A 207,319-nucleotide genomic window follows, 5' to 3' on the forward strand; every position below is an offset into this window, starting at 1 on the left:
TATTGGGGGTACAAAAATCTGAGCAGCCACTAGATAGCAGCAGAGTGATGCGAAGAATATTAATTCTGCTGTCATCTAATAATAATGTGGATTTTTGCAGTCTTCATATAGCATACCTAGAACTAATTAACAAAAGAAAAATATATTTACATCAGTTATAAGAAAAAATGGATGTCAAATAATGTTATGAGCGGCATAAATGTTTAAAAATTGACCATGTTACTCAAAAAGTCTATTTCTTTAACCTTTTGTCAAAAAAATAATCATACATTGATAAACAACACATATTACTCAGTATTTTATTGTAATTCTTTCAGCCAACCCTTCCCTGAAAAATCTACAGTTCTTGATAGATTTCAGTACCTGGATAGGGACACAGCTAGGGCTCCCTCATACTACGCAGACCAAGAACATGCACAGAGCACAATGATGGGAACATATCAAATCAACAAGCCAAACCAAATATCTGAAAATTAAAAGGGCAGCAGCAGTAGTACTTCACCTTCCATGCAGGTAACCAGACAATGGCATGAAGAAGTCAGTTGAACCTCCTTTCTTTATTTCAGCGTGGGCTTCCTTTTGTCTGCTGGCCAAACCACCCTTATTGTCTGTGTGCCCTGTGCAGCATGAGAGACAGCGCACCTGCTCAACATAGCAGGGTTAGGGACTGGGCTCAGCAACACCCTCCTTCGCCATGTACAGGTAGGGGCCTTAGGAGTGGGGCTGTAAAGAGTTGTTCAAAGGTTTCCCTTTTGTGCCTTTTCATCTGCAAATATACTTACTACTTTTGGAATATCCAGTTTTCTGGCATGCTCATTCTCAACTGAGTGCTCTGACAGGTCACTTAAACACTCTTGTCATGTTTCTTCCTAAGCAGGTTTTTTTATACACTTAAATTTCAAGGATGACTTCAATAGTTCCTTCTGTAAAAAGTAAGCAGTGCAGATTTCCATTAAATCTGGTGCCAAACCATGATGTTCTGTATTGTTATTTGTTCAGCAATATCAGATTCCAGTAATGATCAGAGTGAAAGCAATTGCCCAGGCAATATGTCTGCAAGAAGAAATTCTCCACCTGCATATAAAGCCTCCTCAGTTGCTACCATCAGGGTTGCTGGTCAGAAAATGTAAGCCTTGCAAATCTATTTTATCTGACAGATTGCTACATCCACTGTTACAAAGAATATGTTTGCACTGAAATAGTGCTCTGCAAATGTTGGTCTTTGATCCTGACAAAGTCGTCATGAATCTTCTTCACGTGGGTCTTTAACTTCCTGAAATATATGCTAAAACCTGGCCATTGCCACAGCACTGTTGTGTAGGATGTTGTACTGACTTCTGGAGATTTACCATCTTAAATGATAAAATCCTGGACTTGTTTATTTTAAAAAAAACAGCCCAGGGGAAAACTATGTACTCAAGGGAAAAAAACCCCATAATTAGAAAACCACATGGTTCTGCCAAGAGTTCAAACTGGCAATCTTCACTATGCTAAGCAAAGATCTTAACCACTTTGCTATTTCAGCAGTGTTAGTAAGTAGAGGCACATAACCTATAGTATTACTGTACTGTAAGGTACATTGAGAAAAAAAGGGATTTTTTAAAAGCTGCTTGTTGAGCCTGCATGTACCAACGTCTGCTGCTTTAACTGTGTATACTGTATATAAATTTAACTTAGTTTTGTACGAAGAAGGAAATTGATTGGAAAGCACAGGTGGGAAGGCACAGCACCAGGGGCATTGTCCAAAGGGCAGAAGTGGTACCCTGCAGTCTGGACTTAATATATTACAAGTTGTTGCCAAAGTGTCTCAGTTGGAACAAGATTTTTTACAGCCAGCTTAGAATCAAACTGGCATGAACAAAGGACAAGAGCAGCCCATTTGAGTCTCTCTGGGGCCCAGAAAAGCCCAAGTAGTCAATACTATTGCATTTTAAATGAATCAATTTACCTGTCATAATTTTGTATTTTTTTTTACTAATATAACCCTTGTAAGTGATTATATAAGCAGAAAGATGAGGTATAAATTTAATTATAAATGTCATTCAAGTCCTCTTTAGTTTAACTGACTTGACAGAGGACAAATTCTATATTTATTCTGAGTTTATTTTTGAAAGCACAACCTGAAATCTGAGATGTAGCAATTACATTTTCATCAATTGAAGTCAATAACTCTTCCCTCAAATTACTTGCCAACTGCACTGTCATATGTTAAAAATTTAAGTTTTGGAAGTCCTTCTGATATGTGTAATATTGAAAACACCATCCAGGTCACAGAACACCAGACAAGATTCAAGAACAATGGGAAAGAAAGAGATTGTGGTTATTAAATCAATAACAGGGCTAACTATGGATGGGTTAAAAAGGAAGGGTGAAGATAACACTTCAGAAACATTGCCGTTCAGAGGTTTGGGTTTAAAATGGATAATGCTGGAGGATTGATATGAATAGCTGGAAAATGTGTAGTTCTGGGGATTTTTGTTAGAAAAAATAGTCTAACAACTAGAATTCTGACAAATTCACATGAGCATCACAAAATAGTGGCCATGAGAACATGTCTAGTCATAAAGGATAAATAACAGCTCCTAGAAAGACTCTGTTGGCTAAGCCACAAAGAGCAACAAAATATCAGCTTCATGGAAGATGAATAAGATATCTACTTTATCTAAAAAAAAGATAATGAAAGCTAACTGAATACACATGCAAGCAAAATTACTCCAACACAAGAAAAAATTACTTTCCAAAACAAAGAGACAGCAGAGAGGCCATGATGACAGCAGAAAAGCCTCCTTTTCACAAATGTGCAGATAAAAAACAGTTCTCTGAACACCCAGTACAACCACACACACACACATCTATCAAAAAAGAGGGTGGGGCTATGCTTTGTGGTTGTTCTACTGCATCTTTTAGTCATTTGCTGTTTGAGCAGACAAGGAATATTGAGTTTATTAACATGTTGAATGAAAATGATATTATTAACCAAGCTTTCCTTCTGCTCTGCATGCTTATGGCATATAAGAAATTATGCTCCGAATGTTGATTTATTTTGAATGGACTGCAAATGTTACTTGATTTATACATTTAAACTACCTATTGTATAAACTGCTGTGAGCATACTGTAATCTGTTTGTGGAAAATGTGATGTAAAAACCTGATGGGAAATCACAATTGCAACAGCAGAAAAAAAATGTCATTTTTCTTCATGTTCTCCAAGGTTTCCAGGAATTGGTAGGATCTTCTTTCTGTCTATTTGTTAAGTATCTTTCAGGTAAAGATGCTGCCAAGGAAATTAGCAGTCTCTAGCTACTCACCTAGTTCCTTTTCTCTTAGGACCAAGAAGAATTCTCGGGGCCTCACATAAAGCCCACAGGAAAACTGAAAAGAGGTGGCTGCAGACCAGAAATGTGCTTTCTTTAAATAGTCTTAAAATATTTGTTGACAACTCAGAAAAGCAGCAAGCTTGTTGGGAAAGTAAGAAGAGTATTCTGGGCTTAAGCCAGCCCCCAAACTCTGCTTAATATTACTTCCTCTGATGTTTTATAGTAGTTACCAAGGAGATAAAAAAGTACCACATATCACGAGTAAGCATCAATAGCATTTCACTTATTTCAGAGCTGAACCCAGTCATTCACGCCACCGTGGAAAGTCTCAAGCATCTGCATTCAAATACTTTCCGTCAGGAAGGCTACAACATCTGATTGCACAATTCTTTAATTATGTAAATGGAAAGAACCTCAATCCAAGTAAAGGAAATGAATATTTTAGTTTAGCAGCCAGCTCAAAGACTGTTTTGTGGTATCCATAACAAAAAAGAGAGATCCCAGTGAAATTTGTGAAATTCAGATTTCACTCCCTCCGAACTGACTCACTAACCACCAATTTATGTTCCAGATCCTTGTTAAGAAACTTACAAATCAGAAGCTCTCAACATGCTTGAAGGTAAGGAGGAATTGCCAATATTTCTTTTTTCTAAGATAATGTGTGTACATTTTCATGCAAATGTAGATAATACACATATACAAATAATACAGTCTCTATGCATCTCTGTCACTAAATAATATGCTTGACATTCAAATTGCTTAAGCAAAAAAGAAACACCACTGCTGCAACGTCTGGATTTATCCCTTACACTAAGTTTATTGTATTTGCTAGGGTTAACATCAAACTCTAAGCTATTACCCAAAAATAATTGGCTTAATACAGATGCTAACCTAAAAACAAATTAATCACATAATGACTCACTATGTTGTGAGAATCCAGTTACTGAGTTAGCAATGAATTACCAGTGGAAAAATACAAGCCCTATTCTATTCTTCTATATTCTAATCTTATACATTCTCCCTCCCACTTTTTCATCCCTAAAGAATCATGTCTCAGAAGAATCAAACTCCACAAAATATAATTTCAGCCAAGGAATTTCAAAGCCCAATAGCACATATTTTGGAGTCAGAACTTTAAGGGGATGCAGCTATTGAATGTTTCTGTCCCTTAACTGCAGCCCTAAGAGCGTCTGTATCATGCTGAAAATAAAAATTGCTCCTCCACCAACTTTAAAAAAAAATGCTCACTGAAATTTACTGCTGAGCCAACACTGGTCCTCAGAGAGGAGATCTAATCCCATCAGCCATGCCAGATAATCTATCATTTTAATGAACACGATTCTTGTTTCCTGATCAGTGAAATTAAGCACACTGTTTACATCTTTTATGTTCCAGAAGTGTTATAGCAAATGTAGTAAAGAATCTTGTTGTACTTAAAGCCAATGTTTTGTAGACTACAGACTATCGTGTGTTTGATAAAGTAGTCTCTAAATTGGATTTATTTCAGAATAAAGTGATTACAGGTAGTCCTTGATTTACAACCATTCATTTAATGACCATTCAAAGTTACAGCAGCACTGAAGAAGTGATTTACTATTTGCCTTCACACTTACAACCGTTGCAGCGTCCCTAAGGTCACATGATCAAAATTCGGGTGCCTGGCAACTGGCATGTATTTACGGCAGTTGCAACATCCTGGGGTCACATGATTGCCATTTGCGACCTTCCCAGGGGGCTTCCAACAAAGATAGTCAATGGGGGAAGCCAGATTTGCTTAACAACCACGTGATTCACTTAACGGCGGCAAAAAGGTCATAAAATCGGGTGCAACTCACTTAACCACATTGCTTAGCAATGGAAGTTCCGGTCCCAATTGTGGTCGTAAGTCAAGGACTACCTATTCTTTAATGTGGCACACATATTATTGAGTTTTTGTGTGTGCTTTCTATAGATCCCTGAAGTGCACCATAGCTTAGAACCTCACAGAATCTGTTCCTACATTTTGAACAAAAATAATACCTGAGGCTTTTTAACTTGGATCTAGAAGTGTGCTGGCCAGACTTGCTGCCAAGTTTGGGTGACATGTTTAGCTTGCTGTGTCAATCAAAGCATAACAAATTTTTTAGAGGTGGCATAATGTCCCTGGACAAATTTCAGAGGGGGAAGAATAGCTCATGTGGTCATGACTGAATGTTACTTTATACAGAATATATTCTTTTCCAGTTAATGTGTTCGAGAGAACAGCTCTCCAAAACTAACATACCGGTTTCTCTATGCAGGCATTTTTTGTCCATATTCAAGACATTTATATGTGAAAAGCAAAGAGCCGTATCTGACATAAGAAAAATCCCCAAATGTGCATAGGCAATACCTTCATTAGAATAAACAACAGGGCGGAAAACAGTATGTACGTCGTCAAATTCTCTAGGCTTCTGTGAAGTTAAAATTGTAAACGAGAAAATACTGGCTGGAGTTTAGTACCCCCCCCTCCCCACTTCTGATGAAAAATAAACTAGAAAGCTGTTTTGCGAGAGTTTATTGCACCAAACCAATACATTATTTCTACACGTACTGTATAGAATTTGGATTTCGGTTATGCAGTTCTCCAAAGAGAGGCTAGCACAGAATTACTGCGAACCATATAGCCCTGGTTTAGTTTCGCCCGTGGGCTCGCTTATGTTACAATGTGTCGTGTGAACTCGGAAACCGGGTTAAGTAAACCTTGGCTCAGCTAACCATGGGCAAGAGCATTACGCGAACACAGCCAGCGGATAAAAAGGAGACGGAATAAGAGACAGAGAAAGAACCAAAGAGCGGCGTCGACTGCCACATCGCTCACGCCTAAGGAAGCGGAACGCAGTGAGGAAGATTGCCGGGGCCACTGTCAATCATATGACGAAAGCGGAGGCGTGAGTCTTGCCCCACCCCCGGTGACAACGACGCCCGGGAAATTTTCTGCCACTACAATACCGCTCATCTCCAACTTCAAGTCCACCTCGCCCCGCCCCGCCCTGCCTTTCTAAGGTGGTGACTTTTCCCCTCCACCCCCACCTCCTGGCTTCGAGCCAATAGCGTTCCGCGTCCGTTCCGCTCAAGCATGACGTGGCGGCATTCCAGAGTCGTCACCCCACCCAGTAATGGGAGAGAATGGTGCTGGAGCTCTGGGTTCCGCCTCCTGCCTGGTTATTGGTTAACCTGAGCTGAGGGGGGCGGGGTTCTGAAGGAGCTCTTGATGGGTTGGTGTGAGAAGAAGGAAAAAGACGAGCGGAGCTGATTTAGTGGGCTTGTAAAAGGGGTGCCTGACGCAAGTGAGTGGCCGGCGAAGCGGACGAGGTTTGCTATTTTCCTGTAGCCAGCGTGGGGGCGAGCTATGAAAAAGGGAGGGGGGCTTGCATTTTTTTTTATTGAAGCGTCTACATTGTGGAGGAAAGAGAGTCAAATTGCCTGGCATTATTGTTCATTTGGGTTGAGCCTGGTAAATTATAATTGTGCTACGTTTCTAATTCTGTGTATGCTATTTAAAAGTTCCTGTTTAAAACAACAAGCTTCTGTGGTTATGGTGGTTAATTTTACTTAAGTTATTGCATGGTATCTTGTGGTGTAACCTAAGCAAAAGATGAGCTGTCCTGAGGAATGTATATTTCTCAAACATTGCTATAGATGTCATCTTTATAAATACGGTATATTGTATTCGGCAGATAAGTCGAATGCATTTCTACCTGAGGGTAAGGTTCACTGAATACAGTACGACTAGGATAGCAGAGTAGACCTAAGTATACCTGGGATCAGGCTGATGTGTCTGTGCAGCACGCCTGAGGTGCTCTACCTTGTTAAAATCTGTATGCACATATGTTGCAAAGATCATTTGAATACTTCTGGGATGGTTGCCAAGGGTAAATGCACAGGCAATAATTTCATTGGCTCTGTGAATTACAGTAGAATGTCCAGAATAATCCTTTATATTACTTGTCAAAAATGTGCAGTAGAATCTCTGCTACTTTTAGATGTGTGAAAATCTGAACGAATGGTATGCTTTGCCTTAAAGTACTACCATAACCAGTGCAGAGATACTGGGGGGCATAAGGGGAGAGGGAGGATTAAATGTTGGGGTGTCAGAGAATCCTGACATATATATGTAAAATTGTCTTCAGTTTGCTTTGTTTGAAAAAAGAATATACATATTCATGCTAGTGACAAAGGGAAAGCACTAAGTTGTCAGTGCTTGTATCTTGGACTCATGGATGCTCTGGATGGCTATATCTTCTTCATGTCTTTTGCTTATGGGTTTTGTTTTCATTTTTGTACTGAATTGGGATAAAACAAAATTCTGCATACAAATCTAAGCCTTTGAAAAACCCATTATTGCTCTGGCTGAGATATGAGAAATTCTATAGAATCCTATATGCCCCATTGGACAGTGCTTACCATCTCTTGGAGGAAAAGGGATCGTTTCTCCAGTAGATGCCTGGCACTGACAGAACTAAAGCAAGCAAATAAGAGTGGAATTCGTAAGTTAAGTTCATACATTCATAATATTTATTCATTCATTAGGTTTATATTCTGTCTTTATCTTGTACAACTCAATGAAAATATATAAGTTCATAACTTTTGTTCTTGTTTGATCATCTTTGGACTCAGATAACTGTTGCAGTTACCTCTCCAGAAGACCATATCTTACCATTTTAGTGCATCTCATTTTAAGTACTGGCTGAGATCAAGAAAATATGTACTGTGTGCTTACAGAAGACCTCAGCTTGTGCTTGTGTTGTAGTTCTACATCAGAACCATATTTCATTTTAAATCAGAGGCACAAAAAGTGAATAGGGAGTTCTAGGAAGAAAATATTCACAGAAATGTAGGAACCACATTGGAAGAACAAATACTCCATGAGGACTTTTTTCCCCTTTAGACTGATCTGCTTGGATTGTACAGAAATTAATACTCTTGTTGTGACTTAATCGGAGTGGAGGAGACCTGGATGTGTATTGCAGAGTTCATGCTACCATCCAGCATACCTAATTTTTTCTCAAAAGCTCCATGAAGATATGTTACAGTTAACTCCAGAAATAAATGCTGGATAAAAAGCAGAGAATTGTCAGACAGAGTGAGCTTCATAAATAGCTTTTTTCTGCCTTATGCAGGGTCATGGACAGTGACATCAATATCCATGTGCTCCGGCACTGCTTGGCTGAAGCAAGACAAAGCCACCTTCTTCAATTCTGGGAGGAACTAAATGAACTAGAACAACAAGAGCTGTATAAAGAATTGAAGGCCATGGATCTCAAGGAGCTGGACCAGGCTTTCAAGAAAGCCATGTTAGATAGTGGCCATTTACCAGGGCAAGAGAGCATGGATGCAAAGATGGAACCTGTGCCACGTGAGGTCCTCGGGAGTGCAACACGGGACCAAGCTCAGTTGCCAGACTGGGAGGAAGAAGGTAGGTATAAGGACCCAACTGGAAGTTTAGGATAATTGTAAGGAAGTGTACCTGCTGTGTGACATGACATTGTCTAGAGCAGACTTCCCTAATCAGCTGCTCTGCAAATGTTTTAGTCTGTCACATAGGGAGAGCACCAGTTTGCAGAAGGCTGACCTAAATAAACTGACAAATTGGCTCCTATTATAGCTTTCTGAAGCATAGAGCTCCCTACACAAAAGCTAAGCTAGGACCCCTTCAAGCCTAGCTTTTGCATGTAAGCTGGTAAATGTTCATAAAATAAAGTAGTTTCACCAATTAGTGCAAATGGAGCCCTTGTCAGCAGTGTTAGTATTTATAAACACAAGAATATAAAATATTTTATTAATGTGAAAAAGTATCGTCTCAATGGTACACAAATCCACGTGCTTAAGATTTTTGTTAAAAAAAAAAAGAGAGGTGTGTAACATGGTATTATGAAATCTGTCTGTTAAATATCACCCCTTCATCCTAAATCACAGCTTTTTGAACAAGCTGAAGTTGGCTGAATTATATACTATGCTGCATCAAAACTAAGCTGCATTATAATGTTGTTGGTTGTGTCAGCTTTGTAATAAACCTGTACTTTCAACCTTCTAGATATGAATTTCATTTCATTATCAGAGGATTGCTTCTATGCTGTTTTTGAAATTAGGTTCTATAGGGAAGCTGGGGATTGAGAAGCTGGAACAAGCGGGCAGAACCCAGCAAGATGAATTGCAGCAGAGCCACTGCAAAGCCCTGCATTTGGATAGGAAAAATCAAAGGCGTGAATATAAGATAGTGGGGGGAATCATAATGGGCACCAGTATATACAGAAATGATATGGATGTCTTGATAGATCACAAGTTGAACATGAGCCAGTGATGTGCTGCAGCTGAAAAACAAGCAAATGCAATCTAGACTATATCAACAGAAGTACAGAGTCAAGATCAAAAGAAGTAATTTTTCATCTCTATTCTGATGGGTTAAGCTATACCAAAATAGTATATCTTTTTCTGGACATCACATTTTAGGAAGGACATAGACAAACTAGAGCATGTCCAACAAGATGATAAGAGACCATGAAGAAAAGCCTTATGAGGAATAGGGGGAGGCACTGGCTATCTTTAGTCTGGAGAGGAGAATATTGGGCAGTGACATGACAGCTGTCTTCAAGTATTTGAGAGCCTATTACATAGAAGGTGGGACAGAATTGTTCAGAGTTCTTCCAGAAGATGAGACAAGAAACAATATGTTTAAATTACCAGGAAGCAGATTTTAGTTGAACAGCCTAATAACAAAAGCTGCTCAACAGTGGAACAGATCGCCGTGGGAAATGGTGGGCTGCCTTTGGCTGGAGATGTAAATGGAGGCTGGATGGCCATCTGCTGAGGATGTTGTGGTTGTGGATTCCTGCACTGGTCAGGGCATTGGACTAGATGATCTCTAAGATCCCTTCCAGTTTTATATTCTATGATTTATGGTAATTATCTAGTGAATTCAGTGAGTTTCAAGGGGAGATCAGCAATAACACTGAAGAAAGATAAGATCTGAAGAAAAACAAGTACTGCAGCTTGAATCAGTTGAACTTGGTTAACAAATCGTTAAATTTATTCCCACCTACCCCCCCACTGCCCCCAGCCATCAGAGTCCTGCATTGCTTGCAGGATAAGAACAAATCAAACAAGGTGATTGTTTGAATTAAGAAATATTTAAAAGCCAGAAAGTGAGTTTTTGGTAATACAGCATTCAGGCCAATGAATGCTTGCAGTATAGGTAGGCACTACTGCAGAAATTAAGCTTAAAAGTTAACTTTGTGCTATCTCATTGTACCGGTTGCTAATCTGTTTACATCTATCTATAGAATCATTGTACTGAAATGCTTACATAGTGTCAGGCGTAGGTACAAGCAGGAAGTTATCTAGGAAGCCTTTACCCTAGAGAGGTTACAGATTGTCTTATGTTTACATACGTATTACTTGGGCAGATATTTTCGCATTCTGTGATTAGAAAGGATAAGGTTTGGGCTTTAGAATAGCTGTTTTCCATCCTATGTTGACTTAGGCTTCTGCATAAAAAATGATCTTGTAGTGAGGTTTTTTTTATTGTGTATTGCATACAAATTCTGATGCAGGTGAAGCATTGACAGCCCCCAGTTCTGCTTCTGAAAGATTAGTTGACATGATATTAGTGGAGGTTTTGGGCATCACAAAACTTGCAATGTTTAATCAATAAAACTTTTTAATAGTATATTCTTAAAGAAATGAATCTCAAAATGTACAACTTTGATAACAATTCTTATGCTATTTGATAATATATCTTATTTTATTATTTGATAATAATTTGTAATATTATGACAGTAATAAAGATTTGATTTGATTTGATAACGATTCAAGGTTATTCTCCATTTAATAAGTACCATAATTTTACAAAGCCCTTATTTTCTGAACTGGCTGTTTAATAGCTGAGGACGCTTTGTCTAAAGCAGTGCAACTCAGCCTTGGAACTCTTAAGATGTATGGACTTCAACTTCCAGCATGCTGGCTGGGGAATTCTGGGAGTTGAAGTCCACACATCTTAGAATTGCCAAGGTTAAGAAAGAGACGCTTGTGGCAAGAATGGTAATACAGTACAGTTTTCTAGGAAATGTATAGATTTCACTGAATTTACTCTGTTAATTTTTTCTTGCATGCAAAATAGAAAAATGCATATATTTCCAAATTGGCTGCTCATTATGTAAAATTTAAAGGTATATATAGGAGATAAAAGGAAAAAAAATAACTATTTAACAATGCATACACAGGTCCACGACTGTTAAAAGTCCCCATATCTTTAATGAAGGATTGATTTTCATTAATCCAAATTGGGTTTAAGAATTAAATTGTGTTTGTGTAAGAGGATGTAGTGATTTTATTTTTACTATTCTTAGTTTAATATAGAGCATCAGATATCTCTAGAAACAATGAAGGCAGTACTCTCTAGAGGTGCAGAGATTTTCCCTCTCCTTTGCTTACTGTACAGTTTCTTATCACTATGCTATTCAAAAGTTTGCCACTTTACCAGTGGAATAAATGTCTATTACCATGAAATGGCACTTGAGGGGAACAGATTATTCCTTTTCATTTTTCCTATTTGGTTTAGGTCTTCGACAGATTTCTCAGAGCAAAGTTGCTGTTCTTCTCTTAGCTGGTGGACAAGGGACAAGGCTTGGTGTCTCGTATCCCAAAGGAATGTATGATGTAGGGTTACTGTCCCATAAAACTCTGTTCCAGATCCAAGCAGAGCGTATTTTAAAACTGCAGCAGCTAGCTGAAAAGCAACATGGTCTCAAATGTGTTATTCCATGGTAAGGATCTCTGTCGTTTCATAATGGAATGTCATGTGTTGGGTGTCCTATAACGTGCTTCTGTCTGGCTTTAATGAATTATGGCTCTCCTGTTGTTCTGGGCAGGTATATAATGACCAGTGGCAGGACAACAGAATTGACTAAAGAATTTTTTCTAAAACACAAATATTTTGGTTTGAAGAAGGAGAATGTGATCTTCTTCAAACAAGGGATGCTCCCTGCAATGGACTTCAGTGGGAAAATTCTCCTGGAAGAAAAGGGCAAAGTTTCTATGGCTCCAGGTATGATGTAGATCTCTTTGGTTTGTAGGAATGAATCAATAACTCAGGGTTGAAGCAGACTTTAAAATCTTGTTTGAGTTAATTATCCAAATTCTAAAGGTGTGGAGATATAGGCAGCTAATCAAATCACTCTGAAAAGGTTGATTATCTTTGCTTATTGGAGTTAGTAGGGATCTCTACAATAAACTCAGCAGCATACAAAGTATTTCAGAAAATAATAAAAAATACCATTTCCACAGCACAGGCAGTACAGCCAACTTTTATATTTAAAAAAACCATAAGCTTTACAAAACAGTATTAAAATTATTGTATAAAAACAAATAGGAAATAATATAGATTTGAAAACTTTATATAACAGTAAACAAGTATGGGTAGCCCTCATTTAGCGACTGCAATTCATTCCAGAGAAATGGTCGCTAAGCAAACCACATGACAGAAAGAGAGAGAGATGCCATGAAGATTGCTGATCGCTGTCATCTCATTCAGATAAGTTCTCTCATGAAGCAACGCCAGAGTTACTCTCACTCCAGTGTGTACTGTCAAGCACGGGAAATTTGGGCATTAGTGTGTGCATTGGTCAGAAAAATTTTTTTTACTTGTTTACTATGTTTATTACTGTCATACATTTGTGAACAGTTGCTATCCGAGGCAGTTGCTAAATGAGGACTACCTGTAAAACCTGAAACAAAATGTTCCCTGTTCTATATTGCAAACCATAATCCTTCATGTCTGTATATCAAATGAAGCTAGAAAAAAAGAAACTTAAAAGTAAATAAAAAATACCTGACACGCTCTTTTCTCTTCTTTCTAAAGATGGCAATGGGGGTCTGTACCGAGCTTTGGGAGCTCATCGTATTATAGAGGACATGGAACAAAGAGGAATTGGCAGCATACATGTTTACTGTGTTGACAACATTTTGGTAAAAGTGGCTGACCCTCGGTTCATTGGTTTTTGCATACAGAAAGGAGCAGACTGTGGAGCAAAGGTAACAAATCTTCAGTGACTGAAGAGAATGAGTTGTCCCCTCCCTTTCTTAGTCATTGTATTTGGGAAAATGACTTTGACTTGCCTGTTTTTGAGCACTTTTTATGCATGTCACTCAAGAGTTACCACTGCCCGTGATGACATATTTAACATATGACCTTCTACATTCTTAAAAATTATTGCCTGTATATACAGTATGTGGCCTTCCAGATTGTGCTGAACTACAAACCTTGGAAGCCCCATATTAGCTGAATAATAGTCTTTTGTCTAGCAACACTGCTGAGTTTCTTTATAGAATGTACTGTATATCTTAGGTTTTCATTATTAAATTAATTCCAAAATGGAAAGTATAAGAAACAGCTGGAACAATTCAAAAACACTATAAACTTGAAGCCAATTCAAATAATAATCCTTTCAATTAGATCAAGTTGACTTAGGAATATGGAGGCTTTTGAAATATGTCCAATTCTATTGATCAATTGATTATATGCTATCAAATCAGTGTCAACTGTTAGTAATCCACACAGCCATATCTTTTCCAGGCTGATCCTGGAAAACCTGGCCCTTCAAGTCTTTCAACAATGCACCACTGCTTTTGTAATTTTGTAATATCCATCTCGCTCTTCTTCTCTTTCCTTCTACCTCTCCCAACATTATGGACTTCTCAAGGGAGCTGGCCTTCACATAATGTGTCCAAAATATAATTTATAAGGAAATGACTTCCAGTTTTCCTTTATGACAGCTATAGATATAGATTTAAATTGAACTCTTACTCTAGGATTACAACATAACTTTCATTTTTTTCTATCAACTAATATTTTTTCTAATCATCAAACCCATATATCATAATTTCATTTTTTCTGTTTCGTGCAAAAAGTCCAAAAAGGGTTTTCAATCAGCATTGGAAACCCCTTTTGGACAGTGTCTTCTCTCTGATCAAAACTGTCAATTTAGCCATCTCAGCAAGCTCCATCATCTTCATAATCTATTCTTCCCTTGTGGGTAATGTCAAATCCTTCCACCATTGTGCATATAGAAGTCTCACTGCTGTTATGTATAAAAACAAAGTTCTGTGAGTTTTTTCCAACTTTTTGTCAGTCAGTCCCAAAAGAAACATCTCTGGCTTCAATTGTATATTAATCTTTAAAATCTTCTGAATTAAGGATCCAATTTTTTTTAGCTTTTTTAGTGTCTACCAAGCATAATAAAAAATCCCCTTTTGTTGTTCACATTTCCAACATATATCTGAAGTACCTTTGTACATTTTGACACTTTTTACAGTGACAAATACCAATAATATATCATCTTATAAAAATTCTCCTTAAGATTATAACATAATGTAAATGTTAGTCCTTTCATCCACATATTCTCCCACTGTCCCATTTGTATGTCATAACCAAAAAGCTTGGCCCATTTTATCATACATTCTTTCAATTGTTCTTCCTCTGTTTCAAATCTCAATAAAAGTTTATACTGTACATTTTAGCAATAACATGTTCATCATTTGTATATAATTCTGTTTCAAATTCAGTCTAGAATATTCAAAATCAAAGGTCCTTTTATCTACTTTAAATCTTTCTAATAATTGTACATAGGAAAACCATTGACATGTATATCCTTCTAATATCAAGTCATCTCTTGCTTTCATTTTGAATTTTCCCTGGGAAAATTCTTATATATCACCATAAGTTAACTATTTAAGTTATCATTTCTTTTCTATAATATGCTTCTTGTGGTGAGAGCCAAAAAGGTATTTTCGGACACAATCTAGATTTATATCTATTCCATATTCTCAATATGGCCCGTCTAACAAAATGATTTTTACAGTTAACATTAACTTTAGCTTTATCATACCATAAATAACCATGCCACCCAAACCTCAAATTGTGTTCTTCTAGCTCCAATAATCTTCTATTTCTCAGCATCACTGTCGGGCCTAGCCCAAGGAACTCCAGGAGACCATGCAGAATCAATCCAGCAAGGTTTATTAGCTACAACCCCTTAACAAGAATCTTCCCAGAATGAAACCAGTTCCCAGGCTCAGCCAGTTCACACTGATGGAATTTCTTAGGGAGGTGCCAGTCTCCTCTGCTTATCTCTTCCTCGCTCCTCTGGAGATGAGAGCACATTCTTTACTCCCCTCCCACCATTCCAGTCCATCACAATCACCCACTCTTTCAATCAAACTAAACAGCAAGCTGCAAAGTATAGTTTCAAATCAGGTAAACCCAAACCTCCTCTTTCTTTAGCATCTTGTAATGCCTTATATTTGAGTCGTGTTTTTTTCCCCTGCCAGATAAATTTAGCTATATCTTTCTGCCACTGTTTAATTGATACATCAGTTGTCAAACCATGTATTGTCTGAAACAAAAATAACATTCTAGGCAAAACATTCATCTTAATCACAGAAATTCTCTCCAACAATGGCAATTGTGATTTGTCCCATCTTTTTAAACTTCATTCCATGTCTTAACATAATTATTTTGAAATAACATACAGTTCGTATTTGTCAAAGTAACACCCAAATATTTTACTTTTTCTCAATCTTGAAACCCATTTTGTTCATCAATTCTGTTTGATCTTGTGTCTTCATATTTTTTGATAGCATCTTTGTCTCCAGTTTATTAATCTTGAAGTCAGCTAATGCACCAAATTCTTTTAATTTTCTCATTAGTACTTCAGTCCCCTTTAAAGGATTTTCCAAATCCAGCACCAGATCATCTGCAAAAGCTCTCAACTTGTCTCTTTTTCCTGTTATCCTCTCATCTTGCCTTATATCTCCATTCAAAACCTCAAGAACCAAAATAAACAGAAGAGGGGATAATGGACAAGCTTATCTTGTTCCTTTTTGTATCTCTCAAGGTTTTGTTAGATCACCATTAACAATAATTTGTGCAGTCTGTGAAGTATAAATTGATTGCACCCAATTTATAAAGTTCTCTCCAAAATTTATAACTTCCAAAAGTTTAAATAAAAAGGGCCAGTTAAATTGTTAAAAGCTTTCTCTGCATCTAAGAAAATTAATGCAGCTTGTTTTTCATTATGCTGTTCCAAGTATTCTATAATATCTAATACCATTCTGACATTGTCTTTTAACTATCTTTTAGGTAAAAATCTACATTGATCTTCAGAAATAAATTCTTGCAGAATTATTTTCAATCTGTTTCTAAAATTCTTGTAAACAACTTATAATCATTATTCAATAATGATATTATTGATCTATAATTTCTTGTTAACGTTAGATCTTGTCCCTCTTTAGGTATTAATGCTATATTAGCCTATTTCCAAGTCTCTGGCATCTTTCCTCCCAGCAATATAGAATTCACCGTATTTTGGAGGGGCTGTAAAAGTTCATCCTCAAAACATTTATAATAACAACCTGGCAGTCCATCTGGTCCTGGTACTTCTCCTGGTTTAATCTTTTTTATAGCTTTGGAAACTTCCCTTATTGTTATAGGTCCATTCATAATCTGTCTTTAGTTTTCTGTAAGTCTTGGTAAATTTTGTTTTTTTAAGTAATCATCTATTTTTTCCAAGGGAATATCATGTTCTTTATGTAAGTTAGAGTAATACTGATAAAAGGTTTTTTATATAGTCACCTTATTTGTTAATACAGTATCTCCCTCTTGAAGTTTCAAAATCATCTTTTCTTTGTCCTATCTTAATTTATATGCTAATTATTTCCTTGGTATGTTCCCAAATTCAAAATTATTTTGCTTACCATAATTCATCTTTATTTCCATTTCTCTTATTGTTAACATAGGTAACTGTTGCTGTAAAAGTTTAATTTGATGTGAAATGCTTGTCTTTCCTGGTGATTTCTTTAATCCTTCCTCTTTTCTTTTTATCTCATCCAAAATGACCTGTGTTTTCTTTTGAGTCCTCTTTTTAAATTCAGTATTATGTTGTATAATAAAAGCTTTACTTGTGTCCCAAACCATTCTTTAATCACTAGCTTTATTTAAATTATTTTCAAAGAATTCTATTAATTTCTTTTTGCAGTCTTCCACTATCAATTCTTTTTATAATGTTTCATTTAATTTCCATCTGAAAGAAGTAGGTTTCCTTTTAAAAAATCAAGCTCACAGGATCATGGTCAGAAAAAGCCTTTGGTAAAATCTCAACTTTAGAAATCTTAGTAGCCAAATTTTTTGAGGTACAAATCATATCAATTCTTGAAAAAGATCTGTGTCTTTCTGAAAAATAAATATATTCTCTGGAATTACCATTTTTCTGTCTCCATACATCCACTAGGGCTAAATTGTCCATCAAATCAAAAAAAGCCTTTGGTAATTTACCTTGAGTAATTCTAATATTCTTCTCTGATGTTCTGTCTAATTGTGGAGAAAACACTTCATTCCAATCTCCCATCAGACACCAACTTTCATAAGAAAGACTTGTCAGTTGTTTCATTAGTCGTTTATAAAAAAAATCCTTTATCCTCATTTGAGGCATAAATTCCCAGGACCATGCTTTTAATTCATATAATTAGACTTCCACCCCAACAAATCTGCCATGCTCATCAGTCAATATAAGTTCTGGGTTTAGTTGGGAATTAACATATAAAACAGCTCCATTAATTTTTTTAGGTCAAGCTGAAATAAATTTTTCTCCCAAATTTCTACAAATCAAATACTTTATAACCTTTTTTCTAATATGAGTCTCTTGTAGGCAAATTATATCTTGTTTTAATTTTTTTAAATAACAAAACATTTTTTTTCTTTTTTGAGGAGCATTTGCTCCATTTAAATTCCATGTTAAGCATTTGTAATCTATAATTAGGCCAGCAATTTAGAAAAATCAGTGCCTGTAGCACCTAATTCATAGTAATCTTTTCCAGAGTCCTTTTGCATCTGTTGTGGTTTTGGAGAAATCTTCTTGACAACTTCCATTTGAACCTCTTGCAAATCTTTAAATTTTTCCAAAAATTCTCTGGCCTTTTGAACAGAGTTGAGTCGGAATTTGTTCTGTTTAAAAGTAAAAATCACACCCTCTAATTTATCCCAAAGGAATGAAATCTTACTCTGTTTTAGTATATCTGTCAAAAATGAATATTTCTTTCTCTTATGTAAAATTCTGATAGGGATTTCTTTTAAGAGAATTATATCTACATTTTCAGTCTTCAGTCTTGTATTGAAATGCTATTGCAAAACTTGATCCCCTGTTTTTTTCCTCACAAAATGCACCAAAACATCCCTTGAAATATTTCTTACCCTTGTAAAGCATGAATTTATATGATATACCTTGTCAATCTCAGCCTCCGTACCCTCCTCTTCCCAGTCCAAAAAATATGTCAATGCTTGTATAATTTTTCTTCTGATATCTTCATCAGGACTCTCTGGAATAGCTCTAAATCTGAGACAGAATTCCTTTTCTCTACGTTCCAACACAGCCACATTCTCTCTCTCTCTCTCCATTTCTCTATCCCTAATAACTATTTTATATCTCCAGACATTTGTTTTATATCACCAAACATTTGTTTTACAGAGTTATCTGTCTTATCCAGCCTTTCATCTATCTTTTTTATAAGTGTCATGAATTTGGCTTCAAGTGACTGAGCCAATTTAGATCCCAGTTCATCAAACATTGACTGAAGTAAACTTAAAGGAATTGTTTTATTTTCTTTATCTTCTTTCTCTAATGGCTGTTCTGAAGAACCTCTTCTAATCTCCATTTTTGGTGCCTTATGAGTCATCGTTATTTAAAAGTAAAGGTGTTGAACAGAAAGAGAGATAAACACAAACTTCGCTCTCTCTAATTTCTTTGAAGCTGTAATTGCAGGCACACTTCATATCAGTGTTCCATAGTTACGGCCAAATACACAGTCTACTCAAATTACTGTATTGTTTTGTTTTGTAAATCCAGCCAATTATCAACACTGTTTAGTGCAAAGCAAGCAGCATTCTCACAGGTCTGAGTCTATTGTTAATTCAGTTAGGATTTTTACAATGCAGTTTCGTAAGAAATTAACCTTTTTTTAAAAGTAATCTTCCCCTTCATCTGTTTTTAACTTTCTTATATCATTCCTTATTCTTAAGCTTTTTGCTAATTATTCAATATACTTTGAGTCTTTAACTCTTCTTTTCATTTTTGGGGGGATTTTAAATTTAAAACCACCAAGAGAAGTACTTATCTTTTGTGAAAGAAAATCTCTCTCAAGCTTTTGAATAATTGTATCAAAATGTAATTAGGTAATGGGGATTGGTCAGTTCTAGTGTCTGTGTTGGCTACCTCACAGCCAGGAACAAAGATAGAATTCCACGCCTCCCAGCCATTCAACAGCAAAAACTTCCGTTCTTGGAGTCAATTCATGGGAACAGCCATCCAGAGATTAAATTGGTTGATTTCATGCTTCCTCCTTTATCCAGAGGAAATTCAGCATCCAGCGCTCATTTCTGGGTGCTGATCTCAGCTGTGATGTTGTCTCCGCTCCTCAAAGATGAACTAAAATGCCATTAATCCTCACCGGAAGTCCTTATACTTCTTCTTTTTCTTTTCTTTTCTTTCTGAACTTTTGCCTTTGTTCTCTTTCTTTATTTTCTTTTCCTCCTTTATTTTAAATATTATTCTCTTAGTTTTTATCTTTCTTGTTTAAAAATTTAATAAAGTTATTCAAAGCAAAATATGATAATTTGAGCCTGGTCATTTGCACCTCAAGTAAGAACTCTGGATTGGTTTTTCTGTGATCCAGTTGTGCAATAGGTTTCTTAGCTATCTGTTTCTTCCAATAGCAAAGCTGAAAAGCATCAATACTGTCTCTATCCTGCTTCTTCAAATCCAACCTTCACTTCCATAGTGTCACAGGAAAACCACTAATGTTTCTTCCTCCAATTTTAAAACCTCATTCATATTCTCCCAATCCAGCCTCCCTCAGTATATATTCAGCTTATAGATTGAATAAATAAAGGGAGCCTGTACAGCATTTGTCTCATTCCTTTGCTGACTTGGAACCATTCTGTCACCATGTTCCAACCAGATTGTGGATATAGGTTTCACATAGGGATGATGAGATACTCTGGGATTCCCATTTTCCTAAGGACATTCCACAGCTTGACAGGGTCGACACAATCAAACACCTTTCTTTAATCAATGAAGCACATAGTGACTTCTTTTTGGTATTCTTTGGCTTTTTCAGTTATTCAGCATGCATCAGCAATAATGCCTTGTGTTCCTTGGCTTTCTCTAAAGCCAGCTTGAACATCTGGCATCTCCTTTTCATGTATGGTTCTAAACTGCCTTGGATGTTCCTAATTATTATTTTGCTAGCATGTGAAATTAAGGATATTGTGCAATAGTTTACACACATTATTAATTGTGCTTTCTTTGGTAATGGTGTGAAACTAACCTCTTCCAATCTGCTGGCCACTATGTCATTTGCTAGCATCGTTTGGTTAGAACCTTTACTGATTGTTATTCCATTGATTGCCATATTTCTGTAGACATTTCATCAATTCCTGTAGCTCTCTGACTTGGTAATGGTCATCTTTAATCCTAGAGGTTCTTGTTAATAGGGAAAATCTTCTAAAGTATCTTGGATGTTGACATCTCTCCTTTCATCTTTGTCTGATCTTTCTTAAATCAGTTACTGCCTATCCATTAGCTTCCCTTAGCATACCAATTCAAGGTTGGAACCTCCGTCTGAGTTCAGCATTCTATAGAACAGAACAAAATTATAGTGAATTCATAAACTTTTTTTTAGAATGTATCCAGAGATGTTTACTGTTTGTTCTGAGATAAGAGTAGGAATGAATGTGTGTTTTAATTATGTCTATCTGGTTAGTTTGATTCGCTAGTAATCCACAAGTTATTTAGTAACACAGTATCTGCTCTTTTTGTAAAGTTAGTTTCTTGGCTAGAATGGAAGACCATATCCATAACAGTAATAAGAAAATTGCATAGATGCAATGACCAGAAATCAAGTTTGACAGGATTTCTTTATTTCTTTGCTATGACACCTTCATGTGGTGAGAGAGAAAGTGTTTCAAAGAGAAAAACAGTTAGAGCAGGCAACTTTTGTAACATTACAGAGACTCTTGGTTGATGCAGCTTCCCAGTTTTGATGTTTTGGTTATATAGAGAGTCAGTTTTTTATTGAAAGGAGAGTTCTTTCTGACAGAAGAACCATCATATTCTTAATCTACCAATTTGTATGTATACTCCTGGTAATAAAGAGAAATGTGAGACTTGCCCATAAAGTCCATTTTGAACAATGCTAAACAGAGAACTTCAGGTGCTGATATGAGTTGGATTTGGATTTTAAGAGCTTCTTGGTGAAATTTATCTTACACATCTTAAAGCCAAGACCTGCAGAGATTTCAGTGCAACCTACGTTCATCTCTGACTCATCTCAAGCTGTCAAAACATGACTTTTGTGGTTAAATTAGCAAAACTACTAAACTGTTTTGGAACTCTCTGTTTTGCTTTGAAACATATCTTTGCCATTAGTATATATTTCAAGGTATTGAAAACTCTGACATTGTCAAAAGAACTGTTGCATTTCATGCATTTTAACAATGTGAGTGTAAAATACTTAATAAGTTATTTTGTCTTGTGAATGCTCATTGAATTGCTATAGATTATTTGTGTAGTTTGATCCCATCATTTAAAGTTTTCTTCTTTACGCCAATATATATTAAACTATATATTGAGTTGTGAATAACAGTTATTGCGTTTGAAGAAGGGATTATATGCCATCAAAATATACCACAGTTATTACATTAATTCAAGTTATTACAATTCTGTTTTCTGCCCACTGCAAGGTTGTTGAAAAAACTAACCCGACAGAACCTGTTGGAGTGGTGTGCCAAGTAGATGGTGTTTACAAAGTGGTGGAGTACAGCGAGATTTCTCTGGCCACAGCCCAGAAAAGATGTCCTGATGGCCGGTTACTTTTTAATGCTGGCAACATTGCCAATCACTATTTCACAATGGAGTTTCTGAAAGATGTTGTCAAGTAAGGACTCTTTAGTCATGCTGCTCTATGAAGTGCTGTTCAAAGGTTATTTCTCCTCTTCATGTTACATGGTAAAATCTGTTCTTTTTTATTATTTTTGCTATGGAACAGCCTATAACTAGTGCCAGGATAGTTCAAAGCAAGAAATAAAAACTATTTAAGTTTCACATACAATGAAAATATCATATAGGCAACACTCTCAAATTACACAATATAAAGAATGCTGCTGGTAGAAGATCTTTTAAAATCTACTTTTATGACATACAGTACGTGATTTTATATTCTTTTACCATATTTCCCCTTACCCACTTTTTTCTAAGCTGCAATGCTGTAGTCTCTTTTTTGGTGATCTCTTCTGATCTGTTCATGGCTGCTTTTTTCTACTTAGTTCTTTCTGAGGCATATTTACCCGTATGTTGTTATATTCAGTTTTACAGTATTTTCAGGGGTTTTTTTAAACTAATTATTCCTAGTTTGGAATTTGATTTGTCTACAAGTTTACATATTTATTAATTGAGTCTCCTAGCATCACAGGACATTGCTAATGATGTCCTGACAGAAAAAGTAAGTGATGAGATGGAACAATATGTAGAATCAGAGTTGGTGAGAGCTCAAGGTCAAAATCCATGACTTAAGTTCTTTCAGAAAATGTCTCAAGAGATTTTGGTGCTCTGATGTTTACATTGAGTTGTAAACAAGGGAAGGAATAGGATGAGATTACAAGCAGTAGTGAGTCCTCACTGGTAGTATTTAACAGTAGTACTACTTTCTTGCAGGATTAAAAACATGGCTCAGCTATCTAGTCTTGAGATAGCTATTATTTGCCTGCCAGAATGATGGGGTTTAAAAACTGGGGGGGGGGGGGGACACAATACATCATGATGTGCTTCTTACTCTGCTGACTCCTACCTTGATGTTTCAGTGTTTACGAACCTCAGTTGCAACATCACATAGCCCAGAAGAAAGTCCCATACATAGATGTGACCACTGGGAAAGCTCTGAAGCCTGACAAACCAAATGGGATTAAAATGGAGAAATTTGTATTTGACATCTTCCAGTTTGCTAAGTAAGTCCCTGGTCTGACTGACTTGTTTTCTGTGCATCTGGGTATATAATCATTGGCTTTATTTTCCTTCTGGAAGCTTCCCCACCCCCTCCTGGTTGCAACATATGGGAGGTATGCTTCAACTGTATGGTGGGGGGAAAGAGGGGTAGTAAGAGAAGATAATTTTGACTGCAGCTAAGAGGAGTAAAAGATGTGATAAGCACAGATCAGAAAGGAATATACTACGTAAGATATTGAAATTAGATTGTGTGGAGTTTGTAGGACTTGTATGGTATTACGAAAGGGTGAGGAACAGTCATGTATCCTGAGGTTGTCTTGGGAACCAGTAGATGAGATGTAGTGTAGTCAAAACCAGTAGGAGGAACAGAACTGGTATAAAGAGGAGAAAGCAGATAATCAGTGGCCTTTCTCTTTATACTAAGGCTCAAGGCAAACTTCTGTAATGCCAATTTATCCTTGTGCCTACCTAAAAGGAAGTATTGAAACTAGCCCCAGCAATTGCTATGAAGTTGGTAGGTGCTTCAGTGTTGAAAGCTTTGAAGAAATAAATGTTTTAGGTGAGGATGTAAATAATTGTAGAACTATTTTCTTCCCCTGATCTGACTTCTCCTTTTTCTCCTTGGCATATGAGTTTATTGCTAATATCCGTCTATAGGACTGCACAGTTGATAGTAGAAGCAAAAAGTGCTTAAAGTCTTTACAGTTGACCTATCTCAACTTTATTTTAAATCCAGGAACTTTGTGGTTTATGAAGTTCTGCGAGAAGATGAATTCTCCCCTTTGAAGAATGCAGATAGCCAAAATGGCAAGGACAACCCCACCACTGCGAGACACTCCTTGATGTCACTGCATCACTGTTGGGTTCTCAATGCTGGTGGTCACTTTGTGGATGAGAATGGAACACGCCGACCAGCTATTCCTCGGTTAGAAAATTTGGCCTTCCCCTAATTTTTACCTCCAATGTCTAATATGAGTATTTCCTATAGTCTGGTTGTAATTGCAGTTCAGCTGGGAGAACATTCACAGTTGTGGAGTGTTCTAGTTAGTAAAATTCCAAATCAGATCTTCTAGCATGCTTCCCCGATGTATGGCATTATCCAGCTTAGTGTATTTGCGTGCCCAAGTAATCAGATTTTATGAGGTAGCAACATACATTAAAATTGTCATAGCTCCATTAGTTATAATCTTTAAAGTATGCGTAGCTTTAGGGGTTAGATTTGGGTGAAAATGAATGGAGCTCTTGCATTTGGAAAACAATTTCAGTGCAAAGCAGTTCCAAATTCAAACTAGACCCAGAATAATTAAACCCCTGGAGAATAGCTTGCATGGGTTATAAGTTCCCTTATCCAGGCCAGGCTTTCCTAAAAGAGGTCTGAGGCATTCATATCCCTACACCATGACAATGAAGCTTTGTGGTCATTTTCTGGGTATACTGGGATCTCTTCTTTTCAGTAACTCAAAGAGTTGCTCTAAAAATGAGAGAGAAAGATAGCAAAGAGGAACTAGTTGCGCTCAGAATCCCAGTCACAGAACGATGATCAGAACAACAGAGATCCCTTCAAAAAGACAACCTAGCCCAGGGTTTTTCAAACTTGGCAACTTTTAAGATGTGTGGACTTCAACTCCAGGAATTCCCCAGCCAGCATGTTTGCTGGGGAATTCTGGATGTTGAAGCCCATACCTTAAAGTTGCCAAGATTGAAAACCCTAGTCTAGCCAGTGTGCTCTGTGTTTGAACCCAGAGTTTGAACATGTTCTCTTGGGGAGAGGAAGGCTTTCTGGAAGAACAAAAGCAAAATGAAAAAGGAGCTCTGTGTATGAAAGAGAAAGGAGGAATCAAGAGAGCATGTCCTTATGGATGAACTACAGGAAATTTAGCCCTCATTGGAGGCTTCCCTTCCTGAGCTGAGCTAGATGGGCCATTAAACTGGTGTAAAGTAATCCCATTTGCTTATATCTGAATGCCCCCAAACATATGACTTTGGAATAACACAGTTTGCCTCCTCAGTTATCATCTTTCTTGGGATTGGCAGCGTTGGCAATAGGTCATTTGTTTTAATGCGGGAGGGGCAGTGAAGAAAATGTCAGATGACATGGAACAGTGTTAAAATCTCACACTTTTGTTGCATTACAAGAAATGTTGAATGTTTATGATAGGAATCTCCATCTGGCTCTAAAACATGCCCAAGAAATCAGGTCTGATATTGGGGTTGAGTGCCAAGGTCAAAAAAGCTCACGATTGAAGAAAGGTCTCTGAAGTTCAAGGAAGGGCAGTGTTTTGCTCTCCAAATGTTGCTGAAATAACAACTCACAGCATTCCTCATTATTGCTGTGCTGGGTGCAACTTTGGGAATTCCATTTTAGCAATATCTAGAGAACCACATGTTGCCCAGTACTGATGTTGTTAAAAATAGGGTGCTGGATAAACAAAAACAGCTGCCATTCAATTTAGTACATTGGGCTTCTGTCCTCCTCCTAAATATATGGATAGAATCTGCTCACCCCACTCACCCATATCATGGAAAGACCACTTTCTAGATTTGGCACACACCTCAACTTTATGTCCCTTCTCATAAATCCTTTTTCTTCCCATATGACAGCTACACAAATGGAAGGTCAGATGTGATCCAAGCTGATGTCAATCACAAGTAAATATATACTGTCTCGGGCTGCTGGGGGTGCATGGTGATGGGTTTGCTTGGGTACTGGCTAACACATCTCTCCGTAGCATGCAGGGTCTTGGTACTCAATCTTTTTATATTCTGTTAAATACAACAAACAATTATTGTATACTTAGCTCTTGGGAACTATGAAATAGTGGCCAATGGCTGCCATAGATTCACTTCTTGGAAGACCTTAATCTGCATGGGCAGGGCTTTTTTTCACTTCTATAAAATGTGTGGCTTTCTAACTTTAAGTAACAAGCTTTGCTGGCAGACTGCTTTGAAAACATAACACTGTTGTGGAGTGGGAGAGAGAAGAGAGGCTGAAGCATAATACAGGCACCCCATTGATGTACCTGCAGTACCCTTTTTTAAATCTGTGGGTTGTCCGTTTGCAGTGAGGCCTGTGCAAATGTATAGTCTTTGGATGTTATTTTTACTGCATGAATTCTACTGAATTCTAGTTTTGTAGAATTCAGGGCTTTTTCCCCACAGGAGAAGGAAGCAGTGGAGAATAGTGAATCCCACTACCTGTGATGGTTGGAGACTTAATTAGGCCCATTATTTATCACTTTATAAAAGTTTGTGCAAGTATCAGAATGTACAAGTAACAGCTTTTTAAATGTGCTAGCCATCTTTGGATCTTTCCCACAACACCTCTAGCCCCCAAATTTTCTGGCAGGCATCACAGGACTTTGGAAAGATGTCCTTGTGCTAGGGAAATATTCTTACTGGATTTATCTTTTCAAAAGATAAAGAACATTGAGAAAGAATCCTCATCTTTCCACCATCCTTGGGAATGAGGCTTCCTTCTTATTCATGTTATGACCTAGGGAAGAGAGAACCTCTTCTAATATTCTCCAAAGCTAAACACAAATCATAGGAGCCACCTTCTTCTGCTTTCAATCATTTGTAAAGGGGAAATTTGAATACTGGGAAAGTTCTATCTTTTAGGTATCTACATTTTCTTGCACTCTAGTTTGGAGGATGTAAGAAACCAAACTGTCTCCTGCTGCTGTTTTTTCAATCTTTGCAAGTAAAAAAGACACTTTTCACTCAAATTCTCTGTTTCCTAGAAAACTCAAGGAAAAGATGGAATATTTACATTGCATTGCAGTTTGGAAAATAGTGGTTTCTCCTGTTCTTTTTTTTAAGTTGTAGTATTAATTTTCATCTTACTTAAGCCTTGGGAGACAGGAATTCTTCCTCATATGCTTGGAGGTTTAGAGCAGAGAAGAAATGGCTGCTGGAGCCCTTTCATGTTGCTTAACATATGCACAAAGGAAAAGAGTTGAGCTCTGCTTCTGGTGACTTTGAGGTCATGTCCATGTGGTTTTCTTGGCAGCTGTACAAGACTAGTTTGCAGTTGCCTGAATCCAAGACTGTGTTTTTTGTTTTTACTTTCCAGTCTAATCTACAGATCTAATATATTTTCTAGTGTTCCTCATCACAGTGTCTGCTCTGCTTAGCTTTTAAGATCAGCCCAAGCCAGCTAGGTACTGCCACTAACTCAGTGAACATCTACATACCCCAACAAATAAGATTTTTTTAAAGATTTTTTTTATCCTGCCTTTATTATTTTTATAAATAACTCAAGGCAGCAAATATACCTAATGCTCCTTCGCCCTCCTATTTTCCCCACAACAACAACCCTGTGAGGTGAGTTGGGCTGAGAGAGAGTGACTTGCCCAAAGTCACCCAACCGTCTTCCAAGCCTAAGGTGGGACTAGAACTCACAGTTTCCCGATTTCTATGCTGGTGAGCAAGCTGCTTGTCCTGAGTACAAATAGAGACGAGCTGGTGAGGCAACCTTACTATGACCTGCTCTCAGCTCTACATATCTAACCCACTGTTATTTAGAAGAGCTGTTCCCAGTTCGAGTTGGCAGTATTCTTAGATGGACACGTAGTATGCCTGGATAGGAAATAACTTGTTCTGTTTTTCTTTCTTTTGGAAGTATTGAATATGTTTGGACCAAATGACAGACTTCCTCTGTAATTTCTGATTTCAGTGAAGTGGTCATAATTTTTTCTGTACTGAAATGTTTCTGAATAGAACATCCATTAAACTATCAATTAACTATCTTGTTAGGAATTCATCAATTGACTCTTAAATGCATACCCCAAAAGGGAATAGCATGATGGGCAAGCATCTTTATGCCAAGAGCAGAAATAGAGTAAGAAATAGTGGGCATAAGGCATGAGGTAAGAGAAAAAAGAAGAAATGTAACTAGTTTATACTGACACTTTACCTTTGTATCCCTTCAAACCTTCCTTGCTTCCCCCACATCCATGTACAGATTTATAAACTGCTTTTTGCAGTTGAAATTTTTCATTTACTTCTTTTTAAGGATCACATCAACTTCATCTAACCATTACTTCATCTGTCTTCCTCCTCATCTTCATTCTTTATGTGTTTATTTTCCAATGTAGTCCTCATTTATTCTTTCTGTATGAACAAATTATTTTGTACTTTCTATATGAAGATAATTCTTTTGTACTTATGACTCATTTAACCCTATCTCTTCTTGCTTTACCACACACACTTCTTCTATATGCCATTCCTGCTGCACTCAACTCTTCTGTTTCTCCTGTGATACATAAACATATCCAAAACAAACAGATCTTTTTCTTAGAAAAAGATGTTGAATAAACAGTCACTATTCTCATTTATTCTAGCAAGTCTCTGAACAGCCCAGTTGTATTTTCTGAATTGTCTCATCTGATTCCTATTCATCTATTCATCTCACCATATTCGTTTTCCCTAGGTTTCATTCATTCAAAATGTTGCACATTTTCCCCCCAAAATTGATCCCGCCTCCTTTAATTATCACAGTTCTCTGAGTGTAACATACAGCTATCCCCAACCTATGAATTTTTACTATCCTACATACCTGAAATAATCCCAGATTACACCAGTTCATACTTTTTGATATGCATTTTAACTCATTTGTTCATAATTAAACTTGCACCTTCCTTTCCATACATATATTTATCATCTCCATTCTGCAAGATCAGACCACCCTTATTCAGTTCTGTTCATGGAAATAATTTTCACTTCTACAAAACATAAAATGTTTCCATTAAGGTTCTGAAATTCTGCAGATATATAAAGATCTGTATTATACAGGGCCCTTTTAAAAAATGTGTCTGTTCTCTGTTAAACTATACATCAAAAGAAAAATAACACCCTCAAACAGAACAGTGTTAATTCTCAGGTTAGCTGGTTTAAGTTTGCTGCCCTAGTTTATCAGCTAACGCATGAATGCACAATATTCCTTGGTCTGAGGACTGCAGTGTTTGGGGATCTGCCTCTGGGTGGGGAAGTCAAAGCAGGAAGTAGGCATTCCCGAGGAAAGCTCGCATTTCTTAAACCTATTCACTTTTTTCATAAGTAGATTGATTCCCTCCACCTCTCACCAGAATGTCCTTTGTTTTACTACTCTACAAATGATTTCTTCTATTTTCAAAGTTAACTTTTTGCCTGGCTTTTTCTCCTAAACAGGTAAAATGAAGAGATACTGCTATCCTTAGAGTTCAGGAATGTGTAGCTTTCTTTTGTAATACAATTACATTTTAAAGTATTTTCAGTCAGTGAAAGTGTAACTCTCTGAATTAACTGTACTTTTCTGTTTTATATATTGAACATATAAATGCATTTTATGTAAAGTAACAAAGTGAGTTTATATCTGTATATAAGGTGGTACTAAAAACTGAGGATTGCATATAGGTTTCAATATTTCTCTTTTTTTCTGGAAAAAAAAATTACCTCTCTACCTAGTGCATCTCTCTCTCTCTCTCTATTTTGTTTTATTATCTCACATTGCATGCTCTTAACCAATTTCTCTGCCTCTAGATAATGAACCTGCTCCATAGCTACCATTTTGATTTCTGTAGCGCTGCAGAACAGGTTCCATGACAAGAGCAGAGAAAGGCATTCATGCCTCAACAAGAGTTTGCCAAGTGCACAGCAGTGAAATTCTGTATAATATAGGTTTGCCTGTGTGTTTCTCATCCTGAACTAACACTTTTTCTTTGTTTTTGTTCCTTAGTTTGAAGGATGCAAATGACTTGCCAATTCAGTGTGAGATTTCTCCTCTTGTCTCCTATGGGGGTGAAGTAAGTTCCTGTGGTATTCTGAATCCTTTTTCTACTGTCCCCCCCCCCCCCAATTCCTCTAAACATCCTGCCCTAAAACATTGTACAGCTTAAAGTAAACTTCAGGTGCAATCTACTGGAAAAATCTGCTGTTCAGATACCAGGGAGTGGAATGTGGAAATGAGAAACTGAATATCCCTTCACTGTAATTCTTTGGGTTTGATAAGCCAAAACAGCTGACCTGATGCAGCAATTCTACTTTACAGATGACAGGGCAAATATGAATATGGATAATAGGGCAAAGTTGAAAGAAGCAGCCTTCTTGAAAGGAGTATGATCTGAACACTTGTGTTACAAACTGTGAATGCTCCACATGGACTCATTAGTGTTAATATAATTATTGCACACAATATATTTATCAATGAGTACTTCATTCCTACTTGATATTGGGATTTGTATTATATTTATATTATTGTAAACTAGCCTGCTAAACTTGCTAGCCTACCCCAATAGCTAAAGATACAGCTTTAAAACGTCACTTTTGCAAAGCTTTCTATCTTACCATAGAAAACTGAGCAAGAAGCTAATTACAACCCTGTTGCAAGCCATCATAAGGGGGCTTTGATCAAAACTGTTCTCATATATTACACTTATGCAGGAGTAAAAAGGCTTAATTGGACTTTACTAGATCTTGTGAGCTTGAAGATTTAACATGACTGCTCCTTGTATATATATCAAGTGCTCCTAACACTTTATTTTCATCTCCATAATAATCCTTAATGGAGGATGATAATACCTTAAGCATACACCTAGAAAATAGGGTTTAGAATGCTTTATTTAAGGCCACCCAGTACAGTCTTAACTGAACAGGAATTTGAAAATGATTCTCTCAAGTTGAAAGTCCAAATTGTACATTAGATTGCATTTGATGGTTAATTTGCCTGTGCTGATACTAAATTTATCCTGACTAGTTTCTGCGTGTTTCCTTTTTCCTAGGGACTGGTGGAGTTGGTCAAAGACAAAGAATTCCACGCTCCTTTGATTATTGACCAAAGTGGGATCCATGAGCTGGTGAAGAATGGTGTCTGAGGTGCCCATGAGAGATCATCTTTCTAGTCTAGAATCATATGATCCTTTCTTGTCAGACTGAATATTTAGACAAAGGTTTCACTATCTTCTTGAAGAATTTTCACTCAAATTGAGTTTCCTTAAAAATCAGTAGTAGGCTACAAATAAGAAGAAATGCAACATGACTTCATCTTGGAATCTTGGAGATAACTATTTATATAATTTTTAATATTTTAAATGGCTACTGGTTCAAATTGCACAGCCTATTTCTTCACATGCTGCAGTGCTTGAAGATATCAGCATTTTCTATCAAATCCTTTATTATACCTGCAAGTCGTCTTTATGGTACGAAAGTTGAGACACTTATATGAATTTTTACTTTTTTTTCAACATTTTTAAGTTTGGTTTTTGCATTTGGTGCCCATACTTTATGAATAATTATATCTTGCTGGGATTGCACAATTGAAAGACTAGAAAAGTAGTACAACTGAATTAAATTGTTTTTCCTAGCATGATGTTTCTTGAAACGTCTTTAACACTTGACTTATTTTATGTTATGGCAGAGCCAGGACTTTGAGATACTGAGATGTTTTCATGTATTTCTGTGCATAGTGCTCATTGCAATCAATAAGGATCTATGGAATGTGTCCTCCTCCCAGGACTCATATATAGAACAGGGATACAACAGATTCTCTCAAACGTCCTGAAACTTTGTTTAAGGAATCATTGCACGAAAGCAACCATTATTTTTGAAGTTTCTTCCCAAATTGGGTTAGAATGCAAAGATATTGAGGGTGCAGACATCCTAATTTATATGCTGCCCCCTCCCTCCCAAATTTACCTCTTTTTGGAAGTTTTCCTTTCTTCAGATGTTTGTGAATATCATTTTGGTATTTTAGCCAAAGTACAGAAAGTTTGTCGGATGTTAATTTCCAGAGATTGCTTCAAACAAATATAGAAATACAGCAGGGTGACAGGGCTGGGATTTGTGCAAATTAAAATGATTCAGTTCTGTCCACTTCCATTTTTTCACTTTGATTCAGAGCTGTGTTTAAAAGAAATTTAACTATAAAGCTTTAAAAATGATGTGTCTCAACCCTGACAGAGTTTCTGATCTTTTTTGAGCCTGTGTAAGGGGCAGGTGGGTTGGATGGTTGATTGGTTAGTTAATTAGGTGTCATTGAATTGGGAACTAGATGTGGTACGTCCATCAACAGATTGATACATTATGTTACGTGATAGTAGGCCTAAAATGAACTTCCTTGGTTCTTCTACCATTTTGCCTGCCACTAGTGATAAAATCTCATGTACAAAAACTTTTTGCCTGACGGCAGATAAATTCACATAGGCAGGTTCTGCAAACTTTTATTAATCAACAATTCAGTTACATGAATATTAATCAACAACTCAGTTACACGAATATTGCTCAGCTATATCATGTAGAATGCTTTCAATGATATGATTATGGAACTCAACTACAGGCAAAACATTTTGATGGGCAAAAAATGAACAAGAGCCATCTCATCTTGTACACAGACATGTAATTAAAATATGAAATTGCAGTGTTGGGATTTGTTTGTTCAGTTCTGAAGAACGTGGTCAATCCTGCATGGGATGTGTTTGCCAAATGAAACTTATCTGAGTGGAAAGAATACTGCAGCATTGGAGTAAAGAATGAAATATGTTTAAAAATGCATTCCCTGTGAGATGGGGAAATTATTTAAATAGCATGTGAAAGAATAGATAATTTGGGGGAAAATTGGAAACTATTTTCAATTGCCATTTATAGATATAGTAGGAGAAATGTAAACCAGATTTGATCCCTGGATATATGGACATGGGACTGTTGTGTTGTAAGCAAAATTTTTAAAAAATCCATTGGTTTGTTTGGAATCACATGCTAAAATGCAGCATTCCAAGATAAGAAACAAGCTAGGCTGAAAGTTAGCAAATGAGAATGAAAGAAAATGTAGCTTATTCAGCCCCAGATGGATCCTTGGATTACAGCAGAGATTTTCTATCTGAGGCCATATCTGGCCCTCAGAAACTTCCTCCATGGTGTCAGCCCTCCTCCAAGTCAGCTGATGGGATTGCAGGCACAACTCTTGCTGGCAGAGCACAAGAAGCCCATTCCTCCCCACATGAAAGACATTTGTACATTCTCACTGCCATTTGCAAGAAATGCAAAGGAACCCTGTCATGGATTTCTTCTTTAGTCCCAGCAAAGCAGCAGCCCTGGAGGAATCTGATATATTCAAAAGAGACACACGTGTGCATAAATGTACATTGTTGATGACAGAACTAAAAATACCAGTCGTGGTACTCAAATAAAATAGAATGAGAGAATGTAAAGGTAAAGGATGTAGGTAACCTAACACCTGAGACGCTGTTTGAGGCAACAGGTGTTATGACTCAGGGCTGTGCTAGAGCATATTACAGTGTGCAAAAGAGTTTTGCATGGGAAGCAGGGTGCTGGGAATAACGCTGCTCGCCTCATTCCGGCCTAAATGAGGACCTGGGTGCAGATCAGCACGTATTCTTGCTTTGCAGAGTGCAACAGTGGTTGCTTCCTTTTATTAGAACCTACATGCATAGCGGTGGATATTTTTAAAGTGAAAATATAGGTGAAGATCCATTCTAGAGCATGGCAAAAGAATCCTTTGTAGCACAGATGTTCCATAGCTGTACAAATAAAAGTTTGGACACAGATTTCTCCACGGAACAAGCAATGTGGTGGATACCTGAGCAGTTCGGAAATGACTAAGCTGAAGGATTTACTGGAAGTGGCAATAAAGCCTCTTGGTGACAGTCAAATGAGGCAGGCCCCAATTTCCTGATATGGTGAGCCACACAATTTCTACAGAGCAGCAGGCTAGATAGGAGCCTTCGGAAAGCAAAATGAGCAGGAGGACAAATGGAGGGATTTCCCTAAAAATATAAAGAAAAGAGCAGTGTGAGAAAGGAAGATAAAAGGGTAACAAATCAAGGCTGGAGGCAAGTACAGGTAGTCCCCAGGTTAAGAATGCCTGGTTTAAGGACAACCCATAGTTAAGAACGGCGCCTATTGTAGCTAAATTCGAGTTAAATACATAATGATTTGAGTTAAATACAAAATGGTTCGAGTTCATTACACAATACTACTTACAGAGTATTATACAATAATACAGTACTGTTCCAGCTTACATACAAATTCGACTTAAGGACAGATCTTGGGAACAGAAGTCGTTCTTAAACTGGGGACTCCCTGTTTTGTAAGTACATTTACAACATTTGACAGTAGGCTTTTCACCTTATTTTGGTTATGAGGTTAACTCTATAAAGTATCTTGAGCACAATGGAAGTGATCTGAGGAAGTGACCTTGAGAAGAGCTGCTTTAGATGGCCTACGGAGCAGGTCAGAGGGATTTATTTAACAGTACTCCAACTTTCTTCCTATAAGTACACTGCTACTGCTTTGGGTATATCTGTTCTTTTAACAACCTTCCTCTTTCAAATTAGATCCCTCAGCATGTTAACACACACCACTAAAGTCCACATAATTATGGTAGGCCAGGTTAGCAGTGCTACAGAAATCCTGCAATGAGCATGCATTTGTGAAATAGTTCTGATAACAGCCCTTTGTTAAAGTCACAGTTGATTTTTATATTCATTAATTCATTCCCTCATTCCTGGTGATGCACAGAGAATGTTTCTTATGAATTTGGCTCTCTACTCTGTGTGACAATAGTTACATGCTATGTCAAAGCAACTGATCTTTACATCTTTATTTGGCTGTCTAAATTCCTGCTCTGCCCAAGGATGGGTGCACATTCTACAAAATGTTCTTCACATGAAATAGCTAAGATAAAATGACCTTGTAATTTCATCCCTTCAAAGTGAATGTGAGAATTGGAGCAAAGATTAAATATACTGCTACCTTATCAATCCAGTGCGGTTGAAAATACAGTGGGGCAAAAAAGTATTTAGTCAGCCACCAATTGTGCAAGTTCTCCCACTTAAAAAGATGAGAGAGGCCTGTAATTTTCATCATAGGTATACCTCAACTATGAGAGACAAAATGGGGGAAAAAATCCAGAAAATCACATTGTCTGATTTTTAAGAATTTATTTGCAAATCATGGTGGAAAATAAGTATTTGGTCACCTACAAACAAGCAAGATGTCTGGCTCTCACAGACCTGTAACTACTTCTTTAAGAGGCTCCTCTGTCCTCCACTCGTTACCTGTAGTAATGGCACCTGTTTGACCTTGTTATCAATATAAAAGACACCTGTCCACAACCTCAAACAGTCACACTCCAAAGTCCACTATGGCCAAGACCAAAGAGCTGTTGAAGGACACCAGAAACAAAATTGTAGACCTGCACCAGGCTGGGAAGACTGAATCTGCAATAGGCAAGCAGCTTGGTGTGAAGAAATCAACTGTGGGAGCAATAATTAGAAAATGGAAGACATACAAGACCATGGATAATCTCCCTCGATCTGGGGCTCCACGCAAGATCTCACCCTGTGGGGTCAAAATGATCACAAGAATGGTGAGCAAAAATCCCAGAACCACATGGGGGGACCTAGTGAATGACCTGCAGAGAGCTGGGACCAAAGTAACAAGGCTACCATCAGTAACACACTACGCCGCCAGGGACTCAAATCCTGCAGTGCCAGACGTGTCCCCCTGCTTAAGCCAGTACATGTCCGGGCCTGTCTGAAGTTTGCTAGAGAGCATTTGGATGATCCAGAAGAGGATTGGGAGAATGTCATATGGTCAGATGAAACCAAAGTAGAACGTTTTGGTCTAAACTCAACTCGTTGTGTTTGGAGGAGAGAGAGAATGCTGAGTTGCATCCAAAGAACACCATACCTACTGTGAAGCATGGGGGTGGAAACTGTCAGGATTTTCATTCTCATGGGAAAGGATTCATCCCGTTATCTTTACAACAATAACAAATAATATTTTGGCTACAGAGATCATGTGAAAAACACCTGTTATTGTGTGTTGTGTATTGTGCTATTTACTGCCACCTATTGGCGTGTGTATGCTAGTTATCCAGTGGGGGTGGCATAGAGCTATAATATAAGGAGAGGAAAATGTTCAGCCTCTCTGAGTAGTTGTTAGTTATTTTAGTATTAGCCACTATGTAGGTTTTATGGGCTATGTAGTTGTAACAAATTACCAAGTAGTGTACCTCTTCTCTAAGAGTTTGTAGCTAGAGATTTTGTTAAGCTTGTGTTGCTAATAAGTCTTGGATGCTACATTACATGTGTTTTTCTTTATATTTTGTATGATATTTGCATTTTATGGATTTTTGCATTTTTATCAATAAACACCAGTTAGTATATATTTTCTGACTGGATTTCTTTGAGAAACAAGAAATGGACATTGCATTGTGTTTGCTTTCATGGCTAATATTTTCCTGGAGGTTTTGCTGCGCTCTGCACAAACAGGAGTGTTTGTGATTATCACTCTGCCCGACAGAAACATGCTTTGGGGCTGTTTTTCTGCAAAGGGACCAGGATGACTGATCCGTGTAAAGGAAAGAATGAATGGGGCCGTGTATCGTGAGATTTTGAGTGAACACCTCCTTCCATCAGCAAGGGCATTGAAGATGAAACGTGGCTGGGTCTTTCAGCATGACAATGATCCCAAACACACTGCCCGGGCAATGGAGTAGCTTCGTAAGAAGCATTTCAAGGTCCTGGAGTGGCCTAGCCAGTCTCCAGATCTCAACCCCATGCAAAACCTTTGGAGGGAGTTGAAAGTCTGTGTTGCCCAGCGACAGCCCCAAAACATCACTGCTCTAGAGGAGATCTGCATGGAGGAATGGGCCAAAATACCAGCAACAGTGTGTGAAAACCTTGTGAAGACTTACAGAAAACGTTTGACCTCTGTCATTGCCAACAAAGGATATATAACAAAGTATTGAGATGAACTTTTGATATTGACCAAATACTTATTTTCCACCATGATTTGCAAATAAATTCTTTAAAAATCAGACAATGTGATTTTCTGGATTTTTTTCCCCATTTTGTCTCTCATAGTTGAGGTATACCTATGATGAAAATTACAGGCCTCTCTCATCTTTTTAAGTGGGAGAACTTGCACAATTGGTGGCTGACTAAATACTTTTTTGCCCCACTGTATGTTAGATACAATCCTATCAACATTAAATAGTAAATCCCCCGGTTTCAATGAATGTAAAAAGGCTTTCTCCCTGATTGTCACCCACATTTGTTCAACTGAGGTTGATGCCTAAAAAGTATCTCTGCAAAGGCAGAAACTCAATATTAGCCAAATATTCAGTGATATATTACAATAGCCAGTTTGGTCTAGTGCCTAAGGCACTAGGCTAGAAACCAGGAGGGTGTGAGTTCTAGTCCCGTCTTAGGCATGAAGGCCGGCTGGGTGACTGGGCCAGTCACTCTCTCTTAGCCCAACTCACCTCACAGGGTTGTTGTGGGGAAAATAGGAGGAGGAAGGAGTATTAGATATTTTCACCGCCTTGAGTTATTTATAAAAATAAGGTGGAATTAAAAAAAATCTAAAATCTAAAAAATATTCACTGCATGAAGTGCTGTTTCTCAATAATTAATAGCTAGAACTTAACACAATTTTGTGTCTGATAATTTAGAATTTCTAATCTTGCACAGCACTACCCTATGCCATGAGTCACTAGAGCATTAGAGTCACAGGTCTTCCTGGGATATATCATCTAGTCCTTGGGTGACCTCTTCACCCAAATTGATCTTCACTCGCCCTCTCCTGCAGGAGTAGCAAGATTTCCAGGGCAAATGGTATTTTGCCTGCATAAGAGCTGTTTTACTTGGCCCTTCTTTAGCAAATGCTCCAAACCAAATGTAATGCTTTAGTGGTCAGCATGTAATGAATTTCGGTGATTTAAAAAAAAATCTTTACATTTAATGACATTTGCAGTTTCATACTTGATTCCTATCACTGTCCCAACAATTAACAGAGGCCATCACCTCTAAATGTTCTCAACCACCTAATTATGAAGTACATTTTAATGTTCAAAATTTAAGAATAGAATAGAATAGAATAGAATAGAATAGAATAGAATAGAATAGAATAGAATAGAATAGAATAGGTTTAGCTTAAGTTGGCACTTAAAGGCCAAATAAGATTTCTGAATAGAAACTTTCCATTTGTTACCTGGTTTGATGTAGCTGTATTAAGATTAAGCTATTCATCTTAATAAAAAAGGATTCTTTACCCCTATTTCTGCTAACAGATGTGTTCTTCAACATTGGAAAAATAAATTTATGGCCCCAATTACTTGGTAGTTGAAGACCAGATGTTACTTGCAATTTATGAATGAGTTGCTTATAGACATAGATTGTGCATGAACAATTGCTATGAAATATGATCATCCTTTATTGCAAGAGTGTCTAAAACTTTAATACATATATAGATGTATAAGAAACTCTCACATATCCTTTTGTTGTTATTTTGCTTTTTTCCTTTTTATTTCCTTTTCTATTGTTTTCTGTTCTGTTTTATGAAGTAAAGGAGGGGAAAGGCTACTCATCGTTGACATCTCTAATCTTACGGCAAATGGGCTAATGTCTTTTTTCTGCCTCTAAACCAAAGGGAAGAATTAATCCAGCCTGATATTGCCAGTATTTGTGTTTCTTAAAACTAAAGGCCATAATTTAAATCTTTTCCCCTGAGCTCTTCTCCAACACTGAACAGAATTTCTTTTGTTTTTACTGTTTATCTAAATCAAAAGAAAAATAAAAACAAGGGACATATTTTTCATGTTTGAAAAGCAAACACAGATCCTTGGAGCCTGTTCACTATAACTCTTCCCCCTCGGGGAGAGATGAATGAGCTTTGTTGTAAATTATAGTTTAGCTTAAGCTCCCTTGAGTGAGGGAAAAGAGCCTCCAAAGAGAACTGAGTTTCAATTGGCGATTTTCTTTCTCCTTTTTCCTTCCCTAATTGAAACCAAATGTGAAATATGTTGGATTGTGGGATTTCTGGCCTGGTCCCAGGAATCCTCAGAATGCTAAATTGCTCGCAAAGGCATCTTGCATCAGCCTGCAGAAGTTTCTTTCCAGCCCGGCTTCTCCATTTAGAGCGAGAAAGCAAGATCTGTCTACTTTCCCTTAATGCTGTGGATTAAATTTCTGGAAACTTCCTGCCTTTCTCTGTCAAAAGGTCATCTTAACACCCAGGTATGGACTTTATGATGCTTTTTATAAACAGATAATGCAAGCTTTTCCTCTCTCAGTTTATCTAGTGGAAGGAGGGAAACGGACATCTCAGCCTTTTCTCAAACAAAAGCCTAGCCCGGCTTGGAAAGTGTAAGGGAAGAAAATGAGATTATGTGAAAGGGAATATTATATATTTTCCGGGCATACCTGCCATAAAAAAAATAATAATAAAATAACTATGGTTCTTAAAAAAAAAATGTTTGCTTGGCAGGCCAGGCTGGTTGATTACAGATTCCACTGATGGATAGGCATTTTCAAGGAGAAGGCTGTGAAGCCACAAAAAAACCTCAGGTATTTCTTGTTTTTGTGGCTAATTGATCTTCAGGTTGTTGATTCAATAGCCAAGGATTCCATTTGCATGAAGATGTTTCTCTTGGGAAATTATGAGACGTTTCCAGCCCCCCTCTTTCACTGGATGTGTGCGCGTGCCTCGTGACAACCCTGTGTTTCAAGATTGTTTGTCCTATTGTTGGTGGCGCCTGCATCTTTTCCTGGCAAAGCCACCTGGTCCAACCTCAGAAAGGCCCCAGAACCTCTCCTATTTCCTCCTTCCAGGAATTCCAGGCCCAGTGGAGAGAGCAAACCTAACGGGTGAAGGGGGGAGGGAGTTAATTCTGCTCGTTTCAAAAAGGGAAGCAGCATTTTAACATATTTTAAGGAAGATACGCAGTACATATATATTCATATCATAAGAGGTGTTACACTTTTTTTTTAGATGCATGATTATTTTTAAAAACTTGAATTTAAGCGTAAATAATTGGTCTTTGGAAATACATATATGAAAGTTGTTATTGATTCTGATTCCTTGTCAAGTGTATATTTAGGGACGAATTGATTCTTCCTATTGGTAACTAATGAAGAAGTCTTTGAATGCATGAAAAATAAGATAACAGCTTTATATTTCAAAATTACATTGTACTAGAAGTAGAGAAAGTAGTTAGAAAGAATTGCCTTTCTCTTTAGTAATAGTAAGTAACCCAATACAACAGATTAGATCAGATTAAACAAAATACTTTTAATTAGGCACAGTTAAGTTATGGAACTCATTTCAAAATAAGTGGTGATCACCAGTGGCTTCAGTGGCTTTCAAAAGGTTCAGTTAAAAGATTTGAATCAAGGACGCTGTCCATCAAAACAAAATGGAGCTGCCAAAGGCAATATACACTTTTATTTTATTCTTATTTACACTTTTTTCTGCTGTTCTAATGGATAGGCATCACTCAGGACAAATTAAAGTCTGTTTAGCGGTAATAATCAATGGGGAAAGCTGCTATCTTGTGACCTTATTGTTTTCTCTGGAATCCCTGGCTGCATGTTGTTGGAAGTAAACAGTGTGCTGTTCTAGATGGGCTGTTCATGTGTTCTTCCTTTAAGGCATTTAGATATTGGTCTGTTTACTGTTACATTTGCTTAACATGGTGCAGTTTGTTGCTGAGATCCCGATTTTTAACATGATATATGACTCCCAGGAGTCTGTTTTTTCAAAGCTTATTAGCAATCTATCTCAAAGCCAGAAACTCCACCAAATGGGGTAATATTGTTTCATAAATGCAAATGTTGTTTTTTAATAAAGATTGAATTTTGTCAATGCTGTGTTCTTTTTTTAGGAAAAACAGGAAAAATCCTCCATATTTTAAAGTTTTAGAACTAAACAGCCCTGATGCTCATTAGCCAGATTATTTTTCCCTAAAATTTCTTGTTCAGAATATTTAATAATGGGAAAAGGGAAGAAATTTTCAGAAAGGAATAATACTGGGCATGCTTTTTAATGACCCTTAGTTACTGCTTTGGTTTGCAGAAGAATTCTGTCCTTTCACTTAATAAATGACATGGCCTGAATCAAAGACATATTTCATATTTTGAAAATATTTCTGGACGGTCTCACAACATGGGTGCCTCAGTGGGCCTGCCCTGTCACCCACTGGCAACAAGGCACAGGGTGCTTCCTGTCGTTCCCTTCTGCGTTCCAGGATGCTTCTTGCCACCCCAGCCTCCCTTTGCCTCTTTTCCTGAGCAGGTGCCTTCTCTTCCCAAAGCGCTGGGATACAACTACCTACCATTTATTTGTCCAAGGATGTGTCTGAAGTCTATGGAAAAACTAGAGGCATTTTTGGAAATAAAGGTGGTTGAGATAGATGCTCTGCTCTGCATCATTTTAGCATCCCCTTTATGTATTTTTTAGGTAAAAGACTCTAAAAATGAGAGATGGACTGGTGAGCACCCTAAGTGGTATTGCCCAGCACATTTGTGCAAATAAATCTTATGCTGAGGACTCAGGGTTTCAGTTGCCTTAGGATCCCAGTCACTTCCAGACTAATGGGCTTTCTAGTATTTTCAGTCAAAAGACCTCCTAAATGATTTTTTGGTACACAAAAAGAATGAAAAAATAGCGGGAAAACCTGGAAAGTTACAAATGGAATAGCACTGAGGTGATGCAGTAGTACTGATATAGAAGAGCTTCTTGGTCAATAGCACAAAGTAGGAACTCCTCCTAATTTCCCTGCGCTCATCCTCCATCAAATCATGGATGAGAGAAGTTTTATTTTTGACCCATCTGTTACTGAATAGCAGAACTACCGGACCTAAAGATAAGCTGTTAAGGCAACAAAAAATCTTCAGGCTAAGAATGAGAAAGAGAGCAAGACAGTCAGAGAACAGAAGAGGCCTGCAGTATCTAATTTCTCTTTCTCTTATTATCCAACCCAATCTAATCTTTCTCCACACAAGGAGACACTAAATCAGAGATAGTAAAAGCAAATGGCATAATACCTGCCAAATGCAGTAACCAACTTAATTCTAAAATAAAATAACATTAAGCAGAATAGAATCCTCATATATAATCGGAAGGTTTCCAGCAATAGAAGTTGGAAGGTTGTAAAACTAAATCTCTAAAATGTTTTCCTCTTGGAAAATAAAAACAATAGGAAGCCACAGCCAGTGCTTTGTTTGAAAGCCACAATCCTCCCATCCCTCGGTTGGAAAAAGATAACCTGGGTATTATTCAGCATTGTGTGGGAAGAGGAGCAACAGGAGGGGTAGGTAATATAAGGGTAAATTGGTGTTTTGTAACTGCTTCTGTCGCCTCACAACAATCCTTTTGTGAATAGTCCAACACTTCAGCAGCCATTTGGTGAGAGTACCCACAACATCATGTCTGCCATTATGCAGGATCCAAAACAGAGACGTGGCTTGTTCAATGTGCTGCATTATGTACAACATGCACAAACTTTTTTTTTTTTTAGCTTCTCTCTCCCTTCCCAAGCCAGCATGCTGTCTTTCAGGCCCTAAAGTGAGATCTGGAGTGTTTGATATTGTAAGAGAAGTCTTCCCATGAACCCAAATCAAGAAACATAGCAAAGTAATGTGTGAGATATAGCTGGCTGCTTAAAGCTGAGTTCTGAATCAGAGAGGCTTTGTTCAGTAGCCTTTGCAATATTTTCAGCATCTGCATAGCTAAAGACTAATCCACTTTTCAGTTAGTATGGATTTGTCCATAACCATGCAGATGCTGAAAACATTGCAAAGGCCATTGAACAATGTCCTAAAAAAACTTTATACATCTTCAGAGGAAGCAAGTACTGGAAATAATTTGTCATCACTGTCATCTGGTACTCAGTAAAAACTGTGTCTTCTTAAGCTCCAAAACTTTAAAGTAATTAAAACTTTGTAATAATTACCGTAGATGGTACTTAAACTCTCTTTTCAGTAGATTTTCTGTATTCACAAGCATAATTCATAGCTGTTTTACTGCTTGGAAAAATTCTGTTTACCAATTTACCATCATTTACGGCAAAGGCAGATTGTGAAACAATAAAATAAACAATAATTCTGAAAAGGCCCCCCCCCCCCACATTTGCTGTCCTATTTGTCTCTGGCTTGTATAGGTTGCATCCAAAGAAGTTGACACATCTGGGGGTGCCCAGTTTGGGAAAGACAAAGTCATTAAAGATTAAAACCAACTTCTTAAACTGAGTTCCCTTGCTTTCAATATTGGAGTGATGTAGTCAGGTTATCCGTGGGTGCTATGGAGTGTATGTCATGGAGGGATTTGTGTGTGTGTGTGTTTTTAATCCTTGTACACTGCCCAGAGTCACTTGTGTGAGATGGGTGGTCATGTAAAGAATTCCAAGAGAACTAATAGGACCAACCTGTTATCCTCCAATATGTAAATTATCTCCCCAGGGACACAAAAATAATTGCTGTGGAAAGGAAGCCCATTGTAGTATAGGCTTGATTATTTCTTTGGTGTGAAGTTTAATGTGATTGTAATTTGTTTATTATTTTTCTTACTTTTTTTGTTACACTGATGCAGTGTTTTTAATCCTCCATTTGCAGATGGTTTTGTAAGTCACTTAATGGTTCACAGCAGCATATAAAGCTAGTAAACAAGCAAGCAAGCAAGCAAGCAAATAATGTATCTGACTTATCTCCAGCCAACTGAAATGGATACAGAAAATGAATTCTGTATGCAGATGGTGTGTGACAGCATTCCTTCCTTAATGATTTCTGCAGAATTATATTTTGGAGGCTGGCCTATAATCAGCCAATTTTAAAAGGTTAAAAAGGGGGGCTCTTTAGTATTGGCCTACTTAAATCAGCCAATCCAAGAGAGGCTCCCTGGGTAAGGGAAATGTTTAATGTTTGGGGCAAAGATTTTAGGGCAAGGACTCGATAAACAAATAGTGCCCTACCCAAATTATTGAGATTTACAATGTAAAAAGAACCCAAAAAGGTAGAAAAAGTGAGCACCCAGATTCTGTCAGCCTGATCTACCACGCCATTGCTCATTAAAATTATAACAATATAAGAAATGAATTCCTGTCCTTCCACCGCTTCTCCTGCAAGTTGAGCCCTCGGCTGGGTTCTACATGCAAGGCTGGGCTTGCGGTAAGGAAACAGCTCTTGCCAGCTGCCATGCCACCCACCCAGTTTACCAGAGGCCTGCAGGGTGGGGTGGACTGATGCTCATCATTGGGTGATCTGATGGGTCAGCAAAGCATGAGAGAGAGGATGGCGTGCATAAAGCACACCAACCTCATCTGCCATGCCGTTTGTTATTAATAATATAAGAGTGTAAGGGTACAAGAAAAGCTTGCTGAATCAGGCCCTAGACCCATCCAGTCTGTCATTCTGTGCCACTGAGTGGCCAACTGGGTGCATCTGGGAAGCTCACAAGCCTGGACTGCAGGGCGATAGGCTCCTTCCACGGTGGCTTCCCAGAAACCAGTATTTAAGACACTCTGCCTATCATTCAAGAGATCATAAATGGTCATCAGTATTGTAGCTGTTAATAGCTCATTCTCCATGAAACTGTACAATTCTCTTTTTAAACCATCCAGATTGGCTGCCGCTACCACAATTGCTGGCAGCCCCTGATTCTCACAGGTATCCAATTATTGGATAGTTTTTGTTTTATTAACATTTTAAAATCAAAAGAAACTCATGTCCCTGCTTTCAAAGCCATTGTGCATTATTCACAAGAAGAAGTGTTTTATTAATTATGGACTCTGTATCTCTTTTTTTAGTAAAGAGCTGTGGGAAGATTTGAAGATGCTTATTTCTTCCCAGAGACTGATACCTTTGCTACTCCTGCTGCTGCTAGATATTCCAATCACTGTGAAAACTCAAGTCAACCCAGGTATGTGAGAACAGTGCTACTGCTTCTAGTGTTAGCTGAAGTCCACAAAATGGGAGATCTTGTGTACATCATAGTTTTCTAAAGTGGAGTAGCTGTTTCCAGGGGTGTTTGGAGAGGGGCAAAAAAGAGGGTTTCTCTATGAAGTAAATAGTAATAAAATGACAAAGAAGGCCTAGGTAGAGGTTGTTTAACCAGCCAGAAAATGTGTTGAATGTGCTTATAAGCTCCTTTTGGTGGTGACAATTGCTCAAGGCATAAAGAGGGAGTCCATTCAAAATATTTGAAAGTGATCAGTATTTTCATTAAGGCAGTGAAATTTTGATCAGTAAAAATAAAATCTCAAGAATTATTTCAATATTTAGGTTTTTTTCCATGCACTATACTTATAAAGATACTACCTTTAGTGGACCAAAAAGGGAGGTAACAACAAGAAGGATCGAGTATGCAGTTAGGAGGAGCAGGGGGCCTTCAAATAATTTTTTTTTGCCAAATTCTTGATGTTTTTATTCCCAAAACTAGGGATATAGACAAGAGGAACATATGCATCCTTAACCTGCAATGATCATTCTAACATCATTTTAAGAATCCTATGATTTCAGCCCCAAATAGGGGAATAGTAAGACATGTTAGTTAATGTTGCACCTCCAGAATTCCACCTCCAGCAACTACAAGGCAATTTCAACCAATTCATATTAGACACTCTCTGAGATGTCCAATATATATGAAATAGAATTCCTGCTGCAATGCATACATTGCAAAGTACATCCTCTCTTTGTTCCAAGACCAACAGACATTACTGTTAAAAGGTGAAAATTCCAGATGAGATTAACCTCTAGTCAGATTTCAGATTCTGCCCCAGACATTGCCTTGTCCAACTTGTTTATCTCTGACTGTTCTGCTGAGCTATAATCAAGTGGTTTTTATAGCATCATTAGTTTATTTTTCATCTATGATCTATTTCACTTCTGTCTTCTATTTCTATCCCTTTTGCCTCATCACCATCTGTAAACTTATATGACCTAAAGGTCCATGGAAATTAAGGTGTAAAGCACCATATTTTTTCTTCCCATAGAGATACTAGGTTCAAGGGGTTGTGGCTGTGCTAATGAATATGAACAGCATGTAATTGTCAAGCTAATGGCTGACAGGCAGAAAACCAAAGAAAACTCACATTGAGTATTTTCATTAGAACCTGGGACAACCAATTATGGATAGAAATCACTTGTCTCCTCCAACCTTGTGGAGACATAGATTTGAAATCTGGAATCACATTGTTCAGATAGCATTCACTCACAACATTCTAAGATACTTTCTTATAGTCCAAAATAAGTACCATATTTTTCCGACTATAAGACAATACTTTTTTCTAAAATCCTTACCCTAAAATTGAAGGGTGTCTTATGCAAGGAAGCAAGCCGAGGAGAGAACCGCATGGTTGCAAAACTGCCCATACTTTGTCTCTGCAAACAGGCTTCCTCCTATTGCTAGCCTCCAATCATGAGTGAAATAGCTTGTCTCTGCAAACAGGCTTCCTCCAATCACAAGCCTCCAATCATGAGTGAAACTGCTCATACTGTCTCTGCAAACAGACTTCCTCCAATTGTAAGGTTTGCCCCGTTTGACAGAGAAACTCCCGTGACACGTGTGGTTCACAAAAGAGGTTTACTCATGCGTAAGGTAGCAGTCACAAGCAAAGCCAGGACTGGCTTGGCACATTTACATTACTCCTTTATGGTTGTCTCAATCCTCCCGCGGGCCCCGTTGCTAGGTTACATATTACAAATTAGATTGCAGATTGCCCCCTGTAATCCCCCCCTTCTACTGGAATGGCAGGTTCAGCCCAGTTCTCTTGTTTCTTTGATTGTTGTTGCCTGTGGCGTGGTCGTTGCCTTCGTTGGGGCTTCTGTCGCGCGCACAGCCGGGAGCATCCCCTCGCGCGCTGATCTCTTCCTCAATTCCGCAGCTCTCTCCTTTGTCTATAGCGCCCGCGGCCCTCTGGCGTTAACACAACGCATCCGCTCCAGATTAGTGAAGTGGCGCCAGGGGGCCCATTCATTAGCTTGCGGTTTCGCATTTCCTCTCTCTGCGCTGGCGCTCGAGCGGTGAAATACGGCTGGGCAAGTTCCTAGGCGTGCGGTGCAGGCTGAACCTGACACCAATCACGAGCCTTATGTAACTGATGTCAGCTGATGCTGAACAAACCAATTGGAGGAAGTCTGTTTGCAGAGACAAGCTATCAGCAGTTTCACTGGTGATTGAATGTAATCAGTTATGCAAAAGAGCATGGAAATAGAGCTGCAGAGAGATGGTTTGGACCTCCTCCCACTGAGTGTATCAGGTCAATGTTACCTAATTACTAAATAAAAATGTGTTCTGCACTATCTTTAAAATATTGATTTTTTAATTTTGGGTTGGAAAAGTGGGGGTCATCTTGTACATGGGGGCGTCTTATTAACGGAAAAATACAGTATATTGTTTATAGTAAAGTTAAGACTTCAACCTACAGATATTGTGGGAATGCAGATAATGGACTTATCTGTTGCAGCAAAGATGAGATGAGGTGATGTGAGATGACATGAAATGATGAAATGATTGGTAGAATCAAGGGAAGATGTTAAGTGAGGGGAATATGTGTAGCAAAAAGTAAGTTTTGAGAAACAATAATCTTTTGGATTATTATATTGTGAATCCTCATTTTATGCCCAACCTCTCCATGGATGCATTAACACGCATTCTTCCAGTTCTTGGGTTAGTAGAAAATTAGGCTGCCTTGAATGGCTCTGCCCTAATACCTGGGCTCTATTCTGTTTCAGTACAAGGTTGGTGATTGGTGATGTTCTTGCAGATTTAATGCAGGATAGATTAAGGAAAATGAGTGGCAGATTCCCCTGGCTTTATTTTCTCTTCCTACCAAGTGTCATCAGCCAGGGGAAAAAACAGCTACTAGTCACTCTCCCAGTGATTGTGGCTGGAGTTGTGGGAAGAGGCAAGTTTTGACAGATGACTAGACCTGTGAGTTAGCCCACTGTCAAAGTGTGATACCACTTTGTATGTAAGTAAGATAGAGGCTTTACCCCATAGATCATAGGTCAGGGGTGGAAGGGCTGCCCAATGAAGTAGGGCGATTTACCTGTTTTATCTGGCAGCCTCTGCCATACTGTGGGACATTGTATAGGGAGAGCTATCCAATGAAAGAGCAAACCTCCCCATTTCACTGGGCAGTCTTCCCCAAACCATGGTTCAATGCTTGTGAATGCTATAGCAGCCAGGCAAAGCTCTCTGCATATGCTCCAAGGCACATCCTTTCTTCTACTGCTGCTCCTACATGCTGAATTTTTACTAGGGCTCCCAATACAGGCTTCAGTTTGCAGTAGGAAAGCAGCCATCTCTGCCTTCTAGTATACCAGTGGCCTGTAGGGAGGGATAGACTGGTGCTCATCACTGGATGATCTGGACTGAATGGTATGGGACAGAGGATGGCACACAAAAGAGAAGTGTCAAGTGTTTCTCTAGAGGGAAATTGCTAAACCTACAGTAGATATAGAGAGATAGATGAGAGATAGATGAGAGAGAGAGAGATAGGTACTGTATATATCTATAGATATATACTGTATCCTGCATTCTCGCTCACTTGCCCTTTCTGAAACACTGGTCAGACATTGTATGGGCAGATACCTCTATGGAAGTCAGGTGTCCAGTCCCATAACCCAAGCCAAGATGACCACAGAGCGCAATCCCTAAGGACCAAAAGGGAGGAGATGTGACTGCAGCCTAAGGTAGCCAATAGGAGCTGAGCAGATCTCTTTCTGTTTGTTTCATCCACAAAGTAACAGGTATTTTCCTGTAGCTATAAAACTTTTCTAGGCTATTATGTGGAGCGGCCCTCAGCCCATACTCTTAGTCTGCTTGAATCTGTACAATCTAGCTTTCATAGTTCTATATTTAGTATTCCTAAGTGTTTAATTGAGAGGATCTGGAGTGTCACCACTCTGCCCAGTTTTACTGGATGGGCAGAAACTATTGGAGATAGGTGGTTCCTCAAATAACCAGGTGTTGAAGGGCTTTATAGGTGATAACCACCTCAAATTGCACCAACTGGTGACCAATGGGGCTCGTGAAGCAGCAGTGACACATAGGTATATCATGATACACCCATCACTGTTTGCATTGCCTGCACTGCTGCATTCTGGAATTGCTGTAGCTTCCGAGTGGTCTTCAAGGGCACTCTCATGTAATAGTCCATTCGTGAGGCGACTAGGGCATGAGTGTGTCAAATGAGTATGGACGTGATTTTTCCCCTCCTGGAACTGGCCACAGAGAAAAGAGAACCATTCTAATACAGCGCCCCCCGCTCTCAACCCCTGCAGTCAGTCCAGAAGGATCCTGTGATTGACAGTATCAAAACCCACTGAGAAATCAAGGAACACAAGGATGTTGTTTGGAGGGGAGAAACAGTGGTTGAGAAGTTTACCTTATTCTCACTCTAAGCCTCTCCTCTGCACTTCTTTCCTCCTCATTTTCCCCAGCTTCAGAAAATACTTCTCAGGCAATGCAGATGAGTACTAGGGAGCTGTAATAGATGAGTAAAAGGTCCCTTGCCTTCACTGGCCTCTAAAAGCAATGTTATTCTCTGACTTCCTGGTTTCCCTGATCCAGTTCTTTTGCAAGATCTTAATTTGGCTCTGAATGGGTCATGAAATGAATGGGTCATGAAATGAAATTTCTGACCAGCCTATTCTTTCAGCACCACAACCCTAGCTATATGTGGCCAATGGAATCCTAGTTTATTTCAGCTGCAATTTTCCTTTGAAGTCTTCATCTTCAATAAGAAAAGCACATTTGCACTGGATCAAAGGTAATTTTTTCACAGAAAGGAATCAGTGAACAGCTGGCCTCTAGTTGCTGTTGTACATTTTCTCAGTAATAAGTGGAGACCTTCTTGAATTTTAAAAAGGAACCAAATTTTAAAATAGTTTTCAACATATCCTCAGGCCTTTGAATGCATACAGTATTTTTCCTAATATTTTATAAAAAGAGAGTTCACGTCTTGAAAAATACATGGGGAACCCTGGTATTTGTAATTCTTTGAAGTAATTAAGGATTGTTTCATCACCTTTTAAAATTAGTGTCATACATGCAATCATTATATTCAGATTGTTTTTTTTTCTTTATCTTGATATCAAGATATTCTTGATGTATTGCTTTTCTTCTTTGAGATTCACAGGCAGACTCTTTTTATTAAGTTTGTTAGATCATATTTATATCCTGCAGCCAAGTGTTGTGTGAAGCTTACTGGGGAATACCAAATTTCACGTAAAACTGGACCATGCTCTTAAATTTTCCCAAAGTAAGAGACCTCATTTTGTTGAGAATATGGCATGAGCTCTAATATATTAGTGAACAGAATGGTCTTCTGCCAGTCTTGCCCTCTTTGTTACTTGCCTGGTTTTCTTAAGGAACAACACCTAGTAGAGAGGGAGCTAATCAATATCACAAGATAAAAGTCTTCCTCCCTGCCATTTTCCCACCAAAATCCCTTGCAGCTGGTATTAATCTCTCACAGTGTAATTACAGGAAATGGCATATTTGTGGGAAATAGCCATTGTGGGTGGTTGTTGATGGAAATTAGCACCCTCCAAGGCTTTGTAAATGGCATGTGTCTTTGAGTCAGTCTTGATTCCTGATTTGTGACTACATGGACAAGTCCTTGCATTTTCTTGGCAACATTTTCCAGAACTGGTTTGCCTTGCCTTCTTCCCAAGGCTGAGAGAATTGAATGGCCCCAAGTATCCAGCTGGCTCCGTGCCTAAGGCAGAACTAGAACCTATGATCTCCTGGTATCTAGCCTGGTGCGTCTGATTGATACACCACACTGGGCTGTAGAAAAGTTCTTAAAGATCCCTGTTTTATGGAAGAATAGCTGGTATCCATTAATGTATAGAGAGTAAGAAATACACTTATTAGCCTTTGTTGAGAACTAGTTTTTTTAAATGGAAACTGCCCAGAGTTGTTGGGAGTTGGGCAGCCTATAAATTGAATGAATGAATGAATGAATGAATTTTTATAAATCCAGATGATCACTAGATGGCTACAAACAGAATTTTCTCTAACTTTTTGCAGCCATCTAGTAGCCCTAACTCCATGATAAATACATTATTACTTTTTTTAAAAAAAATTCCAGTATAAATAACTGCATGGCAAATGTGTAATCTATTCTTGATCTCAGTTCCCTGCTTCCAGGTGCCTGAGATGACTGGAAGTCATGCCACTTATATTTCCTATGTGTAAGAACTATTTGGTTAATTTTCTTCCTGGACGACATGGCACTAATGGCGAAGCAGATGACCAAATAGAGAGATGCAGAACTATAGAATATCAGCACTAGATTGGTTGATGTTCTAGAAGGATAATACTGTAATGTTACAACAGAGCTCTGAGTACATTCCAAAGGGAATGTGCTTCCTTTTTATGTCACTTTTATTTTCAACCAAAAATGTAAACATTCCCAGCATCATAGTAGGACTAAAATTCCTGGGTTTCTTTTGGTGAACACAATCATTGAATAGCATTTGTTTATGTAGGCTTAGGTTGTATTTCAGTCTCTGAAGTTACAGTTTTAATTAAAAAATATTTATTTTAATACACTTGTAATTATCTCAGTTGATCTCTTAAGAAGAGTCTTACTGGATCAAACTGAAAGTCCATCTGTCACAGGACTCTGCTTCCAATAGCATTTAGCTAGTTCTTTCTAGAAAGCCTACAATCTGGGTAAGAAGGCTCATTTCTGTTATTCATCTCAGCAGTCTGGCACTAAGATGCACACTTCTGAATCAGTAGGTCCCATTAGCTATAGCTGCTGATGGACCTAACCTTCATGCTTTTCTACAGAACTGAATTTCAAACCATTCAAGCCACTGACCAGCTACCATATCTTTTGGCAGGAAATTCTGTACTTGTCAGAAATATTTTGTTACTTCTGTCCTAACTGAAGCTGCCAGCAATTTTACTGGATCACCCTGATCTACACCATTCTGAAATGTGAAATATTTCAAAGCACAGTTTGGAAGTTTTAACATCCTGTTAGTTTAAGTGAGCGTACATGATGGCAACGGATTATAAGAGTTGTAATCTAAAAGATCTGGAAGATGGCTAGCTGGCTATCCTTGGAATGGAGCAGGATTCCTCTGTGTAAGAAATTCAAATGAGCCCCATCTTTCATGCCACATATAGCTTGGTTTTTTAAGAAGCAACTTCCAGGCAATTTATGGATAGAGTTTTGGGCTGGGTCCAGCGGTCAGACAGTACAAACACTGTAAAATAAGCAGCTCTTTGAGAAGTTCTTTTGGCAGCTAGGCTTACAAAAATAATGTCAGGTAGCTGAGCAAAGCCTTCTGAAACTCTTTGGCTAGCCTCTTGCAAATCAGAAGCATTGGTAGTTTTCCATTTCTGAACTGGAAGAAGATACTGGGAAGGGATCCGTTCAGCTGTCTTTCCACTGCTCGTTCTCCCTAATCTGGGGGCTAAACAGAAAATATGTAAAATGAATGTTGTGCTGCTCCTCTTCTGGATTTTATTTACCTTACCATAAGCTTTGGTGGGCCATTCTGCATTCAGACTGCTAAATGTGGCATGGGAAAAGTCTTATTCTGTCCCTTTTCCCACAGTTCATTTGTCTGGAAAAATGTAAAGCCCACTGTGCCTACAAAGATTTTAAGACCCAAACCCTGACTATTGTGTCAAATACATATCTATTGTGTTCTAGTATGGTGGTCAAGAGATGGAATGACAAATCCAGAAGGCCCTGGGTTGATCCTTGCCCAGTTACTCTTTCCCAGTGTCTATAAGAGGACCTCAGTAGACATGTATAAAAAGGGGATAAAAAGGGGATCTATCTATCTATCTATCTATCTATCTATCTATCTATCTATCTATCTATCTATCTATCTATCTATCTATCTAAACAGAAGCTGTTGAAAACAGCTGCTTTAAAGGTGATGCCTTTGGAGATAAACCTGAAAATTAGCCACTGCCTGGAATGGACTGATTATTTTTGTTACATGTTAACAGGACTTTACTATCTTTCGTCTACTTCCCTGATCCATGTTTCTTTTTCCTTCATCTCATCTCCATGCAGTTTTGTTCCTTTGTTTCTCTTCTTTTTCCCCCAAACAGTACCCTTTCAATTTCACCCTCCTCCCCTTCCTGCTTTTCTTCTGCCCCTTTTTAGGTTTTGACTTCTGGCAGGTGTTTATACCTCGATGCATGGTCATATATAAGGGTCTTCCATGCACATAGGTGGAGGTGGGGGGGGAGGAAATAATCAGGATTGATTTCAGTTGGAGTTGGCCACCCTAGGTTGACAAAGTCTAATCTAGAAACTGGGCTTCAGAGTACAAGATATTTAGATATGTATTTTTCCTAGCTATTCTTTTTGAACTGGGGTGGAGATGGGGTAAATTCAGGGTTGTCTTCCACTAGGATAAATACAGTAATAATGGATATTCTGCTACTTACATAGCTGTAACATTTACAGTAAGAATGATGGTCGGGTTTCTACAAAAAAGTAAATTGGGAGTTTTTGAACAAGATATAGTGGCCTGAAACAGACAAATCACACTATGTTCTTATGTTATGTGTGAACTAGGGCAATGTATGTTAAATGCTTTGGCTATTCTGAAGGGTAGTATAAATTTTCATTCCTCACCATTGCTAGAGTACATGCACACAGGTAAGGATGTTTGTAGTCACACATTCATGTTTGGATGTTCATCTTTTTCAAAATCCGATAAATAACATACCCTATAGTAACAAATTATAATCCTTAGGCCATACAGTAATAGCCTGTTTTTTTATTTCATGAAATTATTTAGCAAAGGGTGAACCTGGCACTATGATGTAATAATTATAGCATATCATGTTATATAACAAGATCCTCCTTCCCTGTGTATTATCTTAATAGCTGCCATCTGGGCTTGCTGTCCTGTCATTATGTAGTTGGCAATCACCAAAGTTAAGGCCTTCCAATTGTTGGCTTCATTGTTATTTTTTTAATGGTGATTTGTTTTCTCTGGGCTTGAACTTATAATATGTATTTATTTATAGGTTTTATTTTATCTGTAAGAGAGAGAGAGATTTGTTTAAATGACTTCTAGAGCTGCCCATCTCACAGCAGTGACTCTGGGTCACGTACAACTTACAATCACCACAATTTATAATCCCTGACACCCTGGTCAAAACAACAACCCCCCAAAACAAAAAGGTGCATCCACGGCAGAACTCATTGAACTTCCTGGCCCAAATACCTGGGGAAAAGCCAGGTCTTTGGAGCCTTACTAAAGGCTAACAGAGTGAGGGCCATCTAGATCCTTGGATGGATGCTGTTCCACAGAGCAGGCACAGCCACAGAGAAGGCATGACTTCTGGGTCCAACAAGATGGCATTGTTGGATGGAAGGGACCTGGAGAATGCCCTCCCTGCTAGATCTGATGGGGTGGGCAGAAACAGTAGGGAGAGGCACTCCTGCAAATAGCCTGGTCCTTTGGTGCTGCATTGGGAGTACTGTTGCTGTTGCTGCCCATTTGCTAGGAAATACACTTTCTCGGTAGCAGCTCCAGCCCTGGGGAACACCTCCCCCCCCCGAGATCTGGCAGGCTCCCATCCTTCTAGCCTTCTGGAAGGACTTAAAAATCTGGCTTTCCCCCCAAGCATTGGGATAGGGTGAGGCTGGAACCCAGTGATTATGATTCTTTATGTACTGGAGAGTGTTGTTTTAAGGCACCAGGATTTTTTTTTTTTTTGGATGCTGTTTTATATTGTTTCTTTTATGTTTTTATTGCTGTGTGAGCTGCCCAGAGTTATGGCACATAAGATGGGTGGCCATATAAGTCTCTTAACTAAATAAATAGTACATATTTTATAATTTAAATGCTTATTTTGGCTTTTTTAAACTCTAAATTTTGTTTGAAATTGTTTTATGCTTTTATGATTGTGTTATGCTGATACATTGTGGTTGCTTCTTGTTGCAAGTGAATGGGAAGCCCATTGCATGTATGAATGCTCCCCCCCCCAACATTTTAAAGTAGTTTTCAAAGGGGCTTCCTTTCTGGGAATAGCTCCTGGCCTGGCACCCTGAAACTTTTCTGAATAAGTGCCGCCCAGACGGCAGCCGACCAACTGGCCGCAGCATTCCATTCCTCAGACTTCATGCATGGCAAGAAAATAAATAAATAAATGTGCTTCTGGAGAAGAGTTTCTCTAGCTGTTTTAGCCCTTGTCTTCATCTTGTGTCTGCCAAGATGAAGTGCTCATTGAGATATTCCTTAGTCTGAAAAATTCAGCAGAGAAGAGCCAAGCTCACTTTATCCAGCTTATTACAGTGGGAAGGACTTGCGCCATAAGACAGGGTTTGGCTGCAGTCTGAAAACAACACAGGAATTGTGAAAGCAGCGAGTCTGGAACTTGGAGCAGCCCCTAACATGGCTGAGATAGCATCAGACTGATACTGCCACCATTTCAGTGTCAGATGCTTCAGGCTGAGAAATTGTCTGTGAAATAGTTTTGTTCATATTTAACCCTCCTTCATCTTCCAAAGGGTTCTTCTGCTTACAACAGTAATCTGTGTTCTCCTCTTTGCTCCCAGCTGCCCAATACTTGACTCCCCCCTGCCCTCCACCTTTGTAAATAAAAAGAAAATAACTAGCTAGCATGTGTGTTTCGCTCATCACACCCCATGGTCCACCGCCCAGTCACTGGGAGTTTAATAAATTATTATTATTATTATTATTATTATTATTATTATTATTATTTATTAGTCTCAATGTATTTGTTACATTTCTCTAGCAGTTTGCAAGTCCCTTCTGAGGGGCTGCTGTCAGGGGTGGAGAATGTTAGTGTGAAAAATGATAAATTAATTAAAAGTCTAAAAAGTCATCCCAAGAATTATGTGGGCAAAATGGCACAGACTTGCATTCAAAAAACTTTCCAAATGCTGTGATCATAGTAACGTGCTATGAATTGGTCTTTTGTGTGCATGTGAAGTGTATGAAATATGTATGTGAAGAAAGTTCAGTTCTAAACAATGCTTACACGAATGTTCTATGAAGTAGATGTTAATCAGGGAAGGGAGTGAAAAATCCTTCCAATAATATTCATGCTCTCCCATTAGCTGCAGAATTATATCTGAATTTCTCCATGTAGTGATAATGCATGTTATGGATTTCAAAACAAAAATTTGTTAATGGAAATGAGATGAGAGGAATATATACATCAGATTAGAAATGAGGTACTGTAGCTATCTGCTAGGAGGTAGGGTATTCGTGTGGCAGGCTTAAAAAGATGCCTCTATGTTTTAGCACAGTGGGAATATTTTAGGAACTGTAGATTCAAGGGGTAAAACATTTAAACATAATTACAAGTAGTCCTCGCTTACTGACTGCTTTGTTTAGTGACCAAAATTACAACTGTGTAAAAAAACAGTTTTGCAACCAATCCTCACATTTATGTCTGTTGCAACATCCCACAACCATGTGATCACAATTCAGGTGGTTTGCAACTGGCGTACATTTATGACTGTTGTATCATCCCACAGTCATGTGATTGCCATTTGTGTGCTTTGCAACTGGCTTCCAACAAGCAAAGTTAATAGAGAATCCGAAAATAAAATTGCAAATCACAGCCACATGATGTCTTGCTTAACAACTGGAGTGGAAGTGAGGTCGTAAGTCCATTGAAGTCACGTGATGTTTTGCTTAGCAATCACAGCGCTTAGTGATGGAGTTGCTGGTCCCAATTGTGGTTGCTAAGTGAGGACTACTTGTATGGAAAAACATATATATGCAAACAAGCTGGTTTTAGGAAAAGCCTTCTGTTTGACCATCTGATTTTTTAATCATATCAAAGGCTGTGACATAAAGACCTTTACAGCCTTCATAAATTTTTCATCTATATTGGATTTTTTTGTTTTGCTTTTAACAGAAAAAAGGAAAAGAAAAGAAATCATTATATAACAGCATCTCATGCATAGACTGTATATGGGTATATAGAATTTTACCAAAAGGTTTTGATTTCTGGTAGACAAGAACCAACTTTGCTTCAGTTTGGCTGAAATCAGTATAAATAAAAGGGATTACTATGGCTTATCCAAAGCAATAATTTGCAATTAAATTTGGCTTGTATGATGTCCTTACAGAAAATGCTTATATATTCAGAGGATATAGAAGTTTGTATTTTACTACTGTACTTATTTAATGTAAGTCAACTGGATAGCGGATAAAATGGAATCTTCCATCTTCTACTTTGGGAATTGTGAAATACTGACTCTTTGTTCGTATTTCAAAGCAGAGTAGGACTTCTGAGAATACTATGTAGGTTTAGTAATGTATGCAAATAAGAAAAATAGTCAACTGCTCAAAAAGCAGAATAATGTTGTTTGGGAAAATAAAACAAAATTTTAAATGGTCCCTAGTTCATTTTTTTAAATATCATTTTTTACATTCTTTCTTGCAAAATTCATCTTTCTGCTTTCTACTTCTAAGTTAATGAAAATAATAATCAGATTATTTTATTATAAGCCAGTTGATCATGATATTTTTTTTTCCCCCAGAAGGGCTATTATTCAAGTCTCAGATGGGAGAGATTTTTGGGGTGAGATGACTGGGTTTTTTTAGAAACTTCAGATTCCCAAAGAAAACTCCAGGACTCCAGTTAGGTACCACTGTAGCTGTCTACAGGGCAACCTGAGGTGTCATGTTGCAGCTAGGCATGCTGTCTGAGACACAGACACAGGCCAAAAAGCATGGAAGATGTGAGCTTCCTGGAAACATTGATCAGGGCAACAGAGAACAGAGACTGGATACAGCCCTGCCAGGTTCTGTTTCAGAGGTAAAACTTCAATATGGAAACATACCTGGCAGATGACAGAGGCATCTGAGACATTGATCATGGCACAGGTGAAGATAGGACAGAGAGAGAGTTATCTGTTTTTCCAGATAGCACATTTTGAGAAAGGAAAATCACTGCAAAGAAGTTTATTTTGGGTCTTGATTTTATATCAACATGTCTTGGTTTTTTCCCAAAGATAAGTTTCAAGTGATACCCTCTGTCCATTCAATAGGAGAGAATTTTTTTCCTACTTTTATTTAATTTTTATTAGAGAGAGAGAAAACAAAAAAGTCACAAAAGAATATACCTCTTAGGTGCTGAACAAAATTAATCTTATTCATTGACATTTAAATAAATCTATTTAAAAATAAGGGGAAAAGGGAAATTAAGGATATAAACTAGAAAATCTACAAAAACCATTTGATAGGAAATGTGCTAATATTTCCTCTGGAAGAATGCCTCTGTGCCAGTGTGTGGATTATTTTGTTCATTATTATTATACAGTCCATTGTGAAAAGATCCAAAAAAATATTTTTGATCTTAAAATCTATTAATGTTTACAAAATTTAAAAAAGAAACAATAAAATGTTAATACTATTTAATTAGATTAAAACAAATATGTAAAAGAATCCCTGAAAATTATAAAGCTCAGTTCTGCAAACAGTACAATCCAAATACAGCAGTAACTCAGAGTGAATAATTATGAAGATCAAGTCTAAATGTCATCATTTTCAGTCTGAGATACATAACTTCTGTTCAGTACTTAACTGTGTTAAAAATTTCATTTTTAAAACTTTGCCGGTATTGATTCTAAACTATATAGCTCCCTTGTTCCCCAAATATGTGCCCTGTATGAAAGCGGTTCTAAAAGAATACCTTTATGAACATTTAGACCACAGTTATGACAGGCACCCATAGGAAAAAATAATCTAATATTTACATTTGAAGTTTGCATGGCTCTAAAGATAGCCTACTTAGAGTGAAATGTCCAGTTACCATTCGCTTAAAAACTATCACTACATATTTATATTTCTGGACCCACTGCATCTTATGAAAATTTGTTTTCCATCTAAACTTTTCTTATGCTTAGGAAATGCTAGGTTCCCCCCCTCCCGCCCCCCATAATTAGCAGACCAACAATTGTCTAAACAATACACTGAAAATTGTAACAGTCTTCTAAGGCTCTATGGAGATAAATTCATCCATGTAAAGCAAGACAATTTGCATATTTAGAATGGGCTGAATAAAATACTTTCCAAAAAATTAAGAAGTATAGGAGTTTGTATTCAGTCTTGTCAGACTCCCTGAATAACAGATACTTGTGTATCTAATTCTAAATAAAATATCTCATGCAGTGTTTTAATCAAAAGATGATGGAATTTAATAGTAGCAGCAGGAAGTTTGGCTGAAACTTGTTAAATAAAGGTGCAGTTTTAAATAAATAAAAGCAACATTAGATTCCCTCCTACTCTTATATCCATATTTCTCTTGCTGAATCTGCAAATAAAACTTCCAGCTCGTTTTTAACAAATCCAAAGAGTTTTTGCTGATAAACTTTAAGCATTGTTCATTTCATGTAAGCTTTGGGTAAATGCAAATACAGTATGATTGGCATAGGAAAAAGAATGTTTTCGTTATTTATTTGTAAATAATATGAATTCATGCACAGTATCTTAGAATTAGAAGCTGTATTAAGCAAGAATGGCTTCTGTAATGTGTAATATAACACGTTACACATTAAGGTAAATACAAACATTTAGAGTATGATTTCTAAAGCTTATGCCAACAGGTACTGCAAATCAGTTGTGATACAAAGAAAGGGGAAGTCAGAAATTAAATATTTACCTATATTACTTTTAGGGGTGATTTTTTTCTTTTTCTTTTTTAAACACTTATAAACAATACCATAGTGGAGAAGTGGACATTAAATTCAAACATTCATACTTCTTTTTATATCATAAAAATTACTTAATAACTTAATACTAATGCTATGGTGAGTAATAATTCCACAGCCTCAGTAATTATCCATTCATTCAGTGATAATGGTAATTTTCTTGAAAATACCCCTTTGTTTTAAATAAAATAAAAGGATTACAATAAGACTAAAATAATAATAATAATAAAACAAGCACAGAGTACTGTTGATGTACTATTTAAAAGAGGATATATATCTCTATATTTGCATACCTGTATATACTGTATTATTGTTAAATAAAGTTTTTTTAACTGGAAAAATTAATAAATAATAAAGAATTAGAAGCTGTATTTACTACTAACTTTTGGACTGAATATAAAAAACAAACCATTTTTAAAAAGTCGTTTCTGAGTAAGTCTGAGCAAATCCTGGGTTTGGCCTGACCCATGCTGAGAAGCCTGACTAGCAGGAGTTCAATTTTGGTTTCACAACAGAGTCCCTTCTGGGTACAAAGACACAATGGGTGAAAACCAGATTGGGTCTTTGTAATCCCATCAAATTAGGAAGGTGGGTTTAGCTCCTAGATATCTTCTGATTTGCTGGCTAGACCCAAGTCATCACAGTCCTTGAAAGGGCAAAGCTACAGTTAGTCTCCCCCACAAGGCTGGCTCCCACTTTTCTCCTGTATTCTATAAAACCAAGAATGTTCAGAATAGTAGAAGAAAGAGCAAGATGGCCTGTTTATGAACGTCCAAGCACAAGGCTGAAAATATCCCCCTCCAACAATCTTCTCTGCAACAAATCTGTGCTGAAACCCAAGACTGCACTCAAGGAGGCAATAAGTAACTAGTTTAGCTACACTGATTATATTATTTTTATGTGCAATTTGGAATTTGGAATGTAATTGTTGCCTCCTGTTGTTTTCCTTATATTTCCTTTTTCTGAATAAACTTCTTTATGTATCTAAAGATCTGGTGTAACTAATTTTATAAGGCGATTTCTTATTAAAACCCTCCTATGTGCAAGATTGCATGACTTTAAAAGCACCCTCAAACAAGAAATTGCTGAACTCACATACATCAAAAGGTTTCAGGCCGTTTCAGAAAGTCCCAACAAACACAATGAGTTGTTAACATGTTGCAATTGTCAATTGAAAATGTGCTTGCAATTTGTCTCACGTGTAATCTGCATAACCAACCTATCTCCCCTTCCTTTCCCCCCATCCCAATTTAAATTCTATATCGGTTTAGCCACCTTATACATCTGATGGTGAGCTGCTGATGCCTTTAAATAAAATTTGTTAATCAGAAAAGGGGCTATCAGATTCCTTCTGATTTTTGCCACCATAGACCAACATGGCTGTCCTCCTACAACTTCTACCCTTTGTATTTCAAGATTGGCACAACAAGGTTTGCTAAGTTCTGTATTTTGGACTTTCCGTAGTAAAATCTAAACTTCTTCCTTTCTGTTTACCTAAAGCTGAGCTGAACAGAGCTGTCCTGGGTAAAGGGGTCCAAGACTCCCCAGCTGGACAGATGTTAGAAGTCTGGCCTGACTGGTGACAGCTTATCAAAAGTATCTTTTACTGAGAAACCTTTGGAAGAAGAGGGGGTCTGCCGGGGGGATTTAAATAATTCCCACTTCCCACTTAGAAGAGAGTGATATATCTTTATCTTCTCTTTTTCTCTTCTCGGCAGCTATCTGTCGCTACCCCCTAGGTATGTCAGGTGGGCACATCCCTGATGAAGATATTTCTGCTTCAAGCCAATGGTCTGAATCCACAGCAGCCAAATATGGAAGGTAAGAATGGTAGGAACCTGGGACCTCTTACCAAGCCTATGGTCACATTGTATCACATTCATAACCATATTGGTATCTAGCTTCTGTAGAGAATGGCCATAGATTGGCAGATGTACTTGAGATTGCCTGCAGATAAATATACCTCCCCCCACCTCCCCCCATCTCTTATTAGAGATCAGTTATTTCTCTATATTTCAGCCCTGCCTAGCTTCACGTCTCTAGTTAGTTCAGAAGTTTTACAGTATAGTATCCAAAGAAGTAGTTGTCTCCAACGTCCCTAAGGTTAGGGTTAGGGTTATGATAAGAAATTAACATGGCTGGGCCAACAACTGTCAGGCGCTTAGCTTATACCACTTTGTCCCCTCAACAAATGTAGAGAGTTTTTTCTAAATGTTTTAAAGTTGTCTTTTGTGCTTAATTTTTCAAAACTGTAAATAAAATTGTAGCCCTTGATTGTCAGGATCATTGTGAATGAAGGAGATTTGTTTTCTGAGCTGGAAAACATAGTATTTTTGTAGTTCTGTCATGCCTTAATCCTCCTAACACTTATTCTCTGTAGAAGCTTGATACCAATATGGTCATGAACATGATGCAGTGTGGCCATAGATACATTTTTGGCAAACCCGGCAAACCCTGTCTCCTAGTTGACTTTAGTTTCTTTAAGATTTTTTCAAGAACAAATAAAATCGAAAACATGCTACAAGAGAAAGCACCAATTTCAACATATAGTTAATATTTCAACATATAGTTTCAGTTTCATGTTGCATACTTAGATCTGGGGCTTTACTTGTTGTTTTAGAGATTTCAGTTAATTTAGTTTAAAAGCCCAAAAAACTCATTGTGCTGTCTCCTGAGTTGCTTGCATTTTGCGATAAGCTGAGAATCATTCTGTGTGTGCATTTGGACAACATAATTAGACCTCATCATATCCTTGTAGTTCTAGACTTCTCAATTGATCTCACATTTCAAACTAGGGTTTTAGTTCCCAGCCCTGCATTTGTTTTGTCATGTTCTTCTTCTTCCATCCATGAACAAAGTAATTGCCATGAGGACATACTGAAAGGGAAATGAGATGTTTAGGTCATATGGAAGTGCCTGGGACATAAAAGCACTGAAAAAAGAAGTTCTGGAGCCTGCTCTTCAGGTAACGAAGCAGCAAGATAGTACAACAGAGTTGGCAACGTATAGAGGCTTGATAAGTGGAAGGCCAAGATAAAAGTATAGTTTTGGGATGATGGGCAGTAACAGCTTTTTTTTTTCCTCTGACTTTCCCTAGGCTAGGTTCAGAAGATGGTGATGGTGCATGGTGCCCTGAGATCCCTGTGGAACCTGATGATCTCAAGGAGTTCCTGGAGGTTGACTTACATGAGCTGCATTTTATTACCTTAGTAGGGACTCAAGGGCGGCATGCAGGAGGTCATGGCAATGAGTTTGCTCCAATGTACAAAATTAATTACAGCCGGGATGGCACCCGCTGGATTTCTTGGCGAAACAGGCATGGGAAGCAGGTAAAGGAGGAGGAGAAGGAGATGGTGATGATATTGTTATTGTCTGTTATCAAGCATGAAATATCTGGTCATATTTAAAGATAGATTGGGGCATTTTTAGGCTTTATGTATTTATTTGCTGCCCCTAAATCTTAGTGTGACTTCTGGGAGACAATCCATCTAATTCAGGAGTCTAAAGAAGGCAGAGCTAGGGCCAGCATAAAAAATATGCTAGCTGGTATCAGATGATTTCTTTAAAATGTGGCTGTCATTTTCAAGAAATACTCAAAATTGTTGAACTTGGATGAAATGTTTAAAAATTCTGTTTTGGAATGTGCAGTGTCCATGATTTTCAATACGGGTTCTACGGTAGAAACTCTGGGCTGATCTGTGATCACTATTAACTGGGATTAACCATGAGGAGTTGTCTGAGCTAGCCCTATAAAGGACAGGCTTAAAGAATGTGTGATAGTGGTTTACTCACAAAATTTATTGATGCAGCAATTTAATGAAATGTTGATTCATATAATGTGTCTCTGTTGGTTTATATTGCCTATTCCTTTTTCTGTGGTTAGTAGCCTGTTTTATCCACACTCAACTGTTATTTTGCCAGCACTGGAAATTTGGATCTGCAAACTGAAAACAACCTAATTTTCACCATGGTAGAAAAGCTGTAACTCAGCCATTCCACTTCAGTCTACAGAGTTTATTTGACTATATGTTTTAACAAAATTCCTGCCCATAGAATGCTTAGTAGCAAAGACACAGGGTGTTCTCCATAATTGATTCAAATCACTTTTTAGCTGATAATGGAAGAACTACAGGCAAGAGCTGTAATGGAAGGCAAGTGCGAGGAGGTTACTGACATGGAGGATCAAAGTTATCGTGAGGGAGGAGGGACATTCCAGAGCAAGCGTTTTCTCAGCCTGCAACAGGACCATGGGAAGATGAAGAAGATGAGGCTAGCCCCTCCGTAGAGTCTCACAGGGTGTATCCACTAATTGCTTTAGCATAGGTTTAGTCTGGCGAGATTCTGTCTAATTAGCTGCAAGCTAATAAAGAAACTATACTGGACTGGATTGCCTTATTGTTGTTCTTGGGCTGAACCTGACAAGAGCACTGTCAAATGGGCAGAAGAAGATTAGATTTAAGAAAATGGTTCAGGACAGAGGCAGATAATCTAGTGTTCTCTAGATGTTTTGGACTTCAGCTCTCATCAAATGCAGCCACTATGGACAATGGGAGATCTTGTTTTATTTAACACCAATGTGAGAAGGTTGACATATGATTTGGAGCTATTTATTACCAATATGCTGATGACACACATGTCTCAGAGCTCTAAAGAACTGGGTGTAGGAAAACATAATGAAGCCAAATCTAGATAAGATGGAGCTGCTGCTAATTCTGCCCTTGAAGATGGTCCCAAAAGAGCAACTGGCCAGAATGCAGCAGCACTAGTGGCAAATGTGCTTTAGTGAGGTGCCAGGTCACTCCTTTGTTGAAACAGGTCCACTGATGACTGGATGCTTTCCAGAATCATTTCAGGGGCTCACAGTGGTGTGTAAAGCCATATGTGGCTTCAGCTCTGATTACTTCTAGGACTGCCTACCCCTAGTACACTCTGCCCTTTAAAATCTTCCTTGAGGTACATTTTGAAGGTTCTCCTGTGCTTAACATCAACAGATAATTCTACCCATCATGCAGGAGAAACTAGATTATGAAGCAACTTGCTGCTGGAGCTGAGGCTGCTTTCTTCCTTGTAACAGTTTAGGAGGGGGCTTAATTTTTTTTTTTTTTTTTTAACAGATAAGCCTTTTCAAGTTTTTCAGAAATTTTTAAGCCCAATTTGAATAATTTTAGTTCATATGAATATGCGCAAGGCCCCTTTCACCATTAATTTTTAAATAAATAGACAATAATGAGCCAGTCCATACATAATGTTAAGTTCAAAGCAAACAAATCACATTATGGTTTAATATTATATACTGGATCTGAGTGAGATGACTCAGGTTCACTTCAGTGAAGAAGTTTGTGGTTGGTAGGTGACATCATTCTCTTCACTGAAGCAAAGAGGCAACTTGACTTGCTTTGATGAAGTCTTTCATGTTGGTTTAAAGCTTCTACCTGTCTCTTCCTTGTTGCTTGCTGAAGCCAGAAGTGAGTGCTGCCAGAGAAATGCTGCTGAAGGAGGGCTTCAAAACAGCAGAGATACAATCAGTTTGCTATGCCACCTGAAATGTGGTGACAACTTTGCTTCACGGAGCCTCAGTGAGGGAGCGCTTCTTGCCTCAGACTTTCATTGAAGCAAACTACCCCTTCAGATATTTGCAGTCTTTCACTGCATGTATAAATCAGTGAAAGCAATTCACAACTGATTTAAAAACTAATTAATTTATATTGGAACTGAGATCAGTTCTATGCTGCCACCCTCTCAACTGTATGAAGGCAGTTGCCTTGCTGTTGACCTTCTTTTTTTTTGTAATAACTTTACAAAAGTTAATTTAAAAAAAAAAAGACAAAAGAAAACTAACAAAAACTAATATTGAGAGAAAGAGTAAGAAGAAAAAAGAAAGAAAATTGAAAAAGGAAAAAAAGTAAAGATCAAAAGTGCAGAAAAGAAAAGAAAAAGAGAGGAACAACAATAACAACAACAACAAAAAAGAATTGACTTCTGACCCACCTTGCAACAGATATAAGTAGCAATATAAATCAAACTCCTACTCTAAATTTAAAACATAACTTCCATTATTTCTGTTAACCCATACTTTCTAATCAATCCATACAGCATACTGTATGTATGTATGTGTGTATGTATGTGTGTGTGCGTGTGTATTGTAAAAAAGCAAAAAAATTCTGCAGTGGGATACATATTTGCATACAGAAGATTTTAAAGATTAATATTCAATCAAAACCAGAGACTATATATATCATTTTTTTCTGTTTCTTGCAAAAAGTCCAAAAAAGGTTTCCAATTAGCATTAAACTTACACAATGTCTTACCTCAAATCAAAGCCATCAATTTTGCCATCTTAGCCCACTCCATCAACTTCACCATCCATTCTTCCACTGTAGGTAATGTTTTATCTTTCCACTTCTGTGCATATAAAGCCGTGCTGCTGTTATCATATATAAAAACAAAGTTCCATGAGTTTTTTCCAACTGTTTATCCATCAAACCCAAAAGGAAAGTCTCTGGTTTTGATTGAATATTAATCTTTAAAATCTTCTGTATACAAATATGTATCTCATTCCAGAATTTTTTTGCTTTTTTACAAGTCCACTAGAGATGATAAAATGTCCCTTTTTGTGGTTCACATTTCCAGCATACATTCAGAGTACCTTTATACATTTTACCAATGATACATTTTATAAAAATTCTCTTTAAGGTTATATTACAATGTAAATTTCAATCCATTCTGCCACATATTTTCCCATTGTTCCATCTATATGTTGTAGCCAAATTTTTTAGCCCATTTTATCATACAGTCCTTAACTTGTTCATCTTCTGTTTCTAGTTTCGATAAAAGTTTATACAGTACATCTTTGCAATAACATGTTCATCATTGTACATAATTCTGCTTCAAATTCAGTCTTACCATATTCAAAACCATAAGTCCTTTTATCTATTTTAAATTTTTCTTGTAATTGTACATAGAGAATCCATTAACACATGTATCCTTCTGATATCAATTCCTCTCGTTTTTAATTTAAAGTCCCTTTGAGAAAATTCCAGTACGTCACCACTTATTTTTAGTTGTCATTTCTGTTTTATAAAAAGCTTCTTCTGATGACAACCGTAAAGGAGCCTTTGGAGACAACATAGATTTATATCTGTTCCATATTCTCAATATGGCACGTCTAATAAGATGATTTTTAAAATCTACATTAACTTTAACATTGTTGTACCATAAATAGCCATGCCACCCAAATCTTAAGTCATGCCCCTTGAGTTCCAATAACCTCCTATTTCTCAAAGTCACCCACTCTTTCATCTGCCTTGCTGTTGACTTTCCATTGCTGAGTACTGTACAAAAAACCAAAAATCTCTGCCTCATGCCAAGCTGCAGCAGATCTTGGAGAAACAAAAGTTCCACATGAAAAGGAAATAAAGTAAATTGCATATATACCCGCTCACACACATATACACATTTCCATTGTCCAGGTCTTTCATACCATCTCATTTGTCAGGAGATAAGTAAAAAAAAAAAAAAAATCTAAGCTGTTTCTATGAAAAGGAGCTCCAAATCCATCAATCCACATTTCCCCTTGAAATGCTTGCTAAAGCAACTGAAGCCAAGTGAGGAAGAAGGGCAAGGTAAGAATTCCCACAAATGGGAAAAATATTGCCACAGCAAAGTCACAGTGTGACACAGAAAATGCTTTGCTCTGGTTTCAAATAAATTATGGCAGAATTTTTTAAAAATGGCCCAGTTTCTTAAAACTAGCCAATATTGTGTGACTGCTGGGTCCAAACTGGCACCAGCTGCTCACGTGGAAATGCCCTGAAATGAACTAAATGGAAATATGCTAGGCAGCTAACAAGTGCTATTAGAATAAAATAATGTATCTTCATACATGTTTAGATGACACTTGATACAGTTACCATGACTAAATTCCTTCTGTACCTGCCCACTGGCCAACAACCTCCTCCTCTTCTTTTTATTTCTGTTTTTTCTCCTCAGGTACTTGAAGGGAACACTAATCCATATGACATTGTCCTCAAGGACTTGGAGCCACCCATCATTGGGCGATTCATTCGCTTCATCCCTGTGACTGACCACTCTACAAATGTGTGCCTCAGAGTCGAGCTCTATGGTTGTGTTTGGTTGGGTAAGCACAACAACCTTTCTAGAAGACCCATGCTGAAGGAGTCTTTCAGTCAGGGGGCAGCAGACGGATAAAGGAGGAGTCCTAATGCTTCCAACTGTCAATAGGATAAAAGGTGCAAAGAGTCAATGCTTGCGGAGATGCACCTCCAACTGTCTAGGCCAGTGTTTCTCAACCTCAGCAACTTTAAGATGTGTGGACTTCAACTCCCAGAATTCCAGCATGCTGACTGGGGAATTCTGGGAGTTGAAGTCCACACATCTTAAAGTTGCTGAGGTTGAGAAACACCGGTCTAGAAAGACAAGGCTACTCTGGAAAATCTCTGTCTGTGTGGAATGCAAATGTATCCTCCCTATCCAGAGTTAAACCCAAGGAATATATTGTTCAGTAAGCTTAAACAGAAGCTGACTTTTAGAGACAGTATTTATTTGCCCAGGCAGGACCGGCTAGAAGTTTTATGTGATGCCGGAGTAGATCCCACTGCCACCCCACAGATATTCTAGCGATATGATGCATGTTTGGAGCTGTGGAAAGCATTATGAAATTGGCCTTACATTTGCTAGGAAATATGCTGTGATTTCTGTTTTTTATATGATGTGTGTCTTAACCATTGATAACAGAGTGTTGACTGATACTAGGTTCTCGGCTGAGAGTTTTCCTTTTTTATGCTATTTAGTGTCCTGCAAATTTTAACTGGATTGGTACAGGCAAAATACAATACAGGCAAAATTGAAGATTTCTAGAGCATTATAGCATCACTCCATTACTGTGGTAATACATGATCTATATTAGTGTTTGATCACCATTGCAGTGATTGGATGACACTCTAATTTGCTAGTGTCCAAATCCTAATTCTTTTATATCAGCTTTATTCCCTGAAACATTGTACATTTGCAGAAGTGTAAAACTCTGGCTGTGATCCAGATGTGTGTGCAATACTATCTGTGCCTCCATGGGAGTTTTCTGAAATAATTTGTTTCAACATATCCCACCACCTCCTCTCAAATATACAAACAATTTGTCAGGAGCTGTTTACCAAAAGAACAAGGCAAACAAAACGAAAAACCAATTCTGTATTAATCTGAAGATGATATATTGCAGGAATAGCACTCAGAATATTTTGAATGTGAGCGCTGACACTTTAATAATCCTGCAGATTATGTTTTTATGTTTTTAATTGTTTTAATGTGTTTTCATGGTTTTTGTCATTATTGTTTTCATTATTGATTTGTATTTATATTTTGTGTTTTTTAACTGTGTAAGCTGCCCAGTGAGATGGGTGACCATACAAATTGAACAAATAAATAAATAGTACAGGTAAGAAAATAACATGGAAGGAGCTTTTCTATACTAGGCAAATCCAAGAGGTGCTTTTAGTATCAGTAAGATGGCAAAGAAATTGCTGAGGAAGAAACTGGATGGGGAAAATTGGACTAGTGTGCATCAGTGAAAGAGAATAAAATCTAATAAAGTGAGCTGCAACTTACAAAACTTACGCCTTTTAATACAACTTGTTCGTTGGAAAGAAAGAAGGAAGGAAGGAAGAAAAAAGAAACAGAACAAGAGTAACTCCAGTTCTATTCCTTTACAGATGGGCTGGTTTCATATAACGCTCCAGCAGGACAACAATTGGTTCTACCTGGTGGCACCGTGATTTACTTGAATGATTCCATCTATGATGGTTATAGGTGAGTTCTCTATTCCTATGTTCAGTGAGAGGGAAAACTTTTAGACCATATTAATGTTTCTTGAAAATTGCCTTGTGTTCAAAGGAGAACAATAAAAGTAAAATATAAAATGTAACTATTTTGCAGAACATTTTGGCCCTCTGGCACCTTTGTATAACCTTGATGATTAGAGAGAGGTCTTTGTATTCAGTGCAGCCATCCTATTCCCAAATGGTGCATCTTATGTGACCAATAGTATAGGCTAAAGGTCATATCTTTTGTAAAAAAAAAAAAAAAAAGCCCTACTTGTATATTGTTATGAATCTGATAAATACAAAATATGCATTTGAAAAAATGTTACGAGATAGCAGAAACAGAAACGAGGAGATATTAGGATGGAGATATGTGGAAGTCACAAAGGGACATATGGCCTTTTTGCAAATGCTACAGTATCTACAAAGTGTTGCTATATCTCCAGGACCCTGGGAGTAGCTTCCAAAAGCCTTTCTTCCAGAAATTGCCTTTAGAATAAGAGAAGATAATCAGCCCTAGCTAAAATAAATATTTTATTTTATTCCTCTATCACTGTAATTAACTTGATTGCCAATAAACCCCACTGATCAATAACATTTATTACAATCCCTGACCAGAATTGTACACAGTTTCATATCAAAAGGTACAAGACAAAAACAAAAATAGGATAAGATTAAGAAAAAGTAAAATACCTTAAAATACTTCAAAGCTAAATTACTAAATTTTGTGTGATAAAACTGTAATTCTAAAATACTAGCCAATTAAAATACTAAATTACAAAACTACCAAGATAATAAAATGTTACAGTACCACCCAATGTCAGATCAAATGTTGCTTCAGATAAAATCAAATAAAAGGGAAAACTACAAATTCCTGCCTTCCTACACCTTGTGGTTTTCCTTTTCACAACACCATATCCAGCTCTCAGACAAGATCTTGCAGCTGCCAAAGAAAATGTTGTTACTTGCCACAAGATCTGGGAATCTTCATCAGCAAGTACAGGTAGTTTACATAAAAATCACCCAGAACACTGGGGATCTTTTATACTATGGGAGCTATCATGAGACAATGGATGTTTCTACAGAAGAGGCAGTGCGAAATAACATGGCAGAGTGTTTCTGGTGCCTCATATAGGCATAGACTTTGACTGAGTGGCATGTTATTAATCTTCTGTCAAGAAGTTGAAAGAAGGATGTTAAAATACACAAGAGTGACTGCTCTGCAAAGAGTAAGTTGTTTAAGAAATGGTGCCACCTGGAGGTTATGTAACCGGACACATTTAACACATTTCGAGAGATCCTACCTTCATTGTCTGTATCAGCATCTCTCCTACTTGGACATAAGCATGTTTCTACTAATATCTGGGGGAAAAGCCCACTACAGCATTTTCCATTTGCTCTACCTTGAGTTTCCAGGGAACGTGAAAAGGATCCACTAAATAATAATAAAACAAAATTCATGGTATTTTCAAAAAGACTTGGACCATTCATGGGCAGAATTTTGAGCTGTAGTTTGTTTTAACTACTCATGGATAGTCCAGAAGGCTCAAAGAAGCAACATCTCTATTTTATCATTCTTCTCGAAAGGGAAGTACAATACATTCTGGCTGCCATTTAGCTTTTGGTAGCCAAACTCCTGGCACAACTCTTTTATGGAGTAAATTAGAACTAGGTTTAGGAAGCAATACATCTCTACTTAAGATTATTGAGCCCAGGTTTCTAAGGGAAGCGGGGTTTCAAATATATTGTTACTTTTTGAATGTAGCACTCCACTGAGTTAATTTCAAATTGAAGTTCATCCCTCACATGTAGATCTTGCTCCATTGGTAATTGATCAGTATCTCCGTTGGTAAGTAATCACTGTCTAAACAACAACAAACCTTAAATCTACCTAAGACTTGTGGGAAACTATTAAGAGTGTAATACGTAGCCTAAAGTACTCATAGTAATGCCTGCCCAATATGTATACTCTCTGGGATGATTCCCCCTGGAGTCCTATTTAAGATTGAGAAATCCAAGCTAAGCTATTACGAGAAGTACCTCCTCTGAATTAGGAAGATACTGATGGAATTTAGAGTAGGGTGCTTACGTTATTTGGTCCCATTCTGGTCTTGAAATCCCCACCCAGTATCTTACAGTGTATACACTTGGATTAATTCATTTTTCATTTCTCCAATTATTTTGTAAGGAATCACCTTATATGACTAATTTGTGACTTCATACTAATGGGGGAAAGATACACATTACAGTAACTGGTAGGAGGCTCCAATGCTTTTTAATGTCTTTAGTCTGGGGAGGATTTCTTTATACTCAATTTAAGGAAGAGTTTCAAAAAACTGTACCAAATTTTCTTCTTCTGTGTCTTTCTACCCCCTCTTTCCTCCTGCCTCTCCCTGCTCTGCACATGAAAACTGTGTTTGGTATATTTTAACCTTGAGAATGTCTGTGGAGGACAAATTATCTCTGACCGATTAACAGTGTTACAAACTGTATCTCTCCAACTATCCCTCCTCTCTGGTGTAGGTTGCTTCCCAAGATTCAGTAAGGGGTGGATGTAGCCATTTTTAAAATCACAAAAGGTAATTACTTGAAATCTCATTAAGAACTTTTTTGAATCCTAATGACCCTCAATGGCAAAGAAATATGTGTAAAAAGGAATGCAATTATCTTACATCGACTATGACTAGACAGCCATATAATTCCTCTCAAGTTGCTGGGATGGACTTTAAAGTTGACTGGGGAAGTGAATTATTGTCTGTTATGCTCTTATTCATTTCATTTACACAAATCTGTAGAATCACACTATTTGGATGCAACATGCAAAAGTTGACCCTCTGTTCAGAAGTTTGAAGGGCCAGCTTCAGAGGAGGCGGGGGGGGGGAACCAAAGGGATTTTTTTCTCATTCTTTATTGCTGTCTCCTTTTTTTCCCCATCCTCTTTCAAACCTGGAATTCTCCCCCAGAAACCATTGTTCTTAATTTCTTATCTTTCTCAACCATTTTTATGTGATAGCAGTTCCTCTATTTTGAGTTATTTAGGACATCTGGAAGTTGTCTGCTATCCAAAGCTCCTCCTTTGATGCTTCTTTGGCTTATTTTTGTTCTTAACTTTATTGCTTTTCTCTTCCCATTGTTAACTGTATTTCCCATCTTCCTTTGGAAAGATTAATTACTCGTCTCTTGTATCTGGAACAAAAGGATTTTATCACTAAAGTAACCCAGAGGCAAGAAATAAATCTTTTAATGAGCTAGAATAGCGGATTTTCCCAAGATCAAACAAAGTTGCAACCATGGCTTTTTTACTAGCTTATTTCAAAAAGAAACAAGCCTGGTTTTCTTACTGAGATGACAGGCTAAACAAATATTGATGTAATTTATTAGCCAGCAGGTGCAATTAAAAACTGACCTAGTGTTAAATGAGTGGGAACACTTCCAGGATTTCAGATAGATCTCTCTCCCTGCAACTGTATTGATGGATGGCAAGAATTGATCCTGAGTCGTTTTGCAACCAAAACTTATACCCCTTTGAACAAGCCTTAGAAATCTATTAGTATTAAAATCAGTTATAAGATTATAGCAATCATCTCTCCTTCTGAAACCAACCACATTCATCTCGCCTACTGCAATATCGTTTACATAGGATTATGTGATGGAATGGAATTATGAAGGCGAAGCTCAGGGAGATAAACATTTTCTTAGCTCACCAGAACCGCGTGAGAGGAACAAGAAGATGAGACTGGCACCTCCCTGAGGAATTCACACTGTTGTGGCTGGAGGACTTCGGGAACTGGGGTTTTAGTCTGGGAAGATTCTTGCTAGAGGTTGTAGCTAATAAACATAGCTGGACTGAATTGGCATTGTCTCTTGGAGTTCCTTGGGCTAGGCCTGACAGATTACTCTTGAAAAGTCTGTTAACCAGTGCAAGGTACAAGGATTGTATGATGTCTGTACCAAAAGGCCTGCATTGGTTGCAGGCGCTTCTAGCTTGTAAAGCCCCAAATGGCTTAGGATCTGACTAGTTGGGGAGCCTACTCTTCCATTATGAATCTTTCTGGATGTCAGGCTTTCCCCTTTTAATTAGTTTTAGCATTGATTTTGTTTTAGCACTTTGGATTTTTAATTTTTTTCAAGTGGTTAGTCATCCTGATTACTTGCTTGAGTGAAAAGGCAGGACATAAATTGAATAATGAAATAATAATAAGAATAATAAATCCCCAGGCACACACAGTTCAATGAGCAACTAGGGTTGATTCTCATTTTTCATGTCGTAAAGTCCTTGCATGGTCTTTATTACCTTATTCATGTGGGACTTTTTCTTCCAAATTAAAAATTTAATTAATTGTTAGGGTATTTTAAGAGACTTAGAATAATCCTTCATAGCACATCCTTTGCTGACTACATTTATATGATTTCTTATTGACATATTTAAAGCTAACTGCTGAGAGATGTTTGAATTTCCTAAACATGTTTGTAATAACTGCCATGTGAAGACTCAGGCATTCACGGGGAAGTGAGTGGCTGCAGCTGAAATCAAAACTTACTAAGATCAGTGTGGACAAAGAAGTGCTTTAGATATATACTCTTTAATGTTCAGGGCGGTTTGAGGAACCGATCAGAGAATTTTCTCTCTCTGTCTTTGCCTAAAATGGACTTTCCACTAAGAACTCTATGCTTCAAGTTCCGCTTCTGCTGAATCAGCCGACCACTCCACCCCAATTTAAGGGCGGTTGGAAAAATCTCCTTTGACTGCCAGTTTTGGACAGAATAATTTTCTTGAAATTCGGTAAGAAAATGCTAATCTTCTTGTCCTCTTTTTTCCCTCTCGCATGTCTGCCATCAGCATGACAGAAGGATTAGGACAGCTAACAGATGGAGTTTCTGGCCTGGATGATTTCAGCCAGAGCCATGAATATCATGTATGGCCTGGTTATGACTATGTTGGTTGGAGCAATGAGAGCACCACAAATGGACATGTGGAAATCACCTTTGAATTTGACCGAATCAGAAATTTCACCACCATGAAGGTTAGTTGTCAAAATTGAAGCTGGATTCAGAATTCTCTTCAGGTTGCCAACTAAATACTATTTAGAGTGCATGGAAAGTTGTGGGATCCTGTCTATCCAAACATGGTACCTATCTTTTTCACTAACTTATTAGCTCTGCACAGTGAGTTTTGTTTATGTGCAATTAAAGAATTTAAATTCAATTAAATCAATGTTTAAAGAAATCCCTCTTGCTTAAAAAGGGAGTTGACAATTTGACCTTTCTTGATGATATTGCTATAAAAAATGTATATCTTTTACAACAGATTGTAGTAGATTGTCCTCTGATTGGCAGGGAGCATGGAAGAATGGAACAGGGGAAAACTTAGCTTAGTTTATCATTTCCAGGCAAACTTAGTGTTTTTGTCAACAGAAGTTAGGGTATAGATGAAAACAGAAAATGATGAATTTGCTCACCTGGCAACATTCCTGTGAATTCAGAATATTCATAGGGGTCCCAGGAACCATGGTTGTATTAATCTGTTCGCATGGGCATGTATACCAAGCTGAAACAGAGGTGAACTGAAACCCCTGAGTTATATACATTTGCTTTGCTAACTTGATATCTCACATACAGGCTGACTCTTGACTGGAAATTAGCACATCTTACTGTAGAGTTGCACATGAACAGTCACACTTGTAAAAAATGGAAACAGTTGGGACACATCATGGTTTCAGAGGAAAATAACCATGACCAGTTCATAAAACATCTATCTCTATTACACAGGTTCACTGCAACAATATGTTTGCCAGAGGAGTAAAGATTTTCAAGGAGGTGCAGTGTCACTTCCGCTCTGATGCAAATGAATGGGAACCAAACACTGTCTCCTCGGTACTGGTACTAGATGATGTGAATCCCAGTGCTCGCTTTGTGACAGTACCCCTTCTCCATCGGATGGCTAATGCCATCAAATGCCAGTTCTACTTTGCTGACACCTGGATGATGTTCAGTGAGATTACCTTCCAGTCAGGTATGATGAGGGGAATTCAGGGTGATAGAGGAAGTGTAATATACTGATATTTATTTACATATAAATCACTGATCTATTAATGTATGAAAGGGGCAGAGATAGCATAATCTAACATGTTACTTATAAATAATCTATGGAGACAAAGTTACAGATAATGGTGGATTTTATATTGGATTCTAAGAATTAGTGCTTACTGCTTTGCCTTGCCAGCAGCAAGACCTTTAGCCGTCTTAAGGAGACAAAACAGGAAAATGCTTAGTGAGTATAGACTAAAGCAGTTTTTATTTTTGAGGTGTACAAAGAATTTGCTGAACTAGGCATTCCAGTAGATGTTCAGGCTGCAGGTCGGGCTGACATGCCTCACAGTTGCTAGGCTTCAGTAGATAGCAGTCACTGTTTTTATCAGTGTCGGTAAGAAATTTATTTATTTGCTTGCTTGCTCGCTGAGGCTTTTATGCTGCTTAATTCCCACAGGCTCTGAGCAGTTAACACAATGTCATAACAGAGGGTTAAAAACATCTAGTTCCACAAAACACTCCCAAGCAACAGTGCCACCCACCGAGTAAGGCTAAACCTCTACATCCCCACATGCTTTCCTGAACAGCCAAGTCTTTACAGCCCTTTGGAAGTTCATTAAGATGGAGGAGGAATAGGTATCTGGGAGCAAGCTGCTGCATAGAAGGGAGGCCATCACTGAGAAGACTCACCTGGGGGTCTCCGTAGATGGCGTTACCTCATAGAAGGAACACTCACCAAACCTTCTCTTCCCAATCATGCAACTTTAGATCTCTTCCCTGGACAGACCCAGAAGCGAACATAAAGTCAAAAGTCTTTCCTCCAAGTTATGGCCCTTCCTATTAGACAAATGGTGGGCAAATTCTAAAGTATGAGGGACCACAACTCAGCCTTTCAGCCTCATGTTTCTTCTTTGATGTGGGGCTTTAAATAGTAGGAATAAGAGCAAGACACATTGGGGTGGCAAACCACTCCATCCTCCTCATGAAACTCTCCCAAAATTCTGAAGAATGAGTTAAAATTGCACTGCCAAAGTTTGGTCAGTCTTCTTGGGATGCTTTGGGTGGGTTAGAGAATTGCTTGCAGCCTATAGACCAAGGATTCCCCATCTTTATTAGACACTATTTTAGGCCTACTTATGGTTCCTCATAAATGTAACATTTTCTTTTTAGTGTAATATTACAGAAAATATTAAACTAATATTACAGAAAAACACTTGCACACGTTTCAGTTTTCAGTTTAAAGCTCTAACGTAAATCTAAATCTCTTCACTGTAATATAGTTTATATAGTCAGACTGCTGAGTTGTGAATAAAAACGGAATGAGATGATACTAAAGAACATTCCATTGTGAAGTTCTTAAGTTAGGTCATTTAAAGAAAACCTGTTGGGAAAGAAACCTGTCCTTTTTGTGGGGGGGGCGGGGGGCGGGGAAGAGTCCTAGGTTCCACTGAAGAAAAAAGGCTTGAATTATTATTATATCTATCTGCCTGCCTGCCTGCCTGTCTGTTTATTTATTTAAATTTATTGGCCGCCCAACTCCAGTGGACTTTTTAGTTCAATTTAATTCAACTTAATCTCACAACTATAATGCTGGTTCAGGTGCCAGTATCTCAGATATACTCTGAAGCTTTAATGCTCATCGCAGATGTCAAAAAAAAAAAAAAAAAATCTCAGGCAGATACTGTTCCTTAATTTTGCAAGAAGAGATCCTTTTTGTATCCCATCTATATGCCCTCCTCTCTCCAAACAAATCTCCTATTTTCTTTGGCTCATTCTTGATGGGCTGCCATAGATCCCACACAGGCTGCAGACTGCAGGTTATACACGTCAATTCTATTTATTTACAATAGAGCAAAGTAAATACAGTGAACTGGATCATGTTTTACCTACTATCTCTGCCCTGTATGCATTTGCTGTAAAGTCTAAAAAAGAGAACTTTGACAACTATGTTTGCCTGATTTCTCTAGGAAGAGAGAATCATACAATTGGTGAGGCATGCCTCCTACCAGCTATATATCTGTGATGATTCTCCATTGCATCTGTTCCTGGAGAAGTCAGACCTAGTTACGACCATTCATTACTTTATTACCTCTGGATGGTTTACATAACTTACTTTGTCTGGGGCTACTCTTGGAAACAGTCCAGAAACTTTGGTTTACAATGCCAGATACTGCTTGTCATTGTCTGCTAATTTATTTCTAGGTTCATTATAAGATTATATGGATTATATTTGAAATTAGTTTGTTAGATCTGTTTTATTTTTAATTGCATATTTTCTTGAGTACTTAGAAAGATAGAATATGGTTACCAGTAATAATGCATAGTCCTTACTTGTCCATCAAGAAAACATTACATTTATACCCAGTGCAGTGTTTGAAACATTCCACAGGGTTTTTCTAACAAGCATATTCATTGCATATGCAATTTGAAAGAGAGAGCTTTGGACTTGATATCCACCATGCTTGAGCTCATTTTTTTGCTACATTTTTGAAAACTGGATCAGTGTTTAAGCCAGCTGCAATTGTCTCTGCTTGCTATGTATATTAGTAATGTTCTTCTTTTCTTTTTCTTAGATACAGCTATGTACAACAATTCTGGAGCCCTTCCTGAGTCTTCAGTGATTCCCACTACCTATGGTATGTACAATACTTGCTGTATTGGGGCCTCTAAGCAAATACCCACAAATGTATTTTTTGTTCAGTGCCACCAAGTTCCTTGAGCTGCTTGATTTTTTCTAGAATCCCTCTGGCTATTTTATTATACATACATACATACAATAGATGATGGATGGCAGCAGTTGCTGGTAAATGTTCACAGGACCCTCAAAAAGGTCAAAGGATTCTTCTGGCAAGAGTGGATACTATTGGAAGTGAAAGAGGATATTCTTGTAAATTGGTGCTTTTAAATTTGATATGTCCCCCTTGGCAGCCATTTTGCAGGAGTACTCACAGCACATTCTCAACATATGCCGCGCTATATGTTATGGCTTGTGGTTACAACAATAAACTTACTTACTTACTTATATTCTCAACATTCCAGATGTGTCTACCAGTCTCAAACGTTGTTGGCCACTCTTGTATTAGTTTGGAATATGCAACATCATGGGAAAAATAATTAGTTGTCCAGGCTGCCTTTCCAATGATGATAATTAATGGATGTTCCCAGAATCAATGTCATTTGGTTTGAAGGTGGAATTATTAAGTTTGCATGTTTGTTTGTGTATAAAACTGAGTAGTAGTTTGATACTGTTTATAAAACCAGGAAAAAAAAGCATAACAAAGGAAAAATAGAACAATGTCCATGTGTTAAGGAAGTACAGATATGAAAACATACAAACTTACAAAGTATTATAGGGATTCTGTTATTCTGCTAAAGATACCAAAAAGAGAAAATCCATAGTTTTAACAAATTCTAATTGCTGGATTCCAATTTATTTAGTCATTTAGATTCTCAAAGCCTTTTTCTGTACTACCTTCAGTCTTTCACTTCTACTTTGCTTCTGTTCTTTACTATTTCTGATGCCTTCAGTAGTAACTCTCCACACCTCTGTAAGGAAATCATCTTTCTCTTGAGAACCAATCCTGCAGTGAAAGGTTTATAGCCCTTAGACAGAGGTTTTCTACTACTGAGAGGTAAGTACACCACCAAATGCTTAACAGAGTAAAATAAAAGAGACAACACAATGTTATAGGGATAGTTTACAAATATATTTCATTCAACTGTAACATCAGAAGGTACTAGGAGTAAGAGGAGACTAACCTTCCCCTTGCTCCCTTGGCCTGGCTCCAACAGGGCAAATGATTTAGCTGATGAGAAAAGAACCTGAAACAAAATGGAGTGGGGTAGTTTATTGAATAAGCAGTAATTATGCAGCATTTTGGATTTGAAAGGGGAAAAGTGCTTCAGAGAGTGTGTGGACACATACATAGCCCCTGTCAACCAAAAGCATCTTTTCCTGGGACTGAGCTGAAGTTGAGAAGGGCAGCCATGTGATTCCTCCCCACCCCACCCCACCCCACCCCACCCCCCAGCTGCAAATGCAGCTCCTCTCTATACCTCCATTTTATTCTTGGAAGATAGATTTGTTCCAAGCAAATGTTTAGCAAATACAGTAAAACACAGATAAACCCTAAAATAGTTTAACACTTCTGAGTAATAAAATGTCCTTCTTCTGGTGCCAAAAGAGCATACGTTCAGTCCCTGAGGGAGAGTCTTCCAGTGCTAAACTAAAACAGCAAAGCTTTTAACTACAGTGATTGCTGCCATACCTTCAAAACTAAGTGACCAAATAAAGGTCTCCAGACCTTATCTTGAGAGCCAGTTTGGTGTAGTGGTTACAGCATCAGGCTAGAAACTGGGAGGATGTGAGTTCTAGTCCCACCTTAGGCACAAAGCCAACTGGGTGACCTTGGACCAGGCACTCTTTCTCAGCTCTAGGAAGGAGGCCAGGGCAAACCATTTCTGAAAAACCTTGCCAAGAAAACTGCAGGGACTTATCCAGACAGTCACCAGGAGTCAAAAAACTAACTCAAAGGCACCCCCCCCCAAAAAAATCTTAATTTCAGGGCAACTTTATGCAGGAAAGAATGGTATGTCAACTGTCTTGAGCCCAGGTTGCTTCTGGATTTAAAAGATAAAATCAGTACATTAAAATATGCTTCAAACAATGAACGTAAAGATGAACATTTTGAATGATGCTGTTTTGTTTTTAGTTCATCACTAATGCTAACACCAGCACTGTATTAGTATGATCAGACAAGTTATATATTAATAATTGAAAGCCTCTACTCTTGATGGCTTGTCCAGCTGTCACTTATATGATAGACTGTGCAATTGTAATCTATTTAATTCAAAAATTCACATTAAAAACTGTTATAGTTGTGGTAGGGCAAAACTGTATCTTTCTAGTTAATAAATGTTATCAATGACTGCTGAGAAACTGTGATATTCTTATGACAGAAAGACTTGCTTCCAGATAGACATCTGAATCCTGTTCACAAATATGCTTTTATTGAACATTAAATCGTCTAGAAAAATACTAACAATAATTTGGAGGAGGAGGGGAATGGAATCCAAGAAGAGATGGCCAACTTCATTATTTTACCTAAAGCTCACACTACACAATTATCCTCATCTCTTCTAACAGATCCTACTCTCAAAGTAGATGACAGCAATACTCGCATCTTAATTGGCTGCTTAGTGGCAATCATCTTTATCCTTGTGGCCATCATTGTAATCATACTTTGGAGGCAGTTTTGGCAAAAGATGTTAGAAAAGGTAAGATTACAGGTAGATGCTAGGAATGCCCACATCATAAATGATGTGACTTGCTGGTTTAATTGCTAGAGCTCAGTATTAATATTATTGAAACTGACTAATGAAATTAGCTTCTGGTCTAAAGATTATTAATAAAAATTGGGAGGTAAATATACTGTGTACACACACACACAAATACACATTAGGATTCTGTTCGCTTGTTCCTTGTGCACCCAGAGAGTCTTCATATAATTGTGATTGATTGATTATGTGCCATCAAGTTGTTTTTGACTCCTAGCAACCACATAGATTTTCTCCACAATAATCTATTCTTAACCTGGTCTTTCAGATTTTCAATGGTGCACTCATCGCCATTGTAACTGTATAATTGTATATACAATCAAATTATATACCTCCTTTCCTTTCCTGCCCTGCCCTGCCCTGCCCTGCCCTGCCCTGCCCTGTTCTATCTATCTACAAAGTTGATGAGTACATGGATAAAATATACCACAAAATGAATTTTGAGGCAATTCTGTGTTTCATGAAATCATACATCTATATGTAATCAATGGATACCTGTATATAAGGAATTCAGGGAAGAGATAAAAGATATCAGTAAAGAGAAGAATTTGAAAGGCATGCCAGATTACATATAGTCAGTACATTGTATCAGATAGAAGGAAAAAGCATTGGCAATCTCAGACTCCAAAATCTGGGTTGAAATAAATTCAAATGTGAAGACTGTTAGAAGCATCTCCAGTTTCTGTGGTGTAGTGTAGGGTGATGTTGTGCTATAGCTGAATATATCATCTAGAATCAATTGTACTCACTGAAGTAGGATTTTTTAAATCTTTTATGTCATATTTTCTGTTTGCATATGTCCCACACATGTGAACAGAAGAGTATGTAAGCATGAAAATTGACCCACTAAAAATTCTGTACAACAGAAAGCTTCTAAGTTGTTTTACAACAAATATTATTTGAGCAGAGATACCACTTTAGGTTAGAATCTGCTCAGTAAGATAATCTGTCATTTACCAATTTATAGTGTATAAGAACATCAAATGTGTTTTCTTTTGATTCCTAGGCCTCTCGCCGGATGCTGGATGATGAAATGACTGTCAGTCTCTCTCTACCCAGCGAATCCAATATGTTCCACCACAGCAGCTCCACACCATCCAGTGAACAAGAATCAAACTCCACTTACGACCGCATATTCCCTCTAGGGCCAGACTATCAAGAGCCATCGCGACTGATTCGCAAGCTTCCTGAATTCATCCCAGGGGAAGATGAGGCAGGTCAGACTGGCCAATATTTGTAAAGAGACCATTAACTCATTCCCACATCTACTAGATCAATCTAGTATAAGAAAGTGTGTCTTAACTTTAATTGTCTATGTATTTGCCAGTTGATAGGGTAAATTCAATTGAAATGAGGGAAGGACTGGTGGCCTATTCTAGCAATAGCTGGATCTCTTATTCCTTCATGCTAAATCATGTAAATTGGCTCTTAGGAAAAATAGTAACAATGTGGAGGAGGATATAGAAATTCTATTCCTATTTTAGGAATAGAACTGTGAACAAACTTTGGTAAATTAACCTGGTTAGTAATCATTGCTCTATCTAAACATCTGTACAGATTGCGGAAAGGATACATCAGGATAGTGTCATCCATGTTGCTCTCAGATCAAACTGATCACAATGTGATTCAGTAATTGAAAAAGCAGCGTTTTTCTGTTGAGGTTAGATGTGAAATTCTCAGCTGCAGAGAGAAATATTATAGTCTATCTATGTTTGTAGATAATATGCAAGGACAGGTTAGTCAAGTTCCTTGCTTGTTTAGGCTAGGCATTATGAGATTAAATGACCTAACAGCTATTTCCCACAGCTGACACAATGCTATCCACCCATCCTTCAATAAGCATAAAACTATACTGGCATGACATTTACAGACCCCATTACAGATTCTTATCCCATCTCCATTTTCTCTGTTCTGAGTTGGCACTGAGGGAGGCTGTCCTGATTATCCATGTGGAGCATGAGATAAGTAAAGTGATAGATAGATAGATTGATTGAATCCTCTGACTTTGCTCACCCCCCTTCTACCTGTCAGCAGCTGTAATTGGCAGAGAAACATCTGCCAGTCACAGCAGTGCTCCAGGAATGGGGCATGTCTGACTGGAAGATTCTTTTTATCATATCTAGACTCTTTCATCTCTTCACAGCTCATTCTGTTATACTCCAAGTTGAATAATGTTTTTTTAAAAATGAAAATGATGAAGAGAGGTGAATCACAAAGCAGGACTTTTATTTAGGATTTCTCTCCCCTTCCTTATTTTTTTTTTTTTCTGTACATAGGCATGCTGGCTTCTGGATTCCTACACATTTTGTTCAAGAAGCATTGGGAATGGTTGTCCAAGCATTCCACTATTTCAGTTTTGGGCTGAACTGGTCACTCTAGCCATCCAGTTCAAGTCCTGCTGGCTGAGCAGCCTATGCTACAACACAATTCTGAGAGACCGCCATTTAAATTTGCAGTGGTAATGCTAATGGGCCAATGAAAGCTTGTGGAAAGAAATCAAGCATGCAGTTAGAGCCAAGCTGTCAAAGGACCACAAAGAGAATCTCTGCTAATGCAGTTCTATCACTCTTGTGCAAATCTGGAGGGCCACCAGCTAAACACTGCTGTGTCCCACTTTTTAGGAAGGCAATAGCCAAATGATGGCAGACAAGGTTGACTAGGGACTGGAGGAGAGGGGATATACTTCTTTGGTGTCTCTTTGATCCCACCCACAACTGCTCACTTGACTTTTCCTCTAATGTACTGGGTGACTTACACTTACTGCTGGTTTTGGATGCTGTCAGCTTAAGGGGGGAGCAATACTTTAATACTAGTGGAACTGAGGACCACTTAAGCCTGTCTCACTCATGAACTGTGGACAAGTTCAAGAAAATGTCATGGGGTAACAGCAGAAAAAAAGGTGCAGCCAGGGCATGTTTGATTAGATACAAGTGGGGCAAGAATTGTAGAAGTGGCCTTGAAGCCATGGAAAGATAGTATTTTTTTTTAAAGATAGAATATGATTTGGGGCACAGAATTTACTTTCTTGAAAATCATAGCTTTTTAGGGTTACTTTTGTTTTATTTTAAAACTGGTTTTTTTGCCTTTTCATATTTCTGAATGTTTGCTGAATTTCTGAAGGGAAAACATTTCAGTTTTCTTGAAAAAGCATTTCCCATATTTTTTTAAAAAAAGATTCATTATCAATAAAAATGAATACAGTACATGGTCGCAAAAGTGGATTGTAACAGAAGAGATTTCACAAAGTGATAAGAACAAAAAAGCCCTACATTCTGGGTCATTCTTAACAGATGATGCGAAGATGCATAGAAGAACCTCAAGTAAGAAGGCTAACAGGGAAAAAAGAAATCCTTGAGATATCTAGACTGGTTTGAGCTTGGAAAGTTAAAAGGGATGGCTGATTAAAACATACAGTATTCATGTCCACATATAATTCCACATCCATTTTTATAACTAAGAAAAGCAATATAAATGACATAAATTAAGAAAAAAAATTAACTTGCACAATTGAAGCTAGCTACCAAATTCAGCTTTACTTGATGAATAATTTAGAAGCAGCACAGCCCTATGTCATCTTTAACATGCTCTGCTCTAGCAGAGCCATAGTGAGTCTGGCTGATGTTTATTTTCCTCCCTAGCTTGTCTGGAGTGAGTTTGTTTGGCAGTCATTTGTGCCTTGCAGCTTCAGGCATTCTCTCTTTCCAGAGTTACGAGCAACCAAAGCCCCCAGGGTCTCCTTCGCTGAGATTCTCTTGTCTCTGATCTTCTCTCTTCTTAGGCTGCAGTGGGATCACCAAGCCAACCCAGCCAAATGGAGCTGAAGGGGTTCCTCATTATGCAGAAGCAGATATTGTGAACTTGCAGGGAGTGACAGGCAGCAACACCTATTCTGTCCCTGCAATTACCATGGACTTACTCTATGGCAAAGACGTGGCTGTGGCCGAGTTCCCTAGGAAGCTGTTGACTTTCAAGGAGAAATTGGGAGAAGGACAGTTTGGGGAGGTGAGAACTTGCTACACATGTTCTTTACAGTAGATTTATCTCCAAAATCTGTCTGGAGATGAATAATAAAACTGACGTAAAATTTATTATTTAGCATGACCATAGATCCTGAAAAATATTTGCATTGCACCCTTTTGTGTTCTTCATTGGAATGGTTTTTTAACCTTAATTTATTTTTCCACTTGATTTTGCCAGGCAATGACAAAAGATAGACTGAAGGGATTTTATGGCCATAGAAGAGCAGTAACAATGAATGCTTTCACTTCTGAGAGTCAGGGTTTTCTGAAAAGACTATAATCATTCCTATTTTTTAAAAAAAAAATTTCTTCTTTTGACTGCTAATAACAAAATCAAGTAATACATATAAGAAAATCAAATGAATATCAAATGTTTAAAAGCCTTTGTTTTTACTGTAGTCTTCTGCTATCTGTACAAATATGGTAAGACATTGAATGGGGTCATACATCATCCTGATTATGATTTGCTCAACCATGGTTTAAATAATATACCACACCTGGCTGTGTATACAAACATGTTAACCCAAATTTAGTGCAGATTGTGAACCAGGACATTTTTTCTTAAGATCTAAACAGTCATCCCAATATAGTACTCTTTCTGGTCAATAGATTTTATCAGATTTTACTTAGTGTTTCCAAACCTTTTTGACTAAATGGGATTGGGGAGAAGAACAAAAAAATGAACAATAAGACATGGAATATTTTTAGCTTTTTTGTTTGAACTGTTTTGAAATCTTTTGTGAGAGAATTGGGTACACATTTCTTCTGTCCCACTGTCATCTCTGATCGAAGCAGATCATGCCCCAATGTTCAAAATTATTCCATATAAGCTACTAGTCCAGGTCTCTTTTTCTTGAAAAAAACGCTTAATTTTGTTACTGGTTTCTGTTAGACTTCTACTTTACTTGAACAATCAGATCAATTAATCAACCAAAATGCTGGATTAATATTTAAAAAATCAGTTTCAGTAATATGACTTAACCAAGGGGTTGGCAGGCTTATCAGGGCCCTTCAAATAGTCACTCACACCCTAGTCACCTTGTAGTTTGACTACTGCAATGTACTCTACATGGGGCTGCCCTTGAAAACCATTCAGAAGCTTCAACTGGTCCAGAATTCAGTGGTGCAAGCAATAGTGGGCATGCCTTGGTATGCCTGTGTAACACCTCTGCTTTGCGAGCTACACTGGTTGCCAATTTGTTTCTGGGTACAATTCAAGGTGCTGGCCATCACCTATAAAACCTTACATGGCATACGGCCTGGTTACTTGAGGGACCACCTGTCTCCCATAGTATCTGCCTGGCCGATTTGATCTTGCAGGTTGGCATGCTCTGGGTTCCTTTGATTATACAATGTCATCTACCAGGACTCTAGACCCCTTCTCTGTAGCAGCACCTGCCCTCTGGAATGAGGTTCCCCCCAAGATCCGGATGGCCATCACTCTGCTGTTGTTCAGAAGAATGGTGAAGGCCTGGCCCTTTACCTAGGACTTTGGCGAGGGAGAGTGAAACCCCTCGCTTCACCCATCTGGTCTGTTATGCTTGCCAGTTTTTATCTTTTATTGAGCTTATTGTAATTACTTTCTTTGATTGTTGTGCATACAAGTTTAATTTATTATTATTATTATTATGGGTGGTTGCATAATCAACCAGATATTTAGACTGGATTTGGCATTTTTATCCACCTATCAAGTCCTTCCCAAGGACCTGGGATAGGCAGATGTTGTTTGATGGTGTTAAAGGTATCGTCGCAGGATGTAAGCTGTTCCAAGTAAAGCTGCCTTTTGCAATTGACTGATGGTGATTTTGTCAATGCTGATAGTCTTCAAGTGGTGCTCCAGATGTTTTGGGATTGCACCCAAGACCCCTATTACTATTGGTATTATCTTTGCTTACTTTTGCCATAGTCGTTCTACTTCTATTTGCAGGTCTTTATATTTTGTTGTTGTTGTTGTTGTTGTTGTTATTACTATCTTCCAAGTAATAAAAATATGTATAATAATTCTTGATTTGAAAATCCTCATTGGATCTATGCCTGCTGATCCAGAGAGTGAATTAATCTTTGGGGGTTCAGGAGAGATCTCCACTTTAGATCACATGAGTTTACCCCTCATTGTAAACATACCGTATTTTTCTGACTATAAGACGATACTTTTTTCTAAAATCCTAACGCTAAAAATTGAAGGGCGTCTTATGCAAGGAAGCAAGCCGAGGAGAGAACCGCACGGTTGCAAAACTGCCCATACTTTGTCTCTGCAAAGAGGCTTCCTCCTATTGCTAGCCTCCAATCACGAGTGAAATAGCTTGTCTCTGCAAACAGGCTTCCTCCAAGAGCCAGTCTTTACAAACACTTGATTCCCTTGCTACCAACAGTTACTTTTGTCCAGTATGGTGTAATAAGCTGTCTGTGGCTATGGCTCAATTTTTTGCAGCCCTGGTAATCTGTAATTTGAAAGAATCTATAAGGGTAACTAGCAATGCTTGTAAAATAATCACTATATCCCAACAGATTATTAGTTTAGCTCAAGCATATCTTAAATATGTTTCCTTCTCTGCTTCAGTTCAATCAGCAATCTAAACCCAATGAAAGCATTGGTAATACCTGCATATAAGAATGATCAAACTTACAATAATCTTTCTTCCCCAGAAATCTTTCATACTCTAAACAAGAGTGACAAGAGGCTTCTACAGGAGAAGAAACAAAGTTATGTGCTAAAGTATTGGGCTAAGCTCCAACTGCTGTAACAAATGTTACATGCCCGCCTGTTTTGGCATTTCATTTCCTGATCCTCAGCAAAATCTAACCCAGCTATTAACAACAATTTAATCTCTCCTCAGTCTTGGGACAGAAACTTCCATGGTCTATTTAATACATCTCCACATGCTGATACTTATGTTCTGCCACCAGATGACCCCCTTCCAAATGGTCTCCAGTCTGACATTCAGAAGTTCAAAAATTAATTTTTCAACTGAAAAATAACAAAGTGCCTGGCAAAGACATAATTCTACCAGAATTTTTGAATTTAATGCTGCTTGGCGGACATCTGTACTAGCCCCCCTTTTTTCTGCCACTCCTCACAAATTCCCAAATGCCTTAATTCCATCATTCTTGCTATATACCAAAAAGGGGACAAGTCCAATCCTGCCAGCTTCTGCCCTATCAGTCTCTTTTCTGTAATCAGTAACTTATACATCAGGTTTTTATACTATGCACTTCTGGATTGGACGCTGAGACATCTTAGCCCCAGAGCAGGCAGGGTAATTCAACTGTGGACCAGCGTACAATATTACACCACCTAGCAGAGAAATTTAGTCTTCCCAAAGACATCCTCTGTGTCACTTTCATAAACGTAAAGGTGGTCTCTGAGACCATGTCAGAGGCTCTGGAGGCAATAGCCACAACACTGATTGTAGAGGAGACTTATCTGAACCTAACCTCATCCTAAGAGGTGTAAAGCAAGGCTGTATTCTTGCCCTATTATTGTTTAATCTATACAGTAATGATATTGTTGACGCTTTTAGTAAACCAGAATTTCATTCTCCATCTCTTACCCATCTCCTTATTCCCATTCTCCCCTATGCTGATGAAGTGGCTATTCTTTCCATAACCCAGGTAGGCCTGCACAGATGCTTTGAAGGATTATCTTCTTATTGCCCTAGGGAACATCTCAAGATTACTCTACAACAAGGGTTCTAATATTTTCCAGAAAGTGCCTCAAGTCCCTGATTAGGTGGAAGATCGGATTGAAGATCTATTGATCAGGTTATGACTATTTAGGTATTCACTTTCAATCCTCTACTTGCTCGAACAATCAAGCAAGGGAGCTCCTTGTCAGAGCCCCCAAAGTGTCCTTTGCAATTATTAAATACCCAACATAAGGCAACATAGCAGCAATTATATACCAGCAGCTAGTAAACTATTCAAGGATAAAGTTTTGGATTTGATGCAGGTATACCTGCTGACTTGCCTCTGATTTTAAGAGAGAATATTATTTAATATTGCAATTACCCTCTATCAAGATAGCCAAAGGCACAGTATCTTTTATGTTGTTCACAAAAGCCAAGGATAAACCATTAGTCTCTGAGATTTAGGGCAGACACTGATCAGGTTCTTCTAACTGGTCAAGTTGCCTTTTTTTGTTTAACACCACTGAAGGTAACATTGTTTTGTCTGTAAGGCTTCCCATAATGGATAAACACACTGGAATGAAAAACAGAAAATCTTAACATTCACAAGCATATTTGACCCTGAAACTGGTAGCATTCGTATTCTTCACAAAAAATAAGAAATGAGATCTTGTGGGGGTTTTTTCCTTAAAATTGAGACCTTCTGTCTGTGTAAACAAGAGTGACATGTCCAATCTGTGCTGCTTGTTGCTTTTTCTCTAGGTTCACCTATGTGAAGTGGAAGGAATGGAGAGATTTGTGGACAAGGATTCTGTTCTGGATGATAGCATCACCCAGCCTGTCCTCCTGGCTGTGAAAATGCTGAGAGCTGATGCCAACAAGAATGCCAGGTGCTTGGGACACACAGAACAAGAGGCTGAATACAATCGCAGTATTCTTAAGAGTACCTGATGCAGCTTCTTTACATTGCACACATTTAATTTTGCCCCTGATTTAGCTGTTCAGGTTGCCTCCAACTGATGTTAAAGTTCCCCAATATTCCTCAGGGCCCAAATATGAATCTTTGAATCTCATGTCAGTTATAACTGGCAATCAATCAATGGCTATAAACATTTTTGTTGTTTTTCAGGATTGACTGAAAAGTGAAAAGTCATGAAATGGATCGTAGTTCAGATACAGTAAACTGGTGCAGGACATTTCTAAATCTTGACATTAAAAAAAAGAAAAGAAAATTACTGATAACTTTATTTCATGGCAAAATTGGATGAAATGTTCAAAGTTGACCCTTCAAATTGGGTTTCTCCAAAAATAATGTAGCTACCCTTTTCTCTGGGGTGGGAGGGTGGGGAATTGTTTTTGAAAATGAGATACAACATACAGTAGAAGTTGCCCTAACTAAGGAATCTGCAAAATTCAGAAATAAAGGTATATTGTTCTGTCCCTCAGCCCAGCAGGGTTACAAGTACTTTGGGATTCAGAAGGAATAACCACACCAGTATGAGTACTTAAGGCTTTATTCCAACACAGTATGAGAAAATAAGGTTATAACATTTTGAAACACAGGAAAGAGAAAAGAAAGACCTTTATGCCCCTTCTGCTAGTTAGGAAACTTCAAAACGTTGATGGCGAGTGGGCTGCTTGAAAGCCAGGAAACATACAAGCACCTTCCCAATTAAGTCTGCATCAAAATTCCATCTCATGGGGGCTGACCAGTTTATACAGACTCCAAACATAAGTAATCACACCCCTTTCCAATGGCCTCATCTCACTTGATTTTGCCAAGGCCAAACAGGATACATTTATCTTATCTGGTTCTTGAAGTGCTTTACTTCATCTTGCCAAAGATGAGAACATCCCAAGGTTAAGGAGTATTGAAGATGAGAAAAAGCATCCCATCCTACACAGGTGTTCTAGACCAAAGACAGGACAAAACAGAATAACTGAGTATAACCTTGCAGAAGTGAAAATAAATGCTTAATTCTGTACTGTATACTCAACCATTACATGGGAATATAGATTTCTATGCATCTAAAGAAAAAAGGGTCCACACCACTATCTCCTCGCTGATTTTCCATAGTGTCATTACAAAAGATGGGATAATTTTATAGAAGTTTGGAGGAAAATTATTTGTTTCCCCTTCCCCATGTTCGTATGATATTATGATCAATTAAGACAAACATAATGTATAGTGTAGTTGTCATAAGAATAGATGCAGGGGTTATTTGATATATTATCTATTTGTGTATTGTACTTTTGTACTTTCCATTAACAGAAGTTCTCTGAGTGGTATATAATATGTATTATAAACATGAAAACTGGATGAACATCAACAGATAATATGAAACAAAATGAAAACAATAAACATACAAGTCTGACATAAGAATAGCACAATAGAAAATATAAAAATTTAGAGTAGCAATAGTAACAACAATAAATACAGCATAAAACCTGATCATAAAGTAAGAACAAAATAGGGTGTTTACAGCATGGAATAATATGAGATTTGAACCTACTGCAATTTTTATTTAATAAAGCACTATACTGCTTGATGGTAAAGTAGTAAACAAATCATGTAAAAAATATTGTCAGCATCTTAGAACATCAAGCTACACAATTACTGATGTGAGGTGACTAGAGTGCTGTAGGAAGAGGGACCAAATTTTTGAATCCCCCTAGTATTAAAAAACAAAGTTGGACAAAAATCATGGCTGAGTGTTCACTCTGACATCCTGCTAGTTTTGAAGGTACAGTGACTTTTTGAAAACAAGAAACGTTCTTCTCTTTGACGTGATATAGTACAGCCAAAGTTTTGCAATTCCCATTCATTTCAGAGGAGCTTGTGCTGGAAGCCTTGTTGGTGCATTGTGTCCTTTGTTAATTAGTATACACGTTGGGATTTCAGTTGCTGCTTGAATTTTTACCTTCTGGTACCTAAACATCCTGGGCAAAGGGGGAAGTCAAAGGTATTGTGACAACCTTGTTGCCAGTCCAAGTTAAGGAATGATTTATTGGTAAAGTGACCCAGTAAACTAAAGCCATATATTAAAATAATACACATAGCTTGTACATAATGTTTTTGAATGTTCAAACATTTCATAGATATTTATAGCAAATTATTGGCCTCTGCCCTGTACTAGCAAACTTTCTGAGTACAGCACAGCTCACTAATTTCACTCTTGCATGACTTTTGTTTCTGCCAGGAATGACTTCCTCAAGGAGATTAAGATTATGTCCAAGCTGAAGGACCCCAATATCATCCGGTTGCTGGCCGTGTGCATTACTGATGACCCTCTCTGCATGATTACTGAGTACATGGAAAATGGTGACCTCAACCAGTTTCTGTCTCGTCAGCAACCCCAAAACTTGTCAGAGAACCCTACCCCTCCTGTCAGGTAGACAATAAGGACTCCTTCGGTTCTAGTCTGTACAATCTTTCCTGTGCGGTGGGCCTGGTTTGCATTGCAGCTGTTCCATTTTTCAGCTGCATACATTATCTTAGCCCGGGAGTGTGTGTGTGATAAGAGCGTTGAAGCTTATTTTGAGGCTTCAGTTAGAGGACAGGAAGTTGTAATTACCTCTACTGCTCATTTCTCTTTGGCTTTGGGAAGAGGAAAAGTCTATTTCTTTCCACTTTTAGTGGCCTTGGCCACGTTCAGATTATGACTGTTCTCCATGCTTTATGAATTTTCTGTGTAATTAAGCTTACAATCTAAATTTTGACAGTGGGGATACAACAAATTAGAGAGAACATTCTGACTTGGAGGAGGCACTGGGGGGCATCCTGGCTGGTAAATTCCTTCACCCTCTTCTTTTCCAAACTTTATTGTTTGATTGCAAATCCTCATCCAGCGGGCTGCTTCTCCTTCAAAAGAAAAGTTGCCCTGTTAAGCATGGTGGAAAGACAGCACCGAGAACTAAATTGTGTACCATGCTGTTCCACTTAAGTTTTAATTCACTTTGTTGTTAAGTATACAGTGCCTGATCTGTCTGGGGATCATCAGGCCCAGGGAACCTCATGCTTCCCCATAGTTCTTGTTGTAGAAAAATTTCACCCCTAGCCGTGAGGATTTTTTTCTTATTTCTGTTGTTGTTGTTTTTAATGATGTCAATTAGCTTTTTTTTAAGCCAATCATATGGTTGTAGGTATAAAGTAAAGGGCCTGGTGGGAACGATTAGCTTCCTTCTTCCCCAATTGTGATGGTTCTGATCTTGATTGGGCCACAATGTATTTACAAACACGTAAGTGGAAGTTGAACAGAACAATATGTAATTGATGTATCATCTACTTTAGCCTATAGAGCATTTGATAAACATTCTGAGTGGAAATCCTTCTCTTTTGCTTTGGGTAGCTGATGGTGTATGTGGCATGTTTGCTCTTTAACACTGCTGACAGTTAGCTACAGGACTGATTTTTGTTTCTTTTTCTTATTCCATTCAGTTATGCCAACCTGAAATTAATAGCTACCCAGATCGCTTCTGGCATGAAGTATCTTTCCTCTCTGAATTTTGTTCACCGAGACTTGGCTACACGCAACTGCCTGGTGGGGAAGAATTACACCATCAAGATAGCAGACTTTGGCATGAGCCGCAACCTCTACAGTGGGGACTACTACCGAATCCAGGGCCGGGCAGTGCTCCCTATTCGCTGGATGTCATGGGAAAGCATCCTTCTGGTGAGCACGCTGCACTTGCTATTCTGATGACAGAAGTTAGTGGATTTTTTTGTGGTTAGCCATGAACTCACTGCCTGCGTAATCTGACAACAGGGCCTTTTCCTACTTTCACTTAATCTTGCCAAGCATCCTCTTTTTTATAATGCGCCCTTATGATATTGCTTTTATCTCATCTCCAGGACATGCCTGGGATATCATTATACCATACTTAGCTGTACCAGTATTAAAGTAGAATTTCCCCTCATATCCTAACACAGATTTAATCATGGATACAAGCTAACATACTTCACTGATTCTTCTGGCACAGTCAGATAACCCGTATGAATTGGGATATGCCCTGCACCCACTGCCCACTTTAGGCAGGTATGGGCCCTGGGCATTGCCCTCCAGGGTCATTCTCTTTTGGCCAGTAGGATAGTCTGGTTTTTCCAAATTGGGGCCTTCCTATTAGCCACTGGTCTCCAAGCTGATGTGGTGTGAAGGAAGACTTCCCACTCTATCAGCCCCAGCCCATGTTTAACAAGAGTAATTGCTGGAAGTTTTCCTACCAGTTGGTGACATTTGGTGGGCAGATATTGAAACAAAGGGGATGGAATCTCCCAGTCCCTTTCCTGAACATGCTGCGCCCACAGTAAACAAAGACACTACTATTTGGCAGCAGTGGGCTATGGCAGGATAAGTTCAGTAATGAGAATGCTAAATATCATGCTTTATAGTTTTCTGCCAGCTCAAAGATGAAAAGATGCCACTTCAAACAAGCCATGAGGAAGAGCCTAAAGTTAGTGTTGGCTGCATAACTAGAAGAGCACTCTTGCTGTCACTGCCAACTAAGGTTAGCTAGTTGAAAAATGAACATGTCTGGCAGCTTGGGAAACAGAAAAACTGGTAACTAGAAACCCTTTATATCAACGTTTCCCATCTTGGTGCTCTCCAGGAGTGTGGGACTGGAATTCCCAAAGTCTAGGAATTCTGGGAATTGTAGTCATAAAACAGCAGCCAGGTTGGTTGCTTTATGTTTATTGTCACTGTCATTAGCACAGGTATTGCCCATAAAAACATATTGTTTGAAAAGGAAGGAAACTTTCAATCTTAACCACTCTTTCATCATCTATACATATTTTAGCCATATGCAAGGCTAAAATATGCAAGGTGTTCTAAATAGAAAGCTGGCAAATATAGTTGAATCTGGATTTGAATAAACTGAGCTGTCTTTGAAGTCCATTAGGAGAGAGAGGTGAGCAAGAGAATTAATGAAATCGCATTTGGCATGGGAAGAGACAAGTCTCTAAGGCAGCAGCAGAAAGGAGAAGAGCCAGGCTAGAGGTAGAACCTGACAGACATGGAGGACAGAGCAAACAGCAAAGCAATCAAGCCAAGAAGAAAGCAACATCCTTCCTTGCTTCTGGCCTCCCTTTTCGTGATTTTATTCCCACTAGAGACCTGAAGGAGAAGGCTAACACCCTAAGATTTCTAGTCATCCACTCAGGCTTGACTGCCATATTCTTCAAGACTAATTCTATAGATGCCAGTGGCTTACAGGCAGCCAGGTTTTATGCTATTTTGAATATATAGGTGGGTAAAAATAAGAAAGAGGGCAGATTGTATCATTGGGGTCCAGACATCTATAGTTTTGGAAAGTCTGAGTCCCTCTAACATAATCTTAATCCCAGACATTCCCCTATTTACTGATTCCAAATCCTCCTCCTTTGGCATCTGTTACCATCTTGCCAGCTTTCACTTTGGTAGCAACAAGTGATGACAACTATACCACTGGTCAAGTCTGGCAACTGCTGAAGGCCTCTAGTCTAAAGTTGAAAAATAAAATGATCCAGTTTGAAAAATCCACCTTAAACCCTGGTTATTTCTTTCCATGACTAAATAGAGCATGCATTTATCTCTCTGATTGGATAAACGTAGCCAAAATCTCTACCAGGCCTTCCTTTCAATAACAAACTTTCTGATCGCAGCAGTAGGGAAAGAGTGAAGATAGATTTCTAAACAGCAGCTTCTGAACAGCTTCAGCATCAGATGGGGACTGAAAGGTGAATAAATGTAGACTACACATTCTGGAAAACATACAAATCTATATGATTTACACATTTTTATTTTCTTGTGGGGACAGTTTTTCTCCCTAGAGATTTTTATTTCTTAAGGAAACTGTGAATCTCTGGTTAGTTATATAATTTGTTTTGATCCCCCCCCCCCCCCGTTTCTCCAACCAGGGAAAATTCACCACAGCAAGTGATGTGTGGGCTTTTGGTGTTACACTCTGGGAAACCTTCACCTTTTGCAGAGAGCAACCATATTCTCAGCTATCCGATGAACAAGTAATTGAGAATACCGGAGAATTTTTTAGAAATCAGGGACGACAGGTATGAAAATATATGAATGTAAGCTGCAGACAGATGTTTATAGACTCATAGAAAATGGAAACATCATCTGATCTGTTGAGACTATACAGGTAGTCCTCACTCAACAACAGTAATTGGGACCAGAATTTCCATCGCTAAGTGACGTGGTCGTAAAGCCCGATGTTACTTGACCACGCCACTTAGCAACACAGTTCCAGCACTTCCGGTTGCTGTCATTAAGCAAATTGCGCAACATCATTAAGCGCGATGTCACAGGTCGCCATTTGCAACCGCCTGCTGGCTTCCCCATTGACTTTTCTTGTCAGAAGCTGGCAGTGAAGGTCACAAATGGTGACTTTGTAACCACAGGATACTGCAACGTTGTAATTGCAAGCCGGGTGCTGAGCAAATGTTCATTAAATGTAGACCACCTGTACTTCAAAAACCTGTAGTGCTTTAATATGCAATCCAGTATCTAGCTATGAATAACTGCTGTTCACTTTATTTGCTTGAATAGGATGGATATAGCTTTGTTAATATGCTGAGATCATTTTTGAGGGGGTTTATTACTCATATCACCTTGTGTCAGGCCCAGCCCAAAAACAACTGTGAAACAGTCCAGTTGAGTTCAGTTCCTTTATTTGCTTATACCATATAGACAGAATCTTGCCAGACAAAATCTATACTACTGCGACTAGTGGGTATACCCTGGGAGATTCTAGGGAGTGGCTATCCTGAACCTCTTATGCTTCCCACGCTCCCCCTGCGGACTGTGTTGTCTTTTGCCTCCTTTCCCTTCCTGGAATGCACCCCCTCCTTCCTGGTAGCCTTGCTCTCTGTTGCTATCCACCACAACTTGACACCTTTCTGTATGGTGCATTCACTGATGGACTGATTAAAAGAAGAAGGAAAACACCAGTTTGACCATTCTTCCTGATATTTGGGCTAGAAGGGAAAACAAGCATAACTCTTGTCAATGTCCCGAGGTTAAAAAAAAAGAGAGAGAAAGGAACACCTTTCATTGGGGAGTTAACAACAACAACAAAAGCCCAGCTTTTCACCATTCTACTGGTGAACGTGTTTCTAAAAATGGGCCATGTAAGGCAGTGACCACTGACCAAATGGGAGGGGACATTTCCTGTTATAGCACAGAGTAGCCAATTGGAGTGGAGGTGTTTGCCTACAATGCAATGAAGCACAACAGGCAAACCAGATAACACCACTTGTGCTGGTACAAGTCAGAAAACACTATTTTTGATGTGTAACAGCAAGGAAAGAGAGGTGGAAGGTGCCTTCTGGATTGGCTCAGGTTGTGTAGATAGCAACATTGTGCATTCTTGCTTTCAAGAAGCAATGTCTTACTCAAGTTTGATTCTGCAGATCAGACCAGTATTTAGCTAAGAAAAAGAAATATTACTGGGCAATATGTTGATAAAATAACTTTCAGCCTAAGTTTACTTCATTGTGTTGTTTGAAGAATAGAGGGAGGTAGCATCTTACAAACTAACTGAACTCTTTGGAGGAAGGATGAGATGCAAATGTGCTAAATAAATCATACTCACAAAATAAATGAGACTACTGTCTACTATGAATCACGTTCTGCAACTAACATGCCACAAATAGCTATGAACAGAAGAGATTCTAACTTTTTTTAAGAAGGAATTGTTCTGTCTTTCTTCAATATTTGCTTTTCTCTCCCTCTCCTATTTCAGACTTACCTTCCACAGCCTCCATTTTGCCCTGATACTGTATATAAGCTAATGCTCAACTGTTGGAGACGAGATACCAAAGCTCGCCCTTCCTTCCAAGAAATCCATTGCTTTCTTCAAGAAGCAACCACTTTGTAGTGATGCCTTCAAATGCTGTGGACCACCCCTTCCCCTTGCCAAGTTACCCTCTCCAAGTTATACCCAGAACTGAAGCCACTTCACCTGTACCCATCATTTCCTTCAATAGCACAGCTGGACTTAAATCAGCCATCAAAGGACAGACGAGAGAGAAACGGGGATCTGACCAGGTCTGCCACATAACCTCATTCAAGGTGCTGTGTTTTGGACTGGCAAAGACTGAAAAAGTTATTTATCTTGTACATGTTCTCGGTTGTGTTTTATGAATGGAGTTTGTCTGTGAAAGAGAAGAAGAAAATATATTCTTTTTTCCATAAAAAAGGATATGCAAAAAAGCTTGAAAATGGAACTGAGCTGGAAATTGGCACATGCAATAGGAAAGTACTGAAGCAGTGTTTCATGCAGTGTTTTATGCCAGTGCTGCGTGTAAGGGCTGCAATTGCGCAAGAGGCTGTAAAAGAGCAGAATGTCATATTGGACACAGAACTTGGCTTGTTTAGAATGTCAGCTTTCATTAGAAAAGTTTCTAGTGCTTCCTGATATATATGTATGTATGTATGTATGTATGTATGTATGTATATGTGTATATATATATGTGTGTGTGTGTGTGTGTGTGTGTGTGTGTGTATAAAATATATGGACAATGCTTGCTGAAATCTCAAAAGCCAAAGGAGGTACTAGAATAGATTTTCTGTGATTTAAGACAGGATTTGCTAATCAGAATAAGCTGGGTATAATTAGAAAAAGTACACAATTTTGTATCATTTAAACACTATATGGAGTTTGCAAAATGTAATTAATTTGGGGTGGAACTTAGATTGCACTGAGCAGAACTTCATTTTTTCAAGGTGTGTTACAAAAATCTGGATTCTTATAGAATATGCCCCACTTATACTCCAACACATTTCACTCACTGCCCTGTAATGAAATGAGTGCCCTGGCCTCTCCCCATTCAAGGGGTCATTGGATTTCTCCTAGCCCTTGATCTGGATGCTGCTGGAAGAGGAAAGACACCTAATCCTGATATACAGGTGGAAAGTTACAAGAAGAGACAACAGGTGCAGACATCCTCAAGATACACTAAAGGTCCTTTAGATGAAGATGTGCAGTTTCTGAGTGAAAGCAGAGTAACAATAAAGCTTTGTTGATTTCCTTAAGCAAAGCATGCTCCACACACCATTCATACATGCAATCTCAGCTGGACACCAGTCAACTAGGCTTGGCCAAGGCAATAGCTAGGAGTGTTGGGAGAAGTCTGGCCCAGACATAGAAGCAATTCTCTTCTTCACCTCACTTAGTTTTATACAAAGTCTTGATGCTAGGCAGATTCAGGCATATGTCTTTTGCTCTGAGCTTAGGTACTGGAAAAATTAGTCATTTCCTCCTGTGCTGTGCTGTAGTTAGCCTTAATTTTTCAGCATACCTTGCTTATCTCCCCTTGTGGTTTCTGGCTCCCTGCTTGAATACCTGACCTTGTTTTTAGCTTGAGCAGAAAGTTCATAAAGTCACAAAGATGGATCTGCTTTTACCTGATATCTAACAGATGCAATACATGCTGCTTTATTGTCATGCTTTTGGATGTCCTAGATGTCCTCTCTCATGGGTTTTGGATGTCTGAAGCCTGGAAGACTGTGTATAGTTTTGATTGCCCCATCTCAGAAAGGAGAATATGCCAAAAAGAAGGGCAATGAAATGCAACCAGAATGATCAAGGGAATGGAGCATATGAGGATAAGCTAGCATATTTGGTGCTCCTTACTTCAGAACAGGGTGGGGCAAAGTGGTCGAGGATTGCAGCTCAGCTCCTGGCCTTCCAGTGGATCATAGGAAACCTTCTGGTGATCTGGTGATGTAACTGTAAGGGGAGGGACTAAACTTGTTTCAGCCATTTTTGCATCTTTTCAAGATTTTAAGGGTTGCTAGCAGAACAGGACACCTCCAAGAAGCAAACTGCTCCTATCCCCACCCTTAAAACAGAAAATAGCCTAAAATAGCTATTTGGGGAGCACATTTCAAATTTTTTGTGTGTGTGCTGAGAGATTATTAAAAACTTCCCACTCTCAATTCCCCAAATTGCTTAAAAAAAAATCAAAACCAATTTCAGGCCATTTTGAAGGTTTGAGGTATAGGAATACAATATGAGAGTGGCAAAATTGCCCAGAGATCCTCATGTTCCCATTTCCACACCCCCTTTTTTTTTTAATCCCATTGACATTTGGCAGCATAATCTCATGGTGGTGGGACGTGCAAATTGGATCTTGGTGAATCACAAGCAGCCCATGGGCTTTAGAAAATGGTAATTATTAAATCATGCATAGTGTGGGGGTTAGAAAATGACAACAGAGAATCTGTACAGTTGGGTTGTCCAGTTAAGCAAAAAAAAAAAAAAGCAAGAATGTTGACCCAGGACTGCTGCTAGATCAAAACTCAAAAATCACCATAACATGCAGTTATAGAAGATTCGTTCTGTCTTTTGCACGTGGAATCTAAGAAACATGGGCCTATCAGCTGACAGGCAGGATCCTTTGGACACAGGTTGAGTGGTATTCCAAAATATATACTTTTCAATAGATTATGAACCATATTAATTAACAATAGGTTGATTCATGCTTCTGGTAATCAAATGTCTTAGATTTCTTCATTGTGAATATAAGATTGTTATTTTCCAAAGTTTAGTGATGCAAATCTTTTAATGCTACAGTTTTCATATATGAAATCAATGGCTCCTTATTTGTTTGGTGTCAGAACACCAAGAAGTTGTGATTTGTAGAGATGACCTGGAACCATCAATTGATTGCTAGAATTTCTAGAGCATAATAAGGAATTAATGGGTGAGTTGCTTCTTTTACAGGCTTTGGGATTAGCAGATCCTTAACAAAGACCAGATTGTCCCAATGACTTTGAAAACCATCTGGGAACCACACAACGGTAATAGAATAGTTCACAAAGGATAAAGTAAGCTTCCTTGGAGAGGTTAGGCAAAAGATAAGTGGCGGGGGAGGATTGTTCCCTGAAACTTCAAGTCTGGTCTGGCTTTACATGTTTTGACTGAGATGAGAAAGTATGTTTGCTGCCCAGTTTTAACACATATGGCACTAATGGATTTCACAACTGCTCCTGGAATCTCTCTCTTTCTGCTTTCTTGGCATCCATCCCAGAAAGAAACTTAAACCATGCTTTGTGGGTCTTTATGATCAGCTTCTCTACCTTTCCTTTGATCATCGGTCAAAGACAGGAAAAGTGAAGTTATTGGTCAGGCTGTTTTGTCTTTAATGTCTTGGGAGGCTCATGCATTTCAATTCTGCTTTTCTGTTTACCCATTAATGTGTGTCTTATATAGATATAAAGGTCTGCACCAAAACTGGCTTCTTCTGTAAGGCTTAATGTTTTTAATTCAATAGCATTTCTTCTTGATTCCTCATTTAGGACGCAGTCATAGTGGATTTTCCCCCTGAGCACTCTATTGTACTTATCCTGTGCTCATAAACCACACAGGAATAGCTCGCTTATGGAATCAGAGCAAGACTAGGGATAAAATGGAATTTGAACTGTTAAATGTAGGAAGAGAAGAATCTTCATGTATCCTCATCTACACTCTTCCTTTGAAGAATGAATACCATTTACTTCTCCTACTTTATAGATAAATTGACAAGACAAATAAGCAGCAAGCTGGGCTTCCACTGGAGCTTCTAACTGGGTCCCAACTTTGTATGGTTATTATAAGGCAGCATTTCATTACCCAATGCCTTCTAAATACAGTAGGAAAACTCCCAGGATTTCAAACCAGCATCCAGTTGTAGATTTCCATTATACATTAGAGATTCCATGTTTAATAACTGAAATAGTGATTATATAAAGGTTGCAATAAATACTTGTGTCATATTCCTTTTGATACAATGGTGCAATGAAGGATTAGCAAAGTATCAGTTTAATTGCTTACAGATGATTTACCATATCTTATATCACTGCCCACAATCGCTACGGCAATCAATCACTGTACAGCTCTTACTCCCAAAGAATAATAATCATACCTTTATTCATCTCCTCAAGAAAGACAAGGCCAATAAAGCTCACATTGCTCACAAACAGGAGAATAGGGCAAGAAACAATCCTTTATGGATGACCAGGCTGGGAAGCTTTGTAAATCTGAACAGGTGATGATCATCCTTTTTTTCCCAAGCCTTCAATATATGAGGGAGTTTTCATAAATATAACCATAAAGCTGTATCTAAAGCTGTCATATTTGCAGTGCAGTACAAATAAAACTGGACAGATGCAAATTGTAGAACCTTAAAATAATCAGTGGTTTGTATAAGTAACTACAGTAACTACTAAAGGCAGTTACTCTGTGTTTTTACCTATTTTTTAAAATAGATACTCACTTGCAAACTCCCCATAAAATATCACGCTAGGTCCTGAAGCAGAGGTCAGCAATCTCTGAACTCAAGCATCTCCCAGCTTGTTTTTTCATGACATCTGGGCTTTTCTCAAATTATGGTAGCATAGTTTTAAATAGTACATTTTTAAAAATTAATAATCCAGATAAGTAAATTAAGCCTAAGATAGGCTTGACATGTTTATTTTACTGACCTTCTTTCATTTTTTAAAGAAAATTCCAGCCCTCCCATCCCCCCTCCTCTAAGAGTTGGAGAGCAAAAAGTGCCTTTTAAAAAAACGCAGCGTACAAGCCGAGAAGGCTACTCACCCCAGGCTGGAGGCTGTGATCAGCTCAGTGAACTCTAGCACCACAAGAAGGTCTATGCTGGTTGTTCTCACATTTACAGTTATCACTCTGATGACACAAATAAATGGATAGACTGCAGTATTCACTGTGTTTATAATATAGTCAAGGGGCACACATTAGGGCACAGGATCATAATTTCTAGACAAGTCAGTGAAGTTTCAAAGACACTTGCATTTTATCATTTGTATTTAAACCAGAATACAAGCCATACTGTAACAGATCAAGGGAGAAGTAGAAATTCATTCTCTCATTTGGTATTTTGTTAAGTCCAATAACCTTATGCACATCTGTTCAGGAACAATGGTTTTTAAATAAAGATGACATAGACGATTGGTTGTGAATGTTTTCCTTTGTGCAAATCACTACAACATCACTGAAAGCTTTTTCAGGGTTACTGGATAAGACAGAACCCCAATGTTAAATAATTAGAAATTAAATGGCTGAAATTTCACAAGAGTGTTAAATCTCATGAGATGTTGGGGTCCCTACTTTTGTGAAGTACATACTTTTTCTCAAGTCTACATTAATCATTTTGAAATGGCATGATTAGATCTAGACTCCTTAGGCCATGTATTATAGATTTTGAGAAGGGTATTATGCCCCTGGAGTTTTAGCTGTGGGCAATTTCATATGGGACTCTGGCCCCAGGTTACCCTGCTAATGTCTCTGTTGAGCTACCAAAGGAATTTTTGTCCAGCTCACCTGCCCAAAATTCACATTGCAAAATTTCTCTCTTGTGATTTGAGAGACTAGAGATTTCTGGGGGCGGGCTGGTTCCCATTAGCTAGAACTTGTGATGGAATGGAATTATGAAGGCCAGGCTCAGGGAGATAAGCGTGTTCTTAATTCGCCGGAGGAGCGTGGGAAGTTCAAGAGGATGAGGCTGGCAGAATTCCTGGGAAGATTGATGTTAGGCCTAGCCCAAGGAACTCCAAGAGACAATCCAGATTCAGTTCAGCTATGTTTATTAGCTACAACCTCTAGCAAGAATCTTCTCAGACTGAAATCCCAGCTCCCAAGCCAGCCAGCCACAACAGTGTGAATTCCTCAGGGAGGTGCCAGTCTCATCCTCTTGTTGCTCCCACACTCCTCCGGCGAGCTAAGAAAATGTTTATCTCCCTGAGCCTGGCCTTCATAATTCCATTCCATCACAAATTCTACCAACTGCTATTTCTGGCTTCTTGGCACTCCTCCCTCCACAGAGCCCTTGGTTTGTGGGGGGGGGGGGCAGGAGCACCTAGCAACCGGGTCTTGAGGCCTATCTCCATTTGCACTTAACCGTGGTATAAGCAAGCCCTAGCAACATGTTTTTGTTGTTGTTGATTTTGTTCTCCCAAGAGTTGCCTTCTTGTCCTAGACTCAATAATGGGACAGATTTAAATTGTCCTTAGCTGTATCATTATTGAAGAATTTTCCCCTTAATTCTTGGCCTGTCCAATGGCAGCCTCAAGGTAGGTAAAATCTGTATGGCTTTGTTGCTCATTACCATGGTGGGAAGTCATACAACAGTGATTTGAAATAGACGCAGAATAGCAGTTGGCAATGAGGGTAGCAAATTTCATGCCAGTATAGCTTTGGGCTGACTCAAGGCTGGGTCAAAGACAGCAGTGGGAAAAGCCCCTTTACTGTTTGTGCCACTGCAAAAACAAGTTTGGCAAGAATGGGAATGGGGATAGGATTGCACAGGAGGCCACTTTTGGTATTCCCTTGGGGCTTGGGGCTCAGGTGGAGGACATGCTGCTTAGTTGTGATGAATATTCACAACTCTGGTGGCAACCGTTATGGGCAACTGTGAGCCTAGATCTGAGTAGTTGGAAACTGGAAATGGTGGGGGCATATTAATCTTTATTAATTTATGGTATGAGGCCAAACCCACAAACATTAAAACATATACAACAAAGTGTTTGTGTGTGTGTAGACACCACCACCTGATTCCTATACAGTAGGCTAAAGCTACAGATAAACTTTTTGCCACCACCCTTGATACAATTGAAAAATTGGTCACTTAAAAGGAAAACAGTGATCTCCTTGTCATGAGGGAAATTAAACTTTGTAATAACTGGGGTGATAACTTTCAATCACTATTGTATATACAGTAGAGTGGGCATTTTAATAGAACATGGGATACAGGTTCAACCTGCATATTTGAAATACAATTTTCTTATCAGAGGTTGAAATATCGTCCAGTTGTCTCCCTGATGGGTGGTGCAGAGAAAAAGCCTCCTATGCAGAGCATGCCCGATCTTAAAAAAATAGCTAGGGAGAGTCTAGGACAGTGATGGCGAACCTATGACACGAAAGCAAACGCGACATGCCATGACATTTTGGGTGACATGCCAGCATTCACCAATACCCGACAACAACTATTTTCCCTGTTTGAGTTACCAAAGAAACTGAGTTTGTTTTACTCATATTTCATTTTTGTAATTATTTGATGTTTCTTTATATAATACATAGCACCACACATGATTGGACTGTATTTTTTAAAATAAATGCATATGTAAAAAATTGTTTCTGTTTTGTTCGGGAGGGGTGACACACCAGCAGAGTCAAGTTAGGCACTTTCCAAATTTTTGACATGCTAAGCCCAAAAGATTCGCCACCACTGGTCTAGGAGGACAAGGCAATTGTACTATAACAGAGATGGGAGATTTTGGCCCTATCCATGAGCCTCTGTTTGAGTTCTGCTCAAATTTTATTGCGGCCTAAAGTAAATAAATCTGGTGTTGAGAGACCACAAGGGACCAGATCTTGATCGGTTTGCCTTCGCTGGGGGATACAAATCTAAAGTTCAAAATATGATGAACCAAGGAGATGTGGGTATAGAAATGCTGTCATGAAAATCCGCAGCGTGATATTTTTTCCCCTTTTCAAAGCTGCTGCACACTGGATTCCTACTGTCATTGGCCTCCTTACCAATCCCAAGACCCCTTTCTTGATTAATCATTACCAGTTTAAGTACTACTGATGGAAATTTTATTTCTATCTGAATCCATCACTTTATGCTTTTTTACATAGAACTTCATTCACTGGTCTACTTTCCGTGTCATCTAATTTGGATGAGTGTGGTCAGACAAGCATTTTTCAAATTCTTTCAAATTTGCTTTGGTCTTCACCGCCCTGAATGATTGGCGTCATCTGCAGACTAAGCATTTCTCTTCCTCACACCAAAGTCCAGATATGAAACAGATAAAAATCAGGCCCAAACAGATATTTGGGAAATCTTACCATTGAGACAACTGTTTGTATAGTCCTACTCTCAGCTATTTATTCATAAGGGGACCAGCCCTATTACATTATGTCTACTATATTAAATCAAGAAAATTTGATAATTTTAGCCATATTCACACAGCATGCTAACTTATGGTTTGCTTAATAAACTACATTTGACTACATACAACACACTAATCCAGGGGTCCTTAACCTGGAGCCCACAGACCCCTTCAGTGTCCATGGATAGATTCTGGGGGTCCCTGAATTTGGATGGTGAAAATTACATTTTAATTAACCTCTAATAGAAATTTAGCTTTTAATTTAATAATGAATGTAGGCGCAATGTAATTCATGGCCTCTAGATTCCAAAAACATTAACTTCAATAAATGTCACTATCTAAAATTATTATACCCTAAAAAATATAATCTCTATCCCAGTTAATCCTTGTTGACAAGTTTGACTCCTCATGGGAAAAAGAATAGCCTCAGACTTTCCTTACTGTGGATCTTGAGCGCAATCACTGATGACATTAGAAAATGCCAGCTCAACCACTGATAACATTAGGGAATGTCTGAGAGGGCCTTACACGGGATCAAGCAATTTATCCTAGATCTAGACTTACAGAAGGATGGAGGGAAGAATCTCTCCTCATTGTAACATCAGCCTCTGGAACTGGCCTTTATCTGTCCTTAAATATTCACACAATATTTTCTCTGATCCTCACAGAAGAGTTTTTACTCTCACCAGGCTTAATACCTTGCCATCAAGGGTTCTGGAAGGGAGGTACAGCAACTTCCAGGACTGAATCTGCCCTTGTATATAGAGTGTTGTTGAATTTCTCATGATCTGCTGAGTATCCATTGTGCCAAACATGGTGCTCTGAATTAATATTATCCATTCTAGTTAATTATTCCAACTGTTCTGTGGAAGAGAATACATCATTTTTATTAGCCAATAAATCTTTAAAAATCTCAAAAAAGGTGGTAAAATATTGCTGAATCATGATCACAGTTAGGAAATTTAGGATTTAACCAAGCTTTATTTATTGTCCCATATTAGAAGGTTTTAGCTACATTCTTCCTTTTTTAATATTTAGTTCAGTTTGTTGTCAATGCCTTATATTTTGGTCTATGATTATAAATAAATTGAACTTTGAACTGCAATATAAACTAGGTATGACTAGATCCATGTAACGTGCTAAACTACAAAAAAGCAAACCAGATTTTGGTTTAGCATACCTTGTGAATCTAGCTCTAGTAAAAAAAAAAAACAAGTATGCATCAGTTATTGACTCACGCATCCTCATTCTGAGAGACTCTCAATAGGCTGTAAATGGTTAATAAGGTGGGGCTTCCTTCAAAAAAGTCAGTTGGATTTTTCTTTAGCAAGATTTTTTTTCTCTTATGCTTGATAATGTTATCTTTAATCATGCCTCCCATCAATTTTCTCTGAGGAGACAGTAATGTGTTTTCATAGATTCCACAAAGATTCCTTATTTAAAATTGAAGTTATGCTAGTTTCTTTCCAGTTTTTTTGTACAGAAGCTGATCTTTAATTAATTTTTTCATTTGAGTTATTTTCTACTTTTTGTGACAATGGCTTTTGGAACTGGGGATTGTTATGTTGTTTTTGTTTAAAGCACTGGAACATAATATTGCCACCATTGTTTAACTCATATATATTTTAACTGCCATTCCAATGCAAATTGGAATGTGTGTCCACTCTATATCTAGTGTGCGCATTATATTCATGGTCTCTTATAGGATCAAGCACCACTTCTCTCCCACCTTTGGTCAACGGCTTCCACCATTATCATATAAACACCTCTCTAGAAAATTGTTTGCCAAGCCCTGCTCTCCCCAATACATATGAAAGAGTCTACACATGATGAAGAGGCAGTAAGGCCACATGGGCACTGGCCTCCCCAAATAGCAATCTTTGTAGATGTCTGCACTGACAGCTCCCGCACTCACAGGGCTCTCACATGAATTAAGGATAACACAACTTCTGTTTGTTGGAACTGCATGCTATAGATTCCTTAACTTTTCACAAGAAGGGGGATAAGCTTCATTAAAATTATTTCCTGGTAAAAGTGGAAAGAAAAATGCGTTGTAGTTTTCACTCTGCAGGATAGAGCCCTCTTTCCTCCATTATGGCTCTACCCTGAGTTGGAGGTTGCCCTCATCTGGGATAATCTCAGGTGGAGAAAACTTCAAAGTACTGAAGTCATACCATGGAGAAATGCACAGTGCATTATTTATTTCATCTGGACAGTTTTCCAGGATTTAATGACCAAAATTTAATGACCAAAAATAACAGAAATGGGAAGACAGGTTATGTTGAAGATATCAGTGGCTCTGTATGACAATGTTCAGTGTTTGGGGAAAAGGGGGTGGGAGAACCATCATCTGCATGGCAAATACATTTTTACCTTTTTTGTACCTGAACACTGTGAAAGAATCACATACACGTGGGAAATTGAGATGGTTCTAATACAGACAAGATCTTTCTCATAAGTGCAACAGCACCTTTCAAGTCACGCTTCATGGAATCGATACAGAAAGTTTTCTGCCTCCCGTAATAGAGGTAATATATAACCATTGTTAGTAGTCACTGAGTCTTCTTGCCATTAATGGGTCTTGTAAAGCCCCCCAAATTTGTGGCCAACACTATATCTTCTGGCAGCAAATTTCACTTGATTCCGAAAAAAGAACTTTTGATTTGTCTGTTCTGAACCTCCCATGATGTGATGGAATGGAATTATGAAGGCCAGGAACAGGAAGATAGGCATGTTCTTAGTTCACCGGAGGAGCGTAGGAAATTCAAGAGGTGAGGCTGGCACCTCCCTGAGGAATTCACGGTGTTGTGGCTGGCTGGCTTGGGAGCCAGGTTTCAGTCTGGGGAGATTTTCTGTCTAGAGGTTGTAGCTAACTGCTAACACAGTAGAACTGAATTTGCATTGTCTCTTGGAGTTCTTTGGGCTAAACGTGACACATTGTTTTCATCAGGTGACTTTGGCTTTGAGAGGGAGAAGAGCTTATATCTATCTCATATGCAACAGACTAAGTAGGGTTTGCTTAACCAAGGGTTATCAAATAAACCATACACCAAACCATAAACAAGTAAAATAAGTTAACACCATATCACATAAACACAGCTCACTCAGTATACACCATCTACAGATTCAGCCATCATATTATTTACCTTCTCAATGAAAATTAGCCAAGTATTAACTTCAGAGACAGCAATGGCAGATGGAACATAATTCCACTTTTGCGGAACTGATGACCATGCAGAAAGAGGAGCTGGTGAATGGATCGGCTCCTTGGGACTACTCTCCAGATCAAGGAGAGGACAAGGATCACGCACAACTTTGCTCCATATAGAATCTCCCCACGAAGAGATCATAAAATAGCAACGTCCAACAGGTCTGAGAGTTTTGGGAGCTGAGGGAAAACCATCCTGACTAAGCCACGGTTCGTGCCTTTCAAAGAGATACTGGGTTCACCTATTTCCACCCTTAATTACTTTAGGAAGCTGCTTTTTACTGATTTCTTAGAAGTTAAGAACCTTCTGAAGGGCATGTTTTATTACACCAGGAGAATGGCCTTCTACCTTGGATGAAAGAAGCTCCATGTAAGTGTAAGGATTAAAAAGAAAAGATATCCTTTTTGGAAAACAGCAAAAAGGAGACTAGAATGTGAATTTTGGAAACCCTTAATAGACTTTTGCTGACCAGGACTGACTGACGAGGCTTTAAAGATTTGTTTATAGGTAACAGATGAGATATGGAAAGAAGAGGTCGTTTGTTGTGTTTTAAGAGAAGGTGATACGTTACTAAAATTGTTTATACTTGCCGTTATGAAGAGGGAAGTCATTTCTTCATGTCTTTTCTTTTTCTTTACTATATTCTTATTTTTCTTGCTTTTCTTTTTTCTTTTCTGCACTTTCTATTTTTTATATACTCTTATTTTTTAGTTTATATTGGTTCTTATCTTTTTAATTGTAAAGTTTAATAAAATGATTATTAAAAATGAAAGATAACAAGAAGATAAAAATAAAACAAAAAAATCATATGGCAGCAAAACATACTGAGAGTGCATTCCATTAATTTTCATACAGCCATCTAGCAGGCTTCCCTCTATCATGGGACCCCCAAGCTAGTTGACAAAACCATGGTTTAAGGGCTTTCTGGAAGGCCAACATGCCCCCTCAGCGCAGGGGGAATGCTGTTCCACAGGGCGGAGGCTAGGGCAGAATATGTATATGTATTATGCAAACATAATACGTGTAAGACAGGTGAATTGGATGAACTAATACCTGTATTATGGGAGGATGCTAGGAACTTGGTTCCTTTCATTTCTATGATGTGCAGATGTCTTGCTTAATCTAAACTGATAATTATAATACACTGATAATATATCATTTAGCTTCATTAAAAAGCATTCAGTGTTTTTAAAATATACCTAATTATAAATGTATAAGGTTTTTTTCCTTTATTTATTCTCTGTAAAGTCCTATTTAATGGAATTGCTGTAAAATTGATTTGTAAATAAGAATCTTTGTTCCTTTCATCCTGAAATCTGTTTTGTTTTGTTTTTGTTCTGTTGGTTAAAGAAAAGCTTTTAAGAAAGCTCTGTCTGACATTTCTCCCCCACTGGAACAGGAGGAGGACATCTTCCTTGAATGGTAATCTTTAAAAGAAGCCACAGAGTTCAGGGGAACCAAGGACGTGACTGGGGAGTTGAAAGACAGAACTGCCTGCCATTCAAGGAATGCAGAGGGTAGCAGGAATGGGTGAGATATCTGTCTCATGCTTCCCAAATGTCCTATAGCATTAACCAGGTTAGAGCTGAGAGAAGAATCTTTCCTTTTAAAATGGATCAGATTGAAATGTTAATGGAAAAATATTTCCTATTTCAATCACATACAGAAGCAGTGGGACAAAGTTCTCCTGGCAATGTTCATGCTCATGCCGGGGAAACCAGTAGAACTCTGGTCAGTTTCAACTCGGCTCCCCAATAACTCAAGCTGGCAAGTGCTGCAGAGGAATGGCAGAGCTGGCAGGAAGTGGCTTGCAGTCAGCAGCATTCACAAGTATCCCCCAGGGTATATTTTGAAAGTCCCCCCCCTCCAGTTGCTGCCTAATTTGCGTGGTGTTTTCATTCTGCATTGTATTTGACGTTATATGTTTTCATTCAAAGTTTATCTTTTATTGTAAACTGCACAGAGAGCTTTGGCAATTGGACAGTTTAACTTTTTTAACAAGAAAATAAATAAAAGCCAGCAATACATCTCTTTCTCAATTTAAATTGACTGTCAACCTTTCTTCCCTCCACCCCCGCCCCTTTTAAACCATCGGGTCTGGTTAGTTTACCCGTGTATATAAGGAACCTGTATAAAGCCTGGACAGTCTTTATGGGCGGATACCTCTGTGGAAATCAAGGTCCTATTTTCCCTGCAGCCCAGGCCAAAATGGCCTTGAGGTGACTGAAGGGGATGCGGCACGGCGCAGCAGCCTAAAGAGCCAACTGTTGGAAGAAAAAGTTATCTTACCAAGTCCATTTCTGAGCCGGGAGTAAAGACACTGACGAATTGCATGAAGTTAGGAGATTTATTCTTCACCCAAGCGCAGAAGCAATGACAGCAAGCAGTTAGGTGGGCAGCCGCACTGGGCCCCCTCCCCACAGTACATTATATACCTTCTGTTACATTCAAACCCACGATGTCATGACTTTCTGATCCAATCAAAGCCAGTTACCTTGATCCATACTCCTCCCCTTACCCAGGACCCCTTTCTCTGATGCTGAATAAGGTTCTTCCTTTCTGTATGTAAACTAATTTCTATCACCTTGATTGTTTACAGCCATATGTAAAGTATCCTTTATCACTCTGCTTGTTCACCAGTTGCTGTCCTGATCTACAACCCTAAGAAACAAGGTCAGGACCGCTTATCTCTCTTTGTGAAGGGTCATCTGAACAGGAAAGAACTATCAAGTCAAGATAGTTTATCTGCTCACATGAAGTGTCTTCTTTCCAGTCAGGAAGAAACAAACCATGAGAGCAATTATCACATCCTTGAGATATTGAGAAGTGTTGAAGGTCACACCCTTAAGAATGCAACCTTTTGATAATTTAAATAAGGTCAATTACTGTGAGGTCAACCATACATAGAGGAAAGGGAATATTGGCATATGCTGGGCCTGCTTTTACTTCATGTTACACAAGCAGGTAAAGGCAAGTGTTTAAAACATCTAAATGTCCAAATATCCAAAATGTCTACAAAATATTTAAAATGTCTATATATCTAAAATGCCTATATGTCCCAACCTTCTAACACAACAGAAGCTCAGCAGCTGCCAGCTACTGACTGCATCATCACCTAGTATTTCTGTGTGTGAACTTCAAGCTCCTAAGATTCCCCAGCCAGCATGAATCATGGCTGGATGGGGAATTCTGGGAGTTGAGGTCCACCCTTCTTAAAGTTGCCAAGTTTGAGAAACGCTGACCTAGATTGTGAATGAAGTAGATTGTTCATGCCAAGCCTTGTATTGAGAGAAGTGTTTAAAACTGGAATGGCAAAGGATGAATGTAAGCTGCCTCCCCAGTGGGCTGGGGATTGTCTAAAGACAGTCAGTACAGCATCTTCATGCCACAGTTAGCAGGGCATCGGGATGAGTCCCTAATAAGATCAGGAGGGTTAAAGCAATCCTATCAATGTTTGCAATTAGCTTTACAGGTGTCTGTGGAAAGCTCACAGAACATGATGGCCTCTGCCTTTCACTTTTATTTACCCATCCAGTAATGGTATTTGGAGGCACATTCCTTCTGAACTGGGAGGTTCTCTTTAGCTGAAGTGAGTGATATGCCAAGTAGCTTCTATCCATAAATTCATTAAACCCTCTTTAAAGCTATCCACCTATGTTCAATTCCCTGGAAGCAAGATCCCCTGAACTCAATGGATTAATTTCTGAGTAGATATACACAGGTCTGTACTTGAAGCCATCTAAAGCACTGGCTGTCAGGATCTTTTCATCTCTTCCAACGGACCTGAGAAAAGCCAGTCTAGTAACCAGCAGGTAAGTTTCAGTACGCATCAGCTTCATTCTTTAGCGGTCTTTCGCGCATTCTTAGAGTAACGACACACCTCTTTACATAATTCCGAACCTCTGCCTCCAATCAATGATAAGCTCAGAATGACAAAGCGCTCTTCGAACGCCCGTAACTAACGCGAGTGGGTGAGTTTCCCCAGTTCCCGCCTTCTTCGTCGTCAGACTACGGTCACGCCATGCCCTCGTTTCCTCATTTGCTCCAGACCATTCTCCCGACGTGGGGCCGGAGGCGGCCGTCATGCTGAGCCAGCGAGGAGTTGGTGAGGAGCGACGTCGTGCTTCGGAGGGCGAGGCTTCGAGCTCGCTGGGGCCGCCCAGAAGGAAGCCTCGTGGATTCTTGGAGGCGGAGCTTACCGTTATTTGTATAGACAGTGCCAGTGCCTCCTCTCTGCTTTCGTCCTTCCTTGTCGCTCAGTCCTTAACAGCCATGCAAAAGGTAGCTGTAGTCACCGGCGCCACCAGGTGAGAGTGGATCGCTAAGATAAAGCCGGGGGAAGGGGGAATTTAATCTGTTTATGCAATTAATTTGAAAGGATGTGACGGTCGTAATACCTGTATCCCGTAGAACACGATCCGGCGGGAATAGCATTCTTAGCTCCAGTGGGATGATGAACCACGCGGTTAAAATCTTAGCGTAGGATCAGTGGGACTTAAAAATATTTTACTCGGTTGTATTGTGCCCAGGCTACTTTTTTACATTCTTTTAATATTTTAGTATTTATGGAATGGCTTTTTAGAACAAGCTGCCTTGGGCTCACCATCCTAAGACGCCTCGTAGAAAGCTCGGTAAAATGAAAAGGGTCTGTAGGATAAGGATAAATGCGGTGGAACAGAACTGAAATGTAGATGTTAGTATAATAAATTAAAGGATGCCTTGCTATTTTTATTTAAGACTCGACTTTCGTTCTTGTCAGCTTGCCTAAAGTCTTTGCATCCCTTAACCAAAAGTAGGATAAAAACAGAACTGCTTGGCTTTTTACTGACTGACTGCTAGAACACTATACAGTATTCATGTGCCTTACCTTTCCGCAAGTGAAAGGGTTAGAGCATGCTGGCTGGGGAATCCTGGGAGTTGAAGTCCACCCATCTTAAAGTTGCTGAGGTTGAGAAACCCTGGGTTAAAGGCTTTATAAATTAACTGGATCTTAAAGGAAGGGATCAGCTGCAGTTTTGTGACGAAACGAGGTGTTTGGGTGTTTTATTACATGATAAAGTTTTATTTATTTGAGTGAAAAGAGGAAGAAACTTCTGTTAATATTGTAACTTGGAGTCACCAAATTAAGTGGACTGGCAAGACCAATAAAATGAAATAGAGCCAGTTTAGTCTAGAGGTTAAGGCACCAGGCTAGAAAGCAGGAGACTGGGAGTTCTAGTCCCACCTTAGGCATGTAAGCCGGCTGGGTGACTTTGGGCCAGTCCCTCTCTCTCAGCCCAACTCACCTCACAGGGTTGTTGTTGTGGGGAAAATAGGAGGAGGAAGGAGTATTAGGTATGTTCACCACCTTGAGTTATTTATAAAAATAAGAAAAGGGGGATAAAAAAATCTAAAAAAAAGATACTTCTTCCAAATGTATAATTCAATGATTGTATATGCCACCATCTAGACAAATAGTTACACTAAGAGTTCAGAGGTAGGAGGAAGGCTTTTTTCTGCTGCGCCTACCCCTGGTTCCAGAACGTATGGTACTGATCTCTTTCCCAAGATGCTCTTGAAAATCTCATTTAGATCTCTTCTTGGGAGAGAATGGGATACATTATCCATAGAAGAAATCTTTTCATGCTTTGGGCAATGTTTTTGAGCCTTTGCAATCTTAGTCTTGAAACCAGGCAAGGCAGAATGGTGGCAATTTATTCTATAACTGCAACCAGAGGCTACTTTGGAGAAGGGCAAATTTTTGGCCAAAGGGTTCCAAGTGCAGTCTACAGAGTGAAGGTACCTTGTTAGAGGACATTATAACCAATAAGGTAGCTCTGCCCCATGCTTTGAAGCCATTTTGCCTGTACCATATCGAACAAAAGAGCAAGACCTGTGGGTAGCAGGAAAGCAGGATGGTCTGTATACTCTCACTCCAGGCCCTACTTATCCAGAACTGCCACAAATCTCTCATGTCCTCCATGCCAGTCTGATATGGATTGGTGATCTGCCTTTCCCACTGTAGTCTCCTTGGCAAGGAAATTTAGTTGACTGTATATGTGAAACAGGTGGCAGGTAGCTATCTTGGACTTTGTGGATTTTAGCATCCTCCCTACCAAACAGTTTTTTTGCTTCTGGAATGACACAGCTATATTTCTCAAATATTACTGGTGCTAATATGCATAACAATTAGTGATTCCTTTCTAGCTCTAGCAGCCTGTCTATATGCTTGTCACACTACCCATTTGTCTGTATTTCTAATGATATCCAGTTCTTTGGATAATGAACCAACAGCCTTCTACCAAAGATGGTGATGGCAGATCAATCTTTTGTGCAAGTCTGTTGGATCTACTTATTTATTAGATTTTTATCCCACCTTTATTATTTTTTATAAATAACTCAAGGCAGTGAACATACATAATACTCCTTCCTCCTTCTCTTTGCCCCACAACAACCCTGTGAGAGTGACTGGCCCAAAGTCACCCAGCCGGCTTTCATGCCTTAGGTGGAACTAGAACTCACAGTCTCCTGGATTCTAGGCCAGCACCTTAACCACTACACCAAACTGGCTGTCTTATACTTATTCGCTATACTCAACGAATTGGGTAATCCCTTATAAATAAGTTTTTTTCTTCATTATAATGATGTCCTACCTCCCCAAAATTCACATTCATCATATCTACATAACTGATGGTAGTGATATTATCTGTCACAAGAGAAGAGGACAGGAATGTACCTATAAGCTGGATCCCGTTCCAAGGTCCTCTTCTGCATGCTAAATGAAGTCATTGAGGGCAAAGCAAGACCACCTTCTGTCCACCAGTGAAGACATCTTTCAGGGTCTGCTGGTTCACCTTTCCTACTATAATGTATCTCAGAACAGCTAATTCATAAACCTCTCTTAACATCTCCAGAAAAACCACTTTGGTATCCATGGAATGTATATGTTTACAAAGAGATATTAGGGAATATAATTTCTCAATTATTGCATAATGAATTTCATAGAGGTTTGATAGTGATATTCTATGATGGGTCTTAACAATATATTGTTACTCTTGCAGTGGAATTGGATCTGCACTGTGTGATCGTCTGCTCCAGGAAGATGCAAACATCCATATTTGTTTAGCCTGCAGGAACATGGAGAAAGGCAATGCCACCCGTGACAAACTATTATCCTCCTTTCCCCATGCAGACATCAGCATAATTAAAATAGACGTTGGTAGGCTGGAATCTGTCTTCTGTGCAGCTGAAGAAATAAAGATGAGGTATGGGGAGAGGGAGGGCAATTGGATGAGTAGCTGGAAGCAGTCTTACAAAGAATTGTCCTGTTATGTACCTCAGTACATCCTGTACAGTCAGTTCCCCAGGGTCGACTTCTTGGTCATATTTGCGTAGCATATTTCTACAGTAAGTTAATTTTGAATAATTGCTTGAGCAATAGCTATATTAAGGTTACCAGTAACCTTTTTTAAACCAGACTGAAACATTCGATAGTAGATACACGTTAGGGGACCAGCCACAGAACGGCAGTGGGAGGATGCAATGGAGTTCTTACACTGTTTCTTCTGCAAACACCTGATAACATTGGCTAGCAAAAAAGCAGCTAGAAAAATGGGAGAAAGGCTTTGTGGGGGAAAGGCTTAGTTGCAAACCATACTTTTTGCTGGTCCCAAGCATCCTGCAACTGCAACTAATTCTAATTTTACTTTTATTGTCTAGGCAAATCCATTCATTATAGTTTTTAAGCAATAGTCGGTTCTAATGTAAAATGGCTGATGCTGAGATTTTTTTTCTTCAGTTCCTAGAATTCTTTTCTTTACTTCTGGAGTATGAATTATGGAGTATGTGACAAACATTTTGCTGCCGTAGTTTAACTGAAAAGTTGTTAGTCCAAGCTTTTCTGTTGGTCCAAGTATTGGACCAGTAACAAAGATCATTGTGCTTATGTAGTATGTGAGTAGATCACCTGAATACCCTTCATACATTTTGGACTTCAACCCCATCAGTGCCAACAAGCATATCTAATGACAAAGTATTGTGAGAACTATAGTCCCAGTGCATAATGGCTGAAAGTTTCTTTGTACAGTTGGCAGAATCAAGTAGTAAAACTTCCTGGACTTTTCCTCTTCAGACATTGATGTTTAAATGCCCTGTTATGAGGAGAAAACTATTCTTCCTAAATGTGAATACATAGGGACATTTTTTTGTTGTCTTCCTGCCCAGTGAGAGTCATTCTAACATCAGCCTTCTGGTTTCAGTCTCAATCAGTTCAGTTAAGCATGAGCATGAACACTTAGTCCAGAACTTCCTCCTCAAGGAAGATATGATTTTATCTCAGACATTACACACTAACATTATATTTCTATGTTAGTTATGCATTTATGTCTTCCAAGTTAAGCTACCCTATTAAGCAGTTTTTTTGCAAAGGGGTTTTGAGACTGCCTCCTTCTTCTTGCAATAACCAGCTCTTATCTTCATTTGGTAGATTTCACCAGTTGGATTATCTCTTCTTGAATGCTGGGACCATGGTAAATCCACGTGTCAGTTTCTGGGCATTTTTACGTGGCCTCTTCTCCAGGTATATTATATAAGCCGTGTCATTTGTTGTTCTTTTTCTGCATGACTCTGAAAATCAAGGAAAGGATGCAGTCCAGTAAAGGGTAGTAAATAGATAGGTTAACCAAGGTTGGAATCTGGCCTTACTCTTCATCCATGGGGACCATTTCCTGTGTTAGGAACATTATATCCACACAATGGTCATGCATTTCCCTCCTTGGAGCCAGAACCATGCTGCATGACACTTTCTGCTTTGTAGAGAGCAGAATCCTATTCACGGCTACCCATAGGCTTTTCTTCATCCTTTCTTGTGTGCAATATTGCTAGAGAACATATATCCAATAGGCTATTTTGGACATCCACAAATTAGAAGCTCTCTTTTCATGTTTTAAAATGACTTTCTACCTTTCACAGCTTAGATATTTGCTGTATGCTGGTGGCAGAAACTTAAAAGCCCTGACTTAAAGAAAGCCCAAGTCTATTATCTGTTTTGTGGAGTCTTTGATGCCCTCTGAGCTTGGTGGTTTGCTTGCAGAGGTTTCATTACCCAACTAGGTGAATCATCAGTGCAAATGAGTGTAGAGTTTGCTCCCTGTTTATATACAGTAGTTTGCCCTACCAGTTTTGGTGGGGGTGTGGTTGTCTCCTTGGTAGTCCCTTGTGTCTGTTGATGGCTGATTTGTCTGAATGCCAAGCTTCCAGAAATTCCTTAGTGTTTTTCTTGGAAGCTTGGCATTCAGGCAAATTCCTGGTAGCTTGACATTCAGACATATTCCTGAATATCAATTAATCCCTTATTGATTTGACAAATTAATTCATAAAAGTACCAACTTATTCCTGTACAACTTCCAAGAAACAACAACAGTGTGGGCCAAAAAATGCCAACATGGTACTAACCAAGATTTGTCTTCAGATCTGACACTTTCTCCAGTAGCCATTATATAGCGCTATTGTCTCAGGACCCTCTGCCCCTCTCTTCCTTTTGCAGGGCTTTACTAGAGATTATGAGATAACTAACTTTTTAACTAACCCCCAAAAATCAAAAGTAGAGAGCCAATTTGTTGAAGTGGTTAAGGCACCAGGCTAGAAACCTGGGAGACCAGAAGAGATAATCCTCCTTGAACAGTTCCATATTTCTTTCCATGCAGACAGATGAGAAGGAACTCAGGTTTTTACATAAGTTTAAGAGAACGAGGTCAAAGATCATAAAGAGGAAAGAATCTTTGAGCCCAGCATTCCACCAAATGACAATGAAGACCTATTATGGGTAGATTAGTCTGCTAAGAAAAAGTTTTAGGATAGGAGATGCATATTTTGGTGTTGCCCTTTCTGAGAGAATCTCTGATACAAAACTTTTTCAGGATTGGTTGTGAATATATAGCTTCTGCCACAGACTTGTACCATCCTTCTCCTTCCAAATTAGAAGTCAGAGAAAGAGTAGACATCAGCCTTAGTGCAAAATATTACTTATATGACTTCTACAGAGTTGTTCATATATGTGCGTACACAGACAGATCGAGATTTAATTCTTGGAACTCCTGAATGGATTTTAAAAGTGTTTCTGTGGTAGATACATGTACATTTAGCTGGATCAATAAAAATAAATATTTGGAAAGATAAGTGTGGGGTGATTTTGTTTGTTTATCTTTTTGGCCACATGATGTCTCTTGTCACTGGGGCTGCAGGTATAGGAAACCTCTCTGACAAACTTGTTAATTTTATGGTCCAGTCTTGCTAGAGTATTTGTATTTAGAATAAATTCAGCATCATAATTTTTCTCTCCCTTTTGCTGTTTCCCATTTTCATATTTCTTTCACTTTAAACCTGTGTGTGTCTTTTTACTTTTTCACCCATTCTGTTAAAATCTTTCTTACCAAGTTTCAGATTTCCTAATCTTCTCACATTTTGGACTGTTCCCTGCATATCTGTTCCTTTCTTGGGTCATGTATTTCATATCCTTATTTCTACCTTTTACAATTGTGCACTGAGAGGCAACTTTGCCCTTTGTTTTATCTTACCTTGTTTTTAAGTACTCTGCTAAGAAAAAATGGTTTTTTAAAATTAAAATGTGACCTAGACTCTGAAAATGTCTTGTATGGACATGTTATCATTTGGTCTTCATTAGGGTACTTAGTCCTTGAGTGAAATTACTACCATCTGAAGTGTCTTTACATGAAGGCATAGACAAGAAATGTCATTATTGTTTGATAGTCAGGGATTCTCTAAGGTTGATGTAGATTTCATATAAAAGAAGATCTGATTCTGACTCCATTAACATCTGTGCAGAAGAGGAAGGTCTTTTAGCAGGTGTAGTTCCTTTGCCCAAAGTCCTGACATTAGCACTTCTTAGATGTAATTACTGTATCAAAAGTATTGCAGTTCTTTAGGGTTACTGTAGTTGTTTTGTGTGCCTTCTCAATTAACCAAACAGCATAAACTATATCTGCTCATGAATTCCATTTTTCTACATTTTCTTTTTTTTTCTTCCCTTTCAAAAAAGGTTGTTGTTAAAACTGGGAAGACATACAATTAAAAATGAGGGGAAACCGTGGTGTTAGAGGGATGGTATTTTTAAAACTTAAATTCTGTGAAGCTTACCTTTTTTCCTGATTATACCAAGAGCTAGTATTCCCAAGGAAGAATGCTAGAGTGGCTTAAAGTCTAACATGTAACCTTATTTACACTTGTATCCTGCTCTTCCTCTAAGGAGTTCAGAGCAACGCACGTGGGGTTCCCAGGTGGTTTCCCATCCCAATACTGACCAGGCCCACCCTGGTCTAGCTTCAGTGATGGAACATTCTCAGGTGGAACAAACTGAAGCAGTCCTCTTTTTCCCAGTATGTGCTACTTCATGTGCGACATAGGAACTACATTTTGCTTTGATTTTATATAACAAACTTTATTTGAATAGAGTGATTTACAACCTTCATCTTATTTGTCCTGTTGATGAACTTGAAGGTAGGTCTTTCCCCATTTTTACCGGTGAGGGTAATAACCAAGTAGAGATGCTTCTCCAAGATAATTGTAATCACTGGATCCCTCTGGTGGCAGCACTGATACCTTCATTCTGCTTGTATATTGCCCATGTGTTCTGTATCAACTCTGCCTTGTTTTTCATGTTTAAATTTCTTCCCATTGGTATACAGTTGTAGCTAGCCTTGTGTCTTCTACAGGAGAGGACAAGTTCACTTTTGTCCGGCCTGCTCATAGTACACATATAGCCATATCAATCAAAAGTATCACGCAGATTGTTTTAGAAATTGCAGCTCTTGAAATTTGTTGAACTGACGTCTTCTGATTTACTTCTACTTTGCCCTTCATATATGAAAGCATTTAAAAGTCCTCCTGATCAATGTCCAATTCTGTAGCAGTGTTTGAATTATACACATGGCTTGAGGTTTTCCAAAAGTTCATCTGCAAGTATTTACATTGCAAGGAAAACATAATAAAGTCCTGCTAGCTCAGGTCAGCAGCAGTTGCAGTAGAGGCCACTAGCCCATTGTATGTTATAGAAAAATATAAGAATTCATGGCCCACTTTTTGTAATTTTCAAGTCTTGGAGAACATCTAAAACTTCACCAGGGACTGCTGATGGTAAGTTTAAGAATCATAGTGTTCTGCAATTTTTCAAATGAAAAGCAAGTTAAGGATTCTGCCAGTTCTTACAAAAACAAAACAGGAAAAATCAGCCTCTACCCAAATGCTTAACAGCAAGGAAATAACATTTTTGGTACTGATATCTCTTAAAGGTGCCAATCCTTTCTTTGGTAACATTAAATGTAATGTCTTGTCTTCTTTTCAGTAGAGTATTTCGAATGCTGACCACAGCAGAGGGCCTGATGAGCCAGCAGGACACAGTCACTCCAGATGGCTTACAGGAAGTCTTTGCAACCAACTTCTTCGGACATTTTGTATTGGTAGGGACATTTTGAGCAAATGCATGTATGTGTGATGGAATGGAATTATGAAGGCCAGGCTCAGGGAGACAAGCGTGTTCTTAGTTCACCGGAGGAGCATGGGAAGTTCAAGAGGATGAGGCTGGCACCTCCCTGAGGAATTCACGGTGTTGTGGCTGGTTGCTTGGGAGCTAGGTTTCAGTCTGGGGAGATTTTCTGTCTAGAGGTTGTAGCTAATAAACACAGTAGAACTGAATTTGCATTGTCTCGTGGAGTTCTTTGGGCTAAACCTGACAGGATGTCTCATAGAACCAGATTTTGTGTATTTGGTCTTTAAAAGTTTGTATACGATGGAATCTAGTCTACATACTGCACCGATAGGATATCAGTTCAGTCCAGGCATTCATCTAAAACTGAATAAATGGGTATACAAAAATGTATTATTCTCCATGCAAGGCTTTGTTCGCAGATTTTCATGCACTCACACAAAGGTCTGAAGATGATTTCTAAGTGGATTTCTCTGAACATGTTTAGTAGCTTCCCTGCAATTAGCCTCCACCAGTCTGGCTAGGGACACTGAAGGAGGGCTTGCCTAGATATCCCTGTTCCATTTTGGTCTTTACATATTCGGGCAAAACCCAGAATAACTTTGGTATACCCTAAGTAGTGGCTTTATAGATTGTTCTGAGGTCTGTGCTTCACCTGTGGTTGGTCAGAAGATAAACTTATTTTATTCTGACTGAGCAATCAACTTATCAATTATCAGTATTCAACTGATAATAATTTCTTGTTTTTAATACAGGTAGCCCCCAATTTAAGAATGAGTTCCAGTCCTAAGGTCTGTCCTTAAGTGAAATTTGTATGTAAGCCAGAACAGTATTGTTGTATAATACTGTATAAGTACTATTGTTGAATGAACTCGGACCATTGTGTATTTAACTTGAATCATGGTGTGTTTAACTCGAATTTTGCTACAGTAGGCTCTGTTCTTAACTATGGGTCGTCATTAAACCAGATGTTCTTAACCTGGGGACTACCTGTAACAGAAAATGCTGGACACGTTCTTGCAAGAAGGGCTTGTATCCGCATTATGCACAAATTGCGTTGTGATACATTGTATATTCTTTCTGAACAGAAAAAAATTACACCAAGATTTCTCCTTGTAGGCAGAGAGCTAGAGAGCATTACTGCATAAAGCGGGGTCTATTTGGATAGTCTGTTGGTCAGTATTGGACAGTCAACCCCATCACACAGTGCGTCAGAATTTTGAGAACTGCTTTTGGCTGCTTTCCTCAGACTTCTGAAACTAGGCACATCTTCATAGCAGAACATATTATACAGCTGCTACATTTCGCAATTCTGCAGGCTTGAAATCTTAGGAAATCTCACTTTGTTTACTTTCAGATCCAGCAGCTGGAGCCTCTGCTTTGCTGCCTTGAAAAACCTTCCCAGCTCATCTGGACTTCTTCAGTCAGTGCCCATAAGTCTAACTTTAGTCTTGATGACTTCCAACACAAGCAGGGCAAAGAGGCCTACAGCTCCTCTAAATATTGCGCTGATCTTGCAAGTGTGGCTTTAAACAACCATTTTAACAAGCAGGTAAGGTTCAGTTCTTCTGTATTTTTAGGGAATTACAGCAGAAACACCAAAGAACAAGTTTCCTGTCCATGTGGATGGAAAGATAAGCTTTCAAGTTTGTGAATAATGCTTAGCTGAGATTTCTGAAGCTTAGAGCAAGAGAAGGGGTGGCTTTATAGGTTTTAAATATCTTATAACATCGGCCTTCATCGCAACTAGGCACTGTAAACAAATCTACCAAATGTACAGAGTTCAGATAGAGACACATTTTTACTTTTTTGGATACATATTGATGCAGATTTAGAATTTGCCATTGTTATGACCCTATCTGATTATTCAACAAATAATCTGCCTATGTATTACACTGGCATTATCAAGGTAGAACATAGTCATGACTTCTCCCATCATGTCTTTTCTCCTATACTTTGTCCTTCTGGCCACCATTTCTCCCCATATGAGCCAGGCCCCACATTTAGAGAGAAGACAAATGAAAGGGCTGAGATTCAAGATTTGGGAGGCAGCAAGCAAGAAAAAGCCAGGCTACTACGTAAAAGTACAGCAAACATTCTCCAGGCTAGTTTGAACTCCCTCATAACGAGTCTCTGGTTACTACAGATGCCTAGATTTTAGAGATGGGGTTTGCTTCTAAGGTAGAAGTTGCACCCAATTCATTCTCTGCTCGTGCCATTGTGTAGTTTAGGTTGCAATAATTAAATGATTGGTCACTTAAATTTCAAACTCCTATATAATTTTGAAAGTTCCACCAGGAGGTGAGAAAAATTGTCCCATTTGGACAACAACAGCCACCCTCTTTGCCAAAAGATCCCTAAGCCTTGAGAGCAATTTCACTCTATGGAGGTTCCTCCACATAGGCCTCAAGGCCAACTACCTCCCTTTTGCTCCCCTGGTGGAATAACTGAATGGGGCATTAACTCAGTAGTAATTTCGGTGCTGGTTTATACTGTTTATATCCACAAAACACAGAACAGAACGTTTTGGAAAAGGAAGCTTAGAAAAACATTTATTTCCTTCCTTGTATTTTATTTGATGAACTTCTCTCCACCTCCCATTCTCCCCTCCCCCCATCTTTTCCCCAACTAGGGCTTATTTTCAAGTGTCATGTGTCCAGGTATTGTGATGACCAACATGACGTATAAAATGATGTCCCCTGTTTTCTGGAAGCTACTTTTTCCTTTCTTATGGCTGGTAAGTGCCTTTTGAAGCATTATTATACCACAGATGTAAACTTGGGGGAGATGAGGATTGATTCAATTTCATAAAGAATCATAGGAAAAACTGAGTTTGCACCCCAGGAGTCAGCTTACCGTGAAAAATACAAAATTGTAGTGTAGCTATCTCTTACTTTGCTGTACAGGGATAAACCACTTAGTACCTCAAGATGCCAATGTTACACACGCTGCTCCCAGGTTCGGCTTATGGTCGCTCACTCACACCCAGCCTGTTGAAGTACATGGATCTTGTCAGCCCCCCTTGCTTTCTACCTGGGTTTTCCAGATAGGCGCGGCTGGAGCAGATAAAACACACAGCCTTGGTCAACAGCCGGGAGATAGTTAGGGACACACACAAATCACTTCCAACCAAACACTGAGGCACAAGAGGTTCTTTGTTATACACGGAGACCCAGTGAATTTAAAGTAACTGCAAAACTTTACTGGTTGCAAAGTACATTTGCTCTTTCTCTCTCTCTCTCCCACACACACATACATGCTCATCCACACTTACCGACATCCTTCCCAACTAGGCTGCCAGGCACTAGCTAGAGGGACGGAAGCCGCCAAGTCTGGATCCAAAGATGACTCAGATGACTCAGCTCAGACGACTCAGAATGGGCAGGCTTTGGGAGCCCTTTTATCCCCAAAAGTCCTTGCTTGGTTGATTTACAAGTGGATGAGATTGGGGTGAGGGTTTCCATGTGCTCAGGCCCAACTTCTTTTGTTTGGTTCAGGTCCTTTGTTTCCTTAACAACTTGCCTCCTTCTTATCTACCTTCCCGAAGGGATCTCACAGACAAGATTCCTGGCTTTTGTCCTCTCTGCTTCCGTGCCTGCTTCATCTTTAGGTTATGGCAGCTTCAGCCTAGTCTCACACCAGTATGCCCCTAGACACCTTCATTGGTGCCCAACAGGTTCTCTGTCCTTTTGATTTTCTAAAGGGATTCTTTGCAAAGAAATAAATAAAAGCTGGCATATTGCCAAGGGAAGCACTTGTGTTTAGTATCATATTTACTTAGAGGTCTACCTTTGGTATCCACAAGATTTGATTGAGAGGATAGATCTGGTTTACCTTCTGGTAAATGGGTACTTTGTTGGTGGCCGTGTCCACTGTGACAAGGCTCCCATGGGGGCCATATTGTGAATACATCCACCATATGCTGTTAAAATTCCAACTACGTTCTTAGCTCAGAAAGGTTGCCTATGCATCATATACAATAGTACCATAGTGTAAGTCCTATCTGAGAATTTTCTGACTGGAATATTACCACTGTTAATATTCAGTGAATTGGTAAAACTGATTCTTTTAAAACTGATTCTTTAGTTGCAGTGTGTTTCCTCGGGGGGAAGAGAAAGCTAACTTCTTGCTTTTGTTCCTGTACCAGTTACGCCTGTTCACCTCCACATATACTCTGACACCATACAATGGAGCAGAAGCACAGGTAAAGTCCAAGTCTATGTCCATGGCTCAGATATCTTCACAATCCATTTGGTTCTGTCCTGTTCTGTGTAGGTCCCATGCCTCAAAGCTGATAGCAGTTTTCTTGTGGTATAAGGCAAAACTTTTGCAGATATTGTTGGTTTGGTCTTCTATCCATGCTTGCTTAGCATATTTCTTTTAATGAAAAAGAAATAGGCAAGTAATCTATAAAAACAGCATACAGTATGACATGCATAAAATATTTCTTTCCCTCACTGCTGAATGACTGCAGATTGATCTTGTAGAGTTAGAATTCAGGAGCAATGCTCAGCAATGACCAGGATAGATGGCTTGGCTTCTGTCATGAGCCACGAGTCAGAGTCAGACTCTGAATCATGGCTCAGGACAGCTTCCATGCACTCTGAAATCCAGCAAAGTGACCTTAAAACCTGAGCAGTGCTTCCATCTCTTTTAACATATTGGTGTTTTGCCCATGCTCTAGACTCTGTTGACCTGCTTATGATCTTCTTTAGGTGCTTCTCTTTCTCTCCTCTTACCACTCCTTAGATAGATCACCCTGTTCCTCAGTTTCTGTGAGGAGGCTCCCTGTGCTGTCACGGTGTGTCTTGAATGGAGAGCCCATGGGATAAGAAATGCTTGTGTTCCCTTCTAGATTTGGTTGTTCAAGCAGAAGCCAGAGTTGCTGGATCCCCTGGTGAAATACCACAGCTGTACCACCTTCTTTGGGAAGAATTACACTGAGACCCGTAAGGTAAATCAGTTCTTTTGAGGGAGTGATATGGTAAGCACTCTTTCTTTTCCAATGTTATAGTGTGCTGGGCCATATAGTTCTGGACTGTTCTATACCCAGGCAATGTAAATTAGAGCCCCCACTGAGGATTACCAGAAAGTCCTTTCCTCACACATCTTATAAACATCACACCGGCAAATGTTAATGTGTCTGGAGTTTTAGAAATTGGAGGGCTATTTCTCTGCAAATCTTACTTACTGCAAGCATCCCCATCTTTCTTCATTTTTTATCCCCCTTATTTTCTTGTGTTAGAACCTAGGCACCAGCACATTTTTGTTATGCTAAGTACTATGGTATGAGCTGATTTTACAAATAGCCACTCTGTCCCGATGTGGCAGACACATGTGGAAACAGGGTTTTTTAGGCATATCCCAAACTGGATCTTGACAAATATACAAACCTCGCATTTTGAGTTTGTCTCTCCTCACTCCAGTCTAGTTTCTGAGTCTCTCTACATACAGTATAGCTCTAGGCAGAGATTCAGCTGTTGCAGCATCCAGGGATCTCATTTAATCTTCTTGCCATTCAGCTTTTCTGACATTGGATTTTGATTGCGCATACTTTCAGCTTTAGGAGCTTTCAGTTGGGTGCCTCTTGGGAGTGAAAGATCTCAAATAAGAGACAGAACCTGAGCTAGCCCTTTAAATCTTTTCCCTCCTAATTACTGCCTGTTCTTTTGTCTTTCAGATGGATCTTAGTGAAGACATGGCAGAGAAATTCTACAAGAAGCTGTTGGAATTAGAAAAGCAAGTTTTAGTGAGCAGCAGTTGCTCACATAAAAAATAGCAAGACTGTTGGTGGCAGGAAAACGTTTCGTCTACCTGGAATGCTGTTTGTTATTCTTGTTTGCCTTTGCAAACCAGATTTCTCTAGTGGGCTGCTTTTGGGTGATTGTGGGGCTAGAGCATGAAAGAAATCAAAGTCACCTTATTATCTTCTCCCCAAGATATTTTTATAATGTCTTTTTTTTTTCCAACACCCTAATGGTGTTGTTTTTTAATTCAGTGTATGACACCCCTACCTGGGGCCCCAAACACAGTCCTGGAATTTGATTGTATGAAAGAAGTCCAGACACCCCTGCCTGGGGACCCAAAACTGGGGGCGGGGGGGAATGGTAGAAGGACTGGCCTGTCTGGAGCTTTTTAAAGCCTTGCCCCTTTTTTGGGCACATGTAAAAAACAGTGCAGGGTTTTGATCCCATAGTTGAACTTGCCAACTTGACTTTTTATTAACTCCCCCCTCCCTCCTTGAATACCGCCACACCATGGCATCTTTTCTTTTCTTTTTTCAAAAGACTGTATAGTCAAGGTAATAGTGTTGAGCATTTCTGTAGCTCTAGATGTTCATGTTATTATTTTTTCCTTAACATTGTTATTTTCTCTAACAAGATAGTGTTTCTTTCAAAGTAATGCACTTTGGCCATCTGAATGGAGTGACCATCAGGCCAACCAGCCAGAGTTTTCAGTGGTTTAGCTGCACCAGCATCTGACCAGAACACAGTACTGGACCTGCCGGTCCTCCAGCAAAGGCAATAAGTCATTCTGTCTGCCCTGCAATGGCAGAGCCAGGTCTCTCACCACAGACCTCAAGATCCAGAGGGAGCACCAACTTTAGTTTTTTTTTAATTATTATTATTTATTTCTATCATGAAAAAAGCTAAGAATATTTACTGAGACTGTTACTGCAATGAGCCTCTTTGTCTTTTTGTTGGCAAACCTCTTTCAACCTCTCAGTATGCCCCACTGATTACAAATGGACCTTACCTCTCAATAACTGTGCCTGTGGTTAACATTGCAAATAAACTTTTGGACTAAGTTGTATCTCAATAACAAGATGGTATTCTTAAGGTATTACATCCTAATTTTTTCCATCTGTTTTTTATTTGAAATATATTCTTCCTCTAATGATTGGAGGTGGGTTACAATACAATCTTATTTTTGTGTATAAAGAAACCACTGAGTTTAATGAGAGTCTCTGATAAATATTGAGGATTGCAGCTTTTAAGGAAGATGTAGGCAACCTGGTACTTTCCAGGGATCTTGGACACCAGTACTCATCAATCCCAATCAAGAAAGCCAGTAGCAAGAGAATTAAGTCAATACACTGTACGAGTATCGGATTATCAAACCCTGCTTTAAGGACCCCCCCCCCTCCAAAAGAAACCCTACCTTCCATGGAGAAGAATAATCTTGCAAGGGTTTGCAAAGGCCAAGTGTTATTGAAAAAAAGATCTCTTGTTGTTTAGATTACTGAAATATGGAAGCACAAAAAGATCCTGGGAGCCTGAAGGGTCTGTTGTGTGTATAGAGTTTGCAAATCAAATGTGGCATTGGGAGTATCCCCAAGTGGGTCCCCTACCCAATCTTTGACCAGGTCCAGGCTTTCTTAGCTTCAGAAAGGAGAATGTATCACATGTACTCAAACCAATCATGTAGGTATGTTCACTAAAGAAAGTATAGCATACTGAATGAATCACTTAATTAGAACCATCCATTTCTCAGAGCATTCTTTAATAATAAATGCTAAATATATTTCCTAGACCATTAACATTTGAAAGCCCACACATATTAACAAGAGTTTCCAAATGCTGATGAAAAAAGATAATAGTTGTGTTACATGAAATTGAAGTGACAATTTGTAACAGAATTTAACTGAAGTGTTGTATCCTAGTTTGTTTATCTACCATTTTATCATTCCCAGTGTGAATTTGCACTGAATGAACTGATTCTCCTAACCAAACATTGCTAATGAAGGGGAATGGAAGTCTTATTGTCTTGGAGATAAGGTCATGCTGGCTGGGGTTATCAAAATCACAGTATCAGCTTGGGGGGGGAGGCTGTAAGTTTTTTCTTCTTAAAGGCTGTATGTGAATCCAAATACACATATGTAGCTAGACTTCACAGCCTGAAAAAAAATTTAGAAACTGTAACAAAAATGCTAACTCAGGTTGGAGAAGGTGTGGATTGATTAATGTCATGGTACTGATACCAAATTGTTATATCCAGCATCCACAGGACCCTGTGTTTCCAGTCAGATTGTAAGCAGAGCTAAGGACCTTCCCCTGCTGCTGCTATCTACCCTCCTGGATGGTCCTGCCATGTCACTCCTGCTATTTCAGACATGTAGGAAGCTAGTAAGGTCTGTGGACTTCCCTACTTTTTTTCCCCCTTCACTTCCTAGAAGCTGGATTTTAGTCTGATAAATTGCTCTGGATGAAGCTGGCACATGTTTTTCTGGCAATTTGGTTGGACCTAATAAAGGTATTGCATAACTGTAGCTGGAAGTAGGCAATGCCAAACCACTTCTGAAAACTTGCCAAGATAATTGCAGGGACTCATCCCGGCAGTCACCAGGAGTCAAAACCGACTTGAAGACACACTCAGCACACACGCACACAATAGCTATTCTCTTTTTCCCCCATAAAAAACTAAAAGGCAAACTTGGGGACGGGTTTGGCATACAGAAAGATAAAATACGGAAGCGGATGTCAAAAGATGTTAACCAAAGGCAATATGCTGAAAGATCTGGTTTTAAAAAACATATTGCTGTTTCGATTTACTTTGAATTTTTAGTGGAGCTCCAACATCCACCAACTGGAACCTAATATACAAAATGTGCTTAGAATTACCAGTTTCTTCTGAGCTCAAGAATTTGAATACCAGAACTAAAGCCCATTCCTCGTTCATATCCCTTCCCCAAACTTCCTTCATGTCATCAACATGGTTTAGAATGAGAGTGATTTGATTGCTACTCCTGACAAAAGTCGTTAGGTAGAATTTTTTATGTACATATTCATTGACCTTAATTTATATATTCCCAAAGAAGCAGATCTTTATATGCCCTTGAGCCTTCATCTCCCCTTCATCTTCGCCCCCTTCCCTTCTTACTGTTCTTGTGCATAGCAGTCCACCAGAGGCTTGATAAAAGACCTGTTTTACTGCCTGCTTGAAACCAAGCCACAGCCCAGGCTGCATTTAGCTTGCCTGTTGCAAGTAACTAAACGATCCTGTCTCTGCAGCCTTTTCTGTAGAGGCCTCTTGGTGCTTTGCACTGCTAGATCTGGCCATTCTGCCTGCTTAGGGCTTTGCTTCGGCAGCAACCTTTTCCTGGGAGGAATGCTCCATGGCTGCTTTTTTGTGCCCAAATATATCTTGAAGGCTGAGTTCCTTTTCCCAGGCTGGAAGACTCTTGTGCCGGATATAGCGGGCTTTCCTAACTTCATTGTAAGACTTGAGGAAATCAGGCCTGCTATACATAGTCCTGAGATGTCCATCTGCAGCATAGGCCTCAGGATCCATGATCAGCTTCTCACGATCAAGAGAAGGTCTTCGCTTCCCAGGGAGATTCATGTGCTTGGTGGTGGTAGCAGTATCTTTGGCTTGAGAATCCCTTGGCTCTTCCTTCACTGAGTCTTTTCCTTGCTCTTCCATGATATCAGTGTCCTCCCTGTCCACAGACTTTGCTGAAAGATTTAGCTGCTTAGCCATGGAGTCTTTAAGGCTGGTCATGTCCCGGTCATCAACAACATTTGGGTCTTTGGCCTCCAAGGGTGGCAAGTGCCCTTTTCTCTTTCCTTCATAACTGGAGACATCTCCGCTGAGTCTCCATGGATGGAAGGAAGGCTGCTTTGTCCATGAAAGCTCTCCAGTCTTAGGCAACGTTTTCCTTTGGGATCTAGAAAAGAAAGAGAGGAATACAACTCTTCTTTCATTAGAATTCTTTCCACAAGTAATCAGAAACTGCTGCTGACTGGCTTGTAGCCTCTAATGGAGGCAAGGAGAATCTATATCTCTAATCCATCCTACTGAGGATCATTATCTTGCCTGGTAGTATCTCTCTTCAGGAGAGAAAAGAAGAAAATTCATAGGAATCAAATGCTTTTCTCATCTGCAAGTCTTTAAAATAGTTCCTGCTAATATAATTGGAGACTGAATTAATGTGGTCCACTAGTTCTTACCTCCATCTTCCTTCTTCCTAATCCATAAATCTCATACCTACTATGGTTATCTGTGGTTGATATCCAGAACTATAACCAAGTGGGGGCAGAAATACAAACATACATCTATGTGGTCTGCTTTGGCCATTCCAGGCTTCTTGCTTAGCTTTTAAACTTTACTTATAATATATATCAGTATAATAGAAGCTGAGATTTTCCCATTGCTGATCAAGAAAAAAACACTGAGGCACTATTCTATGCAGCTGCTAAATAAGGACATCTGCTGTTCTTATCTCTCCATGCAAATGGGACAGATACTTACTGTTTAAACATATGTCATTAACATTAAATGCTTAATTAAAAATCCAGTAAACTATTTCCAAACTCTTTTTCTTATTGTTGCACAATTGGGTTACCTCATTCATGATTTTCGTAAGAGGCTTTTCTCTCTGTAGCCTCCCCCTCCACCATATTTTCTGATGGATTCTTCCATCTTTTCTCTTCACTTCATGGAGAAACTCCACTAAGGAGGAAAAGACCAAAGAGCCACATAATCGCTGTTGATTGGGAATGCCAGAAGCTCACTGAATTCAATAGAGCTTGGTCCTAGTAAGTGTGTAATCTGCACCATTTGCATCTTAGCTTCTTACTGTTACACTGACAGCATGCCATCCCTGAGGGACCTCATGCTTTGCCCTTCAGTTCCGAGCTATAAGCCCCATTGTAGCCAACTAATAAGAAGGTTGAACTTGCAAATGTAGACAATCAAGACTCTGACACAACTGAAGAACCCCAAATGAGGGAAGCATTTACCGCAGTCCTGTATAATGGAAGCCGCCAGAATTCTGCACCACCGGAGGAGGTGATAGAGGAAAAGTTGCTTTATGATTAATGCGTCCAGTGCCCAGTGAGAATTTCTGCTTGGAGCAGCCTAAGGAGGGGGAAAAGATAATAACTGCTATCAATATGCTGCTGAATTTCACCTCTAAAGGCAAACTAGAGCCAAACTAGACAATAATCAGGGAATGCATGAACTGTCTGAGAATTTTTTATTTATTTACATTTCAAATTTAGTCACCGCAAATCTCACTCAAGAGCAATTCTGGGTGGTTTACAGTAAAAGAAGAATAAATATTAATTAAAATACAATAAAAAAACCATGTTCATATATAAATGTCTTCCAAGATACTGCTGGTAAATAAAGGTTATGGGAGCATCTTCAAGGTGCCAGCCATCCCCAGGGTTTGTTGGTTGAATGACAGTGTTGTTTTGTTATTTTGTTGTTGTTGTTTTCTGTTACTTCCAGTGAAAGGCAGTTTGCGCACAGAAAAAGGGCCTGCTTAAATCTGTCCATGTTCATGTTTACCATCCAACATTCTTTTATCCTCCCAAAGGAGAATTTCTTTCTCCCTTCTCCTCAGCTTGGGACAGTGCTTCATGCATTTGTTGAAGTGAATTTGGGCCCATGAAACCACACAATATAATGGCTCTTAAAGTGCAACAAGACTTTTTGTTTTTCTGGACAAGATTGTTATTTTAAACTGATATATTCCTTGAACTGTGTGATGAGCAGAAAGTTAGCACAATCCTCAGAGGAGAAGTTTGAGCTAAGAGAGAGCAGATATGAAGTGAGTTGGTGAACAGGGCTATGGAGTGGGCTAGATATCTGGAAGACACCCCCCCCCTTTCTCTTTGTCTCTGAGATCTAAGGATGTGGCAAAAGGAGACAAGGAGCCTAAGAAGTGATAAAGGGGTGTTCTGACAGCACACGCTGACCTTTCTGTATCTCAGTGAAAACTTGGTCATAAGCTAATACTAATTAACCACAATGTGCCTACAAACATATTCACTTTAAACCTAGACCAGCCCAAATGGCACACTGGCTGGAAAGTACTGGGATTTTAACTCTCCAGAGGTCTAACAATGCAAATGATCCTCCCTGTTTATTAAGATAATCCAAGGGGATTTGCTCAGTTGCTGCAGGTTGTAGCAGCAACTTGAGGTTGTAACTTTTCTTTAGGTGCCCCACAAATGCACCCCCCACAAATGCACCCCCTGTCGAGGGAATTGACTTCTTGGTCAGATTTGTATTAACTTTATTACAGTCAATTAGACCAGTACAATATTAAAAGGAAGGGAAAGACATGAAATATGTCCAATCCAAATAAGGGATTATATATCCAGAAGTATGCTAGTCAAGGTACTTGTCGGTTATAATTAAAAAATCATTTACAATAATTTATGCACCATGGCTTCAATCGTCCTAAAATTACACATTATAAACCATTAAAATTAAGAGTTAATATTGGTTTTTGAATACATAAATATAGAAACACAGAATGCTTATATCAATTGTTCACAATAATATGTCGGCTCTTAAGAGCTGCTGCACAAAATCTTGCCACCTGCACTGTAACATTACTCCACTCATCTTTGAGGAGAATTTGAAGATATTCGGCGTCCGGTCGGCCAGGATATCTGCTAATCGTTGGAGAAATCAATTTTGTTCGTAATTCTCTATAAAATGGACACTGCAAGAGGACATGCCCAGTGGTTTCCACTTCCCCAGAACCACATGGACACAGCCTTTTAACCAACGGGACTCCCTTATATTTACCGTCCAGCACAGCTGAAGGGAGTACATGACATTGGGCAAGTGAAAAGGCCCTCCGGTAGTTCACTACCTCTAGCTGCCTGAGATATCTGGCGGCAGCTACAGTATATCTAGTGGATTCTGGGGCCATAAACGATGGAACTTTTTCTAGATCAGCTTGCCTCTCCATGTCTTCCACCCTTTGTCTCAGGTTCAGTTTTGCCTTGTCAAAGCCCAGCTGAAGTAACGAAGGCGGGGTGACACCTAGCCTTGCATGATTACACTCGACAGCCTTGGTCCATGAAGAAACAAATTTATCTTGGAGAATTAATGGAGCAAGGCCTTGAGGGAAAAGGTTAAGTTTTAGCCATAGATTTAAGGATGACAGACAGATTCTTGATTCAACCTTTAAAAGGCCAGTCTCCAGGCGCAAGCAGGCATTTGACACACAGCGAAGCAATTGTAGGATTGCTCTTAAAAATTTGGACTGAACTCTCTCCAGGGGTAAGAAGGAGGAGGATGAGGGTCCAAGGTGTGTCCCATACAACATCTGGGCAAGCGATTTCGCCTGGAAAAGTTTAATTGCGGCTGGGGCATAATGTCCTCCTTTTAAACGTAAGAGTTTGAGGATAGCGTTAGCTGACCTCTGTCCAACTGCGGCTGCATATTCACAATGTGCAGTCCTTGAGCCAGTGGCATGTATGACCACACCCAGATATTTAAAAGTAGTCACCTGTTCTATACTGTGTCCATTGAGGTACCAGGATTGTGTTCTTGGTCTTTTGGCAAAGGCCATAACCTTGGTTTTCTGGAAATTAATTTCCAGTTTATCTTTATTACAGTACTGGAACAAGACTCGCAGGGCTCTTTTTAGGCCCACTGGTGTCCTGGAGAGAATTACAGCATCATCAGTGTAAAGCAATAGGGCAATACTGCGATTCCCTATTTTAGGGGGATGATGGTTAGGATTATTTATCCATTTAGTCATATCATTGATGTAGAAATTAAAGAGCAAGGGAGCCAAAATGCACCCCTGTTTAACCCCCTTTTTAACTTGTATCGATTCTGTGAGAGCCCCTCGCATGTTACACCTGACCTTGAGGGTCGTGTTAGAATGTAAGACACGTAATAAATAGAGAAGCCTGCGATCAATAGAGGCGGCTTCTAGCTTCTCCCATAGCTTGAATCTGGTGACAGAATCAAAGGCTGCCTTTAGGTCTATAAAGACAGCATATAGTGAAGCCACTCTGTGGGACATATATTTTTCAATCAAGTACTGGAGAACCAAGCATTGATCAATTGTGCCTCTCCCCTCTCTAAAGCCTGCTTGTTCTTCAGCAATCAGATTGTTGGAGTTCAACCAGTCCCTAAGTTTGTCTTGCAGGTGTTTGGCATAAAGTTTGCTAATTATGTTTAGCAAACTTATTGGTCTATAATTTGCAGGGTCGTCTCTATTTCCCTTCTTAAAAATTGGGGCCACAATCGCTAAGCCCCAGTCCGCTGGGATATTTCCTGTGGAGTCAATATAGGTAAATAGTGATGCCAGGACTGGGGTCCATCACTCCCTATTATTCTTCAGTAGTTCTGCCGGGATGAAGTCAGCACCAGGGGCCTTCCCTGTCTTAAGTTGATCAATAAGAGATTTAATTTCAGACATTGAGACTGGCTGCCATTTGGGTACATCCTTCAAGTTGTACATTTTTTCCTCACTGGGGGCGTCTTCATACAGACTCCGAAAGTGAGACTCCCAAACAACAGGTGATATATGAAAATCTGTTGGAGTATATGTTTTAGTAGTTTGGGAAGCTATTACATGCCAAAATAAGGAAGAGTTCTTACTCTTTACTGCCTCTGTAAGCCTTTCCCAGGTGGACCTAATGTCTTGCCTCTTCTTGTCTGCCACTAGTCGCTTGTATTGTTTTTTGAGAGTAAGAAGATGTTTAAGTGCCATTAAATTCCTGACTCCAGTCTCAGTTTTGTATATTTTATATGCTGAGGTAAGGGCTTTCTTTGCTTCCACACAATCCTTATCAAACCATGGCTTCGATACAAGGACAGGCCTCTTAACTGAGAGGTCAGGATCTTGTGCCAAGAACTGCTGTAACCTTTGCACTAAGTTGTTATATAATTCTAGTGGGTTTCAAGAAGGGTTGGCTATTATGAGGCCCAATCGTAATGTTTGAATATTTCCCTCTGCTAAAGCTCTCCTTATCTTCTGATCAAGGGATTGGGACCAAACGACTCGACGTCTTGTTAAGCCAGCAGAAGAAATTGCAGGCCTGAGATAAGCCCCAGAAGGCGTTTGCCAGAAAGAGGTTTTCAGTTGTATAGAGAGGTCACTTTCCAATGATGGTACAACTTCAAAGTGTTCTATGTCTTATATTAGGTCCAGAGATGTTAGAATATAATCAATGGTGCTAGTTCTGGCTCGTGCCATAAATGTCACTTCTCCAGGATAATCTCCTACATGCGAGCCATTTGTTATAAAGAAGTTGAGCCTATTCGCCATCTTTGCGAGGCAAAGGCCAGCGTAATTTATTCCTTTATCTTTAGAGAGTCGATTTCGGGGGATGTTAATCGAATCGATGTTAATCCTCCACTGGGGGGTGTTGCTGATATTTAGCATACAATGCATAATCATCCGTCCCCAATCTGGCGTTGAAATCTCCATCTACTAAGACTCTGGCATTTGCATGTTCCATGAGGAGATTACTAACATAGTGTTCCAGTTCCATCCATAACGCAGTTACTTCAGATTTTCTTTGCGTTGGCAGGAGATAGACATTGATTATTAAAAGTGAGTCTAGCTCCACATTAAGCAGAATGGCCATAGCCAAGTGCTTTAGAGGGGAAATAGATACTGGCTCTACTCTCAAGGAGGTTGATATCAGTATACCCAGCCCACCTTTCAGTCTCCCTGGTCCTTTACCTGACCTTGCCTTTAATTTAAATGAGTAGTAGCCATTAAGCAAAAGGTTATTATCACTCCATGTCCCTTGCACCAGTATTATGTCCTTGCCTATCACAGATCAAAGTAATTTAAGCCTCTAAATCGGTGCCATCCAGCTACATTCCACGATAAGATGTTTAAGGTATTTATCTTGCACTGGTCTGCATAATGTCAATTTACATTCTCAGTGGTGGGCATCGTTGTGGAATAATTATTACAGGCAGGGGGAGCACAAGTTAGTTTTGTGACTCTTTGTAGCTCTTTTCCTTGTTGGAAGCTATCAGATAATAAGTTGGTTGTTGCAATTTCCTCACTGTCATCCTGTATATTTAAACAATTCGTCATTATAGAGATGTTGATGTTTTGCTGAGGAGATGTATTGTCACGGGTCTGGGAGCCTGGTGGGGCCAGGTTTGTTAGTGACTTTGCTGTGGAAAATGTTGCTGTCAGTGTCTCTCTTAAGTCATCCAATCTTTGTATAACATCTACTTGCTCCGAGTTTGGAAGCTCTCCAAATAGATCTATCAGCATTCCTTCGGGCATTTCCTCCACAGACTCCCTGTCAATATCACGCACAGTCTGTTGATTAATACTCTGCTTACTCAGAGCTGTTGCTGTTACACCTGCTTCGCATTTAGCCGTAAATGAATTACGACAATCGGTTTTTAAAGCAGTGGTGTTCTCTGTGGGAGGCCGATCCAAAAGTGGGCTCACTTTCTCTGAGGAGAAGACACGTATTGGAAATTTCTCAAAGATACTCAGAAAAGACTTCATTCTGAAAAGCATGGTAGGGACTATGGACTCCTTAAAGGTTAAAACAACTCGAGAGCAATTTCTTCTGGATGGTAGCCATTTGGCATGCATTAGGTCCAACAGGGAGGATTCACAACATAACAGCTGACTCAAGGATATCATCACAGCTCTTCTATTGTCCCATCTCCCTCTATTCACTCTGTTGTCATAAATCTGCAAGGAGATCTGGTTGGTTTGTAGGGAGTAATTAAGGTTCTCCCCGCTCAGACCTTTCCCCCGTTGAGGGCGTCCTTCCTTACGTATAATCACATTGGGAGTGGGGCCATCTTTAGCTTCTGTATTATTCCCTAGAGGGCCATCCGTGAGGGCAGTAGTAGATATCCTCCTGTTTTCTTCAATTCTATTTGAGTTGCTTTTAATAAACTCTGCAAGGGACTCCGTCAGCGAATTAATTTTGTCCTTAACTGTTGTTAAAAGTTCAAAGATTGAGATAACTGTATGTGCTATAAGCAAGCATTGTCTAGATATAAAGTCTGTTACATTCTCCCTCTTTAAGTCTGCAACATCCTCCTCCTGCATGCTCACAGCCGCTGCCGCCCCGGCCGCCACAAACTGGGGTGGGGAGGCATCCCCCACACAGGGGGAGGAAATCTCCGAGAGCTGCCGACTTCCCAGCTCAGCCCGTAAGTCCCATTCCAATGAACTCTGTGTGTTGACTCCATCTGAGAGAGAGGTTAGAGTCGAGTTACTTACTTGATCAGCTTCCCTGTTAGATGTATATTCATCCAGTTTCTGTTGCTTCAATGGTTTCGGAAGGCTCTGCGCTGTAGAGTGCGCAGATTGCCGCTTTTTCCTTTTTCCCATTCTCAGTCTTCTCAAACCGGAGTTTTCACTTAGATTAGGAAAGCGGTAGAAATGCAGAACGCCGCAGAGCAACCTCCACGCTCCCTGCAGCAGCCCATCCCTCCAGCAGGTGTTCTCGCTCTTCAACCCCTGGTCAGATTTTTAAAAGCCCTAAAAGACTCATGTTTAAGCAGGCTTTTAATTGTTGATCCTTCTACTTTTGATCTTAGCATCATTGGATTTATGTTCTTATTGCCAATCATGCAGTAATGAGTGGTATGACAAGTCAAAGAAGTAAAATAATCACTGTACTGGATCAGACCAAAGCCCTATCTTATCTACAATTGTGGCCCTGCGGTGACCCAAGTAGATGCCCATAGGAAGGTCCACAAGCAAAACATAGCCACCAGTTATCAGTTGAAAAAACATAATAACAGAGGAAATACATAATCACATGTGTGGGCCCGACAGGCTGTTTGTGTACTGGGAGCTGTTCGTGTTTGTGTATTAGGGATTTCCTGTGTCACTCTGGCTTGTTCTGGTTTTATTTGATATGTGACTAGTTAAAAGTTGAACTATAGTACCCTTTGCCTCATTATAATAGTAAAAAACCACCCCTGGGAGTAAACATGAGATGCTAATGAGCCCCCCTCATGGCTCATTATGGGGTATGTAGTTGTAATACGCACGTGCATGATGTAATACACCCATGGATTTGTTTTAGCCAATAAGAATTGTGATGAATGTTACCTGCTTAGAGAAATGTATAAAAACCTTTGGACAACGCCCCTTTGTGCATATCTCTTTGCTTCTGTACAGAAATAAAGTGTGAAATCCTTCCCTCTACCCTGTGTGTAATTTGGCTCTCTCTCACACCAGATAAAAACGTGCCCCAATCAGTTGGTCTCCCTGTGGCCAACACAAGGACCACTTGTCTAATCCTCTTTTAAATCACCTTTCAAACTCACCCTACACTGTGCTTTTACATCTTCCAGTTCCCCATTCCATGTTAATTATGCACAGGGGTAAATCTCACTTTATATTTGCTTATGCTGACCTACATTTGACATTTTTTATACATATTTGCCCCAGTTGGAAATAATATTTCTGTAACTTATCACAATCTTTTTAATTCTATCTTTTATGGACTTGGAATCATTTACTGTGGACCTTACCAGGTGCTTTCAGATCATTCATATTAACAAGATAAAACCAGTGGTCTTATCACAGATTGTTGAGAAGCTGTTTACATTTCTCCATTAGAAGAACTGTTTATTTATTCTGGCTCTCTAATATTTGCTTTTTCACTAATTGCTCTTCCATAATAGGACCTCTTCTTTTATCCTACGATATGAACTAAGTTTGCAGAGATATTCTTATAAAGGCCTTTGACAAAAGACCTTAGAAAACTTAAAATGCAAAATTTCATTTCTGCTATACTTTTAATATGTTACTTTGAAGGAAAACATCCTCTAGTAATTGTGTGTGTGTATGTGTGTACCTTCAAGTCAATTTTTGACTCCTGGAGACTGCCTGGACTAGTCCCTGCAGTTTCCTTGGCAAGGTTTTTCAGAAGTGGTTTGCCATTGCCTCCTTCCTAAGGCTGAGGGAGAGGGACTCCTGCAAAGTCACCCAGCTGATTTCATGTCCAAGGCAGAGCTAGAACTAACAGCTTCCTGGTTTCCAGCCTGGTGCCTTAACCACTGCACCAAACTGGTGTATATAATTAGAAAGCCCTAGCTTGTACTTGATTAGGGCCATTAAATTGGTATATATGGAATTTTCTTCCCAGGCTTGAATTACAATATTTCTAATCATGGAGTTTTCTTAAGACAGCCTTGGCAACCTTTCTCAAATCCTGTAAATCAACTTTACTGTGTCCTCTCTAAACAATTGGAAGGGGGAGATTTCAAGTCAAAGTGTTGGGTGAAAAGAGAGGCAAAGGCACACCCACTTTTCTGTAACCTTAGGAGTTCCTGCTGGAGTCGCCGCTGTTCCTTGGTCATGGAATTCAAATAGTAGAGCCGGGCTTCTTCTAAGCTGCGCAGTCCCTGGGTGAGCCGGGCCTCTGCCCTCTTGACATCCCGTCTCTTTGCCTCCCAGCGCCTTGAAGCCCCTCCCTCTGCCATGCTTATATTTGGCTACACTGGATGGCTATCCTAGAAAGGAAGAAGAAACACTTGGCAAGGTCCATCCTGGGGACTTCACTTCCAAGTCCCTCTTTATCTTGGGATAATGCTATCCTGATCCAGAAAAAAAAAACGATTTAACCCTCTTGCTAAACATTTTATTTACCTGTGACACAAGAACATTTCTGGGTATCAACTTGTGAATCTTTCAAAAGTATGACTCAGTGTCAGTGCCATCAGTGCTCTGGCATTGCTAATTGGCTAGTTTTCTACAGGAAAGTAATCGCCAGACTCCACCTTCCCTTTTGACAGATGCTTGTAGTTCTGTCTGCATGAATGGAAAGGCTTCTTCTATTGAGCATCCAGATTCAGACTGTGAAGAGAAAGGGGGTGGGAAGAATAATCCCATCTTTCTTCTTCCTTCCTTCAAGAACAGTGTTTTTCAAACTGTGGTCCAAGGACCCATGGGGGTCCCCCAAGACCCTCTCAGGGGTCCACAAAATCAAAATGATTTGCCAGCCTATCTTGAAAAATAATACAATATTAAAATCCCATCAAACAATCGTGAGAAGTGGTAGTGGCAGCAAATGCATTAAATTTAATTTTTACTATGGTAAATATTGATAAATATAGCCCATACAAACAAAAGCTCTTTTGGGGTCCTCCATAATTTTCAAAAGTGGAAAAGGGTCCTGAGAGAAAAAAGTTTAAGAAACACTGCTCTAGAAGATACCTAGCTCTCCAAATTTCAGAGGGCATGGGATGCAAAAACTGCTGCTTCATACTTTCCTCCAGCATAAGCAAAATTTGAGTCTGAGAGATATAGGCTTAAAAAAAAACAACTATCAAGATTTTAAATGAAGTAATTTTAGAATCTAGAACTTCATGGTCCAGAATGCACTCACTCTACTGCATCAGCCACACAGAAAGGCTAAGTTTTGTCTAATAAGTCAGCAAGCTCATGACTGAAAAAAGAAAGATAAATGATGCTTGGGAATGGCATCCCATATTTTTCTAGTTTTTTTGTTTACATGCCCATAAGTGTGTGAGTGTATGCTACAGCTTCTAATATCCATACATCAAAACCAACATAAATTTCTGTGCCCTGTTATGATACTATGAACCTCATTTGAGCATAATCCCAGACCAACTCTGTAAACTTACTTCTGAGTCAACAGGTTTAGGATCTGAGCACAAATCTGCTTGTGGTGAAATTGATTTTTAACCAAAGATTTTAAAGGAAGATAAGGAAACAGTCTTGGGATGGTTGAAGTCTGAATACAGGACAGGTTTGTTATGTTCATGAGATTGAGTTGCTATGCAAAGGGCTGTTGCCAACACATAGTTATCATATTATGTTAATTTGGTTGTGTAATCTTCAAAGATAAACATTTGTGTTGACATGCCCTTTTTAAAGCCCAAATGAATGTTGCTGAACCTATTATGCATGTGCTAACTTCCTTAAATTATTTACTTCTATGTTCCTTCTCCAGCTTGTGAGAGTAGTGACATGGAACTTGGAGGGTGCTTTCCAAAGTATGCAGATATGCTAATATTAAGGTTTGCTGTGCAGTTCCTTTCCAGAAGATGTACCATGTTTGTTAACAGAGCAAAACAAGGAAAGGATAAGGTGAAATACAGAGAACTCTAGGAATCTGGAGCAAGTAGGAAAGAGATCAATGGCATGATCACAGTGTTTCAGGAGATTAAACCAGATCAGGAACACATTTGTCTATGTTAGAATTAGAAGGACACAACCTGAGGTTTGGATGGCATGGTACAACAAAGTTAAGGTTAATGTAGACTTTAAAAATCATTACGTTAGGAATGCCATGCTAAGAGTATGAAACAAATACAAATCCAGGCTGTGCCCGAAAATGCATTTATTGGTTTCAGCACAAGAAGCATTTTATAGAAAAGAAACAGCAAGCAAAGAAAAATGGTTAACGGATCAAGATCTGTTGGTACAGGAACATGGGGAACTAAACTTAAAATGAAGTCAAGAGAACAACTGACTGTGGAGGGATTTAGTTTTCAGTGGTTTTCATATGCACAATTAAGAGAGAGATTTAATATAGATAAAAAAAATAATTGGAATTGAAAAACATAAAATGGAATTTGAAATTGAATTGTGTACAAATGATGAACCCATGATTGCTAAATGTACAAACTTTTGCTGAGATTTGAAATGGAAGAAGAACAAGTTAAAGAGTGCATGATAAAATGGGCTAAGAATTTTGGTTGTAATGTACAGATGGACCAATGGGAGAGAAGGTGGTTAAAAAGACTGAAATTCACATTGTGTTGCAATTTAAGAGAGAACTTTTACAAAATGATATACCATTGGTACAGTATATGACACCACAGAAATTGTCCAAGATGTATAAAGGTACTTCTAATCAGTGTTGGAAATGAAGGAAGAAAACATGAAGGGTCACTTTACCATGCATGCTTTTTGCATGCAAAAAAGCAAAAAAAAAAAAATTGGATACACATACATAATAATGATACAAAGAATTTTAAAGACTAATATTCAGATGAAACCAGAACTTTCTTTACTGGGACTTATGGGTAGCCAATTAGAAAAGACCTATGGAAGATTGGTTTTGTACATGGTAACTGCAGCAAGACTATTATATGCACAAAGATGGAAAAATATTGAAATACCCACAATGGAGGAATGGATTGTGAAGATGACAGAATTTGCAGAAATGGCAATATTTACCTGTTTGATCGATAAGTATTTTTATTAAAGACCGGAAAACTTCTTATGGATTTTTTGCTGAAAATGGGAAAAAAATGAATTGGTGATTTATGGATGTGCTAATTCAACAGGGTTGAATTTGGAAAGAAGGGAACTATAATGTAACTTTAAAAGAGGGAGGAGAGATACAGTAATAACCTTTGTTTGTAACTGCTGTAAAGAAATTCAGAAGTTGCTTCTTTATATATCTTTTTTTTTCTATTTGTATTACTTTTCACACTTATCTTTTTTTCTTTTCTTTGATCTTTATAACATTTCACAGTTATCTTTTACTTCTGTAAAATCTTTAATAAAAATTATTAAAAAAAAAAACACATTTGTCTGGAGTAGTTTTTTCCTAGGCATTTGGGGCCTGTTGTGTGGAGTCCCCTTCTGGTTGCTTTTATTATGGTGCTTGGTCATCATTTTATATTCTGTATTTCATATTCATATTTATTTACTCTGTATGCTTTAACATTATGTGGTTCTTCTTTTGTTTATTGTTTGATTTTTGTTGTTGGACACCACCCAGAGTCACACTGTTTAAGTTGGGCAGACTTACAATTTGAGTAAATAAATAAAGAAAATAGTTTCATTGATATTACCTCAGAAGACATGGGCCACAAATAACAGTGATAGTATGGTGGTGTGTAAGCCCTCCTTCGATTAAGCCCCATTAACTTCAAGGATTATGTATATATCTGCCATCTTCCATGCACTTCATGATGGCAGGATGAAGGTCATATTCTCAGTTTACCCAGAGCTCTGGTAATTTCTGCTGGGAAATCCCATCTTCTGGGGTCATATAGAAGAGCATTACCTGCCTAGTAGCTATGCACTGCCAAGAAAGGTTGGTAATGGTTGGGTTTGCCCACCATTATCTTTGATCTCACTGAGAAAACCTTGTCAGAAGCCACGGTTCTCCCTCACCCTTCTTTACCTCTTCTTTCTCTAATTAATGACACTGGTCAGAGTTCCCAAAATATGCATAAAAATGAAAGCACTCTTTCTCTTTTAACCACTCCAATTTTCAGTACTGTATTGAAAAAGGGAATAAAAAATATTAATCCACCATAAATCAATTCTACATGTCTTTGTAGGAAACACGGTGCATCAGCATGGGCAAATGACATTGTTTCTTTAACACCTGCATGCAGAGCTGCCAGATATGGTCTGCAAAACTCCAGACGACCACTAGATGGAAGCAAAGAGTTCAAGTTTCCAACTCTCTTTGCTGTCATCAAGTGATCATCCAGATATGTGCAGCCCAGATGCGATAGCCCTCCCCATGTGAAGCCAAGAGCAGTGCTGGCAAACATAACCTTTTACGTGTTACATGCTTATTTAAATGATTTATATAGCTATCCGTCTCATGGCAATGACTCTGGGTAGTGTACAAAGAAAAAAACCTACAAGAAAAATCAACAATCCAAATAACAAACGTTGGAGATTGCAAAAATCATTCCAAATACTGAAAAGGACAATAATATCGACCAGCAGAGCTCGCTTAATCTCCGGGCATTAAATGCCTGGGGAAACCTTGTAAAGGCAATTTACAGGGCCCGGATCACCTCTGGATATTAAAGATATAGGTGCCCTGGGCTTCTTTGCACCTAGTCACACTAGGTATTTTGATCAGTAAATATCACTGACCAGCAGACACCATTCCAGAGCATCACTGCCTGCCAACGCACATGAGAAGAATACTGATAAACACCAACAGCACTTACAGTTGTAGAATTCTCTTTTGCACAAGACAAACGTGAAGCCGTGTGAGAAAATTATCATCCCAGCATGATCCAAAGGGACAAGAAAGACTGTCATTTGCCTGTCTCCTGTCCCCTTCAGAAGAAGAGCAAATGAAGAGAGTGCCAGCAGCTGGGAAAGCAAGCGCAAAATCTTTTGGCAGCTCCGGCTGCCTGCCGAGCAAGTGAAATCAGCGCATTCTCAGCCTTTTATGAGAATCCCTTTGTAGCTGTTGTTGCTTGTTGCCTGGAAGGCGGAGATTATGGAACTTCAGCTGCTACTTCACTTAGATGAGCAATCCAGTCGAAGAAAGAGCTCTTTAGATAGAACACAGAAAATGTGCCAATTTTACAGTTCTCTCTCTCTCTTTTTAGTAGGATTAAGTCAATTTTGTCAAAAGCTTCTCTCCATGCAATGCAATTGAAATCTATACACTGGCTACAAACCATTATGTTACAACCATTTCTATCATTAGGTTGCCTGCCTGCCTGCTTGCCTGCCTGCCCTCCCTCCCTCCCATTGGAATCATCCTCATTTCTTCCAGGAACTGTCATAAAAGGTTGCCAAATGCTGTTGTAGCGAGAATAGACTTGTGTCTGCTAGTTTCTCAGTAAAGACTTCACAAGCACCAAATAAACTCTCTTATGGTACAATAGCAAAACTTTAGTCTGTTAAAAATAAATACATATAAAAACAAATGGCAAAGAAAGTGGGGGTGTAATCTGTGCATCTATGCATACATTAAAAAATCCTTAGACCCTAAGCCAAGTTTCAGGTTGGGAAATGTGTTGCAGGCTGAGGGCTACCCTTGTGTTTTAACGCCTAGCCAGAGGCATGCTCCAAACATTTATGGGGAAGACCAGGTCAAAAATGATATTTGATTTCATTTCATTGACATGTGAATTAGTTCATAATGATTGCTCTCCAGCGCTGTATTTAACCCACGTCTCCTATTTGTTATGCTACACTTTAGCAATGTGGTAACAGTATTCTGGGGACCTCATCCAAGACTTTCAGGGGGCACCTTTGCACTAGACAATCTTTCTCCACAATCTTTCCGTAATTTCTGCAAACAAAAAGCCCAAGAAGGGGACTTAAAGAGACACTAGACAACTTTATTTTTCACTCTTTGTGGGGTTTACCTAGTACATATAAGCAAGCAAAAGACAAATATGAATAGCTGCACAAAGGGAGCTATTGTGTCAAAATCCTAGCAACAAGAAACCAAGAGATTTGTTGGCTCCCAGGCTGTTTTTCTGTGGTTCCCCCTGAGCATATGACACACCTCTGAGTGCTACTTGAAGAGTGTCCCAAGGCCCCCAGCCATACAACAGGATGAAATATTGTCTTTGGGTGGCATAACTGGTCAAGGAAGAGTGCAAGATATTCTGAATGGCGCAGCGTAATTTTTTTTTTCAGGGTTGGCTGTAGCCAAGGGTGAAATTAGGATGGTTCAGACAGCAACGTATTTAGGATGGAAGACTAAAACACTTCTGATTGAATACTGTTAACATTTTGAGTTCTTTACAAATAGGGAAGAACTCTAGCTCTGTAGTAGAGCACTTCCTTAGCATGCAGACAATCCTAGGTACAGTTCCTGGCAACTCCAAGAAAGGTCAGGAAAGGATTCAGTCTGAAATCCTGAAGAGCTACAGGCAGTTATTTTAGAAAGATTTGACTTTCTACAGCTTGGATTCTCAGCTTCCTAGCTTCCATCTGGGAGTGCTAGTAATAGTGGAAAAGCTGAAAAGAGGTGGTCACGTGGACACACAACATCCTGGGGCCCCGCCATCTGCCTTTTGTGAACTCTGGAACAACCCCAGGCACCTCGCCCCCATTGTACTACTAACATGTAAGGAATGGTTAGACTAACTGCCTATTTTGCTTCTGTACCTCAAGCTTTTGCTGACCTAGTGACTGTGTGGCTAAGGGTCAGTCTAGATGCTCTTAGAGAAACTGCTTTTGCAAGTAGGAATCAAGCATATAAAAGCTATGTTGATTGTAAAGGGACATTTTAACAAGTTTGCAGAGGGGCAAAAGGAAATGAAAAGATGTGGTTAAGCTAAAGGCCAAATGTCTTGCTTCAGAGCTCCCAGACCCATTTCCTGAGCATGCATGAACTTTTGCACCTGCTCTTGCTTCTAACCACACTATGCAACCACATCTTCTTCACAATTGAGCTATGTAGCAATGCCTTATAACCCCTGGAACAAATGAGGACTAGAAACTTAACTATTAGTTTATACTGCTTAAACTAATGTTTTGACAACCCTAGAAGGTGGGCACATGGGTTTGTGTGTGTGTGACCCTCCTCCTAGATGCTTCCTGATGACAAAAAGGTATAAAAGCTGTTGTAAACTGTTCTGGGTGTGGCTGTTCTCTGTCTTTTCTCTGCCAGCCGGACAGAGAGTGGTCCACCCTGCTTTTCTCTTGGCCAACAATAAAAGCTGCACTTTCTTTGGAAAAACCTCGGTCTAGAGTCTCATTTGAACTTATGGATTCTGGGCTAGAAAAACCTTACAAACACTTGGGAACTAACTATTGAATTGCAGAAGCACAATGTTTGATTTTTTTTAAAAATGCAGTAAAATAGGCTTAATACATCTTTTTAACGATCCCCCATTCCCCAAAGACTCATTAAAAAGCAGTCAAAATGGAACCTGGCTCCCAACAATGATATCAATCTGTCATTACCATGCCTTCAGTTGCCAAAAGAGAATTTTTTTAAAAAATGCATTTCCCACTGCAAAGAGGTTGCTAGTTCCTGATCTGAAGTGTCAAGCCCTGTTGAACAGACACCTTACTCTTTGTAGTCATCGCCAGAGTCTGAAGTGCCCACCTAGTTACCAAACATTATGTGTACTTTTATTCTCTTTGGTGCCTGAGGACCTGAATATTTCTTCATTTCTGGTTGCAAATGACTTTTTTCCCCCTTATCCCTAATTTTACTGCTCTGCCAGGCAGAAAGATTGTTCCCATAGAAATGAATGGGGAAATCTGAGATTTTACTGTGTTTCTGCACTTGACAGCGCATTTCCCCAAAACTTCCGGAAAGCAACAACAAGGGCTTTCAGCTCTTTCTAAACTGTGATGAAAAAGATCCTTGTTTGTGTTCTGAAGATTTAAAAGCACACCCCCTTTTCATACAAACTCATAAGCTTTTTCTTCATGAGGTGAAAACAATTAAACAAGGCAATCAGTATTTCCATATACAACCCTTGACTTGGATGAGAAAGAGTAGGAATTCTCTTTTGCTAAATTTGCTAAATAAATAAATTCTCTTTGCTAGTTGTTTTATTTAAGAGGGGACATCTGGTGTCCATTGCTTTGTATTGGCAGAGGTCTCTTCTGCACTCTAAGACAGTTAATACTGGTTTCCTACTGTAAACTAGGAACCTGAAAAAGTGCATCAACACACATACTTCTGGAGTGGCTTTCCAGATTAGGCCCTGACTCCTCCCCAGTTCCAGTTCCAGAGTATGAATTTGCAAGCTGAACAAGCCAGAATAGATTGAATAGAATATATTGAATAGATTAGGCTAGGCTGCTTCTTCTTATGGCAGGACTGGGCAACGCTTGGGTGCCCAAGGGCCACACTCAACATTGTTTGAAGGCATATACTGCATAGGGCAGTGTTGTCCAAACTTGGCCACTTTAAGATGAGTGGACTTCAACTCCCAGAATTCCCCAGCCAGCCATGGCAATGAAGATGTAGTAACCTTAGCCAATGTGGCCTAAATAGATGAAAACTGTGGCCTAAACCTCAAAGTAACTAACAGTTTTCATCTGTTTTCCTGCTATCTAAAATGGCAGGAAGTTTCCAACAGTTTTCAGCAATCTTAATCACAAGAGGCTCTGAAAGGCTAGAAAAAGGGAGACAGGCTGTCTGTGGCCCTGGCACAATAGGATGCCTCCCTGGCAATATGGGAGGCCACATTGACTAAGGTTACTACATCTCCATTGGCACCACAGAAGCAAGAGACATATTGACACCTCCGTGTGCATATTTTCAAATGGTTCTCCATGATCTTAGGAACTAGAATTTCTCTAAATAGCAAGAAAGTTGACACTTCTGTCCTGGCAATGCTCTGTTTTCAGTATTATCTTTAAATAAGACAAGCCGGATAAAAACAAATGCACCTGCTCGAAAGCCAATTCCAGGAGGAGCAATGGAAGACTATTACTGCCAATGCAGAAAATGAAAGACTTCTAACTTTTTTCTCGCTCTATAGGGCAACCCTGAGACCATGACAGGAACAAGACAGTGCCCTGTATCTACCACAAGGTGTCACTGTATCCTCACCTAACTTTTAAGGAGCTAAGAATGGGGGCCAGTCTGGAAAAGAACCTCTTGGAGATGCCTCAGTCACTTCATGGACAATCCACACAGGAAGTCTGGAAATCTTGTCTCCTGATCTGAGGCATCTTTAAAAATTGAGAATAAAATTGTAATGTTGCCTTTGTTGCTATGTGCATAGAATTCTCAGCACTTCTCAAAGAACATAACTGTATCAAATATATTAGAAAATGTTACGGTAGAAAAGTTACATGTTTGTTAAGCATTTAGTTACAGGTTTGATCCTGTCTTTCAGGAAGCTTTCTAAATATGCTTTTATATGTTCAGCAAGTGTAACTGGTAACAAATGTGCCTGGAGAAGTTTTTAATATTTAAGTTAGATAAAGTCTGTGGATAGAAATAAATACTGTACTGACATTTGTCATATTGATCCATGACCATAAGAAAGAATTAAGCTAACAGTTGTGCCTTTCCATTAGTTCCAAATTAGTTATCCTTGCTTTTTCTTTTCCTTCTACCTCCTCCTCTTTCTTTTTTCCTTTCTTATTGTTTATTTTATGTCTTTTGTGGCTGTATATTATTGGTTTTTAAATGATGTTATACAATACTATGGATGACATGGAATTAAAAAAAACCAGCCCAGAAAGATAACAAAAACAAAAACAAATTGGCTAAATGGCTAAATCTCAAGAGGCAATTAAATGTGACACAAGATCTGTTCTCTTTAAAGTGAAAAACAGAAACAGATGAAGATTAGATCTGGGCTATGGCAGCGGAGGAAGATTTTTACAACAACCCCTTTCCTCAGCTTGAGTTGTCAGAGCTGTTAGTTGCCCTCCACGTGTACTTGCATTTGTGCTCTGAAATTCAATGCGGAGCAGGGTGGGCGGGAGGATGGGGAGAACACTTGGCAATTAACGTTGTTGCGATGCTCGCCAGGATTCATCAGACTGTGAATGCCATTCCCCCGGCTCAAGCAGGATCTTCCAGGTGGAAAAACTTGCTATTCCTTTAGAAACTGCAGACAGGAAGAAGAAAAGCAAAAACCTGTCCTGAGGTTGGAGGGGAGAAGGAGAAAGCTAAGATCCTCCACTAACCTCTGAATAAAGTTGGAATTTGAAGGAAGATTTTCAGGATACATACCGACACAGAGACAAATGTCTCTCTCTCTCTCTCTCAGCCCTAGGGAGGCAAACCACTTCTAAAAATCTTTCCAAGAAAACTGCAGGGACTTGTCCAGGCAGTCACCGGGAGTCAAGAGTGACTCAAAAGTGCCAACCCCCCACCAGCTTTTATTGATACAAAGCACAGGAATAACACTTTCTAATATTATCAGAAGGGTTCTAAATAGCTGGACTATTTGCATTTCCTGAATACATGTTTATTTTTTATTTTCATTAGGGAGAGGGGCAAGCCCTGAGGGAAAAGAGGTTCAGGGGAGTACAGCAATTACATAAAAATCCAAGTTTATACCATCATGATTCACCAACAATTATGGATGATATATGGTAAGTCTCTTTGCAATAAAACACTTAGAAATATACATGCAAACCCATCATGCTTTTCTCTTTCAGGGTAAGCAATGCCATGCACATAAAGAGAAAAACTGCAGTAAGCAAAATAATTTAAAGGCAGAAAATCAGAGAAAAAGAAATATAGGTGGTCTTTGTTTAGTGACTACAATTGGGATTAGCAACTCAGTTGTTAAGTGAATGGTCACTGTGACTGTGCTCATGATCTTACTTCAGCTTTCCTTTGCTTTACAGACTTGCGAAGGTCGTAAATGTGAGGATTGGTCACAAACTTTTTCATTACCATTGTAACTGCGAATGGTTGCTAAATGAGGCAATCGCTAAATGAGGACTACCTATAGATAAATCTAGGTTACAGCAACACCACTTTTGAATAAGATAACAACTATTTCCCTACTAGTGACTTATAGCATCCTTCTAGCATCACCTAGCCATTAGTGACATGATTAAAATCCTGTCTTCATTACAGTACAGGTAGTCCTCACTTATCAACCACTTGTTCAGTGACCAAAATTGTGAAGGTGCTGAACAAGTGGTACTTATGACTGGTCCTCAAAGTTCCTATCATCGCAGCATCCCATGGACACATGATTGTGATTCAGGCACTTGGCAACCAGCTCACACTTATGACAGTTGCAGCAACCTGTGGTCATGTAATTGTCATTTGCGACCTTCCCTGCCGGCTTCCCACAAGCAAAGTCAATGGGGAAACTGGCAGGGGAGGTTGCAAGTTGCTCTGGTAAGTCCCCCCAGCCTTCCAACACTCATGCCCCACTGCGCTATCCACCTCCTGGCCTTCTTGCACTCGCAACACACCATCCACTTCTCTGGCCTTTCTGCACTCACACCCTGCCATGCCATCCTTCCCCCAGCCTTTCTGTGCTTGCGCATGGGCTGTGTCAGGCCTCCCAAGCCCTTCTTGGCCTCCCTCATCACCACCCCGGCGGCACCCCTCATCCCTCCTGCAGCACCCGTCATCCCTCCTGCAGCACCCCTGCACTCCTTACCTGGGACTCTCACCACTTCCTGCTTAACAATCCATGTGTTTTGGGGTTATGATGGCAACCAGGACTGCCAGGATTGTCGCTGCTAAGTGATGCGGTCACATGACATTGCACTTTATAACCACATCGCTTAGTGATGGCAATCTTGGTCCCTATTGCTGTCATAACCCAAGGACTACCTGTAGTGTTATTTTGGCATTATAATGGCTGGGTAACTCCAGAAGATGTTTAGTGGGGACATTTCCAAAGAAAAATAGGTTATCAGCTTCAGTGGTACCTATGCCACAACTTTTCTTCATCCTTCATGTGTAGCAGTCAGTATGATGGTCTATTGTTGGCTTTTTCACTGTTTTTCCCATTGCCCGCCCAGGAGTCCTGCCACTTCCTTTTGGTTTGCTTTTCTCCTAATTATCCAAACTTGCTCCCTAATTGCAAGATCCAAAGTAAAGGAAACAGCTATACCCTTGTACTGTCTGAGATCATGAAAAAGGAATGGAAGCTGAAAGTAATACAATTCTTCACGAGCATTCAGCTAGAACAAGGCACATCATCTGTAGCCATGCCACATGCTAGCATTTCCTGTTAATAACAATAACATGTTACCAGTCAATTTGGGTATATTTTGGCCAGTATGCCATAAGTGCCTTCTCTTACTTGGTGGCCAGCAGCTAATGCATACTATTAACTGCTCTCACAGGCCATCCTCTCTCAGTCTTTGTTGGTTTCTAAGCTCAGGTACCAGTTCCACAATGAGCAGACATGGCCCCAGTCAAGGGAGGCAGGGGCTGAATGTTTGCAGTGCATTTCCTCAAAGGAGCATTAACTATGACAGAAGAGCACTGCCCCATTAGCGCTGCAGTCACATCAATCAGATATAAGCTTTCCAGAAAAATAGTCCTGAACTTAGCTTCTGTTTCAGTGATGCAGCTGACCTCTGTCAGCAGCAATTTATTGTTGTGCATCAGGACTCTGTCAGAGATTTTTGCTCAGGAGCTTCGACCACACTTGCCAGTACACAACCAAAGAAAATGGGATGGTTAAGGCAGTGGGATTAGCACCTGTAAGTTTCAAAGTGCCTATAGACAGTTCTCAAATTTAATGAGATTTTCAGAATGCTGTTTTTACTGGGCCTCTACCAGCGTCCCAAGGCATTTTCTACCCCCTTGCAATTCAGGTTCTCAATTTCAACTGTTTTCTCCTTGATGGATATTATGTCACTCTGAATGCTATTCTCCTGATTTAACATGGAATCTGGAGTCTGATCCACAGTCTTGACAACTGTAGCTCAGCTTCTACTTTTTTGCTTTTTGGATGGTAAAACGAAAAGCCCTCTTACAACTTTGCAGTTATAGTGCCAGAAAGAATCCCTATTCCATCTGCCATGTACCTTTCTATAGTACAGGTGTAAATTTCTTCATGCCTGCTTTAAACTGAAGATTTCATAAAAGGGCATGGAGGGAAGGAGTGCAATATTGCACATGCAGAGTGTTAGCTTTTAATGTCTTTAACAACATTGGCAACTTTCTGTTGATATAGCAATTATGGTAAGCAACTCAAAACTCATATTAGCTATATCTTCAGGAATAGGCTTGCCACCTGACAAGCTCCAAACTAAGGAAAACTTTATAAGACTTCAATAAAACGGGGTATTACTTTGTATCAGATGTTCTTTATTAGAGGCCAAAGTACACGTATTCAACTCAGGCCTGGTTGAATGGCAGACAGTAACAGTATTTAAAGGCTCAGTGACACCTGCAATTAAACAGAGACATAATCATTATCATCATTGTCATGTATTTATGGTCAAAGACCAAAATTTCATATATAGTTTTTATTGATGGTTTTAATTATATTAATAAAAACTAATACAAACTAAACTCAGAGAAAGAAAAGTAAAAAGAGAGAGTAAAAAGTACAAAGAAAGAAAAAAGAAGAAAGAAGAAAGAAAATAAAAAGGAAAGAATGAAATAAAGAAAAAGAAAAGAAATATATAAAGAAGTGACTTCCAATCTTCATCACAACAAGTATAAACAGGTTTAGTAGCTCTTCACCCCCTATAAGGTTACTAACAGATATCTCTTCTTCCCATAACCCATCCCGTATCTATAAGCAAATCCATAAGACATCAACTTTTCAATCCTGATGTCAGCAAAAAGTCCATAAAGGGTTACCAGTAATTCATAAAAACCTGTTGTGTTTTAATCTTGATCAAATAAACCAACTTTATATTCCTTTCTTTTACCTCTGAAAATCTTAATCTTTAGTTCATTCAAATAGTATGATAGGATTTGATCTCTCTTCAATTCTTCTTTGTCCCATTGCATAGGCTTCTTTGAGGCTTCAACAAGCCTCTTTGATAAATCCAGCAAAAAGACATTATCCAGGTCATTCTTTTGGTCAAAAAATTTGCATTTCCCCCTTAATTTTTAAAACTTCAGCCAGCTTCTTTTGGATATCCAGTAAAGTCCTTATCTGGGTCTTGGCCTGTCAATTGTATTTCCATTTTAAATAACTTCTCTGTCTTGTAATCCACACTTTTTTAATCCAATATTTCCAATTCTACTATTTCAGCATCAAGCAAGATTTGTTTCACATCTCATTCCTTCATTAACATCCTTTAAACATAGTCTATCCATAGAAGCAGACATTGATACTGATATTGTTGATATTGTGGCTACTAATTTCTGGCCCCATTCTTCAAAGATCTCCTTTAATATTTCAAATGTTATAGTGTTTTGCATCATTTTGTAAATCCCAATCCTAATAAAAAACAAAGGCAGTTTTTTTTCTTTTTGCCTGGAATATTTAATCACCTCTATTGTCCAATTTAAATCATAAGGTCTCTAATCTAACGACTTACAGTAGACAAAATAATTCTGGTTCCCATGAAGAGGTATTTATTTTATATAGTTAGTTACAAAAACTTATAATAAAAGTTTCAATATTCCAAATTTATCTGGACCCTTAATTCATTTATAACTTTCTTGGTTCAAAATCTTATTTAGCTTTTTGACATTTATTTCAAATTCTTTAAGTTCTTAAACTTATAGTTATTTTTTCTTTTGTTCACAAATGAAGATAGACTTACCAAGTGGCTTTTCAAACTTGCTGTTCCAAAGATCTATAATAGCTTTAAGATGGTTAGATTGTAAGGTTTACCCCGTTCGTCTCAGAGAAACTCTCGTGACACGTGTGTTCAGCAAAGAAGTTTACTCAAAGTACAGACAAAGCCAGGGTTGGCTTGGCATAGCTTACATGGTATTTTATAGCTTCTCCATTCCCGCGCTTTACCCGTTGCTTAGTTACAGATTACCCGCAGTAATCCCCCCTCGCCCACATGGCAGATTCAGTCCAGTGCTTTTGTCTTTCTGATTGCTGTCTATGGGTTGTGCTATTGTCGCCTTTGTTGGGTTTGCCTGCTTGCCGCAAAGCCGGGAGTTCTCAATCGTTCGTTGATTGCTTCGCTTCCGAGCCTCTGCACTTTCCTTTGTTTGCAGCGCCTGAGGGGAAACCGCGCTGATACAAAGTCGCCACCTGGCCGTAATCAGTTCGCAGTTTCACTTCCCCTTTTTCTCAGCTAGCGCCCAGGTGGTGAAATTGACTAGGCGCAGCTGAGCGGTGCTTCGCCGTGCCGTGCCGTGCCAGCTGAATCTGACATAGATAAGCAATTTCTGAAAGTGTTTAGAAGCAAGGCTAGTGAACTTAGTGTCCTTTAAAAGGCTCTGGCGCAGTTGTGAGCTTGATGATTAACCCCTTGGTCTCCTGGCACTCATACCTGCGGGAGACCACTGTCCTGTGGTCTCCTCACAAGAAGCAGCTGTCCGGAGCACATGTGGGTGATCTTCTGTCCTCTCCTTGTCCAGAGAGGTTCCAAAGAACCAGTCTACTCACCAGTTCTTTGGTCTTTGACGCAGTCATCTCTGCTCTTTATGGAGACATGTTTAGCTCGCCATGCCTCCACCTGAAGTCCATCAAAGACCAAAATTTCAACCAAATACAGTCAGTTAAATAGAAGGGAGGAGGGGCAGAGAAAGAGAGAGAGAAAGGAAATTAACAGAATTACAGATCTTATAGGCAGAAATAAATCAGCCAATAAGCATTTCCAAAGCCAGTGTTAAACCCAAAATGTTCTTATACCAATCATAATCAAATGAACTATGGCGACCATCCTGGATATTTCTGTATTCTAACAAAAATAGAGCATTATCTATGAACAGCCCAAGAGGTTTTATTAACTCAAAGCATACAGATGTTAAAAAGGATAGTACAATAAAATATGCAAAACTTTCTTGATCACACTATGTAGACAAGGGCACAAATGATCTTACAGTAGTGTTTCGTTGAAACTTCCCTCTAAGGCCATTGATGGCAAAGCATTGAATCTGGCTAATAAAAATGTTCTGCATAGGACAGAAAGAATATAGACACAGAATCCTTTGCAACACCCTCAAGAGTTTGTATCCAGATTTTAACAACCTCCAAGCTCTGGGTGACGGGCTGGTAAATGGTACCAATGAGAGAATTCAGGGACTCTGGGCTTAAGCCATCTCAGTGATGACCCCTTCCTTTTGGAACAACCTACTATCCATATAACTATCCAGCCCATGTTTTATTACCACATTTTCATGAGTTAAATTATAACTGCGTAACCTGATTTTTGTTGTTAATCCTATTATATTCATACTTAGTAAACACTTGGAATGAATGGAAATGGTGTAGCATGTAAGTTTAATTAATTAATTAATGATAAATATAACATTTTTGCTAAATCTTATTACTCAAGCAGGTACATAAGAAAGCTGGAATTCTACTAGATAACCAGGTCCTAAGCTTTGTATTACTGTGGCTACCTCAAGGGTAGTCCTACATATAATGCATAGTAATAATCACGTGGCTGGGGAACCAGCCTCTAGCTGAAATATGCATTCTATCTTTACTATACAAATGCAAAAAACAAAGACCTCTCCTCATTAGAAGCTGCAAAAAACAAGAAAGATTTTTAGCTGAAGATGTATCCCTGGTTTTTGGTTAATTTACAGTCTTCATTTTTTTTTTTTTATTGTGTCATGCTGTGTTACAGGAGATCTTACTGTTTTATTATTTTAAAGATCTCAGTATTTTTAGAGGGTTTTTAATAAGTGGGGAAATGGCGGACTTGAGCACAAGATCAAAGCCCTGCACCATTTTTAGAGTTGGGGCTTTGCTCGTGTGGTCATGGCTGCCATCTTGACTTTTTTTGACAAACCCACACCCACAGACATCCCTGTATTTAATTATAAAATGGTTACTGTGAAACAGTAGCATCTCTGCTTTGGATTGTTTTATCAGTGAAAAGGAGATGTTACAAAAACAAGTAAATTTTAATGTAATTTTAAAAAATCACTAGGAAACAAAATGAAGAACCCCGAGAACCTCTATAATAATATTCCCATATATCAAAAAAGATGGTGCATAAGAATGCACCAGCAGACTACTCCAACCACTACACATCTCAACGGCCCACAAAGACATGAAAACACCACCAAGAGTTCTGGGCAACCCAAAAGATTGCACACCTTATTGAGACAGAACTAACATCACATACAAGGTGAGCGGCTGGAAGTGCAACCAGTGCTACATAGGACAAATAGGGCACGAGCTACATCAAAAAATTAAAGAACACATAACTGTAATAAAGAACCAGGATCACAACTACTGAACAGCCACCCGTGCCCTCAATGCAGGTCACACATTTGACTGGGAGAACATGGAAATAATAGAGCCCACAAATAACAGGGCAGCTAGAGACTTCCTAGAAGCACTCAGGTGAAAAGGCCATCAACAGATCAATGATGCTGGCAATGATCTACCAAGCAGTCAGGCACCTGATCAGCCATACCCAGCAGGCAGATGAGGTGGACCAGTCAAAATAGAGACAACACCATTCCTAGCAACCAATTAATGGACACCTTCCAGGAAACCTCCAATCACCAACCAACACCCTGAGTTCAAATCTTACATATACTACAAATACTGCAAGCCAACCCCCACTTCTGAACTGTTCATTAAGGAAGCCTCACTGGGATGTGAAGCGAAACGTCTGCAAAATAACTAACCATTACCATAGCATCGATCTCTCAAAGCCTGGAGAATGCTACTACTAAGTAAGTTATCTTGAACATCATGTGCACGAGTTTTTAATATATCCCCCCTCCCCCCTCTTCCTTCCTTCTCCTTGATTTTTACCCTTCTTTGTTGATTTTTACGTACTGGTTTTCTAATACTTTTTTTAAGTATTTTGCAAAAGACAAGGGAATGTGATGTCTAAGGCCTTGGTGTTCCTGTCAAGTGAAAAATTGTTCTAAATTGGCTATGAAGTTTTCGGGAGGACAAAGATTTATTTGAGAGCTAAATTAAGACACTCATCGATGGTGAGGGAGTGGAATGATTAATAATATCTAAGAAGCTGCTGAGAAGGAATTTGCTGTTTTAGAGCTGATGGGAAGGAAACCTATAATTTGCTACTCGGTTGAAAAAGCTGTATTTAGTCAGTAGGCAAAATACATGATGGAATTTCCACTCTCTCAGCAAATCACCTCCCAATGAATCTATGGGTTGATCTCTGGGAAAATAAATATAGTTACCAAAAGAGCATCATTCCCATTTTGGAGTTCAGACAACCCATGGAGCCAAAGGAGGGCTGAAATGAAATATCCAGTTGCCTCTGATATGTACACTAGAATTGTATCTATAAAAACCAGACACAGAAGACTTCCAACAGACATCACTGATAAACCTGTGTTTACTGGCAAAGTAATCTAATCTGTAAACTTTGGTACAGTTTCAGGGCTACAGGATTATATTTGGGGGAGCCACATTTTCACTGCTGTATCATATATCATTACAAGAAAAGGGGTCAGACTGTGTCATTGTAATAGGCTGTTCATTTACCAACCTATATAAAGGCTGCTATTATTATTATTATTATTATTATTATTATTATTAGTCACACAGCCAGATGTTTAGACTGGATTTGGCATTTTTATCCACCTGTCAAGTCCTTCTCAAGGACCTGGGATAGGCAGACGTTGTTGTTTGGGATGTAAGTTGTTCCAAGTAAGGCTGGATATCTCTTGTGCATACAGGGTTGCCATCCAATTCAGTGAAAGTGAATAAGCCCTCTTACACTGCATGATTGCAGCACACTTCCCTCCAACTTACATGAAGACATTCAGTGAGTACTGGTGTCCCATATATAGAGACGGCTATAAGATCAGGCTGAAAAAGAATTGTTGAGAACAGTAATCTTTTTTAAACTTCTTTATTAGAGAAATATCTTTTGGTACTTTAAACCAAACTTTCAACAACAGAGTGTAAATTTCTCATTTTTTATTGATGTATTTGACCCCAAAAGTTGTCAATAAGAAAGAAAGTTTCTGATTCTATTCTCCTGGAGAATGTATTTCTGTTAGAACTGAAGGTAAAGGATGGTGGGAAAAGTTTGCTCATATCCGAAGGTCAGAACTAATAATACAGCACAACATTCTGGATTATAGAAAAATAACCATAATATAGGATTGTTAAGGATTCATGTAGTAGAATTACAACTCCCAGGTCCTAGAGTTTTATTTAATAAAATACCTTTATATGCTTCTTTGTCAAATGCTGTAAAAACTAGTTAAATATAGTATTTTTCAAAAAAACTTATTATTGTTGGTCACACAGTTACCCAGATGTTTAGACTAGATTTGGCATTTTTATCTATCTATCAAGTCCTTCTCAAGGACCTGGGATAGGCAGATGTTGTTTGATGGTGTTAAAGGTATTGTCACAGGATATAAGCTGTTCCAAGTAAAGCTGCCTTTTGCAATTGACTGATGGTGATTTTCTCAATGCCGATGGTGTTCAAGTGATGCTCCAGATGTTTTGGGATTGCATCCAAGGTGCCTATTACTATTGGTACTATCTTTGCTTTCGTTTGCCACAGTTGTTCTACTTCTATTTGTAGATCTTGTATTTTGTGATTTTCTCCAGTTCCTTCTCTTCTCTTCTGCTATCTCCAGGTATTGCAATGTCCACTATCCAGATTTTTTTGTCTTTCTTATCAGCAATGGTTAAGTCTGGGGTGTTGTGTGGCAGGTGCTTGTCTGTTTGAATGCTAAAATCACAGAGCACTTTAGCTTCTTCATTTTCTATTATTCTATTCTGTTTTCTGGCCCCACCAGTTCTTGCTTGCAGGTACATGGTATTTCTTGCAGATATTCCAATGCTCCATTGTTGCTACTTTGTCATGCCGTTGTTTGTAATCAGTCTGTACCATCTTTTTGCAGCAGTTATCTAGGTGGTCCACTGCTTCTTAAGCTTCTTTGCAGAGATGGCATTTGCTGTCTGTTGCTGTCTTCTCAATTCTGGCTTTGTATGCATTTGTTCTTAAGGCTTGGTCTTGTGCAGCCAGAAGTAGCCCCTCTGTCTCTTTCTTCAACTTTCCTTTGCCTTGCCATGTCTCTTTTCTATTCTTCTTTTGGTCTTTCTTGTAGGCCAGTTTGGTCTCTTCAGTATTCAGTAAGCCTTCATGGTATACTAGCTTCCGTGCATCTTCTTCACTGTCCTTCAGATATTCCTCCAATGCCCTTTTTTCTTCTTCAACTGTCTGGTGCCCTTTTTTATTCTTCCAATGCCATTTCTTCTTCTTCTGAAGAAGGAGGAGGAGGAGGAGGAGGAGGAGGAGGAGGAGGAGGAGGGCAGTTGTTGTTTGATGGTGATGGTGATGATGATGATGATGCCCAACTCTCAATGACTCTGGGCATTATGCTATGATGCTAAGCTTGCTCAGGTATCTATGGGGAGTGATTTTCAGATTTTCTTATAAGTCTTTTGAAAGTCCCAAGAAAGAATGTCTTCTGGATATGCTATCCACATAATACCAAGAAACTCTTTAAAAAGGTAGCAATCGTTATTCTATGCAATCACTTACAGCTTAGCAAGTCTGTGAGACAAGGCGCATGCAAAGGGCTCTAAAATTCCAGTGTGAATGACAGAGTCTTAGGCAGAATCTATTCCATCCATGCTGGCTGGCTCCAGACCAGCCAAAACCTAAACCTCAGTGACATGAAGGAGCTGCAGTAAATCTCAGGTTTCTATAACACCTCCATCCCACTCCAACCTGAGTTTTCTTCTATTCTTGTGTACCTTTAGTTTGTCATATTGTTCAGAGTTACTGTTAACAACCTGTTTTTAAAAGGAAGTCAATCAAGCCACAATCACTTTCCTGCTATCTTTACATCTTCCAACAGCCAACCAAGAGCCATCCTCTGTCACCAAGTTGTCATCTTCTTAGGTAGATGATACCTGAGATCAAAGCTACATTTCTGCATGAAGTGGGGTTAGGGTATGGTTAGGGTATGTGGAATTTCATTTCATGGGAGCACCACTTGCAATCCCAACAGGTACAGGCCCAATCATTCCATGTACTCTTTATGAGAACTAAGGTTCTAACATAGTTGTACAGGAGAAACTACTGAGAAACTGCTCATATGTGGACAGAGCAATAGTTCTCTTTCTGTCAAGCTGCTTCTTAACAGCTTGTATTTAAGACATGCCACTCATGGTCCTAAAGATAGCAAACTGTCATCAAGATTAGTAGTCGCTGATCACTTGATCCATGAGTTTGACCTTCCTCCTCTCAAAATCATCTAAACTGATGGCCATCTGACAAAGGCTATCACCAGTTTACCTTGTTCAATTTAATCTTACATGTATGAGGATTAGAAATGCTTGACCTTCATCCCATTGAAGTTGCAGGCAAGCTATTAATCATATGTAACATCCAGTTGTCCCAGATGTGGAGGTACTCTTCTCTATTTCCATCAAACATTATCTGTCCATTCAGTTCAATGGGATTTGAATGAATTCTTCAGTGAGGCACAAAAGACTGCTTTGGATCTCTTAATATAGAAGTGCTCAACTTAAATTTGATGGTGGGGGGTGTTGTTTCCAGTTTTCACACCCAAACTTTTAATGCATCTGACGCAGATGTATATGCCATTTTTTTCAATCCACATCAGTTATTTGTGGAAGTAAGTTGTTCCTTGTAAAATCCCATGATGATATAGAGCAATTAGGCCCTTTTCAGGCAAAAGTGTTTTTCCCAGTAAAAGAGCAATTGATAATTGCTTGTAGCAGACATCTAGAAACTTTTAAGAAGAAACATTTTTATAAGGGACATCGGGTCTTCCCAGCACTCAAAGTATGGTATTGTGTGAAAAAGAAGATTTTTTCCTCCTCCAGGCCTGATGTCCATTGCAGTTGTGAATACTCTGTGGAATGTGATAATGTGTCAGGGATATCTCAGCATGACCTAAACTGGAGCCTCTTTTGGGTGTGAGACACAGCAATGGCGTGGTTTTCCAAAATACGGTTTCTGCTTAGTAAGCACATGATAAATAACACAGCAAATATCTGCTGTGCTGAGAATATGAGCACAAGACACACATTGGGTAAGCATGGACAAATGAAGGAGGAAGTCCCACATGTTTTGTGTGATTTACACCATTGCACCTGAAGGCATCAATCAGTTGTTTGTTAAGATTGTCTGTTTATATGGTTAGTTTAGTTTTTGTCTATAAACGGGGAAGGGAAGGGAAGGGAAGGGAAGGGACAGGAAGGGAAGGGAAGGGAAGGGAAGGGAAGGGAAGGGAAGGGAAGGGAAGGGAAGGGAAGGGAAGGGAAGGGAAGGGAAGGGAAGGGGATCATGAGCCAGTTTAGTTGTAGCGGTTAAGGTACCAGGCTAGAAACTGGGAGATCATGAGTTCTAGTCCCACCTTAGGCACAAAGCCAGCTGGGTGACCTTGGGCCAGTCCCTCTGTCTCAGCCCTAGGAAGAAGGCCAGGACAAACCACTTCTGAAACACCTTGCCAAGAAAACTGCAGGAACTTATCCAGGCAGTCCCCAGGAATCAATACTGACTAGAAAGGAAAGGAAAGGAAAGGGAAGGGAAGGGAAGGGAAGGGAGGGGAGGGGAGGGGAGGGGAGGGGAGGGGAGGGGAAAGGAAAGGAAAGGAAAGGAAAGGGAAGGGAAGGGAAGGGAAGGGAAGGGAAGGGAAGGGAAGGGAAGGGAAGGGGATCATGAGCCAGTTTAGTTGTAGCGGTTAAGGTACCAGGCTAGAAACTGGGAGATCATGAGTTCTAGTCCCACCTTAGGCACAAAGCCAGCTGGGTGACCTTGGGCCAGTCCCTCTGTCTCAGCCCTAGGAAGAAGGCCAGGACAAACCACTTCTGAAACACCTTGCCAAGAAAACTGCAGGAACTTATCCAGGCAGTCCCCAGGAATCAATACTGACTAGAAAGGAAAGGAAAGGAAAGGGAAGGGAAGGGAAGGGGAGGGGGAGGGGGAGGGGGAAAGGAAAGGAAAGGAAAGGAAAGGAAAGGAAAGGAAAGGAAAGGAAAGGAAAGGAAAGGAAAGGAAAGGCAAGGAAAGGCAAGGAAAGGCAAGGAAAGGCAAGGAAAGGCAAGGAAAGAAAAAAGGTTGGATAGCTCAGCAGAGGGAAAAGATTCATCTTGTCAAAGTAAAGTGCCAGACTAGATACCAAAAAAACCAGAGAAAACAAGTATGCTTCTCTAAGGAGGGAATCCATTTCTTCATACCATGGACTGATTAGGTTATTGAGGCATATGCAATACAAGCTAATCCTCCAGGAACAATCAGGGCCAATGAACTAGTCCTGCGCTTTTTCTCATCCCTGAAGCCACCTGTGCCTCTAAGGAAGGTTCTGAATCAAGGAAGACCCCCAAATTACATTGGGGTGCAACCCCATCCAGAACAAGCCATTCTCCCAGTTTCCAGACTAGAGAGGCCCCTATTCCCAGCACTTCCCCTCCATGGGGGGGTTCAGCCTCAGTTAATTGGCCTTATCCGAGCCACGGCTGCCTTCAAGCCTGCCTCGGCCTCGTACAGCTTTCCCTGATTTAGGACGCTTCCACAAGACACTTTCCACCTCCCAGCGTCCCACTAACCAGGCAGTTGAAAGCCGACCGCGATCGCCTTTATTTCGGCCAGCCCTGAAATCAACCACGGAATTTTTATGAACTCAAGGATGAGCGGCTGGCTCTTCCACTCAGATCCTACGATGACTCAGTTGATGATGCCGTTGAAACGAACCAGAAAGGCGCCAATTCTACGTCCCTTTTGGAGGAAGCCTTGATTTTGGCTCTATCGTGTCCTGCATATCTCCTTACATACGCCATGCGGATGTAGAACCTTTTAACTTTCTAGCCCTTCGTCCCTTCAACCTGTTCTCGGCTTGCGACCCTGTCCTCTGACTCTTCATGGCTGCGCCGCAGAACTTCAAAGTGCCTTCGATTTTGAAGATCGCCTTTGGGTTGGGGCTCGGGGAGGACACCCCCTCCCCCCTCCCTCCCTGACTTCGGTCCCCGCGAGGACCAGGGGGCTGCTGCTTTCTCCTCCTTTCCCCCCAGAGCCATTGCAGCTCCGCCGGCGGACAGACGGGAGGACACAATAGCCGTAGAGGAGGAGAAGCGGAGGCAAGAGGGAGACTCCTCCTTCTGGCCCGCCTTGCTTTCCCTCGGCCGGGTAGCAACGCTCCGCGATTCACCCACCTTCCCCCCCTCCCCAGCCTCCCCCGGCGCGCCCCGTCCAGTTTTCTTTCCAACCCGGGCAGAAGAGAAGCTAGACCGCTCGTGCGCCGACGCCCCCCGCCCCGCCGTGCCCGCCCCATGCCCGGCTCGCCCCCCGGCGGCGCCCGCTAGCCGTCCATGGCGCGGCCCGTGGTGCTGCTCTGCTGCTGCGCCGCGGCGCTGCTGGCGGCGTGGTGGGGCACCGCTAGCGCCAGCCAGAGCTCGCCTGCGGCCGCCGCCCCCCTGCAGGACGAGGCGGAGAACCAGGAGAACATTCTCTCGCAGGTAAGGCGTCGCCGGCCCGAGCAGCAAGGCGTCGGTGCCTGGCAAGGAGGAGCCGGACCTTCGAGGTGATTGCCGAGCGGCGCATTAAGAACGAAGGGGGGTGGGCTGCGGGATCTCTCAGGGGCTCCAGCACCCTGCTCCTGAAGTGCGCAATTCATCCCTCACCCTGGCTCTCTCAAGGCATAAAAAAGAGGAGAGATTCCTCTGTGCATGTGCAAAAAGCCCTTCCCCTCACAGCTAATTAACTTTGTGTGCATCTGCAATTACAGGAGGGTAAGTCTAACCTGGAATGGCCTTAACCTCGGAAAAAAATATCCTTAGGCTTGGATTGCATGGGGTAAAAGATGTCTGGAGATTTGAGCTGTAGAGGGCAACTTGACACATTCAGAACAACATGGAGGCAGCAGAAACTGAGAATGCGTCTGCCTCGTGGCACAGCCAGAGGACCCCAATTTGGCCTTCCACGGAAGTTTGGTTTTATGGGATGATTTTAGAAGCAGCACTTCTTGGAGATGAAGAACAGAGCGAGGAATCTACAGATGGGTTTCCAAATAAAGGTGGCTTGGTCACTTAACCAAAAGTATATTCAAACTTAGTAGGACTTGCTGAGGGTTTACACCCAAATGGCCATGCCTAGGTTTATAGGCTGGTTTCTGTCTTATATTGAACACATTACGTTAGATCAGCCTTTGGTTAGATCATGTAAGGAGAGCTGGAGCCTTGCCTTTGTCAGCTAAGAAACCTGTTTAATTTCAGGATCCTTGCACTGAGTAGCTGGGTCCATGGGTGCCTATTGGGCTGAATCAGCAGGCTTTGTTTTGTATTATAGTGTTACACTCCATGTGTGCAGAATTTGCTTTGTCTTCACCTGGTACCTGTTAGACCCAGGGGTGGTGACCGGTGCAGAAAAAGGACAGGCATCTGTAGTTTTAGTGCTTGTACGGAGAAGTGAGCAAACAGAGGTACATCTGCTAAAATCTCTCTCTCTCTCTTTGTGAATTATGAAAGATGCAGAAGCAGCATTTTCATGTATTTGGCTACTCCAGTTATCCGGGACAAAAGGCCTTCTGAAGTAGATCTCTCCATTTAGTAGACAAGGTTTGGGATTATTGCTTTGCTGCTCCTTTCTACGTCTGTATATTGAGCAACCCCCACCCCCAAATATTACTTATTTCCTATTCAGCTAACTGAGTGGAGCTCTCTTCTGAGTACTGTATGTACATATAGGATTGTGCTGGGAGACCAGTTCTATCTGTCAGTTCCTCTGGTGCTTAGAGCCTGTAGCAGCAACAGTAGCAGCTTTCCATGAGCTCCTCTTGGTTTTCCCTTGTAGCTAAAGTTAGCTAAAAGAGAGAGAGGCTGCAAGTGGCAACATGTATACAGTCCGTGCTGCCCGGGCCTTCTCTTTGCCATTGGTATAATCAATTGCATGCATTTATATTGCGATGAGCAATCTTGAAATTATATCAGGCTTGCTGCTGAGCAATACTTAAAACAGCCTTGTCACAATATCTGCCTAGATGATGGAGGCTAACCTCCCATGAAAAATCTCTGCATGTACTGTGCAATTAGAAAAACACACGTTTGAGCTGCTTTTATTTTTCAGTGTTGTGTCTGATCCATTTGTGTTGAATTGCATTTACTGTTTGTTGAAACTTTGCTTTGGCTAAGCAGGATGTGCCAGTCTGTTTCACAACTTTTGTCCTGTTCTTGTATCCGACCAGAAAAATGTCCTTGGTTACACATTGGAGACTTTGGCTTTCTATCAAATGTATCCTGATGGCTTTGTTTTTTAAATATATTTTCTACTTTTTTGAGGGCAATTCCTATTAAATATGTCTAAGTTAGGGTAGCCTATCATCACTGGCATGGTCTCATGTATGTGATACATGGAAATAAATAAGAGGTGCAAAGACCTCATATATAGCTCCTCTTTTCACTTCAATGAAACATGTGCAGGAGAATTTCCCAACAGATTGTTCCCATTATATTTAAATGAGATCATTCTGGAGAATGTCTGGTTTGAGCACTGCAGCCTTTTAATTTCCCAAAACCCGAGAGAGAGAGAAACCAAAGTTGTTTGGGGGCACGTTGACTAGTTTGGGGTTTGGTTTTTGGATTCCTTTAGGTGGTGGAAGAAAATTACTTTCTCGGATAACCAAGGAGCAGAAAACATTAAGTGTCAGCAGTATTTTACACTAGACATCTATTTCTTCAGGGTTTCAGAATGTCTGAGTTTCTCCCAAATGTTCCACCAAAGCAAACCCACCAAGATTTCCAGAACAAATTGACTGGCTTCATTCCCCTTCCCTCCCCCTCCTTTCCTTGATTAGTTGCTAGGTGACTATGACAAGGTGAAGGCGGTGTCCCAAGGCTCAAACTGCCAGTGCAAATGTGTGGTGAGACCCCTGGGCAGAGGAGCATGTCAGAGGATTAACGAAGGAGCTTCCAAAGCTGAGGATTTTTATGTGGTGGAAACGATCACTTCTGGACCAGAATGCAAATGCTCCTGTGTGGCTCCGCCATCTGCTCTCAATCCCTGTGAGGGTGACTTCAGGCTGAAGAAGCTGCAGGAAGCAGACAGCAAGGACTTCAAGGTATTTGCCTTTCCTGTGTTTTTACTGAAGTTAAAATGCATTTTTATTATTTCAGTTTATGCCACACCTTTCTACACAAAGGGTGGTTATGAGATTTTTCCTCTCCCAAGTAATGGGAAAGTTAAGGCACGTTTTGACAGGAAATTGATTTGGAGATTTAGTGTGTTTCTTTACACTACTTGTAGATGTACCAAGCTGGGATACAGGGTATACAGTAGCAGCAGTAGTCCTCCCCCGACCCCGTCCCAAAGTACGCAGCATGGCCATGAAACAATCCCCTTCCTGATTTTGTCCCAGCAGGTTGCAAACTGGGGATCTGCTTCCCCTATCCACAATCCAAATGCTAAGTTGTGACTTGGTTTGTATACTGTGCTAAGCCATGGTTCAACAAATATGGCTTGTTAATTTAATTGCCATGGTATGCAGACCACAGTAGTTCAGTTCAGAGAGTGCATGCCAAGACCAGACAAACCACAGAATAGCTCAGCGTGGTGAGGAAGCCCAGTTTGTGTCTTCAGCCCATCTCACCAGGAGAGGGAGTATCTGGAAGCTAGAAGCCAATGGCTCTTAAATGCATTAATGCCTATAATGTGGCCATCTCTAGCCATTAAGAGAACAACATAATCTATTAAAAATAGATGTGAGACGCACATCATCATAACATCAAGTTAATTTTATAAACAGTGAATTGTGAAGCAGTAAGATCAGGTTAGCCAGAATGGCAGCTACAGTACTTCATTGTGGCTTGGTTGCCCAGAAGGTGAGAAATACATTTGGTCTTAGAGCAGCTTTCTCCAACCTGTTGTTCTTCAGCTGTAGAACTGCAGCTTCATAATCGCAGCCAGCTCATCCCTTAGCACCAAGGGACCAAACTGTGGGAAGGGGTTTAGCAAGTTCATCTCTATGCAGCTGGACATCTCTTTAAATAAGGAACCATGTACAATCAGTCCAAACGTAGTACACTCACAAATATGTGTGCTGCTGTGGTATCTGCATGCCGAAGTTCTGTCCTTACCTGGCAGGAAGTGAACCAGACCCTTGGCCTTCGCAGTACCTGCTAGGAACAGGAAGAGCAACAGCCTTAGTAAATATGTAGCTCTGGGTTCTCCCACATATACTGAGATGGGAAGCCACAAGATATATGCTATATAATGACACAAAGAGACACTCCAGATGTGAACATTTGCCCTTTCTGACTATGCAAGGAACTATTCCTTTTTGGAACAATCTGCATTGGTTAGGACAATTTGCACTGTTGGATATTTAGCACTCAGTTAAAATGGAAATGTGGTAGACTGAAGGAATCTGGTTAAATATAGCTCTAGAGAAGGGGGAGGTAGGGTGTAATTCCCTGGAAACAATCTGTTGACTGGATGCCACAAACAGATGTGGCCATCTACTTCCCCATCCTGCTCCTTTTCTGCCATTGTTGCTTCTTTCTCTCCCTTGCTCCTCCAAACTCAATGGCTTGAATTATGGCTTGCAGAGGGCTTTTGAAATTAGTCTTAAAGCTGCAGATTGTCTACTCTGGCTGCTTCAGAAATTTCTAGCTAAATCAGAGTCCTTGGCTTAGGCAGTTCAATAAATCTAGTGCTGATTAGTATTTTCCAGATTCAAGGTTTGATTTGTAAATTGGGAGGTGTAAAATGGAATATCAATACAAACACAGATGGGTGTGTGGAGTTTGTACTCTCCTTCAGTTAAAAACCTTCAGGATGGCTCATGTAAATATACAAATGATATAAAATTAAATGAATAAAGTTCAAGTTAGCATTAAAAAAAAGTGGAGTCCTATAATTTCTAACGTTTCCTGAGATCCAGTCTCCAAGACTTCAGGACATCAGAAGATGTTCTCTAGCACCCAATTCTCAAGCTTTAAAGATAATTGCCAGCATTTCAAACTGGGTTTGAAATGATTTGGGAACCAGTGTAGTTGTTTTATGCCTTGGTGAAACATTAGTTTGAGGGACAAGATATAAATCCAACCATAAATAAAAGAGCAGCTAGATCATATTTCATCTCCTAGAACAAACACTCACAGTCTGCCTATCTTACCTGGATTGAGCTTCCTTTTCTTAATCTCATTGTTGGTTCCAAACATTAATATTATTTTTTCCAACCCCAAGCCTTAACTGAATCAGATGAAAAGGAGTAATAGAGCTGGGTATCATCAGCTTATTGATCACATTTCATATTAGCAGAGAGAAAGAATAAGTGAGAAATCAAAATCTTGAAAAGCCCCCTAACACAAAGTCAGTCTAGCAGCACTGCTTTCTGGAATTAGCCATCCAGTAGGGACAAAAACTTGAGCACAGGGCCTCCAATCCACAGCCAAGAGCAGATGGTCCAGAAGGATACCATGGTCAATAATAGTGAAAGCTGCTGAGAAATCCAACTGAATTAGCAGAGTGTTACTCCCCGTCTCTGCCTGCAAAGATCATCTGTCAGGGTGATCAAGACAGCTTCAGTATCACAACTGAGTAAATGCTGTCACCTCCGAAGGTAAACAAAAGAGAATTATTTGCAAACTGCACAAACTTAGTTCTGAGGGAAGGAGAAGAGAGATGGGTAAACTGCAAGCAAATAAGTAAACATTAGTAAGGAGTTACATGCTAAGCACTGCTACAGCTAGTGCCTCCTTTCCCAACCTGTTGGGGAGCAGAATTTTTGGCCAACACGGCCTGGAGTTGTGCTGGTTGAAGACACTGGAAGCTGTAGCCCAAAACATCCTGAACACAGGAGATTAGGAAAGGTGGTATATTAAACTGATAAATGAATCCCAGAGTTTCTGGTTTGTTTGTTTGTATTTATGACATTTATCCTGCTCTTCTCTAAAGGAGATCAGGATGACATATGTAGTTGCCCTTCCCTAATTTATCTGCATCCAGCAAGCTTCAAGACCCAGTGGAAATTTAAACTGGATCTCTCTGCTTGTAGTTCAACATTGTAAACATTCCAGTACATTGGCTTTTCATTAGAGCTTGAACTGAAGTGCCATCCAAAGATAAGTCATGATTTTTTATCCTCTCTCCATGACCTTCTGAAGTGTGGAGCATTCCTATTTCTGAGCTAAATTATAAGTATTTAAGTAAGTACTCATATATATGTAAGTGATATAAAAAAATTGGACTTGGAATTATCCAAGACATGATAATGTATTATTAATGAATATGAATTATGTACTGATCAGTTCTGTGTAAATATGCCTCTTGCTTTCTAAACATTTTATACTTCTTTGACTACAAAAAGTTTCATCACTGATTAAGCACAGTTCATAGTATCCCTGATATTTCCTCATAACAGACTTCCAGCACACATTTTGCACTTATTTCTTGTGGGAAATTATGCTGCTGAAGGAGATTGTGTACGTGGCAGTGTGATATATTTGTGGCAGGTCTGTGATGAACTGCAGGGGGTAAGGGAAGAGAAGAATCTTCCTGAAAAAAATCAGAGGCATTTTCAGTATACCCTACCCTTCTCAGCTGGAAACAAAATCTGATTTAAAAAAAAAGAACTGGCTAAGCAGCATCTCAACATTCTTGTTTCTAATCTTGCTTTGCAAAATCACTTTCCTCTTAGCATGTTCGTCCCAGCAGCTATAAATTTGGGAATACTACAAGTCTAAGAACTGTCTTGCTGGATCGCATCAGTGTACGTATTGCTTTGCTGTTGGCCACAGGACTCAACCAGCCACATAGAGAAACTTAAAGCACAGCATGGTGGCAGTGGCCCTTGGGCTTTTATTCTTCACATCTGGTACTTGGAAATTTACAGACTCAGAGAACAGAGGGTTCATTTAGTTTTCTGCTTGATTTTGTCTGCAGTCCAGTTGCACTCACCTTAGGTTCGGTTCCTCTAGGTGACTGCTTAAACTTACTTGGATTGTCCTCTTAGGGAAGAGAGAGCCTGTTCTACAATGCTGAGCCAAAAATGCAGGAAGCCACCAGCTTCACGTACTTGTTCTGGCAATTGTTGTATTGCTTTACTTTCTGCTTACAAGTCTTTGGCAGTCCAAAACGTAACTGGAGATCGTTGTTACAGTTTCCCATGCAACATTGTTCTTGAAGGGCATGACGAAACCTGAGCCATCAGCCGTTCCAAATAAACTATAATCTGTTTAACAGTATGACCAGCTAACATCTGCTTTAACAGAGTAGTTAGGTGACATGTGATAATACTCCGTATTTGAAAGCGCCACTAGAAGAATATTATGAAAACCTGCTCCAACTTCCTTTCCTTATTTTACCATTCTCTTGGCAAATGATATAAATCCCACCAAACTTTTTGTGATCTTTAATTATTTTGTAGTTTCTTCAGGGCATAAACATACTGTTATCCCTTTCCCTGTAGCAATGATCTGTTAATGCAAAAATAATTTATTTCACACTTACTCCACCTATTTTTAAACATTTTTTTCCTCCTTTGTTGTATATCCCCCAGGAAGAGCCTCTTTAGAAGTAAAAAATATTACAAACATTGGGAAGGAGAGTTTTCTCTGGATTAAAGCAATGCTAAACTGTTCCCCATGTATTATGTGGACTGAGGCCAACATCAGGGGCTGGCGCTTGCTGGAGCCCCGAGTTTGAGAATAAGCCTCCACTGATCCTAGATGCTGTTCTCCTATTTTCCAGTGGAAGAAATGCCTGTTGGCAGCAAAAGAAACAGAATGAAAGAATTGTGCTCTGCATCTTTTCCGGAGGACAACCGAACCTTACTTAGTGGGATGCCACTGCAGAGAAGTCAGGGCAAGTCCTCCATGCCAGATGAAGGAGGCAATTGCAAACTGTGAAATCGCAAGTCTTGGGCTTCACTTTCTTCATCTGCGCCCATGGTGGTGGGTGGTTTTTGGACTTCTGAGTTTTAGGGAAGTTGCTCCCTTTCAGTTCATGTGCCAAGAAACCCTTGCATATCTGCTACAGAAACTTCAGTTCTAAGGCTATCCATCTAATTTCAAAGGTGGTAGTCCTGCCCTCTTCTGGCTTCAGAGCCTAAGTAGTTATGCCAAAGGAAATGTAGCTCTCCACAGAGAAAAGTTTCCTCAAAAGAAAACAGGAATTTTTCTATTCTACAGCAGACTCAGAGGCATTGACCAGAAGGTGGACCTCATGATTACTTGTGCGAAGTGAGAGCAAGCTCTGGAAGGTTTAGATCCATTGAAAGGAAGGTTGGCAACAGTAGCAGCCTTTCAGGTTGCCAGTGCAGTATTTTGGCCTTTGGGAACCTGGAACAGAATTTGGAAATCTCTTCTTTGGAGAGATAGTGGTGGATTCATGCTGTTATATGCATTATAATCAGCCTCCCTCAGCAATGCATTCTTTCTTTCTTGTATTTCTAGAAAGCCCACTTAGTTTTAAATACATTACTTGGAAGACTGTTCCATTTAAATGAAAAGCATCTGTCAAAAATATTGGCTCCTTACATAACACATTTAGGACTGGAAGACAACCACTGAGCCCTTTTTTTAACTTGGTAGTAGGTTGCATTGACATCCACGGGACTTAACTGCAAGTAAATGAGTTTAAGAACATTGGAGTTTGGAGCATGGAAGAGCACCTGTTTCTTCCTGTCCTGGAAATGGCAGATTAAAAAGTGTACCTATTGCTTCAAACACTAATCCCTCTAGCATTGCTGATCTGTTCTTCTAATCCTTGGAACTACAGTATGTGAAACAAAAGGCATTTTGTGCAAGCAAAATGATTGCACTAAGCTGTTGTTGCCATGGTAAGTCAGGTGATCTTAAAGCATGGTAGTTTTCCTGTCTGTTAATATATTGTGCAATTTGATTTTAGGCTGTATCTATTGAATAAAAAGCGGCAGTATTTTTATTCAATAATATAGTACAGTATTGTACTGTAATACAATACAGTATTGTAGCTTTTGCAAGGGTTCAAAGTATTTCATTTATAATGTACGACTATTACATTTTCATGTTATTGATGGTGGAGAGGATCAACTGAGTTGTAGTCTTTACACATCAGAAGAACACCACACTGGAGAATCCGTGCTGGAGTAGCTTCAATAGAATTTGCTGTTTGTTACATCCTACAGTGACTTGTGAAGTCAGCACACTGATTTAACTATGCTGTATATTTGAAATGATATAATTACATTGCCACTTGGTCCAAAAATATTTCAGTGTGACAGTGGAGATGCTTTGGTTTTCTAGTATCTGATGTAGCATAGTGGTTAAGATCCTGAACTATGAATAAGGATGTTCTTGATTAGAATCTCCCACTGATAATAATAGTGGTCTATCTTGCCTTGATAACAAAATAAAGCATGAAAAGTGGTTTGTGTGTGAAAGCACAAAGGCTCAGTATTATCATTATCCATGTGTTTTGAATTCAGAATGAGGAGGTAGACCAAAAAGATTCACTGTGACTTTTCCCTTCAGAATTTTTTTTTCATCTGCCTTCAAACATTTCCTTCTCGTGGGCTCTGCATTTCTCTTGCAAGTCTCTTCTTCATCTACCTCTTTACTGAATAATTTTGTCCACTGTTTTGCCTGAAAACGATTTCTCCAAGTCCCAGGGAGAGGCCTTTGCTGGCCAAGATCCTCTTAACTGAAGACATCAACAGCAGTGACTGAATCTGGAGCCTCTGCATGTGGAGTTAGTACTCTGCCATGTAGCCGTGAGCTTTTCCTGAACTACTTTGTGCTTCTTAAGGTACCACTTCACTTCTCCCTGCCATTATCTCATTATTGACTATATTGGTCCCTACCTTTCCAATAGTGCGTAATCTAGGTCACTGAGAGGTGAGCTTTTTGTCAAGAATATGGTGATGGGACTGTAATTTTTTTCATGTAGCATATTTCATAACACATACTTTCTCTGATGGTGGAATGATGACATGGGCTTCTCCTAGTTCTCTAAACTACAAGTGCAAGATAACTTTCATTCAAATCCTGGGTCCCAAGTTGTTTAAAGCTTTGAATCCAGCACATTCAATCATGGCTAGAAGAGAAAGGCAACAAAAGCAGCTGTTTCATGTTTAATATTACACATGCCACAACAGCTGTCAATAGGCTGGCAGCTTTTTTTTTTTTATCAGCTGTCATTTTCAGATTGCCTTTAGGAGCAGCTTCAAAGAAGTGCAATATGAACAAGAGGTTAAAAAAACTTTGTGACACAAGGTTCATGATGATGAAAATGAAAGATAGATCCTCCTTTTTGTTATATTTGCCCCCCCGCCCATGTTTTTCAATATCATGCTTGAACATAAAATCTCTTGAACAGAAATTCTCACATTGATTATCTTTTCTAGTAACTGTAAATAGTCTTATTTTCCATAAATATGATTTATTTTAAAAAAATACGTATACCATATGACAATAGATCATTAACTAGTACAAATTTATCGATGGTGTTGAGTGCCTGAGGTGCACTTTCATTCTATATTTTAGTAATGTGTCTCAAGCTTGCCTCCAGAGGGCATCATATCCCCACTGCTGCCTGTGCCCTACTGTCTGTTGTGCATCCATTGGATTGCTGCCAGATGCAGCAGATTCCTTGTTGTCTAGGAACTGCCTGGTGCTCCAGAGGGCTAATTCACAAGATTCCCTAAAGAGGGTTATGCAAACACCCTTGGCTCTAGAACTCAAGCTGAGAAGTCTCAAAACTAGGCCATTCAGGATGTGCTTCTGCCAAGCACAATTCAAAGCAATTTATCATCAACGGTTCTCAAAGTCATTTAATATCTTTATTATTATTAATTTGTTTAAGCCTAAAGAAGGAATGGTGGTGGTGGTGGTGGCGGTGGTGGCAGTGGTGGTGAAGAAGAGAAGCTTTTTCCTATTTTAATTTAATGTCTTCCAGCTGTTGTGTAAACTGCATGTGTATGAAAGAGGACTAAAAGAGCCTCTTATTGTACTCCAAATATTGTTGGAAGGCAAGGAAAAGTTACTGTATAATATTTTCTACCTTTGAAAATTTAAATGGTTGTAGCTGGATAAAACCTGCATTAAAAAGAGAGCACCCAATTATAAGAATAGAAGAATAATGTATGAGCTATGTACAAACCCAAGAGTTGTACAGTAAATGGGATTAATCAAAACTATTTAAATATCTAGAAAGCAAGATATGGATATGCTCTACCAGATCAGAAATGTAAGGTAGATGTAGAGAGCCATGAAAAAGGCCCTGAAGGGGATATTCAGAAGCCATCACAGAAACAAGAGTAGAACCATTCCTTGAACCCTGGAAGTGATGATCAGCAAGCAAAAACTCACATTCTTGGAGCAACAGATACAAGTGGATATGGACTAAAGAAAATTACTATGCTTAGCAGGATAAAAGGGAAGCAGAAGAAGGAGAAGACAACGGATAAGGTGGATAGATGGTATTAAAGAGATTACAAGACTATACTTCAAAAAAATATACATCATTGCTGGTAGGACGCCAAGATGGCAAACATTTGACCATGTAGGAGTTGAGTCTCTTGATGGTAACTAAGCAAATAACCATGCTCAGTGTTATGTTTCATGATTATTTTGCATCCCCCCATGTTTAAAAGGGGCGGGGGGAATACCTACATGTAGGACCTACCATAAGAAAATTAGTTCAGAGGAACACATTTGAGAATGGACTGAAAGAGTGAACTACCTGCGTGTCTAAGGATTTTCTATTCTCAGTAGAACAGATTTGAACACTCTTGATCTTTGGTATGAAACATTCTGCAGATGCTAAAGTTTTTTTTAGCTGTTCTTATGAATGATAATTTAACCCTTCATGATGCTAAATGTGCTTTCCACTTTTAGACTTTATTCCACACTGTTAGCATTCAGGCATAAGTATACGTAAGAGCATTTGCTTTTAGATAATAAACCCCCCATTTTTACTGTTGTTTCTCTGTAAGCTGCCTCTCTTGGGTTTCCCATTCTCATTTTTAGGTTATAATCTCCTTGCAGACAATTCCTTGTACTCTCTATTTAGTGTAATTTACCAGGTACATCAGTGGCACTATACTTACCAATATTTTTTTTTTAAATCCCTGTTTATTATTATCAGAATAATACTAGAGGAAATGGGGTAGAAATACTCTGTCTGAAAAGCAAGAAACATGTCTTTTTTTGTTGTTATGGAACATATTACTGTTAAAGACAATAAAATAAGTGATATTCTTTCTTTAATAGTGTTTAGTGTACCAGTTGATTAGATCTTCATAGCAACAAGTTAGACTAAGTTATGGTTACTTGTCCAGTGAATGTCACAGTTGAGCCATCATACTTACTGGTTTAATAAAAAATGTATGCAAAGTGTGCTAATTAATGGAAAGCAAATCTAAAGGATATAACCCATTGCATCATCACGGCATTCCTATCTATTTTGCAGCTTGCAGCTGTCATTGAGATGCTAGAAAATGCTTTCTATGGTTTAGACTTACTAAAACTGCACTCTGTTACAACGAAGCTTGTGGGTCGCGTGGAGAAACTGGAAGAGGTAAGATGAATTCCAGCTCTTTTAGGGACTATCTTAACCTTACCTCTATAACTGCAGAAATTGAACAAGCCTATAGCTCCATTCCAGAAGAAACTTCATCTGATTTATTACCTATATTGTAGACTGAAAAAATGATAGATACATCTAAGACTACGTTGAATTGGAGAATTGTGCAAGTTAACATGGCAAGAATCAAAGATACCAGTAATAGAAATAAAATATCAAAAGCTAGAGTGCAAAATATAAATAAGGAGAATATATTTCATAGTCAAAATATGGAATGGATCAAATCAAGGTCAACCACTTAAAAGTTCTCCTGCTTCAGTGGGAGAATTTAAACACATGTCTTTCTCTGTAAACTTGCTTGTGTTTTTAAATACAAGAGTATCTGGAAACAATTCAGCAGGTGAATTTTTGCTGACCATACAGTTATAAAAAGCATATTTGACAACTCTATAAATATGAAACAACTGTTTTTTTCACCCAGTAAAAACCATACAGTTAATAACAGGCTGCTACCATAGCCTGCATTCAGAGATGGGAAACCATTTTGAATTTGATATCAAATTCTAATTTTATGGCTTCTCATTCTAACCTTTGAGTGAGAAACTAAAAAAAAAATGGCAATAGAGGGCCAAAGGGGAATTTGATGGTGACTTGACAATGCACTTGAGAGAGTGCAGTTTGGGGCTGTTTTTCCTCTTTGAGAGGATTTGCCTTTTACAAAAAAATTATCAAACATGCATAAGTTATCTAAGCTTTATGTCTCCTTTCATGATGAAAATTGGTGGGAAATGATTGACTGATAAATTTCAGTAGTGCAATCATGGGTAGTGCCAGGCTATAAGATAAAGTGTCTTAATGTATGCATGTCGTTTTCCATGCTGGGTATGAATGCACCTGCCTTTTAAAATTTATTTTGTTTTTAATTGTAGTTTTATTTGGACCTACTTTGAGCGCTAGGCAGCCTTTTGATATTTGGTATCTTTTGATGGTCTGGATCTGGCTGGATTGAATTCTGGGTACATTGAGAGGCAATTGGATGCAGAGAATATACGGTTATAAGTTAATATGTGAACATAATGGAATATGAATCCAGTCTGTTATGATGGACACTGACCTGGCCTTAAACTTTTCTGCCAGCCTTCCCTAGTCTGGCGTCAACCAAATGTGTTGGACCAATTCTTATAATTCACAGCCAGAGGTAATGGTCCACTTATCTGAAGGGCACCAGATTGGGAAATGCAGTGGTATACAGAGATGTTGGCTAAGGCTGGAAATGCTTGCGCCCAATTTAGGTGTGTGTGTTTTCCCAGAGATGTTTGATTTGGCCACAGTGACTCACAACTTATACCCAGATTCGGTTATTGTAATGTGCACTATGCACAATTTGCTCTGATAAGTATCTGGAAACTTACAGTTGGCGCAGAATGTAGCAGCCAGACTGTTAACTGGAAATATTTTTAAGGATCATGTTACTCCATTACTAAAACAACTACCCTGACATACAGTTCATTTCTCAGTTTAATTCAAAGTGTTGGTTATGCCCCTTAAAGCCCAAAGCCACTGTGGAAAATTGCTTGCTTCCATATATGCCTGCCCAGTTGTTAAGATCTTCCAGAGGGGCACTTATGTTTTTTTTAGCCATTTTCTGAGCTGAGTAAGGCCAGAAGAATAGCTGACCCATGACTGGAATTCTCTCCCTAAATGTGCCTGTCTGGTCCCCTTGTGGATGGGTTTTGATCCCTTTGTGAATAGCATCCAGCTTAAGTCTGGCCTTGGGGCTGTACAATAAAAGGGGGCATAATTTACATTACGCTCCCTTTTACAGCTTAAAAATATTTTGCCAATTTTCTTGTCACTGATTTTTGTTGATTTTTAATTTGGACTTTGATATTTTACTTTTTAATTATTTTAATTGCCTCATTATTTTTGTATTTACTCTTTCTGCTAGCCACAGGCATGACTCCTAAGAGAAGATGATGGTGAGGATAGAGATGAATTAGGTAGACCCATGGTCTGACTCTGTAAAACTCAGCTCCAACATATGGGCAGCTTTTGTAAGCTCATATGCTAATAAAATTGGATTGTAATCTGGTACTTTAGCATAGGAAGCCATAGTATGCTGAATTGCAGCATCACTTGCTAGTAGTAAAATAAATATAAATTTTACATAGTCTAAATGTTACTGGAAGTGTGAAATATTTGTTCCTGAAGTTGATCCTTACTGCAAGTTGCACTTTATGGGCTGAGTAGCCAGAGACAAGGTAACTTCCAGTAGAAAACAGCTGTGGGGGTCTGTCTGAGTTGGAAGCAGAATTAAGGTGAGCCTTTTTGAATGCCGTTTTCCCCTTCAAGATAAAAGTAGCCTCTATATCAGCATGTTTATTTTTAAAAAGTGTAACAAAAACATAATATGGGCTGTTTTATAGTCCAGTTGTTATAATAAGGAAGGCCAATATAGTATTCCTGTCTCATATTGCTGCTGGAGCTGAAGATATAGTATACCCTGAAGGGCATGGAGTTTATAAGACAGGCCAGATTTCAACAAGAGAATCACTGATTGTTTCTCATGTGTTTTTTCCTCCAGTTCTCTTAGGGGTTAATTTTCGATCATAGGATGGCCTGATGTGGGATTGGATAATCTGCATTTTTTCCACAGCTAAATGTAGTTGTCCTGCTTCCTCCAATAGAATGGCAAGTACAGCCTATAAGAGAAGCCATTTCCTCCCAACTACCAGAAAATACCCAATTCCACAGAATGAAACAGAAAACACATACCATCTTTCATGATAAAATATCACTGGTTATTCTTTAAAATGCCACAGGGGTCCTTGATTTTTTTTAAGGCCATAGTCAGGCTTTTGCAGGAAAATAGTTAGAGCATGTAGGAGGAAGTGTAGAGCCTTTAGTAGTATACAATGTGATGGGGTGTGTTTGAGCCTTCAGCCATTTCCACATAGTCACTGGGTTCATGCCTTTTAGTCGTGAACTTAACAGGAGTTTTGTGATGTCAGGCAAAGTACCCATGGCTGAGTTCCATTGTCCCACATTGCCAGCCAAGTGGCCAGTGGGAGGAGGCAAAAATGTCAATCAGCCCCACCCCCAAATGTAAGAACTCCAGCTGGCTACTTGTGGAGGGCAGGGTGAAATCCCAGAGGGGATTAGGTGGGAGATCCCACCAAGAGGAAATTACCACCAACCCTGCAGCTCCAGGGGAAGTACTACAAAATTGTGCTGCGTTTCCTATGCGGCAGGAGATGAGCCAGTAGTCAATTAGCTTGGCTTCCTAGTCCCCACAGAGGCCCCATGACATAGTGAGAACATGTGTTGAAGGGCTTTAGACAGTTATTGCATGCTGAATTTAGGAAGCAACAGTATATAGGGATGCTTCAGTTGTCAGGAATGCAGTGCCATATTCTGGCATTGCATCATTTGACCCAGGGGAACAATTAAAGGAACTGTTAATAGATCGGGAGTCCTCTTGGAAATAATAGGCTGTGGCTACTGATGTGAGCTTGAACTAACATTTGAGTTAGCTTTCTGAGTGATGAATACTGTTTTGCCAGTTACTGACCTCAAGCTGATATTGTTCTTACAATAATTGCAATTATAATCACAGACAATTATGTGCCATTCACTGTCACACCTGTTTAAGACTAAGCATATGTTGCTATTGAACTGCTGTTGTTACAATTTGAGCAGAAAGAAAATAACATACTAACAGGCACTGTTGAGTGGAACTGTACTGATCCTGCCTGCTTCATTTTGGAGATACTTACCAGCTTCCATAAGTTTAGCAAATGTGTGTATGTTTAAAACAGTAAAGGGAAAGTGATTAATTGCTGGAACAGATATATTTCTCCTTTTTGTGGCTAGTGATTGGGCTGGGCTCTTTCCCCTTGTTTCTGCAACTTCAAAGCAACTAACCATTGAGGGCAGAGAGGAAAACTGGGCTCCCAGAAACAAGAGGATTTTTGACGTTACATACCCCCCACCGCCCAGTGTAAATTGTATTATAAAGTGTTGAATGTATTCTGTGGATGAATGGTGTTTACTTTCTCTTTTGAAACATATTCCAGGAAATGTCTAAAAACCTCACCAAAGACAGTAAACAGAAGAGGCAGAACGCAGAAGAAAGTTTTCAGGAGGTGGATATTGATAGCATGGTGAATTCTTCCAACAGCATCAACAATCATGTTGACAGCCAAAGTTCATTGCAGAGAGATGCTGCAGCAGCCTACACTTTCACAGAGGTGAGGCACGCAACTAGTTCCTCAATCAGATTTCTACCCCCTCTGACCACTAGAAATATCTCTTACAGATAAAATCAGAATTCTGTTGCCCTCATTTTAAAATCTACAGTTCTATGGGGAGCCCGCTAAGTCCAATTATAGCCAATTATTTACATGGAGAAACAGGCACTGGATTCTGGGCTTTTAAAGCCTTTTGGTTTCTGTAGGTAGATGACACCTTTATGATCTGGAGTCAGGGTGAAAAAGAACTCAATGAATTTCTAGAGCATCTGAATAACACCCGCCCTAATATTCAGTTTACAATGGAGATAGAGAAAGATAGCCAACTTGCATTTTTGGATGTTCTGACCAGTCAGAGAGAAAATCAACAAGTAGGGCTTACAGTATATCAGAAGCCAAAGAACACAGCTCTCTATCTACATAAATATTTCAACCATCATCCCCGCCAAAAGACAAAATTAATCAAAATTCTTAGTGACCATGCCAGATGTATCTGTGAGCCTGGCAGATTATCAGATGAGTTAAGCCATCTTGCTAATGCTGTACAGGCTAATGAATACTCCACCAGGGGAATCAGGCAAGCAGTGTGCTCCAACAATAAAAATAACATTGAATATTCATCTAAGGACGAGCCACACCCAGTGGGAATATACTCCTTTATATTGAGAAAGTTATAGATTGAATTAATAAATTATTGGAAAAGCACAACTTAATAGTCCTTTACAAACCAACAAAGAAAGTCTAATAAATTATTTTGATCACCTAAGGATAGTTGAGATCCACTCTCGTCATTGGGAATTTATCGCATCCTCTGCAGTTTTTGCCAAGTTTATCTTGGATCCACAAAACATGATATGAATACCCGATTAAAAAAACATGAAAGGCATTGCCACCTAGAACAGCTTGACAAATCAGAATATGCACTGCTATATAAAGGACACAAGATCCAATTCAGAGACATACACAAGTGCTGGCAACCACATCAAATTATTACATGCAACTGCATAGAGCATTGAGATTCACAAACATTCTAACAACTTTAACAAGAAGGAAGAGAGTCTAAAGGTCAATGAAGCCTGAAGCCTGGCTGTGCATTATACCAATGTCAAACAGCCCTTAATTAACTACTAGCAAAGGAAATTTACAGCAGCCTCACCTGGAGAAACACCTAGCTATAGTCTGTCTCAAAGACAGGCTAGTCAGAGATCAGTTTCACTTCAAATTTCCTCAGTTTAGATCATTTGAAAATTCATCTGGATGAAGAACTAATCAGGAATCATCTTTCTATGATTTCCATGAAATGATCCAATTAGAGAATAGTTTGAATGAAAGATCAAACAGCAGAATTACACTTAGTTTTTGAAGATGCTGGCCACAGATGCTATCAGAACATCAGAATATCAGAAAATTAGACCACAGCCATTTAGCCCAAAAACACTTTGATTTATTTATTTATGGTTCCAAACCAATGAAGCACAAATACAAAATTTAAAATACAGATAAAACAATCCTGAAAAATTAACAATGAAAAGAGGGTACCAATAGACTTCTGCAAGCCATAGCTATTGCTAGAAACCTTTACAGCAATTGCCCAAGTTAGATCTTGCTGAAGGAAAATTGTAATTTCTTGACCAGAAAGACCAGTAAACTTTCTGACAATCCACAGTCGTGTGAAAAAGAAAGTACACCCTCTTTGAGTTCTATGGTTTTACGTATCAGGACATAATAAAAATCATCTGGTCCTTAGCAGTTCTCAAAAGTAAGTAAATACAACCTCAGATGAACAACAACACATGACATATTACACCATGTCATCATTTATTTTACAAAAAGAAAGCCAAAGTAGAGAAGCCATGTGTGAAAAACTAAGTACACCCTTACTGCTTCCATAGGTACGTATGAAGAGGCTAAATAGCAGCCAGGTGCTGCTAATCAAATGCCCTTGATCAATTGATCATCAGCAAGTGTGACTACCTCTATAAAAGCTGAAGTTTTAGGAGTTTGCTGGTCTCAAGCATTGAGGTGTGTGTTAACACAATGCTAAAGAGTAAAGGCATCAGCAATGATTGTAGAGAAGCAATTGTTGCTGCCCATCAATCTGGGAAGGGTTATAAAGCCATTTCCAAACAATTTAAAAGTCCATCATTCTACAGTGAGGAAGATTATTCACAAGTGGAAAACATTGAAGACAGTTGCCAATCTTCCCAGGAGTGGACGTCCGAGCAAATTCACCCCAAGGTCAGATCATGCATTGCTCAGAGAAATTGCAAAAAAATCCAAGAGTCTCATCTCAACTCTACAGGCCTCAGTTAGCAATGTTAAAGTTCATGACAGCACAATTAGAAAAAGACTGAACAAGTATGGTTTGTTTGGAAGGGTTGCCAGGAGAAAGCCTCTTCTCTCTAAAAAGAACATGGCAGCATGGCTTAGGTTTGCAAAGTTGCATCTGAACAAATCACAAGACTTCTGGAACACTGTCCTTTGGACAGATGAGACCAAAGTGGAGATGTTTGGCCATAATGCACAGCGCCACGTTTGGTGAAAACCAAACACAGCATATTAGCACAAACATGTCATACCAACCATCAAGCACGGTGGTGGAGGGGTGATGATTTGGGCTAGTTTTGCAGCCACGAGACCTGGGCACCTTGCAGTCACATGAACTATACCAAAGTATTCTAGAGTCAAATGTGAAGCCATCTGTCTGACAGCTAAAGCTTGGCTGACATTGGGTCATGCAACAGGACAATGATCCCAAGCACACCAGCAAATCTACAACAGAATGGCTGAAAAAGAAAAGAATCAAGGTGTTGCAATGGCCCAGTCAAAGTCCAGACCTCAACCCGATTGAAATGCTGTGGTGAGACCTCAAGAGAGCTGTGCATAAACAAATGCCTGCAAACCTCAATGAACTGAAGCAATGTTGTAAAGAAGAGTGGGCCAAAATTCCTCCATAACGATGTGAGAGACTGATAAAGTCATACAGAAAACAATTACTTCAAGTTATTGCTGCTAAAGGTGGTTTTACAAGCTATTGAATCATAAGGTGTACTTAGTTTTTCACACATGACTTCTCCATTTTGGCTTTCTTTTTGTAAAATAAATGATGATATGTGTTGTTGTTCATCTGAGGTTGTATTTACCTACTTTTGAGAACTGCTAAGGACCAGATGATTTTTATTATGTCCTGATATGTAAAACCATAGAACTCAAAGAGGGTGTACTTTCCTTTTTACACAACTGTAGTTTATGAGTGCCAGAAATTATGGGTGGTACAATGGGCAGTGTAACAATACAAGGGTTACTGACTCAACCTCTATATCTGAGCAAATACACATACGGTTATTGAATGGGAGACTAGAAGGAGCTGGTGTAAATATTTTAGTCTTTAAGCTCTACATATGGCAAACTGCAGTACTCAGTCCTTAGTATTTTTAAAGCATGGATGACCATTGACAAGCTGATTTTGCCCAGGACGAGACTATAATTTGTGCACCAACTTAAACTGGTAGAAAGTAATTTGAGATACTGATACCATGTGGTTCTTAAAGCAAACTGCAACTGACAAGTCAGAAATATCAGCAACAAATAGCAGCCCTTTCTTGCTTCAGTTGGCTTTCATTTTATTTAGCCTTATCTAATCAACTTCTACTTTTTACTGATTTCTAGAGAAAGGAGCAATAAATCTGGAAATATTGCTAGTCTCTGATTCTCCTTTGGTGATGGCTCTATCATTTACATTAATCCATTGGTACAGCTGTGATCTGCCTGGTCTCCCTATGTGTCGATGCATATGATACACAGTGATCTAGAAAGCTATCAAATTCTTTTCTCATTAAATGTGTACAGAAGAAAGTACTGGAGAATCTGGCCTTAGGAATACTTCAAATGGATTCCTGCAACTGGATTCCTGCAACTCAGTGTTGTTAAGAGTTTTGAGAAACTGCAGCTGGTGAATAATACTAGACCGTTTACTTTGATATAATACCACTTGCCTTCTGGGATTAATTCCTGGTATTGAATAATATTTAAAAAAGCATTCTTATTAATTTGCTCATAGGATGTTTCAGAAATCCTGATGGGTCAGACCATTAGAAAATTTGGTTGGTGGAAATGCCAAACAGGCTGACTCTGTGACCAAGTCCCCATGTTCCTTCCAGAGAGAAGTTAGATTAAACCTGTCCCTGATGGCTTTTAGGCAGTTGGCAAATACTGCTGGTTGGTAATGATATTTAATTTGAGATTAAAGAGCTTAATTCTGTTTTAAAGGGCTGAGTTAAGATATTGGAAGACTTTTATCAATAGCTTTTTGCCATGAGAGCTAAATGGGATCATCACATTCAGATATAGTATATCTTTGAATGATTACATATCTTGTTTTTGAGCTTCCTCGAAGCATTTGGGTTGCCACAGAAAGAGGATAATGGATGGAAGAGATTCTTGGAGGCTGTCTGATTCATGAATGTGTTCCCTGGGCAAAGTTTAAGAAGGTTATAGTTTAACATTTTTGGTTTCTTAAAGGAAAAATATGAAGAAGTTTTCGTACATGATGAAATGGCTTCTCAGCATATAAGCTCTGCTGAGTCGTTGCGTTATGCACTCCCAGCTACAGGGGCAATGAATCCAAAGGCAGTTTCACCACGAAAACTCCATGTGAGGAGCCGGGCTCCCTCCCAACAGAACGTCATCCGAGAAATCACTTACTATAAAGCCAAAGATGCCGAAACAGAAAATGACCTTGAAGAACGTGAGTTATGGTTTTGAAAATTCATAGCTGCATTTGCAGAATTTGGGATGCTGTACTCTTAATAAAATTCTATTAGGCAGTTTTTCTTAATTCTTAAATTATTTTAACTTGACATGACTGATATTTTTAAAAATATATATAATCTTTTTTGATAGGCGAAAGTGTTCAAGACTGATAAGAAAAGTTTGTGTGTAAGAGCCAAGGAATGGGTCTGAAATACCATGTGACTTGAAAATTATATTCTTAGAAACGGAAGCAGTTTTACTAAACAAATGAACATATGTAGATGAGTCTCAGTGTGGACTTTTGAAATCAAGAAGAATTCCACTGTCTTCACTTCCAAGTTGTGATCTCAAATTTAATCACTGTTGGTGCAGAATTATGTGATGTGAATTGTGCTTCTAGGACTTCTGGCGCATTTAGACAACTTAGAGTCTGGGATTTAGAGATTAGCCTTTCTTTTTTTATATATATAACTTTATTAAATTTTAAAACAGAAACAGTAAAAATTGACAAAAACTAATATTCAAGGAAGAAAATAAAAAAAAGAAAGAAAAATTTAAAAAAGAGGGCCAAGGTGCAAAAAACAAGAAAAGAAAAGAAAAAGCAAAGAAAGAGAAAGAATTGACTCCCGACTCTCCTTACAACAGATAAAAGTAACAGTATACATCAGACTCTAGCTCTACGTTTACAACATAACTTTCATTATTTCTGTTAACCCATATTATTTCTAATCAACAAATCCATACAACATAATTTCATTTTTTTCTGTTTCCCACAAAAAGTCCAAAAAAAGTTTCTAATTAGCATTAAAATTACACAATGTCTTTTCTCAAATCAAAGCTGTCAATTTCGCCATCACAGCCAACTCTATCAATTTCACCATCCATTCTTCCCTTGTAGGTAATGTCATTTTCTTCCACCTCTGTACATATATGTATTTCAACCTTAGTCAAAAATAACTCTATTTTATAATCCAATTTATCATTTTCTCTAAAAGAAGAAGCAAAAAGAAATCTCTCCCCATTTATACACAGATCCTTAAAATCTTGTCATTCAAGCCTAATCACAAAAAAATCCCATTAATAACTACCAAAAACCTAAACATGTATTTTAATCATAGTCAAATAAGTTCACTTTATAGACCTTCAGTTTACTTTTAAAGAGTTTAATCTTTAATCCTTTCAAATAGTATCCCTCAAGTTGATTTCTTATCATTTTTTCTTTGTCTCCTCTCAGAAACAGCTTTCATTTTGCAAATCCAGGATCAGAAGTCTTTCCAAGTCACTCTTCTCTTTTATTATTTGTATGTCCCCTTTGATTCTTGTGACATCAGTTGGTTTCATTTATAAATCAATGTTGGCATCTTTTTCCATATCACCCTTGTACTTTGGCATTTTTAAATCCATTTTCAAATCCACAGCATCTTTGTTCGTACACTTTTATAATCCAAAAATTTTTTTAAACTCCAAATCTGCATTTACATCAGCCTCAACCTCTATTTCAAAATTGTCCATCTTATCCAATCTTTTCTCTTTCCTCCCTTTTTTTTTCCCCCAAGGGAGTTGAATTTAGCTTCAAGTGACTGAACTAGTTTGAGTCCTAATTCATCAAACATTAATTAAACTTAAAGGAATCATTTTATCTTCTAATGGCTGCTCCAAGGGGCCTCTTCTAGCCATTTTTCCCCCCAAAGCAGGCAACTGTAAGGATTGTATGTAAGTGAAAGCGAGCAGACACGTCACGCCCTCTGGCACGCGCCAACAGGGCATACACAAAAAGCTCAAATTACTGTCTTCTTTTGTCTTGAAAATCCAGCCAATCAACAAGCACATCACAGAAAAACAAAACAAAACAAAAATTCCCATAGAAAAATCAAATCCAATTAATATAGATGGAGTTTTGTAAAATTAAACTTTTAACAAATCTTCCCCTTTCACCATAAGTAACTTTTATATCTTTTTTGTATTCTTATCTTCCAGCTTCTTGCCAATTGTTCAAATTACAATAAAACTCTAATTCTTCTTCTTTTAAAGTTATAGTCCCAGAAGTAAGGAAAAAACACCAAGAGAATTACTTATCTGTTGCAAAGGAAGGTCTCTCTTACGTTGAAAAATAGTTATATTCCAAAGTGATTTAGAAATGAGGTTTGGTCTGCTCTAGTGTCCATATTTAGGCTGCACCACAGCTTGGAACGAAGATGGATCCCCTGCCTCCCAGCCCCTCTCCTCACAAGCCATTTGCAGAAACTTCTGTTTCTGCAATTAGCGTATGAGGAACGGATGTCCCAGAGACCTAACGGGTTGATTTCTCGCTTCCTCCTTGATCCAGAGCAAGTTGGGCAGCCAGCGCTTGCTGCCAGCCACCAATTCAGCTGCAGTGCCATCTCCCCTCTCACAAAGATGACTAAACCGCCATTGTCTCCATTGGAAGTCTGAGAGATTAGCCTTTCCATTTGGCCAGTTATCCTGGTTAGAAGGAGAGAGGATATGTGTGTGTGTGAACGTTTGCCTTCTTTGCATGGCATGGATCATTTTGCTGTTGAAGGCACTTGCCACTCTCTGCTCTGCAAAGTCCTTTTTTCAGAGCATCTGCTCTTTGTCACTGCCACTCTGAGGATTAGACTGCATGGGGCTTGGAGACAAGCAGGTGTTCCTATTTCACAACAGGGAGTTGGATGGTATGGCATTCACATTTCATCCCAAATCCCATTTTTGCTTTATCTACTTGTGTGACTATATTTTAAATGCAGTTCAGAATTCAGAGAATTAAGTGCACACACATGACCCAATTCAGTTGTGGGTTTTTAATATATCTTGGGAGAGCCACTTTAGTGTAGTGGTTAAAGCACCAGGTTAGAAACCAGGAGACCGTGATTTCTAATCCTGCCTTAGGGCCAAAGCCAGCTGGGTGGCCTTGGGCCAGTCACTCTCTCTTAGCCCTAGGAAGGAGGCAGTGGCAAACCACTTCCAAAATCTTGCCAAGAAAGCTCAGGGACCCATCCAGGCAGTTGCCAGGAATCAACACTGACTTGGAGGCACCAAAAAAAAAATAAAAATAAAATCCTGAATAAGATTTTGCAGTCAACTGAGTGCAAGGATTCCCCAGCTGTTTAGTGGACATATGTTTGTCTACTAAACAAAGCTGGAAGGCTGCCAATCAGCTGTTGAGGAAGGAAGGCTGGATTCTGCTTTTTTGCTTCTTCTTCTCTGCCAAGCAACTGATCAGAAAGAATCCACTTACTTTTACTAGCTCACATATGTTCATTCCTTCAGTCTTGATCTAATTAATATTACAAATGCCTCTCTGAGGGAAGGGGTAGAATGCCTCTTCGTTTAAAGGTGACAGTTACTGTGCCTGTCTTAGGAAGTTTGCACTGGATCTTTCAAAATGGGCAATTATAGACCAGTTTCTAACTTTTCATGTTTGGATAAGGGATGTTGGTGGCTTCCAAGCAGTCCTAGAGAAAACAATGATCTGTACCCATTTCAAACTGGTTTCAGAGCAAGCTACAGGTCAGACTTGATGGATGACTTTTGTTTGGAGACTGGCATTACTTGAAACTTTGGAAAAAAATGGTTTTGCAGTTCCATTCCTATCCCTCAGGGAGAATTTAAGTGCAGTTAAATCCTCAGTTTAACTAATAGGATTTTTTTCCCCAAGATGATGACTGGGTGTCTTGCCTTTGTGAATTGTGGATGTATTTGAGAAGGACAGTATTTTTAACATCCGCATCAAACTACTGAGGAAAATTATCGGTGATTTGGATTTGAATGTGACAGAGAAATACAAATCTATTTCTCTGTAACATTTCCATGTAATGGTGCCCCTGGCTCTGAATCCCTATCTGCAGCTGGTAAAGGGCTAAATTAGGAGTAATTAATCAAACCAAATTCGGATAAGATGGCAATTTCATTGTAGGGTGTTTTAATTCCAGAGAATAGATCTTCCCTTTTTGGATGGGATTACTTTCTCCCAGAATGAGCAGATACAAAATCTGGGTTACGTCTGAATCTGGATCTCTCTGTGGTTTCCAGATTGAACTAGTGACCAGGAGAGCTTTTTATTGGTTTTGGCTGATACACCGATTGGACTCTATCTTGAGGAAAAATTAACTTAAAATGATGATGCACATCCAGACTTAATTACTACAATGTGCTCTATGTGAGACAACCTTTGTATCTAGTCCAGAAACTTCAGTTAGTACATAAATTAGCAGCCAGGTTGGTCTCTGGAAAGACTCAAAGACAACATCATACATCTACTGAAAGCAATACACTGGCTTCTGATTTGTTTTGGAGCACAAGACAAAATTCTGATTATCCCCTGCTTGGGTCTGGGTTACATAAAATTTCTTCTTATAGGAATATTTTGCATATTGAGGTAATCTGGGAATGTTTACCTTCTGAGGTGTATGGAGGCAATTCAGAGTTGAGTAGCCAACCCTAGTTTGTGGAATGTGCTTATTGTTGCTGTGCGAGAACTTATCAGTAAAAAAAGTCTTTGAAGACATGGGTTTTTTCAAGACAGGTTAATGATTTTAATGTAAACTAAATAGATTTTTAAGTACTTTATACTTCATATTTTATTGTCAATTATAACTGTAGTCAGTATAAAAATGTAATAATAAATACTCTGTGTCTTAGCAGAAGAAGAGCCTTTCAGTGGTGATACTATAGATTTGCTGATTGAGGACCAGCTTTTACAACACAACTACCTGTCAAATGTTCCTTCAAGGAAGCCACCACCTGTGGAAGATCTGCTTTTACATGATGATATTCAGCTCCTGAAGGGGCATGTTACAAGCACCACATCCACTGGAAAAGAAACCTCTGCCAGCATTACCACAGCAACAGAATCACCACTGTCCTCCACAAGCAGGCTGCCTCCTCTAGAGTCAACCCCAGTCTCTACCTCATCAGTTGCCTCTACTGCCCATGTCCTGGAGACCACAGCAACAGCTGAATTTTCAGTAACTGGGGCAGCAGATGAAGATACCACATGGACTATGAAAACACTGGCTCAGGTTGCCACTCAGGCTCCCACAACCACAACCACATCCACAACCACAACCACAACCACAGCAGCACAGAACACAACTACTATGATGGCCCCCACCATTAGGATGACCACAACAGATTTCCAGACACAGATGACACCTGAGCCTACTTTAAGTACCACAATCAAAGCTGTGACCTCTCCAGTCTCTGTGAGTCCTAGCCTTACTGTCACACCAGACTATAGCCTCGATGAGGAAGATATCAGAAACAGCATTGGTGAGCTTCCCATCCCATTTATCTTATCTCGTTACTAGTGACTGGGATACTATTAGAATGGGATAAAAAAGGCTCTTACCTTGGGCCCAATCTATAGAAGGGGACTAAATACATTATAAGTAAAGCAGTGTTAAATTCTCTACTAAGCACTTTCAAGTGTGGAATAACTGTTTTCAGTATGGTATACTAAAAACCAAATCCAAGATTATTCGAATTTAACGAAGGAAGCAAGAATTCATTATCTATTGTTGGAGATACAAAGACTATGTCCGTTCTGCTGTTTTGAACATTGAAAGAAGGGAAGAGGAATATTGAGGTTGAACATTTGGTCACTAATAGCTGGCAGTTATTATGTGTAGCAGCTTGGAATGGGAAGAGTTTATCTGAACATTTTAGCATCAGTATCCTTAAAATATCCACCCATCCACCCTCTTGTTTGATTGCTGGTTCTGTGGGAGAAATGAGAGCATGTGCCAAGTGTAAAAATGAATGGGTTAGCCTCTCATCAGTGATGATTTGACAAAATGAAGATTGATGAGTCAGTAATGTATTTTAATGCTAAACTCGATGAAGTGCCTATGAGTTACAACGATAAATGAGGCCACCCAAATATTAGGTAAATGGATTCTTCTTAACTTAGAAGATTCCCTATGAATACAAAAGTATAGTAATATTTTTAAAAGGAAGAGGAGAAAAAATTGCATGGGACCTAACACTCTACAGAATGTTGAGAGTAGTTAAGATGTGGCACTGCTGAGTGTGTAAACTGAGGAGAAAAAAGGGAGAAATGGAAATGTCCAAGAGGGAAGTGACTTGCTCAAAGCCTTTGTGTCTTTTAATAAATGCAGGGAGGACAAGGACTAGTGTCATGAAATGCTCATTAGAGAGGAAGCAGTGTATGCATTTCTACAAATACTAAGGTCACTAAAAAGGTGCCTAAGAAAACAATTCTAGTTTTTCATAGTTTTGGGAGAAGTGTTGAGTAAAGTAATTGAAACTGAACTACAGTACTAGGCTATGGATGAACAGCTTGACTTGGTATAAAGCAGCTTTTTGTGTCAATAGCAGTTTTCATAATCAGTAATGTATTACCGGAGTCTGACACAGACACCTACAAGTAAGGAGAAGCAGAAACAGTCCTCCTTCCTTGCATGGCCTTATTCACACCCAGTGTCACCGTTGTGATTACAGGTAGTCCTTAATTAATGACCATTCGTTCAGCGACTATTTGAAATTACGACGGGGTTGAACAAGTGGTAGTTATAAGCAGTCCTTGGAGTTATGGCCATTGCAGTGCCCCTGCAGTTACATGATCAAAATTCAGGCGCTTGGCAGCCCACCCACATTTATGACTGGAGCGTGTGTTTCAACAGCCCCACCCGCCTATGCCCCACATCTCTGCCCTTTTGGCTGCCCTGCACTCTGCCACTGCCTACCCCTGCTGCCCCCCGCTGCCTCCAGCTGACTTTCGACATCTTCTTTCTCTTGCTGCTGATGACATGCTGGGGAGTTGAAGTGGATGCGAGCACAGCAGGGCAGGAGAAGCATGAGGTCCTCACCTAACAACAGTACAGTCCTCACCTAGCGACTGCAACCAGGAATACCGGAACTGCTGTTGCTAAGCAGTGCGATCACATGATGTTTTGGCTAATGACTGCTTCACTTAGTGATGGAAATTCTGGTCCCAATTAGGGTCGTTAAACAAGGACTGCCTGTACCTATACAAAGGCAGAAGAGGGTGGCAAAGGATGGTTGATTAGATTTTTACTGAAACTGTTTCAGAAAGAAAAATAATGACAAATAATATGACAGTCCTACAGTCAGACAGAATGAGTCTACCTTTGGCGGCATATTTTTCAATAAGTGAGATTAAAAAGAAAGAAAAAGAAAAGAAGCTCCCCTCTTTTGGGGAGTTTTCAGGAAAAAGATGTATTTTCTCTTTCCTCTTTCCCATAACTTATCCCCCCTGTATACAGTAATCCTGAAGGGAGGATTAAATTGGGGATATATATATGCCATGAGCCTCCCCCCCCAAAAAGAACGCCCCTTCTTCCCTCTGCTGAGAACTCCAAAAAGGAGAGGGGAGGGCCCTCCACAAAGGTTTTGCTTTGCTTCCGATCTGCTGCTGTTGCTCCCGCATCTCCACTGGCTGAACGCGCAGCGTCAAGGACTGCAGAGAAGAATGGGATGGCCAGTCTCGGGTTAAAAATAGTGATGGGTAGAAACAGCTTTGGAACAGAGCCTGATGGGTCAGAGAAGGTATTTGAAGAGGATTTGGTGTCCGAGGGAAAGGGCTAAAGAGGAGCCCATCACGTTACAAGAACACAAGTGCTGCTCTGGAGGGTCAGAGGCTTTGCAATTATAGTACTGCGCTGCTTGATAAGTATTATTTCTGTGAAACCTAAATAGTTGCTCTCTATTATGTTTGGATCTCTGCTGGTCTTAAATTACATTTTTGTGCTTTTTTATTCTAATCTACGAAATGCAGGCCCATACTGGATTTTTGTTTGCATTTTATCTTTCTGAGATAAAATTTGCTCTAGAGCAATGAATGAATGAAATGGCAGAGGCTGACCTAACCCGGAGCTATCTGGTTTTTCTGGCCCTGTATTTCTGTCCATCAGACCAGCGCACCTGGCTACTGCCCCAGGTTTTCAGCAAGCAGGGCTAGAGATTTATCTTTGCTTCATACTGTAGCTCTTTATTATTTTGAGAATTGGGTAGCCCTTCTTATTTTGAGAGTTTGCCCTACTGAGTGGCAAAACCACATTTATATGAGGAAAGCCAAATCCTTTGAATTAGCCAGAACCAGAATAAACATATAAATAACAAAATGATAAAATGTATGACACAAGATCCCTGTTGCTCATTACGCTGTTGATCTATTACTCATTCCTACAATTTGGCACTAGAGGAACTTGTGATGCCTCTGTTTTAAATGATCTAAACATTGTCCTTGACTATCTTTTGTGCCATCCTTGTTCTGTTTATTAATAAATGCTTGCTTAGACCCTTATCCCATATCTTTGGTAGCCATGTTTATTGGGAGAAATAGTTACAGGTTGGGACTGCAAAAGAAAGATGGTAGGCAGATAGCATTTCTCCGGTGCCAACCATACCACCCCCATGAACTTTACAGTTTACTCAGCTGGAACAAATGACCATTTCTCAGCTAAATTACTATTAAGTAGCTGAGATTACTGTCTAAGAGCAATCTCATCATCCAGCCCTCAGTATTCATCCTCGGTGGCCCTGGGCTCCAGCTGCTGTTTTTGAATGCCAGATTGATCTGTAATAAATTTGTCCTAAATCACAGTTTAATCATGATGAAGCGGCCAACTGTCGTGTATAACCAAGACCTAGGTAAGCCTGGAGCGGGGAATTCCCTTTTGGAAATGTGTGCACCCAGGTTTCAGGTTTGGCATCGTCCTAGAGCTGGGGGGAGGGGGAATGCTACTATCATCTGTGAGTTGTTGAAGGCTCTCAGAGACTCTGTGCTGCAGATAACCAGATGTCATACCCTTGGTTGAAGTCAGGTTGTAGGGAGCAGTTGGGATTGCTGCAGATGTACTGAATTCCATGCTGCATTTCACCATCCCTGCCTAATCTGGGTTTCATGGGTGGACTGGCTATGGAGATCCTGAGACAATTAATCCTCAGGGATTTCAATTTATCACCAAGTAATATTTAGTCTGGGGCAGCTCAGGAGTTCTGGCCTCCATGGCAACCATGGACCTGTCCCAAACAATAAAAGGCTGGCATATAGCAGTGGTTGCAGGGATGTGTTTTTTTGTCTCGGAGCAGTTGCAAGTTGATCTGGTAGTGGGGGGCATTACCATCAGTCCATCGCAATGATAGATCACTCTGTAACTGCCTTTGGGCTTGCTGGTGTCACCCCCCCCCCTTGCAGGTAGATAGCACCTGTTAGATCAGCCTGCTGCAGGTGACTTATTTATGTATTCAATTTATATGGCCATCCATCTTTATAAGTGACTTTGGGCAGCTTATTGACCCTGTTAAGTTCCAGAGGTAGCTTGGGGTTTTCCCTGAGGATCTGGTGGAGGCATTAGTTACAGCCTGGAATGGGCAGGTAGTGGAGGCCTTGGACTGTATTACTCTTATGCTTACTCTGCCAATCCTGGGCACATCTTGTTTTCCAAGGAGCTCTGAGAGGTGAAGTGCTAGAAGAGATACCTGGAGTGCCATTGGAGGAAGATGAAGGGAAAGTCATATCAAACATGAGTAAGAGATCATATTTGGGATTACAGAGTGACAGTAAGACCAGCAAAACGGCATTGTTTTTCTGCATTTATTGAGTCCATTGATAGCTGCCTGGCGGCCCTGTTTAAGGTAACTAATTCCTTGCTGGGAAGGGAACAAGATACAGGAACATTTGTATGGCACTGTAAAGTATGTTCAAGCTGTTTGGCAGATAAAGTTGCTCAAATCCACTCAGAGTTGGATATCAGTTGGGCAAGTCTGGCTGAGATGCTTGGGGCACAGTCTTCTGGTGTTATCTGGAGTTATATTGGAGACTGTGACTCTAGATGAAGTGGATAGGGTCCTTAAAACTGTGAGCTTGTCCCTCTGTCATCCAAGCCCCTTGTAGATTGTTACGGCTGCCTGGGAGGTGACGTGAGGTTAGGTCCATACAGTGCTGTCAGCTTCTTTGAGAGAGGGAGTGATTCCTTTGGCCTTGAAGGAGGCATTGGTGTGCTTCTCTTCAAGAAGTTCTTGCTGGACTCAATAGTCCTGGACAATTTTGTCCAATCTTCCCTCTTTTGGAAAAGTTGTTGAAAATGTGGACAGGCAACAGCTCCAGAGGATCCTGGAAGAAACAGAGTGTCTGACCCATTTCGATCAGGTTTCAAGCTGGGGTACAATATACAGAGGCAGCATTCATCATGCTTATTTACGACTTTTGGCAGAGCTGGGATGAGGGTGGTGTATTCATCCTTGTGCTCCTTGATGCCTCAGTGGCTTTTGAGACGATAGATCATAGTATCTTTCTGAACTGGCATATTGCCAGCGGTCCTCCTCGTTTTTCTGTGGTCAGTTCCGGTGTATTTAGAGTTGATGAGATGTTATGGCGCCATGGTGGGAAGTATAGTGTGCCTTTGTAAGGGTAATACAGTTGTTTTATTGTTTTTTTTATTGGTTTTGTTGTGATCTGCCTAAGCTTATTGTGTATAAAATAGGCAGCCACAAAAGTTCAATAAATAAATAAACATCTACATGAAACTACTGAGTGAGATCATCTGTTGGTTTGGGGTCATCAGTATGCTGATGACATCCAATTGTATATCTTGATCCTGAGTGATCCAAGTGATACTGTCAATGTGTGTCCCAGTATCTGGAGGCTGTCCAGATCTGGATATGGAGGACTGACTCAAGCTCAATCTTGATAGGATTGAGTGGTTGTGTATATTTGGGGCCTCTTGTCTTGGGGACTTTCCATCTTTAAGTTGGATGGGGTAGCATTTCCTCATTCAAGACTGGTGCACAATCTGGGGGTGGTCTTGGACTCACAGGTCCTGCTCAAAGAGCAGGCAGCAGCTGTGGCCTAGAGGGCCTTTGCAAAGAGCGATCTAGTGCACTATTTGTGCCCATTCTTGGATTGGGAGGCTGTTCAGATGGTCACGCCCTAATCATCTCATGAATGGCCTATTGCAATGTGTTATACATGGGGCTGCCAATGAAGACCACTTAGAAGCTACAGCTAGTAGCAGCACAGACAGTAATAGGTATGCCATGGTATACTTATGTCACCAGTTGCTTCTGGGTGCAATTCAAGGTTCTGGTTGCCACCTATAAAGCCCCACGTGGCATAGGGCCTGGTTATTTGAGGGAACACCTATTTCCAATAGTTTCTGCCCATCCAGTAAAATCAGGTAGACCAGATAGCCCCAGGTCCCCTCAAATAATGGCACATGTTGGGTCTTAGGAAGCAGCACCTGACCTCTGGAATAGCATCCCCCCAGAGATCTTGGAGTAGAGCAGTTATCAAGCCCCTACAGGATGCTTGTGTTTGTATGGTTTTCCTCTGGGCACATGTGATCTGTATCTTTTTTATTGTTTCTTGCCTTCAAAGTGTCAACCACCCAGAGTTGTTTGGAGTTGGGCAGTCTCTACATTGTGTATGTGTATATACATAGAGAGAGTAGCTAAAGCACCTTAAAACCTTTATATATACATGGCAAATGCTAAACATTCTTTCTTTGTTTTCAGGTCAATGCAAGGACACTTTGTCCACTATCACTGGGCCAGTAATTCAGAACACATATGGGCGGAATGAAGGTGCTTGGATGAAGGATCCAGTTGCCAAGGACGAGCGAATCTATGTCACCAACTATTATTATGGCAACACTTTGGTGGAATTCCGGAATCTGGACAGCTTCAGACAAGGTTTTATGTTTGCTCTGTACCATGGGATGAACGGCCAGAGTAACCAGCAGAAGAGAACAATTCTGGGTTGGGGGGCCAGGAGAAGTTTGATGCATCCTGAGAAAAGTTTAGATGGAAAATTGAATTCTTCCAGAGCAAAGCATTTGACTTTGAGGAAGGGATTGGAGACAGGACAGTCAAAGTGAGCTTGGGAGCAAAAGTCTTAGAAATCTGTGAAATAGAAACGACGTTACAGATAGTCCTTGCTTAACGTCCATTCAGCGACTGTTTGAAGTTACGATGGCACTGAACAAAGGGGCTTACGACCAGTCCTCAAAGTTCCGGCTGTTGCAGTGTCCCCATGGTCACATGAACAAAATTCAGGCCCACTCAACTGCCTTTTAGCCACCCACCTACCCACTGCTGCAAATTGCCACCGCCACCCGGCCCTGCCAGCTGCCACTACTGTACTGGCCAAGGCCTTCTTTCACGATACTTTCTTTCACACCAGTGCAGCCAGGGCTTCTCTCACACCCTGTCCAGGGCCTCCATTTGGGTGCCAGCCTTCTTTCCCATGCTGGGCTTCTGTTGCGAAAAGGGTGGGGGACGAACAGAGGCCCTGCCTGGCATGCGGAGGCCTTGGGCAGGGGCCGAGAGAAACCCTGGCTGCACCAGCAGGAAAGAAGGCGGCGCAATCGAAGGCCCCAGCTGGTACAGTAGTGGCGCCTGGTGCGGCAGGCAGGGCTGGGCAGCTAATAGCAGTAGGCAGCGGGTAGGCAGCAGTCAAGAAAAAAAAAGTAGCGGTAGGCAGCAGGTAGGTGGGCAGCCAAAAGGGCAAAGATGGGGGGGGGAGATAGGCAGGTGGGGGGAATTCCAGAGGAGGCAGTCCCTCACCTTACCAAGGCTCAGGGCTGGGAGGAAGCAAGCCTGGAATGGCTTGGATCGGGATGGATTCTCGCCTAATGACCAGTGGGATTCAGTTAATGATGGCAATGGGGACTTCCAGGATTGCCTTTGCTAAGCGATGCAGTCATGTGACATCACGCTTTATGACTGCATTCCTTAGTGACGGAAATTCCTGTCCCATTTACCATTGTTAACTGAGAACTACCTGAGGAGAATTAAGGGAGCTCAGAATGGTATAGTAGTTTTGTGCCAAGTAGAGCATTTCTGCATCTGTCCAGTTTCTCCCTATAAAATAAATTGGGGAGCTAAATGGACTTTCTATAAATAGCCAAACTGTTTGAAATCTGCTAAATTTTGAATGCAAAATTTGTGATGCTTTATCTTTCATTTTGAATGCTTTAGATTTACTTGCATATGGTGAAGTCTTTACTTTTGGTAAGAGTCAAGGGGCAGATGTGAAATCTTATAAACTGAGCCATCCATGACAAATATTAAAAGACCTTGTTTGCCACAAGGCAGATATGCTTACTATTATCTGATTTTAAAAAATCTTAGTGCTGAAAAACTGAAAGCATACAAATGCTAGATACATTGCAGATATTAGAACACCGAAAAAAATAATACTGAAACTTCAGTGATAAAATCTACAGAAGAAAATGTGGGAGAATAAATTTCACATCTAGTTAGTATATCCTAGATTAGGAGGACAACTGGAGTTCAGTAACACAGGAGTAAATCTCCAGATTTAATCTTTGACATCTGCCCGAAATCCTGAACAGCTGCCACTAAGCAGTGGGTAGAATGTTTCTCTTGGCGTCTTCACAGAAAATATATGTGCAAGTAAGATCAGGATCAAGTGTGCTCTTTAATTTATTATACCATCTGTTTCCTAGGCCGATGGAGTAACTCGTATAAGTTGCCCTACAGTTGGATGGGAACAGGCCACGCAGTCTTTAATGGTTCTCTCTACTACAACCGAGCCTTTACCCGCAACCTCATTAAGTATGACCTCAAGCAGCGCTATGTGGCTGCCTGGGCCATGTTGCATGATGTAGCCTATGAGGAGGACCCCCCTTGGCGGTGGCGTGGCCATTCAGATGTGGATTTTGCTGTGGATGAGAATGGCCTATGGATCATTTATCCAGCCATTAATTATGACACCTTCAACCAAGAGGTGATTGTCCTCAGCAAGCTCAATGCCATGGATTTGAGCACCCGTAAGGAGACCACCTGGCAGACAGGTCTGCGCAAGAACTTCTATGGCAATTCCTTTGTCATCTGCGGTGTCCTCTATGCTGTTGACAGCTACAACAAGAGGAATGCCAATATTTCGTATGCATTCGACACGCACACCAATACCCAGATCATCCCTCGCCTGCTCTTTGAGAATGAGTATTCCTACACCACTCAGATAGACTATAATCCCAAGGATCGGCTCCTTTATGCTTGGGACAATGGCCACCAGGTTACTTACAATGTCATTTTTGCTTACTAAAGACACAATGGAGTAATTTTAATGGGCCACAGCACCTTTATTATATAAACATGTTTGTTTTTAATTCAATAAACCAGAGTAAATGTGTGAGTTTTTTATAAAGTTTTTTTTAAATAAAATAAAATCGGACTGTAGAACAGTCCATATACCAAGTCAACCCTTTTATTTTGGGCATAACCTTTTTTTATATTGAATATGCTGCCTACCCTGAGACAATGGGACATATGTCTCCATTAACCCTGCCAAGTGCAGGCTCCCAGAAGGGGAAAACCCAGGTCTTTTACCTTTATTATTGTAATACAAAACTTGGTTTGGATGAGAAAACCCTCCAAAGTTAACATTTTTTTATAATAAAATATCATTGTTGAAATTCAGTAAAACCAGTGTCCTGTTCAGATTTCTACTGTTGTTGCTTGTTCCTGTTTTCTTTATCTATTTTGATCAACTGACCAGCTCCCCTATGGTTTTTAAGGTTCCTGCTCAAATTGCTATGTCTTTTTACATTCACATTACAGTTAAGGCTCCAGTCCTACAGTATCTGGAGGCTCCAGGGGCTGTAAGATACTGTAAACTTCATCATCTGCAGGAGAGAGAGAGATCTGCTGAAGTCCTCCTTTGGCTGAGGACAGAAGGCTTCACAACGATGGCTCCACTACTGTGGGTGCTCTGATCTGCAGATGACAAGGGCAAAAAGGGGCAGATCAAGAAGGCTTTGGACCTGGCAGAGTCAAGACTCTTTCTTAAGGATGTCCCTGGAATGGAGGGAAAACTATGCCAGCCCTGGAGCTTGGTTCCCACCCCCATTTCCCCATCTCTGATGAGAAGCAGCTTAATTCCTAGAAGCCTAAAACCAGCAAATGCCTTAATCTGCTAGAAATGAAGATCCAGAACCTTTAGCCCCCACATTGCCTTTCCTTACAGCTGGGTTAAAGTGGGTGGAGAACCACCTGGGAATTGGCAAAAAACTGAAACAGCATGAAATGCGGTCTCTTCTGCCTCTATTGCTTCTGTCACTGCCGTGACCTACCTGAAAGGCAGAGTTGTCAATGGCTTTTCCAGCCAGTTCTACCAGACCCCAACCAAGATTACCTTGGTCAAAAGTAAGCAAACCAGGATGACCTTAGCGTTGCCATTTTTTTCTTGGCTATTTGAAGAAACAGAAGAATGTGAGCAAAGGCAACAGAACCCTCTTAGCTATAGAGTTTTTAGCTTGTTAGACCCAAACCCATATAAAATGTGACCAGAAAGAAGGGTTGTATGTGGTGGCTTTCTTTAGGCCTGACACACACTAAAGTATTATCTGACAAATGTACAGGGTTTCCCCCCCCCCATACATATTGTCAATGCTTTAAATCATTTCAGAATCAGCTGCAGACATGATTACTCTCATGACACTGTTCATTTGGGAAGTTGAGTCATAATTTATTTTTGACTCATCTCTGGTTTATTTAAAGCTACAGCATAACTGGTATTTTTCTTTGGGCCTTTTGGATGGTCCCTTTTCCCATTGATGAGAAATCTTTCCTCATCCAGTCTCCTGGGGTCAAACTAGTGAGAACTATCTATAAATTACCAAATTTGGAAGCTGACATTGGAATAATTTTGTCCTAGCTGCCATTAAGTTACTCAAGGCCAAAATTCTAAGTATGTTGCTTTATGGAACCCAGTTGTGCATCTGTCGTCCAATGCTGAGACTTCTAATTTTCTCCAGAGTTTCTCTTGGGGTCTAGAATTAAAGATTCCCTTTAGATCTATGAAGGTTCCTTTTGGGAGATTATGGTATTATACTATATGACTGCTAAATGGTGCAGAATTATATAATGACATGAAACTGGCCTGCTCAGGTATTGATATTCTCAGGTACAGACAATGATATAAACAACTGGGATATAATTTCTTACTTCCTGAGAAAAGTCTGATTGGATGATAATTAGTGGTTCACACGAATCTCTATTTTTTTTATATTGCGAGAGTGATGAAATTAAGCCAGTCTTTGGATATATACATACACTGATTTATGAAAAGAGGGGCTAACATTGACACATACCAAGTTGGATTTAGCTTTAAACATTTTGGTGGAAAATTAACTTTTGGAATCTTGTAAAGAGGTACTGGTGACCACACCAGAGGGGGGTCATCTAATGACTGGCTGTGGGGGGGATACTGTCTTGAAAAGATTTAAACAAATCATGGGAGTGCTCTGGCCTAGGAATCAAGAGGAATTAAATATTATTGTTATTTGGATTTGCTCTAGTTGTAAATAATAATTTATATAATAAAAGTATATACAATTATATATAATTAATAAATTATTATTATATTATCATAATGCCCAGTGAGGCACTACCTTGACATGGTTGTGGGGCCTGCGTGCTCCGAGGAGGATGAGAGCTATGCCAGAGGTTCAACCATACTGGACAGGTCTCATCAAAGGAGGTAGCTGAAGAGTGCCTTTCTCATAATATGGTGAGACATAATTTACAGAAACCTATACCAACGACCGTGCTAGGTATTCTAGTTCCTGGACATATGGTGACAAGTGGGTTACAGGACTCAGGACTGTTGGCTGAGCAACCAAGGCCAGCAGCTGCAGGACTACTGGAAGAAAAGTTGTTTACTCATCGCAAATATGAAGACTGAAAACAAATAATGATCTGTTACAAATCAAGCCTAACAAGAAGACGATATCTGAAAAGAATGCACAAGTTCTGGAAAGAACAACATTCAGAATCAGAAATAACAGAACAGAGGTTAGCAGATCAATGTCAATTTATAATACGAAATAAAGTATTCACAGAAGTAGAATTGGAAGAACTGCAAAGGTCTACCTAGGGCAAAGAAATTGAAGCCTTGCCAGAAGTAGTGCAGACTGTAGAGGCAAACCAGGGGAGTCAGCAGTAGAGGAATCCAATTTAGCTATTGAATCATTTTCATTTCCAAATCAGGCACCCTCTCCTCTGCCTTCTCCTCAGAAAAAACAAACCCCTCTAACTAAAAAACAAGAGGAATTGAAACGAAGAATAACAACATCTAGAACAGCACAAAAACAACAGAATAAAGCTGCCTGCATTGAAGCTCGTTACAAAGAAACAGCTAGCACAAGTATTAAAAGATGCCAATACTGTAATATCAAATATAAGCATTAGCTCACTGCAAGAAGCAAACCAACTAATGTACAGCACAGCTGCAGTTCTAACTGAATACTTTGGATGCAAGATCAACAAACAAACAAATGAAAAAGGCCAAACAGTGCACCACCAAAATGGAAGATCAGGTTGGAAAATGAGATCAGCATGCTAAGATCAAATGCAATCAAGCTAGAACAGATGAAAGAAAAGAAGTTGACAAACAAGACAACCAAAGAATACCTGATCCAGAATTATCACCTAGAAACAAGGAAGATCAAAGGAAATAATAAAGCAGCAAATAATAGCCATAGCCAAGAAGATCAGCAGATACAAATCTCGAATTGCATGCTACAGGCAGAATCTCCAATTTCAGTTGAATCAGAAACATTTCTACCAACCCATCAATGGAGAGACTAAAATGAACCTGACAAAGAAGAAACAGTACAGTTCTGGGCGCAGCTATGGGACAACCCAAAGAAATATAACAAGAATGCAGCTTGGTTAAAGGAGGTGGATAAGAATAAAAAACAAGCTGAAATGAAATAACTTGTAATAACATCAGAAATGGTGGAGAAAAGGGCAAGGAAGATCAAGAATTGGTCAGCACCAGATGAAGATGAACTGCATAGTTTTTTGTTGAAACATCTGACTGGTCTGCACCCACTCATTGCCAAGCAGTTTAACAACGTACTGCAAGGAGGTGAAATTGAAGATTGGTTAACATCCGGCAAAACCTACCTGATATTGAAAGATCCAACAAAAGGCAACTACAGGCTAATTACCTGCTTACCAAAAACTTTCAAATTGCTAACTGGAGTGGTAGCTGATGCAGTCCAACAGCATCTACTTGAAAACAAGCTCTTTCCACCTGAGCAGAAAGGAAACTGCCCAAACAGCAGATGAACAAAAGATCAGCTCTAATTGACAATATGATTTTGAAAAACTGCAAGAGAAGGAAGACCAACTTGAATGCAGCGTGGATTGATTACAAGAAGACATTCGAAAACTGATCAAGATGCCCTATGGAAATAACATCAAGAGTCTGAATGAAGAAGATATTACAAATACCTGGGCATCCTTCAAGCTGACAACATCAAGCACATTGAAGTCAAGAAGGTTAGTAGTGAATACATCATGAGAGTGAAGAAGATCTTAAAGTCCAAACTCAGTGGGAGAAATAACATCAAGGCAATTTAACACCTGGTAATTGCAGTCATTCGATACACAGCTGGAATAGTGGACTGGACTCAAGCAGAACTAGAAGCTCTGGATAGGAAGACCAGAAAAATGATGACAATGAATCATGCCCTTCATCCATGCAGTAACATTGCCAGACTCTACTTACCAAGGACCATAGGTGGCTGTGGAATGTTGCAAGTACACCAGACAATTGAAGAAGAAAAAAGGGCATTGGAAGAATATCTGAAGGACAGTGAAGAAGATGCACTGAAACTAGTATACCATGAAGGCTTACTGAATACTGAAGAGACCAAACTGGCCTGCAAGAAAGGCCAAATGAAGAATAGAACAGAGACATGGCAAGGAAAAGTATTACATGGCCAGTACACAAAAAAACCTAACAGGCAAAGCAGATAACAATAAGATGTGGCAATGGCTAAGAGCAGGAAAGCTGAAGAAAGAGACAGAGGGGCTAATTCTGGCTGCACAAGACCAAGACTTAAGAACAAATGCATACAAAGCCAGAACTGAGAAGACAGCAACAGACAACAAATGCCGCCTCTGCAAAGAAGCTGAAGAAACAGTGGACCACCTGGTTAGCTGCTGCAAGAGCATTGCATATTCATTGGAATATCTGCAACATCAGGCTGGGGAATTCTGGGCATTGAAGTCCACATGTCTTCAGGTTGCCAAGGTTGAGAAACACTGGCTTGGAATATAGCACCTGGCGGCATTCTGTGCCACTACCCAACTGTGCCTCCCACAGTGATGCATTGGGGAATTTTTTGCTAGAGGTTTTCCTCCACAGCCCTGGCTCAGATCTGCCCCATTTTTGAATTTGATCTTTCTTTTGTTGGCTTCTCCTGCCATACCTAGCTTGGTACCAGTTGATTCTGTTTTCAGAGTGTTATCCTGTTGACAGGTAAGGCAGATGGACAGAATTCTGAGGTCCTTTGCACAATCTATTCCAACAAGTCATTGGATGGGAACCAATGAAGACAAAAAGACTGTGGATGGGGAAAGGCACATATCACAGCATGATTGCTGCAAAAAAAATGAGGATGAGAGAAAGACATTTGAGAATATATAGAAAGAAAAAACTGCAGAATGGATAAAATTAAAAGAAGCAAAGACATTGCAGAGTGATTTTGATGGAAACAAAAGAATTGTTTTAGAATGGGATGAAATGGATTAAAGAAACCATTGCCAACAGAGTGAATGGGATTAAAAATGAAAATGATGAAATTACCTGGGATGAAACTAAAGTGAGGGAATGCAGAAAGGAATATTTTAGAGATTTGGATGAGAATGTTAAAGACTGGGAGTGAAGCAAATGCTGTACATCCGAGTATGCAAGAAAAAAATACAGAGTTGTTAATGCTGTGAGAATGTTGAATGTCAAGTTGTAGGTGTAAATAGCGTAACTGGAGAAATGTTAACACATGGATATGGTTTGCTTTTGGAGAGGCTGTATGACTTGTACAATGTGCATGTGAAGGTTGCATCTTTCTTTGTTGTTGAGAAATGCTACTATTGTTCTCCCACACAAAGGGAAAAGTAGTGAGAATGATGTGTAATTCTCCCTGTGCTTCCTTTCCCCCGGCCCTCTGAACAGACTGTTCTAAGTTTGGCTGGAGCAACTGGGAAACAGAAAACTGCTAGGAAGAATAATTCATGCAGCTGCTTTGAACAGAAGGGGCAAGTGAGGAAAAGTATGCTTTGCATAGAAATTACATTATTAAGAAGTGCAAGAACAGTGCCAAGATGGGACCGGCCAACTTTAATGAACAGCTCAGATCTGTTATAAATGACCTGACATACCATTTATGACTATGGGAAGGCAGGCACTAATTTACACCTACAGAAGATCAATCATTCTAAGAGTCTAGGAGTCTAGCACTACATTCCATCAGAAAAGGGACAAATTATTTAACAGTGAATTCCACCAGAAAAGGGAGGCAAAGCTGGTGAGTATGCAACCTATAAAAGGAGGTTGGAATCATAAGGCTTGTTGGAAGACTTCTGATCTGGGTTGTTCATCTGCTGCACATAACCACTTCTCCCCAAAACCTTAACCAGTGCCCAATGAGTACTGTATGTAAGAGTGAGTGAATGTGAATTGATTGTTGAAACAGTTTAAATAAACCAATTCTTTTATTATTTAAATTTTGTGACTATGGTCTCATATCTATTGTTGCATAAGAACCCAAACTTTTTGACTTTGGTCCCTGACTGCAGCCATCCCTATATCTTAAAGTAAAAAGCAAAGATGCTCAGGTAAGACCCCAGAAATTTTGATGACATCTATTGTTAAAAGATATACAAACGTGTAAGGACTGTATGTGTGTGTGTGCCTTCAAGTCAGTGTTGGCTCCTGGCGATTGTCTAGACAAGTCCCTGCATTTTCTTGGCAATATTTCAGAAGTGGCTGGCCATTGTCTTCTTCCTAGGGCTGAGAGAAAGGTCACCCAGCTGGCTTTGGGCCTAAGACGGGACTAGAACTCATGGTCTCCTGGTTTTTAGCCTAGTGCCTTCACCACTACACCAACTGGCTGTCCAGTAGGGAGACTGTAGTCCTTAAGAAGTGTCCCATACACCCAGGATCATCTACAGTCAGCATCCCATCTCAATTCTCCTGGGACATAAACCCAGCCTGACTTTTCTAGATTTGAATTGACTTGTAAAAGAATGTAGCTTTTAGTTTAGAAAGCAGATAACAGACTTTGTACACCTTTGTTTCTACATGTCTGAATCTCTAGAGGTGCTTATCAAATCAAATCAAATCAAATCAAATATACATAGATGTACGTAACAGTTTTAGTATTAGATGTGTTACTGTATCTGGTCTTATGGCTGTCATAAACTATTTTGATTTGATTTGATTCAATTTGACATGTCTGAATCTCTAGAGGTGCTTCTCAACCCTCAGGAGTTAAGGGTTGACCCAGGAGAGGCCTTTTTGAAGATGCCTCTAGTCTCAGGGGCCTGTGTTTCTTGTAGACAAGCAAAGGCCTTCTTTGTATTGGTCATAGGCTATGGAAGAGACTACTTTGGGAGCTGTGCTTGGCCCCACCTCTTAGTTCTTGGAAAATCTGTAAAGTCCCATCTCTTTTCACTAAGGTTTGTTTTTGAGGAGGTGAGGTGAAATGATTTTGGTATCTATTTTATTAATAATTTTAATGTTGTCTTTTTAAGTTTTTATATACTGTTTCTGGTATTCAATTTTTT

The 207,319-nt window shown here is 39.4% G+C and overlaps 5 protein-coding genes across 9 annotated transcripts; 4 read left to right on the forward strand and 1 right to left on the reverse strand.

Moving 5' to 3' along the window:
- The first annotated feature begins 6,508 nt into the window (after window positions 1-6,508).
- UAP1 (UDP-N-acetylglucosamine pyrophosphorylase 1) lies at window positions 6,509-32,799 on the forward strand. Of its 2 annotated transcripts, none has more exons than XM_007433760.4 (11): window positions 6,509-6,650; window positions 8,459-8,754; window positions 11,896-12,100; window positions 12,206-12,381; window positions 13,195-13,367; window positions 22,126-22,319; window positions 23,242-23,385; window positions 24,120-24,308; window positions 25,985-26,032; window positions 30,099-30,165; window positions 31,141-32,799. In XM_007433760.4, exons 2-11 carry the CDS (start codon window positions 8,463-8,465, stop codon window positions 31,231-31,233), a joined length of 1,581 nt encoding a protein of 526 aa, XP_007433822.1. In that variant the 5' UTR covers window positions 6,509-6,650; window positions 8,459-8,462; the 3' UTR covers window positions 31,234-32,799. The 2 variants fall into 2 exon arrangements, with proteins under 2 accessions (XP_007433822.1, XP_025025981.1); XM_025170213.2 differs by having other exon boundaries at window positions 6,512-6,625.
- Window positions 32,800-39,224: 6,425 nt separating this feature from the next.
- Window positions 39,225-102,638, forward strand: DDR2 (discoidin domain receptor tyrosine kinase 2). The gene is made up of 17 exons (XM_007439317.3): window positions 39,225-39,399; window positions 44,964-45,076; window positions 61,568-61,670; window positions 62,947-63,178; window positions 67,839-67,986; window positions 69,575-69,671; window positions 74,523-74,706; window positions 75,452-75,695; window positions 78,286-78,348; window positions 80,859-80,989; window positions 82,056-82,266; window positions 84,828-85,051; window positions 89,457-89,584; window positions 91,895-92,086; window positions 93,133-93,367; window positions 95,590-95,739; window positions 97,431-102,638. The coding sequence occupies exons 2-17, from the start codon at window positions 44,989-44,991 to the stop codon at window positions 97,563-97,565; spliced, it is 2,565 nt and encodes an 854-aa protein (XP_007439379.1). The 5' UTR covers window positions 39,225-39,399; window positions 44,964-44,988; the 3' UTR covers window positions 97,566-102,638.
- Window positions 102,639-112,855: 10,217 nt separating this feature from the next.
- On the forward strand, window positions 112,856-128,089 carry HSD17B7 (hydroxysteroid 17-beta dehydrogenase 7). Of its 2 annotated transcripts, none has more exons than XM_025173866.2 (9): window positions 112,856-113,096; window positions 115,830-116,033; window positions 117,254-117,346; window positions 121,130-121,241; window positions 122,625-122,819; window positions 123,900-124,004; window positions 125,415-125,471; window positions 126,123-126,221; window positions 126,948-128,089. In XM_025173866.2, the coding sequence occupies exons 1-9, from the start codon at window positions 112,873-112,875 to the stop codon at window positions 127,044-127,046; spliced, it is 1,188 nt and encodes a 395-aa protein (XP_025029634.2). In that variant the 5' UTR covers window positions 112,856-112,872; the 3' UTR covers window positions 127,047-128,089. The 2 variants fall into 2 exon arrangements, with proteins under 2 accessions (XP_025029634.2, XP_007439378.2); XM_007439316.4 differs by having other exon boundaries at window positions 112,859-113,096; window positions 121,127-121,241; window positions 126,948-128,088.
- A 435-nt stretch (window positions 128,090-128,524) lies between these two features.
- Window positions 128,525-145,141, reverse strand: CCDC190 (coiled-coil domain containing 190). 2 transcript variants are annotated; one of them, XM_088153653.1, is made up of 4 exons: window positions 144,938-145,141; window positions 140,290-140,494; window positions 132,010-132,127; window positions 128,526-130,934 (listed from the first exon to the last, which is right to left on the reverse strand). In XM_088153653.1, exons 2-4 carry the CDS (start codon window positions 140,462-140,464, stop codon window positions 130,337-130,339), a joined length of 891 nt encoding a protein of 296 aa, XP_088009779.1. In that variant the 5' UTR covers window positions 140,465-140,494; window positions 144,938-145,141; the 3' UTR covers window positions 128,526-130,336. The 2 variants fall into 2 exon arrangements, with proteins under 2 accessions (XP_088009780.1, XP_088009779.1); XM_088153654.1 differs by lacking the exon at window positions 140,290-140,494 and having other exon boundaries at window positions 128,525-130,934.
- An 18,956-nt stretch (window positions 145,142-164,097) lies between these two features.
- Window positions 164,098-200,164, forward strand: OLFML2B (olfactomedin like 2B). 2 transcript variants are annotated; one of them, XM_007439071.4, is made up of 8 exons: window positions 164,098-164,683; window positions 167,017-167,280; window positions 176,613-176,720; window positions 180,803-180,976; window positions 185,498-185,723; window positions 190,370-190,999; window positions 197,228-197,404; window positions 199,183-200,164. In XM_007439071.4, exons 1-8 carry the CDS (start codon window positions 164,537-164,539, stop codon window positions 199,782-199,784), a joined length of 2,328 nt encoding a protein of 775 aa, XP_007439133.2. In that variant the 5' UTR covers window positions 164,098-164,536; the 3' UTR covers window positions 199,785-200,164. The 2 variants fall into 2 exon arrangements, with proteins under 2 accessions (XP_007439133.2, XP_007439134.2); XM_007439072.4 differs by having other exon boundaries at window positions 164,323-164,683; window positions 190,373-190,999.
- Window positions 200,165-207,319: the final 7,155 nt, after the last annotated feature.

Source organism: Python bivittatus, unplaced genomic scaffold (genome assembly GCF_059951505.1).
Source record: "Python bivittatus isolate LINGU-HERP-01145 unplaced genomic scaffold, Pbiv_v1 ctg000700_np1212, whole genome shotgun sequence".
Classification (NCBI taxonomy): domain Eukaryota; kingdom Metazoa; phylum Chordata; class Lepidosauria; order Squamata; family Pythonidae; genus Python; species Python bivittatus.

Coding starts and splice junctions, on each gene's coding strand:
- UAP1 (XM_007433760.4), top strand. CDS start 8,463: ATGGACAGTGACATCAATATCCATGTGCTCCGGCACTGCTTGGCTGAA. Junction 12,101..12,205: donor CTCAAATGTGTTATTCCATG/GTAAGGATCTCT, acceptor TGTTCTGGGCAG/GTATATAATGACCAGTGGCA. Junction 12,382..13,194: donor CAAAGTTTCTATGGCTCCAG/GTATGATGTAGA, acceptor TTCTTTCTAAAG/ATGGCAATGGGGGTCTGTAC.
- DDR2 (XM_007439317.3), top strand. CDS start 44,989: ATGCTTATTTCTTCCCAGAGACTGATACCTTTGCTACTCCTGCTGCTG. Junction 45,077..61,567: donor GAAAACTCAAGTCAACCCAG/GTATGTGAGAAC, acceptor TCTTCTCGGCAG/CTATCTGTCGCTACCCCCTA. Junction 95,740..97,430: donor TTAGAAATCAGGGACGACAG/GTATGAAAATAT, acceptor CTCCTATTTCAG/ACTTACCTTCCACAGCCTCC.
- HSD17B7 (XM_007439316.4), top strand. CDS start 112,873: ATGCTGAGCCAGCGAGGAGTTGGTGAGGAGCGACGTCGTGCTTCGGAG. Junction 121,242..122,624: donor TCTTCGGACATTTTGTATTG/GTAGGGACATTT, acceptor GTTTACTTTCAG/ATCCAGCAGCTGGAGCCTCT. Junction 122,820..123,899: donor ACAACCATTTTAACAAGCAG/GTAAGGTTCAGT, acceptor TTCCCCAACTAG/GGCTTATTTTCAAGTGTCAT.
- CCDC190 (XM_088153653.1), bottom strand. CDS start 140,464: ATGGCAGAGGGAGGGGCTTCAAGGCGCTGGGAGGCAAAGAGACGGGAT. Junction 132,128..140,289: donor ACTCCTAAGGTTACAGAAAA/GTGGGTGTGCCT, acceptor CCCCCTCCTTAG/GCTGCTCCAAGCAGAAATTC. Junction 130,935..132,009: donor TTCCATTATACAGGACTGCG/GTAAATGCTTCC, acceptor TTTCTTTTCTAG/ATCCCAAAGGAAAACGTTGC.
- OLFML2B (XM_007439071.4), top strand. CDS start 164,537: ATGGCGCGGCCCGTGGTGCTGCTCTGCTGCTGCGCCGCGGCGCTGCTG. Junction 176,721..180,802: donor GCGTGGAGAAACTGGAAGAG/GTAAGATGAATT, acceptor AACATATTCCAG/GAAATGTCTAAAAACCTCAC. Junction 180,977..185,497: donor CAGCCTACACTTTCACAGAG/GTGAGGCACGCA, acceptor GGTTTCTTAAAG/GAAAAATATGAAGAAGTTTT.